The sequence below is a fragment of the Barbatula barbatula genome (genome assembly GCF_947034865.1).
Source record: "Barbatula barbatula genome assembly, chromosome: 3".
In the NCBI taxonomy this organism is placed as follows: Eukaryota; Metazoa; Chordata; class Actinopteri; order Cypriniformes; family Nemacheilidae; genus Barbatula; species Barbatula barbatula.
Window position 1 is genome coordinate 10,214,543 of NC_136764.1, and position 209,296 is coordinate 10,423,838.

At 38.4% G+C, this 209,296-nt stretch overlaps 8 protein-coding genes across 21 annotated transcripts; 6 read left to right on the plus strand and 2 right to left on the minus strand.

Annotated features, from left to right (window-relative positions):
• Positions 1-11,149: 11,149 nt before the first annotated feature.
• Positions 11,150-82,657, minus strand: pard3ab (par-3 family cell polarity regulator alpha, b). 5 transcript variants are annotated; one of them, XM_079451384.1, is made up of 25 exons: positions 82,280-82,657; positions 72,218-72,319; positions 64,445-64,628; positions 64,115-64,296; positions 63,254-63,397; positions 60,009-60,088; positions 59,100-59,183; positions 58,338-58,463; positions 57,555-57,949; positions 56,138-56,277; positions 55,910-56,038; positions 55,425-55,460; positions 51,479-51,664; positions 51,203-51,373; positions 50,312-50,462; positions 47,229-47,412; positions 46,865-47,007; positions 45,400-45,444; positions 43,883-44,113; positions 43,552-43,771; positions 39,503-39,610; positions 38,006-38,227; positions 18,029-18,146; positions 15,031-15,152; positions 11,150-14,656 (listed from the first exon to the last, which is right to left on the minus strand). In XM_079451384.1, exons 1-25 carry the CDS (start codon positions 82,397-82,399, stop codon positions 14,230-14,232), a joined length of 4,050 nt encoding a protein of 1,349 aa, XP_079307510.1. In that variant the 5' UTR covers positions 82,400-82,657; the 3' UTR covers positions 11,150-14,229. The 5 variants fall into 5 exon arrangements, with proteins under 5 accessions (XP_079307510.1, XP_079307509.1, XP_079307513.1 ...); XM_079451383.1 differs by having other exon boundaries at positions 51,479-51,667; XM_079451387.1 differs by having other exon boundaries at positions 51,479-51,667; positions 64,419-64,628; positions 82,280-82,598.
• Positions 82,658-84,495: 1,838 nt separating this feature from the next.
• crema (cAMP responsive element modulator a) lies at positions 84,496-97,947 on the plus strand. 8 transcript variants are annotated; one of them, XM_079451463.1, is made up of 8 exons: positions 84,536-84,651; positions 85,848-85,947; positions 86,311-86,427; positions 87,029-87,084; positions 87,490-87,638; positions 88,703-88,891; positions 95,210-95,366; positions 95,442-96,833. In XM_079451463.1, exons 2-8 carry the CDS (start codon positions 85,858-85,860, stop codon positions 95,584-95,586), a joined length of 903 nt encoding a protein of 300 aa, XP_079307589.1. In that variant the 5' UTR covers positions 84,536-84,651; positions 85,848-85,857; the 3' UTR covers positions 95,587-96,833. The 8 variants fall into 8 exon arrangements, with proteins under 8 accessions (XP_079307595.1, XP_079307589.1, XP_079307594.1 ...); XM_079451470.1 differs by having other exon boundaries at positions 84,602-84,651; positions 87,516-87,638; XM_079451468.1 differs by lacking the exon at positions 86,311-86,427 and having other exon boundaries at positions 84,566-84,651; positions 87,516-87,638.
• A 1,144-nt stretch (positions 97,948-99,091) lies between these two features.
• On the plus strand, positions 99,092-103,477 carry LOC306891308 (tripartite motif-containing protein 16-like protein). The gene is made up of 6 exons (XM_079451442.1): positions 99,092-99,731; positions 99,937-100,032; positions 100,226-100,459; positions 100,538-100,694; positions 100,776-100,835; positions 101,448-103,477. Exons 1-6 carry the CDS (start codon positions 99,147-99,149, stop codon positions 101,972-101,974), a joined length of 1,659 nt encoding a protein of 552 aa, XP_079307568.1. The 5' UTR covers positions 99,092-99,146; the 3' UTR covers positions 101,975-103,477.
• A 2,629-nt stretch (positions 103,478-106,106) lies between these two features.
• On the plus strand, positions 106,107-111,991 carry dnaaf11 (dynein axonemal assembly factor 11; the record flags this gene model as incomplete). The annotated part of the gene is made up of 12 exons (XM_079453660.1): positions 106,107-106,116; positions 106,316-106,483; positions 106,588-106,665; positions 106,805-106,977; positions 107,060-107,244; positions 107,374-107,550; positions 108,187-108,261; positions 108,395-108,460; positions 108,875-108,944; positions 109,185-109,280; positions 109,708-109,793; positions 111,793-111,991. The coding sequence occupies 12 exons, from the start codon at positions 106,107-106,109 to the stop codon at positions 111,989-111,991; spliced, it is 1,383 nt and encodes a 460-aa protein (XP_079309786.1).
• Positions 111,992-116,760: 4,769 nt separating this feature from the next.
• kcnq3 (potassium voltage-gated channel, KQT-like subfamily, member 3) lies at positions 116,761-142,268 on the plus strand (the record flags this gene model as incomplete). Its single annotated transcript, XM_079451434.1, has 15 exons — positions 116,761-117,065; positions 133,384-133,474; positions 133,572-133,698; positions 134,278-134,450; positions 134,822-134,995; positions 135,949-136,059; positions 136,162-136,257; positions 136,508-136,602; positions 137,319-137,345; positions 139,704-139,924; positions 140,030-140,135; positions 140,524-140,655; positions 141,057-141,152; positions 141,542-141,626; positions 141,720-142,268. The coding sequence occupies 15 exons, from the start codon at positions 116,761-116,763 to the stop codon at positions 142,266-142,268; spliced, it is 2,388 nt and encodes a 795-aa protein (XP_079307560.1).
• A 6,182-nt stretch (positions 142,269-148,450) lies between these two features.
• On the plus strand, positions 148,451-156,514 carry hhla1 (HHLA1 neighbor of OC90). The gene is made up of 10 exons (XM_079451459.1): positions 148,451-148,528; positions 148,608-148,691; positions 148,792-148,848; positions 148,982-149,062; positions 149,157-149,186; positions 149,792-149,872; positions 150,109-150,510; positions 154,698-154,893; positions 154,966-155,048; positions 156,264-156,514. Exons 2-10 carry the CDS (start codon positions 148,634-148,636, stop codon positions 156,305-156,307), a joined length of 1,032 nt encoding a protein of 343 aa, XP_079307585.1. The 5' UTR covers positions 148,451-148,528; positions 148,608-148,633; the 3' UTR covers positions 156,308-156,514.
• Positions 156,515-156,978: 464 nt separating this feature from the next.
• oc90 (otoconin 90) lies at positions 156,979-165,867 on the plus strand (the record flags this gene model as incomplete). Its single annotated transcript, XM_079453661.1, has 14 exons — positions 156,979-157,018; positions 158,685-158,747; positions 158,941-159,136; positions 159,455-159,561; positions 160,326-160,448; positions 160,557-160,604; positions 160,776-160,814; positions 160,921-161,037; positions 161,128-161,223; positions 161,811-162,929; positions 163,024-163,122; positions 163,803-163,974; positions 164,557-164,663; positions 164,776-165,867. The coding sequence occupies 14 exons, from the start codon at positions 156,979-156,981 to the stop codon at positions 165,156-165,158; spliced, it is 2,709 nt and encodes a 902-aa protein (XP_079309787.1). The 3' UTR covers positions 165,159-165,867.
• A 560-nt stretch (positions 165,868-166,427) lies between these two features.
• Positions 166,428-197,371, minus strand: efr3a (EFR3 homolog A). 3 transcript variants are annotated; one of them, XM_079451418.1, is made up of 25 exons: positions 197,240-197,322; positions 196,921-197,029; positions 189,724-189,800; positions 186,218-186,345; positions 185,928-186,078; positions 185,211-185,332; positions 184,668-184,817; positions 183,178-183,282; positions 178,618-178,696; positions 178,388-178,523; positions 177,597-177,671; positions 176,834-177,001; positions 176,625-176,739; positions 175,364-175,415; positions 174,670-174,842; positions 174,500-174,575; positions 174,263-174,424; positions 174,008-174,139; positions 173,857-173,924; positions 173,485-173,612; positions 170,851-170,936; positions 170,718-170,766; positions 170,533-170,636; positions 169,021-169,070; positions 166,428-168,910 (listed from the first exon to the last, which is right to left on the minus strand). In XM_079451418.1, the coding sequence occupies exons 2-25, from the start codon at positions 196,928-196,930 to the stop codon at positions 168,805-168,807; spliced, it is 2,502 nt and encodes an 833-aa protein (XP_079307544.1). In that variant the 5' UTR covers positions 196,931-197,029; positions 197,240-197,322; the 3' UTR covers positions 166,428-168,804. The 3 variants fall into 3 exon arrangements, with proteins under 3 accessions (XP_079307544.1, XP_079307545.1, XP_079307546.1); XM_079451419.1 differs by lacking the exon at positions 177,597-177,671 and having other exon boundaries at positions 197,240-197,371; XM_079451420.1 differs by lacking the exons at positions 177,597-177,671; positions 189,724-189,800; positions 196,921-197,029; positions 197,240-197,322 and adding an exon at positions 187,676-187,717.
• Positions 197,372-209,296: the final 11,925 nt, after the last annotated feature.

Sequence of the window (209,296 nt, forward strand, 5' to 3'; positions counted from 1 at the left end):
CTAAAGGAACAGTACACCCCCAAAAGTACATTCTATCTTATTTATTCACCCCCACTGTTCCAAACTTGTACGCCGTTGCAAACTCTGTCCACCATATAGTCGTAATTTTGAGATGTTATTCTCCCCCCACGAAGCTGTAAAAGGCATAGTTCACTGACAAATCTCTCATCATTTACTCACGTGTTGTTCAAAACCTGTATATGACTATTTTCTCTGAAACAAAAACAAATATATTTTGAGAAATGTCCATATAATTGAAGTCAGTGGCAGCCAATGTTGTTTGGTCGCAGACATTCTTCAAAGAATGGAAAGGATCGTTTTTGGGTGATGTACATAGTATTCCTGTAACGATGGAGACTAAATAAGAGTCTGAACGGATCTTATCTCTGAATGCATTGTCCAGGCAGATTTATGAGTGAAACTAATGTATAAATTGGACAAAACCAGCTTTTAAGCTTAACTCACTGACTCAGTGATAGATCATATAGGTTTGGATCCAACATCATTTATAATGCCTACACAGTGCTATGTGAAGAGTATAGCCTTTCATTTTTCAAGACATAAGGTACAATATTCACTCATAGTAATGGATGTATGTACACAAACTGTCCTGTACTGAATGGATCAGATATGTGGGTTTAACATTTGCACATCCTCTTAAAATGGTTGTCGTGAAAGATCCTTGAGGGTGAGTAGCTAAATAATGAGAGAGTTGTCCATTTGGGTGAAGTATTCCTTTAATCTGACTGTGGTTTGTTGAGTGCATCGAATATTTTTTACAGCTAACTTGATGCCATTTAGATTAGATTCAGTGTGTGCATGGGTGTGCGTCCGTGTTTGTGTGTAACATTTGGTTTCTTGTCAGTCTATATCATTTTCCCTCTACGCACACACGTACAGTATATCATACAAAAGTCCTGCACTGAATCGATGTGGGTTTAACATTTGGACATGCTTTTAAAAAGCTTAATGGGAAATATATAACATGTCAAATACAAAATATGTGAACTGAAGAGATGGCAGACTCCTGCTTTTAAATGAAATGATACGACCAGACATCAATAATGGTTATTTCACATTATACGACATACTGTCCGCAAAGAAAAAGGTGCCAGTGGAGGTCAAACAGAACTGAAGGATTAACAGTAATTCCTATTCAAGGCATACCCGACAATTCGCTCTCAATTCTACGAGGATATGACACTGCAAGGAAAGAGAGAGAGAGAGACAGACAGAGGAAAGAAGAGAAAGAAACTCTGATTGACTGACTCTCTGGGTGATGTGATGTGGCTTAGACTTCCTGCATTGACTCAATTTGAATGCAGCCTAGAGCTAAAGAAACACAAGGGAGTGTGTGTGTGTGTCTCTATCTAATATTCTTTTGTTTTTTCCACATTGTCACATCCTACAAAACACAATAAGGAAGCTATTTATCCGCTAAACAATGCAACAGATGGTTTCTTCAAACATTTGATCTGTCAGACTGTTGCAATACCACAAAAACAAAGCTAAATGGTTTTAATTTCCCATCTGACTCTAGCGTTCAGAGGTTAGGAACAATGTTATGAATTGTTTTGTGCTTTTCAATGGGAATCTGGAGATGGGTAGTTAGAGTCGCTGCGATGTATTGCGTCTCAAACGGAGCAGAGCACATTTTTATAATTTTAAAAGACAACAAAAGAAAAATCTTTGCTCAGTTTATTACCGCAAAGAAAATGTCATTTCAGCCAGGATCTGTGTTTTCAGCCAGTTGCCATAGAAACATCCGCCTGCCAGAATGGAATCTGGTCACACGGAAAAGTCAGAATGAAATGACTGAGGGTGAATGATTAATGTGAATGTGTGTCTACAGGTAGTCCGAATGAGAAAAATAGTGTATGGAAAAATATGAGAGCAAAAACATTCAAAAACGATGGAAATATTTCTCCCTTTCTTTGTTTCTTTCCTCCTCATCTTTCTAATTGAGTAAAAAAATGATAACAAAAATATAATTAAACAAATTGATAATATATCAAAATAAAATAATACAAAATAATTATTTTATTATAAAAACAAACATGGAAATATGCCTCACTTCCTTTGTCTCTTTCCTTCCGATCTTTCTAATTTAGTTAAAATATTTGATCATAAAAATATAATCAAACAAATAGATAAAAGAATAAACAAATGAATTACATTCAATTAACAATTAATAATAAATAATAATATTATTATTATGACCTAGAAAGCTGCTTAAAAGCAGAGGTACAGGGCTCTATGCAGTAGAGGTAATTCAGCTGCCTCCTAGAATACCCCATTTGGTCCTAAATTTGGTCAAAAGCCACTCAATGTAACCTTAACTAGAAATCAATCCCAAAAGGCATTGGAAAAAATGGTCAATTATGAGGTTGAATGATTGTTGGGACATTGCCATAGGAGGGAGGCAGTGGCCAGCAAGGCAACACGCAAAAGTTGGGAATGCTGCTGTAAAAAAAACATTTAATATTTATGAGACTCAAACTCATAAAAAATCTCAAATCCAAAATGCAAACTCATAAGCATATTGCATTTAAAAGAAAGAGACCTTTGACTTCCCTGCATCCATCCTGCCATTTCCACATAGAAAAAGCATTGAACAGGATTCAGCTGGTAAATTATCCACTTCTGAACCGGTGGTGTGTTTGTAGAAGTTCGAACTCTCACTCACTCTTTCATTCTTTGACCTCTGAGCTCACAAGAGCGCGAAACAAAATGCTTACAACATGTGGAGAGCTTCATCTAAAAGCTGACAAACAACACTGCACACACACACACAAAGCACTTTACAGATGGTTCATCAGCGCTGGGCAGCGATAAACATATTTGAGAGTCTCTCAGTTGAGTGTTTAAATAATGATGAGAAGCAACATTATCGCTGCAGAAATCCAGACCTCTGCTGTCGCAATATCCTGCTGTTTGGATTAACATTCAGTTGTTGCCTCTTTACTGGAGGTCACAAGTTTACAGAAAATGGACAGGCATTTAAATCATTGAATTGCATGATATACATTTGATGTCTAATTTAAAGTTGATGTCGTTCTTAAAGACAACGCAGATTGCAGCAAAACGACAAAATAAACAGATCGGTCAGCATGGATTTCTACACTACGTGCTCTAAGCTGGTTAAAACTTGAACTGGTCTAACTGGTAAACCAGCCAAACTGGTTTGGGAATGCTAGTCAATCAATACTTTCTCTCTAGTGGTGCTGTTTGGTTTGAGTATTTTTGCTGCATGGTTAAGTGAACTAATCGATATCTTTAAAGCAAACCAACACTGGTCCCTACATCAATACTATTTAAACTGTTGTGAGCCTCCCTGCAGTGGGCCTCCAGAATCATGTCCATCCTTCACCTTGATGCTGCAGGTATGACCCCTCCTTTGACCTGTAGAATATTATGAAGAGTTTGATTCCAAAATTGAAAAATAATTTTATTATCATTGTTTTTATTGTGTATTATTGTGTTAGTTAGCTGTATTTTTGAGATTTTTAATCAAAACAGATCAACTGCAGTTTGATTGACATTAAGTGGAATGCAACATACAAAAAAAAACATGATTTTTGAATCTCATTTTGGAAACAAACTCTTCATTTCTATATGCATGCTTTAAAAAGTTTTATATTTTTTAAGCACAATCAAATGAGCTTTACAAGTCATTTCAACCTACCATTTTACATTTTGGCCAGGATGAGCTGTTATACAGTAACTTAAAAGAAGTTTTATTATATTACATTTAAAAACTATTCAAACCTATAAGATGTACAGTAAATATGTTAACTCTATACAAATGGTGAATGATAGATGGTAAAAAGGTCCTTTATGCCTTACAATAGCAGAAAATGTGGAGCATATTTTTTGTCAAACGCTGGATTAAGTTAAAAATAATAATAGTAACATATGGAAAGTGCTGACCACCCTCGGGTGAACTATACATGTACCTGTATATGTAAGCACAACTCATATTTTCAGTTGCTCTAGACCGCCTCAGCATCTTAGATAATAAAGTGTGTTTTTTGGCATCGGAAACAGAGTCTTTGAGAGGGATTTTTCATAGCAGTGGCAGAAACCTCAACACATTCAAACTGTTGACCAGCTAATGCTGTCTTAGTTTGCTTACATGCACTTTCATTTACAGCACAAGCGTTGCACAATTTCCCAGCAGCACCATGAGTTTGTGTCTTAGCTTAAGCACAAATCAATCTCCACTTTATAAATCACCTCCAAACTACCAACATCCACAGGACAACAAGCTATTTGAAATTGCATCTCAACACTGATCCACAATAATATCTGTTTAATCCCATTGTAGGGATTGCAGCCCTAACCACCGTTGGGTTAATAGCATTAAACTGACTGCTTCTGTTAGCGGTCTCATCACATTACACACAATCGAACAGAAATCCATCATAATCCTTATTTGCGAGAGAGACAGGCCGAGAGAGCAATGAATAAAGTGAAGAAAGTGTATGTGTCAAAGTTAGTATCAGCATTCAGTGCGCAACAATATGTTTGTGTTCGTATGCTTAAGGACTGACACGAACAGCCTTTTTCCTTAAGGCTGGACTCTTTCAACATGAATAATAATAGAATTATTCAGAAAGTTGTAATTTAAAATGCTTCAAACACCCTGCAGCCAGACAGCTAGTTGGCATGCAAGCTTGAAGGCACATTTTAAGCATGCTAGTGTTGTACTTTCAAAAGTGTTACAAGTTCTGAATATTAATAGACAGAAATAAGAAACAGCCCATGAGATGTAACAAATTAAATGTGTTTATTTTTTTCGTGGTGCACAAGTGCTTCAATGAAAATCTCTTCATAAGTAGTGGCGCTCCATCAGAGGAGCCGAGGGAGGTTGAGTCTTTCCAAAAATGAATCTAGAACGAATGTTAATGGTTCGATTAGGAAATTTAGAAACTGTTGTTTTATTCAATTACTAATGTGCATAACTAATGTCTGTTAATCTTTCTTATATGCATATGTAAGAAAATATCTAGAGAATATCTAGAAAGTTTCGGGTGTTCATAAGACGCAGTTGCTTGGCACTGTGTGCACCAAACTGAGAGGATGTCCTAACAAGATGAAAATCTCTGAATCCAAAACCATGTGACAGCAGCCGGTGGTGCGCGAATGTGATTTATGCTGTCACGTTTCGGCCCACGGTCACAGTCAAAGCCGCTTTCATTTTCCTCTCAGGCGGAGGCGAGCATCGCTAACATGATGTAATTCCAGTTAAGACCGACATATTAGAACGTGACCTTTGAATTTGAACACAGGGAATGCCCTTTGATCCGAATGCAAAAAACAGTGGAGGCCTCCGACATATTTCTGCATTTAAAGAGGTAATACATCACTGTAGAAAATCCTCTCACTACAGACGCACACGCAAACACGCATACCACAACAGATACATTTTTATTGTACACAATGTGCTTAAATACACACATCTGAGAATCTGCATAAAACAAAAATATACAAAATGACACCAAACAGAGTCACGAAAATCAAGATGCACTGTTAAAATGTTTGTGGTTTCAAGAAGAAAACTAGAAAAGAACAAGCCGTGAGACAGGTGAAGAAAGAAAGGTTTAAGGATATGATGTATCTCCGGAGATTGTAACAGGTGCTGTAACAGGTGATAACACAAAAAGCGGAAAGGTGCCAGATGATGTCTGATTGATGTGCACGAGTGTTTGTATGTAGGCAAGATGGTCTCTTAAGCACAAGTGTTATGTTGTACTGAGGCAGATGTTCAAACTTCTTTTAAGTTATTTCGGTTCTCAGTCTGTTAATGGCAAGGGCTGAACCTGCATTACAGTTGTGATTGTGTGTAACCGAGCGAATTATTAGACAAATATGGCAGTTCACTTTCATTTACTACATTTACATACACAAAAAATACAATATTCTGGTGTCGAAGAATCAAATAAAAATGTTGCGGCCAAAGTGATGTTCAAATCCGGAAAATGTGCATCTTCGCCTTTTATTACAATAATTATGATAATGAAGATGCATAGAAGACATAAAGATCTTCAGAGTATAAACTGAAGTTGAGCTTTGAGAATTTCAAGGGATGGTTCACCCAAAAAGAAAATTCGGTCATCATTTACTCCCCACCTTGTCATTTCAAGCCTGTATGACTTTCTTTCTTCAGCTGAACACAAAAGAAGATGTAGTGAAGAATGTTGGTAACCGAACAACAGCGGTACCCATTGACTTGCATTGGTTGTGTTTCCCTGCAATAGAAGTAATTTTGAGTGAACTATACGCAAATAACACAGGAACAAAACTAGAAGAATGGCAAAAGATATTACAAGCAAGTTTTTTTGTGTGTCTTTTTTTATACATCAAATACTTCTTTAATATTTAATTCTATTTTATTAATTAAAGCTAAAACTGTACAGATGTGCCCTCTGAACTTCACTTCCAACCACCACTGTTGATGCACAACAACAACCATTCTGTGTTCATGAAGACAAAGGCAGTTCTGTGTAAAATACCATTTGAAGAAAGCCAAATAAATGTGATCACTGGCACATGAGTTACAAACGGTAATCTTCATGTGCACACGCACACAAAAGTAGTTTTTCTGCTCTACAAACATTATTGTGATATTTGTCACGATCTGGGCAGCCGGCAAGTTTTTCGTCCAGACTGTGAGTGACACACAAAGCTGTCATGTGGTGCTGGTGACACACTTCTTCATGCGTGACCAGTGACTATACTATGGTGTAAAACACGTCCATCACTCAGCACAAACAGACCCATTATCAGCATCCAATGCTTTTAACACATCAAAATAAAAATCAATCTCTACCGATTTACCGATCATACATTTATCCAGGGGTAGAATACTCTCTGATCCTCGACTCACCGCCCTCCCTCCATTAGTCCAATGATCCCTCAACAGAATAAAACAGCCATAGTTAAAAACTGTGTCATGATGCCAAAGCAATCCCAGCATCATATGACAGTTAACTTTGCCTAGAGATTTGAAATGAGGACAAATTTCTGCCAGTGTGGAGAAAGAGATGAAACGAGTTTGTTGTTATGAATATGAAGCAGAATAACAAGTGCTGACTTATACGGAAGTTTTTAAAGAGTGTTGAGGAAGACACATTAAAACTTTAGTTCGCAGTGATATAAAATATATAATTCATAACAGCCAAACAAAACGCTTGCTAATTTCAGCTACATTCCTTAAGAGCAGTGTCAATGTTTAACATTAACTAATAAAGCAGCAAAATGAAACTGACTGCAACGGACAAAAAGAGAATAATAAGATGATGGAGATGATGCTACGTGAGGGAAAAAGGCAGAGCGGTATGAAATCGGTGGCCAGGGACCAAAATATCAAAACGTATCGACTGACCATGAGAATCGATGTATTCCAGAGAGCAGTATAATAAAACAATTTATTGTGAAGCTGGATATCATAGAAATGTGGGCTTTTTTAATATACACTTGTCTGTGTGTCGACCCCTCCTCCACCCCAGAAATCGTTCTGAGCAAAATTGAAATTGGAAATCTAATAAGAGCACTTTTCATTGAAGACCGCTGGCTGAGGACTAAAGCTATTGCCCGCGTTACAGCTGTGCTGAGAATCAATCTCCTCAAGTGGAGTGAATGGCCACTGAGATCTGACAATAACTCACTGGCACAGCCTATTTCTGAGTGAAAAAAGAAGATAGTAACATGCCACGGTGGCCAGATTGTCACAGTCTCATTGTGGACGCGCTTATTAACCTCTGAAATTTCTCTCTGGTTTTTACAATGCCAGGATTATTCATTTACTGACTGCGGATGGAGTGATAAATGAAAGGCTGAGACGACAGACTGGCCATGCTGCCCTCACACAATGAATTAAATAGTGTGCAAAAAAGACACTAATACTAGGAAAAACATACACAATAAGAATTATATATGAATGTATATGAATTATGATTTGAAGGGATACTCAACCCAAAAATTGATAATCTGTCAACATTTGCTCACCCTCAAGATGCTCCAAGCCTGTATCAATTTATTTGTTTTGATGAACACAAAGTAAGATATTTGGTAAAATGTTAGCAACTGATTTGTGGAATATGATCGATTACCATTTTAGGACTTGGGAAGATTTTAGGAAAGACAATTGTTTTACGGCAACTTTGACAACCATTTAATTTTTTTCTTCTAGCGCAAATATCTTTATGTGCTCGACAGAACAAATTCATGACAGAATTGTCATTTTTGGGTGGAATATTGCTTTAAAAACGTGGGTCTGTTTCATCCTGTTTTGTCTTCTCAACATCCCATTCTATCATTTTTACTCACACACTCCCTCCATCTGTTTATTTTCTGTGAGCTTTTCAAAACATTAGTGAGGAGTGAATACTAAATGATTATATCTAACAGACTTGAAAATCTTATTGGATGCAATACATCTGAAACCCAGTGAAATCAACTGAACCGAAAAGCAAGCAAGTGATCTGAAAAGCTAAGGAACTCAGAACAATACTACAAATGTTGATAACAGCCAGAACATCAGTTTGGATTATTACAACAAATAAAAGACTAAAAAATAAAGATGCACCGATATATCGGCCAGTAACCGGTATCAACCAATAAAGTTTTAAAACAGCCCATGATCACAGCTGATATATTAAAAGAGGACAGGAAAATGCAATAAATGTTTACGCTCTGTATAAGTGTTAAGAAACATCACCAGTTTGATGTTCAGAATTTATGGTCATTACATGAATTAAGAAAAAATATATTGAATTTAAATTAATTTAATTAATTTAAATATGAATTTGACAGTATCGGATTCAGCGACGGCAGATATCACTCTGAATCGCTGTCGCTGGAGAAATTGAGTAAATATGAATAACTATCTTGGGTAAGCAGCGATTTGGTCTTCGAGAAAAACAACACGAACAGACGAATAACTGGAGTCGTGAACAAAGAGCTTCAAAATAAATTGACAGTGCGATCTCCAACCTCTAGAATACGGAGGTGATGATCTTACAATCTACCATTCACAGGATTCTTCTAAAGCAGAATGATAAAGGCTGCACAGCAAGGTGCAAATTAATGACCAGAACAAATTTCTTAACACAAAGGGCGGATTAGAATGCGTAAAAACATCTGAATGGACACAGGATACAGATGAACCTTTACTGAAGTGAGGAAAAAGCAAGAGAAGAGAAAGAAACTACTGCAGATCCTCCAAAGCTTAGCACGTCTTCTGTAAAGTGTGCTGGAGATTTCGTCATGGCACAGGCTTGCATGGGACACAGAGAATGATGGGAACTGCAGAAGAAAATCATAAATTGGTGTTCTTATAAGATATGATGTTAAAAACAAACAAATGATATGCTGCAAAAAGTACGAAATTGACGTAAATTGGCAACGCATAGCAAACCAGAGATGAAAACGAACCCTGCTTTAAGTAGATTTGTTTATAGAGCCTTATGAATTTTTTTTATTTTTTATTAAAACAATTTAAGGATATTAAAACACTTTCTGGGGTTCCTGAATATTAAGCCCAAACTACATTTCTTTTCCTGCTTGTTGCTATTTCTAAGACATATTTTTACAACTGAATGCAAAATTAATGTGATATCTAGCCAAGGAAGGAAATTATGTTTAAGTTTAATTTAGAAATTAGGATCTTCGAACCCAAACAAAATCATCGCCAAAGCCGAAACGCATCACTGGGTATTAAACATTAAAACTGTTTATGCAATTTGGAGACATGGAATCTAAAAAGATGGAAAAGACGTTACCATTTATTTAAAGAGGTAAAGGTAAAAAGCTGTGAATTTCTTTAAACTCTTGAATATTACAAAGATCAAGAAAAATCTTCAATCTAGTATGAGGCAATAAGTAAGAAATTGTTTGGAGTCGAACTAAAACATGCACACCCACGTTGGGTTTACATGTTTAATGGGGACTTTAATAGAACGTGTGTGTGTGCCCGTGTATAAATAGCACATCTGTTGCTTCTGTATGGCTCAGGTGAGAGTGGCACCTTCAAACAGCTGGAGAAAATTGCTGCTCCATCTGCTCCACAACACCAGTCTTTACCTCTTTCTTGCTTTATCTTCCATCTTCGTCTTTTTCTCTTTAATCCCGCTGGTCTGCTGCTCAAATTTGGAAATGTCTTTGTTAACATATCCATTTACCACATACAGGTACTAAAATAATGCACATGTAATACAAATAGCTTTTTACTGCTTTAAGTGAATGCAGTGCAATTGGGCGATTATCTGGACGAAAGTGCTTCTCTTTTTTTAAGATTGAATTTTTGGGGCGTTTTTGCCTTTATTTAGACAGCTGTTGTTTAGAGAGGACAGGAAGTGAAGTGGGCAAGAGAGAGGGGGTGGGGTCGGGGAAGGACCTGGAGCCGGGACTCGAACTCGGTCGTGCAGAGCGCAACAGCGCTATATGTCGGAGCATGTTGACGCAAGGCTATCGGCTTCGACGAAAGTGAATTTTTTTTATGGAGTTCCGACCTTTCCTTTGACCTTTATGTCCTTGCATACTTCAGATACTGCCCCTGCATGCTCACTTGCCCGCTACACAGCATACACAAGGTAAAATGTGAAGTTTGTCAAGATCCAGTGAGAAGATACAAAACCCCATTCATTGAGATTCCCAAATCTGCAACCATTGGACATGCTATCCAGTAATGCCTTGTGATCTAAACCACGTAAGTGGGTTTTTTATGCAAGCTTTATGTGCAGTGGACAAACTGGACATATTTAATAACATCCAAGTAAATTGCTTTGTGAAACTTAAAGGACGGTGCATAATTCTGATTTAGTTTGACCAGGAATATATATCTATATACAGTACTTGCAAATATAAAGAATGCACTTTAGTGGGTGAGATGTAGCTTCCTCACAGCATACCTGAAAGTCTTGAGATTTGCCAGCATGACTAAATATATTGACTACAAGTTCTGCTAAACAAGACGAAGTTGCAGGAGGCAGCAAAAAGATGCAAACGTTCTATAATCCGGAAAGGCATCAAAATAATGGCGCACATACACAAAGTGAACTTTAAAAAAATGTTTGTCTAAAAATGTCAGACTCGAGAGAAAACTAGATGATTAATGGACTCGATCACAAACAACCGCAGTGTTTATCCACAAACGGAAGAGCATCCCTTCCTTTATTTTACAAGAGTTTTGTAGTCAAAACAGAAGCTGTGTTTCTAAAATCACAAATTTCTGAACAGCATATAAACAACACAAAATAACAGAGACATGAAGCACACAGGCAAAAAAACCAAAAACACTGTACAGAGTTCTGTAAACAAACTAATAAAGAAACTCAGTATCTCTGACTGTCTGTGAAAACACACATTGGAGGTTGTTGCGATGATACACACATACACAGTCTGTCTGCTTGTGTCTCTGTATATTTAACACTTCTTCATTAAAACGGTTAATACAATTTGGAGACGTCTGAAAAGGTGCAAAAGAGGTTTGGTATTAAGAGGTATGGGTAAAAAAACGACAATATTTCTTAACGCTCTCGAGTATTACAAAGACCAGGAGAACTCCTCAATCCGATAAGAAAGAACAAACAGAACAATAAGGAAGTGTCTCGATTGTTTAGAATCGTACTGAAGCTCATTTCATGTTCTTATCTTGATACCCAGCCCCCTTCTCACACACAAACACAACCAACCATCTGTGCCTGGGCAGCAGAGTGTGTTTCGCACCATGTGTCACACTGTTATGTGTCAAGCGAGCATCGGCTGGCTCATATGACCCTACCCCCTGGGCACACACACTTACACAGAGAGCGCTGACCTAGCCTGTTAAAGTCTGAGAGCATCTCAGCTCTACAGGAGTTCTTGATTCAGAGCCCAGAACTCTCAGAGTTCCTCTCGGCAGAACTCAAAGTTCTAGCGTGTGATCTCGAAGTGCACTGATGCTGTGCTGTAGTCACCCCCTCAGCATCTGTTGGGGCAGAGCTGATATGCAATAGGGCATGTTTGATATATAAAGGGGCGGGGCTGATGTGACACCTCCAGCCGTTAGGCACGGTTTCAGACAGATGCGTGGTTTAGCTCATTTATTGATTCAAGACTTTGACTTAAGGATCAATAAATGCTCATAAATATATCCAGTTTAACTATCTATCAGTCTAAAGTGGGTTGTGTCTGGCTATGTACTGCAGACTAAATTTACGTAAGATTATATTTAAGTTTTTCGTATTTGGGCTTTTGGCTAGTTTGATGAACGTTGGGCTGGTATTGTCACCAAAGTCTATTTCCAAATGTCACGCACTCTGCGGTCATGTTTGCAACACCCTCGGGCAGCAATTTCACTCATAGGAGGACTACAGTCCAATTTACTCGAATGGGGGAAGACAGATATTTCTAAAGTCATTGGGAAATTAAATTGACAATAAAATAGCATATTTCTGAACTTTTGTGTTCTAAGCCTATATTGTGCTTTTTTGAGGTCACTTTAGCTACTGCATATATGCACAAAATGGCAAGGTCCTCACAGTTTTCTATGTAAAACGCTGCTCTGGAGAATAATCAGTCTTTATTGGTTTACGATTGGCTCTTTTTACTTGTAGGCGGGACAACACTCACTAGAGTGACCATATTGTGCGTTGCATTCCCTCCACACTCATATTAATGGCAGTGGCACACTAATATTTATAGTCTTTGATTGCTACACATATCTGGCAACCAGCAGTTCATAAACAATTTGAGAGAAATCTGATACAACTTCTGTAAAAAAAATCTGTAATATTAAGTTAAAGCAAAGATATTCATTTTAACAATATGCGCCACTGCAATTACAATGAATGCGGAGGAATGCAACACTCAATATGGCCGCACCCTCCAGTAAAAAGAGGCAATCGTGAGGTGCTTGTCAGCCTGTGCGCATGCTCAGTGGATGAAGCGCACTCCAAAAAGGTGATTTTTAGCGCGGTTTAAGCTTAGCAAAGCAAAGTTATGGTACAGTTTATGTCATATTTAATTATTGCTAGAACATATGTTGTTTAATTGGGATTCAAGCAGACGATTGTAGAAATATCAGTGTTTCCCCATTCAAGCAGATAGGATGGTGGTCTTTCAATGGCATAAAGAGCTGCCAGGAGTTGTTGCAAACATGGCCGACGATAGCACTACTTCCTTAAACGGACTTTGGTTAAAGATGCTGTAAGTGATATCAGCAAATAAAAAATGGACCGTTCTAAAATGGCAGACACATTACATATGGTATTATATATATATATATATGGTATCCAAAGTTCAGGACTGTAAACTGAACTTTAATGCCATATTGTAATCTATAAATTGTCAAGTTGAATTTTTAAAAATCAAATTCAATCCTAACAGTACACTTGGCAGTATACTGCACAAAAGGTAATTTCGATATGATTTACATTATTCCAAACACAGCCAGTCTGTGTGTGTGTGTGTTTATGGGAGGTAGGGGGCTCAATCTTGGTGACTGAAGTTTCACACAGCACTGTGTCCTTTCAATGCAAGGGCAGCTGGTGTGGGTGATGAAAAATTCAGTGTGGGTCATCTGGGAGAGCAGGAACTCACGCACACACCTGGCAGGCAGCAGTGGGTCGAGAATTCTGTGTATGAAAGTGCACTGAAAATTTAATGAGGAGTATCAATTAATGACCTGCTATCCGTGACCCCATTTTGTTTTTCTCTTTTCTCTCTTTGTGGAATTTCCTCTTTTCTGCCCGTCAATGATGCTGTACCTTGTGACTTGACAGGTTGAATACATTGAACAGAAACTATGATGTAACTACATCATACTCAAATATAGTCGACAACTTTTACTTGAACTTTAAAATTCATCTGACACACTGTAGCACAAATTACTTCATAGCAAAACAACTTCATTAAAACCTGTGCAAAGCAGGACAGCTGCTCATTTTTATAGACGGGATAGTTGTACTACAGTACATGGTTCTAGAGAGGAGTAAAGCAGAGGCTTGTTTCAGGTTGATTGTCAGAGCATAAAGTCCTACACAGCCAATGCAAGAGCCTTCTTGCCACCGGATTTACCGAGAGGGCGGGACCACCGTAACCCCATAACGGAAAGGCACTCAGTGAGGCATAGTCTGGGTCCAAAATATAACACTGATGTTTGCATCTATCAGCAATTGCACACCATAGTTTTCTCCACCATGTTCTTCATGTTCAAAAAAGGTAAATACATGGTGAATCTTTTCTTCATGACAAAAATGGCCATGCTTTCTCAGGTGTGTGGATGCGGCCGAGTCTAACAATCTGTTGAGGGGAGGGTGGGACGTCCTGTCGGAGGGGTCCTTTGGAATCCTGGCATTCGTAGTCCACCCTCATCGACAGGCCTCTTCCTTTCAGTTCCTGTTCTCTGCGCCTCTGTTCCTGTCGGAGGAGCTCCTGGGCTTCTAGTAGGACACGGGCATTGTATCCGCTACCCACAGAAGTACCGGCCGGTCCAGAGGGAGCAGAGAGGCCATTCCTGCAGCTGGGACGGGGGAAAGTGCGTGGGACGGATCGAGTACCCTGGTAGCTGGAGTAACGGCCGCTGTCTTTAGCTGCCTGGAAACCCTCTCCCGGTGGACATGTCCGTTCCCATTCGCTCTCTGAAGCCGGGGTGGGCGTCTTACGGGGGTGCCTACACAGGGGGGAAGAAAAACATTTTAGTAGACAGTACATTTATATTTGCTGGACAAGAATATTGAATGAACGGAAATACACTGACCCATGATCTCAAAGCAAGTACATGCACTTAAAGCCACAAACATAACTAAATTGATTTCACATGTTTTGTGAGCGTCATGCATTTGGCAGACGCTTTCATCCAAAGCGACTTACATCAGGGTTTTTTTTTGTGTTTGATGTGTGTTCTCCGAGAACAAACCCACAACCATTTTGCTATTGGCACAGCGCTCAACCAACTGAGCTATAGAATACTATTAATATTTCATGCCAATAGCCAATGAAACAAACAAAAAACAACAGTATTTGTAATTCCACACTATCACCTACCGTGGAAGAGAGCTGTACTGCCTCTGAGCGTGAGTAAAAGAATCTCGAGGTTCTTGTCTCTGTAACTGTACCTCCACAGACACCGAATGGCGGCCAGATGTGGTTTGAGAGCTACAGTTTGACTGAAACAGACACACACGGTTTGGTTTCAACACACAGAATGAACATAAAAGTGTACAAATTGCAAGTTGAGTAGAAAATGAAATGCACAAACATGCACATGCGTGGGTTATGAAAATCTATGGTCCAGACACACACACACACACACACACACACACACACACACACAGAGAGACTCATTCCAAGCACTTACCAGAGATGAGCGATGCTTGTGTGTAGAAGTGTGTTTATATGTGGATCTATGCTTGAGGTGGAATGATATTATAACTGCTGCTAATGAAACCATTATACCAAATGACAACCCATAAAACATTTATATAATTACGTACTCAATATTAACTAACTTATAACATTATTATGGTCTATAATATTATTAGCATTTAAATCACAACATCAATAACAAGATGTAAAGTAATTTTAGTTTTTGTTGGTCTGTTTCTATAGTTATAAATTGAAAATGCCAAACTGTGACCCTGCCGATGAAATCCATCTAAAGTCATTTCTTTTCTTGATACCTTCAATATCGACAGAGTAAGGCCATGTCAAAGATTTGAAATCATAGTAAAATTATCAAACTTTGATGTTCATCGTCTCATAACTAGATTGAGACTTTAACCTGCTTTTCACAGACAGTCACAAATCGCTATTTTTCCACAAACAATAACGTTAAAAGTACTTGTGTAGCCCCATACACTGTCAACATTAAAAGATACAAAAATGCACTCACTTTGCAATACTAATGAAACCCTCGGGAACCTCAAGACACAGAGAACCTCTCAGTAAATTTATCTACGTAACCACGAGGCCACTTAAATATAGTTGCTAGAGAGCACAAGGGTGCATTAAATAGGTGCATAGGAGTTTATAGTTACGTTTATTCATTTGATCTATGCTTTTTTCCAAATTGACATACAGTGCATTCAAGCTTAGTATGTATGTTCCGTGGAGAGCAGACCCATAACCACTGGACTGCTAATGCAACACAAGAATTGAGGTTCTCCCAAGGGGTTCGGGCTACGTGGCAAACCAAGCAATATTATAAGTATAATGATAATCCATGTAATTGTTATTAAGCTGTCACATGCAGTGTGTCCTATCTTTCCCCTGTAGTGCTGATGTTATTGCTCTGAGATCAGATCCAGTGATCCACACACATCATAAGGCTGGAATGATGACACATAACAGATGTTAGATACATGTCAGTTGGAGGTTAGATGAATGCCAGATGAACATTAATCGAATATTAGTTAATTTTATGGTGATATTATAATTAAGCATAACGGCATTGTAATTAATTAAAGAAACACAAGTTCGCACGCCCTGCCTGGCACAGAACATAAGGGTGCAATTCCAAACAATAAGACTCACAGTCTCTCTCTTACACGCCTTTGTTCTTTACTCAGAACAGAGTAACGGCAGTAAATTGCTCATGACCCATAAGAATCCATTTCTTTTATGGCAACATTTACATTGAGTCCCCTGCTCTCGTCACGCTCAGTCAAACAGATGAATGCCATCCCAGGCACGCTCAATCAAGAGCCGATCCACACAGAGAATTCCATTAACTCTAATGAAGGTGAACAGCACGCTGGGATTGATTGACACAGCTTGCCGCAGCCACGTTGCCGTGGAGACGGAGGTTGAAGGATGAGGGATGCGAGGAAGCGGGTCATTTAGCCCAGTTCATTAACACACGCGCACACTTCACTGCCTAAAACAACATCAGTGTCACAGGAACGTTCCATTTGTTTGCTAAACAGATTATGGCATTAAAAGTCTGATGCGAATGGGGTAACAAGGCGACGGATTTTGTGCGGCTGATGACGCTAACACTTTTCTGATTCATCCGTAGCGGTTGAGGAGTTTCGGGAGAAAGTGAAAAAGAATATTAAAATACATAACTCCTAAATTCCAATGAGAAATACTGGAGATTTTTACTGGAGATTGGACACACATTAAATCGTGGTTGAATAATTTTTGTCACTTTCTGTAGCATTGGGTATTGCGTTTCCATTCCTTAAACCATAATATCATTAGGGGGCAGAATTAGGCTTTTTTAAGTATGGGTGTTTAAAATGGGGAAGAAACTGGGGGCGAAAGAAAGAAAAAAACATTAAAAACAATATTTAATATAGTAGAATGCAAAACAACAAAAATAATACAATACAGGTCTCTATAAGGGTAGTGAGGGAATGAGAGTAAAAAAGTGAAATTTACATTAAGGAAAATGCACATTATGCTGTGTAACAAATCCAGTTTAAACTCCCTAGATAGATTAATACAAATGCATAATGTTAAAAACATTCCACACTTAAAGTAACACAGCAAAAAGATTGAGATCAAAATATTATTCTTCAGGTGCATGTCATTTCTAAATGGGACCTTCATTATTTAGGACGAATAGTTCACGTGAATCCAGATTTAATTGTTCATAGTCAATTCAGATTTCTATGACCTGGACAGTTTAAATACTACACAGTCTCGGTCTAGAAAGGCTGAATTTTATACTTTATTTTCTTACACATACACTCTCACAATCTCTCTCTCTCACATACACTTTCCATCACATGATGTACAGAGGTCATGGCTGCAGTGACATGGATGAAGATCGTCAGAACAGACGAATGGATGAGTGAACAGTCCAGATGGATGAACACATGGTGATGTTAGCATTGTTAGTGGATAATGTCAGACCCAAATGTCACGTGCTCCTGCATGCAGTGGTCTTAGGTTAGAGGTTAGGATCAGCCCTGGTGGTCTCGTACGTAACCGCCCCAGGAACGGAGAGTCCTCGAACAGTCGTCTCCTTCCTGGGAGCTCCCAGAGACCATTTGCGTCCACACTGTCGTGGGTGCACGAATCCAGTTCACACACTCACCCACGGCTGCTCCTGGCTGTAGTTACGGTGTCGGTCATTTGGCTCCACCTCTTCCTGTCTGACCTGCTGGAACTCCTGGCGTAAGCGCTGGATTCGGTCATGGTTACTTGGTGTCAGCCTGTTACAGAAGAAGAGAGGGATCACATGAGTAGATGAGAACACCAAGGGGACACTTTACATCATCTCTTTGATCCTATACACGCTGAAATGACAGGTGTGACCCTATCTAAAGGTCACCTAGTTCTGGCTCACCACACTTTATAAGAATAAGGTTCAAGATGTCACACACGTTACACAGATGGCACAGATACCTAAATAGGTAACAAAACAGTCTCCTGGGCTCCACAAATCAGAATCATCAGACTCGGACAAGCAGCAGTTTATACTCCAGTATAGACGTATGTGAGAGAAGGAGCCAGACAGATTTCCCTCATTAAAATTCCATGATCATGTGTTGAATGTGTTTATGATACAGAAGACAGCAACTGGGATTTTTACACATGAGCAGATGTCCAGTTTAAAACACACAGATGCAATATAAACTTTGCCATTCTCAGATCAATTGTAAAATGCACATACCAAAGCTACTTACATGATATACATTACATATTTTATATACAATTATATATTATCCAGTTAGTGAATAAAAGTGATGATCAGCATATTTGTAAAATATCAGCACCCCTCAGTTTTATTGTACATTAGGTACATTTATGGAACAAAATAGACAAACTCTAAACTTTTAAGATATGTATTGGAGAAAGGTTATATAAAGCTTTATACCAAAATACAGCTCACTGGCAATAAAACATACTTTGACCACACTATAAAAAGAAAAAATATTCTCAAAACGTAAGTTTACACAACTATGCAAAACGCATACAAAGTTTTAATAAACCTTTAATAAAAAAATATTGGACATCACTTTTTGCCACTACTTGTGTATATATTACATACAGCCGCAGAAAAAAAAGAGAGACTTTCCAAATGTTTCATTTCATCAGCATTTCTAGATGTATTGTGTCCATTCCAGTCAAGGTTATCACTTAAAAAATGTTTTTGAACTGTTTCCAAAAACATGATGAAATATTACTGTTGTAATGCTTAAAAGTGAATATGAACTTGTTTTCTTTGCAATATTTAAGCATATTTACTGTTATTTTGACCTCTTTCTCCAGTTTTCATTTTCTGCAAATAAATGCAAATAGAAACAATATTTTCATTTGGCAGAAATATTCTTTGTAGTTCACAAATTATCATTTTACACATACAGTACCCATAAACAGTAAATTCAGAAAGGCTAAAACTGGTCTTTGAAATAGTATCTTAATCTTTTTTCAGCAGCTGTATATTATACATTGTGTATATTTATATATACATGACATTATCATATTGTATTGGTGTTGTACAGTATGTAGGGATCTTAATGTCCAAAATCTAAGCAATCTATTTCACCTTTTACAAATGAACATAATTATACATTTGAGGAATTATGAAAAATCATTCAAAATAAATAAACCCTGATATAAATTGTATGTATATAAAATTTGATAGATATATAATATAAATACAAATCACTGTTATATTTCAAAATATTTAAAACAGTCACACTTTGTCTAGAGTTTGCCGAATCATACACTTGGCATTTTACTATCCAGAATCTCAACCTGGGAAGCCTTTATAGCATTATTGACTTGTATTACTTATCTTATTGGTTGCTTTGTATTCATCATTTGGATATTTAAAAAAGATTATTTCCCAAATATTTTTTTTATAAATTGTTGTTTTCTAATAAATGAAATTAATATATTGCCACAATTATATTTTTGTCTTCTAAAGAAATGTAAAACAGACATTTAAGATCATAAGAAACATTTTTGCCAAGTGATCTTAAACTTTTGACCGGTAGTATATAGTAAGGTATAGTATAAATGTATGTACAAAACATACAGGCAAAAATAAAGTCTTAACACAATTCCTAAATTCTTTCCCTTCACTTTGAAAACAAAGCCCTGATCTATAACTTGCACCAATCAATACAAACTCATCGAAAAACAACAAATACGTCAACACCATGGAGCCATTTAATCCGATAAGAGAATCAATGAAGAACCACTATGATGTTTCCGGAGCAGCTAAAGAATTACCTAAATGTATTACAATGCCCAGATGAACAAAGAATATCAGTCTGAGTGTGTGTGTACGTGCTGATGTGGCAGTAACTCTACCTGTGCAAAATCACATTTCCATCGTCAGCTACATCGAGTTACACTCATTTGCCCTGTCCCGACATATATACTTTTTAACAGGGCACAGGCGCACACATATACACACGTGTGAGCGGTACAGGATGCCCCTTTGACCCTATCATGACATTAGTCATACACATCCAACAGCTGGAGTGATTTATAACAATGCCATAACATTCACATCACACCGCTCACTGGAATTACACACACACGCTAGAATGCTGTACACACAACGCTGTCCACATGAGAGCTTATTTAGTTGTCACGTTGTATCAATAATCACAGCGTCTCACTTTCTCTTCTCACAGCTGCGAGTTTACAGCACCAGATTTAGGTCAAAATAATCAATACACGCAGACCATGGGTAGAAATGACAACATAACAATAACTCACCTATGGCTTCCTTTTCTTTTTATTTAAAGAGATAAGGAGGTAAGAAATCCCACCTGTTTAAAGGACTTGTAATTGTTCACAGGTAAACGCACATGAGACTGGTTTAAGTGGGCACTTGAAGTTAAGTGTTTTTCTAGATCGCTGTAGCGGCCAGCGTTATGGTCAAGAAAGTGCTATTTTCTGTAAAAAGGCTCCCACAGCCTCGTCAAACGATCTTTGTGATTTGACATTCAACCTCTCACAACCCCATCTGACATTTACAGCCTCTTGTGACACTCACCTTCTTACAGCTTCATCTAACATTCATCCTCTCACAGCCTCATTTGACATACACCCTGTCACAGCCTCATTTATATGACATTCACCCTCTCACAACCCCATCTGACATTTACAGCCTCAACTGACTTTGTCACAATTCCATCTGACCTTCACCCTCTCACAGCCTCATCTGACATTCACCCTCTCACAGCCTCAACTGACGGAATTTCACGATTCTATTTAACATTCACCCTCTCACAGCCTCATTTGATATTTAACCTCCCACTCCCTCATTTGACATTGACCCTCTTAAAGCCTCATCTGACCTTAACCCTCTCACAGCCTCATCTGACATTCACCCTCTCACAGCCTCATCTGACATTCACCCTCTCACAGCCTCATCTGACATTCACCCTCTCACAGCCTCAACTGACGGAATTTCACGATTCTATTTAACATTCACCCTCTCACAGCCTCATTTGATATTTAACCTCCCACTCCCTCATTTGACATTGACCCTCTTAGAGCCTCATCTGACCTTAACCCTCTCACAGCCTCATCTGACATTCACCCTCTCACAGCCTCATCTGACATTCACCCTCTCACAGCCTCAACTGACGGAATTTCACGATTCTATTTAACTTTCACCCTCTCACAGCCTCATTTGATATTTAACCTCCCACTCCCTCATTTGACATTGACCCTCTCAAAGCCTCATCTGACCTTAACCCTCATCTGACATTCACCCTCTCACAGCCTCAACTGACGGAATTTCACGATTCTATTTAACATTCACCCTCTCACAGCCTCATTTGATATTTAACCTCCTACTCCCTCATTTGACATTAACCCTCTCAAAGCCTCATCTGACCTTAACCCTCTCACAGCCTCATCTGACATTCACCCTCTCACAGCCTCATCTGACAATCACCCTGACAGCCTCAACTGACTTTGTCACAATTCCATCTGACCTTCACCCTCTCACAGCCTCATTTGATATTTAACCTCCCACTCCCTCATTTGACATTGACCCTCTCAAAGCCTCATCTGACCTTAACCCTCTCACAGCCTCATCTGACATTCACCCTGACAGCCTCAACTGACTTTGTCACAATTCCATCTGACCTTCACCCTCTCACAGCCTCATTTGACATTTACCCTCTCAAACCTCATTTGACTTGCACTTTATGCTTCTTTTGACATTCACCTTCTCACACCCTCAGCACAGAGAAAGGGATGGAGAGAGAAATACAAAGAGAGAGAGAGGGAGTCAAGTCTGATTATAATGACTGTTATGATTTGCAGGAGCTATTACCGAAATGGCACATCTATAAGATGCAAAATCTCTGTGCACAGTCATGCAGCAAAAGCTTTTAAAAACGCTGATACACAAACATTCAAGCAGATAAAAATCTGTCAGATCTCTTCATGAAAGGAAAGTACGTTCTAATGCGGCACCCAATATCAATATGTAAACAGCTTCTGGCTCGTGAAAAGAGATTTGGAGACACGTGGGCTCATTGTGGGTCATAATTTGTTTTGAGAGCACTATGAGCACAATGAGGAATTGTGATAACATCGGTTTTAATGTACTTTAAAGACCTCCAGTCGCCATTAGAGCATATAAGAACCGCCATCGCCATGGCAACCACACTTTCCTGCTGAAATGGATAGACCACCTTATTTTGGGCAGTTCAGTGCATGCTATAATTGCACAAATGGAAAGAGTTTTGTGCATGCTGCCGTGGACTTAACACAAATCTTAAGAGATCCTAGAAGGCTATAAACCAAACATTCACCACAATATACTGAGTGAATTGGCCAAACATGACTGTAAGGCTTGTTTTTTGTCCATTTCAAATATTAATATTGCTCTTTCTATACCTGGTTACAGAACTACTAGTTATTCAATACATAGTTACAATCCCATAAACTTTATTGCTTCTACAGTCTATTATATCATTGCAGCTTTTATTATTCATGTACCATTATTGTATGTATATTCATTTTTCTATTTGTTTTTTTTTGTCTACCGTTTTGTGCTAAACTTGTATTATCTGTGTTTTCCGCAAATTGTTAAAGGTCAAAGAAACAAAATTAAAGTGTCACATTTGTGAGTGAAAATGAAATTGTGGCATAAAGTTTTAGCATAAACACGCAAGACAGAAATGATTAAGCTGTAAATGATATGTGAATAAATACAAATGAAAATAAATACATTTTCAATTGGTTGAAGATTGTTTGCAATGAAAGCATTTACAGTTCAAGGGGAAAATATATATTTAATAAATACTATAAATAAATAAATACTTAATAAATACATCCAGACACAAAGATAAAGGTTTCATATATTTACGGTAGGAAATGTGTAAAATATCTTCATGGAATATGATCTGTACTTAATTTTCCTCATGATTGATCATTTTGACCCATTTAGGCTTTTACTAAAAATGTTTTTGTGCTACTTAAGACTGGTTTTGTGATCCAGGGTCACAATTAGGAAAACTTTATTTAAAAAATACTATGCATCCTCCGATTTCACTCGAGCTGGAATTTGCTTTTTTTTTACAGAGCATGTGTTTTACTTGCTAACCTCATTATTGGAGTCTATCCTATTGAGATGTGCTAAACATCTGCCCAATTATACTTTTGACAGGTTACACTTTAAATCTATTAAAAACCTAAAGCTGGATAACAGACAAGAAAAACTGATGAAGTGGGTGTTAGATGTTGTCAGTCCATTACTGTGATCACTCCACCCACTAATCTGAGAGAAACTGAAAGCTGTAAAAGACTTTTCTAAAGATTCCCTCTGTAAAAGCCTCTATGAATGACAGCCTGACAGAAGGGTCTCTGTTCATTGAAAGTGAAACAATGTGTGCAGACATCTCTGTATGGGAATATAGCCACTCGTGCACACTTAAACACAAACAGATACAACACTCAGTGAAAGCTGTGTCGGTGTGCTGGAAATCGAGAATAGGCATAAGATCCTGCCAGCAGCCAGCTTCACTGCACGAGGTGACGAAGAAACGGGCGCCGAGTCCAAGCCAAACCGTTTTACAATGCCCAGTGTACATAAACAATATACATAGTTTTTCGCGTTTAAAAAAAGCAAAACAAGAGCCATTTTTTCTTGGACTCAGGGCTATTGTTCTGTATTTTTCAGATATTTAAGCTACACAATAATCTCGCTCAGATAGTTTTCCCCAAAAAAGTATTATTTTATTGCTCATCCTCATGTCATTCCAAACCTGTATGACTTTCTTCTCCAGAACACATGGCTCCCATTGACTTTTATGGAGGACATTTCTCAGTTTTTTGTGGTACACTGATCAGAGTCATATAGGGGTTATGAACGACATGAGGGTGAATAAATGTGACATAATTTGTATTTTTGATAAACTACTGTGTCCCTTTAAACTGTAACTTTAGCCTCTATATCGGTCACTTTACATTTCACTGCTGTCTTTCGGAAACCTCATATTTTGTGATATTTATTTTTTGCCATAAATCATTACTATAGGTTTCCGTTTATGCTCGTCACTGGGTTTTGCCATTATAGTATCTAACAGTTCCAAAGCTGTTAAAACCAAAATCCTAAACATTAAATGAAATCTGATAAGGATATATATTATAACATGACTGTCCCATCGTGCCCCGCTGTACTTTATTGCAAGAATATTTTCTTTTATCTCTAAGGGGAAAGAAGGTATTTCTGTACTACCTGCTTCACCAGCCCATTGTTAAAGCATTAGGGCTTGCTAATTTAAGAGCTGTCACAGTCTTAATTATGACTCTGTACAGAACTCGGAATCACCCTACAGATCTTCTTAATAAAGCGTTTTACTCTGCTTTTGACTTTTAGAGAGTGAGGTTACTTTGCCGAAAGGGGAACCATGTTGGTTGACACAGTGGATAACATTTTTAAAGAGGCTGGAAGGTTAAAGGGAGAATCTGTTTAAGCGATGGTGTTGTGCTTATGTCAGAGCTGCTAATTTAAAACATACGGGTGCACAACCTCTTCAGGCAGAGTGTGAGATATACGAGTCTAGTAGCCCACTGAGCCTTGAGTCTGAGCCAGATCAAAGAATGACCTTCACACGCACACACACACACACACAGATGGCCGAGGTCCAAAGGTGCAGTTTAGGTCTGTGCGGGATCTCTTCCCGACGTCTAACACGCATGCATTCAGACAAACACAGGCCTGTTTCTGTGTGTGTGGATAAACAGATATGATTGATTCTAGCACCGTTGGACTCACTTAAGTTCAGCTCCCATGAGAAACTGGGTAGCAAAGTGGCAGTTAGACTTAACCTTTGAAAATAGACGATTGTATGTATGTGTGCGTGTTTCATCCAATAGTCCTTCCTCACTTTGAGACCAATTCGTATTTTATGAGCAAGATGGCCTCGGGTTATGTTTGTGTTTTAGACCACAGAACACACCTGAACATACAAATCCGAGCAAAACATCACAACCAATAAAGCAAACCAAAACGTAACGTAGGAATGGAAAACGGATGTGTTATATAAAGAAAAAAACGTTTCTGAAGAAAAGGATGTTGACGGTGGAATGTTTGCTATGTGGCCATGTGTTGTGCTTTCAAATGAGTGGCACTTCGGGATGGGATGTTTTGATTTGGGCCAGTAAGTAACCAATGATATTCTATATAGCTCATACTTATATGTCCTCTGGGGGACAATCTGAGCTTTTAGAGCAATAAAGGGGACATTTCCACAAATATATCTGTCAACGCATCTTCCTGAACTGTGCGTGTGTGGCAGAGGAAGAATTGAGAGATAGTCAAAGCAGGGAAAAGTATAACTGACCTCCTCTCACCCTGACTGGGGCAAAGTTTTAAGGAAACCCCCTGACCATTAAACTGATATGCAATACTCAAATTCTCATGTTGTGTGTTTACAAACACACACAGTTGAAAATACATGTTCACCTTTTATACACAAATAAACATCTTTGAATCACCTTAAATTATTATTTGTATTATATATATATATATATATATATATATATATATATATATATATATATATATATATATATATATATATATGAATGTTCAGTGCCCTCCCCTGATGTTGATACCCTTGGTAAATATGAGCAGAGAAGACTGTAAAAATAAATCTGTTTTGTTTCTCCTTTGATCTTTTATACAAACAAATCAGAGTAAAACAAGTGGGGGGAATATAACATTATGATTTTTTTTTCTCTAATACACAATTATTGGCACCCTTGTTTTTAAAAACTTTCTGCGACCTCCATTTGCATGAAAAACAGCTCTGAGTGTTTACTTTTCAGTCTGACAAGGTTTGAGAATATATGGCTAGTCGTCCGAGTCCATTCCATACAGAATCTCTTAAGATCCTTCAAATGTTGGTGCTCTCTTATCTTCAGTTCATCCTACTCATTTTCTATAGTGTTCACATAAGGGAACTGGGATGGCTATTGCAGGATCTTGATTTTGCGATCAATTTTTTTTGTTGATTTTGATGTTTATTTTGAACCAGTGTGCTAATGGAAGATCTAACCACAACCCATTATAGTATTTCAAGCAGAGCAAGTCAGGTTTTGATTTTTATATTTGTTGGTATTTGCCATACATGATGCCATATATCTAAACAAGATGTCAAGAACCTTTGGTATAAAAGTAGTTTCACAACACCAAAGATCTTGTGACATATTTAACTGTGAACATGGGTATGTTTTAACCCTGTGTAAGCATACCCACCTAATCTATCTTGTGCTATTGCTGCAGACAAAACATTTTTCATTGCATATGGCCATAGACCCCAGTCCTGGTTGAAGTTCAAGTATGGCAGATTAATATAGAGGAGTTTGTTTTTGCATGAGAGAAGATTTGTCTCTTTAACAGTGTCCAAAACACCTTGTGGTGATGGAGGTGCAGTTTTCCTTTTTATTAAATGCTTCCTGAACCCAAAAATCTACGGATCACTGCAATTTTCCATATTTGCTCTTTGAAAAGTCTTTGGCCCCTCAAATTCTTCTCTTTGCTGTGAATTGAGACAATATAGACTTCCATCCTGTTTCAAGCTGATTTTCAACATCTCCAGTCCATTAAAACTTCTGGATCATTGCCCTGATGTTGGAAATTAGATTTATTTCGTTAAAGCCATTTTGTATTTTGTGTAGCTCAGCAAAACTATATTGCACATCAGAACTATATTCTTTGGTTTTATCCATTGTTATAAATGATTAAGGGGCTTTGTGTTACTCCTGAGCAACAAAAAGTCATGACTAGACAACATCATGTTTCTAGTCACATTGGTGTGCTATGAAGATATAAATATCAGTGGGTATATACTTAAGAGATATTTTACTTAACAATTTCTAAGTGTGCCAATAATTGTGACCAGGGTGTATTATAAAAAATTTTTTTTTGTAATGTTATATTCCCCCCACTTGAAATAGTTTTATTTGAATGAAATGTTGGAATATTGTAGAATAAACGATGCAGATGCATTTATACAGCACCAAGGGTGCCAATATTAGTGAAGGGCATTGTATGTGTACAGTATGTACAGCTGCAAAACAGTAAGAGACAATATTTCTCCCAAATTTCAAATAAAAATATTGTTTCTATTTGGAGAAAATGAAAACTGGAGAACAATGTCAAAATAACAGAAAATATGCTCTGTATTTAAATACTAAAAACAAGTTCCTATTCACTTTAAACTTATTAACTGTTAAGTAATTTTGTATGTGATAGCCAAATAATTTCCATGTGTCTTGTCAGCTATCAGTCGTTCACGTTGTTATTGGATGACATTGTCATTTGGTTTTGTTGTAATTTAAAAAACACTAGACTGGAATGGGGACAATACATCTTGAACTGCTTATAAAATAAATAAATAAAACTTGTGTATGTATGCTGTATATAAATAGTTGACAAAAACACCACACATGTGTCCTATGATGTGACGCAGCAAAAAGACAACTATCATAGATTTTAGCAGGTCTCAAAACCAGCATCACACAGTGGCTTATGTGGTCACTATGGTTACAGAAGGGCGTAATGAGGGTGTGTGTGGTGAGGGTGTTTCCATGGTTACAGTGCTGTGCATTGTGGGTAAAGAGCTTTCATTAACACTTAGAAAGGGCTAATGGACTGGCAGTTTACGGGAGAGAAGCATGTATGCGTGTTTGTGTGTGTGTGTGTGTGTGTGTGTGCTGACTCCAAAGAGTATTTATCCTGTGCATTTAAGGGAGTCAGTGTGCATTGATTTCCCATTACTGCTGCTAAGGGAATCCTGTGCGAGAAGTGTGTGTGTGTGTATCAGATCAATACTAACAGAGTGATTCCTAAGACTGATCAGTAGATCTGTGTGGATCGATATGTCTCGACATGGCAGAGAGCGGTTTTACATGCAGAGACATATCATTTACGAATGTAAAGGTGACGGATTAAAAATGTCAACTACAAGCCAATTAAACATTTTCAAGTCACACCAGTAAAGAAAGCAAAGAGATAAATATGGATACACAGATGAAGAAAACAACAAGTGAGAACAAAAATAAACTTTATCCTTAAAAGTTACCTCACATTCCACAAATGCTTCTGAGTTAGCATCCAAATAGTCATGAACACTAATAAATAATTGATAATAAATGCTCTACATAGATTGAAAGGCTCTTAAAGTGATAGTTTACTAAAAAAACGATATATTTGAAATTGTATATATTTATATCTAGAAATTATTTATTTGATGTTATTTAAATGTATTTATATATTGTGTATATATACAGTATATATTTTTTTACATTATATTATATAACCATATATATATATATAAAACAGAGATATCTCTTAAAATATCTTCTTTAGTGTTGCACAGGTAAAAGATTCATAGACAGACTGCAAACTACATGACTGTGAATACATGAAGACAGATTTAGTTTTTGCTGTACTATTCCTTTAAGTTAATGATGCAATGGTCTCTACGCCATTCACTTTGCCAGTGGTTTGTATAAAAGCAACCTAAAGTCATTATCTTTTAATAAGAGTCACCTGATATATAGATACAGCAGTTAAGGAGACATCTCGTCATCTTTAGGAGGGGAGCTAATGTCTTTACAGTAGATGGAGTTGGTGTATGTGATGGAGACCTGTTGCTAGGAATGCTTAAATTGGCTCTCTGTATTTCCTGTAACTCCGGCACACAGCCTGTTAACAACACCTTACACACACAGATCTCCCTTGAGCTCAGAACTGTGTGAAACATTACACTGCAACTTTCTCCTTGACTCGGCGTCTGTGTGTGGTAAAGCAAACACATGCACACACAGATAACATGACATGTTTAGGTCCTGTGCTTTGAACAGACTCACAGAATACACCTTGTTAAGAAACTAAGGAGTCTTCTACAAAGCACATGTGAAATTCGGCTCATTCCGTTCAGAGTTACAGTGTTCGAATGTAATATCTTAATGACTCATTCATCTGAATGACACTTTTCTGCAACAGTCATTAACAACACAGACAGTGAGATAATATTTCTACATGGATGTCTCATGAAGGCACACGCACACACAGAGCTCACAGCGTGACGAACTGTGAGCATCTACAACACAACCAATTAAATCTGAAAATGTAGCTGTGTGAGCGCGGGGACAGATTTAATGTCACACTGGAGTCCGTGCCTCTCTCTGAAATATGAAATTGTCTCACACCAGTAAAAATGGTCTCCAACCAAACCAAAGGTGGTGCCAGATGAAAAAATGTAATTCAGTTAGGGACGACCGAACTACGCTGTGAAAAACCTGTTTGCATCCATGTAACTTGCACGCCATGTTCTTAGAAAGACATACACTACACTTAAAGTTAAAATTACTTAGATTACATTATTATACATTTTTTAAATAATAATTTGTTTGGTTGAAAACAGAGAAAGATATTTGGATGAATGCTTGTACCCAAATACAGTAGTTATTGGACCCCATTGACTATCATATTAGGAAAAATTACAAAGAAGAGCCTCAGGACGGTTTGCTATCCTAACTTCTTCAAAATATCTTCTTTTGTGGTCAACAGAACAAAAAACTATAAAATAGTTTTTCCCATGGGGGTCAATGGAGGACAAGAACCGTTTGGTTACAAGCCTTCTTCATTAGAAAAAAGACATTTATACAGATTTTTAACAACTCGAAGGTGAGTAAATGATGACAGAATTTTTATTTTTTGGGTGAACTATCCCTTTAAGTTATTATTGAAGTAGTACTGATAGTTTTACATTATAAATATACCAAAAATATGAAAATTATTTTCTTAATACTGATATTAATACACTGGGTCGATTACAATCCTATAGAGACGTAATTGTTTTGACAATTTGTGAGGTAAAATCAACATCCTATAGCATGACACGTTTCATTTTATATTACCCTTGTCCTTAATGTTTTTTGCTTAAGTATATTTTTGTGTATTTTCTGTAAAGATATTGTAAAAAGTTAAAGTGTAAAAATAAGACAAAATTGCTCCACAAAAACACTCACAAAAAATGTTTAGCATTTTATGGTGAACTATCACTTTACATGATTAGATTTAACCCATGTGCTCTCCCTGACGGTCACGCAAGCCCATGTGCCTCACTTGGATCTAGCACCTTTACTAAGAATATCAGCCTACTTACAAAGGAACTGTATCCTCAAAGAGAGACACGGTTAGAAAAAATGGAATGGGGGGGGGGGGGTGGTTGAGTTCTTAACAGAAGAACAATGTTCTGTCAGAAAAGTAGGTCATCTTGTTGAAAGGTCAGAGAGAGGGCATCCACTCGATTCAAAACTCTCTCCAACACGCACACATAAACGGCTAATGAGACGCAACCTCTGTTTCACAAGCTGTGGAAACACATGAGAATTGGGTACTGATGGGTAAACATCAATCAACAGATTCCAGCTATGTATCGTACCAGAGAAAAGAAGCTCAAACCCCGGACGAGTCGTGCAGTGGCAAACACTGCTAATGCATTGAGCTTTGGTGCTCACGTGGGTGCTGCAGGTTTGAACCTTGCCTGCAACATGCCACTATTTCATCTCATCCGCTCTATGCGGGTCTAGGTCAAGGAACTAGAAAAATGTATTATGTCATCCACTTTCAGTTGAACACGAGCCTGCATGATCACACGATTATGATGCAATGTATTTTTTAAATTAAAAAACTTTATTCTATCTGTAAAAGAACAGAATTCTCCTTTCATGTTTCTTAATGAGTAAAGAATTTTTGTGGGGTTTAACATTAAAGGGAGAATTATAAATAATTAACAGCGTCCAATAAGGCTCTTACATCATTGGTCCTCTAGTCCCAATAATCAAATCCAGCCCCACAGTAAAGCATCTCTCCTAGCAACACAGACATCATTTAGCACATGCTTTCTATTTCTAATAAAAGATTGCGCAATACACTAATTACACAGACAGTCCCAAAAGCAATTAAGGGCACAATGATGATTGAGCAGAACCGGGATCGCGGTAACTTTCGTTTTTTGGGTCACCCTGAATTGGTTCTGATCTTTCAACCTTTGTTTGATGGCGCTTCTCCAGAGCTTGAGTGGGCATACAACATAAATATATTAAACCATATATCAAAACATATACAGTAAAGTACACAGTCAGATGTCTCGGTGGAATGTTCCACTTAGAGCAGATGGTCATTATCCACTAATGTCTGTGCTTTATTATTTACAGAGTTTACAGTCTGCATGTGTGGCCCCATAACTAATAATTAAAAGTTAAGATGGATTTACTTGTTTAGACAATATGGGAAAGACCAGAATTGTTTCAAGTTACAGTATGTAAGTAGGGGCCTGTTTGGGTTAAAGAGAAAGAATTCCTTTGTCGCACATTCCCATAAACAAAAGGCTTGTTATAATAGATGTTTGTTTATACACAAATATATATGCACAAGCACAGACAGAACACACCGTCTTGAGAATCACGGACAAAAAAGAAAAAAAAACTTAATGGATAAAGGAATAATTAAAAGTAAATAAAGATATATTATATTCATCTGAAAACATGATTTACTCACTCATGAACCTAAAAATAAAAGGCTAATTTTTCAAAGAAAAACATATCCTGACCACTCTTTTGCACATATTAAAAGTAATTATTAAATTCGATGTTCACATATTATCACAAACACGGTGCCAACACGCGCTTTTGTCGACCATCTGATATTTCTCTCTTTTCAGAAAAAATGACCAGCGAATAACTTTCATTTAAGTCTTTCCTCCTATGACATCGAAAGACCTAGAATATAGCACATGAGTCATATGGACTCTTTTTTTATGACACTTTAATGGTGCTTTATGGTGTCACTGTGTAGCTTGACACCCCTTTGCCCTTTCACATTCATTTCAGAAAAGAGCTTTTGTGTCCCACAAAAGAAAGATCATCACATTATCTCAACTACACAAGGGCAAGAAAATGAAAGAATGTTCATTTCTATTCCATTAGTGAACATTCATTGACCAGCGAGAACAAGGAAGAGGTAGAAAGAGTAAGAGAGGGAGAATAACTGAGAAAACTCATTGTAATTGTCTGCTAAATAAATCAACATGAAAAGGGTAATGTGGTATCGCATCGTGCTGAATGCCTTCTGAAACATTCATTATAAGAACATCTAACTCGGCCGGCATGAGAGATGCTAAACCATTAGCGCTGTGGGGCTGCTGTTCGTTTTTAAACGACCTCGACCAAACACAAACTCTCAGCGGCTGCGACCGCAGACCTCCAGCTACTGCAAACACACAGACCCTCAGCAGATCTTTTCAAAACAAACCACGTGTGGAGTGACTCTCAGGGTCTGGAATCTACCATATAAACTTAAAGGGCCATAGTATGGAAAAATCATATTTTCGTTAGCAATTATTTTTAGATATGAAATGATGGACTGGGTTATATATATATATATATATATATATATATATCTAACCTATGTAAAGTTTGCATGCATGTATTCACATGAGGGGGACAATGGAACGGAGAACAGAGATTGGGACTGTAATTCACCAAAAGTGGCGTTCGCCAGTTTACAATGTATTTTTATTTATAAAAATTCCCGCTTCTGTCTGTTTGAAGCTTAAAGTGTACACGAAAGACGACTCGCCAGATAACACCAACTTGTGATTGGCCAAATGTTAGTCCACTCAAATCTATTTAACAGATAACATGGGTGAGAATGTTGGCGGAAGTGTGTCAAAAAAGTGCGGGGGACAGAACCATTTTTATCTGAAAGTGGGGGCTATTCAACGCACATGTTGGCAAGTCTTAAAAAAAGTGCCTATGTAGATTTATAAATTATTTATTTTGTAATGCTGGTTTATTTGGTGCCCCCTAATGTCTTTGTGGCCCTGGGCACTCACCCAATTGCCCATATGGTTAATCCGCCGCTGGATGCTCCACCCATAATTATTTAAATTAGATGAATTCATGAATGCCATGAATTAAATGATATATCATTCAGTTTATTATTAAAACAAGCCTAAAATCTGCCAATGGGGTAAGCTAAATAAATTTAATTCAAATTTCAATTTAATTCAGTGAAGTTAAGTTAATTTTGCTTACCTCAGTGGCAGATTCTTGTGCTTGTTTTAAGCAAAACCCATTTTTTAAAGACTTTTTCCTTCTCAAGTGAATGTATCTTGATTTATAAACTTTAAGACATTTAACTGGAAAACAAAAAAATATTGAATGAGATATTTCTTAGAATTGATACATACAGGGCTTGCTTAAGACCAACAAGTAGGACAGACAGACAACACAACACAACACAAGGGGAGATGATGATGACAATGGCACATCTGAATTCATCCATTACTCATTTCATTCCATTAAATGCATTTATTTCTTAAATTAGCATTGGGTTCACACTCCCATTATCCCTCTGTTCGCTGCGAGTTTGTTTCTGACACTTTGGTTTTCCTTAATCCCTGTTTTTTCCACACAGCGTGCCAGGGAATGCTGATAATAAGCTTAAACTTCTGTGTGTATGTGCGTTCTCAGCGTGAATGCTGTGGGATTAGTCAGATGTTTACCCTCTGTGAGTGTTTGGCGGCTTTAATTGGCCTCTGCATCGTTCGGTCTTTTAAATTCCCTACAGAGCACATAGTCAACTCAGCAAGAGCATGCACAAACACACACAGAGTTCGGCTAAACTTAACTCATTCTGCAGCTCGCTCGCTTCTGCGTAAGAATGTTGATTACGTTGGGGCCCTATCGCTGCGCTAAGAGATCAGATACCCAAACCGCGGCCCCATGGTCATCAGCTCTGATGTGAACACGAATTGCTCAGATATCTCTGCTTATTATGAGACTGAGGGAAGAAAATTCACAGAGAACGGACTGTGCCAACTGACAGAAATTCACAAAAGGAATTATGTAAATGATACACGGCCATAATTCTTTGCTCAATGCAATTTAAGCAGCCAATCTCCTGCAGGTCAGATTTCGAGGAGTTTGTGTCAAACAGAATTACAGTGGCCTATATATTCACATCATACCAGTGTAGACCGGGTCTGATTCAACTGGATTGTCACTGGTTAGTGATTGAGAAGCAGACTGTTGAAATACCATTCACACGAGAAATAAAAAACGAGGTAAATGCTGGGCGAGTACATTCAATCTCACTCACAAATCTGTTGAAGTCAATTTAATAAAACCGGAGAGAATCAAATCCTAGTAAAATCCTGCAGTGGCAGCAGTGGAAACAAATAAGAGAGATGGAGTTTCATTCGTTTAAATGGTACGTCTTAAAAAAGCACGTGCAAACACACGCGTGCGCACACACACTTTTCTCGTTTTGATTTATTCATTTACATTAAGATAATACAAATAATACAAACATATCGCAAAACACATATTACCAATTCAAATATCACACAGATTATTTTACAGCCACATTAAGCTTGATGGGCGTACAGAGAGCACAGATACACTTTTCAACTTTTACAAGATTGTATTCCAACACGAGCTGCTCTTTAAGTGACTATGAGAACAGTTCACCCAAAAATGAAAATTGTGTCTTCATTTACTCACCCTCAAGATGTTCCAAATCTGTATACATTTATTTGTTCTGATGAAAACAGAGAAAGATATTTGGAAGAATGCTTGTAACCAAACAGCTCTTGATAATCTTTGAATCGCTTTATAAATATCTTGATTCTGTTGAACACAAAAGAGGATATTTTGAGGAATAGAGGAAAGCAAACAGTTCTGGGGCACTTTGCACTACCATTGTAATTTTCAAACTATGGTAGTCAATGGATTGCAATCATTCAGTTGCACTGTGCGGACACAAAACCAATGTAAGTCAATGGGTACCGCCATTGGTAGGTTACCAACATTCTTCAAAATATCTTCTTTTGTCATACAGGTTTAAAAAAAGACAAGAGAATGAGTTATGTATGACGGAATTGTCATTTTTGGGTGAACAATGCCTTTAACAATTATACAGCGATCAATTTACATCTAGTGCGATTTGTATTCTTTCCAGACAAAATCAGATTGATAAGGAAAATAGTGTGGGCATTGCTAGGTTGTTGTTGTTACTATGAAAACTTAACTCTGAAAAGATTATGCTGCCACCTTTGAGGGTCTTCCATCAAGACCAGCTTGTTTCAAAAGCTGAGGTAGAGTTGATTTTTACAACATGGAAGTATTGTAGTTCCAGGTCCGGGAACAGAACTCTTTCAGGTGAGAGAAACCCTTTACCATATGTTTCTCCCAACACTCACCTCTCATCTTAATACCATCATTACACCTCTGCTGGACTTTAAGTGGGTTTGTGCCTGTGCCTATAAGCCCTTTATCAGGCTTCAAAAGGTTTTGCTGACTAAGCAGATATATTTCTCATTTACTTGAACGCTCTGAGCTGAGGGACTTAAACCATGTGGCTAAGCTGACAGCCAGAACTCCAGAGCGTTCTGTTCCAGGTCAGATGTTCCATGCATGCGTGTCCTGATAAAACAGTGATGTTGTAACAATGGCACCCGATGAATATGTTATTGATTTATAAACTTTACACTGTAGCCTGTTTCGCAACCAAACATTGAATTGTTTTCGAGTGTTCACAAACCGATGCATCTAGATTGCGAAGTCTCTGGAACATACTGATTTTGCACAATACATTTCAACACAAGGACAAAGGAGGTAAATGCATGAAACAGTTTGATGTGGCTTGTACGGAATCAAAATATGACTCATGTGGTTCTATGTATTTTGTTATATCAAAGCCGTGTCTAAAGAAATGTCTGAAAGTGCCTTAACAAATACAGTTCAACTCTCTATAAACTGGCTTGTGCGTAGTAAAAAATGCTATTTTATCTGAATAATTCACAGCACAACACCACAACAAACATGTCTCTTTCACCTACAAATCTCTTAAGTAGGGATGAATGTGGCTTAAAATATTTCCTCTGAATAATTCTGATGAAATAAACATTTTCACACAGCCAGATTTGCTAATTAAACAAAACTGATTTACATTTAACGTTTGCCTGCTGTCTCATTCATGACACTGCTGTAAAACTTTCAGTTGATGTTATGACATCATCGTGACACAACAGCTTTATCAGTCATTCAATCATGGTAAAACATGTCAGGTGTCAGAAAGCAATTTTTTTTGTCTGTCCTGCTACATGTTGACGGCTTGTTAGCTATCTGGTTAGAAATTTACCAGTTTAATCATGTGATCTGAAGGAAACATCTTAAAGCTGATTGGCTCATATGCAAAACAGGAAACTTGCATACATGCTGCTATATATATATTCTATACACAAGTGATGCTTACACAAACTCCTACACATCATTTCCCTCTAAAACCTATAAACACAAACGTCCCCCACCCACAGAGCATGCCCCCTTTAGGATCTACTTCCCCACTCCAGATCTGTGAGGATTATTCCCACAGTTCCATTCTCTATATCTCACTGCGGAATGACACCCACTTCCTGTTCCCTGAGGGTTCTTACAGGAAGTGGCCTTCCTGTCTATCTGCCTGTGTTTGTTTGAGTCTCAAGAAACAGGCAAGCCTCACACAACCCAAACAAAACATTCTCACAATTTGGGTTTTACCAAATTTGTTGAGAGTGTTTTCAACACTTCACACGGATTTAGAATGTCTCAAGACAGTGGGCTGTAGTCCAAACTTAATCTTAGAATAACATCTTGACTTCATGTTAACCCAAGAAAGAATATACAGTATATAATGGCAGGCATTAGAAACAACTCTCCCATGAACGTTTACGACTTTAAATTGCGATGTTTTGGGTTTGTAATGGGGAGGGATAGTTCACCTTCAAAATAAAAATTCGGTTATTATTTACACTCTTTTCATTTCAGACCATAATGTATTTCTTCTTCACAACACAAATGAAGATCTTAAAGAATTTTCAAAAAGGAACAGTTGGTCCCCATTGACTTGCATTGGTTTTGTGTCCATACAATGGAAGTCAATAGGGACCAATGGTTTTTGGTTACCGATCTTTTTCAAAATATCTTCTTTTGTGTTTTGCAGAAGAAAGAAAATCAACAAACACGTTTAAAATGACAACAGGGTGAGTAAATGTTGACCGATTTTTTATTTTAAAGTGAACTATTCCTTTAAAATGGCAGGTAACTGTGTGGGTGCGACCAAGAGAGGGAAAGATGAGCAAAGACTTCAATTAAAAATCCTATTTCAACACTGTAATAACCCTCACTTAGGTTAAAAAGTGAAACCAATGTATAAATAGCCAGATAAATTCTAAAATTCAGTAAAAGATCCACCTTTTGTATTTCAAAAGAACTATGAAGGTCTGGTGGCTCTCCGGAGAAGATCGGGGTCAATCTGAGGGTATAACCCTCTCGTCTTAATGAAAAATGTATAAAATGAAAAACTTTCCTAAATAATCTGGGATCTCTTCGCGTCCACGATTCCCTGCTCTGTTTCACAGAATGAACCACGTGTTTCCTGAAGCCATGTCAGGCTGAAAAAGCGAATAAACAATAATACAGATCTTATGTACAAATAACCACGTGTTTAAATCACAACACATACCTGCCTGACGGAGAGAACTGCCCATTCCGGGCATTCTGTTTCTGTGTGTAGGGTGAGTCTGGTGGCGTGTGGATCCGCTGGTACCCGCCTAGTTCCAGCGAGCCGATGCCAGCGTACGGGGGATCCTCTGCAGGAAGTGAGTTCAATGTGAAGTCTTGGATCTCAGCATAGTCCCTCTCTCTGGCCTGACGCTGACGGATCTCTCTAGTTTTCGCTTGAATCCTACAAAACATCAATAAATAGATATAAACAGCAGAAGTACAAGAAAAAATGACCACAAAAAAAGTGAATATCATAATAATAAAAACTCTTGTGGTCTGATACTGAAAACTTGTGCTGCACCCCAATTTGCTTATACCATAAAAGTGTGTACTCGCTTTTTACTACACTGTAACTATTAACAATGATACACATAGCAAGTACCTGCATTTAAGAGACAGTTCACCCAAAAATTAAAATTCTGTTATTTACTCAACCTCAAGTGGTTCCAAACATGTATACATTTCTTTTGATCTCATGTACACAGAGAAAGATATTTGGAAGAATGCTTGTAACCAAACAGTTCTTGGCCACCACTGATTGCTATAGCAGGAAAAAATATAATGGTAGTCAAATATGCCCCAGAACGGTTTGCTTTCCTACATTCTTTAATATATCTTCTTATGTGTTAAACAGAACAGAATTCAATGGTGGCCAAGAACTATTTGGTTTATTCAAGGGAGCGTAAATGACAGATTTTTTTTCCCGGGTGAACTTTCCCATTAAGCATTTCTTCATGATTATTTGATATCTTATGTTTGCAATATAAATTCATTAATTAATTCAGTTTTTAAATCAGTAATTTGTTTTTTGAGTGATGCTACGCTGACTTTCTCAGTACTTTATTTATAAGGACACTCAATTAATCCTTCTATGTTTTAGGACACAAATTATCATTTTAAAAACGATCTAGGATGGAGAATATGCAGATTTGAAAGCATTTGTTGAATGAAATATGTAAATCTGACCATCACTTTTAGCCTGGAATGATATGTATAGAACCGAATACAGACCAAACACAAGATGAATGAGAGAAGTGTGTGTGTGCTTGTGAGTGAGTGTGAGAGAGAAAGAAAGATTAAGACAGAGACTGAATGAGCAGGGCTTTCTCAGCATGATCTCGCCGGACAGAAGGGAAATGGAGGGGTTGGCATGAAATTTGTAATAAAACAACATGAACACACCTGCAGGCACACACACATGGTGAACAGCTGACACAGGGCGACCATTAGATACATTAAAATACGCAAACATCAAAACAGTATAACAAAACACACACACATACACAATGACACAAGAAAAACATCAGGGGCTTAACAATCACTGAGGAAGAGGGTTTGAGGAAGTGGGCACGGTTCTGTACGAGGGGCAGGTAGGGTGTCAGGAAATGCCTGATTAGAGACCGATGATGAGAGAGATTAGCTCTGACTCTGTGTGTGTGTGTGTGTGTGTGTGTACCTCTCCTGTTCTTGTCTCATCCGCTGTGTCTCCTCTTCAGAAGCATGAGTTTCCTCAGGCTTCCACTTTCCAGCATCCGAGCGCTCATCCTTGCGGTACTTCCCGAACCTTAAGCAGAAACACACGAGCGTGTTATGACATGTTGACACATGTTGAGTATTAAGCACAGACATGATCCTCAATACTAAAGAGATTTATTTTATTTGTGTGCATGTACTGTACATACATAAGCTTTTTTAAATTATTGGATTGTGTGGGTAGTTTCTATATAAGTCTATTAAAGCACTTTGATTTCTGATTTGAGTGTTATCAAAAATGAAACGCTTTTAAACGTGTCTACTCTAATTGAAACAGAAGTTAAAGCTCTTAATCCTTCTATTTTAATTCATTTAACAAACTAATCACTATTTTGCAACTGTGAGAGGATGTCTCTGCAAATCTTTGCTTTATCGAGCATATCATTCATTAATATCTCACAGCTTGCGTGTGTGAGAGCGTGAAAGGTGTTTCTATGTGATGGTACGCATGGGAAGGATTTTTATTTCTGTGAGGACTTATATTCAGAAGAGCTCATTAATATGTAGAGGGTTTATTAATATGTAGCAGGTATCTTTGGCTCAGTGTGGCAGTTGACAGCCATTCAAATACTAAAGTATTCCACGGATATAGTTTGCTCATCTGCAATACGTCTCTGAGACATCTATAAGATGTCTGCAAGATGTTTATGATTTAGAATGGATCTTTCTTAGATGTTTTCCAGATCTTTAGCAGACATCTTACAGACGTACGTGTGCAAGCATTAACGCTGCAATTTCACGGTCATAACCAGATTATTAAAAAAATAGCAGCGTGGTAAAAAACATGTGTATTACTCGATTGTGGTTATTTTTAAGCATTGTAGAATTTAAAACATAGAAGTTTGATGTTGGTTTTACAAAAAATGGTATGCCAACATAAACCAAATTATTCAGATGTCAACAACACACGTACAGTTTATTTTAAGCTTCCTTTTAAAGGTACAGTGAGTGATATTCAGGAGGATCTATTGACAGAAACGCAATTGAATATACTTAACTATGTCTTCAGAGGCGATTGTTTAGTTAAAGATGGCGGAAGGCAGGAGTGGAGTGATAATGAAGTGGACATTATTTTTTAAAACTTTAATAATGAATTTGATCAATCGGAAAGGAGGTGGAGTATATGAATATATTAAATCGGATTTGATGTTTAATGAGAAAAAGATTTGGATAATACTTCTATCGAAGCGGTTTGGCTGGACATTCTTTTACCAAAGAGTAAACCGATTTTAGTTGGTATTTGCTTTCGTCCACCTGATCAAAATAATTTTTATGAGAGTCATGGAGAGATTTTAAATGTAGCAAATTATAATTTAGGTCAAGGGTTAATACTATTGGGTGTTTTAAATACGGATATGCAGAAAAATGAGACGTCATTGTTTAAACATTTTAGTTGTATGCATTGAAACATCATGGTTGAACCAACTAGAATTACTTCCGAAACAGAACAATCATTGATATTATATTGGTTTCTGATAATTCTAAGATCTGTAGAAATGGTGTTTGGAGGTAGGAATTAGTGAGTTGAGCATATTTTGCTTTTAAAAGTTAAAGCTATGGGTTTCGATATTAAGTGGCTGTACATAAGAATCTGTGCAGGTGATGTGCGGAGGTATTTTCTTTACGTGAGTTGATTCGGCATTGCTCAACTGCGCGGATGAGTCTGATGTTTTGAGTCACGTGTGGCCTGTGACAGTAAACCGGTGAGAATCTTCACTGTACATCAGTAGCTCGTACTAACCATAACAGATAACATTGCAGATGATATAACACGAAACAAATAAGAACGTAAACTGACCCAGATAGCGTAAAACTGCCGTTTTGGCCAGGAGTCGTTTGTTTATTTCGCATGGAAACTCCCGTAACGTGAACTGGACAGAGGATCCCCGATCACGACAGCGGGTCTCAAATGCTGACAGGTACGGTCATATATAATTCTACACCATACAACTACATATATACCTAAACTATACGCAAAGCCATGCCATCATGTCCGGGACATATGTCCGTAAATTTGGGTAAAATCAGATGCTTCACTTATCCTGTGCGAAATACAGATGTGGGGAGGTAATTTTTAAAACACACAAGGACCCCAGATAAAAGTAATCCTGTGCAAAAAGGGCTTAAGCTAGATTTATCATAATGAAAATAATAAAGAGAGAAAGAAAAAACGATGAAACGGTGTACCCGTCTGTAACACAACAAGTTTTTGTGTTATCTATTGAAATATTAAATGAATTACCTGTTATGTTCAGAAGAAATAAATCCATGTCTGCCAATATTAATTCTTGTTTTCCCTTTTTCTTTGTTCACGCTCATCAGTTATTATTTCTTTGTTTTCACAACTGATGAATCCCCAGATGTCAACACAGCACTGCTTGGTGTTTAAAAATAAAAGTGCATAACGACGAAGTGCTAAATAATACTAAAAGTTTCCAAGACAAAATGTCTGTATACAATGCTACCCCTGTCACCCAGAGCATCCACACACGGGCTAGCAGCCGGATCCTCTTCGTTCTGTTTACGAATGTGATGAAATGACGCATAGCACCAAATAGGATTTCCGGGAAAAGTCCAGCAAGTATAGGGACACAGTTTTAAACACCGTTCTTTCATGTACTTGCTCAATAATTGGTATTAGTATATTTTTACTCAAAATAACTTACTGCCACTTTAAGGCACGTAAATGGATTAAGTCCAATCTTTCAAATAGGTGTCAAAAGGTGGATTTAAATAGAATGTTTTCAGATTGTTTGCCCATCTAATGTGAAGTACCTTGTATTGGAAGTGTATTGGAACCCTTTCTTCTTTTTATGTACATTAAATATTTTAAAAATGGCCTGCCTTAATCACCTAATATTATATACTAATGATGATGCAATAATTGCTAACAAAGAGATGAAAGAAAAAGTATCCAAATGGTTTATTCATAATAAGGTGTTTTTTACATTTAGGAAAACTGAATCGATTTTATTTGGTTCTGTGGCTTAATCTAGAAAATATTCATAATAAGAAGAGTTTTTTTTTCGAAACTTCATTTCATTTTTACTTCGAAAGAAGTGAAATATTTGGGATGTATTTTGGATAGTAAATTGGATGGAGAAAACATGGCTGTCGTAGTTCATTCAAAGTTATGTAATTGAATAATATTTTTAGCAAGAAAAATGTTAGCTGGTACATAGTTGCTGATTATGCTGCAACATTTTGGTATTGTGGTTCTACGAAACTAGTTAAAAGTAAACAATAGTCTGCTCAAAATAAGGATAATTCTGAAGGTAACTCTTTTTAAGTTGTTGATTGTGTTTAAAATGTATAGGAAAATGTTCCAAAGTATTTGTTTGACTAACAAAGAGAGACGTGAAAGATGTTCATGGTCATTCTACAAGGGCAAGGAACAATAATATATATTTGTGTAGGTTCAAGAGTTTAATTGGGAGGTATTATTTTCTGTTTACTAGCTCTGTTGGAATGAATGACCTAATTGTATAAAACAGATTAAAAAAGAAAGTACTTTTAGAAAACGTGACGACGTCTTAGTTCTGTATCAGCGAGCGCAATTCTTCAAAAGGGAGGCATTTCACAGACAGAACCTTTAAACAAGTATTGATTGGCATGTTGATAGCTAACCAAACTATCTGCTCTACACAAAAACAAAAATAACCCACAAATACATTACATTTATAATTAACCAACATTTTGGACAAAAGGTTGAAATGCTTTGATTGTCAGGGGCACCCGCTTCATGCTACCTTTTTGGAAAAACACCCACAATGCAGCCCAATGTTGCCTGCTGTTTATAAGAGCACTGATAGGCAGCTCATTTGGATTTGGAACAAAGCTTATCTGATTAGAGATTCTCTGGTGGGATTTGGAGAAGTGAAATAGAAAAGAAGAAGAGTGTTCAAGGATATTATCATCATTATTCTTCAACTCTTTTTTTCTGACACGCTTTTTAGATGTGTTTTTAATTACCTGAACATCTCTCCGAGGCCCTTGAGCATTCCTTTCTTTGTTTTACTCTTCTCCTTCTCTGGCTTCTTTTTGTCCTTCCCCCCTTTATCTTTCTTCTTGTCGTTTTGAGGCTGGTTGCCATTGATCATCTGTTGCTCAGTGACTGGAAGCGGAGTGAGGTCAGCTACCGTGGAAACGGAATCGCGCCCCGACCGAGAGCTTCCTTCTGTGTCTTCTTCCACTACAGGACAAAAAACAGAAATCAAATCAATAGTTAATTTTACCTTGATATTAGCTGCATATCTATGAATGTTAGTGTTTTGGACTGAACCAATCGGAACAAGAGCCATACATGTGTCCATGCAGTCCTCTTCATTCTCATTGGCCCCTGGCCTGTCGTAGGATTTGTCAATCGCGGCTCGGAAGCTCTCGTTGCAGCCCCGCCCTCTTATGATGCGTGGGCGTGGCCGGTGAAAGGGATGGTCGCCATTGAGCGTCGCCTCTGCGACAGCAGTCTGTAAACTTTCAAGAGAGCTGGACTTCTTCAGGCCAAGAGATGGACCGACGTCATGCGAGGAAGAACCTGAGGAAAAGTCCACTAGTTGACTAATCAAGCACTTATTAATGCCGTCTTCCCAACATGGATCTCAAATGAACCCTGATAAAAGCGACCACATTCGGCTAGAAATAACGTGCATGAGGTGGTATCGTATTTAGTCGCCATGGCAGTGGGAGAAGATTCATATCTGCATAAAGTGATGAAGATAAACGAGTGGAAATAAAGCACAGGGAAGCCTGTATGCATTTATCTTCATCAACTCTGCCTTACTGAAGCGTGTCAGACCCCTGTCCCCTCTCCCTGCCTATTTTTAACACTAAACACTCAAGTGTTTGTGATACTGCAATATTTTAAATAAGGCCCACATACACATATATACGCATATATATAAACACTGTAAAAAAACGGAAAACTAGTTGACACTACAAAGAACATGATAAAAAATTATCATTATTATTGTTATAATTATTGTGATATGAATAGGTGTTCATGAACGAGATGCACTAGCTCATTAAATTTGTAAATGAGACTCAAAACAGACTTGTTCAAAGAAGGGCCTATTCTTTCAGATGTACATTTAACCAATGAAATGATCTGTTAAAGCCCACGCTGTCGGCTCGCACTCTCGTCTCTGTCTGAAGGCAAAAAAACCTATCAAAACAGAACTACATATGCGCACATACATGTATAGAACTGAACTCTTCGTGTTCAAGGACGGAGGGATTGCAGCGAACAAAAAATAAGGATCGATGCATTATGTAAATGTGAAAGATTTGTTTACGTTTAAGACAAAAAAAAAGACCTTGCTCACAAAATGTGAATGTGTAGTGCTTTTTTTACTTTGCAAGCAAACATTTTAATTAAGAAAGAAAAAATCTAATTTATATATAAAGGAGAATGGCCACATTAACATGTTTACGGTTTAAAATGTGCATGAATCTCAAACCCTAAAGTTTACCTATAAAATAAATCATTCTGATATCAGTCCCCTTTACTAAATAGAAAGTGCTTCTGTATCCATCACTCCGTATGCACGTTGCATCATACAGCATGATTTTCTTTGCAAACAATGGGTGAGCAATTAAATCTATTATTTTATCAAATCTACTCGCAGCTGTGTTTCTGCTCCGCAGCAAGTGCTGTTTAGGTGCACAGTGTGAATGCTGTAACCCGTTAATACCGTGGCTGAAATAAATATGTGCCACTTACGCAAACGGTGCGAAACAGGCCTCAAAATCAATGCTGACGTCTAATCTAATAACCCTGTGGTGAAAACAGACGTGAGCGTGTGAGAAAGTGGTCACGCTTACCTGTGTGGTTGTCTGTGTAGTGCGTGAGGTTAATCTCATCAGCCACTGTGTGAAGGGCACACACGCACATATACATTCGCAGGATGGTTAGTTTGACCGATCAACATGCAGCAGGCATCCAGGCAAGTATGACCATCAACAAATCAGACAGAGACAATCAGTCAGTGCTCATTAACAAACAGTGAGGGTTGCCATAGTGATTCAATCTTTTTCCACCAACATGATGTGGGAATTGGTCCCCGGTTTGGACCAAGTCCATGCTTCGCAAAATGATCTGAGATGCGCAAAAACACATTATAAATTGTAAAACTTGTGAGATGTAACTAAAATCTGTAATATGCCGAGGCTACATGATAATACAGACAGATAGGTTGAGATTTTGGTCTCAAGTAAGGGAGAATTTAAACAAATCAATGGAAATCGTTTCATGCATTTTAGTTGAACCCAACAAACTACTGCAAACGAAAGCCAACTAATCTAAAGGATCCAACTCTTCTACAAGCACCGCCGATGATGCTGAATCGGCTGAAAAAGACGAAAGGGACTGACTTCAGTTGTTGGTGCGGACACTGAAGTCAGTCAATGTTTAAAAACTGCCCGACAGCAGATGTTCCGGCTTTTACAAAAACTGTATTTTGGGGTTTGAAATCGAAAACTTTTGAAAACAGGCAAAACGCCGTCAGAATGTTGACGTTGTTAAGTCACACATAATACGCATGTGTGCAAAGTAACATTGCCAACAACAGATCTGGCATTTAAAATAGAGCATAATGGAGCGTTTAGGATTCTTGGAGATCTGCGGGTGAACATTGCTGTCTGTTGTACGTGAAACCTTTTTCGTTTTAAGTACATTGTTGCGGTGTAAGCGTACCGTAAGTGTTAAAAATGTGCGGCTCTAAAAGCACTCCCCAGAACACCTGGTCTAGCACCAACTCCAGTAGCATCATTTCAGTGGAAAAGATGAAAGTGTGAAGCATTCATCAGAACCGAATCAGTGGAAAGTTTTTGAAATTAGAAAGCACATGCATGAGAGAGACCAATGTACTGCAGAATTGGAGCTTTTAGTGCTTTGAGTGTGTTAAATAGTGATATAAAGAATAGGACACTAATTCTGGAAAGTATATCAAAGTGATCTTAAACAAAACCAACACTCGTGTTGTGCATGTGTTAAAATACTGTTTTATGTTGGATTCTATGCTGGCATTGTCAAAAAACACTTTATTTTGTCCATGTACATTATGTTTTTGTGAAAAAACGCCACCTGGATAATGCATTGGATTTCAGACTAGAGCTGTACTGAGGGGATGTGACCTTAAGGCTATCCAGATCAAGCACTGAATTTGGGATTAATCTTTATAGTACAGGCACTGCGTTGAGGATTGACCTTTAAAGTATCCAGGTCTAAGAATTGATCTTTAGATTTTCTAAGCCCATTTAGTGTGTTGGAGGTTGATGTTAAGAGTACCTAAGTCCATGCTCTTAGACTTGCGGGTCTTGATGATGTCGAGTTGGCTTGCGTCTCCGTACTGCTTGGTGCGTTTCTCAGACATGCTTTGCCTGCCAAAGCCTTCCCTTTGAAACGCCTCCTCACCATTAGCACCGGCAGAGCTGTGTGAGAGATAGAGAGATGAAATCACAGTACAGCATCCATCCTTGGCCTGCATCTAATAACTGAGACTTCTTGACAAACAAAGGAAAGGCCATGGACTCAATTACAGCAGGAAGATCGTCAGAAGACTTGGAAAGTTTATGCTCAAAATAGAAACACAGACAATAGATACTTCAAGAAATAAACACATGCGTAGTAATACATTTACAATTTTCTTTACCTGTCAGGGAGCCCTTGGTCCCAAGGTGGCGGGGGCGGCGTTTCCACAGCGAAACCCATGTCATCGTGAGAACTGGAAGACGATTGGTCAGACAGCTGGGCAGGGAGTATGTGTGGCCTATCGTCTTCTATTATGACCATGTCATCCTGAGGCATGTTCACCGTGGGTGAAAGCTGGTAATGATCTAAAGCAGAAACAGTGAGAGGTGATAAGGATCAGAATTTTTTTATTATAAGATAAAGAAATACGACTAATCTTGATCGTAATGAGGTTTTGTGATGCACAGATGGTGAAAATAAAGATCACAACTGTGTTATTTATAATTTATACAAAAATAAATCTCCTAGTTCCGAGCAAAGCAGGTCAAAGTCAAAGTGTGTCAAGAACAGCAGTGAATCATTTGTACCGTACCCTGCATGTGGTGAGATTCACACAAATTAAGGACATGGAAGAGTCCATCTCTCTTTGACACCATAGAAACACTTGAGCATCTCTTAAAGACACAGATTTAAATTGTATTTGCGGCACCTCTTTATAACCCTCATACAAACCAGATGACATAAGAATTTATTCTTAAACATTTGTGCCTCACAAGTTTAACCAAATATGTAGGCAAACAAATAAACACAAATCACATCTCTCTAGTTCCCTTAATGTAGTTTCTTATACAGATTGGATGCAATTGGTCTTTTTCTCTTAAATGTTGATATAGAGAGAGACGGGTGTGCATATTAGAGAGAGAGAAAGAATGCAGTTGAATATTTGTGTGTCAAATGTGTTCAAACATTTCAGACTAAGATAGATCCCATGAAAAAAAACTTTGTTTTTGGCAAATGCTTCACAGGACGAGAGAGAACTGTGGTTGTAGAGAATTATGGAGAAATATTAGAAAATCCAAGAACCTTCACGTCTTTTAACGGATATTTAACCAAAAACATTATTTACTTTCATTCAGTCATTATTTGCATTTTTTGTTTTTGAAACCTGTATGGCTTTCCTTTTTCTGCAGAACACAAACTAAAATTATTTGAAGACATAACCGTACAACAGCGGTACCCTTTTACTTGCATTGGTTTTTGCGTCTAAACAATCGAAGTGAATGGGTACCACTGTTGTTCGGTCACCAATATTCTTCAAAATATTTTCTGTTGTGTTCAACAGAAGAACACAAGTCAAACAGAAGGGAGGATTGATCTGAAAACGGAAAGACACATTAACCGTTTAAAACCGAGAGCATCTGCTGCAGTGCCTATATGGACCATCAACTAGACACCAGACCTCATCGGCACACAAAAACATCACCCTATTATTCCTAAAAGTGATACTCTGTCTGACTACCACCTGCATCTTCACACGAACATCTGCTGGGGAACATTTCCAAACAAGCTTTTGAAAAGACGGACATAAGTGGCATTGTGACCGAGTCTCTCTCTCTGCAGGAGTGCTATAGTGTAACTATACATGGGCATGACTGCGCATATATTCAATAGATTAAAAGGCGCATGTGTATGCGTTTGCGTCTGGCACCCTGCTAGTGTGCTACTGTCATTTCCCCCCGAGTGGCTTCCTTTCTTGACAGGCAGAATAACAGCGCTGGCTGGGCTCGGTTTCTCACACAGAGAGCTCTCAGTAACCAACACAGCTCTGCATATGTTTGTCCTGAGTGATTCTCATATGTTTTTTGTTAGACCACATGTTCCTTACGCTCTACAGGCCGATAGATGCCAATTCTGCTTCTGAAATCTGACGCTGCACTCCGATGTGATCACAGAAAACATCTGGTGAGAATTAACCCCTTCCTGCTTTTAAAAATAATGCTTTTGTGATGTTTTGAGAGAAAAACATTTGTCAAAGATTTTATTGCTAGATTAATAAAGGCAAAAAGTGACAATGAGGCATTTGTTTTGGCTTTTTGGTTCAGTGCACTTGCTGGTGGTACAATTGTAAACTACTACAAATGTTACAGAAACATAATACATTTCTATGGCAAATAAAATAAAAATGTATTCAGCCTCATGTCATCAGAACAAAAGTGAAGATATTTTGAGAGACGTCTCTGTGGTTTTGTGTCCAACCATGGAAGTAAAAAAAGTTGTTTGGTTATCAACGTTCTTCAAAATATATTATTTTGTGTTCTGAAAAAGAAAAACGTTTGGAATGACATGAGGGTTATTTCCATTTTTGGGTGAAATATCTCAGTATTTTATAAGTAATGCAACCAACTCATTGTGTAGTTAAAGGGACAGTTCACCCAGAATTAAAAGTCAAAAGTGCCCCCGAACTGTTTGCTTTCCTACATCTTCTTTTGTTATCAAAACAACAGAAATTTTACATCAATAAAATAGTGTTTCTAAAATAGTATTGTACTCAAATCATTGGGTCTCATTCATGAAACACAAGCAGAACAAATTTGTGTGTACATTGTTCGAAAAGTCATTCTTACATACATTTTCGGATTTATGAACATTTTGGGTAAAACGCAGAGCTTGTCACTGTAATTTGTTAAACCGCCGTCCAATCACAGGGGACAAGAGGCGGGACAAACACTACATTGACCAACCATCATACGCAACAAAGGAGAAGTTAATATTATTACTGCATATTACTCCGGAATAACGTGCAGTGCCACCAAAGCTTCTCAAGCAACACCAGCTGGTCGTTTTCAGAAGAGCACCAGCTAACTAAAAACACTTTGGTGGACCCCGTTTAATTGATTAATTTATTGGTAAGTATATAGCTTATTAGTCTCTTATGCATTTATGCAATATAATGTAGCCAAACCAGAGAATGAAGGACAGAGGATTCCAGCATTCTGAGGTACGTAATTTATGTAGCTGTAATTTATAGGTGAAGATTATGCTAATTGTGAATGACATGCAGGATCGCCCGATTATGAATGATTGGAATTTACTAACATTTTACTATAAAATCTGAGGTTTACGAAGTATTGGTGCATCCGGTGGATAGTTTTCAGGTAGGTCTGTTTTACTCACAAATTGCTCTGAATTTACTCATATATTTACGAATGTTTCATGAATGAGTCCCATTGTGTGTGGTGGTAGTAGTGAGTATGTGTTACTCACTCATTTTTTGGTTAAGTGTGATGACTTGTGGTCTCAAGTTTTCATCAAGCCCTTCAATGCCATACAGCGAGTGTGAGATCCGTCGCTCGTGGTCATTTGGAGACGGGCTCAGGGTCCGATCTAACCCTCTGGGACTGGATCTGCTCTCACCCTGATAAGCAAGAACACAGAGAACCTCACGATTCGCTCATTATTCCCAAGCATTTCGGAAATGTGAAATCGGTGGCTTGGGTTCTGGTGACGAAGTGGGCTATTTATACTTATTTATAAATGTTGACGCTAAAAGTTGTTTTTAAAGCTATTTCCTCCACGCACCATTTGAGAAATTGTGTACTACAGGAGCTGTAAACCGTAATCGTAATGAAAATGGCTGATCGTTTAAAATTGTTACGTCCATATTGACATAAAGCTTATGGGAAACGGTTGATGGGAAAATCGTATGTAGTTATTTTCGTCCATGATCCTGCCCTGGGTAAGCGGGTTACCGTCGACGCTCAGACTTTAATACCCTCATTTATAACAGCACGGTGACACACAAATGTGTGTGTCCATCATAGTTGTCCCTTCAGAATTAGAGAAAATATTTCTAGAAGGCCCTCGTGGACAATCTGTCGCTTGTGAAACGCGCTGACCTGATTGTCTGGTCTTTAAATGGATCAGACGATCTCTCTGGAGAGATGCACGAAAACAGCACACAAGCCCACATGTGTGTGTTCTCATTTTGTGTTTTCCAGTCAAATAAGTAAAAAAGTGAGATAAGGGTTTTGTTTTCAGAGAAATCTAATTCAAAGGTTAAAGACAAAACACGAAATTTAAAGAGACAAGTGTAAAATGGTTTCGTAATAAAACTCAAAGCCTTTAGAATCATCCTCGTCATCTCTTTTTGTGTACCTCAATATGTTTGCTGATTCTTCTTGCCACAATCAGCTGAATCGTCCCCCGCTTGTTGCCCTCCGTTGACATGGACTTGCGTAGCGTTTCCATGGCATCCTGGTTGGTCTTCCCTAACAACGACTCTCCATTAACTGCAATGAGCTGATCGTTGATGCACAGTCTGCCATCCTATGCCAGAAAACGACGATGAAGAGCATCCATGCGCATTCATAACTTTCACATTTAAACTCTCATTTTCAACTAACATGTCCTAAAATATAATGCAAGTCAAACCTTGCATGCTGCTCCTCCATTGATGATAGACTTGACAAAGATGCCCAGATCAGCGTGGGTCTCCTTTGACCTGTTTCCCTTGACGCTGACCCCTAACCCTGCCGAGCCAGAGTCATTCAGAGGCACTTCCAACGTCAGGAACTCACGTGTACCGTCTGGAGTTAAGACGAGTTCCTCCTCTTCTACCTTCTTCGGAGACAGAGAGTGACATTAATGCATTTCCCCCTTTATAGTCAAACGAAACAAAACCTCCTGTAATCTGTTAAAAGATAAAACATCACTATTTAAAAGCAACGAAAGAGTTGTGAGAATGAAAATGGGTGAACAAGGACCCCCTGGAGCAACAGGTTCATTAGAAAACCCCATTAATATTTTAATGCTAAGACAATTAAAGGAATAGTTCACCAAAAAATGTAAAATCATGTCATGAATTAATTATTTACAGCATAGATTTCTTCGTTGGGTTGAACACAAAAGAAGAATGTTAACAACAACAATCCTGTGGCACCATAGGGAGACTCAGAGATGACGTATTTTTGTATGCATTTTAGGAGTTCGGCTCCATCGCTCCAAAGTCTATGTTTTTTTTTCATAGGTTTTTGACATTTCCGTAGTCAACAAAACCTTTAAATATTTTCATATTTTCATAGTTTCATTCCATGACATAAAACACACCCATTTTAAACCGCTTGTTGCTAACAAGTAGAAACGTTGAAGTTGCTAACCTGTTTGATTTCATGGTGACTTAAGTGTAGTCTGTTTAAAGCATCGTGTTAGCTTTTTACTTCCGCTGATTGTATTTCGGCTTCAAAAGTAACAAATGTGGTTTAATTTGTGAAAATTATTTAGATAGGTTTGTAATGTTTACACATTTTGTCTTTGTTAATCACAGAGCTTATTTTTTGAGATCTTCCAAAAGTCTGTTGAAAAAATGTATTGGCTTTCGGTCGAGGGAACCAGCGCGGCGTTTACTTCCGGGTTAACCGACAAAAACACATCACCTCTGAGGTACTGGATTTCCTACCATAGTAGGAAAAACTGTTTTTTGTTCTGTGCAACACAAAAGAAGATATTTGCTTTGGAACAGGATGAGAAATTCATGACAGAATATTCACTTTTGGGTGAACTATCCCTTTAATGTTAAGACCATAAAGTCTATGAACTGCCGTAGGTCGAGCGCACTACAGAACATTTAAAGTTGCTTCATTTACTCATTTTATCGACATTATGCAACAAATAGACAAAACTATTACAGTCCAGGCGAAAGAGAGGCGTGAAAGGCAAAAAACATGCAAGGACGGCAAGATGTAGTGGAATTTATGTTTTAAATCCACTTTCCACTCATTCTTCTGTCTCACGTTCACCTGCTTTCGATGGAAATTCGGTATGCGTAAATGAAGCTGCAAGGGCAGCCTATCAAAAGAAATTATGACTGTCAGACCCTTCTCTTGGATTCAGACACAAAGATAATAAACCCATTAGGTCTAATGCTCTCACGACCTCTGCAATGACTCCCTCATGTTAACAGCTGTCAGTGTGTGAGTGTTTGTGTGGGAGAAAAGAGAGATGTCAGTCCTAACAAGCATTTACTGAGTGACTGCGCTGTAAAGCGCTCCATCTTTATTGAGCTTTAATCACCTTCACGTTATTGTAACAACCCCTGAAACACACACACACACACACACACTTTAGCAGGAAATGTTCAGAAGGAAATGGATGGTTTTCATTTAGTTCTCTCGTGCTCTCTCTGTCCGCCGCTGGCAGAGCAGATCTTATCAGGCTTGAGAGGTTAATGTACAAACAGCAGTGAGACAGAACAACAGAAGTGGTGGGTTTGGAGCATATTACAGTAATGTTCCGGGTTCAATACGAGGTTGAGCTTGATCAACAGTATTTGTTGCGTAAAGACAAGTAGTGATGAAAATCGTTTCAGTTCGTCCCTTAAAAAACAAAAAAGGGCAAGATAACTTTTAACTTTTTTTAGAGGTGAAACTTACAAAATACATTTATAAGAACTCTTTCATGCCGTTTACCTCTGGAATCAAAACTATTCCTACCTGGATGTAATGTATAACTTTACGGTGCATACTTTAAGGCAAAACGTTCCTTCATTTGTAAGTAGCTTTGTGTAAAAGCATATCCTGAATGAGTACATGCAAACAATGAGCGTGTCCAAATAGTGTAAAAGCATAATTAGAAGTTAATATTGCTGTCAAAGTATTAACATTAAATCTTTCATGAAAAGTGTCTAGCTTATTATGCAGAGCTGCGTAAAATCATAATTTCTGCATAATTTTTCTACAGCGCAGGCAGATGAACTTCTACGCATTCATCGCTGACGTTTGGCTTGTTTTTCTCATCTGACATTATGAAAGTATGTGGACAGCAGCAAAAATAACATTCATCTGCTGATTCAACACGACACAACCTGCTTCTCAGGGCAACATAAACAAGAAAGTTACATCACCCCACTTTCTCAGTACCCTCGAGCAGCACTGTGCAAATGTAACCAAGTTTACAGTGTCATGACAACAAAACTGAGAGACGGGATGTTACTACATCAAAGTTTAAAGGTTTAACTTGACATTAGGCCCATACTAGCAATAACAATAACTATAGAAAGCTCTATATTTTAATTTGAATTGAAATCTAGTCAAATTCACCACAATGTAAATGTAGGACTGATACCGCAGAGATCACCTTTAAAGTGTTGTTTATCTGATGAATGATTAAAAATGTATCCCAAATACAAAAAAAACAATTCAATTCAAATAAAAATATTTTGGTGTTGATACTATTATAGCCAGTTTTCACTTTTCTAGTTATCATGCTAGGTGTGAACGGCCCTTAAAGCTTGTGGCTATACTCTTATATTTTAAACGTGTATTTTAAAGGTGTCGTGAATTAAGAAATGAATTTTAACTTGAGCTTTTGTAATAAAAGAGGTCATCGTGCTTAAACGAAAATCCTATAAGTGTCAGAACTTAAAACGTCCTTGTTATTGAAACAACAACCCGTCATGAAAGCCGGCCCAGTCAACGCCATGTCATGGAATGTACCCAACTATTGATAGGTTGAACACCGCTTCCACAGAAGAATATCAATGACTACTTTTGTAACCCTGCCCACTGGTTCATGCATGACATAAGAAAATAACACAAGCGGTGTGAAACAAGATAGAACGACAAAGCAACAAACATGCTGTCGAAGATGCAAAATATTGGTGCAGTAACTGGTTGTGGAAGAACACCTTCTTTTCGATTCTGATATTAGGAATGCGTGGTTGAAGTCTCTTTTTTAAAGAAGTTCCAGCTCACGCTTTTCAAACATTGAGAGTTTGTTCACTTCATTTCACCGCGGATTCCTTTGTAAACAAGGCACAGGAATAGGCTGGAATTGCACAAAGAAACAAATGCAGTAAAAAGCAATGCAGTGCCGTCAATATTGGATCCGACAGGAATGGCGCAGCAATATTATGTGAAACACATTTGTACTGTGTGTCACTATTGCTTTGTTCGAGATCGCTTGATCTGTCTTGATTATGTGTAACGTTAACCTTCATGAACAGCACGTGTCCACCAGTACTGGTCTCCAATTTTAGAGTTTACTTCCAAGTCTTCAATGTGGCCCGCCCATAAAAACAAAGCGTTTCTCGAGCCGGCCTCAAAACCAGGGTGGAAAATCGCCTATTACTTGTTGATTTTTTTTATGTAAATACCATGCGAATGCCATAAGTAGACCTCAGACAACAGTATAAAATATAAAAAAATGGCCAGTACTCGACACCTTTAAAATGTATTGTTTTGCTTCTATGGCAAAATACTTTTTAGTGGTATCGTTGACAAAAGTCCTGTATTGAATCCTGAACATTTCTTGACAGTTCCTTGATTATGTAATGTGTATTGTGCTCATGGAAGAGAGGCGTATGTGTGCGTGGGGTTCTTACCCATTCTCTTGTGTTCTGTATTGCTGGTTCGATGTTCTAAAGAGAGTAAGGAAGGGGAGGTAATAATGTGGTTATACTGTAGCTGAGAGCCCATGAATGCCCACATTGCACAATCCTAACATTACCCAAACCACAATTAAATTCAAGTACATTCGATTTTTGATTTTGATATAAAGTGGCCCACTTTACCAGACTAAACTAAGGAGGGAAGACCTATATTTATATTAACTTTTTATAACCTGAAATAAAATCTTATCACTAACAACAAAAATGTATATTGTATAAATGTATCCAGGGTTCAATCATCTGTCTCATGTAAGTCTGGGAAAAGACATCCCATTCCATGTTGTAATATGGTGTGTGTAGTTAACTCAATGAGTGAGCTTAAAATGTGAACAGAAGCAATGTGTCGAAAAATATCACATTTAAAATAACCATGTGAAACAAGTATAGTGAGACTCCTGATACCGACACACAGTTCATACCTTTTCTCTAGGTAGAAATGTCTCTTCCTGTCTAAGCACCAGGAGACTCACAGTCCCGCCCATGGGTGTTGCCCTTAGCAGGGAAACCACCTCCTCTTGGCCACGCCCATTCAGATCCACCCCATTGACCTGCACCAAATTATAATTTTATTTAATATTTTGCCACTTATGTTGTAACCAAACATTTGATCATTTTTTTAAATAAAATATTTTTAACTTTGTATTTACCTCTAGCAATCTGTCCCCCGCTTTCAGTCGTCCATCCTGTATGGCGGCTCCTCTGGGGAGGATGTTCTTCACGTAAATAGGGGCGGAGCCTCCCAGGGGGACATCTCTTGAAGTGATGCTGAACCCAAGACCTTCAGGTCCTGTATGAAGACAGAAAACAAGCGATTTAGAAGGCATACAAAACAAAAGCGCACAAAAAAAAGTTTTTTACCAGTTAAGTGAAAAAACAAAGCCAAATCAGAGAAGATTTTTAAAACACAAAAAGCTTTTTTTTTTTTAAATAACCATTCAAAATAAATGGTTACATTTTAATTTGTGTACCATTCATTGTAATGTTTCGTCAATTGTGAGGATAAAAGCTTAAGAAAAATCTTGCATTAGAAAAAATCTAATTCAAGTAACTGAAAATTAATGGTTTTATTATTATTATTACTATTATTAAGTCGTGTCATGTCCCATTTTTACGTACAGTGTGGACAGAAAAAATTGCCATAAAAGCCAACCAGAGCCATAAAAGTAGTCTTTCTGCACAAACCAACAGCACAAGTGCACAGCTTAGAAAAACTCTGGGTCTGGTAATAAACACTACAGGAATGAGAGAAGCCATCTGGACCACAGGGAGCAAGGGGTGACCGGTGAAAAAAGTATGACCCCTTTCCCCAACAGCCTGGACTTAAACCTTCTGTGGAACAGAAATGAAGAAAAATTGGAGATTGTGAGAGCGAGGCCACAGAGGTGAAAGAGAGAACACAGGTAGAGTTCAGTTAGACTCCACACAAAGAACACGGTGAGTTTTCCCAGTGTGTGTGAGTCTCATCCAAAAACCCCTTGACAGAATCAGACAGCCATATGGAAACGCATCACACTGCCACGCAGCGCTGCCTAGCAACGCTCCTTGCACCGCTGTTCCGTAACCCTGCAGCCACCCCGTGCACCCGCTGGGCCACCTGTCCACACACAGGTGCCAACTCGTGTGCCAACTGTTGTCAATCATCTCACACCTTTGCAGGAGGGACATGCACACACAGGAAAGAGCTTCTGCCAAATAACAAAGCGAGTTTCTCCCACTATCCGTTCATCAGTAATATTCTCACAAATAGACCGCAGAATTTATTGGTTTAGCTTTAATTATAAATCATATTTCAGTCTGCCAGGATGCATAGTGAAAGAAATATCAAATATTTCACATGTATTTGAAAGCCAGTCAGATTATTTTTAATTGTTTAAAAACAATCCTACATACACAAACACAACATTTTACAATAAATTATGCAAACAAGTGGTAGAAATTGTGTAACGTTTATTTTATCAAGAATAACTGCCTCTCGTAGATTTGTATCATTTACTCCGATTACTCTCTGCAAATAGTTCACCCAAAAATAAACAATTTCAATATTTAACCGGAAGAATGAAATACCTTTTCTAAGCTGGATTCCGAGTCTCCTCCCAACCTTCTTACTGAAGCCTGATGTGGGGGTGGGGCTTAAGCCTCTTTGAGGAGAAGAGGCTTGGCCTAATGGAGGTTTCCCCGCTGGGCCACTGGGATGATGCATGGGAGAGCTGGTATCTGTGTGGTTATCTGATGAATGTGACCTGTGTTGTGCCAATATGTGAGCGGCGTGGTCCAGTCCAGCATTGTTGACCGGATCGTTGGTGAGGGAATCAGGGCTGAAGCATCCAGAGACATCAAAGCTTGCCCTAGGGTTGTGTTCATTATGGGATATCTGTTCATATTGAGATCTCATGGAGGATGGAACCACGTGAAAGAGGATGACAGGAGAACGCATAGCCTGGCGAAACATGTTCTGAGCTCTGTGAACATACAAAACACATGCATAAACATTAAGGTTGAAGTTAAATGAAGTTATAAAATATAAGAAGTGTGCAATTGTGAGCCCTGTTAAAGCACAACACAAGGGAAAAGGTATATAGAAATGAATGCGTTGATGGACGGATGGACAGAGGAATGAATGGACAGATGGGAGATGGAATGAAAAAGCAAGTAGAGAATCATCTGGGGTTTCGACGGAAGGATGCAGTTAGCGTAGCAACAGCCAAGAGCTTAACAACCAACCTGCAGCAAGAAACTGACGGACTATAAAAAAATTGGGAAAAGCAAGCAATGTCAGCTAGAGTGAAATTACAGAAATATAAAAAGATGTTCAAGCACTTTGCACAGAGGTCAAAGATCAAGACATACTGCTCAAAGCGGACGTTCCGCAGGTCTCCGTTGTTGATCCGAACGATGCAATCGTTTTCCTGGAACAAACCCTGAACGTGTGCTTTTCCCCCATGTTCCAAACGCTTCACCAGAAGACCCAACGTCCTGCCACATAAAAACACGCTTGCGAGTCTAAGATTTATTGGCTTTGCACTCAAAATCATCATACACTCAAAGTGAAAGATTAATTGAAATGGCGCTAAATCAAATTAGCCAGAAACTAATGCAGAATCATAAAGCACTTCAGAACGAAGGTTAATTCTTCAAGATAAATAATGTTCTTCCTCTTAATATCTCTGCATTGTGTTGCTGGAGCTCACTGCGTAGAGAGAGATGCAGATCGCAAAGATATATTAATGCTCTTAGCTAGATTATTTGTCTTCTGCTTGCTCCCATACATATGCTTTTTAGATACACACCATATTGTGGAAAGACTCGTATGCCGGAGGAGGTTTCAATGACACTTTAAAGTGCGGAAAACATGTAGTTACCTCAAGTGTTTAGTCAGAACACCTACAAACTGGGTCATAGTCTAAATAGAATACATACACAAGCTGCAAGGCCATGGCTCTGATTCAAACGAACAACTGTATACAATGATGTCACATTTGATGGACAAAGGAAGCAGTGATCTCACACTCGACGTTCTAAACAAACCTTCTGGCAAATAATTGTTCTGGTATGTTCCTGGTATTGATCGTCATAGGATAAAATCACACACATACACGCATAGGGTGTTACCTGCGGTCACGCCCACTGAAGGGCACCACGTGGATGCCGAGCGGGCCTCCATCATTGGACACTTCTACCAGTTTTACAATGTCACTACAAGGAAAAAGAAGAGCGAACAAGAGTGTTAAATGAGTGTACAGTTACAAAAACAGAAATACATGTGGGGAAGAGTCAGAATGTGCAGAGACGGAGTCAGAAGCAGCAAAGAAGTATAAAATGATCAAAGGCACACTTCCAAAAGCCATCCAGAATGGATAAAACAATGTTTTACTTACAATGTTTTGCAATCCCAACATGAAAGTCTGGCATTTTTTGTAACTTTATATTTAGGTGGAGGAAAGCTTATCGTTGCTGTTCTTCTGAAACCTTGGATGTCCACATTTTTTGGAAATGGAACCCTATACTTTATAACAAATTTAATACTGTATTGTCAAAGTTAAAAAGGATTTTTAATACCTTTTTAATACTATACAGTTAGATATTTGCAAAAACCCAGTGACAAACGAAAACAATTATAATAATGAAGTTTTGCAAAAAATAAAATGAACAAAATATGGAGATATAAGGATTCAGTAGTAGCGATAGGTTTTTAGCTGTGTCACTGCATTCAGATAAATGTTAGAACTGTCGCTCTTTTTTCAAAATGCTTAACAAACTTGGCATCACAGCTGTAAATAAAAACATTCACCTACAGAACAACAAAGCCTTCACTGGAACCATAAAAGACCGGAGAGAGAAAATAGATTTACGAGAAATGATCTCGATCTCAGGGTTCCAAAACTACACTGTCACTATACTCAAACTTGATGGAAAATGATTCATTACCTGCAGATCAAACTGACAGCGTGAAGAAAAAATTGACATAAAATAAGATAACATCACCATTGCCGTCAGCCGGTGTGTCTGTGTAATACTTACTCTAGTGATCTCACTCCCATGTGTTCTAAACACGTATCTGCATGTCCCACCGGCTCTATCCTGCCATTCTCTTCCTCATCCTGCAAGAAGTAAACAGCTTTACCCACAATGCACAGCACTCACAATAAAAAAAACTACAGATACATATTTCACAAATATAAAACCTAAATCATAAACAAAGAATCACGATCTGTGCACAACGAGGCCTGTGGAGGTTGTACAAGCACATCTGCTCAATAACACACAGGCACACACCTGTGTGAAGAGTTCTGCTGGGAGACTCGAAGCTTTTCTCTTTGGATACAGTTTGAAAGGATTTATCTTCCCTTAGCATTCAAACACATCAATTAAGTTCTAAATTAACTAAATTCATTAAACTCATACAATAGAAAAGTTTCACACTGATCCTAAGCATGTTTGTTTAGCACTTTAATACTCTTTAAGATTAGATTAGTTTTAACTTTATTGTAATTACACATATACAAGTACAGTGTAACGAAATGTAGTTTAGGTCTAACCAGAAGTGCAGTTAGCAAGTGCAGGATATACAATTAGAATAAATACAGAATACAATATGGGAGAATATAATACAGTGGGCATGGACTATAAAAATATTTTGCAGTAGGAATGTTCTATGAAAATATGACAGTAGGTATATACTATGAACAATATATACAGATGGCTATATACTATGAACATTAATGTACAGGTGGCTATGAACAGATAATAATTTAGACTAAAATAGTGCAAGTGACTTAGGTATGCATAGATTATTGATATTTAATATTAAATTTGATTTAATATTAAATGTCTGCATTTTGCAGACACATTGCGATACAGTGCATTTTATAAAGCAGCAAAAAAAGACCATTGAAAATTATTTTCGTTTTTTCTGAATTTAGCACTACAAACAACTTTATCAGAAATTTCTAATCAAAAAATGGTTTCTATTTGCATTCATTTGCAGAAAACGAAAACTGGAGAAACAAGTCAAAGTAACAGAATAGATGCTTTGTATTTTTTTCAAACCTCAAATACTGCAAAGAAAACAAGTTGATAACACAAGAAATTACAAGTAGAACAAAATCGATGTTTGAATATAGTCTCTACTCTCTCTCTATTTAGTCAAGTTGGTGCAGTAACGTTTACTTACTATTTCCCTCTCTGTGACCAAAGGTCTTGAAAACACAATGAAAGGAAGAGAAGAAAATAGCTCTGATATACAATACACCCCTACTATAGACAAAACCATCACGTCTGATGCGATTTGGCTTAAAATAAAAATTTTGTTTAATTAAACATTTTCTCTTGATTACGATTATTGAACGATTCTTTTTTTTTTGCTGTATTTTTCTTAGTTTTTTGCCCGCGTAGATTACTGACAAGGTTTGTAGTGTAAATAAACTAAAGGTGGGTTTATCTCATGTTATTTTTAGATAATCAAAGAAAATACAAATTATTTATGGTTATTTTTTGAACATTTCGAAATAATGGACATCTTTGTGTTATTTTTTCGAAACATTTCCTCTGCCACTGAAGACAGGAGAAAAAACGCAACACAAATCAGCAAATCATCTGTCTGCATGTTTCGTGAGGAATCGGGTGTACTTTAGGACCCTGCCTGGAGACACCAGTCTATCAGACGGCGTTTAACAGAGTTTTTAATAGTTGAACGGAGCTTAAAACTCACCAGTCTGTCTAAAGAAATATGAAGTAAACGTGTTTCAGTATATCTATATCTCACAATATGCACATTTTTGGACTAAAAGTCTTGTGATTACCAAACGGGAGCAGACCTGGAAGAATCTCGTATTAACTGTACCCGTCTTTCACGCATTTTAAATAAACACAGAATATGTCATTTCCATTTGAATCGGATCATTCAAAAGTAGACATTTTAAGCTTTTTGTAGACATAGGTTTCATGTTTGTGTAATAAGTATTTGAGTTTTGGATCAGTGACGCATTTCAGAAATGACTTATGTGAGCGAGACGTCGGTCAGAGCTTCTTAATTTCAGTTTCGAATACTTTTCGATAAATCGTCCAGCCCTATGATCAACTATCTGATATAAAAAAAATGTGTGTGTAAGATTTTTGCTTTCAACGGATAACATGATAGAAGCCGCACGTAAAGATGGTGAGAGGAGAAGATCGCTCGCTTTAAAAGTACTGGCTTCACCTGGCACTATTCTGTCAGTAAAATATATATTCAGTATATTCAAAATGCATGCTTACTCAATTTCATCTCAATTATGGCCAAATGACATCCACGCTGATATTAAGATTCGCATTTCTCTGGCGTGCTATTGCTTTTCATATATTATATTCAGGTAATATAAGAGAAATATATTGTAATGAAAAGGCTCCAGGCTTTCCATCCATCCTTTTCCATCTATCCATCCACTCTGCACTTACTGGACTGCCAGACTGTGTGTTTAGGGAGAAATACAAAGGAGAAAAATATTATAACTGAGTTACAGCAACACCTACTGGAAAGGGAACGGCGCCAGAGGGAGAATGAAAGAGAGAGTGAGCTATATATAGTCTTATCTCATTAGCAGTCTAAAGCTGGGAGTGATTTATAATCGCTGATTTATAATACCTTTTGATTAATCACAGACACACACACCTGAAACATGCGCGCGCGTGCACACACACACACGCCCATCCCCTCTTTCCTCCACCTCTTCTCTCTCTCTCTCTCTCTCTCTCTCTCTCTCTCTCTCTCTCACACACACACACACACACTCAACCCTTAATCCAATTCTGTGCTTTCACAATCCTTCCATTCATGTCAACAGCACAATATAACACCCACATGCTAATAGAGGCTCATCCAGGCCCGGTAACATAGAACATTTCCTTTAAAACATATATAACGTTTTATATTAATAATAAATGTTAAAGACTAGGTTTCTCTCTTATTTATTTAGAATTCCTCTGTTTATTACAAAATCTTACAAAAGAATATAAATAAGGATAACATTTTGTTGTTGTTAAGTCTCCTCTTGCGGAATCGCTCCGCTCCATACTTCCACTTCAAGTTTTCCAATTCCCACATGTTGTTTGCCAACACAAAAACAACAAATTCTTACCAACTTGAAACTCTATTACTGGCTATTGAGGTTTCACACTCGTAGTATTATTTGATTGATCTTGGACAGCAAACACTTCAAAAAGAATGCTGCATAGCGATACTCTTCTAATTTGGGTCGCATGGGGGTCTTTTGTTTCACTGTCCTCACCTGCTCTTGACGCTCCAGCCAGCGGTCCACCATGGGATGGTTGGCGCTGAGTGAGGAACGGGCCTTCTCGCGCTGAAACTCCTTCTGATTGGCCCACTGCCCTGCATCACGAGGAAGGCTCCGGTATGTGTCCACGCCTCGCCCCTAAAGACGGTGGCAAAAAAGAGAGGAAAGAAAAAGATTCGGTGAAAAAATAATCAGTTAAGTGAATTTAAAGAAGCAAAAACAACAAATGAAAATATAACAACCTATTCCAAAAGCTAAATCATCTAGTTTTTGCGCCATGAAATCATAATACAAAATAAAAAAATAATGATTCCAGTCTTCTATTAGTTGAAAAAATACAGTCCTGCCCTAAACGCGCGAGGGAGGGACGGGAGAGAGGGACCATCCATAACTCAATATCTGGGAAGATTTATGAGTGACACTGTCATTAAGCTTTACTCTGCTCGAAGGAGAACAGACACAGAAATGATAATGTGTGCACACTAAATCAACTTGTGCACGCATACACAATAAATGTGCCACACAAACTCACACCCTCCCAAAGCACAACGTCCCCCGCCATCACGTAGCTTGTTAATGGAGCGCTCGCTGTTTGAAAGACATGGAGTTATGAACCCTTCACAAATGACAGTAAATATTCATATAGATCATAAAACGTGTGACCTCTGCGACTAAAGATGAGGCATTTATAGCACATGATCTCAGAAACTGAAGCTTAGGTCATTGTAAAAGTCCTAAAGTCTAGCCATGCGTGGTGACTACCATCTCCTCTTCTAATTTCTCGAGAATGTCCCTGTATGTTGAGTAATGATGCGCAATGAAGGTTCAAAGAATGTTTTTAAGGAACGTTTATACCTTTCTCTCCAAGCTGTTGGTGCCAGTGGAGAAGCGGGGTTTCAGGAAGCCGGCAGTGGTGGACCAGCGTGTGGGGTTCTTCCTGGAAGGTTCTTCGGGTTGTGAGGTTGCTTCAGAGAAGGACACCGCTGTCAGGTTCAACAATGCTGGATCGCTGCTGCGGCGAACGTGCAAAGGCATATCTGAGATAGAAAATGGAAAAGGTTTTAAGAATAAATACGTTTGAAAAAAAGAACTATATGAGTCTCTATATGAAATCATCAGGCAATGCACCTAAACAATTCCGACAGCTAACAGTACACACCCACACAGTCCCATTTTGTCTCTTACTGGTTCGAAGTGTGGAGGTGGTGACCTCTATCTCGCTGTGGGGCAGGTAAGGCTGAAAGGCAGACAGTGGGCTGGAGGTGGATGGCTCTCCAGAGAACAGATCGGGTGACTGTGTGCCAGTTGAACTTGCACTGGTCCCATCACCTCCAACGTGCGGCTCCTGTTCGTCAAACACCGCCACCAACTGCAGAGCGAACGTGAGAGCAACAGAGAGAAAGGAGTAAGAGAAATCAATTTCTATTTTAAAAATGTGAATCAGTCCAACAATCCAGAATCAGTTTGTCAATGGCTCTGATCTAAATACCTACCACAAAAGGGCTTCTACAATAATTTATACATTTAATATTGAACATACGTTTCACTAAACAGATTTCTGTTGTAACTATAGCACAGTCATTGCCGCAAATTCTGGCAGTGTCAGAAATTACAGGCCACATTTCTAAAGAAAGTATATAGATGGCTTGAAAGTGACAACATAAGCAAACGTTACTGCGCATGCACGCTTAATGTGGAAATAAACTTAATGAAGTTAACATTATTAATTAAATAGGTTTCCACGTCAATCAAAAATGATATAGTAAACTTAATTTCCCATTTTCTGTAGATTTAAGGTCTCAACTGTTATCTTTCCTACGTATATGTCCTCCACTGTCATGTAATTAAAAGTGTTTCTCCCATTGTGTCTGATGAACTCAGGGAAGCCAACCAACCCGGTGACGTCACCCTCAAGCGGTACTGGATGGCTCTGTCTTCCTACACATCCCAGAACAAACTACTAGATGACAAGCAGTCTGGCTTCAAAAAAACCACTCCACTGAGACTGCACTGCTATCGGTCACAGAAGCACTGCGGCTAGCCATGGCAGAATCTAAATCCTCAGGACTGATTCTGCTATACCTATCTGCAGCGTTTGAGACTGTCAATAACCAGATACTGCTAGCAACCTCAGGCTCCCCTCTCCGCTGGTTCAAATCCTACCTCTCCGGCAGATCCTTCAGGGTGTCATGGAGGGGCTCGCTGTCCACTGCTCACCACATGATCACAGGGGGCCCTCAGGGATCGGTGCTTGGACCGCTGCTTTTTTTCACACACGGCTTCTTGTATCACTGTTATGCTGACGACACCCAGATCTACATCTCGTTTCACCCAGACGATAAAACTGTAGCAGCTCGCAAAACAGCCTGCCTAGAAGACATCTCAGCTTGTATGAAAGAGCATCACCTCCAACTAATCTCAAGGTTGGACTACTGCAATGCTCTCCTTTCTGGTCTTCCTGCAAAAAACTACTTAAAACCCATCTCTTCTGTGAATACTTGACAGAAAAATGAAAAAACAGGTAGCGGTGTGGCTTTTGTTGAAACTAGTAACTTTGTATTAGGACCTATTGTAGTATTGCTCCTCTATGACATATCGCTTATTGCTCCCTGAACTCTTTGTAAGTCGCTTTGGATAAAAGCGTCCGCAAAATTACCAAATGTAAATGGTCACACTAATCTGGTTTACTATATAATATAATTTGATTGAAGTGGAAACCTATTTAATAAATAATGTTAACTTGACTGGATGGTTCATTTCTACTTTAACTTTCAAGTCCAAACGTAACTTAACAAGCAAAATAACAACAAATTAAAATATAACAACCCATTCCAAAGCTAAATCATGTAGCTAGCAAGTTAAAAGTATGTCTAGTAGGGATGTAACAATATCAAAATCTCACCGAGCAACAATACCTGGGTATAAAGCCCACGATACGATATTCATGGCACTATACAAAATGGGAAATGATGACTCGTAAACGTGCAATAAGCATCCTCTTTTCTTTATCCTCTAATCATAACTGTTGCTTAGAAGTATGAGTTAAATGAGATGGGTCAAATGACCTAAAAATCCCTTTAATAAAATAATTGCATCGTAAAAAAAATTCTAATATTCCATATGTTAGGCCCGGAAGACCTATCGTTGCATACAGACAAGTGACCACGATAATATTGAGACCATATTGCCATTGCGATAACAGAATATCGTTAATATTGCATTTGCATTACATTTAGCAGACGCTTTTTTCCAAAGTGACTTACAAATGAGGTAAACCGTAGAAGTAATTGGAACAACATATGGACAACAAAAAGCCTAAGTGCAGTAAAACTGCTCTCATAAAGCCACCCACGGTGTACAAAGCTAAGGATTCATCTTTTTTATTTAGAAAGAGTAGAAAAGAAATAGAAGTTAGAACTGATCGGTCAGGTGTTGACGGAAGAGATGCGTTTCGCCCGATTCTTAAAGATGGCAACAAAATCTGCTGATCATGTAGCAGCGGGCAGATCATTCCATAAATGTGGAACCGATCCAGAGAATGTACATGAGTGTTTTTTTCCCATTTTGGGATGGCACTAGAAAGGGTTCTATCGTTTGCAAAGCATAGGGATTGGGCGGGTACATAAGTATGTATCTGCGAGTGAAGATATGGGGGTGCCGAACCAGTGATGGTCTTGTAGCCAAGAGCAGAACTTTGACTTTGATACGAGTGACTATCGGAAGCCAATGTAACTTAATGAACAGAGGGTGTGACGTTTGCTCTCTTCGGTCCATTGTAGATCCCTATTGCCGCTGCATTACATCCCTAATGTCTAGCAAGTATTACTTGGGGTTATCACTAGGATAATGGTTACTTGACTAAACTTAAATGCGACAAAATTACGTGACCCATTTAATAAATTGTTTATTTAATTAAATAAAATATACTTTATAGTGTAGTTTGTTTAAAACAATTATTATACAATCAAATATTAATATAGATGAAATAAAATATGAAAAGTTATTTTATTAGCCACTAGCAGCCCGATCAACAAACACAGACTGGAAGTTAACTTTGGGCCAGGCACGTACGTCCGAGGAAATCATCTACAGGAGCATCAAAGCATCATCTAGGATGCAAATCACAGATCGACTTTATTGATTTCGGTGTAATTTTTAGTGTAGAAAAATCATTACAATCGTATACGTCTCAGTACTGGCTAATGAGGGCTTTCAAAAATGCAGTGCTTATTCACGACCACAGTTGTGTGAATTCTGAAGAGAGCGTCTGTTTGTGTGCGTGTGGCATCCTCTTGTAGAGCGCTATGCTCCTCTTGTGGCATCCCTTAAGATACTGGGGAATTTAGGACATAAGGAAACATGTCGTGCTACAAAGTGAACATCTGGTCCTAATTATGTGTGTTTGTGTGTGTGAGCCAACATAAGTAATAATGCTTGAGGCGCTGGTTCAGTGTGTGGGACACCAACAGTCCATCTTACACAGACACTAACTGACAGTGGCCTGGACCAATCACAGGGAACAACTAAAGGGCACATTACCCAGAATCAACAGGGGGAGACTCCTATTCAGTGTTTGTGTGTGTGTGTGTGTCTTCAGTAAGAATGATTGCTTAATGTATGTTAGTGGATGAGCGTTAATGTCTGTTTTGTGTATGCTTTTTTGTAAAGTAGCGTCTGCTTTATTTCCAACATGACGCTTATAAACACACATTCAAGTGAATGGGCATTTTCCCCATCTGTGTGTGAGAATGCGCACTATAGAAAAACGCGTCTTTGAAACTCTGCATACAGTATTTTGCTATTATAATGCTCAATGAGGTCGCCAACATTCAACAGTGGAGTGCAGCCAAAGAGGTTCAATTGATCTGATATACAAGATGAAAATACACATCAGTCACACACACAAAGCCCCACAGGAATCCTTGTGTCACACATGCCCAGGAGACAGATATGCCCTTAGCACAATTGGGGCTTAAATACTAAATGTACTCTCTCGCACACGCTCACAAACTCGCCTCCTCTGGGACTCACTCGCTCTATTCTGGGGTTTAGTGTATATCTAATTAGTAAACTTGATAAACACATCTATTAAGTTATGCGTGCGAGCATTCACTCTCTCTTTAAAGAAATGGTTCGCCACATTAAAAAATGTAATAGTAATTCACTAATATTCTTCCCATCCACCACAGGTCATCTCATCCCATTTGTATTTTGTGACATGGTCATGGAGAACTGAAAATGTACATTTTCAGGTAATGTATTTTTAATACACACACACATATACCTCCTGTCACACAAGGGAGCACAGCATAGCCTACAATCTTTTCCCTCTGTAGAAACAAAAGGATGGTGAGAGCAGAGAAAAAGAGGGAAACAATGGAGATGGAGAGAGAATTGATCACATAAATACCTTTTTCTGCCTGCTTGAAATATTCCAAACCACAGTGAACTTTATTCATTACAAATAACTGCTGCAGTGCTCTTTATGTAAACAAAAATGACACTTTGTGTATTACAGAGACACCCCCACACGCACAAACACCGTCTCCACAGCTGGATGAGCATCAGCAGTGTTGAGAAATCACTTTATGTGCTTCATAATGACTTTAAAAACAAGAACTCGCAGACCCAACTATACAAATCACATCTTACGCACACATCTAACACAAACAATGAGGTCAACAGCGGCCTATGTGAGCGGAGTACGCTGACAGGAAGTTCCCAGGAGAACGCTCTTATATTTCCCGAGAGGAGATTCGTTTCCTCACTTTTAAGGTTAAGATCTTTGAACTTTACAATCTGTTGAACTCATCTCGCTCTCTCACACATACTCGTACCCTACAGCCTACTTTAAAACATAATTCACCGGATGGGTCTGAACTGAAGGAGAGGACATCAGAGCAGAGCGGTTCAAAGGAGAGTATGAGAGAAAATGAGATCAGAAAAGGAGAGGAGAAAGAACTGGACTTAAACATTGTTTATATACTGAAAGACTTCAATCCATTGGTTTCTTGACAACATATAATTCACAACATATTGCTGCTTTTCAGATTGGGTAAGAGGATATTCTCATTCTAGTGAGCTAGTGGAGAAACATTGGTAAAATGACATCAATAGTTTCAGATCCACATTTAGGAGTGCATTAGCATATATATAGCCTGAAAACTAATAGACAAGATCTAAAAGCCACAAAACTCAGCTTGTCACTTCCTAGGCTCTTTAAAGGGGCTTTTCCTAACAACTTCCCTACCCACCCAGGTAGAACCGCTCTCGCTCTAAACGCTCGGCCTCTTGTGGCATATCATTTTAATCCCTTGTGAGCCCTGTTGCTTAGGAAACAAGCATTTGAGCTCATGTCACTCAAAATACAACATTTAAATGCAAGTGAGGTCACACTCTGCTCATACTCTTAAAGGTCCATTGTATAAAATGTAGCGGCATCTAGGGGTGATGTTTTGAGTCGCAACCTTCCACCCCATCCTTTCGAAGCACTACAGTGGCTGACACAGAACGAAGATGTCGTCACGTTTTCGCTGCTTTGCCAAAGGAGATAATGTTTTTATGAAACGCGCTCTTTAGAGCACTTTGTCCGTTTACTGTACAAACAACATGACGAATTCCATGTAAGGGGACCTGCGTTGTATGTAGATAGAAATAGCTTATTCTAAAGTAATAAAAACATAATGCTTCATCATAGACCTCTGAAGACATAGTTATGTTCTTGCATATTTGTCAATGGAGCCTCCAAAAATACACAATGGTCCTTTATGACACACACGCTCAACAGAATGCAACACCAGTGATTCACAGATTCTTCCTGTTAAGAATCTACCAGTCACACTTCCTTAAGACTTCGGGAAAACATCCACACAAACAACGAGACGTCCACACATACAGAAGCATGTTAAGATGCTTTGCGCCGGTGATATCTTCCTGTCCAGGAGAGGATAAAGGGCATTATGTGGAAAGAGCGGAAGTTACACAAACGGAGAGAGAGAGCAGGAAAGAGTTGGGAAAAACTGCAGGGATGTCTCTGTTGTCAGAGCTGAAACACTGGCGCCATCTACTGTCCTCAAGCAAAAGGAGAGTTTTCTTTGGTGCCTAACAAAATACATTTTGTAAGGCAGTCAGGGGGCAGACGTGGCCTTATGGTTATAGAGTCGAACTTGCCGATTCGATTCTCATGGTCGGCGGGTAACAACTGAGGTGCCCTTGAGCAAGGCACCTTACCCCTACTTGCTCCACAGCGGCTGCAGTGAAAGCTGCCCACTGCTCTGGGTGTACTTGTGTTTACTGCTTGCTGTGCTTGTGTTTACTTCTCTCTGGATGGGATAAATGAAGAGGTCACATTTCGGCTATGGGTCACCATAACTGACAAATAGGCCACTTTCACTTTCATTTCTACTTTCGAAAAACATTTGAATGTTTCCCCACATATTTATTTACATGTTATACAACCAGGCTGAGAAAACATGAGAGTTTCCATTTGAGGGCAAATGTGTATTGAGTGTGCACACTCGTTCTCCTCCCAACCAAGGTTTAAACCAGGACAGGGTAGCCTGAAAGCACTCCCAGTTCACTTTGATTTGTTCTATGTCTGTGTCCGCCTGTACGCGTTTAAACATATATACACTATACACTGGTTTTCAAAACTGTCAGCTTACATTTCTAGGGTGCATTTAAAAATGATAGTTCACTCAGAAATGAAAATTCTGTCACCATTTGCTCATCCTCGTGTCATTTCAAACCTGTATGACTTTCTTTAACTAAACACAAAAGAAGATATTTTGGTAACCAAACAATGGAGGTACCCATTCACTAACACTAGTGTTCTGCAGAAGAAAGTCATACAGGTTTGAAATGAAAAGAGGATTGAGTAAATGATGACAGAATTTTCATTTTCGGCATGTTTCGGTGCATTGTCTTCTACGCTATTGTGTGAATATATGTGCCTGATTCACATTTATTGTACTTCTTCCTGTTTGCGGACAGGGTTTCCTGTTACCACAGCTGCAGTCTGAGTCACATGGTACATGAGTGTAAAATATCAGGATGTGACAAAACGTAACAGTCCCATAATTTGGTTAATAATAGTAAAGGTATATTTTCATTATATCAGCTATAAATCTCTAGCCATGACTGCTGGCAAAAGAATCGCTCACGCTCCTTCAGACACAGATGAGACATCTGTGGCCTCTTTATTTCGCACAGAGAACTAAAATAGCACACACACGCCCAGGCACACCCACCACATCAAAAGCACTCAGTTCTTTCTAAGTGTTTGTGGTCTCGGTAAGCCGATATCATGTGTTCTGGGACGGCAAAATGATAAAATGTGCACGTTGTGCTGCAGATGTTTGGCCAGAAGAGGTCAGTGTTACCCTGCAGGAACAACATCCACATTTTTGTTTACATTGAATATTCTCCACACTTAAAGAACTCTTGAAAACAGAAAATTACAAATTCTTCAGATGAGCAATGTCTAGGTTGACAAATACAATAAAAATAAATACATCACAGAAATTCTAATGGTTCAATCCGGTACCTTTTTCATTTTTGCAGTGTGTTTGGGCAATATTTCAATAGAATTTAATGATATTCCATTGGTTCCTATCTGCCAAATTACATCCCACCGATAGTATTCTTCACATACCAGTAGACACCTTTATAGGTTCCATTTAAATCAATACAATTCTCTTGAGCAGGGTTTGAGCAGAACACCGATTCACAACATTCCCAGTGATGTCACAAAATAAACACTGGAATTTAAGGCAGTGTGTGTCTGTGTGCATGCACAATTGAGGTCATGGTTATTGTGAGACAAGAGTCATCCGATACCTGTAACTAAAATATATACTACTAAACCCACACAGACACGCGAATAGGAAGCGCTGCCAATTTTAGAACAGAATGTTAGCAGTGCATGAGTGTGTATTTTTGTGTTTGTCTGTCTCTTACTCTGTCTTTGTCGTCTGCCACATCAGACAGAACATCATCCAGATCCAGAATTCCTCCATCACTGTGTTCAAGTCTGTAGACCTGTACCCAGTATTCTTCACCCTGAGAGAGAGAGAGAGAGAGAGAGAGGGTTAACAAATGACATCAAAACTTTGGTTTTTTTAGAGTTTGGCTTTAGTAAGACTGACAACAGATACTCAGACAGACAGAGGACACTCAACAAAATGAGAAAAAGCATAAAGGTAATGAAGGTTTAACTAATCAGGATAATGCACCTGAATCTAGAACATCAACAAGACACCACAAACACACACACAGGTCATTACAGCGCTACACGACACCTAACAGCCAGACTAAACAACACAAATAAACTAGAGAATGCAGATGAACTGAACCGAGGAATACACTTTCTAGTCTGCGGCCCGAACTATAAACATGACAAAGAAGCTTTTTCTGAAGGACAAGTGATGCCCGGATGCAGAAAACCGGGACCACAATGCATCTGGGTGGGTTGATAAAAAGTGAGGCCACACTTAAATCTTTATCATATTCAGGTCCACCGATGGTCCACTTGGATTCCTCCTCCATTGTTAATGTGTATGACGACTTTTTGCGATTACTTTAAAAAGTAATAAATGCACCTATCTTCAATAAGTCACATGATCTGAGGTATCACTTACAGTCCATCTGAAGCACATGGACATGTCAGACGGCTCAAAGTTCAATACTGAAACATAAAAGGCTCTAAGACGTCAAATAAACAGCAAAATACAGATCTGCAATACAGTCTACAATAAACAATGATTTCCGGCCAATCAAAGGACGACATCTCAAAGAACCAATCAGGATTAACTATACCTGTTTAGCCCAGTCCTCTTCTTCTCAGAGTCTCTTCTGCAGAGAGAAATGATGCTTCCACATTCTCGACTCTCACAATCTGTCTTTCTCACAGAAAGACAGGACAAGCACAGAATAAAATGTGTTTCTGTCTTTTTGTGTTTATTCTCCCTCAGTTCAAAAGCAAATAGTCCTAAATGAGGACACATTGAGCAACTTGAGAATTTCACTCTCAGAGAGACCTGTGTGTATGTTAGGGGTGGGCGATATGGACAAAAAATTATATCTAGATAATTTTGGCGATTTTAACGATAACGATAACTAGACGATATCCATTAAAAATGTGTTTTTAAAAGTCTGAGTTACTTAATCACGGATGAGCACCATGTTGAATGAAAACAGTGCTTATTTATTTTCTTTAACATGCAAGTATTCAAGTAAAAACAATTCAAAGACATACAAAATACTAATTGAATTAGTGCAAGAACATTGAACTAAACATTCAGTTGTACACCTCTGCTGTAATGTAAATTGTACAGCATACAAGCAAGATGAAATTCTAATATATGATAGAAGTTGGGGAGGGCAGTTGAGCTGAAATAATTTCGACTTGGCACTTTCCCTACCTACTGAATCGGCAGCATTTATTTTGCTATAAACTTGGTGATAGCATTTGTAATGTCTTGCCACTGTTGCTTTTCTTATCGTAAGGCACATTTCCGCTAAACGACTCCGCTAAAGTTTGCTGCGTATGTTGTGCAGCAGGTACCTTAGCCGATGTCGGCTTTTCTCGGGCAGCGGAGTCTCGGAACTTTTCATACTCTTGGTATTCCTTACTATGGTTGGTAATTTTAACAGCAACATGTTTCCTACACACTTTGCAGAGTGCCGTCTTTTGCGCAACATCAGTTTTCTCAAAACCGAACCACTTCGATGCAAGTGAGTTTGAGCCACGTTTAGCAAATAAGTCATCTGAAGTAGATTGCGAGGCTCTGGGTGTCAGCATGTTGTCTCCGTCTGTCAAATGGTTACCATAACCACATTCGTTAACCGGTGTTGAACATGCGTGCGGCCATGCGCTAACCTGTGAGAGAGATGACGACGTGTATGCATACAACAGCAATCACGTGACGCCCTGCTGCAGCCTCTGAATGTGTTGAGTTTTAATGCGTGTTTTGGAGTGTTTTTTTCGGAGTAATTAAAATACTCGATAATGAGAATTTGCACATCGTTACCACAACAATCCGGATATTATCGCAGACGATAATATCGCCCACCCCTAGTGTATGTGTAAACTGAGAGGATTGTCTTCTGTAAAAAGACAGTGCTATGTGATACATGAGAGCCCATGTCTTATTGAACAGCTGAGAAAGATTGAGGTGCACGAAGTAACTAGATCTACAAACTGATATTATATATAATAAACATTACACAGACATGTATTTGTGCGTATGTAATATTTATTAATGCTTTGGTAATGTAAGCCCATGTTTATTATGCTAATAAAGCTTCTACAAATCTCTAGAGAAAGCACATGTCCGCTAACCCAAACATGAGCTCCAATGAGGGACTGTCAACATCTTCCAACAGAGAGCAAAGTGTTCTTTATAAAGCCTCTTTTCTTACTAACTGCCTCCCATTCAGCAAAATGCAGGAAATAGGAGTCATTTCACAGCCCTTACTGAAACACAGACACGGTCACGTCCAGCTATTATGTATTATTATTACAGCGTCTACTCTTAAGATGTAAAACAGTAATAACAAGCATATGACACAAATGCATAAAGGGAGATCTGTAGAATTTAATACTCCTTATTAAATAGATCTTGAACCTTTGTTCCACGGTCCCGTTCATAACCTGACATGTAAGAGGATGCACAAACCCCCATAGCCCAGAAGTATTTATATGATGTACACAGACACACAAATTTGTTTAGTTTTACAGGAGACTATACAGAGAGCATAAAAACTTGGCTTTCTACAGAGCTGCTCTTCCTCAGCACACACTCGAACTCATTTCAGCCAGACTCAATTAAATCACATCCATTAAAGCCTCGACTGAGGGTTAAATATAGAACACCATCATCATCGTGAGCCCCATCCAGGGCAGAAGGATGGAGCAAAATCACTGTTAACCATGTTGAAACCCGTCACTGCTTCAGCAGAGACACCGGTCGAGCAGAGGCCAGAAGATTAAAACCTTAAAACCAAATCGCTTTTTCTAAGAATGCACTTTGTTTAAATGGGCACAGTTCATCGACTCTAACAAAACACATATTCAAAATGTTTTTATTGCAGAGTGTTTTAAATGGGCTATCACCCATCCCTAAAACAGTGTTGACGAAAGTCAGACCACAACAGAATAGCACAAACAAAACATATAATTAAAATAAATCATCAAGTTAGCATTAAGCCCAATGTTAGTTATACGGCTAAGCATCATTTTTGTAAAATGTTTTGAACTGTTTGGGTATTAGAAGTATTCGGAAAAAAAGTCAGGTCACAAGAGGACGAGTCTCAATCTTTTGGCAATTTGTAACTTTTTTTAGTTTTAGCAATTTGATATAAATCCATGCAATGCCTTTCTTTACATTTTCATACGATCTAGTTTTGCCCAAGTGACGGTTGTGTTAAGGGGTGGTGGACCGTATTACTACATTTTTTTCACATCATACAAACTCATACGAAATCTATCCCAAGTTTAACAATCTTTTGTCAATCATAACCATTATTGGCTCTGAAATGGTTCATCTCCAGCAGATGTGAAATAGGCTTGAAATAAATACGTAACCCCATACCGCCAATTACATTCAATTCAAATTCCATTCAGATTCTGAAAATCAAGCCCCAAACTCTTTCAATGTTTCAGTTTCTTATCTCCAATTGCAATATTTGTGCCAAGGATTAAGAATCGGCTTTTGATAGTTCACAAGATATGCCCAAGCCTTAGTAACCATTATGAAAACAACAATTCTGAGAAGATACTGTAGCGAAACTCAGGTTAAATCAATCGCAAAGGTTATGTTTCTGTACCTAAATGTGTTTCAAATGCTATTGCCTTCAACGCCAGTGAATGCCGGCTGTCTTACCACAGAGAGCGTGTATCTATGCATATGAATTTATAAGACGAGCTGTCGTCTGACACTCGTGTTAATGTTCTAAATATCATTCTGGAGATCTGACCATATAAAGACAGAATCGCTCCCTCTCCCCCACCCACATACACAGACCAGGAGATTCACACAAATGCTAAACTGTGCTTTTAAAAGCGGTGGCCTCAGGATGAAGCATTCATGCAGCCTGAAATACTCCTCTGCGGATCTCTTGCTATTCAGAACAACTTGGCAGCCAGATAAAAACTAGCAGACACACAGAGCAACAGAACCAACCGACAGAACTAAGATCACAAACAGTGTGACTTCACTTGTATAGACAGGTTTATTCAATTCAGAATGTGTCCCCAAAGGAATAACAAAACATGAAAAAGACATTGTCCATCACAGGACTAAACAGTCATTGAAAGGAGGGATGCATTGTTGCAATCTGCCTATAGACTACACTAAACACAGTGAAAACTATGAGCCATAAACGAAACCGTGTTTCGTTCGAGTAACAAATGAATTCCGGATCTGTTGTTGCTAGTAGTGCCTATGCCTTTTTACCATTTCAAAGACTAGCAACATTTCTGCTGGAGTAAAAAGCAGACAGAGAGTCTGTGAGAAACGTAATAGAGAAATTGTGACTGAAGGTGTGCGAGTGTAAACTGGTATTTACGATTACATACATACACTGTAATATTAATATGTATAATGTGTCCCAAGAACACTGCAACATTGTATGTCTCGCTTTGTAAAGTCATTCAAGGCTTTCTGTGTCCTGAGCAGCAAGGTTGTTCTGCTGTTTACAGAGGCTTATTGAATGTTTGACAGCTAACCAATTGAATCACATGGGAGTGCAAGATCCAATCGGAATGTGTCAGTGTCTCTTTAAGAAGCTTTGTACCAATGACCTCATATTTACATGTGTGTGTGTGACCCTACAGCAGGACTAAGAACACTGCGGTTGTGTCCACACTGTTATCTTGCATGCATTGCAGCAGTCTGTTTTGTGATTTAGACACATGACTTGTGTGGTTGGAAGGGGCCAAATGCAACAGGATCTAGACCCTGAACATCCTTTATTTATGACCAAAAACAGGCACAATAAATCTCTCCCACATATCATAACTGTATGAAAGACCTTCACAACACAGTTTTTACGTGCACAAAATTTACGCCATCACATTGAGGTGATTTTTAGATCAGGGATAATCACATAACATCTGAAGTGATCTAATGTTGTTCTTTTTCTAAGAGCCACAGCAAAAGTTCAGCATGAGTCTGATTCTCTGCCGAAAGCTCACATACGGGGGCCCTAATGACAAAAGTCACGTTTACATCTTATGCTGTAATAATGATAGCTGGGTCTCAAGAGGTTACCTGACTTAGATGTAGCCTACGCTGAGATTTTCCTTTTTTGAATTGTTTATGGAGCGCTAAACTCTACTTGTGAAACTCACGTTTCATCGAACTAACATATAACTAGTTTGCCGCTAAACTGTGTAGCTGTGCTTCAATAACTTTCATTATAAGGGTTTTCAAATCTATGCTGTGCAGTGAGAGAGGAACATGCTTACTGTGGTGCAATCTAAAGAACTACAAAAAACTGTGCACTTCATTGTACACATCACAAAACGACAATTTACATTTTACAGATAATAGCTTTGCTTTGCTGTGCTCTCCGATTAATGCATAATATCTGAACAAATGACAAAGCTCATGTGCAAGGAGTCTGCTTATGCAACAGCTGCAGGATCGGGTTCTCCATCAGGTCATGAACTAAAATTTTAGGATGCAAAACGATTAATCACGACTATTCGTTTGCAGGATAACATTTTTGTTTACATAATATATATGTTGCAGCTGCAGATGCTGCTTATGCATTCGAACTGATTCAAAATACTGTTTTAGTTCTACAATCCTAAAAGTGATGAGATTATAGGGCCAATATATTACTTGGAAAATGTCTGCAGCACACACTGACTAATGGCCCATATACTTTTAAAATGACAGAAATTATGTGTGCTGGTGTTCAGATATTCTGATGGATAGCAATGCCGAACAGATCGTCCATTAAACAGACACCCACAGTCTCACACAGAATACCTCTGTCTGCGTGTGTGTGTGCGGGTGCGATTTGGGGAAAATAAGACATTACGATTGCGACTTGATTTGCGATTAAAGTCAAGCTTCAGCTCAATATTGTCAATAGCATGCACCACAGTATGGGTATAGTTACCCTGCTGAAAGAAAACAATAAAAACCTTTACATAAATAATTGTTTCCATTAAAACCATTACAAATTTTCTTTTGATGTGTGTTATGGGCATTATTCAAATAGGAGTTAATGTTGTTCTATTGGTTCCCAACTGCCCAATTACATCACATCAATAGAATACAGTACACACGATTATAGTTTCCTTTAAAACAAATACAACTCCCATTATAACTCTATAACATGTTCTATTGTGTTACTGAATTATTAAAATGGTACATAGGTTACAAAGGCTGATTAATTCATTTTTAAGTATTTGAGATTTTAAAAACAAGCAGAAAATGTGCTGAATGTTTCATTTCATCCAAGTGAAATTAGCAAAACAATTAGATAGAATTTACATTTGTTTGAAATGCAGAGCCAGGCGTGAGTTGACACGTGAGGCGTGCGTCATGCCTCCTCTTTAATGCCAGATGCGCTTGTGGAGACTTACGGTGTGGAGCCGACTAAAGTACAAATGGGCATTACAAAACAGGCTGTTGTGCGCGTCCAGTTTAAATGGCTCATCCAGGAAACGCACCGCACAGGGCAGATGATGCACCGATACAATTTCTTAAGACCGGTCAAGAGTACCGATATTTTTTTCTGGTACCCGCCGATACAGATACCTATAACGACGCCTGTATAATGTACAATTATGTTAATAAACCAAACAATATACTCTGTGGTCAATTATAAAAAATTCAAGGTGGGTGGTGTGGTAAAACTTGAGTGTGTTATAACTTAAGTTTAACTTAAATTAATCGGACTGTTATTTTGTCGGATCGCCGCGAATGGTGTTTGTGTCCTCGTACAGTGAAGCGCTGGCGCTGAAAGCTCCACAAGCATCAAGCGTTCAGTACACGCAACCGCGCCACTCTTTCACATACAGAATACATATTTAAACAGTATCGGAATATTTCGGCAGCAGTTACATTTAACGTTAGCAGTTCAGCGCTAATTTCTTGTAAGGAAATAATACATTTGCCAGATTCTGTGCCGGTCTGTGTTTTTCAGCAAATTCTGTTTTTATGCCGGATTGTGGAAATCATAGGGGTCTATTTATGTCACATGAGGAATCGGTCTTTGGTATTCTGTGTTTCCTTACGAGTATGAGTACATGAGCTTGGTATTGGGCCGATACCGATACTGGTATCGGTGCATCCCTAGTGTGCGTTACAATAGGTATTAGCAGCTATTGTACAATTGCTCTTTAATGACATATCGCTTATTGCTCCCCAAACTCTTTGTAAGTCGCTTTGGATAAAAGCGTCTGCTAAATGACTAAATGTAAAATGTAAATGTCTTCTAAATTGGATTTTTCTTTATTTGCCTAGTATAATTTCTGACTCTGCAGTCCCCATAATCCCTCTCTCTCACTTTCTCTCTTTCTCCACCCTTCTGTTTCTTTGCTTTTTTTAATGGCGGGTTTACGCAGTTGTCTAGGGCAGTGCTGATTGGGCATTATGGAGGTGTGTTGACTCAGTTGGTTAGCAAGAATGCCACTCAAACGGTCTTGGAAAAGACGCGTTTCATATTTTTCACATAGCAGCCTCGTGCGATTTCCGTCAATTTCCATTAATCGCTCAGCCCTTGTGTGTGGTATAAAGAGCAGGAAGTGCCTAAGTCTCAGCAGCTGAATGACAAGAAGAGGGAGAGCTTGATATAGTTAAAGAAGAACATAGGGATTTGGGGTAAAGAGCAAAGCAAACAGAAAGACAAATACAGCAGGTTACACATTCTAAAACACTGTCGCCGTTTACTAGGGCTGGGACGATTAATCGTGCAATCATTATGCTTAGATACTCAAATTTATTACGGTAAAATGCAGCCACATCCGAAAGCCAGAGGGTGCAGAATCGAAGCATTTGCATCAAAGCATCAAAGCTCATTCTCACATATTTCAGACATCAGGTCGCTTTGTAAAGCTGTTAGTAATTTTAATAAAGTCGAACTTTAAGCAAGCCGAGGCGAAACTTGCGTAGAAACGCCCGATGATGCTCGCCGTGTGAGCGTTTTTAATGTGACGTGCTGCTACTGGGAGACGCGTGTGGAGTCACCAGAGACTTGCAGTGCAAAGACGAGAATAAACAAACCTAAAGACAGAGAGTGGCATCACACTAAAAGTGTGCATCTAATAGAGAGTGAAGAGCGATGAAGACCTACAGTACAGTCCCGATGAACATCAGTCATACATTCATACTCCATTGTCTTCCTACTGTATATACTGTACTTGATATTGCCAGAAGATAAATAATAAATCTCATTAATTGATATCTTTGGTACATTTTCATTACTTGCCTACATTTAAACCACAGTAAGCATTTAAATGAACTGTAATAAAAGCAATCTAAGAAAAAAGGTCATTCAAAAATAGATTTTTGGTCATTCCACCCATTTAAGTTATTCTCAGTGTGAAAATCAGCCAACCAAAAATTCATTAACAGTAGCAAGTGAGTGGCTAGAAGCTTTTCTATGACTGATAGCATTTGAATGGTGGCTTTAATTCAACCCTGATCAATTTACTACATTTATGTGGCGTTTGTATTATTGACACGTAAAAGAATGCACCTTAAATATATGATGACCCCATTTTTTCCGATGTTTTTCCAAGAAAAAAACAGTCTTATATTCACAACAATATGGTCATTTCAAAGCGGAATAAAAAATGTATGAGAATTAAAACAGACAATTAATCGTCATAATCGCCAAAGCCCCATTCGCCATGATGTATTAGACAATTAATCGTCAGCCAAATGTCATAATAGTGACAGCCCTAATGTCAACTACATCATAGTGGTATGCTACTCTATAAAAAAGCCAATACAAATCGTATACGTCGCAGTGGAACAGTGTCAACAAAACAAAGGTTTACATCATATCAGTTTTGTCGTCATTGCCATATACAGCAGCTGACATGTTTGTGGCAAACATCACCAAATCATTCATCACACTCATATTTTGCCAGCGCGACATAAACAATTGTCCTGCTACACAACCAAAAGAAAAGATTATTTATTAATGTGAACAAACGGGCTTTTGTCTAACCGACTCTTGCTCTCCTGAGATCTCTGGGCCTCGAAACATACTCACTTTAAAACCTCACCAATGCGCACTTGAGATTGTTCTCATGTGGGAGATTTGTTGGCGCTGCATAGACTGGAAAAAGCTGTACCCCTATCCTTCATTAAAACCAAGGCTATACCGATCGCGACGTTACCAAATGAAAACGCCCACAGCAGACTGTCCAGAAATCCGACGGATAGACAGTTTTGTTACCTGGAGCGTCTCGTCGCGCGTAGCTGGAATAACACACGGTTTAAAGGTGTCAAGTGCGGAGACGATATATCCATTATTAAGGTTAGCCTAGCAACATCAGCGCTAGTTATTGAAACAAAGCCCGAGACTCTTTCTGTCCTTACACGTGAAAAAGTTTCAAACAACGTTTCATTGCAAATCACAAACAGATGCGTCACATCCAGCAAGTCACAAGAGGTGCGTTTACATTCTGTGGCGTGCCTAATAAACAATGTCATTTCTAACGGGTGCCAGAGTGGGAATAACGTGGAGTAAACTTCTCCCTCCTACTTCATCTTGCCCCACTCCTTACTCGTTTCCATCAGTCTACCGTACATATTGATAAACAACCACTGGTGGACATATTAAAGACGAAATATACACAACGCGTGTTGTGTTTGGGGATAAAGCTGGTTTTATCCCGTGTTTAGTTGAGTTAAAGTGTCCGGACGGTCCCGATCCCTTCCCCCGCTCACTCCGTCTGCACACCGCCATGTTTGCAGTCTACGCCGGTGGTGTCCAGCGCAACAATGTTTCAAACGCACAATCAGATGTTACAACGAAACAGCATCTCACCTTGGCGATCGCTCTCCTGTACCGCATCGCGGCCTGCTGGATGAGCGTGTGCACTTTAAGGTTGCCATCTCCGCACGGAACAACGACCCGAGTCCTTCCAAAACACACAGTCACTTTCATAGTTTCCACTCTCCTGCCCGAATCCAGGAGAAACTCGGGATTAAAGGTCCCCGTGTCTCGAATTCCAGATCATGAATAATCTTCGGTTCGGCTCCCTATCGGTGTAGAAGTTAAAATCGCTTCCCGATCCGTTTCATCGCGTCGGTCGCAGCGCGGCGGCGTGTGACCACCTGTTTAGTGTTTGGGATTGTGTACGGGAACCGCGCAGTCCGGAGTGCGTTCGGGAGCCACGCAAACGGGCGTTCTGCGCCCTCTGGCGGTGAAGAGATGTACAGGCGGAATATTTGTAAAGGTCTTCCCCGATGGAGAAATATCGTATCATTGGTCTTCACTAGAAAAAAGGCTCAAAAATCAGCCAGATCACATTTTTCTTTATATGCTATCTAATGATGTGCCTTTATCTGTGAGGGTTAGGTAAAGTATAGAAAATATAATCCGCCTGATATAAAATCAAGGGAATTGATCTTACATATACACAGAAACGTGTGTGTGTGTGTGTGTGTGTGTGTGTAATGAGAAACCAAGGTTATGCATACCAGCACGGGTACTTTGAGAATGATTAAGCACATGGGCATTCTGAAAACACATGCATGCAGTTGTGCAAATGCCGAATTGTGTATACATTTTTGTATTTGTGCGTGCCACGTCAAACTTTAGCTTGTAGGGAAGAGGCGTGCTAAAATAGAAACACTGGGCAGGTGGCAATGGGCTGTGATACCACACACACACGCCAGGGGCCTGATACTGTTCTACAAGCCCAGTTGAGTGAAGCTTCCGTGGAACAGCTGTGGGATTACAAACACACGCTTTGATCTCTGTGAGGCACAATGACCAGATGCTCAAGTTCCATTAGACAGAAAACCCCTGTAGAAGAACTGTTCTACTGGTCTTCATACTGCAGTCAGGTCTGATAGCAGGTCAGTCTCCATCAAAGCAACACAGTTCTGCACGCCACTCTGACTGCAATAAGTTTTGTCTATGGTTCAAAGCAGCCTCCCGTAAAACCTTTCTTCCCACAACCCGGTTTGATGTATCAGCCCGAATATTCACTCTGCAGCGCACACTATCCCTTTCTTCTGATTTTATTGTGTATAGGGAAATATAGGAGGACTGTCTGTAACAAGGGTGGGGTGACCAGTGAGTCACATAATTTTAACTTTATACTTAAAACTGTTGCTTTTGCTGACAATGTCAGTGGACTATCGTGACCACCCACTTGAAACATGTTTGTGTACATGTCCTTAGGGAGTTGCAAGTATGGTTTCTAGACCAGTTGATCTGGCAATACCCCTGAAGGAAGGGTGGATCTTATACAATCCATTCTTACAGTAATGTTTTACTTGAAAATTGGGCTTTTAAAAATGTCAGTTTAGGGTACATTTTTAGTTTAAAACATTGAATGTGCACTTATACTAGTGAATACTGGCAATATTGGTTAGCCAAATTAACTCTGTGATACATTTTTGTTTTGTGTATATGTTTCAACATAATAATACTAAAAGCATGTTGTACTGTGACAACTTTCCCATGTAGTGTGACAACATGCCTTGCCATCCAAAAGGTGTTAAGTAGTTTTCTTTCTCAAGCTATAATGAGAAGGAACGTGCCTACTGTATACAATTGACTTAACAAATATTCAATGGGGTAAAACGAGCCTCCCTTTCCCGTTAAGTCAGAACAGAAAAAACGACATCATCTTCTAGCGCAAGATGGCGCAATTTTATCATTTTATTTCCTCCTATATCGAAACTGCTTAAAACTTTAATAAACAAGAAAGGGTAGACATTATATAACTATTTAAATTAGTAAATAACGTTTTGCTATTGTTTATGAAGAGCTAAATATAGATATAAAACTAAACGTAAACATATATTTTTCACATATTTTTGTGAACATTCAGGACAATTTTATATAGTTTTATCCAAACATTTTTAACATTATTATTATATTTCATTTTTATGTATTCATTATGGAAATAAATTCGTCTTAGAATTTCATCCAACTGTTGATAGCATTTGGTAACTGACAGCGTCTCCTCATATAGACGAGGCTCCTCCTAGAGTAGGTTTTCTGCACTCGGTCTGTGTGTGCAAGTCAATTGTGTGTGTGTGCTGTGTGTTATCGGGGCCTGCGACTGCAAAGTCCACGTTTCCCAGACGCATCATCAGAGCTGACGTGGGCGCTTACGTGTGCAGCGAGTCGGGCTTCCACTCCACTCGTAACCAGTGACGAGACTCTACGTAAAACTCGGGGTAAGTTATTACTGGCATGTAGACCTGATGCCAGAGAGGATTTGTAGAGGAGCGCAGGGAGAACAAGATGTAGCTGCTGTTACATTGTAGTTTATTAATTTAACATCTGCTGTAGAATATTGCGCAAAAAAGGCAAGTCTCGGAAGTTCCTGTTTTTGACAATAATTAAAACGAATAACGAAACGCGCCTGGACTTTAAACCCTGAATGTGTCAAATGAAACTTTAAGGTTAAATTAAACGAAATGGCGGGAATTGTTACATTGTATACGAGGCTGATTCGATTTTGGAGAATGACATAGTTCGATATCAGACTTGGTAAATAACATTAAAAGCAGACAGTGTGCCTAAAGAAGATATTAGCAAGTTGCCAATATGTATTTAAAAGGCCATGGATGTTTTCTATTATTCGTGTCTGCGTGCCACTGCGCTTACGTAAGCGAGAGCTGTTTAGTGCGCGCGCATTAGTTCTGTCAGTTCAGAAGGCTAAAATATGCAAGCTTAAATAAACACAGGCAAATATCAAGGTGCTAAAGCAATGGAGTGAAGGTAGTTTCCTCATAACACGTATGGTATCATATCTTGAAATATCTTGTTTCTGCTCTGTTCAAGCTGCGTTCAGAAAACGAGGAAGTATTGTTGCCCTCGCTCGTTTCGTTTGAATTCTTTTCTTTCAGACATAAACTCTTCAAACTCAAAAGTTCTCAGACATGTGCAGTGTGACACACACTAAAATCCAGAAGTTTAGAGTCATTCGTTCTTTATTAATATTTTTACCTTTAAAAATAATACTAAACTCTGGAAAAAGTGAACTTGAAACTATAGAATAACACAATAAAAATATTACAATGGGAATCATGATTTAAATAAATTATAGTGTACATTTTAAGCATACCCCTTCATATCAAAAGTGGTTTAATATCATTTTATTCAAGTGACCTAAACTTAAGAATGGAAGTGTAGATTGAACATGGGCTGCTTTTTAAATGTGTAGTCATTTAAACCATAGCAACCCAAATGAAAATTCCCAAAGAAGACAGACATTTTATCGAACAGATCATTTTATGACATTACATCATCACATTTAAAATGATGCTAAAACAAAGGAGTGCATGAATTGCAGCCTGTCATTTAAAATCTTGTGACGTAAAACTATAAAGCCCTGACCATGCATTTCCTCTCTGCGCTGTTGCTATAGACCGATCACCATGGAAACTGCAACCGTAGCGCAACAGGAAGCCAGTGCAACAGAGAAAGTAACAAGTGAGATTCAGTCCGACTCTGATTCACTCACAAAGGTACAAGGCTTACACAGATTTGATGCTTTTTCTGTTTCTACACGTATATCATGCACACTGGTACACACATTTGTAGTGCAGTTAGTGTTCAATTATGTTGTGAAATTCCTATTCCCTACAAGAAGTGCAGTATATGGTATAATCTTTAGTGGTCTGATTTCCCTTTTCATAAAATATGGTGTTTAGGTATAATATGATACACCAAGACACTTTAGTGAACCAAAACCCTGGCACTTGGCAATATTTACAGACTAAATATTAAAATGATATTCAACATAACACAAAATATAACTTTACTGTATTGGAAGATAAACCGAACCAGATGAGGCTTACTCTCCGTTTGCCTGTCTCTCTCTATGTCAGGTGGATGAGGCTGTGGCAGTGATGTCATTACCTGGTGGACAGACACCACAGGTGCAGGGAGTCATTCAAACAACACAGCCCTCAGTTATACAGTCACCTCAGATTCAAACTGCACAGGTACACACATTAGCACATTTGTATTTATACACTAAAATACAACCTGAAGCCCTGTGTAAATACAACGTTCCTAGAAATTACTATACACTCAACCTTTTTCTTCCCCTGGAGAGATTGACCAATCACATTGTGCATAGTTAGAGCTACAACCAATCACATGGAACATTTACTTATCCTGGATCACTGGACTGAAAAAAGAAGATTGACACAGTAACAAGCAGAGTAGCTGTATGTAGCAGTAATGAGATTTGAGTTCACTGCGTCTGATCTTCTCGGGTTGCGTGCGCACACATAGACCAAACAAATCTCAGAAGATACAAGTTACTATTTTAAACTTTATATAAAATGTAATAGATGTTACTTTTGTGACATCAAACATGAGTGACTTTATTTGTTTATTATTCCATGCAAAATATAAAGTGAGTGTGTTCTTTAAAAATCCCTTTGTTTCTTTTCAGATATAAAAAATAAATGAATCCAGTTTAAACAAAAAAAATTCAAAAAATCCCCCTCCCCCTGCAAGCTATATGACTTGTGCAACATATTCCAAGTCTTATGAATATCTATGTGTAAAAAAACAATTAACATTTTTTGTTTTTAGGTAGCACCATTTGATCCACAGAAGAGGCAGATTCTGTCCAGACGACCATCTTATAGGTGAGCTTAATTGTTCACCAATCAGATACCTGTGACATAATATCTGATTGGTCAGACTTGATATACTTTATCGCACACAACAATAAAATACTCTAACTCTTGAAATGAGATGCGCAAGAAAGAAGTCGTACCATCAACAGCGTTATAAAGACGGTAACATGACATTTGATGTCAAACACTTGAACAATGTCCTGTGGTGTGGTAACCGTGGTATAAGTGGAATAATTGACTATGGTCCGTTCAGTTATTCGAAAGTTAATGCACAGCCGGGTATTTACACTTAATTTACACTTAATAGAAGTGTTAATTTTCGAATAATTGAACGTCCCGTCATCAATTAATCCTTTCTTAATGTCAAATTGACATTTGCTTGTTTCCAAGTTAATTTATGTCATGTATGTTCAGGAAAATTCTTAATGAGTTGTCTTCAGATGTACCTGCTGTGCCAAAAATTGAGGAAGAGGAGAAAGTGGAGGGGGAAACACCACCCATCTCAAGTGTTGCTACGGTGACCGCATCGTCTTCAATCTACCAGAACAGCTCGGGGCAATACAGTACGTCTGAATTTATAACTCATTTATTACATAACAAATAATTTGTTACATGCTTAGAATAACATGAGGGTGAGTAAATAATGACAGAATTTAAATTTTTGCAAGCGATGCTGTAGAAGAACCATTTTTAAATTCCACAAAGAACCATTCAGTCAAAGGTTATTGAAACATCTCTTTCTTTCCTTTTTATAATCTGAAGAACATTGTTTCACCACAAAGGACCTTTTGTGAAGCAGAAATGTTCTTCAGATGTTAAAGGTTCTTTCTGGAACCATTTAGACTAAAAAAAGGTTCTACGGCATTGAAGGACCTTTTGAAAGCACCTTTATTTTTATGAGTGTGGGTGAACTATTCCTTTAACAAATTTTAGACCAGGGGTATTCAATTAAAGTTCGAAGAGGTCCGGTTTTTATATTTTCTTCCAAACGGAGGTCTTGACAATGTTTTTAGAATATAAAAAAATATTTAATCAATTTAGCCCAGTTGGATATACTGTATAAAAAATTTGATCTTTTATCAGGCTTTTTTATATTTTTATATATGTGTGTTTAGGCTCTGTGGTTTTAGGGGAATGCCCTCTAAATAGAAGGCCAATAATTCATATTTCTAAATAATAAAAACTACTGACAACATGCAGACAGCAAATGTAATGTATAAAATGCTATATAACAATTAAAATCATAAACAGAAAACAAAGTTACTAACTAAATTAGCCTTTCCGTTCCATTGTCGCCTTTTCATACCTTAACTACTTCTACCTTTAAATAATTTCCCAATTAAAACGTTGTTCATTACAAAATGTGAACCTGCTTGTGAAAACCCAGCAGAAAATCATCCTACAGAATATTCTGTGAAAATATAACAATATCTTCAATATTTACTGAATAATACCAAAATCTTATTGAAATCAATGCTTGAAATTAATCTTTGATACTTGTTAAAATAATCAATTCGATTATGAGATGTTAGACTCATCCGGATGGAATGAAGCAACTGTCCGGATCCGGTCGGCCTATTGAGGATGACTGTTTTAGACTAATGGTCCTTTTTTTGTGTCTGTGTAGTCGCCATCACACAGGGGGGAGCGATACAGTTGGCCGGGCCTGGAGGAGAAGCCCTACAGGGAGTTCAGGCTCTGACTCTTCCCGGTCCTGCCACACCCCAACCTGGGGCAACTTTCCTGCAGTACAGCCCCCAGGCGGGAGACCCCAGCCAGCAGCTACTGCTATCTGCTGGACAAGTGCTCGTTCAGGGTAAGATACCGGGTCTCTGTATGTTTCTGCTCCAGCAAAACTGTACAAAAGAGCCTGTAAAACCAAGTAATTTTTTATTGCAGTATTACTAAAGTTGATTGAGATATATAATTCTTCTGCGTTTGTTCTTAGTCAGATGAAAACACAGACATGCTCAAATTTGTTGGTACCCTTAGAGCTCATTGAAATAGTGCTTTATTTCTCTTGAAGAGTGATGAAATTAAAAGTTATTGTATCATGTATACTTGCACACCTTTGGTATGTCATAGAATAAAGCAAATAAGCTGTGGAAAGAGATGAATTATTGTTTATTCTACAAAGATATACTAAAATGGCCTGAACACATTTGTTGGTACCACTTAGAAAAGATATACATAATTGGATTATAGTGATATTTCAAACAAATTAGTTTCTTTAATTAGTATCACACATGTATCCAATCTTGTTCCAATCAGTCATTCAGTTTATTTAAACAGAAAAGTAGTCATTAATAGAGTTGTCTGAGGAGCTCAGAAAGAAAATAAGAGTTGGTAGCATGGTAAAGGTAAAGGCTACAAGGCCATCTTCTAGCAGCTTGATGTTCCTGTGACAACAGTTGCAAATCTTATTAAGAAGTTTAAGGTCCATGGGCGCGGTCGCAAGAGGAAATTCCACCCCAGATTGAACAAAAGGATAGTGCGAATGGTGGAAAAAGGATAACTGCCAAACAGATACAAGCTGAACTTCAAGGTGAAGGTCAGTTTCTTATCGCATCATCCATCACTTTTTGAGCAAAAGTGGGCTCCATTGAAGAAGAAAACATAAAAAGCCAGACTGGAATTTGCTTAAATTCATATTGACAAGCCACAATGCTTCTGGGAGAATGTCCTTTGGACAGATGAGTGAAAACTGGAGCTTTTTGGCAAGTCACATCAGTTCTATGTTCACATACGAAAAAAACTAGCTAAGACTATCAAGGCATTCTGGAGCGAAACGTACAGCCCAGTGTCAGAAAGCTCTGTCTCAGTCGCAGGTCATGGGTCCTCCAACAGGATAATGACCCAAAACACACAGCTAAAATCACCCAAGAATGGATAAGAACAAAACATTGGACTATTCTGAAGTAGCCTTCTATGAATCCTAACGAACATCTATGGAAAGATCTGAAACTGTCAGTCTGGAGAAGGCACCCATCATACCTGAGACAGCTGGAGCAGTTTGCTCAGGAAGAGTGGGTCAAACTACCTATTAACAGGTGCAGAAGTCTCATTGAGCGCTACAGAAAACGTTTGATTGCAGTGATCGCCTCTAAAGGTCGTGCAACAAAATATTAAGTTAGGGGAACTCCCATCAGTTTTGTCCATGACAATTTCATTTGCTTTATTATTTACAATATTTTGTTGAATAAAAAAACAAAAGCAAAGTCTGATTTCTATTATTTATGGAATAAACAATGGTGGATGCCAATTACTATTATTTTAAGTTATTTCAGAGAAAATTGTGGATTCTATTTATTTTGGAGGGGTACCAACAAATTTGAGCACATCTGTAAATTGACGTTAAAAACTATGGCTGATAACTGGTCCTGATCACGGAAGAACACATGTTGCATTGTGGGAAACCTGTTTGACTTGTTTTATTACGTGCTTCGCCGCAAACTGGTTAATTCTGTTGTGATGTCACTAAAGTAAAACATCTGGATTATAGAAATGGCTCAATTGATTAAAACGTTTAAAAAGTACACATTTAATATTAAGCTATTGTGTTCAATGCTTGGAGAGAATGCTGTGTGTGTTTTATGAAGAGTTGATCTAGGGATTTAGGGATACGCATAATGTTTATGTCTGTGCATTTGTTATGTTTGGCTAAAACACTTAGCTACAGTACCAATAAATTTTACCTAAGAAAATTAGAAAGTAACATGTTGTAAGGACTATAACAGTTAAACAACCATAAATAAGACAGATATTTGAAACATCATGAAGTTTTATATGAACTGACACCTTTACTCAGACATACATATATATTGTGTGTGTGTGTGCGTGGTTGAAGATAACCATTCCAGATGCCTGTGTAGTGTTATGGGGTGAAATGGGCACGGTCTCCTTTTGTTTGTGCTGAAACACTTTTGCGTCATTATGATCTAAAAATACATCAAACTCAACTTACAGTACTTCTCCTCCTTCCTTTCCTCTCTCCTCTCTTCTGAAACAAACTTTAGTACTTACATTACGTACTGTACACTACCTGTTAGAAATCAGTTTTAATCCCCTTCAGGTCATGAGTTTTAGCACAGTTGTTTAATTACAAAGATTCTTCACTCTCTCTCATTCACACACACAGTCTCACACACACACACACAGACACACAGTGCCGGGAGGGCATTCTCCAGAGAGAGTGTGTTATTTCCCTATGAGGCTGCAGTGATGTCACAATGATGTCAATGCCCTTAATAGTAATCTGACTGAGCGAGCGAGCGAGCAAGAGCGAGAGAAAGAGAGCAGGAACGAGAGAGATAGTGTGAGGGAGGGTTAAAGGCAACAGACTTAGTACCACAACACAGACTAGAGTCAGAAAGAGTTTACTTGAGAGAGAGAGAGAGAAACTGTACCAAGACGAGCACTTAGTAAAGCATCTGGAAAGAAAGGAGAGGAAATTAAGAAAATAGTGTTCAAAAGACAAATCCAACTGGATTACTACAGTATAGAGATGGCAGTGACTGGGGAAGAGACCGAGTCAGGTGAGAGAGCTGTGTCTTTTATTATGGAAAGTTGGTGAAAACTTTTGTGTGTTTTTGTGCGTGTTTGTATACGGTATGTTTGGTGTGTGTGCGTGTTAATGTATACTAAAGAATATGTGATGTTATGCATGTTGTCTTCGTGTATTTCATTGGTCATGTTATTGGTCATATTCACTTTTCTGCCTTTACTTTTACCAAATGTGTCATAAATACAGTGAATCTTATTATAGAAGTATTTGTCTCCGCTTATTTTATTTAAATGATGTATTAATGAATATTAAGGTAAACATAAAATAGAATACAGTTAGAAAGTGACACTCTGTAAACACTATATCTCTCTCTCTCTGTATGTAAGGAAAGAATTGAGTTGCTATGGTTTTGCTTGTTTTTGTTAGTTTTTTCGTCCTTTCATGTGGCTTTAACATTTCCCTCAACACACACAAACAAACACACGCTCATTCAAACGCTTCTGTTTACGAAATCAGGCTGCAAATTCTGCATGACTATTCACACACATGAGTCAGTGAGAGAGGACAAAAGCAGGGTGCATGAGGGGGCGGGGTTTTTGCTTGACGTCAGTCTGTTTCCTGGAAGCAGGACGAAGCCGAGAAAGAGAGACAGAGAGCAATAGAGAGAGAGAGGGGGAAACGGGTGGGGGTTTGGGCAACGACGCACACAGTGATGTCAGCACTTTGTCACATTATCTGATAACACACACGGACGCGTCAAGTCAAAGCATAACCGGTTTGTTGAAGGACATGTGTTTCTGATTTACTGCTGCTCACAAAATAGTATCTAATAGATGATTTTAAACCAACTGTATTTTAACTTTTAAAGCAGTAAATTTACATAACTTAGCTACTTGTGTTTGGGTATGTTTGTGTGAATTCTCTTATGTAACAGCTAGTTGTTATTGTTTTGTATTCATCACATAAACGAATTAGTCCAATTGTCGATGCACTTTTAAATCTGGTCACAAATAGAAGCTTGACTCAATACTTAAAATGCAAAGTTTTCTATGATCTTTAGGTTTAGGGGTACGGGATAAAATATACAGTTTGTACAGGCTAAAATTAATTATGCCTATGGACTGTCCCCACGGAGATAATAAGAGAGCTGTGTGTCTTATTGTGGAAAGTTGATTTGACACTTGTGTGTTTTTTTTTGAGTATGTGTGTGTGTGTGTGTGTGTGTGTGTGTGTGTGTGTGTGTGACCTAAACCTGGATACACACCAACTCCGTGGGGACCAAAATTGAGGTCGGCATGGGCAAAAAAGCTTATAAAATCGTACAGAACATATCTATGATCTTTAGGTTTAGGGGACAAAATATAAAATTTGAACAGTATAAAATCATTACGCCTATAGACTGTCCCCGCACGGAGATTATCTGCACACACACACGTGTAGTTTATGTATGAAGGAGACAGACAAAAGGTGAACAGCATGCAGGCAAGGCCAGGGGGGTATTCCAGAAAGCTGGTTGTGTGACATACCAAGGTAAGTTTAAGGGTTAGTAAGCTGATAACCTCAACTTTCGGTTCCAAAATCAGAAATAACTTTCAGGGTAAGTAACCATAGCCACTTACTCTCTGAAGAGGTTAGTTCAGGGTTAGTTAGTTTAAGGAAATGTTACTTAGCCTCAGAGGTTGTCTGTTCATGTGTGCGCTTTTAATGAGCATCAAGTGGCCGTGGAAGAACAGATTATTGTATTATTAACTTTAATGTACAATTTCCAAAGGTTAAAGGATGTTAGTAGTAAAGTATATTAACTGCAGCAATTGCATATCATTACTCCTGTTCGCGTATTAGGAAATATTTGATGCATTGGGCCAAAGATAGTTGTGGCCTAATGGTTAGAGAGCCAGACTTAAAACACAAAAGTTGGAAGTTTGATTCCCAGGCAGGCAGGATTCCAAGGCTTTATTATAAGTGACACCCAATGGGAACTACGGCATACTATTCACATCTATAAATTCTAATTATAACTAAATAATGCCATTAACATAAACAATACATTAAAAACATAGACTTAAGGTTTTTAATACTGATTCCTTAAAAATGTCTTTCTGATCCCCAGCCTCCTCTTACAGTTTAGTAGAGAAAGGCCTTTCTCCAAATTACAATTAGCCTTTCAGGATAGCCCGTTTCAACCTCAACTTAACATTTGGAAAGTCATGGCCTTTTAGCTAAAAATCTAAATGTATGTAAATACATTCATTTAAAAGGGATATATGACATGACATATTGGACATGTAACCGTGGGCCTAACGTTTCTTTTTCTTCCACTGTCACAGCAGACCTTCATCCTCTAATGCAAATGATTTATCATGGTTTGTGTGTACTGAAGGGTTAAACTAGTTTTGATTTAAAGATTATGACAACAGTAGCAGTTTCTACAATTAAAGGAGTCTCCGTTAAGAAAACCATACACATGTTAAATTAATTGTCACAAACATCTCAACAAATCTAACAGCCATGAAGAATATATATTTTAAATATCTAACTATAAAAATACTTGTATATAGTAGCCAAAATATATATAAACTAACTTTTTATTAGGTAGCGTTTATTTTAGAAATGTATAAATTCAATTACACAATATCTTTAACTCAGCACTTTATACACAGATGCAGATTTAAATCTTTTGATTAAAAAACCCAGATTTCTTTACATTGTTTCACAGACAAAACCTTTAAGCTTCTTAACCGTTTCCATGGTGACTCGTGAGATCTGTGAGCCATTGACAACGTCTTCAACCTCCTGTTCCTGTGAGCACGTGTCAACTCTGGGTAACTTGCAGGACATTGATTAAATTTACCCTTCGAACGTGTTAAGTTAACCCTGCTTTCTGGAATACACCCCTGGCTCACTAGTGACACCAAATGAAAACGCAAAAAAATATTTACATATGCAATTATTAAACCGTCACCTTTTTTAGATATATACTTGTTACTTTTACAATTTAATTAGTTTTTCAATCATTATTACAATTGTGGTGCTGCAAGTCGCATGGAAATGAATACCTGCTTTTTAAAATTATTTGTACTGTATGCATTTAATTTTTCACAAAAAGCATCACTAATACACACTTTTTTGACACCTTTTTGAGAAGAATAGTATTCAATTGAAAATGTATGATTCGTACACTGTATGTTTTCCTCAGTGAGTCATGGCCTAATGGTTAGAGAGTCGGACTCATGATCAGAAGGTTGCCGGTTCTATCTTAGGGCCGGTGGGCAACGACTAAGGTGCCCTTGAGCAAGGCACCTAACCCCTACCTGCTCCTGGTGTGCTGTAGTGAAAGCTGCCCACTGCTCCGTGTGTACGAGTGTTCACGACTTGCTGTGTGTGTGTTTACTCTCTGGATGGGTTAAATGCAGAAGTCACATTTCGGGTATGGGTCACCATATCTGACAAATAGGTCACTTTCACAATTGTCTGTTACCAGTGTCGTAAATAATGTCACTGTACACAAGCCCCTGTGGGCAGCGCAAGGTGAATTTATTTACTCAGGTAGCTGTGCTGAATGTAGTATGATGAGCTATAACTTATGTGTCAAATGACATACATTACATCTTTGTATATTTGTGTGTTTAGCTGCCACAGGAGACATGCCAGCATATCGGATCCGCTCCCCGTCGTCAGGGTTACCACCAGGCGTTGTTATGGCAGCGTCACCAGGGGCAATGCACAGCCCACAGCAGAACGCAGAGGAGGTCACACGCAAGAGAGAAGTCCGGCTGATGAAGAACAGGTACCAAACACCTGAATGAGCATGTTTTTATTTGTGTGCGCAAACTTACTGACGAGTGTGTTTGATTTGTGATAGGGAGGCGGCCCGTGAATGTCGCAGGAAAAAGAAAGAATATGTAAAGTGTTTGGAGAACCGTGTCGCTGTGCTGGAAAACCAGAACAAGACTCTCATTGAGGAGCTTAAAGCTCTTAAAGATATCTACTGCCACAAACCAGAATAACACGCTTGGAAACACTGCAGAGAGACTGACTGATTTACAGACTACTTGTCTCTTCTTGTTTTGCATTGCCTGGATATTATTATTACTTTTGGTTTTGTTTGGCCAAATGTTTCTGTAAGAAGTTGCTAATGTTGCTTTGAGAACGCTGAGGACTACAGTTTGAATCCTATAGCCCCATCCTCTCTCTCGCTCGCTCTTTCTCTCATACACTTATTTTTAAGATGGGCGAAGTTGTGTATTATTGCTGTTGTCTGAAACTGGAACTCCTCATCGATGTGTGTGGAAACAATAATTGGTGTTTTCCTTTTTTATTTTTAAATTGCCTATTAAACATAATTGTTCTATGTTCATATAGCTATAGGTTTACGAGTTCATTTAATTTGTGTTTTGGCACATTTGTCAACAGCTTATGGCTAAATGTAACAGGATGCAAAAGTATAAGTTTAACAAGACAAAAGAAACATTTAGCATCACTTTTACTTTAAGCAGTGTCAGAGATAATAGCATTTTTACCTTTATAAAACACAGTTATTTATTCAGATGATTTTTAATCCAAAGCAATTAACAAAACACCAGCACTCTATGTATCTATTTTGCATATGTTCCTGTTTATTTCTCTATTCATGAAATATTACAAGCATTCACTGAATTTAGGTGCAGAAACGTTTAACTTTGTGCGACAAACAAGAATGTTACTTTACGTGAAATATTTTGTCATACATGTTTTTTCATAATAAGGTTCAAACCTCAGTACTGAATTACCATTTTATTGGTTTATTATAAATAAAGGTAAACAGAGTAACATAGAAGGGATATTGTTTAATGTTTTAATGTGAGTTTTAAACTCTTCAGACTGATGTTAATATAAAAAAAAAGTATATAATCATATCCCCTGCACTTCTTTAACACTGTACAGATCGCTGACTATTTTAAATAAAATATTTTTATAAACGTATATGATCTTTGTGCGAACATAGTGATTTATTTATTTGGAGAAGCACTATTGTTTGTTTTGTATGTGGGTAAAGGATGTTACAGAACTTTATTAAAGTGGATAATTTTGTGTAAAAACACTTGCAGATATGCACTCTACACACACGCACGCACGCAGGCATTCGTTTTTGCAACAATGTACTCAATCTTTTAGTGTATATCTGCCAGCGTGACCTTGAAAGAGTTGTTTTGTCTCTGAACTTTGTGTTTTTCATTTTCTCCTCACAAATAAAGCAAATAGATGCTTTCAGCACAACTGTTTTCTTTGACTCCTCGTGTACATGTGAACTAACCATGTAGATAACTAGTTAGGCCTAGGTTAACCCTAGTAACTGAAAGGCAGTGAATTCTGTAAATGTGTAAAAAAAACTTGCTTTTTTCAAAACTTAGAATAATGTTGTATGATACCGTCCGACAGTGTTGAGGGAGAGTTGAAGTCTGTGTGAATGTTTTAAGGTGTTCATGGGTCTAGAATGTGCTGGGGGTTTGGCACACATGTGCAAACATGGAAAATTCCACAATATGAGTTCGCGCGCGCCCTCTGTTGGATTACTGTAGTTTCACAATCTCACAGACAAAAAACGTCTTACCTGTTGGGTTAATTGCTTTACCATAGAGATTAGAAGTACTATAGTCCAATCTTCTCATAGTACCGAGGCATGTAAACTATTATAATTTGCTAACTTTATCCGGTACCTCAGAGATGACGTATTTTTGCAGGCGGAAGTAAGCGCCTGCACATCTGAAATATGCTCATTTGCACTAATGGACCACTTTCATAACTGCACTAACTAATCTACTGCACTGTAACTTCAATAACTGCATTAACTAATCTACTGCACTGTAACCTAATTAACTGCATTAACTCATCTTCTGGACTGCACCCTATTAACTCCATTAACTCATCTTCTGGACTGCAACCTATTATTAACTCTTATACTGCACCGTATCTTTAATAACCGCATTAACTCATCCACTGCACTGTTACTTCAACAACTGCATTGACTCACCTATTGCATTGCAACTTTAACAGCTTAAGTCAATAATCTATGCACACTTAAATCACTTGCACTATTGTTTAGTCTAAATTATTATCTGCTCATATCCATCTCTACATTAATGTTCATAGTGTTAATGTTCATAGTATATAGTGATCTGTATATATTGTTCATAGTACATACCTACTGTCATATTTTCATAGAACATACCTACTGTAAAATATTTTCATAATCCATGCCCACTGTATAACATTTTCTCAATATTGTATTCTGTATTTATTCTAACTGTATATCCTGCACTTGCTAATTGCACACTGTACTTGTATATGTGTAATGACAATAAAGTTGAATCTAATCTAATCTAAGTGGGAACACTGTGAGGAGTAGCAGATCACTTGGCTGTTAAGGGGAAAAAACCTCCACATTATCTGACATGCAAAGATGTACACATTCTTGAAAAACGCGTCTGCAATTGTTAAGAAAATTTGGCAAAGATATTGCTTTTCCTTGTCTACTTCTACCGCTTGTATTTTGAAATGCTCTCTTTTTCCTTGTCCTAAAATTACGTATTGCTGACGCATCCGGAACGTATCCGGAACTAGGACCATATGCAATGCCACGCATAAGGGCACGGCACGTTTAAATGCATTATTCATGAATGACACGTCACGGCCATATGTTTAATAAATTTTATGCAAATCCTTCCGTTTTGGGGCTTACCATTGGCTAAACCAAAACGTCTGTACGCGAAATTACGTCTTTAGGCGCAATAACGCGTACATGCGTTATAGCGTCTGTACACGTTACGTCTAAAGACATTTCTGCCTAAATGGCCTTCCATTCGTTGTTTCTCCCGACCATGCATTCTACCCATATACTCGAAATCAACGTCTCCACGCCAAGCCTCCGACAACTCTTTCAAACTTCATCAAAAATGTGTCCCCTATCAAATAAGTGCTCTGTGAATGAACCCGCATCTACGATTTAAGAGATTTGTGTCCATGTTGCATTATTCGTGAGCTTTATATGCGCGATGATGTCTAACGCCCCCTCCAAAGAAAGACTTTTAGCAACTTGGCAGCCGCTGTTTTAGACACAATACGGCTTTTAAAAAATCACATGCGGGTTATAATCGTTGTGTCTAATGTCATAGAATAAAACGTGAGAATATTTAGAGGTTTTGTTCACCACAGGCCTAATTTAGTGCGATTTACCAAAAACCCATCAAAAAAAAACCCGTAGACTTCGGAGCGACGGAACCGGAAGTCCTAAAATGCCAACTCGCATCGGGGTTTTTCATACAAAAATACGTAATCTCTGAGCCTCCCTAAAGAGGGTATGGATGGACACGAGAAGACCTCTAGTATGGACCCGTCGTCACTTTACAACGTAAACACCACGTGAGTGGCATAACACTCGGAGAAAGAGTTGAATGCAAGGACTGATTGTCTGTATGAGACTGCCATCTAGTGGAGTTGTATATTAAAAGGCCGAAACTCCTCTGCACACGTTTCACAACCAGGAAACTGAATCTCAACTCGTCTTTTGTCTGTTTGTGCATACAGTGAAATGGCAGAAGCCAGTGTTTCTTTGGTTCAGGATCAGTTCATCAGTTCAATCTGTTTGGATCTACTGAAGGATCCTGTGGCTATAAACTGTGGACACAGTTACTGTATGAGCTGTATCACAGACTGCTGGGATCAGGATGATCAGAAGAGAGTCTACAGCTGCCCTCAGTGCAGAGAGACCTTCACTCCAAGACCTGTTTTAGGTAAAAACACCATGCTTGCTGAAGTGGTGGAGATATTGAAGAAGACTAAACTACAAGCTGCTCGTTCTGATCACTGTTATGCTGGACCTGGAGATGTGGAGTGTGACGTCTGTACTGAGAGAAAACACAAAGCTGTCAAGTCCTGTCTGGTGTGTCTCAGCTCTTACTGTCAAACTCATCTTGAACAACATGAGAATTTATTCAAAGGCAAGAAGCACAAGCTCATAGATGCCACAGGACGACTTCAGCAGATGATCTGCCCTCATCATGAGAAACTTTTAGAGATCTACTGTCGTACAGATCAGTGCTGTATTCTGTGTATGGTGGATGAACACAACAATCATGAGACTGTTTCAGCTGCAGCAGTTAGAACCGAGAGACAGGTAACTGAAGACAGTGGTGTGTTAATGTAATAATTTCTGCTCCCATAGCTGCATAAGATTATTTTACCAAGGACATGTCATTAGCAAAGAAAAATCTAAAACCATGTTTTTCACATTCCAAGTAGGATCAAATAATCCGCCGTTGAGTTGTTTTGTTTGAGTCATCTGTTTTTGCAAATTAACTCTTCGTTTTAATTTCTAACAGAAACAACTGAAGGAGACACAGAGAACATGCCAGCAGAGAATTCAGGAGAAACAGAAGGAGCTTCAGGAGCTGAGAGATGCTGTTGAGATTCATAAGGTGAGTTTTGATCAGAAGATCAACTGCTGGAAGAGCTGTGTCACACTCAGGACTCTCCTCCAGTCAGTCATTGAGGAGTCCAGTGGTGGAGAACTTTACAGTCTTACTGAAGTCCATTGTGACTAACAGACTCTGATATCTCTCTGTCTCTGTGTGTGTGTGTGTGTGTGTGTGTATGTGTGTGTTTTAACAGTGCTCTGCACAGGCAGCAGTGGAGGACAGTGAGAGGATCTTTACTGAACTGATCAGCTCCATTGAGAGAAGTCGCTCTGAGATGACACAGCTGATCAGAGATCAGGAAAAGGCTGCAGTGAGTCGAGCTAAAGGACTCGTGAAGCGTCTGGAGCAGGAGATTGATGATCTGAGGAGGAGAGACACTGAGCTGGAGCAGCTTTCACACTCAGATGATCACATTCATTTCCTCCAGGTAACAGATCTGAAAATCAGGACAAGAGTGTGTTCTACAGAGATTTCCTTTGAAACGTTTCTGGTGTTTGCTTTGTAGAGTTTCCAGTCTCTCTCTATTCCTTCTGGATCTACAGACTCACTCAACATCACTGTCAGTTCTCTCCTCTCTTTTGATGATGTAGGAAAATCTGTGTCACATCTGAAAGAGAAACTGGAGAATTTCTGCAGAGAAGAGATAGAAAAGATATCTAGAGGTGAAAAGCACACATTCAAGCGAACCACATCATGTTTAGTAAAAATGTAAATAATATATAACTTATTGTTGTTGTTCATAGTTATGTGTATTGAGATCATTCCCAGTCCTGAATCCAATATCAGGGAGCAGTTCCTGAAATGTGAGTCTCATAAATAAACAAACACATAATATCATTGTACCATATAGGGGAGGTTAAGTCTAGTCTCAGACTAATTTAAATGTTAGAAGTAAGTTCTTAAAAAAACGGATTTATCGTAAAATATATCAGTGCTATTGTTTTATCTTAAGATTTTTAAAAATGACTTAACTAAAAAATTATTTAACTAAGGTATAGTTCTGTTTTAAACTAATCCCTATCCGGGAAACTGCCCCGTAATGAATCTCTTCATAAAGAAAACTTTTTTCTTGTTGTTAATTTCTCCCTTGCCATAATTCTACTTGTAAACATGGCTCGGTAATCTACAGTTATTGTTATTATCTTCTTGACAAAATGTTGAATGCAGCTTTAGCATCTGCTTAATTCATAAAAGGAAATGTAACATAAGTTATTTTGAATAACACATTATGTTCTACGTAAAGAATCACTCTATATTTTTAAATATTTTTTACTTGAGTGATCTAAATCTGGTTATAATACACAAAAAAATGATGAATTGAATTAATCTTTGAACAAAGTATATTTTTACTGTCCCATTGAAGAACAGAAAGATATCCTGATTTTATATCAGTTTTTATGTTTTGTCTCCATTAGATTTTAGTCAGATCACTGCAGATCCAAACACAGCACAAAAACGTCTCTGTCTGTCTGAGGGGAACACAGTGATTACTCACACTGCCACACAGCAGCCGTATCCTGATCATCCAGACAGATTTGACGGATGTTATCAAGTGTTGTGTAGAGAGAGTGTGAGTGGACGCTGTTACTGGGAGGTTGAGTGGAGTGGTGAAATGCGTTCATCAGTGTCATATAAGAGCATCAGCAGGAAGGGACGAGGTCCTGAATGTTTCTTTGGACGTAATCATCAGTCTTGGAGTTTGTTTTGCTCTAATTCCAGTTCTAATTCATACTGGCACAATAATATTGAGACTAAACTCCCTGTAGTGTCCAGATCTTCTAGGATAGGAGTGTATGTGGATCACAGTGCAGGAACTCTGTCCTTCTACAGCGTCTCTGACACAATGACCCTCATCCACAGAGTTCAGACCACATTCACTCAACCTCTCTATCCTGGGTTTTGGGCTAAAGGATCAGTGAAACTGTGTGATCTCACAATATAGCTTAGATGATATAGAGATTCTGTAAATAATATTGTCAAACCAGATGATGAATCATTGACCATGGGCTAAACTTTACCATGTGATTGTTCTTTTAAAAAATGAAAATGTCATTTATTTACCCTTTCTTTCAAAACCTTTTCAAGATATTTTGAGAAACGTCTTCGTGGCTCTGTGTCCGTACAGTGGAATTCAATGATGGGCAATGTTTTTTGGTTACCAGCATTCTTTAAAGAAATCGACGGTGGAGAGTTCCTTCCTCAAGTGGAGGAGTTTAAGTATCTCGGGGTCTTGTTCACGAGTGAGGGGAGGATGGAACGGGAGATTGACAGACGGATCGGTGCAGCTTCTGCAGTAATGCGGTCGATGTACCGGTCCGTCGTGGTGAAGAAAGAGCTGAGCCGCAAGGCGAAGCTCTCAATTTACCGGTCAATCTACGTTCCTACTCTCACCTATGGTCATGAGCTTTGGGTCATGACCGAAAGGACAAGATCCCGGATACAGGCGGCTGAAATGAGCTTCCTCCGCAGGGTGGCTGGGCGATCCCTTAGAGATAGGGTGAGAAGCTCGGTCACCCGCGAGGAGTGTTACGGATGCCTACTGGACGCCTTCCTCGGAAGGTGTTCCGGGCCCGTCCGACCGGGAGGAGACCCCGGGGAAGACCTAGGACACGCTGGTGGGACTATGTCTCCCGGCTGGCCTGGGAACGCCTCGGTGTCCCCCCGGAAGAGCTGGAGGAAGTGTCTAGGGTGAGGGATGTCTGGGCATCTCTGCTTAGACTGCTGCCCCCGCGACCCGGTCCCGGAAAAGCGGAAGAAAATGGATGGATGGATGGACTTTTGTGTCCTGCAGAAGAAAAATGTCATACAGATTTGGAATTTGATTTGGGTGAATAAATAATGAAAATGTTTTTTTTAATGTTTTCACATGGAAATATTTCAGAGCAGTATAATGCAGCCTCTTCAGTTTAATGAGGGCATAAAATATTGTCAGTTTAATGAGGGCATAAAATTTTGTCAGATTTGTTAATATTATATCAATAATAAACACTCTGCATCAGGTATAGCACACAGTGTATATAAATACAGTGTATTGCTTTACTCAATAATTGGTTGATTGACAGGAGAACTGGGTCTCTCATTCATTTTTGTCTTTGCTTTCGGACTCTTGATTCATCAACAGATGCTATAGAAACACAAATGGGTAGTTTTACAGTGTCTGATCTTCAGTTTTTGTCTGTATGATGCTATCACCTAGTGGATGTATTTATTCTCTTACTGCCGTTGTTTGTAATTTTTAGCAAAAAACATACACATGCTATAGATCTGTCCAAGATGCGAATAAAAATACAATAAACATACTGATAATTTGCATTTCGGTAGTTTCAAACCCCCATCTTTACAAATTCTCAATCATCTGGTCATGTCTATGTGTCTCAATATAACTGTGTAAGAACCACATAATGTTTATTTCATGTTAAAAAGCTTATTAAAAACAATATTTTATACTCCCTTGTGCCATTTTTTTATTCATATGATGTTCTTTACACATCCCTGGAAAACATCTGAAAAATTCCTCTTTTACAATGAATTCATAAGATAATAAGGGCAGTCAAGCCACAAAAATAAGCAAAAGTACCTTGATATAAAGGGGAATTGTCAGAGGACATGAACCTTATTAAAAAAAAAAAATTTTAATAAACGGTCATCAGTTTTATCATCCGTTATAATGTAACTATAATTTTATTTTAGGAATCTATAATTAGTAAATCAATATCTAAATAAAAATTAAAATAAGCAGTCTCCCTGTTGAGTGAACTCCCCTGTGATTGGTGATCCAGCAATGAAATCAATGAAAGACTACTTTCAAGTGGACCAATCATATCGTCCCGTCAAAGCTATCACTACGTTTATGTTTAGTTCCATCCTCTGTGGGAACTGGAAAAAAACGATAAAAAAACAATTAGTGCGTTGTTCAAGATGCAAGTCGCAAGTATAAATGAGGACATAGTTTCCAATTTATTAACAACGCAGTTTTTAAAATGAACTTTAAATGAAAAGTTAAAGGTAACCAGAAAAGGTCAGAGAAATGGGCGGCATTTCAACCCCAAAAACTACAAGCGATAAACCTGCATGAAAGCATCAACAAAAACGCGAATGCTTTACTGCTGGGATTGCCCACCCAGCACCAGACGTCTTTTTGACGTCTTTTTGCTTGGTGGGTGTTTACTGTTCGGCTCGGGCATTGGATCCTGGGCAAAATCTGTTTTTTTCTGATTTAGTTGGGATAACAAAAATGAGCCCATCGCCATCAAGTCACGGTCACCTGAGAGCTACTGTTCGCTTTAAACTTTTTGGAGGCAAGTCCCAGCAGCAGGATGAGCAACAACGCCTGGATGTCATGGCGCATAATGAGATAGTCAGGAGAAACCAGTCCAGGATATTTAGAAATGCCTCGTCAACTGCGGGGTGTTCTTGGCCAAGCAACATCCTAAGACGCGTCAAACTTCTCACGACTCTACACAGAACTTACTTTCATGTGCTGCACGTCCAACTTTGCCGGAATGAGCCCAGCCAACATTTATCTTTCTCCTCCAAACATGCTGAAAGAAAGCACGTCACGTGCCTCATCCTGACAATCCCTTTTATTAACATCATGTTATTGTGTAGTATTTTAAAATGTAACTTAATATACTCTGTAAAGATATAATAGACACACATAAATAAATATATTTATTTATCTGGATAGTGTTTTGTGCAGTGATTGAAATCAATAAAAATATTGAGAGCTCATTTTGAAATAGGATTTAAAAAAACTTAAAGGGATTTATGGCTCAGACACTAAAATATACAATACAGTACAATAAAGTCGACAGATGTCTTTCAGTATGCCACAACTGTGTCTGCAGGTCATGTTTAGGTACATAGGTTTCTATCGTTTTTCTATATTAAGCTATTCTGTCAACAGTCAAATCCAAACATTTCTTCTAAAACAAATCATTAAAAAATATTTTTTAAATGATGTACCCTAAACGATAAGATAAACGAATGGTTTTAAAATGTATTTTGTTCAAATTCTCTAGGCAGACTGACATCTAGTGGACATGTTTATTATATGACTAACACTCTTGTTTACATCAATTTAATAAACAAACCCAGAGAAAACAAACAACCGAAACTGTATGTTTAGTAATCGTCTGTGTAGATGTAAAATGGCAGAAGCCAATGCTCATTCAGGACCAGATGTTCGATCAGACTGGATCTACATGATAAATGGTGGATGAACACAAAAACCAAGACTGAGGAACAGGTAAGAGCTGAAAGCTGGATTGAATGTGTTGCGTGTTAATGTCAGTTTTTATCCATATTTTAAAATAATAACAATATGGATTTATTTTTACAGAACATTTAGATTTTTAAACTTTAGCTAATCTGATTTATAAATAACAAAAAAGCACATAAATCGATCACTCTTAACTAATAAAGCACCTTTTTGTTAAAGCTATAGTTAAACAAAACAAAAAGGTGTAACCATATCATTCCATAGCAAATATGTAAGGATAATCACCAACTGTTAAAAAATACCTTTGTTTTTCCTCGTGAGTTCCTTCATGCCATCTAGTGGACTTGTTTGTTGTATTTTTCAGTTCAGAAAACGTAATGTCTTGCCCTTCTTATTCAGTTATGTAATATCATATAAAGGTAACAAATCATTTTTTGTGGTCACTTTAAAAAGTATTATTACTGAAACGTGATTGTTTTCCATTTTAAACGTCATAGAAAAGTGTAATTTATAAGTAAATCATAATGTTAAATACAAATATTTAAATATCAATTGACATTATATGTTATTAAACAATGCTGTCACCTATTTGAGTGACCAATAGGTGGCAGAGTTGCGACTTGGATGTACAGTAAATTCGACAATGAAACCCCACGTTTGCTTCTCTTTATTGATACAGAATTTCCACAAAGTGTTTCCTATAAGCAGTTTTCTGAATTAATACCATATTTAATTTGTCCATTTTAAAGCTGAATCTTGTGTTGTTCACGTGCGTATACTGCAACGCATGCGCACGAGATCCTTCCGCATGTTCGTATCTATAGCAACACTAATACACAAGCACCGGCACGTCATGGTCCGCAGTAAGTTCATTTCTTATACAAAGTCATTGTTTTTATCTATTACTATGATATATATTTTAATATAAACAATATCGACATTTGAACTAATGTTATTCTGCATATCTTTAAATAGCCTATAATTTAAATGAGACTTTTCATTGTGGTTCAGTGGCTTGTAATTTGCTTCCCCCTCTTTCTCTCTCTTCTCTCCTGTATTCAGTCAGTGAGGATCTGATCCGCCGCAGAGCGGAGCACAACAATGGCGAGATCTTTTCCCTGGAGGAGGTTTCCCTTCATCAGCAGGACATTGAGAAGATCGAGCACATTCACAATTGGTGCAGAGACCTCAGAATCCTTTACTTACAAAACAACCTCATCCCAAAGATAGGTAATCAGACATTCCAGTACATATAAGTGACAATACACAAACTAAACGCATACGCTTGTTAATATACTGCATTAACATGATGCATCATTTTATGTCTGTTGCAGAAAATGTGAGCAAACTAAAGAAGTTGGAATATTTAAATTTGGCACTGAACAACATTGAAGTCATTGAGAATCTAGAAGGTGACTTTGATTCTATGGTTTGTGTTTTTGGCATATAAGCATTATGATTTATCTAGTCATCTAACACACAGCTGTAATTTTACATATGGTACCTAAAACATTATGTTTTACACTACAATATATATTTGTGTTTGTGTAGGCTGTGAGAGCTTACAGAAACTGGACCTCACTGTGAATTTTGTGGGTAAGCTGAGCAGTGTTGAGTCTCTAAAGCAGAACCTTCATCTTAGGGAGCTCTACTTGGTGGGAAACCCCTGTGCTGAATTCCAGGGATACAGACCGCATGTAATTGCCTGTCTCCCTCAGCTACAGGTACCGCCCTAAAAAAGAGATAGATGAAAAGGGTTTTCAATCTCAGTTGTGAATAAATAATAGCTTTTTTTTCCTTTAACAGTGGCTGGATGGGAAAGCAATTGGACGAGCTGAGCGTATCCAGGCCTTACAGGAACTGGATGCAGGCAGAAAGCGCATCTTCGAGCAGGAGGCGGAGTATTCAGAGAAGAGAGAGAAGCAGAAAATAAGTGGCTTAAAAAAAACAGAAGACCAAGGGGAGACACAGAACCTTACTCAAATAAACCAGTGAGTGTATTATAAATACAACCAGATACCTGTAATTATATGAGATATGCATTCCAAAATATAGATCAATACTGCCATGTTTTGTCTATTTAGTCTGTGCTAGTGTGGTTTCTTTTTTTTATTTATCAGGTTGGTCACTGAGACACAAACTAGAATGACTCACCAGAATCAGGAATCAAGCTCTCACACCGACGCAGAAGATAAGGAAAGGGAATTCTGGGAAAAGCCATGTGCATTTACACCAGAGTCCAGACTAGAAGCCCATCGCCATCTGGAGGAAAAGAAAAAGCCAAAGGAAAGAGAGAGGTAGTCTTACTACTGAGAAGGATTCACAGCACTGTAATTGATGATGCTATGACCAGGGGCGGACTGGCCATCTGGGCATTTTCTCGGTGGGCTACTAACATATGGGGGCGGTCCGGAGGCTTGGGCCGCTCAGACAGATGTATTAAAAATGCGAATGCACGCAAGGCGAATGCAGAAGACACCTATGGATGCCACCCTGCACCTCAAGACCCCCGGTCGACAGACCCGACAATACACCTCGCACCCCTCTGTCGACAGTAACGGTGTCAGGCCGATGTGGGCCAAAAATGCCAGGGCCGATTTTTCATCCCAGTCCAGTCCTGGCTGTGACCAACCCTATAATATTACAACACACAATTTCAACATTTTTATTTGACTGAAATCCCTGTAGATTTCTAACTAAAGCTGCAGAACAAACTTAAACAAAGTAATATTTCAGAAGGTTGATTTTGTTTTTGAATGATTTCCTAATCTTCCATCGTGACTGGAAAGGATTGAATGATAAGCCAGCTGGCAGTTTTGTAAAGGTTTTTATTGGAGAACACAGAGGTCTAATGTAGTTCAGTATAGTAATTGTTTGAAATTTAAGCTTACTTTTAAACACATTTCCTTACGAGCAATTCTTTGTTTATACAGAGAGAATCATGAAGCCAAAACTCCCAGATCTCTGATCACTGCAGATGGACGAGTGCTGAACGTCAACGAGCCCAAGTACACAAATTCATGCAGAAAAATAAACACACAACACAACTTATAAAGCAATGTGCTTGCTTTCTTATTCATTTCAAAGCAGTTGCTCGGCTGCATGAATATGTTTTACTAGCCTCTGTGTTCTTTAAAAAAGGTTGGAATTTAGTCTTACAGACAATGAGAACAACAACTGCATGCTATTGGACTTACATGTATACAGGTACGTAAAGCACAAATGTTTTTTTTAGTTATCCAAACAAACATACCATAGACTTACTTTTTATAAGTTTAACCAAAAATAAGTGAACATTGCTTTATCCAAAAATAAGTGAACATTGCTTTATACATTTCTTATATTTATTCTAAATCTGCTAAATGACTAAATGTAAATGTTATATAACTCTGGTTCTCTTTAAGACAAAAGAAAACATTTTGAAGAATGTTAAAGAGCAAACAGTTCTGGGCACTGTTTACTACCATTGTAATTTTACTACAAATGAGGTTCTGTCAGATTTAGCTAATCCAGCAGTATTATACTACTGTAAAATGAACTTTGGATGCATTTCTCTTGGTAATCATTTTGTAACGTTTCTCGTAACAGCACAGATTCACATTGGTCTGTTCTGTACTGTAGGCATCTGGACACCTCACTGCTTAATGTGGACGTTCAGCCAACGTATGTAAGGGTGACCATCAAAGGAAAGGTAGTCTATCCAGTTTGACCTTTAAAGCTGATTACTCAACAGTAAATCTACACTCTTTATACTGCTTCATTTCCTCACAAATCTGTGACAGACAAGGACGAGTAACGGTCCTCGACTCACCACACTCCAGTGTGTGTGTGTGTGACAGCCTTGAGGGATATGTGGTTTATGGTGTAGATTACATTTACTATGACGAGTGCTTAAAACCCCACATTAATAAAAATGTGTGTGTGTACGCAGGTGTTCCAGCTGGTTTTGCCTGAAGAAGTTAAACCCGACAGCAGCACAACCAAGAGATCCCAAACCACTGGCCACCTGCTCCTCACACTACCCCTGGTACATCTCATTACACCTCCTTTTCACACATACGGGAGTTCATTATCTTAGTGTAATAGGGTTCACTGAAAAAGTCTAAACTATTAAATGTTTTATTAAAGTCATCATTTTTTCACACCTTCAAACTTGTATCACTTTCTTTCTTCTGCAGAACACAAAAGAAGATATTTTGAAGAATGTTGGTAACCAAACCACGCCGGTACCCATTCAAGTCTATTGTATGGACACAAAACCAATGCAAGTCACTGGTTACCATTGTTGTTCGGTTACCAACATTCTTCAATATATCAAAAATTCTTAATAGCATTTTCATTTCTGGGCATCTCTTTAAAGATCTGTTTAAATTTTTTAAGAAAATCATACATGTCTGGATTACATACACCAGTCTGCCTCCAAAGTGATCTGATATATTAGCATTTTGTTCTAGGCACATGGAGAGATCAAACCAAAGAAACACATTGCTAAACCAAACAGCACTAGCGGTGACCGAAAAACTGAGAAAATCAAGAAAAGGTAATGACCAATTTAACAACTTCTATAGTAGAGCTTGTGAGAGTAGGTGTCAGATGGTAGTTTTAGTGAGCTTATTCGAAAGTTGTTTCTGTAGTCTTAAGTCTCATGAGTCAAATAGACTTGTTATGATGCTTTTTGGAGCTTGACACCTCCTTCTTTGCAAAACAGTAAGAGTAAAGTGGCTTTAAAGAAAAGTCTCCTAAGGGACTATTACAATTGAATGCAACCTTTCGTAGGCTGCATTATATTTGATTTCTCTATCTAGACCTCACGGTGCCCTGTTTTTCTGCAGTTCAGTTTCTGGAGGTTCCATGCGGTTGCTTTAATGCAGAACAATATCCCCTGTGTGTGTACAGGAAAATCTGATGTGTCTTAATGTATTTTTGCATTAACCCGCGTGGCAGGTGCGTGGAATCTGTTTCGGGACATTCACAGCACTGTGTAATTGTGTGTGTGTCCTTCAGGCGGATAGTATGTGAACACTGGGGTATGACATTGAAGACCTGATAAAAATGGAAATAAGATGCAGATAAAGTGGTTGATGTCTTTGCACCCACCCACACACACACTTTGTTTGTGTGACTTAACACTGATGGATTACATCATTTGAGCATGACCTCCTGACACATCGGGAGGTCAGATCCTCTCTCTCTCTCTCACACTAACATCATTGATGTTGTTATTTACTCTGTGTGAGTCATAGACACCTGTGTATGTGTTCCTGCCCCTGAGGAAATCACTGCAGTTTCAGTGAATCATCTGCTCACCTCTGATAATGTACCCCGGTAAGATGCTGATTGGCTCAGAATGTACAATATAATTACTCGCTATCAGTAATTCAGGAGCCAATCAGGTTTCAGCTGCTGCTCTAATTACATTTTCAGTGATTTATTCTTAAAGCATGAGAGAGAAATGTAGACAGAGAGAGATAAGATATGCTCTAAATGCTCTGTTGTGTATTAGTGTTTGGTCTGATACTGTAGTCGGCGGTGGCACGAATAAACAGAAATTGTTTACTTCTCATGCTATCTAACTGTCTAAACAAAGCCCTGTTGTGTGCAGAAGTCACAAGCCTTTTACCTTAAGTCTACAGTATTTCAAGAGGTATTTATCTGTGATTATGACCCCTCCCATCCTACTAGGATTTGTATTGGGAAGAGGCCGGAGGCGGGTGTCATTGAATGCAACATTATGGGATACAGACTTTGGACAAAATTGTTAGATGCTGATGCATTTTAAGGTCCGATGTGTATTTTTTTGGAGGATCTATTGACAGAAATGCAGTATAATATACATAACTATATATTCAGAGGTGTATAAAGACCTTGCATAAGGGAGCGTTACGTTTTATTACCGTAGAATGAGCTATTTCTATCTACATACACCGCAGGTTCCCTTACATAGAATTTGCGTTGTTGTTTCTACAGTAGCCCTAAACCGACAAACTGATCTACAGAGCGCGTTTCATATATACGTTACCACCTTTGGAAAAAAACTAACGTTACGGCATCTTAGTGCTGTGTCAGCCGCCGTAGCGCTTTGAAAGGGAGGGGTGAGTGGTGGAGTCACTGGAAGCAATTCATAACCTTACTGCTAGATGCCGCTAAATTTCATACACTGGTCTTTTAACAATTTGAATGTTATTTACTTATTCAATAGGAATAAGCGGTAGGACTTGATTTACATTTACGCATTTGGCAGACGCTTTTATCCAAAGCGACTTACATTGCGTTATACTATACATTTGTTTCTAAGTATGTGCTTGAGTTTTATTAGATTGTGAGAAGCTGGCGTACCATAACATCTGTTACCTAATACCTAAAGGCTAAATCTGACAGGGTTCGTTACTTTAGCATAAAAGACATTTCAGAGGAAGACAAAGTCAGTTTTGAATAGTAATAAGAAAAAGGGGAAACCGGCAAGTGCACTTGAGTTATAGACTAATAAACTCCTATACTGCAACCGAACAACGTTCTCAGTCAGATCTATCTCTCCGCAGGATGTCGCGTGGGCGTGAATTATTGGAGGTGGATCCCAGTAAAAGTCTGGCTGGGAATCTGGCCAACATTGTTTCCGAAGGAAAGGATTTTCCTCACCAAACCCAGCAGGTTTCACAGGCTGATCAGCATTGTGGCTTTGATGAGAGGCCTGTGTCAAAAGACTTTGTGGATGATCCAGAAGTGCCTCCGCTCATGTGAGGGAGGGAGGGAGGGAGAGAGAGGGAGAGAGAGAAAAGAGAGAAAATATGCTATGCTATGACACAGCAAGAGAGCGTAAGTGATAATCACACACTCTACTGAGCTTGTGGAAGTGTGTGTGATGAAATAATGTGCGATATATTTAGCTCTTCTCATTTGACATATAGTCGAGTAGATGAGTAATTGTCGGTCTCAATACAGCGTACTGAATATTTCACCGCTAAAGGTTTGTCATCTCTGTGTGTGGGGTCTCTCACACGCACACACATACACTATTCTGAATGTTTTTTAATCTTGTTTCAAACTGTGTGTAAGCATTTGAAGCAATAAATTGTATTGTTAAATTGTTTCGCTGTTCAAAAATAAAAAAGCACAGTCAAATGAATAAACTTCATTATTTGCCAGTCATAATGAAGTAATAGTTCACCCAAAAATAAAATTCTGTCAGTATTTACTCACCCGCTTGTCATTTCAAACCTGTGTGACTGTTGTTGTTTGGTTACCTACATTCTTCAAAATATCTTCTTTTGTTATCTGCAGGGAAAGAAAGTCATACATGAAATGACAAGAGGGTGAGTAAATGATCACAGAATTGTACAACTGTTCTGTTAATGTTGCTGAAGTTTAGCAACAAGCCTACAGATGATGATCAATGGCACCCAAACCCATTACGTTGACATTGCTAGCTCAAACTCAACCATTCAAGCTACAGGAACTCCATTAAAAGGTAAAAGACCAGAAAAAAGCTCAAGTTTTGGTCAGATCGTGTTTCACTTTAAATGTAGTTATGTTCACAGGCCCGTGTGAGTGTTTGGTTCAGAGGTAGAAAATGTCATTAGCCTGGTATGAAAACAGTGGAAGTCTATGCGATATCCTCGCTAATGTAGTGAAACACTTGTGTTTGTGCAAAAGAGGTCAGACACATGCAGAACTGCCAACCGGTGAGATCATGCCGCCACAGTATTTCTGTTTTCTGGAGAGCAAGCATATTAAGTTCACACAACTTATACACATACACACCAAAGGTCAAACTCAGTTTTTCGGAGCTGACACTCAGCTGCTCTGCACCATTTTTCAATGTTTCAGTGTTTCCTTCTTCAGCGTTGAAGGTTGTGTTCTTTCCCTTGATGTTTTATGTGTCTGCACTGCAGGTGAATTATCGCGATGTGCAGATGGGCTTTGCTGGTTTCATTTCCCCCTTTATTAAAAACTCCTGTCAGCAGATGAGTAATTTATTTTGCTGCTGATATTTAAACACCCCTGTGCTTCACTGGACTAAATCTTATAAAAGCCATTTCAGAGATGCTTTGGGGAATGTAGTAAACCCATTACACATCAAAGAGCATAATTTCTAAATCCTTTTTACAAATGTAATAACTCATGCTACAAAGGTTTTAAATATATTTAAAATTAGATCAAAAGTCAGAGATCCTTTATTTTGTCATCTTATATCATATTTGATCACAAATAGGGTTATGAGCATAATCATTTGATTAAAAAGTTAACTATAAACTGATCTTTAGGAGTTAACATGGCCAATGTCACAGCTTATTCAAAAAGGAACCTCAAAATAGTGATCCTTTCTTTTTAATGTTTTAAGTCAAAAGCTATGTCACAAAATCTTAATTTCTTTGTTTGTTTCTAGGTTTAAGATTTGAATTACTTTTTTTAAAAGGGTTTTCTGTTTGTATGGTCTCAGACTTTTGACCCCCACCCTATGCAACTGAAGATGTACTATTAAAGGTTTGATCTTTTTGGAAAGTGTTTGAGTCTTGTACTGTGTTTACATTTAAACTGGTGTTATCAGATGGAGACTACAGTTCCAGTGTCTACTGTAAGTTTCGAAATCAGTCAGAATGAATAAAACATGATGATCTCACCCAGCAGCTGGACACGGACTGAATTATTTAACCCCTGTCACCCTGACAAAGATGGCCTCTTGTCTTTCTCTCCCCTCTTTCTTTTCCACTCCCCTGACTTTTCTGTCGATCCAATCACTGACAAGGAGAAGATTTCATCTCCTCTGACTTTCCAAGAGTCTAACTCCAGAGCCAGGGCATTTTTGATGCTACTTCACTTCTATTGATCCGTTTTCTTTTCATCCTCTCTCTGCCTGTTCTCGCTCACCATTTTTCCTCTAGCCTACGATCCTCCCCTCCCGAGGGATGTGTATGTCAGAGCATGGTGGTACAAGCTCTCTGAGCCGGACTGTAGCTGCTCTTTATCGTTCAGAGGTTAATAGCATCTCTCCCAGCTGCTTGACATTATAAGCACTTAAATGTATGGCTTATAGCCATAAAGACTTATAGCACTCATCTAAAAGCTGCATTTATTGAAATAGGAATAAAGAAATCTCGCACATACTTCAGTCGTTTCATCTCACTTGGGAATTGGGTCTGGATTTGAACGGACATGGGATGATTGGATACACAGGGTAGGAAAGGCAGAGATAAATTGATATGCAGAATTTAATTTGATTTACAGGTACCAACCCATGATACAGTCTGGCACTGGGGTCACCTTATAATATCCCTAAATGCAGTGTCTTTAGGCTTTAATACTATGTGGGTTTGTGTGTCTAGTTGGCTATCCAGCCATCTTGGATTGTCTTCTAACAAGCATTTACATTCATCAGAGAGCAGTCAGATACTCCTGCTGCAGTAGAGAGACTGAAAAACACAAAGGTACCAAAGGCCAATCAAAACTATATAAATGAAATATTGCATGAGCAGGCTTATATTAGACAACATGGGTAGTGTACAAACTACAGTGTGTACAGAAAATTCTCTTCTGTGATGTGTGAGATTTGAAACCTTATTCTCCTTGAGAGTGTAAATCTCATTAATGATAAATGAAATCCAGAGAAGCTCCCTCACTGTAGGGCACTGGTTTCAGTTTCAGTTGTCTTTGATTGCCTTTAAAAATAACAATATAGTCAAATTGCCAATACATCAGCAGGATTTCTAAAGGCAAGGAGAATAAAAACATTTAAAGGATTATTTTTGTGAGTGGATGCAGCAAAGAAAGAAATGGCCAAAAACACACTTACAAATTTAGCTCGTTGTGGCGGAGCCAGGGATTATTCATAGGGGTGTCCGGGTAGGGGCCAGCAGTTACTTTGGGGTGGCACAGAAAATCATCATGCACACATTGTAAGGTTGGATGAGTGCCAAACATGACACATTTAAAAGTACTTTAAAAGTACTCTATAGGTGCCAAAATCAAAATGATGTTTATTATAGTCACCCTTGTGTTGTTCAAAACTATTTCATCAAGTAAAACTTATGACATTCACTTTGAAGCCAAAATTCATGGCTCCCGTTTCTGGCAGGCAAACAGTGCAAAACAGTATGCAAACGGTGGCGAGGAACCCAAAACTCCATTGGAGGAGGCAATCATCCGCGAAATGTGCTACACACACTTGAATATTCGGACTGTACTTTTCTGGAACAGTATTGTACATAAAATGTAACAATTTTGTTTTAGTTGCCACGTCCTTTGGAAGGCCAAAGAAAGAGGCTTTCGTATCGCAACGAAACACACAGCGTTTTTGCGTCATGACGGAAAATTTACGAATTTATTTCCCGGATATGATGCCAAGGCTTTGCGTATAGTTTGTATACAGTTGTATGGTGCGACAGGCACACAGATAGCACTAGGGACGGGGGGACATAACCCCTTCAGATCCCTCACTTTTCCTACGAAAGGCGACAAACATCTTTGGATCTTTGGACTGTGGATTAACCAGAATTTCTGCTATGTACATAAACCTAAGTAGCGGCGGACAGGCCCGCCTATTTTTTACATCACTGCTTCATAATCAGTCGATGACTGAGCTGGTGATTTTTCTGGTTGAAAAAAATGGACTGCATAACTGCCACATAAAGGCAATGAAGAGACCAAAAATTCACCTCGTTTTCTAAAAAAACAAAACAATGTAGGTATCCTATGCCTGTTGACTGATCCCAGATGTGGAATTTTGTGTATTTTATTTACAGTTTTATAATGCACCATTTAGATTAACATTCCCACCAATCAGCTTCTCATAATACAACCGTTAACCTGCTGCTGCTGCATGATTAATCAGAAAACACCTCCAGCAGCCTTTTCGGGGTTTTGTGTTACGATGGCACTTGCAATATTGGGTTGACAAGACACAGAGATGCTATGTCAGGTAGTGTGTCACGTGCCCAAGAGCTCTCTGTCTCGCGCTCGTGTCTGAAACCCCCGAGCCTCCTCCCACCCCGCGCCACAGTCAAGCGTCAAGTGCATCGGCAGCACTAGAAGAATTGGATTCAGTAACCATGCGGACGCACGTTGAATACGGTAAGACATCTGTGTTTATACAATTGACAGTGGCACCGCTGTTATAGTTACGCATTCAGACATTGGGTGTGCTGCTCATTTCGGGCATTCAGAGGCGCGTCCAGGGGATACAATTGTTGCGCGGCAGTGTTGCCGACGCAAGATACGCTCTTTGTCAGTGCTGCGATGTTCGATATGGGTGCGCATCGACATTTTTTTAACGCAAAATAAGGTCTTTGTAACCAGCGAGTGTGTTTAACGGCGCGCGTACGTGTTCGCGTTTTGACAGACTTGTGTGTTTTCTTCTAAATCCACAGCCCATCCATCTCGCGCCTCCCTCCCCGAACCAAGTCCTTAAATGACCCACGGCCAAAAAGGAGTTCGCGCTTTCCCCGTCCGGATCATGGCATGCGCCCCATCCCGGACTTTCAAACGCGCGGCGCCGAGGTTCGAGAGCAGTGAACATGGGGATCAGGTCCAGAAATGCCGCTAGCGGTGCCGAGGACTCGGGCGAGCGGAAGAGCGCGTTGGCCGGAGAGCTGGAGAGATGCGCGGGGCAGGAGCGAGACGGCGCGTTCTTGCTCGTCGGTTCGGGCAAAGAAACGGACTTTAAACGGGGCTCGCAGAACATAGGTCTGCTCGCCAAGACGCCTCTGGGCTACACTCGTCCCGTGAAGAGGAATAACATCAGAAAGCGACGGATCCAGAACCTAATCTACGACGTGCTCGAGAGACCGAGAGGATGGGCGCTGCTCTACCACGCGTTTGTGTAAGTAGATCCGATGCATTTATACCTAAAGCGACCACACACATACAGGGATACATCCCTGTTGAATTTTAATATTCGGTGTTGGTATATCATAGCTGTTCCTGTCAACCCTGTTTATTTATATTGCACCTCTCACAAAACGTACAGTTCCAAAGTAGCGTTGACAGTAGAAAACAGTTCTTAACAAGGCCCCAAGGTGACAGCCAAGGAAAACTCCCTATTATGAATTACAACTAATAAGTGAACCCATAAATCTGAGAAAATGAAATCCAAACACATTACATGCCAAACTAATTTCCGCGTTTGGACGGAAACAACTGTGGTTCAAGTGTCAATGTCTGTGCTATACGATACAGAACGGAAATCCAAAAAAGTCTTCTATTTTGAGCAGGACAGCAGTCACTGCCTCTTTGCTCAGAGTCTGATTAGAAGTTGTTAGTCTGCTTTTGCAGTGAGCTTTGAAGTGTCTAATGTGTGCCGGAGCTCTCCATGGTGCTGAGACAGAGCCCGACCTCCAGCTGTTACTGCAGGAGCTCAGTGTCCAGAAACCAAAGCACTTACAGCTGTCTAGCAGCAGATTGTGGAGGTTTGAAAGCATCACACGGATCTACAGCCAGAGACACTGCGTCTGGTCACTGGGTTTTCTGAAATAAGTACGCTGTGTTCTCTGACACTCTTTATGATGCTGAAGAACAGCCCAGGCATGAATGAATGAGGCATTTATATAGCACTTTATTGTGTGTTGCTGAACACCCAAAGTGCTTTACAATCATATGAGCGGGGGCTCTCCTCATCCACCACCAGGATCCACCTGAGAAAAAGTGCCTCTGTTCTGCGGAGCTGTCCATGGTCCCGACATCAGCACCATTGAAGCCATATAGAGCTAACACCAAAGAAGACCATTTCCATGACAAAAACACCACAATGTAAGGTAAATACTAAATACAGTACACAATGCTAGTATAGCAAAAGCTTGATTGATAGATTTAGGCCAATGAGTGACTCTTGTCATATGGAGGCCAGCAATCTGCTACCGACTAATGTTCACTGGAAATTGCTCTTTTTACGATATTAGCGTGCAAATGGACAACTTCTCCTAGTGTCATAAGCATAGTAAACCTCGGTAGCACACACACCAAATCACACATAATTCATGGCCCTGTCTGCTGCTTTTAAAGCCTAATACAGGATGTATATCGCATCTGCAACTCAGCCCAGCTTTTACCCAATGTGTGTGTGCATGGTTTCTCTGACTCTATGAGGGCTTTTAACCAGGGCCCTCTGTCTCGTGTGAGGTCAGTCCAAACCATATTAATGTGAATAATTGATTACAAAAACATCTTGTGCTCAACAGTGTTATGCCATTACAGTGTGGTTTGTGTGTGTAGATGTATGTATTGGTGGGGAGCTTGAGGAGTTAATAACTCTGTTGTTCGCCCCACCCTACCATACCAGTGTTTCTAGAAGAGAGGATTAAATTAAGTTGTTAAACGCTGGGTGTGGCTTCCCTTCTCTATAGTTTAATGGATGCTTTGTTTATCCCCGTGCTGCAGGGTTACTTTTGGTTAACCAACACCTGAATCAAGCATTATTTCATGAATCAATATAACATTTATTTACATCAACATTCAACAGTATTAAATAATATAAACAGAACAATTTGTATGATTTAAAAAAGATATAATACATATGTAGGATGTAATGCTTTGGCCATGCATCTCTAGAGTGTCAATAGTCACGGGCTGGTGTCACAGGATGGGTGAGCCAACTATTAGTAACTTATTCTAATGACCTCAGCTGATACCGTTGGGCTGCCAGTGGACTACAGGCTGATACGAAAGACTTATCTTGCATCGCCCCAGTCTTTAAGTTTTTTTACACCCACATGTATGGCAGGTGATGATATCATGGCTGAGATGTTTGAGGGTGAGATGAATTGGATTTAGTAGTGATGGACACTTGGGTACTCGGTATAACAGAATACAGGGGTCTGGTTTCATATCTAACAACATATCACATTTTCTTATCTGCAGTACTATTGTGATCTCCATGTTTTAGGCATTCAGTATATCAACAATTACAAATAGTGCAGCTGGAATAAATCCTGCAACCCCATCAGAGTATAGCTGTATACAAAAAAATCGAAATAATTCTGTTTAAAATGTTATTTAAATAGGACAGGAATATAAATATAAATATAAAGCCGTGGAAAACATTAAGACCACACCAGTTTAGCCTATGATCAGCATTTCTGCATGTTTTGTGATAAATCCAATCAAGTATCTGTTGAATTTGATCAGAAACAAACCTCCAGAATGACAAAATTCAATGTGCAAGACTGAATGCAAAGACACCTGAAAGTTACAAAATCAGGCTCACTTCATCATATATACATAACATTTTTGAACTGGTCCTAAAGTACAAGTAAATAAATTAGTTTTGTGTTGTTTAAACTAGGGCTGTCAAACGATTAATCGTGATTAATCGCATCTAGAAGAAAAGTTTGTGTTTACATATTGTCTGTGTACTGTGCATGTTCATTTTGCATACATAAACAAATACACATACATGTATATATTTAAGAAAAATATATAAAAAATAATAAACATTTATATATAATTTACATTATAAATAAATATATGTTAATATTTCACAAATATGTATACATGTATGTGTTTATAAATTCACAATTATATGCACAGTACACAGACATATCCTTTTTTTAAAGACACAATAAAAAATAAATAAAATAAATAATTTAGCGATGGTGTCTTGATTGTTTTCCATCACTGTATAAAATATTATATATTGAACTAATTACATTAATTTGGTCAAAAAAAAAGAAAAGGTTTGAGTTTCATACGTCTATGATACTTGCTCTTAAAAACATTTGACAGGATGTGTCTAATTCTCTACACTGTATTCTCGGTTTGTCTTTGGTTATCGATCAGAGACCACCATTTAGAACCGGGAATCAGGAAGCATTCCTCTAAATGCGGGAATTCTATGATCTGTCTCAGGAAACAACATTTCACATTTCCTGAACACACATGTTTGACGTCATGTGGAGCTTGATATCCGGATGTCTGTTGTCTAACAGGACATGTGACTGTAACATTATATGTAGCTGAAATGCAAACATACAACACAAATAATACATATCATGTATATGAAGTGTGTAAAACAGAAGTAAACGGCAAATTATACTAAATAAGAATTCTGTCATCATTTACATTTTCCAAAATTTGTGGGGGCATAAAAAGAGATGTTAAAGAGATTTCACGTAACAGCCTCAATGCACTTTCATTGTATCAAAAAAGCAGGGTCAACATTCTTGTGTTTTACAAAAGAGAAATGTCTAAATGATTTTAAATGACAGAGGTGAGTAAATGAAAACAGAGTAAATACTAAGATGCCACCACAGCTGGACTGTGAAGCTTGGCCGTTTTCTCTTTGTAACAGGGGCCAAAGCCATTGACTCCACTCTTGGCCAGAATCTCTAAGTGGAATCTGATACTGACAGAAAGTAATATAGAGAGCTGAGCAGGGCATAATGTGAGAATTCATGTTGGCTGAATATGACTCAAGTAGCAGCATTTCCAAACAGGGTGGTGGCCGAATACATCTGAGCGAGTAATTTGAAGGTGGATAGGATCAAAGCCTTTAAGCAGTGATTCATGATCTGAACCTGGGATGCGTTACTAGGATCCTTCATCACAATTTCAACCTTGCTCAAGGCACTTAACCCCAGCATGCTCAAGGGGGCCGTGCCTAAGTAATAAATATACTGTAAGTTGCTTTGTATAAGTACATGTCAGCTGAATGTCTAATAATGTAAAATATTGGATTCATGGGCAGCGAGTTTAGAAGTTAATCTCAGGATGAGACCGCGGGACCTTGTGGTTGCCACAATGCAATGATAACTGAAGGTCGGGCGGTCATCTAGGGTGACATACAGGGTTTTTGCTCACCTGCCGGTGATAATCACGCAAGCTTATATATAAAGACAGATAGTGGGGGAGGAAGTCACTAGTAGTCTTTCCAGGATTAGCAATGATTAATCTAGATTCACAGCTTTCAACAGCAAACAGAATATGTTCAACAAAGGGTTCATCTTTAAATGCAGAATAGGTGATCCTGTTCAGAAATGTCACGCTGGTTGGAAATCTCTTTACATCCTGAAATAAAGTAAAGTATCATCTATGAAAGTTAGACCAAAATAACATATCTAGCAATGATAGGTCGTGTGTACATTTTCAGTTAACGTATTTTGCATCCCACTGCGCACCCTGTTCACGCAGACACCATACGTCATCAGCACGGTCACATACGCTGTGTAGACACAGCGGGAGAATGGCAGGTAAACAGCTGGAACCTAACTTTCCCCAAGTGGCACTTGCAAAGGACGAAGAAAAATAAAAACCATTTTACAAATTGTCACAACTAAAAACATCTATTCAGCAAAGAGGTGAAAGTAGAATTCCATTCACGAAAGCATTCTGGTACCCGATGGTCAGTTCGCTGATGCTCTCTGTGGGTTTCCCGCTCTGTCTTTTCTCGATTGAGTTATGGAGGTTATACAGGAGATGGGAGTGAAACATTAGTGTTGACAGGTATGATTGTGATCGGTGTTGCTTTTCCACGATGGGAGCAGCTACAGGAGTTTCAAAGATGATGCCATGGTAACTTGTGGACAGGTAGGTACATGTTCTGATTCGATTTGGATAGGTTTTGATTATGTCAAACTGGAAATATGCTGCATCTAATCCCATTTTAAAGCTGTTGTTTACGTTAGCTGTTTTCACTATTGTAGTAACGTTATTTACTTTGTTCTGTAACATGTTCTCACTGGTGAATGAGACTTGATTTTATTGGAATTGATCCAAGGGCTTCTGTTCTTTTGCGCGTTCATGTGTCTCGGAGGATTTGAACGGGTGGCAGGGTACATGGGATCATGATTTCAGTGCTAGCAGGCTAAAATTAGCACCTAACCAGATCATCCTTTCCACCTTTAATCCACGGATCCTATGATTATCCATATCTAAAAAACTAAGGATTAAGGAACCATGTTTCAGCATTATTAAAATAAGAAAAGCTTAAGTCTTACTGTGCAATCATAGGCATTTATTTATTCACTGGATAATACTGTATATTAAAGCTGGAATCCATAAATTATTGACATGGCCATCTTTGTTTGAAACATTTAAATGTTAAATAAAACAAAGTTACTTGTTTCAACAAAAGGTAGACCACTACCTGTTGAGAGAAGAGAGGGTTAATGTATTTCTTTTTCATTTGTCTGTCAAGTATTCACAGAAGAGATGGGTCTTAAGTAGTTTTTTGAAGGTTGTGAGAGATGTGGTTGACCGGACCGAGTTAGCAATAATTTTCCACCAGGAAGGAGTTGTGAAGGAGAATGAGCGGGAAAGCGATCTGATCCGGGCTTCAACCGGTAGCCAGTGTAGAGAGATGAAAAGGGTTGTCACATGAGCCCTTTTGGGCTGTTGGAAGACGAGGCATGCTGCTGCGTTTTGAACCATCTGGAGTGGTTTGATAGCCTTTGCAGGAAGACCAGCAAGGAGAGCATTGCAGTAGTCCAACCTTGAGATTACAAGGACCTGGACGAGTGCCGCATGCTCAGTGAGGTAGGGTCTAACCTTTCTAATGTTGAATAAGGCAAATCGGCAGGATCGTGTTGTCTTTGCAATGTGATCATTGAAGGACAGCTGTTCATCAAATATGACTCCGAGGTTCCTGGCTGATTCGGAGGGAGTGATTGTGGAATTGCCAAATTGGTGAGATCGTGTTGCACCGTGGGGTGTGCCGGAAGCACAAGTAGTTCTGTCTTGGCCGGGTTCAGCTGAAGGTGATACACTTTCATCCAAGCTGAGATGTCATCTAGGCAGGCTGTTATGCGAGCTGCTACAGTGGCTAAAGTGGAAGATATTTTAAATACTTTCTTTCTTCTGCAGAACACAAAAGAAGATATTCTGAGGGATGCTGGTGGTGATGATGGCGTTACCCATTCACTTCTATTGTATAGACACAACCAATGCAAGACAATGGGTACCACCGTTGTTCAGTAGGCTACCAATTCTTCAAAATGTCTTCTTTTGTGTTCTGCGGAGGGAAGAAAGTCATACAGATTTGAAATGAAAAGAAGGTGAGTAAATTATGACATCATTTAGATTTTTGGGTGAACTTTACCTTTAACCCAAAACGTTTGCACTTTTGAAGAAATGTATGAATATACTGTACTCTGTGATGAGAGTTTGTTTGTTTAGTGACTTGAATTACATTTACATTTATGCATTTGGCAGATACTTTTATCCAAAGCGACTTCTATAAAACATTTTTCTGAGTATGTGCAACCCCTGGGATCAAACCCATGACCTTGGCATTTATAGCACCATGCTCTATCCACTGAGCCACAGGAAAGCATCTTGTAAGTATTGCATCTAATACTGTGGCTCAACTCCAAGTAATTTTGTTACCTTTTCAACAAGTGATATTTTGACTCTAGTCAGTTTTTTTGCCCAAACAGCAGTTTTGGATTGGTTTAAAACTGGACACACAGCATCACCTCACACTCTTGCAGAAAGTGCAAAGTATTTCCACCCTTAAACTGCATTACCCAGCATTTCTTAAGCCACATGGTGATTCCTCACCTCTTGTTGGCCTCATGTGCAAGTGGATTTGTGTGTGCGTGTGACCTTCCTCATCAGATAAAAGGTTACAGGATTTTTTCTTCAGAGAGAGATAAAAATCAATTTATGTTCCGTTTGTACAGCTCTAGGCCAAGAGCCTCTTTCCCTCTTCCCAAGGTTGTTTTAGTTGACTTAAGTTTAAACTTTGAAAACATCTCCTTTCATTGAAATCTAATAAAATATGGAACAAATAACTTAACTAAAGGAGAAATTGAAATGTTGCCTCAAAAATAAATTGAAATTAGTTTAAAGCACTAATATTATAATAATAAACAAAAAAACTAAAATAGAAATGAATTAATATTATATAGCAATATAAAAAATAAAAAATAAATTATAAAAGGACAAAAGCACATACCAAAATTGTTAAAACTAACTAAAATGAACATAAAAAATAAAGATCTAAAAAATAAAAGCTAATTTAAAATGAAATATAAAACTATATTAGCTCTACACCTCTCTCTCTCTCTCTCTCTCTCTCACACACACACACACACACACACACACATACTCAACGTGCAGGTGTAAATATGTTTGTGTGAGCGCACGTGGTGTATGTGCTCTCTGTGGTTCTGTAATTCACAGATCATTTTATCACTGCAGGTTGTTGTGTTACTAAGTGAGAAAGGAAATGGCTTGCTGTCTGAGTGGGAAATCTGTGTGTTTGTGTTTGGCTATGTGCTAACAAAATTAATGTAACCTAATTACTTAACCAAATTATAGCAGTCCACCACTTTGGCTATGATATAACCATTTGTACTATGATATTATAGCAATCGTGCATGTTATGGCCACTCACTCTTCTTTCACTACTTTCCTGATTTTCTTTCTCTATTCTATCCACAAATAATAGTAAAAAATAGAGATCTGACGTCATATGGATTGAGACCTCCTTATGACTGCTGATGGACTCTGATGTCTCCGCCCTCATCGAGTTCTACACTGTCCGCCATTGTTTTCACACTGGTCTACTTACAGTGAGCTACAAGAATATTTTGTAAACAAACAAGGTGTTTTGTTGTTGGATGCAAGACTGAACATAAATCTTCATTTACTTCCGACATCGAAGTCACTTTAAGCCTGGATGCTTCACAAACGTTATTAAAATAATTTAATTTAATATGTTATTAAAATGCTGGATTTATAATTGGACATTTATTGTCAAAACAACGTGCAAGTTGTAAAGATATGACACGTTTGTGCATTCACTCATAGAGAGCATGTCTTCAGTTTTGATAGATATGATGCGTTTATCATGTGAACGCTCACTTATAAGAGCAATGTGCCGGATTAAAAGACGTAAGGCGTTTGCGCATTCACTCAGAAAACAGCGCGCTCAGTTTTTAATCAAATAACGTGTTTGTCCTATGTACTCTCACTGATACAAAACAATGTTTTTGGTTTTTAAAGATGAGACAGTGTTTCTCCTTCGTTTAATGCGGAGCTATCATGCTGTGTCAGGCATTCTGACTTCTTTACAGTACATTGTTAAAAATGCTGGCTTCTCATGCTTAACATGGTCAACTTGTTAAAAAACGAGTTAGACGTATGACGTAGTGTTTCTGTACTTGATACACTCCCCCAGCACTCCAACTTGTTTCAGAAAGTTTTTTTCTAATTCTGGATCACTGTGACGTCACAGGGATCCTATTACGTTTAATGGCCAAAACCACGGCAAAGGCGAAAGAGCCTGCCCACAAGCCAACCGACTTGACAAATAGTTTTTACTTCCGTATTCTTACCTATTTCCGAGTGAAACTGAATTTTGAAGGAGGAATATAGTGGGCATGGCTGTCATCTTTCTCTCCGATTTGATTTGATGTATAAAGACAGCCATTGCATTTTGAAATGGAACTGGCAGCAGACTGACAGTTGAAGGGGAGGAGTTAACGGATGCTCCACCCAAACCATACTGTACGTCGTTTAAGATTGATATTCATTACAGTGCATTTTAACTAAAGGGCACACGCGTTCAAAAAACTGAATTTATCAGAGAAAAAGAGAATTCATCAGATAGTTCACCCAAAAAAGAAATTTCACTTATTTATTCATGGTCACATAATTTAAAAACTGTATGACTTCCTTTTTTTCTGCATAACACAAAAAAGAAGAATGCTGATAACATTTTCGTTAAAAACTGAAACTTTAAACTGTGTTTATCCCCAATTTATACCAAGTAGCACTTATGAGACCAACTCTTCTTCTCTTTCTATTTGCTCTCTCCACTTTACTACCTCCTCAAGCACACCGTCATGTGACAAGTAACCACGGTAACATCTCGTTCTGCAGAGGAGGGCTGCTCAACAGACACACTTCCAGCATATTTTCAACGCTCACGCCACATGCACTGGCTACTTACACACAAACTTCTAATTCAAGCAGTTGCTGTGCAACCTAATGCAAAAAGTATGCGTTAAGAGCACGAATGCATGTGTGTATGATGTTTTTGAGTGTGTTTGCATGTGTTTTATTTCCTATGCATGACACTGGGAGTAACTCCTGGGCTTCTGTTGCTCAGCAACTGTCCTTAATTAGAATCACAGCTAAAAGTGAACAAACAAATTATTCTCACACAGAGAGACGGTGTGTCTGAAAGTCTGTATGCATGTGGGGACTTACTGTGTGAAAATGTCTTCTCATATGCAAGTAGCTGCATTCCTAAGTTTACATTTTACAGTCATGCATTTGGCAGACACTGTTATTCACCGTTCTAAAGTCTCCCAGGGACGCATGACCTTTGTGCTGTAAATGCAGTGCTTTACCAAACTGAGCTCATGGCATGGGTACCTGTAAGTGTGTGTGTGTTTGATGAGTCATATCCACTGATCTATACAAATGACTGGATTGCTCATGATGTCATTACACTGAAGCCACCATATTGGTATGCCCAAACATTCTATTGAACGATGAAACGGTACCTTACCAGTCACTGTTCTTCGAAATGAAATCTCCCAGTACATTTTTACAGTGCAAACATATTAGGCATGTAAATGTAAAAAAAAAATTAATTCAGGAATTTTCCCAAAATGACAGGAGCGCTGCCAGACGAGAGAGCAAAAAATAAAAAACGACTTTTTGATTCATGACTCGATTATAATGAATCATCTTAATGCATTAATTATGCATCTGTAACGGAAACTAGCTAGTGTGATCTGTGCAGGTAAACTTCACTCCACGACTTCAAGAGACGCTCCTCAACAATGTCAGTACTTGTGGCCTTGTTGTTAGCGGGCCTGCTTACAATGCTGGACTCATCACTGGTTTTCAGTTCTTGCTTATTGTGAACCATTTTACTGGTAACACTGACTGTGTGCTGTTTTCGACTGCTTTCTACTAAGTGAACTGCTACGTGTGTTTACTGGCACTGTGACAAGCAAATAATGATATAATTAAATATTCATTTTATTAGCTCTAATATTCAAATACAGTTTTATTGACAAAACATACCGTTTTATTACATTTTCAGACAAAGATTGTAGAAAGGCTTATTGCATAGTGGTATGAAACATCAAAGGCGATAAGGTATATCCAAGAGCGCTCCAGACCAACCTTACGAAAGTATGACTTACATTTACTTACTTAAGTAAGAAGGTTTCGGGGAAACACGTAATAACGATAAGGTACAGCTTTTTTTATTCCTATTAATCACAATTCATGCTTCAAGAATTCATTTCATGAATTTAGCTTTTTAAAATTTTCAGAAATTTGTATTAATTTATTTTGTATAGGAACGCAATCTAAAATCTTGCCTAGGGCACCAACAGAGGCTGGGCCGGCCCTGAGCCAACACACAATACACACACACACAACAGCTTCGTGCTCATCTTTTGGTCTCCGGTGAGAGCTGTAATCTGCTGTTCCCTGAAATCAGCAGAGAAATACTGTGCTTTTAACATCCACCTTTATAATAATCTCTAATGGTGCTACCTCTCTCTCTCTCTCTCTCACACACTCTTTGTTTCAATCCCTCTCCGTTCTATGCAGTACTACAGAACATTTTCATTCAACTTCCTTTAACTCAACTCAACTTTATTTATATAGCGCTTTTTACAATTTTCATTGATACAAAGTACCCAGCATGCTCTTTGAAAGAACTACAATGCTGCTGGTCTGTAGTATACTGTACCTGTGTGTGCATTTGTGTGTAAAGGTTGATATGTCCTGTTATGACTCATAAATTGATGCTCCCATTACAGCCAATATGCCCTCAACATTGATCAGACAAACAGCTAAGCCAGAGGTTATACACACATACACACACAAACAGTAGTCTGATAACATTACTGTGACCGAGCACAGAAACCTCTCTCGTGCACACCCAGTTTAACAGAAAAATATTAAACTATCGGCCGTTTCACACCGCACACATAAGCAGCACGTATTTTTTCGCAGCACATGTTTACAGATGAGCGCATTCATACTTCACACGTAGGCAGCACGTGCCTGGGAGCAGAAGCGGCACGTAAACAGCAGTGCAGCGATAATTTCGTGAATTATAGTGACAATTACGGACAAAATCAACATGGATTGACAGGAAAAAGTAACAGTTTTCCCTTTAAAGCATTTAAGTGGTGTCTAATGTGTTTTAAACAGTCGCGATGACTGTCAAAAACACTTTTGCAAAGAGTTTTTTTTCGCCAAAACCACAACAGCACATTTTAAAGGATTTATAATACAAGTATATCTTAAATGTTATCCTTATATTGCATATGAATGAATGGAAAACTATCGCATTATGCTGTCAGTCTATCATCTGAACCCCACTCTCATCCTAACCTTCTGAAAAAACAGATAAACTATGTTGACTCCTGGAGAGTTAACCCTTTAGTGACTTCGTATCCTTCAAAGCATGATGGCTTTTTATTTATAACTTGTACTACATTGATCTAAAAGTGCATGAAACAGGTGGATAAAACAAATCATATCATGCAATTTATTCAAGTTCTGGAAGATATTTTGCTCATTGATACATATAAAATAACGTAACGCTAAATTTCATTGTTGTACTGTGGTACCCAGGCATATGCTGCCGGTGTAAAAGGAATACATCGCCCCTAAAGGTTTTTTGAATGGGTTTGGGGTAAATCGCCTGAAATAAGGACTGTAGCTAACAAACCTAAATAACTAACCTCTAAATATTCACTTTTTAATCTATGACATAAAACACACCAGTTACAACCTGCTTGGGAAGTTAGACGTCATCGCGCATATGAAGCTCTCAAATAATGCAACATGGCCAGAAATCTCTAAAATCATTGTTGGGATTCATGCAATAATTTCTTACCAGGTCACACTTTTAGAAAAGTTTGAGAAAGTTGTCGGAGGTTTGGTGGTGTTGACATTGATATCAGGCGACCATAGTGTAGTGTAGTCTGCTTTTAGCCTCGTGTTAGCGTTTTGCTTCTACCGATTGTATTTAGCCTTCAAAAATTGCAAATGTTGTGTTAATCTGTAAAGGCAAAAAGTGTAAACATCTTGAACATTTGTTAATCACAGATCTATTTTTTCCGTGACAAGAGAGCAGAGGTGGACGAAGTACATCTACTGGTCAGATACTACTGGTCAAATATTACTCCACTACATGTTAAAGTTGTAAAGACAGATTCTTACTTAAGTAGGTACATGCTTTTAAAAGTACTCAAGTATTAAAAGTAAATTTCCTTTATGTCAGTGGTGCACTGTTTTATTGTCGTATACCTTATGCCTCTGAAGCAACCTACTGAATACACTGAGTAGCTCACAGTATCAGTGGTATTAAAGGAGTAGTTCACTTCAAGATTTGCCCCCATTTACTTCCCCAGTCATTTTTATTCCTACTACTATGTTACATAGAAACGGCTTTCTACTTTTGGAGCTTTTTATAAATGTACTGGGGTAAAAACTATGATACTTGTCTTTCAAATGTAGTAAAGTACAATACTCAGAAAAAATACGACTCAAGTAAGGAACAGATACTCAAAAAGTGTACTTAAGTACACTACTCAGGTAAATTTACTTTGTTACTGTCCAGCTGTGCAACAGGCTGAGTAAATGAGTACAGAATTTTCATTGTTGGGGGAAGAATCACTATAAGCATTCTTATAAAAAACACAGCTACAGTATGTTTTGTATGCAGTATGCGGTCCCCAGGCTCTTTAACTAGATGAACCAGTAAGACCAGAGACTTTTGTGAGTGAGTAGCATCAGCTAGACAGGCACAGATCAGCATAAATCAGCATTACAGTTCTCTTTCCTAATACCCTGTTTGATGAACAACACAAATGGTTTTTGACCACTCCCTTAGAATGGTTGTCCTCTTTTATGCTGAACTTATTTTTTTCAAGAGGGTCAGGGCAGTACAGCATTCTGGGCTGAAAGAGACATTGTATCTGAAGATACTCTTTAAGAGAATCCTACACACCCGGAGAGAGAGAGAGTGTGTGTATGTGTAAGGGTATGACCATTGGATGTTATTAGTGTGGTGGATGCGAAAAGCTTTCACTGGAGACCAGATGCTGAGCATGTACCAGCATGTGTGTGTAAGATGAATATTAGTAACCATGGAAACAGCAGAGATTTAACCTGCTAATGTGAAACCATAGTTACGATGCCAACAGGTCAGCAGATAAATGGAGTGAAAATGATAAGAGAAGTGTGCGACTCACCGTGCGTGTGTGTGTGTGTGTGTGTGTGTGTGTGTGTGCTTGGACCCGACAACAAAATACTGCAAAAAAATTGATGTAAGGGACCACAAATAAAATGATTATGAGTACATTTATTAAAGACTTCAATTTTAAAATATTTAAATGTGAGTAACCTTTTCGATGCTTTCTCAATACCCATAATGTATTTTTGAATGACGGCACTATCAAACAATTCCTGTAGAAGAACATGGAGAACGATGTAAGCGTTGTTTGCATGATTTTCAGGAGAAATACAATTTGAGGGTCTTATGCAGTATACTATCAGGCATTTGATCACCAGTGGTAAAAAATGTCCCTTGCACATTTAAACACCTCAGCATCTGTTGGAGGTTTGATGTTTTGTATGTGTGTGAGCGGGGACGTGCACAGGGGGGTTGCTCAGGTTGCCCGGGCAACTGCCCATATGCCCTTCTCGACTCACGTTGCCCTTCCGAGGTGGAAAATAAATAAATCATACAATGGATGCAGAATTTCACATACGTCTAGAGAAAAAAAAACGCGAAAAGCCTCATTCACTTCCGTATTCGGGCAACTAAAGTAAAAGTCAGAAGGGGAAGGGCAAACTCTGTTTACGTGGGTACAGCGCTGCACGCGACCGGCACCTGAGCTGAGCGTGCATGAGCGGCCCTAGAAGGAGATTGTCGCGGTTATGGGGTGATACGACTCAACGATGTCTAGGGTGGCCATACTTCTGGATTTCGTCCGGACAGTCAGGATTTTAAGCCCCCTGTCCGGCGTCCGGGGCAGCCTCAAACCAGACACTCATTTGTACTCATTTTTGGAGTTGTCCTGAATCGGCCTAAACAAAACCCGCTTTAGAACATTTATTGGTACGCAGCAGCATAGCGTCTGACGCCGTAAGATCTCCGGTCAAACAAATGATTGGCTGAAAGAGGTGTCAAATAAATATCTGATATATAATTGGTTAATAACGGCAACTTGCTGAAAGGTCAGACATCATTTAGTCCGGAATGGACAAAAGAGCACAACTTTATATAAAAAAACAGTAGAGACACTTTTCATGGATGTCGCTGTGAAGTGGACGTTTGTAGTCAAGGGACCTGCGACATGCCAGCACAGAAAAACAAAAGTAATCGACGAGCTGCAGGTACATCTTCCCTTAAGCTTAGGTCAAATATTCATTGCCAGACAATTTAAAAAAAAAACGAGTAGACTGTTTCAGAATCACTGTATCATGAGACCATCGATATGATGCACAAAATTGTATTGTAGTTGCGAGTACACCAGAGTCCTATGCAATTATTCTTGCCTCACTAAATGCTGCAAAGTGTCCTCCTTTTTTGTGTTATGGAAATAGCCACCATAACGTTGTCAGAAAAGGTGAGTTTGTGATGTATAACAAACGAACGATCATCATCATCAAGTTTTATGAAATGAATTAAAATCTTCAAAAATCCAGGCTGAGTTTGCCACGTTTAGCCTAAATGATAAGACAGATAGCTTGCAGACAAGCAGCCTAGGCTACTATTTTTTTGGTAGGTAGGCATTAGGCAAACTAAGCTACGTCTCTGCTGATAGTTAGTTTCTCACATTTCGTTTTAGCAAGAAGAATTAATGATGGAAGCTATGCATCACATTAATTATTTTATTCTAAATGGTTAAATGCCTAAATTCTTTCACTATTGTGGGTATTGTTTGAGGCCAAGATGCCCACTGAAAAGAGGCGGATTCAGGAGAGGGAGAGATATTTCAGGGAGTTATGTTTTTCTGTGTTATTATTAGTACTAGTTAAGGTGATTGAGTGCTGTATTTCAGTGTTTTACTTCTTTATATATATATATATATATATATATATATATATATATATATATATGAATAAAGATCCTGTTATTCTCAGTCCTTCATATAGCCTGTGAGTTTTTTTTGGGGGGGTTACCCTTTTTTCAGGTCAGAGCAACTGCCCCTCAAAATTCCTGTGCACGTCCCTGTGTGTGAGTGAGTGAGTGAGTGAGTGAGTGAGTGAGTGAGTGAGTGAGTGAGTGAGTGAGTGAGTGAGTGAGTGAGTGAGTGAGTGTACAGTTTGTGTTTGTGTGCATTCGTTCTCCTGCCCCCTCTGCTGGTAAAATGTTGTTTATATTGCAGCAGGCCTTTCAGAGCATTTTGTCATGATTCAGGTGGGGTATCCATAGCAACAGAAGACTTCAAAAATAAATTCCTTCTTATTTAGAAGAGGTTTGTTTTAATAATGACGTCTTAAAGAAGTTTGTCTAACGTCTTGATTTGGTTCTGTTGGTTATATTTTGTTTTAATGTTTGCAAGTTTGAAAACTTAAACAGATAGTGCTTCTGTGCCAGCATTGTTCACGTCCTGCAAAAGGGTTTATAGTAAATTAACATTAAAACCATGCAACACAGTTAACTTATATCTGTGGCCTTTCTATAAATAAAATAATCAAATTTAGAAAAAGTCATTTTTGTACAGATTTAATGTCAGTATTCATTATTCATGTTGGTAAGTCTCAAAAACACACTTTGACAATAGTCAAAAAGGAGTAAAACATAATGATAATCATAATGCTCTCAGAGAGGGTCGTGACTCGTGGCAGAAGTGTGGGAAACCCCCGGTACGGAAAGCACTGATAAAGAGTTGTTCCATATGCTGCAGAAACACTCTGAGCGTGAAAGCACAATGTAAGTCTGCTGTGCTCCCAGATGCAGGATAAGCCTGGGCTGGAGAAGTAAGCCAGTCTTAGGTGTAAACTGAGAAGTGTAAACTCTGTAGTGCTATCAAAACATTGCTCTGTTTATTGCAGCCCACCAACCAGCCTAACACCACAACACGGTCACAACCAATGGTGTGAGTTTGGAGCTTGACTGTCCAACTAAATAGAACCTGTCATTGCTTGAGCAAATCTGTTTGGAGGTGGAATAATAATCTTTAATGTCTTATTTTCTTGTTTCTCAACAGGTTTCTGATCGTTTTAGGATGTCTGATTTTGTCGATTTTAACAACATTCAAAGAACACGAGAAAGATTCTGCTCACTGGCTGGTCATTCTGGTAAGGTTCCTGTCCACAGCTGATCAATGTTTTATACGTGTGTGAGATTGAATGTTTTTTTTGTTTCTAATTTTGTTTCTATTTCTCTCACTTGTAGGAAACATTTACTATCTTTATTTTTGGGGGCGAGTTTGCATTAAGGATATGGGCCGCTGGCTGCTGCTGTCGATATAAGGGCTGGAGGGGACGACTTAAATTTGCACGCAAACCCCTGTGTGTCCTGGGTGGGTAAAACCACATGAAACACTAAAGCACACTTCTACAAAAAATAATCACAATGACCCAACTATTTGGACACTTGCATCACAGATTAAAAGTGTCTGAAATTCATTGTATTTACTAGAAAATAGATTTTCTTATCAAAAAGTAATTAATTATATGACAAGTATAGTATAAAAAGTATATATCATATTTGTCTTTTTCTAGGATGATTTTTACAGGACAAAAATCATCCTAGAAAATGTGTAATTTTGTGTAGCATGGCAAAAAAACTATTGCTATTGTATATTGTAAATATTAATATAAATAATATAAAAACATATTATAACAGGTTGTCTTCCAAATGTCTACTGTTACACCATAGGTCACATTTACAAATATTTATTTGGTGACTACCCATATTTTAAACCTAACAAAAACATGAGATGCTTTGCTTGACTAGTGTGTTGGTGCATTACTTTAAAATAATATGTTTTGTTATATAATGCAATAACATTTATACAATAGTGGATTACAAGTGTAGGTTAAGTGTCTATATAAAATAAGAAACCAATGCCCAATGTGTAATTTCTCTGTGTTCTCAGATATCTTTGTGTTGATCGCTTCGGTACCTGTGGTTGCCGTACGTAACCAGGGAAATGTGTTGGCCACGTCGCTGCGCAGTCTGCGTTTCCTGCAGATTCTTCGGATGCTGCGGATGGACCGCCGCGGAGGAACCTGGAAACTGCTGGGATCTGCAATATACACACACAGCAAGGTACACAACTCACAATGTAAGACATAGGCGTTCTAAAATCAGAACAAAACGTATTTTGATCTACGAGCATGTCCTACTTGAGTCAATTATGTCAAGTGCACCTCCCATACATACAAACACCCATCCCTCATAAACTGCTGGGGTGGGCAATATACACAATTCAAGACACACACAAATGCAAACACCCCTCTTTGGAAACAGCTGTGAACTGCAATATACAAACCCAAGGCACATGCGTAACCACAAGCAATCCCATATCAGTGTCAGATGATGTTACAGGTCTCATAAACAATAACTGCTAAAGAACACAAGTATGGGACCAGCTAAAACTGGTTTCTGCTGTTTTTTCATTAAGCTGTCTTTCTTTGCAGGAGCTGATAACAGCGTGGTACATTGGATTCCTGTCATTGATCTTGGCTTCCTTCCTGGTGTACCTGGTTGAGAAGGATGACATTGCCACAAACCTAACAGACAATACCTACCCTTCCCCAACACCACCCCCACAGGACTTTGATACCTATGCAGACGCCCTCTGGTGGGGACTGGTAAGAGTTCACATACACAGAATTCACGTGAAATAGTTGTGGATTTGTTTAAATGTAAAACAGAGCGTGATTCACTTGGTTTGAACTGTATGAGCAGCGTCTTGACATTCTTCACAGTCTTTACAGTTGACCCAAATTTTCATACTCAAACTTTCCAAACTGTTTTTGTGGTGTTGTTTTTTACAAAATCAAACTAGTGCAAGCTTCAAAAAGACACAATGATAGAACCAGAAAAGGCTTATAAAAATGACACACTGTGTGCAAAATAGATCAAAACAAATCAATGAAATCAATAACATTTTTACTGAATATTTGATTGGTAGCCGTCGACCAGATTTGACATTGTGTCATTTGCGTTTCATTGGAACTAAGAAAGTCATATGGGTTTTGAAAGGATAGATGAGTAAATTATCTTTTGGGGTGAACTTTGGGTGAACTATACCTTTATTACATTAACCACCTTTATGCTAATGTTAAAGATAGAAAAACTTGATTATTCATGTTTATTATGTAGGAAATTTGTGGATTAAATAGTAATGTTGTTCTATATTTTGTGGATATTATGAAAATGTATGTTTAAAAGGAAGTCAATAAAATACAATATATCTATTTTCATAAAAATCTTGTATCTAACTAACTCCCTCTTACAAAATCTGTGTTTTTATTTATAATCTTTATAATTTTCATTTATATTGAAGCAAACGGAGTCAAACCCCGAGAGAAGAGACATGTATGCCAACGCCTTTAAAAAACTCATTGTTTTCCAGATTAGAGGGATTTTTTATCTAATTTAATTAAAGCCACATCCACTAACGCAACAACATTTATGACATCGAAAGCAGCTCATTTTTTATATGAGTTTGTAATTGTTTTACATCTAAAGTGACTTGTTATTAGCCTCATTAATAGCTTCATGCCCTGATTGCACTGATGTGATTTCACTCCTGTGTCAGATCACCCTGACAACTATTGGCTACGGTGACAAGACCCCAAAAACGTGGGCAGGACGTCTTCTAGCCGGGACCTTTGCCCTTATTGGTGTGTCGTTTTTTGCCCTTCCAGCCGTGAGTACCACTGTTTTCCTAAGTTTACATTGTTCCTTTTGCAAGCACTAACATTCTATCAGCATTTTTGCATCTGGTCATGATGTGTGTGGTCATGTCTAGGGTATTCTTGGTTCTGGGCTGGCTTTGAAAGTTCAGGAACAGCACAGACAGAAACATTTTGAAAAACGTAGACACCCTGCAGCTTCACTGATACAGGTAACCAGAAAAGAAAATTCAGTATATAATTTTTAATTTAACATATCGACGAGCTTATAATGTTTTATAACTAACACTTTTGAATATAATGGTTGTTATACAATGCAAACATGTAACTACATTTGAGGCTTTTAGACAAGCGTGGTTCCATATACCTTTAGGAGTCCCTGTCCCCTTTGCATTCTCGTATTACTTTGTGCAGCTGTGGGAGTTTAATGTTGCATTTCACCATCATTCTGCCTCATTTCAGGCTGCATGGAGATATTATTCCACCAACCCAGTCAGAGAAGATCTCATCGCCACATGGAGGTTCTATGAGACGGTGATTTCCCTGCCATGCTTCAGGTATCGCACACATACACCGCAGCACAACTCATATCTAATATGAAAATCTTAGATTTTATGCATCATTTCAGTTTAGTTACATTTAAGTTGCTCATCCTTATGGTTTGGTGCCATACCCTGATTATTTTGATGATGCACTTCACCAGTTTCATTCTCATTCATTTCCTTTATTTTATCCATATGTTTGTGTTTGCATGCAGAGACAACGTCATCTAGAGGTCATCTAAAGGTTACAGTGAGGTACTCGAATGTGTGTGTGGACAATTCCCTGTTCGTCATTGTTTAAGATCAAAGCACGGACAGGGAATGAGTTTAAACTTACCAGTATATATATATGTATATATATATATATATATATATGATATTTGGCGATTTATGAAAAGCACATGTAGAAGTGACCTTCATTTTAGTCCATTGTAATGTGCAATGTAGTAATGTCTAATATTATAGACTCAGCATTTGCATTAGTACTGTACTGTGATTTCATGTTATCAATCCGTAAAATAATACGTTAAAAAACTGTTGCACATCCATTCTATTATACTTTATCTTTTTTTAGTACATAGGATATAATAAAATATTTTAAATAAATATTATCGCGGTTATATTTATATGATCCGTTTGGTATTGGTGAATGTTGCTTTTCAGAGGTCATGTGTGTTTTTATTGTAATAAATGTGATTTGGTTAGAATATTAAATGTGTGTTTTTCTACAGGAAGGATCCTCTTGAGGTGATGGCTAGGTACGTCTCTCTCTCTCTCTCTCTCTCTCTCTCTCTCTCTCTCACATACATTTACATTTAGTCATTTAGCAGACGCTTTTATCCAAATAGACTTACAAAGAGTTCAGGGAATAATAAGCGATATGTCATACAGGAGTGATAATACAATAACACCCCTACACACACACACACACACACACACACACACACACACACACAATCTCTTGATAATTCTAAAGATTTACTGCATCTCTGAGAACTGTGAGATTAATGAATGTGTGAAATGTGTTTCCCTAAATAACTCCTAATAACCACCACCATTAATTCAGTACCAAAGACAAGATGACCAGCAGAGCATGCGTGCACGACGTGTGTGTGATAGAGAGAGAGAGAGAGAGAGAGAGAGAGAGAGAGAGAGAGAGAGAGAGAGAGAGAGAGCTGAGAAGTCGTTTCTCAGTCCAGGGACATGCGGACTCTGTGGTTCTATATGTGATATAAGAGAGACCATTAGAAAAAAGTGAATTATGGACCACTGATAGATGATGCTGTCAGAGCAGAGCAAGAAAATGTGTGCATGAGAATGTAATGGATGGCTGGGCGTGTGACGTCAGTGTCACTGTGTGGAAAATGATGGGAATTGTAAATTGCTGCCTAAGAATGACAGTGATGGACTGTGTTATGCTGTCTATATACTGTTATAATCACGGGCAGCAGTTGTCCTTCACCTGGACACTGGCCTGACAGCACAATTATTAAAGGAAGACAGATTTTGAGATCGACATGAGGAATAGAGGAGTATCTGAAATTAGAGCCGGGCTTGTTTGTACAACCCGTCCCGAGACCTGCAATCCATGTTTAGTCCAGATCAGAGCTCAGACTACACATTTATATCGCCAATACCCCATTGCAAAAACACACAGACACACATACAGACATTAGCTTACGCACATATTTGGGTGAAAATGTTGACTTATGATCACTTTCAGAAACCTACTAAAACAAGTCCAACATGGCAAAATGTCGTGAACGGTTAGGGAACAAGAACAGATTACCCAAGTGCAGACAGTGGGTAAGGGGTTTTAACAAAGGATTTTAATAATAAATACAAAACATAAAACAAAAAGCCACGAGGGGGTAAAATAACAGGACAAGGGTATGAACATGAAGGGTAACAGGAACGGAGACTTACTACACTAGACTAAACAGGACTAAATGAAACACTAGACATGACTACAACTAAACGGACTGGACTGGACTTACGTGACAAGACAAGGCGGGTGGCAAGGGTAACACACAATGATCCGGCACAAGACAGAAGATACAGGGCCATTAAATAACGGAACAAATCAAGACGGACATGAAATAACTAATGAGGAGACGAGAGGGCGGGAACAGAGACGAGACCGGAGAGATTGTATGGCAAGCCATAAGGACCATAAATGCCTCTCTCCACATTAAACATGAGGTTCTGTCATGACCAAGAACTATATAGCCAAACCATTACACACAGATATTACAGAGATTCTGTCATTGTTTACTCTAGCTCTTGACATTTCAGACCTGTATGACTTACATTCTCCAAAGCACAAAAGACGATATTTTGAAGAATGTTGGGAACCAAACAACGACGATACTCAATGACTTTTCTTTAAATTGACATTCTTTAAAATATCTCCTTCAAGATTGACGTAAATCAAAAAGCTACAGAATAATGATCTGAAGAAACTGCACCATACGTACACACATAGCCCACTCGTACATTGAAATGAAAGTGCCTTTGTTATAGCTAACGTTATTGTGCTCCCTTTGTCTTTTCATCTCTCTTTCGATTCTCTTCCTGTCTGTTCTCACGTTTTCTCTCCCTTCCAGTATGTCCGACGCACTCTTCTCTACAACGCACACACATAAACGCACACAAAGTTACCTTTCAATCGTGGAAACCCTCTCTGACACAGTTTGAATCGACGGATAGTGTGTGTGGGAAAGTGTCTTGTCAGTAACTGTTTGGTAATCGTCTGTAATTGTTGAGCATTTTAATCTCTTAAAGATGTTTGAGCCTCTCTCACCACTTCAATCTTCTTCTTTTCACTGTTCTCAAGAGAGACTGTGTGTGCCGCAGTGCGTTGTCTCTCTCCCTGTGTGTGTGTGTGTTTGTGGGGGTATTAGTGTGTCCGTCCTTCGGGACCCTTCACAGTAGAATGCCCTACGTTGTTTCTTGGGAAGTGTTTGGTTACTCCTGCAGGAAGAGTTTGTATGTGGGTGCGTGTTTGTTTCTCTCACAGATCTTTGAGATATTACGCATTAGAGAATGATGAGGACATACAAGCAAAATTTGCTCAACTTAATTTGTTATTCTCTCTCTCTCTCTCTCTCTAATAGCCAGAAATTGAGTTTGTTGGATCGCGTGCGCTTATCGACTCCAAGGTCGTCGACGGTGAGGGCCCGCGTAATGATGCCCGCCGCGAATCCCGAGAACATGCCAGCGGAAGCGGCTGAGGAAAGTCCATCAAAAGAGGGAAAACCGGCAGGGTTTAGTAACAGAGAGAGATTCAGAACTGCTTTTAGAATGAAGGCCTACACCCTGAGACAAAGCTCTGAGGGTAATGACCATTCTATCAAATATAAACAAAAACACACTCATTCCCTTACACATACATTTTCACTTAACTTATGAAATGCAAATAATCTTATGCTGGTCTTTGTAGATGCAGGTGGTCTGCCTGACCGCACCCCTGAGGAGAAAGGTTTCCCGCCGGACATACTGATGGAAGACATGATTCCAACTCTCAAATTAGTAATAAGAGCAGTGCGGTAAACAACAGCTAAATCCTTTTCCACTAACCATGCAGTCACATAAATACTTAAAGGGATAGTTCACCCAGAAATACAAATTCTGTTATTATTTACTTCATGTTGTTCCAAACCCTGTATGACTGCCTTTCTTACATTAAACACAAAAAGAAAATCTAATGGACTGAAAGCCAAGGTCACCATTCACTTTCATTTTTTCCCATATAATGAAAGTGAATGGTGACAGAGACTGTCAGTCATTAACATTCTTTTGAACATCTCTACAGAGTAAAGAAAGACACATGGGTTTGGACGAAGATGAAGGTGAATAAATGCAAGAATTTCTATTTTTGTGGATCAGTTTTAACTGATACTGGAGAATCATTTGTGTTTGTAATGTGTGTTTAAGGATTAAAATGTTCCTGTTGAATAAGAAACGTTTTAAGGAGACTCTGAGGCCATATGATGTGAAGGATGTGATTGAGCAGTATTCTGCAGGACATCTGGACATGCTCACCAGAATCAAATATCTACAGACACGGTATCACACATGCACTTGCATGGTTGTCAAATAAATATTATAGTCATAAATGTTCACATATTATTTTGAATACCGTATATGTGAACCTGAAATAAGGAAATTAGGAGCAGTAAAGCTTAATTTTAACCATTAATTTCATTATGATTTCAATCTTTGACATGGCCTTACTTTCAATTATGTATGATTATTTTATGTAGAAAACAGTAAATCACAAAAAATGATTTCAGTTGGGTTCAGTTGTGTTTTCACAGGCAAGGTCACATAATAGAAACTTACATAAAAAAATCTAAGTTATAAATAGTTGACCTTTGTGGGTTCTTTTTATGTAATGTTTTATGTGGAATAGTCAAGTTAAATAGTTTTCTGTACTACTTGAAAACCTTTTTTTATTTACTTTTCAGATTAGATCTGATTCTGACACCTGGACCACCTCTTACTCCAAAACACAAGAAACCCCAAAAAGGCCCATTTCCATACTCCAACCAACAGTCACCCAGGTAACATCACACCTGCCAACATTGGAATATCACATTATCTAGTCAGATGTTTGTAGTCATATTGTGTAGAATATTATTTAAAGCTCTAGTTTATTTAAAGAAAAACCTCAGACAGGGAAAAGCCTTTGACATCTTCCAGAAAATGCAAGCGTTTATAAACACACTGTGTAACCACATACAGCATAAATCAGTATTCAAAATATAATCCATGGAGTTTTATTTAAAGATGAAGTGTAAATGATCTGTCATTAGTGGTACCAAATAGAACAGATCTGCTAACAAAGAGTTGCAATATTTTGATTGTCTAAATTTTCATTGCCTGCATTAAACTGTAAATATCTATCAAAATTAATTTTCCGTATACTTTCCACTCTGTCTTTCGACCTCAGACATGAATCATATCTTGCCAAAGCAGGCCTGCCGGAAGCTGAAGACCAAAGCATGATGGGTAGATTTGTGCGGGTCGAGAGACAGGTATGGGAGTGTTTTTAACCACTTGTGGATAAGGCATTATTATTAATAACATTGATTTGCTGTGACAAAACCTTCTTGTTACTACGATCACAGGTGGATGACATGGAGAAGAAACTAGATTTCCTGGTGGATATGCATATGCAACATGACCTCACAGGCCCCGCCCACGTGACCATGGAACGCTGCGACCCCACTCTGACTGTCAGTGTTGCAGGAGACCATGTGTACTGCAGCTACGGCCCACCAATACACAACACACCATATTACACACACTCGCACTCCAACACACACCCCCAGAGACCCACCGTCCTGCCAATTAGCCCACTGCCAAGCCACTCTCTGTCCTCCAACGTCAGCCAATCAGGAGGCCAGAGGGTGGGCACTCCGCTGTCCCTACTCTCGGTCACTCACGAGGAGTTGGAACGTTCGCCCAGTGGGTTCAGCATCTCTGCGGAGAAAGAGGAGGTCACGGGCAGACCTTCTGGGTTACCTGTGGGGTCGAGCTGGGGTGTCGACCGCCAATATTTGGCCGAGGGAGAAACGGATACGGACACTGACCCTTTTACCCCTAGCGGAACTGTTCCGCTCTCGTCCACCGGAGAGGGGTTCCACTCCGATGGTGCATGGGGAACCCCACCTTAAAGACACATACACGCACAAACACGTCAACACACGCTCTTTATAAAGACTTTGTACAGCGAACCCCGAGACGTTATTTACAAACGCGCGGACGTACTACTCATTGTATCTAAATATGTATCCACTTCCCGCTTTACCCCTGCAAAGCAAAGAGCACTGCATGGAATGCATGCGTTTTATCTCTAGTAGATGCTGCCCTCGGCAGACCGAGACGTGTGATTATATTTGACTGGAAACTTTAGAGAGGAGAAAAAACAACAGATGCTATGCCATTTTTGTAAACATTTATTTTTCTATTTACACATGTTTTCATATGCATGGAATGCATGACATCCACAGAGCAACTAAATGTATTGACGTCTACTCTGGTTTGCACTTGCTTTCATTTCTAAATCTTAAATTCGAGGAGAAACCTTACAAGCTTATTTTTTTGCACCTCTGCGCTTGTTTTTGCTTGTTTCTAGGTTTGAGATGCCAGAAACCGTTTTACAGGGACGTAGCTCACGCCCCGGTCGATCTGAGCTGCACTCAATGGGAAATCTCTCGAGCACATTTTTGCCGAATTAAGAAGTTCACCACTAGCAGTTTAAGGACCAAAAACCTAAGCCAGGATTCCGCTCGCCCTCAGAAAGTAATGTTTGGCCTTAAAATAAGCACATCATTTCTGTGAGTGGCACACAAAACTGCCTGCTTAAAGAGTATTGCCCCAGCATCATGGGACCTATGTTCCCGTGGTAACCACAGCTTCTCAAAAGTCACCCTACATTTAATACATAAAACGTGTAGTTGCTTACACTGCAAATAAATTATATATTTATATCTAAAAGTTATTATATCAAGATACATTTACTTGACAAATAAAATACATTCAGCAAGATGATTTTTTTTCTAAAAACATAACCAAATTTTAAAAATGTATTCTTTTTCTGCACAAAAAAGGGAATTTATGCTTCAAACATCAAAATATCTGCCATTGGTGTAAAAAAGTCAACTTGAATTAAAAACAAGAATAGAGCATGATAATTTATGGGTGAAAAAATTTAAGAATATCTGTCAAAAAATTAACTTGAATTAAGCAGATAATAAATAAAATAAACTTACTTCAGGCATATTTTTATACACCATTAGTATTTATTTTTTCTTGTTTTAAGCAAAAAAAATCACTTTTTATATAGGTTTTAATATACTGTTTCCTCTTATAATTAGATTCAAGTAAATGTATCTTGATTTAATCATTTGTACTGGAGAACAAGATAAAAATATTAAGAAGGAATGTTTTAAAGTAATCTTAACTTTCAACCAGTCACATTTTCAAATATTTTGCTTCAAAACTATTATTTAGGTCTTCCATGAGGTTTCATGTTCAACAGATCTGTTAGAGCAGATCTGTATATATTTACTGTTCAAATGTGAGTGTTTCATCCTGTATGTGTAATCTAGTGTGTAACGTCAGCTCTTCCCATGAATTAGGAGTTCTGTTACCCATTGCTTTAACTCTTCTTTTAATGATATCTTCCCACAAATAAACAATGCCTAAATTCATCCAGTCCTCTGATCAGAAAACATACGTTGTGCTGTATTGAGTATAGATCAACTGAGGAATCAGAGTCTATGTCAAGTAGTGTTACGAAATTGTAAAACTGGTTGTGTAGATCCATTCAATGTTACATCCCTGTCAGTTTCTCATCTCACTCACCTGAAGAAGTCATTCCTGACTCGTGGGAGTTGATGCTCAACAAAAAACATTCATTTTTGAAAACAAAAGATACAAGAAGTTATGTCTTTTTAAAGAATTGAATTGAATTCAGAGAACAAAAGAGAGAACGAAAGCCATAATATGAAAATTTACAATTATTCTTAGTCCTATTTACCTTTATCTAGCATTTATTTTATAGTCGGTTCTGGCTATAGTCTAAACCCTGGTATACATTTTCTCTCAGTCTAAGAAACCTGTACCTCAGGCTAAACACAATTTCCCAGAAACTGATAACTGCTGTCTGATTTTCTTCATGACTAATGGCCGATGTCTCTGATCTCAGACCACTGAGACACACTGCTACACTGCTGTTTATTGTTTGTGCCTTGGTCTTTTAAAGCAGCAGTCCCTCTCAACCGCTCACATCTTGTCACTCTCTTTAGCATTAGTCCAAACTGCCATTACTTTGCTTTCTAGGCCATCCATAATAGTTTCACTCTTAGTGGTATAAACCTTGCTTTCGTTCCTTTTACTAGGACTGATTTTCCTTTTTGAGACCCAACAAATAATGTTTTGTTTCTTCTTGGTTTCAGATGAAATGATTTCACACTAGTGGCCTTCTAAGCTCTTATATTCATTCCAGTTTTTTAATAATAATCTTTATTTACATTGTGGCTGTGGCCAGGTTTAAGAGTTTAATTTGATGAAATAATATGCAAATGTTATGACTAACTTGATTTGTTTTGTTAAATCTTAAAATTGCACCAGTTAGTAATAAAGACATGTTCAAAGAATCAAGATTTGTTCTGGTTTCATTATAAATCGATCAAATGAGTTTAAACACAAAATGGCTTTAAAAACATTTGAACGTGTGAGTTTCAAAGCTCGGAACTAGGAGTGCCAAACGATTAAATGTGTTTAATCGCATCCATGTTATGTCTGTGTACGTTGTTTATTAACGTAAATATTTTTGTAAACATATGCATGTATGTGTTAATAAATACAAAATGAAAATGCACAGTACACAGAGATATTAATATGTAAACTCAAACTTTTACTCTGGATGCGATTAATCGCAATGAATCGTTTAACAGCCCTACTCAGAACACAACGCATCAGATCATCCACTGGTCACCAAATAGCCTACACTGAGTTCAGTGGTGTCATGCTAACCAAGTACAGATGAAAATTTCAACCAGAACACAAGTAAAGGGGTTGTTGTGGGATTGGCCAATTGCCTAGTTCTTGGTTGCCATGACGACAGGGTTTTTCGGGCCTTGTGTTGTCCCAGAATCCATACCCTGCCAACAGAACAGAGTGCATTAGAGGCAAAGCTACATGAAGCATACACAACATGACATCTATATTAAGAGTCACGACAAGTATGCACAAGTGACTATTTTGTCACTTTGTCTGTACAGGTGATGCAAAATAGAAAATTTTCATTTGTGCGGTGACATGAAAATAGGCTATATCGAGCAGGGTTGACATTTCAATGGAAGTGTGGTGATGGTACGCTTGTACGTGTGTGAAAATGTTTCTCTGTGTGTGATAGAGCAGGCAGAAAGGAGAAAGACTAGTTACATTTGTGTGTATAAATTGTGTGTGTTACGGTTCACAAGAGGGTGAGAATCTATATCTGTGAGAGTTTCTTTGTGTGTGATTGTGTGAGAAAGACTTTATATCTGTGTATGTGTGTGTGTGAGCTTGACTCAGAGTAAGGCCTCTGTCTTGCCAGCTGATCTCAGGTGACACACTAGAGGGCTATTACAGTTTGTTACCCTCTCTAGGGACCATGGTGCTCTGCTAGTTCTGTGTGTGAGTGTGTGGGACAGCGGACAGTGAGCAGACGGCTGTCTGTGTCTTGGAGTATCCGTGGGTCTCTTCAGCAGGTGAGTGTGGTTTTTAATTGTCTGATTCACACTCGCTTTACGTATCAGCTTTTATATACGCCACCATAATTATCATTATAACATATTATTTTAATAATGACTTTTCTAAATAATAAAAATGTATATTCTGACATTAATATACATTGAAATAAGGGTCATTTTATTCTTTTAGTATTTTGCTTTTAGTATGTTCTGTAGCTTGGTTTTTTTCCATGTTTTTTGAAATTGTGATTTTGATGTAATGATATGATTCAATCTTTGCTTAATTTGTGGTGCATTTTTGTTCATTTTCCTTTTTCAAAACCCTAGTTCAGAGGTAAACATTTAAATGCATGCAAATAAACAAAAAGAAGGCATTATAACAGCGTTCAGACCAACTTCACACAACAAGAGTTTTTTCACTTTTGTCTTTTCACTCTTTTATGTTGAAATTTAAGCAGATATTATTATATAGACAAAATTAACTCTCATGTCATCAAGGTATTATAATAAGGCTTGTTTTTTGCTCTGTGTTTGTAATTCACGGCGCTATTTTGCTCCGAGAACTCCTCTCCCATGGGATACAGTGGATAATGCTTTTTTAGTGTTTATGGGTTCATTTTCTTAATTCTTTTATTTGATAATTATCTGACTCTTTGCTCTCGCTGATGTTTTTGAATGATTTAGATATTCATTCTTACCAAAGATTACTGTTAAAAGCATTTTTGTTGCTCAGTTCTCCAGAGGACTGAGCAAAGTGTTGCTATAAAGTGCTGTTGTGGCATTATTAATGAAGTATTTCATCATTAATGATATTTTTTAACCGGTACAAGACTGGTTTTACCTTCTGAATATCATGATGTGTGTACAGAGCTGGAGCAGGACAGAGTTTATTCTGACCGAGCCACTTTTGTGGAAATTAATTCGAAGTGTTAAAATCTCATAACACTTAGAAAACATGACTTGAGAAGTATGTGTCCACGCTTTCATGTTATTTTATTATTACATGTATTAATTAAATGCACAATATTTTAATTATAGTCAAATGCGAAGACTGAGATTGTATACTGAGCCTATTTTGTACTGCATGGTGTTGTTGCTTTCAGAAGACTGTGGTACTTGCAACGATTTTATAAACGTTTTTGTTTTGCAGAGATGGCTAAACTCAAACACTGGATCAGTATCAGATTTTGTGTTGTCATAGTCACTCTGATCTTTATTTATGTACAAGGTTAGTAACCAAAAATATCAGGTCCATGGTTATCAAACAATCTTCAATTCAAACTTCATATGTCTATAAACCATGAATACAGAAAAAAATTATCATCAATGAGAATAAATGAAAAACTGTTGTATTTATATATACATATATATATATATATATACATATACATGCTAGTCATATCAGTGAATGATATCTATTTTCCAGTTTCCAGACAAAACAAGCTGATACACACAGAAAAACGTGAGCTGCTGACTTCCACAGGTAACCAATCAAAATCTTTTGCATATAGGACAAACACCAATCAGAGTGCAACGATGTTCAGATGGTCACGTCAGAAGAACACACACAGGCTGAAACGTTTCTCTTATCTTTACCTAGAAATTCCAGCTGAACACATCGACCCTACTTCCATAGATCTTACTGCACTAGTCAACACGCTCATCAATGCTTCACAACCAGGTGATAATACGCTGTATATAAAGTACACACACAAAGTGCATACACTTATTTTTATGACTTTTTTTATCAAGATAATAAGAGTTCCTCTATAATTCTTTTTTAATGTCTAAATAATTATATATAGATTTAGATAAACTCTAACACCAGATCTAAATTATGATAAAAAAGCACCAGATTATGCATCATAAAATTTTCAAACCCTTGTTTGCTGGTGGATCCACAGCTTTAAAACAACTGTAGAATTTAAGAATTTACTTCATCCCAAATGTAAGCAACAGAGACAGCATAAGTGTTCATATTTTTCATTTACTGTACCTCATTTACCCCATCTTTTTTGTACAAAATGTAATAAATACAAAAATATAATGTGAGTAAAAAAAAGCACATTTCTCTTGAATAAATGTAAATATCTGATGTGACAAGTAATTACTCATTTTTAGTAAATATTACTTAACAGCCCCACTGACCCGAATGCCACACAGGGGTTAATAAAATATAATTTACTTTACATTGACAGTGCCAGACACTTTTTGAATGAATTGAATAAACCAGTGAAAAGTGTTTTAAGAGCATAAGGCCACAATTGCCATTGATAAAATTAAAGATACAAACACAGAAAACCACAAATATCTAAATGTGCGTGTGTTTTTCCAGGCTCACAGAATCTTTTCTCCTTACTGAGTGTGACATCACACAGTTCCCTCTCTCTCCACAAACTCACACTACTGGTCTACAACAGTAACTACCCTCATTCATTCAGCTAACTTTGCATATAGTACTGTAACTCATTAACTTAAATATAGTATGGATATTTATTTAGCATGTCTTTGTTTGTGTGTGTGTGTGTGTGTGTGTGTGTGTGTGTGTGTGTGTGTGTGTGTGTGTGTGTGTGTGTGTGTGTGTGTGTGTGTGTGTGTGGCATGCAAAGTTTCAAACTTTCAGGACATTGAGAGCAGTTTGTTTTCCTCGAAATACTGTTACTGTTTGACAAACAGGACCAATGACCTCACAGGTAAACAAAACCTCCTTCCAGTAAAAGACAAGAATATAACTTGATTTATACAAAAATTAAGCACTTGTGTGTGTTTCAGATTTCACAGCTGTTCTCTTCGATGTGATGGGAAATTCTACTAGTTACCTGCAGGAGTTGTTTAAATCTAACTCCATCCTCTCTGGTAAAGCAGCACCATACAAAACCCTACTACTATGAGCACTTATTACAACATATATACAGTAGGTATATCATAGTTATTGTGTATGTGTGTGTTATTTTAGTCAGTCAGAAGAACAGCTCTGACTGCATCTACATCTGTGTCATGGCTGGAGAGACAGGTGAGTTTATTAAAAAATAAAATGCATCATTTTTGTGTATGGCAACATATTGATTAATGTCTGCATTAAATGCACTGTAGAAATCTGATAAATGCATAGTCGATTTTAAGAAGTTTAGAAATTTGTGTTTTAGACACCGATCTCTCTCAGCTGTGGGACTTGGGCTCAGTCACACCTCTGTTTAACCAAACCATCACAGAAGATAGCTCCAGAGGTACACATACATCTTAGTTTTACATACTTCTTATATATCTTATATCATGGTAGAAAAAAAGCTGGTCTAATTTCATTATTCCTGGTACCTCTAGTTAATATCACATTTCCACTGGTGCCTTTTGGTAAGTAAATTTAGACGTCATATTACTGTGTGTGCCATTAATGTCTATGATCTTCTCAAATTGACCACTGGATGTGTTTATTGTTGTTTATTACACGGCTCGTTGGAATGCTTAATTCTGATTGGCCAGTCGCGAAATTAGCAGGGTCGTTATTCCCTGATAACAAATGCTCCAAATTACAGTAATAACACATGGAAACCCTGGTGCAGTTTTTTTAACTAATTAAATATGAACATGTATTTTAATAACATATATGACATTATATTTACACATAGTTAAACCAAATTGCATGTTCGTGACATTTTAACTTCGTTTCTTACGTTAAAAAACAAAATAAACAACTTTTCCTCTTGGAAGGTCTGCATTCGGTTTGCTAATAACATATCTCAAATTCACATTTCATGTCCAGTTTTTTTCTCGTGAGGCAAGTAGCCGTGTTATAAGCAGGATAGTGTACAAGCAGCCAGCAGAAATAAGCCTCTGCAAAGCAGTGGGTCTTGTATCACACTGAAGGGGCTTATTTAGCGATAACAGCAGGCTGCTTGTGCATTATCCCTTACTTAATGTATACTACTGACTAACCGACCCTTACACTCCAACACTAGTGTGGCATGACCTTCCAAACAACAGTGAACTGGTACTATGGCATAAACCCACTACAGATTCTCATTCAACCCCCAGTAAGGGTATGTGTATAATTTAGGTGTGCTGAAGCAGACAGTGTTGCTAATAATAGTTGAATATGTATACAATTTATAGCATCTTTGTAACTATGTAGTTTAAATTGTACTGTATCTTACAAGATAAAAAAGGACTTTATTTTACAGTATATTTTATTATGTAATGCGAAGACATTAATACATTTCTAAGTGTGCTTATAGTGACAAATACTCAAAAAAAATATTTTCTACACTTTCCACAGTTACAACCAGCAATACAGAATCAAAGACAACCGTGCCACAGACTAGGGTTACTATGACATCATCACCTTCTACTGCACCCAGTGTAGCTCCATCAACCACGGCAACTGCTGCTATTGTGCCAACCACTCCAAATGTTTCTATGCCAACATCTGCTTTGATGACAACCATACTTCCTAGTGATCTCACAACAAACCTGGCAACCGCTGTCGTGACCCAGACCAAAGCGGACACCAAAGCAACACACCCAAAAACAACTCTTGTGCAAATCCTACACCCTGTTGTTACCACAGTAACAACACCCCCCATCGTTCCCATGACGACCGCATCACATACCGTTCCGCTGCCAAGTCAAAGGACAACACCGACAAGCAACCCGCAAGTGTCTTACACAGAAAAGCCAGGCAAGGCACAAAACACATGATGGAATCTAGATGTTTGACCTATTGTTCAGACAAAGCAGTAATGGAGGCACGCCTGAAACCTGGCAGGTTAATTTAATTGTTGCCATGACAATGATTCGATTTGAATGGAGTCACTGATGGCAGCCAAAGTAACCGGCCTTTATTTTCCCTAGAGATTGTTTTGATTGGCTGGGTCAGGTAGGGTTATAAGCACATAAAAAATCCATATACACACTTAATCCTGCCTCGCTGAGTCAACAAACAGGGCCTTATTGTATTTGAGCATGCTATGAATCTTACACATCATCAAGCAGCTTACCTGCTGTTTGGGTAAGTTCGTGTCAACAGCTCTCATGTCATTCAGGTAACCTAACTAAGAAATAAATAGAGAAAGAATGATAGGAGAGTCCTCAACGACCCCTTTAGTGGATGTATTTGTTAATACGTGAAAATAAAGACCACCAGAGGGAACCAAAAGCTAATGAAATGTGGGGCTCTGTGTTAAACTATCGTGTGCCGTTTGTGTCCAAAATTTCCAAAACCATAACCGCCATAGTAAAATGTGTATTTGAAAACAAGTGTTTGTCGGCCTAAAACCAGCCAAAAAGTCAGTGTGACAAGGGTAGCTAAGACCACCAAACTTTGCTGGTTTAAGACACTTTTTCAACAGGGTGAAACTCTTTCGGAAAACATGTTTACCTTAATTTGATGTGCTGAACATCATTTCGAATCCTTGATGACAAATAACAGGTTGTTTGAGACGAGTTCAACTTCTAGTCAAACTCCATGCGCTATCTATACAAATTAACCAAACAATTCGGCAAATGAGTCACTTGCCCGTACCAAACAATTCGGCATACGAGTCACAAGGGGGTGTTCACACCTGTCTTGTTTAGTTCGATTGAATCGAACCAAAGTTTGTTTCCCTCTTTGCTGGGGATCTTTTGGGCAGGTGTGAATACAGCAATCGCACTCGGGTGCGGACCAAACAACCGTACCGAGACCCAGCTGTGCGGTTCGTTTAAAGTGTGAACATGGCCCGACGTCGATCCGACCCCAAATGCCAGAACTACACCTTTTTGAAGTTAACAGGCTCCCATACTCAGAGTTGCATTATGGGAAAGTGTTGCGTTTGCTACCCATTGCAAAATATTGCTCTCCTCCTGAGGCTTTTGTCAACTGCTCACGTCATCAGGTTCAGTTAAAAAACAATATAAAATCAAATTTTATTTCTCTTAAGACAAAGCCTAATCATTGTAGTTTCATTCTTTTAATTTAATTAAAATGAAATGCAACGGTTGCTTTTCTGAAATAAAACCTTAAAAAATAAACCTCAATGATGTAGAGCCCGACAGATGCGACAAACGGGAGAACACAGTTTTCTAATGGCTGCACAGTTCACTGGTTTGACCCAGGGTTGGGCATTTTACAGTATTTGAGCTCATAAAAACGAATATTATTTTATTTAAATTATATTAATAAAAATGAATTTTTTGACGTTTTTATTTAGTCACAATTTCATATCAAGCTCATACTTATAATTAAATATTCCTAACACACTTATATTATATCCGTTATATGTGTTTTTTAAGTTGAAAAGATAAGCGACATTGAAAAAAAGAAAAATTGAACAACACATAAAAACAGCATTTACACCCAAGTAGGGTTAACGCATACAAACAGAACATATACAAAAACGCACTAAACAATGTATATACACTCACCTAAAGGAGTATTAGGAACACCATACTAATACTGTGTTTGACCCCCTTTCGCCTTCAGAACTGCCTTAATTCGACGTGGCATTGATTCAACAAGGTGCTGAAAGCATTCTTTAGAAATATTGGCCCATATTGATAGGATAGCATCTTGCAGTTGATGGAGATTTGTGGGATGCACATCGAGGGCACAAGGCTCCCGTTCCACTACATCACAAAGATGCTCTATTGGGTTGAGATCTGGTGACGGTGGGGGCCATTTTAGTACAGTGAACTCATTGTCATGTTCAAGAAACCTATTTGAAATTATTCAAGATTTGTGACATGGTGCATTATCCTGCTGGAAGTAGCCATCAGAGGATGGGTACATGGTGGTCATAAAGGGATGGACATGGTCAGAAACCATGCTCAGGTATGCCGTGGCATTTAAACGATGCCCAATTGGCAATAAGGGGCCTAAAGTGTGCCAAGACAACATCCCCCACACCATTACACCACCACCACCACCAGCCTGCACAGTGGTATCAAGGCATGATGGATCCATGTTCTCATTCTGTTTACGTCAAATTCTGACTCTACCATCTGAATGTCTCAACAGAAATCGAGACTCATCAGACCAGGCAACATTTTTCCAGTCTTCAACTGTCCAATTTTGGTGAGCTTGTGCAAATTACAGCCTCTTTTTCCTATTTGTAGTGGATGAGTGGTACCCGGTGAGGTCTTCTGCTGTTGTAGCCCATCCGCCTCAAAGTTGTGCTTGTTGTGCATTACCATATGCTTTGCTGCTTACCTCGGTTGTAATGAGTGGATATTTCAGTCAAAGTTGCTCTTCTATCAGCTTGAATCAGTCGGCCCATTCTCCTCTGACCTCTAGCATCACATTCACAGCCCACAGGACTGCCGCATACTGGATGTTCTTCCATTTTCACACCATTCTTTGTAAACCCTAGAAATGGTTGTGCATGAAAATCCCAGTAACTGAGCAGATTGTGAAATACTCAGACCGGCCCGTCTGGCACCAACAACCATGCAACTCTCAAAATTGCTTAAATCAACTTTCTTTCCCCTTCTGACATTCAGTTTGGACTTCAGGAGATTGTCTTGACCAGGACCACACCCCTAAATGCATTGAAGCAACTGCCATATGATTGGTTGATTAGATATTTGCATTAATGATAAATTTAACAGGTGTTCCTAATAATCCTTGAGGTGAGTGTATACAGTCTTGTTGATTTTGTTTTACATGTTCTTGATAAGAAAAACAAACATACAGAGTATTTACTCTGGTGAAAGTCTGTTCCTTAGTTGGTAACAATAATGCAGACAGTGGAGGAAAAGCGCTGCTGTCTTTCGGTAACAATAACCGGATCTCGTTTATATTCATTTATAATGTAACAGGCTTCATTCCTCCATGCTGACTGTGTGAGTAAACTTCAATCAGAAATGTCATTACAGGCACTAACTTTTAGCGTTTTATTATGTACTTTTAATGAACGAACATGAATTTACAAAGAACAACTGCACTTAATGATAATAAATACAATAATGTTATCATTTAATATTACGTTGGTGTTGTCAGGAACGTGGTAGGAGAATCCAAGTGCAAAATCAAAACAACGCCATGTCTTTCTCACACAAAACCTAAGGCTATGCCATGACTCCGCTGCAAGACCAAGAATAAGCATGACATGATAGCGGAATCATGACAGGTATTTGTTTGATAGCTAATTTATTAAGTAATGTTAATGAATTCTTTGGCTCACCAGTTTAGCTTGTGCGTAAACTTTAAATATTTAAATTAGCTTGTGATCTGACCAAACAAAGATTAGGAAAAGATTCAAAGATACAGTTTTCTTATCTTATGAACCATATCTATTTGAATAGCATTTTTAATTTTCGAATAATTATAGCAGATCATTCGACTAGTAGTGCACACCGCTAGTTTGACCTGGAACTCCAAATCTTTGCCCTTCTTGCTTCCCCCCTGAGAATTTCTGTCCAATGAATGGATGACCTTGGCACACGGGTGACTTTGTTTTACAAATTTTGGTTCACTTGCAAAAAGGGCAGTGTGAAAGCAAAATACACCAAACAGAATAAATCAACATTGTGTTTGGTCCGGACCAAAGCAATTGAACTAGCGGACCCCCTAAATCGCGAGCCGACTCAGTTAAATGTAACATTGTAGCGTGTTACAATTTTAACTGAAACCACTTTACTTCATAAAAATAGCTACTGAGAAGTGTAGGTAATCTAACCATTTGCATCCCAAAAACATGGTATGACCAAGAGAATTGATATAATTTCAAGATAAATCGTCGATTCCAGACTAATTGTAGTAATATTTGAATATGATTTTTAAGTTTCGTTGCATTAATTTTCCTTAGAAAATGATGTCATTTTAATTTCTTAATTGAAGATGTTACTGTTTTATTCTTTTTTGCCTGATGCCATTATTGCCTTTGACAGGATGCCCATGGAGAAAAGAGTCCATTGATAAAGAAGGTCAGAAAGAGGTCCTGACAGAGACCCACGAGGAGAAGCTGAGCTGGGGCAGAGTAACCATCAGCTCAGTGAAGCTTCAGCCTTGTGTGTTTGAGCTGTGCAAGTTTTACTCTCAGTGTGTGTGCAGCGGATACAGCCATAGAGCCACGTCATCTCAGAGGTAGGCTACAGTAATGTGCCTGAGATCTACTATGAGTAGTCCATAATGAACATGCTTTCATATAATTTATAGGTACTGTGTGGACAGCCATCGCTGGTATGAGAAACACACAGCAGAAGTCTGCAGTCGTGTGAGGAGAGTCACTTTTTCTAAAAGTACGTTACACACGCTCACATCCACAACTGGCACATAAACACGGCACACTGCAACAAAAATACAACATTAAATACGTGCGCAGCAATAAAACAACACACAGCATCTCCAAATCCTGCACCAAGTTTCAAGTTAATGTTATCGCTTTAGAGAGTTGTCATCATTATCAATAGCGTTATGTTTAGAGTTTTGATTATTTAAAGCAGTCTTTGACTAAATGTGTGTGCATTTGAGAGAGATAGGGCAAAGAAACATTGACAATATACCTTGATGAGTACATGACTAAGATTCATTTTATCATTCTCTTTCACACATAGGCAACCTCATTAAAAAGTGTGTCTGTGTGTGTTGCTATTTCATTAAAGTGAATGTAAATTTGCCTGCGTGTGTGTGAAACACACTCTTCCTACAGGACGAATGATGTTTAAGGTCTGCCATAATGATGGGGAAGTGCACATGTACATGTAACACGACATACGTTTCGATAGAATGAGATAAATATATAAATAGGCAGAGTACAGACTAAAATAAGACGTGTGAGGAACGAAGCAAGCTTGATACGTTTCTACCTGTTTAGTCTGAGTTCAGTTTATGGACTATTCTGAAAAGTTTAACCCAGAATGAAACCGGGCCTGAATTTAGGTTAATTGGTTGATTTTTAGGTCCAAGTCCAAGAAAGTTATTACATTTTGATTAAGCGTTTTTCTCTGCTGATGATTTGTGCACAATAGTCGAATAGAAGAATATAATAGAAGAACTTTATTGTCATTGCAGAAACACATCAAAATTGTCAGCCTCTATCTGTGTGTTAAAAACAAGTGAATTCTCATACATAACAGGGAAATAAGGATAATATATATTATTTAAATTTATATATTGTATCCTTGTTAAAAAACCCAGTATATTCTGGTTAGGTAGATTTTTGAAGCATGGTAGCTGGTTTGTGCTGGTTTAAGCTAGGACCATCTTAAACCAACACATGACCAGCTAAGGACCAGCATATGATCAGCTTAAACCAGCAGATGACCGTCTTAAACCAACAGAAACCAGCTACTATGCTTCAAAACCTACCTAACCAACATATACTGGGTTTTTCGAAAGATATTTTATGGAAAACAACAGCATAAAAGTATAAAATTTACCACATCAATATTGATTTCATGGTCATTTTTTAAACCTTATCTAATAAAGTCTCTCTCTTTCTCAAACACACACAGATCTGAAGCAGAAGTGTCTGACAAGAATGTGTGTGAAGATGTGAGAAGAGAACGGGCAACAGACATCTGAACCATCCAAACTTAATGTGTGCGTGAGTGTTTATGTGTTTGTGTGGTGTGTGTGTGAATGTGTGAGATCAAATGCATAAAATGCATAAAAAAATATATTATGTGTAAGCGCTGGAAGAATCTGTAGCTTCCAGACTGTCCTTGCTTTTTATTGCATATCAATAAAACCAAACATAAATGCCCTTGTCTGATTTTTTTATGTCTTCACCCACTCAATTCAAAACACAAAGAATCCTTTACAACCCCCACTTCCTGTTTGATCTTCACCTGAGTTCCTGTCCACACAAACACACACAACGGCCAGTTGTTTGTGAAGGCAAATTACCAGATCGGTTCAGGACCTCTGCCCTGGATAAAAGGTAGTTATAGAAGACTATGTACTTCCTGAAGTTCAGTTACTATGACAACTGCTCTGTCTTTTGCCCTTTGACCTTTCACAGAGTCTTAATGGGCCTTTGTTCATTTTGGGATTCTGTTCTGTTCTCTGACACACACCTGCATTATAAGTCTCCCACATGCAGAGCTCAGGTTCTGAAGTGAAGAGTTTGGATGTGCATGTCTGATCTTTAAAACCTTCAGTACACCTTCCGCTGGATTGAATCCCCCAATCTGATGGTGTGATCGGTTCATATGTAGAGGAATAAAGATGAAAGTACTGATTATTCTTCTGTTTACCCTACAGAAAGGTAAGACAAATATTTTGTTAGGAGCACTGGTTTGGGTGAGAATGTCTCTTTTCTGTGAACTTGTTGTTTGCCTAACAAAGACCTTTTGGGTCAAAATGTTGTCTATTGTAATAAAGTAATGGTGGGAGCATTTTTGTTCTCTTCCAGTGAACTGTTTGATTGGGCATCTGCCTACATTCTTTTCTGGATATTTTTCTGCATTCGAGAGTGGGCTCATAAATCTTGAAGATGACATTTAAAACAGAAGGCGTATCAGCTCTTAACACCTTTAAAAGTACATGTACTACATGTTTAAAAGGTTTCTTGTGATCGGGGCAACATTCATAGAAATATATATATACCACAAATAACCTTTATACGTTTAATTTGAAAATCATCTGATTTATGAAAACAAAAATGTTTTGCAAGTAACTCTCAAAATTAATTAACCAATAGCCATCCCCTTGTACTTACTATGAAAGCAAAATAAAAAACTTCATTGCATAAAATACAAAAATGTTAATATTTTATTTATATGAATCATTTATTTGCTAACTGAGATTTTGGCTGTGCAGCTGCAACAGTGTGTGACAGTGGAAAGGAATTCATTTAAAGTTGTTGTGAATGAAATACATTTCCTTTATATAAAGTTTTGTACCAGATGAAAATTTTAAAATGAGCTTTTTGCTTAATTGCCATTAATATAATTCCCAAGATGTTTAATATTTGCAAATACTGCAACTTTAGTTTCAAGAAAAATGCCATTATTTCTAAAATGTAATACCATTGTTATTCTAATAATATTATATATTTCATTATATATAACATATAATACTAAATATAATTGTTTAGTAACAAAACCTTACGTACATTTGAAGAGTATACCTGTATTTCCAAAATGAGACAGCTCCGTTTAAAAGAAAATCAATAATCATGATTTTCATTGTCCATTCCCATTAATATCAATCAAACTGCAATTGGTTTGTTTTTATTTAGGCCATAATAACTCAAAAAATACAGATTCAAACTAACACAATAAAACAATTCAAACATAACATAATAAAAATGGATACATCTCATTTTGAAAAGAAACTCTTCAAATGTACTTTAAGATTTTGTTACTAAACAATTTGCATAGTATTTTTAAATGGAAACAAACTCTTATTTTTAGATTTACATTATTACAAAAACTGTAAACATTGGCATATTTCTTTATGGCTTTCTTTCTTCTGCAGAATTTAAAAGAAGACATTTAAAGAATGTTGGTAACCGAACATCAGTGGTATCCGTTGACGTGCATTGGTTTTGTGTCCATACAATAGAAGTCAATGGGTACAGCTATTGTTCAGTTACCAAAATTCTTCAAATACTCTAACTTTAGTTAACAGCTAAATTACCATCGTTTCTACAGTATAATACTAGTATAATTGTTACTGTCATAATACTCTGCAAGTTGTTACAAAATGGTAACTATAGAGTTAAACTATAACTATGGAGTTTTGGGAAATAACTAAGTACAAAATGTTTTCAATGTAAAAATCATAGAGAAGGAATCATGATATGGTGCCAAATCTAATTCAAAATGCATCTCCATTTTTAATTTTGCTTTGAGGTTTTATGTGGTGGTGTTATAATATTTCTATCACACGAATTTACGACAAATAACGTTTGTAATTTATTTGTGCAGTTCAAAGCACTCCTGTTTTCTGCCCAGAAACTAGTGACCTTGGTTCTGATCAGCTTCTGATTGGTGAGTGTCATATAAATCATGTGTGTCATAAATTTGCTTTTGTTAGTATTGAACCTACTGAACATGAAATACAGTACCTTTGTAATACCTTTTCATAAACAGTCAAATAACTGTTTAATCATACAACACAAATGTACATACAGGTGCATACTGTAAATCATGTAGACAATGCGCATATTTGTGTGAAAAACAGGTTGTCTGGGTGTGAAGTTCTCCTGGCTGTATGCCGTATTTGATGACCTGCTGTCAGTGCTGGAGTTTGCTGTTAATCTGAATTGTGAGACTGGACTTTGTCCCGCAGAAATCCAAAACCACGGGCATTACTGCAGTAATGCAAACACATGGGACACAGGACGCACACACATACAGCCAGCCGACACACTCGACAGGTGAGAGAACCTACCGAGCGGAGGAGGAGGACAGGAGATGAAATTAGACTCAGAGGGGGTGGAAAGAATTTTAATAGATGCATTAACTTCACAGTGGAGTCCACAGGCACACTCAGTGTGTGTTCTGACCCCGCTTACTCTGCGTTATCTGGCTCTGTGTGCAATTGGGGAAACGGAGATTAACAAATGAAAACAAGCAGTTAATATATGAATACATGAATATAAATGCACACACCAACATCTCACACATTCTGTGCGAGAACAATTTATAGATAGTGAGATGGGGACATTAATCTGTCTGTGTGTGTGCGTCTCTAGTTGTTGTCTTACCCACTGGAGATGTTATCAGGATCTAAAGGAGAGAAACTGCAGTCGAAGGATCCCAACACACACCAACTACACCTGCGGCTACAACTCCAGCTGTGGTACACAGACTTTCTGGCAGATGTTTAAACAATTTCTTGGCATACTGTTACCTTTTAAATGTTATTTCAGACATGGAGCTTTGTACAGACATTATAGTGCCATAATAAGGGGTCCGATTAAACGTTTTATAAAATATAATTTTTTCCTGAAGGCTCGCTACATGACCATCTTTGCTGTCTATTTATTTTTAGCTGTTGTGCCTTAAAGGTCTAGCGTATGAAATTTAGGGGCATCTAGCGGTGAGGTTGCGAATTGCCAACGGCTCACTCCACCCCTCCCTTTCGAAGCACTACGGTGGCTGACAAAGCACTAAGATGTCTTCACGTTTTCGCTTCTTCGTCGAAGGAGATCACGTATTTACAGAACACACTTTAGAGCAGTTTGTCTTTTTAGGGCTACTGTAGAAACAACATGTTGAATTCCATGCAAAGGGGACCCGCGGTGTATGTAGATAGAAATAGCTAATTTTAATAAAAACATAACGCTCATTATGTAAGGTCTGTAGACATAGTTATGCATATTATATTGCATTAATCCTCCAAAAAATGACACATTGGACCTTTAAAGAGAAGCCTCTATTGTGTGGAAAGCTATATTGCATTGTTTGCTGATTTTATTCAGGCTTAAAGATAAACTTTACAATTTATTCCATAATAAAATGATGAATAATACTCATATCACTAAGTGAACATAAAAATCACATTTGAATGTTTTATTAGTGTGCGATTGTAGGATCTGAAAGATTATGTGACCGATGTTACAGACATGCTGGATTTCTGCGATGAAGGATTCTGCCATTGTGATCAGTCAGTTATAAACTGCATCAGCTCTAACTATCCTATCACAAAACAGGATGGAAATAACCAACCAGTCACATTACAGACAGGTAACACAGCATTAAATCATTGTGTGTGTGTGTGTGTGTGTGTGTGTGTGTGTGTGTGTGTGTGAATTCTTCTATCTGTTTTAATGTTCTCCTAACTCTCTGCGACAGATCTTCTTGATAATGACACGTACACCAGCGAGATTGCAAATGTAACAGGTGAGACTATAAACCTATCAATCACATCCACAGACATTTTCGGACTGTCACCAAGGTACCCCTTCCCTCACTTGCATGCTTATAACTGTTTTATATGATGTTTCTCTTCGCCCAAAATGATAGAGAATCTCAGTACTTGCTTATCAATTGTCAATGTGTTATGTGTATCAGACAGGGTGGAGCTTTATCCATCAGACCTCGACATATATGGTAATGTAACAGAAAAGGCACAGTATACATATATATACAAAATTGTTATATTCTATATATTATATATAATAACATGTTTCTTATCTTTCTTTTTGGTTTCTTTTAGGAGTCAATGACACACTAAATGAGACTATGAGCAACTCCACCACTGAGCTGATGTTGGTCAACAGCTCTCAAACCAGCAATATCCACAGCACAGAGAACCCTGGGATGTATCAGACTGGTGAAAACATTTTCTCTATCTTTCTTTTGTATAGGCCAGAGGATCATTTTCCTTCTTACTAGCTTAAAACTTCATTCATCTTCACCTCAGGTCCAGAGGAGAATGAATCAAAAAAGGAGCTAGACAGAAACTCAGAAAGAGGAAGTGATGAGGACAAGGTGGAATATGAAGATGAGGACTTGAATGGTGAGAGCGGTGGTGTTTGATTTCACAACAAACATTTTTCATGCTTTTCGTTTAAAATATAGACAGCGGCGGAAGAAAATTAAAGAACCATTCCAAAATTCTTTCAGCATTTTTAGATGTATTGTGTCCATTTCAGTCCAGTGTCTGTTCAATTTTAACATAATCAAACTTCAGTAGTAGACTGACCGCATAAGTAGACATAAAATTCACATATATATATATATTTTTTTACATTTCCTAAATACATATTACGGTTTTATTGCTTAAAAGTGAATATGAACCTGTTTTCTTTGCAGTAATGAGAAAACACAGAGCATCATTTCTGTTACTTTGACCTTTTAATTCTAGTTTTCATTTTCTGCAAATTCAAATAGAAAAAAATGAAAATTTGGGGGAAATATTGTTTGTAGCTTACAGAATTAAACAAAAAATATAATTAACTTGACACATACAGTATGCCTAATAGTAAATAAAAAAAAGAAAATAATTTTGAAATGGGCTCTTCATTTTTTCCGGAACTATATATTAAATCATTTTTATATTATATTTTTATATTTTATTGGATAACGGCTCTGTTTGTGTTTTAGTGACTGCTGTGCTGACAACAGACACGGTCACATTTTCACCACATGCAAACACACTTTTAAACCCTACACAACACTTATCAAACACAAACAGTATTCATTCTACATCACACACAATATCACCAACCCCTCAAACACACCCTTCCTCACACCCTGATCACCGCTCAAGTGAAGAAGAGGAGGAAAGCGATGAAGAAGCTGAAGACAACGATTTAAAACTCCCTGCGTACACACCAGTACACACAACACACACTGTAAAACCTCTTACACACATATCTGCACATATTACAGGTAGACACACAACAACTCTTCTCAGAGAAAGCACTGAGGAAAAGGATGATGAGTCAGTAGAGGACACGGAAGGAGAACAAGAAACAGAACAGAAAACACAAACCAGCCAAAGCCCTTATACCCTTCGGATGACCACACCCACTCAAACCATAACCAATCAATACTCGAATCACAGAATAACCACATCCAAAGCAACCAATGAGAATTCAGCAGAGCAAGACGGTGAGGAGGAAGAGATGTCATTTGAAAAAACAGAGAAAGATAGTGAAGAAGACATGGACAGCACAACAAAACCAACATCTTCAGCATCACACTTCACACCAGCCAACTCAAACTCACAAGGATCAACATCTAAAGAAAACCAAGAAAGTGATGAAGATCAACAGAGTGATGAAGACCGTGATAAAACCATTGTTGTGGGGCAGAATAACATTTTCACTTTAAATAACCGAACCACTGCTAGCTCTTCAATGCAAACCATCATGACACCAGGTTTCACAGCCAAAGTTGCAAAGCCAAGTGTTTCCACTTTGATCAATCCAGGTCCATTCCCTAAGCCTTCCTTACAGAACGTATCCCCAAAACCAACTGGACACACAACTTTAAAACCAACAATGAACCACAAAACAACATCAACAGCGATCCACAAGCCCATCAGCATTTGGACGCCGACAACCACAGCGACTCGTGGTCCTGAAAATATTCCTCAACATCAGAAACCTACCGCTCTGGTGACTCCCACAGCTCAGGAAGAGTCAGCTGAGGAAGAGGAGCAGGAGAAAGAGGAAGAGAAAGAGCCGTCTGACAGCTCACAGGAATCAGAGAAGAGAGGTAAGAGAATCTTTACAGCAATCCCCAAATTCAACGAACACTGCTACACGTCTTGATTTATAAAAATTGAGTATGACATGGGTCTGTTTCACAGGTTCTGCCCGGGTTCAGAGGCGGGCGCTGCCGTTCTCTGCCTGGTCTCTGCTGGAGGCTGCAGGACTTTCAGATCTACAAGAGCAGAAAGAAAGTGAAGGTAAGATAATACACAAAGAGAATTCACATTTGTAAAAAAAAACAGACATTTGCTGAAAGGTTTTCATTAGGTTATCCCTTACAAAATAAGTTTATTCAAGTGTGCTATACTTCTTTTAAACAATGTAAAATACAAAATCAATGCAAAGACGAGAAGTCAATGCAAAAACTCGAGTGAAGAGATCCTTGACACCTACTGTTTGACAGGTACGGACGCAAGAAACTCGCTCATTGCGTGATGTTTTTCAGGTCCCTCACCCACTTGTTGTTATAAAGACCGTGGAACGCAAATGTTTGCGTTTGTTGTGAACCCAGAATAAGAAAACTTGATTTGTAGTTATGTTCACTTGGTTGAATAGCCTCTTCAATATGTTTTCACAGTTTTACATACTGGCTTATAACTGTGCATGCTCAAGTAACAATATAATACGGCAGTCGACCGTGAGGGAAAAACACATTAAAACACAACATAAAGTCCAGGTCTAGTCCTCTCTTACCCTTCCCTGTTGTCGCTCCTCTCTTATGCATCCGGAGCTCCTCCCGGCTCCCTCACAGCTCTCGTCCTGCCAATGAGATTAGTAATATGTTAAGCGCATTGGGAGATATTTATTAAAAACCATTAAATTACTGGAAGATCCATACTGTAATGGTAGTAACTAATGTGTGTGTGTGTGTGTGTAGAATGTGGCATGTCTTTTTTCCAGTATGATACAGTTGGACAGGTGCTAAAGGATATGTCTGCTTTGGGAGAAATGCTCAACTGTCTGACAGGACGATGTCCTCACGAATATCAACACTACGGCTGTTACTGCGGACAGCAGGGGAGAGGAAAACCAGTAGACCAGCTGGACCGGTCAGAATACACACATCTTCACCAATAAAGCCATGAGTTAAAGGGATAGTTCTGTCATCATTCACAAATAAACAAAATACTGATACCTTTGTTCACCTATGCCTCCTTTAATGAAATTCGTATAGATTTTGACAATAAGAGTATTAATAACTGATGATGAATTTAGTTTTTGTGAACCATCCCTGACTATGATCCTTGGTAATGTCATAAAATTTCTGCACTGCTACTAAGCAATGTAACAGGGTATACTAGTTCTTCAGGACACAAGATAACTTCTCAGAAACATGGTTGATGATTTTGTGTCACAGTGACAGACTGCTGTGGGCTTTCACAGCATGTTGATGTACAGTCATAACAGCATGATGTGTGAGAGCGACAGAGCAAGAAAAAGTGTATATTATTACCTGCCGCGATGTCTTCTGAGAAAATCTTCAAGTTTGTTGGAATGTTGTTATCATTTTGTCAAACGTTCTCTCTGAACGCCTCTCATACAATCAGATTTGAGCACTGAAATATGCACACATGATTCTGAACACAGAACACAAACTTGCATGGTTGACTGTTTTTGACGCTTTGTCTCAGGTGCTGTTTTCTGCATCAGTGTTGTTTGGAACAGCTGAGTGTTCTGGGCTGCAGGAGAAACGGAAAACTCAACGCTCAGATCAGCTGTCAAAAAGGAAAGCCACGATGTAAGACACATCCTATTTACGCACATACCCAAAACATTTACTTGCAAACATACAGCATTCATAAACTAATGTAACTGATGTAAGCTGTTTTGATGTGAACCACACAAAACAGGTGTGGGTACAAGCGTGTGCAACCGTCTGCAGTGTGTCTGTGACCGTTCCACCGCTGAGTGCATGGCTGCCTCCTTCTTCAATCAATCAGTTACCTCATCATGTTCTGGGCCCCGCCCACCATGTCACCGCAATCCACATTCTTCAATTCAATCGGCCAATCAGGATTCTAGTGAGGAGAGCAACGAGATGACCCCACAACGTCCACAACCGAACACACAAAACCAGTCAAACATACAAGTCCGGCCACAAACATCAACAAGTGGAAAGAACCCCATGCACAGTAAACCAGAAGGAGGCAACGAACAGGAGGAGGAGGAGGAAGAGGAGGAGCCAGGAAAAGAAGAGGAAGGAAAAGAAGAGGAGGAAGAATTGGAACTGTAGAATGAGCTAGTTTTTTATTTTTTATTGTCAGGGAGCTCTAAATGATAGAGATTGATCCATAAAATTGCATGGATCTGATAGAAGTTAAAAAGAAATAAAAAGCACACCTGTAACAGGTAATTTGCACTCCGGTATTAGCAAATCATTCTGACAGAAATAAGAAATGCTATCCATCTCCATTAAAGCTCTCTTCTAGGACCACTGAACAAAATATTGTATTTGTATTTGTAATCATTGTATTTTTTATATATTTCTGAATATCCTGTTTAATCCACTTAAAGTGATAGTTCACCCAAATATTTAAATTCAAAACCTTTATGCGGAACACATAAGAAGATATTTTGAAGAAAGTTGGTAACCGAACAACACTGAACCACATTGAATTGGTTTTGTTCCATTCAATATAAGTGAATACCCCATTCAGTTAACAACATTTTCAAAAAACTTTTGTTTTCTGTGGAAGAACGAAAGTCATACAGGTTTGAAATATCAAAAAAATTATGATGACCTTTTTATTTTTGGCTGAACTATCCCTTTAATAAAGTGAAGCATTACAGATTAATAGAAGTTAGGAAAAGTTGTAGCGTTTTCCTGAAACTTTCTTAATTTTTTTCAGGGAGTTTTATAAACACTGTCCTGAAATGTTTGGGTCATATTTAAAGAAACAAAGCCCATTTTTATGACCAATTAAATGTTTTGCATTTTCACAACAATTCTCATTTACTTGGATTTTTTAAAAACATAGTGGTAACATTTCACAATAAGGTGCTATTTGTTAACAATTAGTTAATTCATCAGCTAACATGAATTAACAATGAACAATATGTTGTTAACTAACTGATGTTAACTAATAGCACCTTATTGTAAAGTGTTACCAAAATAGCTTACTGACAGGATTGTTTTCATTATTATAAACCAGTTCGAAAGCAAAGCTGATTCAAAAGTGGTCCAGAAGAACTTCTTGTTTCAGTTCTTTTAACGCTACACAAAACCTGACCAACAGAAAGTTGATAACCAAATCAAATCTTGAAGATATATTCGTTTAACATTTATTTATAAACTTTAGATTTAAAAATAAATAAAAATGAAACAGAAGTGCTTCTGGACTAGTGTGTAAATCTTGCGAAGAGGTCTATAGTAGATATTTACTATACTACATTTTTTGCATTACAGTAGCGTTTCTCAATTCCAGTTCTACTTCTAGAACTTAACAAAATTAGGGATGAAGTCATAAAATATATCTACTACCAACAGAAAGCAGAGAAAAAGAACATTTTAATACAAACTCTTTATTTAAGACTCCATTACCTCATACATACAATCTCATTGCACATTAACATGGCAGAACCTGGATGCGGCTTAATAACACCTAAACGATTTCATATGAACTCTTATAATCGCAACACTTCAGTGGTTTATATTACACATTCAAAATCTAACATGATGCATGTTGTCATATCAGAAGCACATTCACACGCAGCCATACTATCCCATAACAACACATAACCCCTAAACTGAAATGCTAACTCATTCCATGTTTCTCAAAGAATTAACTAAGAACAAAACGGTCAAGTTATAAATAAAACGAATCTAACAAAATTTGTTTCAGACAAATGTACCGTAAAACTAAACCACAGATGAAAAATATTGTGAATGACTCTAAAGTGAAATAAGCAGTTACAGTATGAATGATTTCCCTTTATTTGTAAAATGTTAACAAAACACCAGCATGCAGAAAAGTATGACATCCCGATCGAAACGCACAACACTCACAGTAATCTCTACAAGTGCGTTAGAGATGTGTCTTAAATGTCTCGCATTATAAAACACATTTCAATTTTGTTACACCAAAAATATATTGCATGGATCTACATTAGATGCGATTTCTATTTCTAAAGACATTATATGCCTGATTTCATCACAGCATTGATAACAATTATTGTCATAAAGCAACGTCTAGCAAAATGCAGCAACTTTTACACAAAGACCAAATGTCCATTACCGGCTGTATCTTAACCACCAACATTTCTCTCTTCAAACCATCATGTCAAGATTAATGTCACACTTAATTGATAACAGACTAAATGCACCATCAAGGCATATAAAACTAACGTTAAACGCTAATTTTAACAGATAAAAGCAAGACGGAGGAAAACCCCACTGGGCATCTTTGACCTCTAGGTTTGGTGTTTTAATAAGCACAGTAATAGACATTTTTACCTTCTGTGCAAATAAATCCCACAAACAGCCAGGCCACTGAAACATTCCCCATCATTTCAAAACCAGAAACCCCCTAAATATCAAACACCTGCAGAAAACCTGTCTCCTCAACTCGCACTCCTGTCCACATAGCAAGTACATTCACAAAAACAAAGCCAAGCCAGTCATATTACAGCAAACGTTCTGAACCTTCTTAAGCCCAAAAGCATCTAAGATTTACCCAAAAAGTCTTAACATTGTACTCACATTTCTACCAGAAAAACAGAAATTGTTCGCTAGTCTTACCACAGGAAGCTCAGATCAAGGTAAAACATCTCCAGCAAAGTATTTCAGCTAACAGTCACAAAGTTTTTTTTGTCCTTTAGTAGATTAATATGATCTATGGTACGAAACAAAAAAAGCATTACAATGCCCTCGCTGATCAAGCAGCTGACTGATGAATGCAGATTTTTCTAAGAATTTCATTTTTCTCCAAAGTATCTCCAAACCTTTCTAATCTCATTCTACTTTCAACTGATCTAGTAAATCATATCTCTCACAGCCGGTACAAAGTGACAGAAACTGTAGTATTCTCACCACAGAATATACTTTTCAAATGGCAGCAGTGTCTAGGCATAAAGAAAGATGTGGACGAGCTCTTTGGTAATGAAAAGCAGATGTTTTGGTTTTTCTACACAGTGAAGGCAAAATGCAGAGTAGTGATCCCCTAAAATCTAAATCAACTCCCCATCGACATCACTAACATCGAAGTTAAAGGCTAATCGTACATTAATAAAGGCTTAAACTCAAAGACTTGCAATGGAAAATAATTAAGCCATGCAAAATGAAACCGTTATTTCATCTAAAAGTATATATATTTATATTCATCAAAAATAGCCTATACTATACTGTACAGATATTTCTATATAAGAAAGACCTTTAATGTGTGAAAATCTCTCTGCTGATGAAGGCTTAATGTGCAAAAGAGAACGCGAGAGAATGAAAACGTGTATTTAAACTAACCTCAGCAGTTAAGGTGCACTCATTTTACAAATGATTCGTGAGTCAACATATCAAAGAGCTCAAGAATCGACTTTTCAAATGACTCACTTGGAGCCGCATTCTAATACTAAACACATACATTAAATTCACATTACATTATAGAGCTGGTGCATGATTGGATAGCTGGTTGTAAGCTCTGCGTGCTGATTGGTGCAAAATGCAGCGGTGAATTGCCCGTTCAGTCCAGTTCCCTTTTTTTTACCAAATCATGAATTTAGAAGATGATAATGTTTAGAAGGTGGAATCAACGGAAGACTGACATTACAGGTCGAAGGTGAAAGTGAGTGATTTGGGTGACTGGAAGGTCACAGAATCAAGTATGTGGTCATGTGAGGTGTGGTCAAAGTGTAGTTTGTGTGATACAGTAAAGCTGAGAGGTCACTGTTCAGTACACGCAAAGGTCAGGAAACTTCATTTCGTAGACTGGCACAGACTGGTACTGGCCGTGGCCTGATGTCACGGTTACTGTGCCCGACGGGCTTGGAGGCGGGCTGAACAGAAATGAACAGAAACACCAATCAAATAATAGCTCTTAACAACCTTTTATCTGAAGAAAGTCACTAGTTATTGATAAAGTAGTAAGCAACCGATGTGAACTTACCGAATAGTGAGTTCAAATATCTGAGCCAAGCGATCATGCAGCATGTTGGCCTAATAAACAAAATGCAACACATTAGAAAACATTCAATTCTTCCCATTTATAGGGATTCATGGGACACACACGCCCGGACAAAGTTAACTTCCTGTCTGTTTGTTGATCGGTTTGGCAGTGGTTAGAGCGTTGCACTAGTAACACCAAGGTTATGGGTTCGATCCCAGGGGATTGCACATAGTCAGAAACAAATGTATAGTACAACGCAATGCAAGTCCCTTTGGATAAAAGTGTCTGCTATTTATATTTTATTTTTATTAACTTTTATTAACAATGTTATTAACTAATAATTACTATTCGTGTAATTTTATTGTATATTAATTGTATTAAATAAAAAATTTGTTGAATGGGTGTAACTTTATATATAACAGTTTATCCTACTGCTTACCCAAAATAAATAATACTGGTTACTAGACATTATTTTAGCTTGCTAGCTAATTTCATTTCAATTCCATTTTATTTATATAGCGCTTTTCACAATTTTCATTGTTGCAAAGCAGCTTTACATGCATCATAATACAGATTTTAGAGGCACGATTAAAGAGAATATACGGTATTAAGATACATGGTTTTATTGCAAGTTTTTCTCTATGCAATGTACACTGATGTCAGTGGATTGAAATAACTTGAAATAATACCAAAAGGTACGGAAAGAATATATTTGTTAAAATATGTTAACATGAATGTGTGTTTTTACACGCAAGTCGTTTATATTTATGGACTAAACTAAATCAGTAGTCTTCCAGTGAGAAACGGTGGCAAGGAACCAAAACTCCATTATATACTGTATGTATAAGAGTGGTGAAAAAAACTTTGGGAGAGGCCAGACTCAACCGGGAGAGCCAGTTCTCCTCTGGCATATTAAAATAGCCCTGCTGCAATTACTGAGAGAATAATTACTGTAAATTTTAAGATTCATTGCAAATAGTTCACCGGGCTGGTTAGTGAAAAGTGGAAAGAACTAGTGAGGATGACTGTAGGTTGTGGATGTAGTCATCAGGTGAATTGCCCATCATCACAAGCGTCTGGCAGGACTGGGAAGAGCATCAGGCCAGAGCTTGCCGGAGCCGGGGCTCGGACTGATGACTTCTTGTGCTCCAGGATACCAGGTTGTGGCTACAGTTGCCATCAGTTGGATTAATTTATTTATTTTGATCTTTTCAGAAATAATCTTCAGGGACTCTATATTCCTTGCTAACGTGTACTGGAAGTTATGTTTGGGCCACAAAAGTGTGCATGCGCAGTAACCTTTGTTTATGTTGTTGCTTTGAAACCGTCTATATGCAAAATCGTATACCATTTATGTTTTAAACATTTAAAACAGGTCTGACAGTGTAGCAAATTACATCTGAAATAAGAAAATCTGTAAAATTGTAGACATGTTTTTTATTTCTATTGATCTGCATGTTTTGACATATAATCAATGACAGAACACACGGATTAACATTAAACACACGATACCTTGGACTCGCAGTGGGCCGCTATCTCTTCAAATGGAGCCTTCTGGAACTTCTCCATCACCTGTCGTCTCCTCTCTCTCTCCTGTTCCTCTAGACCGGTGGTTTCTGAAAAAGATGGAAAGATATCTTGCTAACCCACATGCATTAATATGCATACAAACAGAGTACAAGCCAATCCACACATACCGATGGCCTTCTTCAGGGTCTCAAATGTAATTTCCTCTGCTAGATGAGACTGTGGGATAAACACACATTAATATTTAATAAAAAAACTTATTTATCATACTAAACAATTCAGGTGCAGGTGTATAATGCATACCTGATCAGGTAAGCTGTTTGAAAGAATGTCAACTTGGAGGGAAATGGTGTCAACGAAGCTCTTCCTTCTGGGCAGCCGGTCTTCATCTGTGGGCAGAAGACAGCGATATAAATATACGATGCTCTGCACGCTCATATACTTCAGATCATGCAGGCAAATGGCGTAGAATTGGGCAGAGAGATTTCCATTCATTTAGCCTTGGTAAAACATAACCTTGGCAAATGTTCATGTTTAATGAATGTCAGGTTTGGCAAAAGAAGAGCAAAGGAGGGTGAATAATCAAACCGAAGCAATGCAGGTCACAGAAACAAGTGCAGATATCACAAAAACATGTTCTTAAAAGAAAAAAGCGATTAGCTAAAAGCGAGTGTGTGGTGAGGAAGGCGGGACGAGAGCCGTGAGGCGGGGCCGGTGGCTTGAGTGATAGTTGCAATCAGCTGTGCGCGCACCGGTCCCGCATATCTCAAGGAGGAGATCGGAGCTTAAAAGGACGACTGGCAGGACTGTTGACGAGAGAGGACCGGGCCCGGACATGTGTTAAGTTTGTTGTTATGTTTTACGGCCGGCAGTCTACCGTGAGGCGGCTGCAGGTCTTTACTTCCATGTTAATTGTTTGTTTATTTTTGATTAATATTTGTTAAATGTTCGCCGGTTCCCGCCTCCTTCCTTCCCTTTCATGGATCTCATTACATGTTTTAGGATTAGGAGTGCTGATGTCATTTAAAAGTGATGTAAACCAACTCCGCAGTTACATCAATACATAGTTATTTTTAATTCTTACTATTATATTATATTTGATGTTTATATCATTTTTATATATGATTTATATTCACTTTAATATAAAAACTCATTTTAATTCTGTTTAACCTGATCAACACTGCTACATCAGCACTCCCCCTAAAACCCAAACTACTAAACCCGAACCTTTAACCTACCGGTTACACAGTCCAGACGACAGCAGCGTACAAAACAGCAAACCAGTCAAACAAAACTAACTTATAACAGTACACCATATATTTACTCAACAGTCAACTGCTGAGAGTCATTCAACACATTTAAGACCTACAGGGATCTGCCAAGGCAGCTAAAGAGAGTAAGAAGTCTACAGGTGAAGTTCTGGTGGAGTTCTGATGCAGCTTTGCTGGGGAGATGTTAACTACACATTATTACCATTCACTGAACTTACTAAACACACACACAGACTGGTGACCTCACTAACTGGATAATTGTACCTCTGGATGTTTGTTTGCATCTGTTCAGAATCTTTCCTACCGTGTACAGAACTATAGTGCAGACACAGAAGCACAGACATGGCAGGGCTGAGCAGAAAGACCAGATGAACTCGCATGTGATTGAGGAAGATTTTCAGTTCAGAAGTTAAAAAGTAAAACTATTATTTCAGAGGGTTAAACTTGAGCATTACTGTTGCAAGGATATTGGCGGGGGGTCTGCAGCTGGAAAATAGGAGTAAATTGGGGCGGGACTTTCATGTGGAAACATTTATTAAAGCTGAAAAAAAACAGGTAACACTTCACAATAAGATTGTGTTTGTTAATATTAGTTAATGCATTAGCTAACGTGAACTAACACTGAACAATAATTCCATAGCATCTTTAGTCTTAGTTTGTCAATTTTGGAATTTGCCAATACATCAAAATCAAAAGGTTTCTCTGTTAACATTAAGTAATGTGCATTGAATTAACTCAAACAATTGTATTGGCCTTTAAAGGAACAGCTCACCCAAAAATGAATGTTATCCATTACCCACTATCGAGTTCCAAGTCTGTACAAATGTATTTGTACTGATGAACATAGAGAAATATATTTGGAAGAATGCTTGGAACCAATCAGTTCTTGGTCACCAATGACTGCCATGGTAGAACAAACAATGCTGGTCAAAAGTGTTCCAGAGCTGTTTTCTTTCCTAGATTTTTCAAAATATCTTCTTTTGTGTCCAACAAAAAATTATACATTTAGAAAGAACAAATTCATAAAGCAAATGTTCCTACTATGGTAGTCAATGGTGCCCAAGAACTGTTTGGTAAATATCTTTCTCTGTGTTCATCAAAACAAAGAAGTTTTACGTATTTGGAACAACTTCAGGGTGAGTAAAAGATTAATAAAAGCATTATTGTTCATTGCTAGTTCATGTTAACTAATGCGTTTACTAATGCGTTTACTAATGTTACACTGGTTTGAAATGGTAATCTTAGAAAAATTATTTAATGGTACCATTCTTTGGCTGTTTTCGAAGCTTTGAATATGTTTTTGATGTGTTTAACAATGTATGTTCATGTCTCTAGTTTCAAAAAACGCTTTACATTTCACAATCACCAAGTCTATTGTTCACAGCTGACCTTCTCACAAAACCATTGGATTTTTATCAGGTTTTTATAAAGTCCCTTTTTTAAAGTCCTGGAGCTTACTCAAAAACTCGTAAAAGTGATAATCATTTACTTATTAGTTTGACCTTATTCGACCTTAACCTGCGTTAAAGATAAGTAAGTTACCTCTAATTCTACGTTTCAAAAAGTTACCAACTGCATCGTAAAGAAAGCCCAAAACCTCTGACGTGAAGATTCAGAATTGGTGAATGTTTATTTCTGTGCAGAAAAGAATAACATGCGTGTTTACCTGTCACCTGTGGAATGTAAGGTATAGCCAGCCTCTCTGCGTTATATCCAGGTAAAGTCAAAGCCTCTGCCAGATCAGCCGTCTGAAAATACAGACCGGTATCGGCACGATCCAGAGAGTCTGGGAGCCTGATCAACACACATAGACACATGAACACACATTTACCTAGCTGTTTAAATAGTTTTCTACCATAGAGTTTATTTATTTAAAAGAAAACACCACAGACTAATGGTACTATACTGCAAGCCTAAAAGAAAACATCTTTTACACATTTTCCTTTTTTAATAAAACCTTTTGTCAATGAAATCCCTGAATTTCCTCCAAAGTTTTCTTTATTACATTTAACGTAGTTAAATGCAGAGAAATACTCACACACACTGTTCTCTGAACACATGTTCAGGCAACAAGTTTGGAGCTTCTAAATTCCTCAGCTCAATCACCTGACAGGAAGAGGAAGGGTTAAATACTGTATATTTGTGTGTGTGTGTGTGTGTGTGTGTGTGTGTTTAGTCTATGTGTTTACCTTACTGACGTGCTGGCAGAAAGAAGGACTTGCAATCATCTGACTGAGAAAGTTGAGATAGGCGGCAACCAACGCCATGATGCCACAGCGAATAAACATGGGCATGTTCTCCTCATTGGTCAGGGCCATGTCCTTTAACCAATCAGAACACAGATATTATGAATCAGAGCTCTGCTTGACTCTAAGGAAGGTTTCACACTAGATTAAATTATTTGGTGTTACTTTGGTATCGAGTACCAGGTCCGATAAACACACCTGCAAGGCGAGAGACAGGCGCATGAGGTCTATCACCACCTCCTCATTAGCCAGTTCAATAGTGATCAGAGCCAGAGCGGTAAAGAGGAGCTCAAAGTTCTTCTGCACATTGTCTTCCTCCTTACATCCCAGATAGATGTGTCTGTATAACTGCTGCCCATGCTGTAGCGAGAACAAAAGTCTGAGACAGATTCTACAAAAGTGTATTTGTGCTGTGGGTGATCATGTGACATGTACCTTTTTCATGAAACCCACATCCTGTTTGGACATTTTTTCTCTCTTGATCTTCAGAGCAGATACATTAGGGATAATCCTACACACACACACATGGTTCAATACACATTTACTTAAAGACACAATTTGTACTTGATCACATAAAAGTATGTTAAGTGTATAAATATATATACCGAATTCCTCGGAGTTTGGCTCGGTTGTCATGGCGATCAATGATGTTGTGCAGGATCTCGAGGACGAGCTGACGAAGTTCACTGTCCTCCATCAGAGAAATGGAGCACAGCGGTTCCAGAAACGCAGCGGGTAAACCAGCACACATCGTCTTACACTTAAACCCAGATGTGACCTACACATACGCAAAATCCATCAAATATAAACTTTTCTTAATACACACGTCTAGATAGCAAGGTGTGTTAAACATTAGTCTAGTTAGAAACTTTTTATCAGACAGGAAATGAGCAGCAGGGGGAGACAGTAAGTAGAAGCTGTTGACATCTAAAATAACCGTCTGATGTCACAACCTGCGGCCTCCTTCCTGCCTGTTGCCGGGCAACGAGGCCTCTAAAACCAGCCGTGAACCAGACCGAATTTTCGGAGGCATGATTGGATATTCACAAAGGACAGAAAAAGCCACAGGCGCAAGTAAACTGGTGTTATGATCTGTGTGGTCTGCTGTCTAGGAACATTTAAAAAATTCCCTCGAGGAGTGAGAGCATGTGTGTGAATGGATTCTCCACACGCCCAGAATACATGTACGCCTGATATCTCACCAGTCGTGACCTTAGACTTGATAGGTACATAGACAAAAACTTAAGTGTGCTTTCTCCAACACACCCTCTTATAGAGGGAAAAAGAAAAGAGCTTTACCATGATGAGGGAACTGAGGAGCATCATCTGGATTCTCTTGGTGCCCTGATGCCTGAAAGAGGCAAATTTAAACACTGCATAAGTATTATTATCCTCTTATTGACATTTTTACATAAAAAAAACTCTGAATCCGAAATCACAAACCATTTATTCCTAACCAAGCGCAAGTGATTCTGGGACGTATTTATTTTACTCAAATTAAAAGATCAGAATGATAACTTGACGATGTGTAAACCATTTAAATTTGTTTGGATTATATGTGTGGCGAGCAAATCGGGACGAGAGCAGTGCGGGAACGGCGCGAGGCCGGTGACGAGAGTGATATCGAGCATCAGCTGCACGTGCACCGGTGTCGCGCCGTTCCCTCACAGCTCTCGTCCCGCCCTGCTCGCCACAATATGATAATGCTGAATTATACATTATGAAATTTATAGGTATAGGCAACACATTTCAGGTGTTTATGAAGGTCTGCTCCATCTTAAAAGGATAGTTCACCAAAAATTTAAGTCTTTCATTAACTTATCCCACATGTCAAAAGATATTGTGAAGAACGTTGGTCACTAAACAACACTGAAACCCATTGACTTCCATTGTGTGGACACAAAACCAAGTCATACACAGGTTTTGAACGACATGAAGATAAATCAATGATGCTTATATTTTTGTATGAGCTATCCCTTTAACTGGTGTGTAAATGTCTGTAAGACAATAGTGGTTTGGAAACAATGGAAGATTGGAATTACAGTGCGTTACAAATAGTTCAAGAAAGAAAACGCTATGTCAAAAAGAAATTGTGTGATGTGATGTGTCCAAATTAGCCATACTACTGTAGCTTCATTCATACTCAACCCTTTGTACTTAAGCATTTCCAGTTCAATACTTTTTCATACTTACAAGTATGCAAACTGTAAATCAAACAAAGAAACCCATCACACACACATTTTAAATATTTACGTCCTTCTCTCAATGACAATGCAAAAAAGAAAAGAGCATAAACCGTAAAAACATGCACACAACAAGCAATTTGCATGTTGAAAACATGCTAATATAAATAACTGAATACAGGAATCTCCAACAGGGGGTCTTGCAGCCGTACCGCAGGGGTTCTGACAATTATAGTTTGAACTAAAAAAAATACTGTATGCATTAAACAAAAACACAAAGGTAAAATTTAGTGCAAGCAACCAGGATCATGGGTTCGATCCATCAAGAAAACAAACCACTAAAACGTATAAACGTGAGTCCGCCATAATAGTCGTACCCAATCTTGACGGTGTCCAGCGTGTGGCAGGGCGTGCCATAAACAGGAACCTTTCCCATGATGAACATCATGACTTCCGCTCTCTGATAATCAGGAAGATTCCCTCCAAAGAAACCTACACACACATATAAATCAATGATATTGAGTTTCCTCTGAATCTCACAGCGACTCCGATTACACGGGTGAAGATAAGATGAGAGTTTCCTCACCGATGGTCTGTATTATGGCGTTCTGAACGATCCGCTCCTCGCTCTCTTTAGTACGGGTGGAGGATAGACTGCTCGCAGAATTCCTGCGGGAACCATCGCCTAGTTCGAAATCCACACTCATACGCAGATGCTTTAGTAGGGTGTTGAACACCTCCAGGACTGTGGGACCTGTGATTGCAAATAAATATTACAGACGAAGGCAAAAAAAGACACAACAAACTCATACTGGTTTGTGTTTGAAAGCAGCTTCTGGTGTATGGTCATAAACCCAAATTCTATTTTCTATATTTATGATGCTTAAGGTCAACAGAACACATTTTGTGAACCACTTGGCTTGTATTTCTTTTGTGTTGAATTGTATAGCCCCACCCACAGAAGTTAAGTAAATAAAAGATATTACAATATCTATTATAATAATAATCTGCTTGTGATTTTGTTCTTGGTTAGAACACGGTGCAACACCTTTCAGCACTATTTGATATCACTAACCCAATTTAAAAATGTGAAAATGTTTCACATTTATAACAAACAATGTGACTCAGAGGAGATGCAGGAACTACAGATCACAGCTAGGGGGCGTTGTAGTTATCCTACACAGCAAACCCACAAACCTCCAGCCGCTCATCAAATTCTCAAACTTCACGAATTAATACTCAGTCAATACTGCATAACAGGACCTTAAACAGAGGATTTTTTCACCCTACACAGATTTAGAGAGCGGCTAAAGATTCGGATTGGGTGAGAGCCCTGTTTGTTAACATACCCAACCATAGATTGGGTGGCGTAAAGACTGGGCTGAGAAATGTGTAAGCATTGTTTTCTATGGGGGCAATATGACCTGCAAGAGAAAACAGATTTCATAGATAAACATGAGGAAGATGCAGAAAGAAAATAGAGAAGGGGGTGTAGGAGGGAGAAAATCGAAGAAAAATGAAAACACAAATTGCAAATGGTTTGTTATTTTTAGAATCTGTTCATAGTTAAAGTGATTTGCACACATGCATGAAAACAGAATGACAAAACAAATGAATACATAATGAGAAAGAGGAAAAAACAACAGGACACGATGAGTCATCAACAACGTTTAAAATTCACCCAAAAATATAAAATCTGTCATCATTTACTCACCCTCAAGTTGTTCCATATCTGTATGAATGTCTTTGTTCTGATGAACACAGACAAATATGTTTGGAAGAATGCTTGTAACCAAACAGTTCTTGGACACCATTGACTACAGTAGTAGGAAAAATGACCAGGGGAAGTCAAAAGTGCCCCAAAACTACATTCTTTAAAATATCTTCTTTTGTATTTCCACAGAACAAAGGACATTTACAAAGGACTTTTTAAAACCATGGTATTGGTTACAAGCATTCTTCCAAATATCTTTCTTCTGTGTTTTCATCAAAATTACATTTATACAGATTTGGAACAACTCGACGGTGAGTAAATGATGACATAATTTCAATATTGGGTGAGCTGTTTGTTTAATTCTTGAGGAAGAAGATTGTTTTACACACCTAACTCTCAAGTATTAGCATAAAATGATGGTCTTACCGATGGAGCCCTTGGCTGCTATGGCAACCGTCTCCAGCAACACCTGAACGATACCTGCCCTCACACGTGGTGTGTTCTTACTGTGGGTGTCAAGGTGAGACAAAACTTGCTGGATCACGTGGTGAGAATGCTGGGCCTGAAGCACAAGAACAAACACATCTCATAACACATTCTGCCGAAGTGTACATCCAGCCACAGAAGATGAACATAAAGTGAGAGTTGCGTTTCACCTGTATGGAGTACATGATAATTCTGAAACAAGAAACGGCAAAATCGTTCGGGTCCCACAGACGATGGTTGTCTAAATGCCTGTAGAGGAATGACACAGCGTATTGAAACCTTTTAGGGAAGGGAAATTGATGTGGACATTTCTAAAGATTACTTTCTGCACAGTAGATATGTATTAGCATAAAGTGCACAATATGATAGCTTATAACTTTTGACCAGTGGCGCTGTCATCAAAATTGTGTAAGGGGATATAATTCAATATGACAAGAAAAGAAGTATGGTGGAATATGACAACTTTGATATCAATGAACTCTGCTTGAGCCAACAAACTAGTGTAAATCGAATGGCATTATGTTGATTTCCTCATATGTTGCAAGCAGATTAATACATTTCCTTATATCTCTCGGAACATGACCTTGATGAACCATACAAAGTTTCATAGTGACTAGCCATTGCGTTTTTAACATACTGCATTTTACGACAAAATTCCAAATGGGAGACGCCCACAATGGCAGACCGAGGAAATATTTTGGACATGTCAGATTATCACATTTTGAAAACCAAGTTAAAAACATAGTGAAAGGCAGTTAGAACACAAGAAGTAAGCCACTAAATTTCCCGCGTTTCCTACGCTGGTTTCATCTCGATCGGAGAAACGGTTGCACAGTTACCTTCTAAATCACACTACAGGCCAACCCGCCCAAACAGTCCGGATCTAACGAGACCTACTTTTACATTTTTGGACAAACCCTTTGGAAGCTATAAGCAAAAAAAGCCATTCTTCGTAACTTCGGACCACTAGGTGGCGCTGTGCCGAAACACAGCATGTTACCTCAGGTCGGGCTTGTGATGACACCAACCATGTTTTGTTTCGATACGTGAAAGTTTGGCAGAGATACAGCATCAAATTCATTTTGGCGACCTCTCCGTCGAATTCGTTGATGTGCAGTACAAGAACGGATTGATCAATCGAAAATCTTTTAACAACTTCACTTAGTCAGCACTACTCCATACCAAGTTTTGGGCAAATCGGTCAAAACTTCGAAAAAGTATGTTTTCGGAATAATACAGCTTTCATAACATAACATGTCTTCGAATCGGCGTGAGCTCAGGATTCAGAGGAAACTAATATTTTGTTTGTGCGGCATACGGTTCAGACGTTATGGGCAAAAATGTATGCTTTTTAATAATGTAAGCCCCTTCCGGGCTTGACCTCTTATAAATAAGCTACACTTACACCAGACAGATTCCATCAATAAGCTGTCTGCTCAGGTGTGAGGCAACATTCACAGTCAGTGATTTTATAACCGGATGAGTCAATGTAAGGTTGGGTGCAGCGGCCCCGCTCAACAGCAGCACAAGAGCATTCCTGCGATGCGACACAAATCCTGTCTCCACACCTTCATCTCTCCTCTTTTCCGCAGTCTGATCTTCAACTCTAAACCTCTACGCCATCATCATCTCCCTTCCTGCTGTCGCCATGGTAACGTCAATCTGATCTCACCCCCATCCGTCCGGGCTATTTTTAGAACGTCTGAAATCCCCCACCCAAAAAACCCTCCCTCTCCGCGTCTGTCTGCACCAACACCAGCCGTATGTTTTATCAGTGGTACAGCTATTTGCCCTGGAGCTCAATGTTCTCGCAAAATCTCACACACTCCACCGCACACAAACACTTTTCATAAATACAGAGCCACAAGGACACAGAGCAGTTTAATCAGCTCAAAGCAGAAGAGGACAAAAACAGCCAGTTCTGACTTTTACATTAACACATGGTTGATTATGACTTTCACATTTAAAGAGGTCCTTGAGCAAATACTGGGATATTAATACAAATAATATTTTCTGGGACAATAAAATGAAACAAATGTGGATGTGGGATGGTCAGGAGTCAGTTAAAAAGGTCACAGAGTGCTCATTCCGCCAAGGGTACTTTAATTATAGTCATAACAGAGATTACCGTTGCATACCAAACAGACAGGAAATACATTTTTTAACTGAATGGCCCCATCAACACACATTATCTGCACTGTTAGTGGTTAGTTTTTAGACACGCCGAGACCCCAAATGTATGATACTGCCAGAAACCCGTCGGAGGCTCAGATTCATTGCAAATGCAATTATTCGGCCATCATTGAGCATGTCACGCAAAGGCAATTACAGACAGTTTCACTCTACGACGTCATAATTCTTTCACAAAATTTTCCTCAGACAGACAAACCCAGGGCTTAGCCCGGTTTCTCAGACACGGGTTAGCTGAGCCAGGTCTATGCCTTAATTGAATTAAGATATTTATGTCGCTTTTATAAAAATGCCTTGGACGAAAAAATTACTGGTGTCCATCTCGAAACACAACAATGGCACTGATATATTTTAAGATATTTCTGGGCAAGTTATATTAAGTTGAGGTCGCACATTTATTTTGGTCTAGGACTAGCCTTAAGCCTTGGTTGTGAAACCGGGCCCCTTGTGTTTTATGTATGCAACTCTGCATAGAACAAAATAATATTAAATTAAAAATATTTATATAAAAGGCTGATGATGATTCAGACCATATGCAGGAACTACAGAGCACTGCCAGGAGGCGCTACAGTCTACAAACACAAAAAATCTAACAAGACCTTAATGGCAATAGTTTAACAACATATACAAATTCTCTCATAATTGACCATCTTTTCTTGAACAGTTTAAACAGAAACAAATAATTGTATTAAATTATTACATTTAATTTATTAAAAAAGCTGTTATAGTATCTTCTTATTTACTGTAGGGTTCAACATGGCGAAGCTCCAAAAAGCACAAACATCCAAACAACTCCATTGGGTTAACAAATGTCTTCTGAAGCGAAATGATACGTTTGTCAGAGACAAAGAATACGATTTTGAGGTTATTTATTGAGCGATCAATCCATCGCATATGCATTACAACATATTGTACAAATGAGCGTTTAAATATGCTGGCATGTCAATAATGTTAAATCTAATTCGTGACTATTTTGTCATATTTGTGTTTAATCTCGTGACACACAAAAACTAATGTGATTTGACATTATCAGAGTGATGTCATATTTCAACCACCTATTTAGCTTATCTGTACATTTCTATGCATGCACGATATACCGTGTATTAAATGCTAAATAAGCAAGGTGAGCAAATTATGAGAGAATTGATATATTTGCGTGAACTAAAACTTCTTTAAATCTATACTGTGGTACTTTAAATCTTCTACAATCCCCAAAATGTGTCTTGGATGGCACTTTTGCAGCAAAAATGCCCACTGTGCACCCGCTTTAAAGACATGGTCGATAGCCCCCCTATTCTTTGATACTTTCTCATTTCAGACACATCACTCAAAGGTAATTGGCCAATGACTGAGATGAGCCAAAACGGTCTTATTAATGAGCCCTGAAAGTCCATGCAAACACAAGCACGTGGCATTCGGCTAGATGTGTCTGAGTTGTATGCTAATAGGCTGCTGATGGAGAGCAGGTCAGACAGTTCACTCAAAACTGCTTGTAAAAATGCTTGTAAACTCAGACAAGCCCAGTTTTTCACCATTTAAGAAGTACCGAGTCTTTTCCATTTTCTTAAAAACAGCAAATTGGGGCATCCGAGGTTTCGGAAGGTTTACAGCGATATATTTTATTGTTCTGCTAAGAATGATATTTGCAAGAATGTCAATGAAGAGTTTATGTTCAACAGATCACAAATTAAAATCAACATGACTGCAGTTTGATTGATATTGCTATGAGAACAATAGAAAAAAAGGATTATCAGTTGTGGGGCACCATTGACCAACATAGTAGTTTGGTTTCACACATTCTTCAAAATATATATTTTTTAGGCCAAAAAAGATAGTCATACAAGTTTGGAACAGCTTGGGGGTGAGTAAAGGAAAGAATGACATTTTTGGGTGGTGAACTATCCCTTTTGTGTTGACACACTATGGCCAAAAAGTTCAATCACATTCAGAGTCAGTGTAACAGAGACGCATATTTGCATCTGTAATCCATTTAAGACATAAATCAAGCTCAGAACAGCTGGTTTCAGATCATAAGCCAAAACCATCTGTGTGCCTCTTGTGTATTATGTGTCGGGGGTGAATCTCATCATGCCCTCAGCATGAGAGTAAGCAGACGATCGTCTGACAGTCTGGACACTGCCTTTACACTTTCTCTAGTAGGTGACCCACGGTATTTCCTTCTTGATGCGGTGCTGACACGCCTATGAAAATGTGCACACCTACCGCGTGTCTCCATTTAAAATAACGCACTTGCATGCGCAAAAGACACGAAATGTGAATCGCCCCTAAAGCCGCACTGTGTTTGTCTGAAAACATCTTTCCGCAAGTGCTCGTTTAGCATCTTCGATGTAGGAATTACATCCAATAACGTTGTCATGCCATTCAACTATTGTTTGTTCATGACCAATTATTGCTCCTCATATACTCCATAACACTATATGGACATAGCATTGAAGCCACTGTCTTTGCAATAGTGACAAAAAGAATGGTCATGGATAATGGTGCCTTCAGCAGACTGTAGCCCTGGAAACATTACTTACACCAGTACAGGACGCACAGCATTGTTCATGTTGCCATAAGCAGCGCGACCCAGCAGCTCTCTGAAGCAGCTCTCGGCCAAGGAAGCTGGGTTCTCCTCTCCAGCCCTGTGAAGGAGACAGAGAGAAGAAGAGAGATGAATAGTAGCAAGGTTTGTAATGTCATTATTTTAACAAATGATAAAAAGTGTGTGTTAGATTATGCATTAAGGAGGCATAATACACACTGTCCATCACATTGCACATATAAACTGGAAACTGTACATTGTAAGAAACAATACGATAAACCTCTAAATAACACTGCAAATTCATTTAAACAATAATATGTTGTTTTAAGACTATATTTTTTACATTTTTGTGCATTGAGTTATTAATTAGTTGAATTGTTTTGCCATCTTAAATATATTGAATCTCTTTCATCTATGTTTGCACCATTCGTACACTTTCTTTTGCACTAAGCTCCTGTTGCCAAGTCAAATCCTTGTGTGTGTAAACATACTTGGTAATAAAGCTCATTCTGATTCTGAAGACCTGACACACACGCACAAATATTTTCTCTTTCAGCTCACGCACAGCCCCTGGAAAGCAATTAACAGAATCCGACGACCTTGAAAAGAAGAGTATGTACAAGTATGTACACACAATTCAGCTGCATGTGTGTGTGCGTGTGTGTGTCAGAGCCAATAATAGCCTCTTATTTAACATGTTCAGCGTGAGAGAATGCTATTTTTAATAGTAACCAGTTCAATCATCACACGGGAAATACAAAGTCAAGACAATTTCAATTGATTGTGGGATATAGCATGTCAGCAAGGTATTTCATACCTATAGAAAATTAGTGGACTACGCTTAGTATGCTGAAAAAAACACAAAGAAAGGTGGAATGGTGTAGTGCTATTTTGAACATACCCTTTACGACAATACACACAGACAAAATGTAAGAAAAATTCGATATGTATTTCTAAAAAATGCAGATGTAATGTATTCCAAATGTTTTGTCCACTGCAACATTTCCAGGTTAAGTGTCACTCCCGACTAGCTTAAACGTCAATCAAAAGCCGCCAAGGTTTTTGTTTGCAACCTTAATCACCGATCGATACACCTGATCGGATTCCAGCTACTGATAATCGGGCGGAGAGGAACAATTGACGTTTCCATACTGATGTACACAAACAGCCAATTACACTTAAATATTCTGTGCAACCAGGTTCCCTTATCTGACACACATTCACACTTTATTCTGACACCGTGCACATCCTTAAAGAAATCCAGATATCCTTGATTGCCCTCTACACGTGGACCTTCACTCCTCTCTTATCAAGAAAATCTCTCCCGTTACCCCCCCATCTATCTCTGTCTGGGTTTGGTGGTAGTATTCTGTGCTCAGTACAGAAGAAAACACATTAAGCGCAAATTGAGCAGCAAATATCACCTAGCGGGAAATAGCAAGAACAATTTCCATGATGTTCTTGCGCTCTGGTGAGTATGCGTACCTCTCCGAGTCCTCATTATCTTGCATGTTGAACAGCATGGAGGGGATGAGCTTATCCATGTGCTGAGGTTCCCAGATGATCGCCTGAAGTTCATCATTAACAGTCTTTCTGACGACACCCTGGAGACCCTTAATACCCGCCACACGGATCCTACAGTAGGAAACATGTTAAACGCATCAGACGCACTCATTACCGTTGATCAGCCAAATTGAATGTGTTTTCAAATCAATGCTTTTGATATGAATTACGTATGGTGGTTAGCAGTGTTAATTTAATTTGTTTAATGAATGTTTTTTGAAGACTGAACCACTGCTCAATGTGACATTAGACATTATACAAAATAAAAGCTTAATAGCTAATTGCTTGATTAAAAAAGAAAAATCTAATGTTTATTATTTTAGATAAAACAGATTTATTTCCAAAGTTAATATAATGATTTAAATAGCCGTGTTAATGTTTTTGCAATGTTCATGTTGGATTACATTTATAACAGCATGTGGGCAATATTCTATATTATATTATATTATACGCTCAGACGCGCACCTGTTGCGGGTTTCGAGCTCCTCATGCGTGGAGTGACACATGGCACTGAACTGAGAGACGAAGAAATCGTATCTGCGGTGGTAAGACGGCGTGTCCTCCTCAATGTTTGCAAACTTCACAAACTAGGATTCAAATGTTGCAAAATGTTAGACAAACAAACACATACACACACACACAATCACATTTTTCTTACCTTAGAATGATCTATTTCTATCTGCATAGCCCTTGCATGGAAATAACAATGTTGTTTCTACAGTAGTAGAACCTTAACCTTCACTTGCTATATATTTTCTTGTATTATACTTGGTGAGGCCTTCTCACCACTGTATATCAGATGACTATTGAATTTTAGATAAATAAGATTACGCATTATGAATTCCAGTTTATAATCTTTAAAACAATACTTATTTCGTTCAAATCTTTTTTTGTTTCGGTTGAAAGAGTTACCATGCCAGTAAAAATTATCTCTTTCATTCACAAGATGTTGATTTTCAGTTGTTGTTCTTAGCTCAGAAACTTCACATCCGCGCATTGGGAACAAAAATGGAAAGATCATTGAGTCGTGAGCCAAAAAAAGCAACATTACAGATGACAGAGTCAAAGCCGTTTGTCATGTTCTAACTTTATCTCTCTCTCTCTCTCTCCCTTTTTCTCCTTCGCCTGCTGCTGAGATTTGTGACTACGTCCTTTGATTAGATCTGTCACACACACACTTACTGAATTGGTGCCCAGCACTTGTAAATCTGGCTCTCTGGACTCCAGCAATTTGGCCACCATGTGTAAGAAGCTTTCCACGAAAGGCTTGATGCTCTGAGAATGACAAGCCATCAACAGCTGATCCAAGGCCTCCATCGCTATTACCACATACCTGCACACAGACACACAGATCGGAAGGTTTCTTATCAAGTATGCTGTACTGTATATCAATATGTGACTAACAAAGGATATAACAAATATGTAAGTTTAACGTAAAGCAATTTGAAGAAAGCAGAGTGTGTGGTTCGTACCCATAGCGATGTCGTACCACATCTCTGGTGAGACGCTCAGCAAGGTACGCGCCAATGCGGTCCAGTTTCTCTGGAGCAGACACAGCATAAAACGTCAACTTCTCCATATCGGACTTCACCAATCCATCCTGAGAAACGAGCACACAGTTTAAGAATCCATATTAAGATCTACAGAACAGGGGGCCACAATGAAGACACATTACTGCGTTGTTTGCTATTGTGTTGAATATTTGCATGAAATGAATGAACTGAGCTGAATATTTTGGACAAAGTGTTATTTCTGCTGCCTACTTTTAGACACCATTAAAAATCATTTTTATCCTGAACCCCGTTGGACGATCCTGAGGCTTTTAAAGTGAGAATCAACTTAACAGGATTTTAACTACAATACATAACATAACCCTGGGGAATATGTGTGTGTGTCAGTGGAAAATCTGTCACACCAACCCATAAGAATATTACTCACACTTACCCTTCAGAGAAAACAACTGTGTGTCATTCTAGCTGAATGTTAATGTAATGTGACGTAACAGCAAGGTTAAGAACTGTCCCTGTGTGTGTGTGTTGCACATCCTCAAAAACGGTCCAGCAGGGCAAAGGTCATAATAAAAGAGCAACAATTCACATTCATTTATAATAAAATGCAGGACGTTTCTTTTCAACCTTATGAATAACAAGTGACAGCTGCTAGTCAACTCTTCTTTAAATTGAGATTTATCGCCCAAGCAGCTGCTATTTTATTATGCAGTGGCATTTACTTCAGCGGGTCTCTGAGGGACAGTAAGAGCTGATAAGAATATATTTTTATCAGAGCACTTGAACTTCAATGAGTTTGAATTCAAATGTATGAACTCTTGATATAAAGATGATATTTAAAGAAGCAAAAGACAATTTTTAATTGAACATAACCTTGTCTAATGTCTTGTGTCATTTAAGATTAGCTCGACTACAGAAATCACTTGTGTGCTCTTTGACTTTAAATCTAAATGAGCGAATGTCCATTTCGAGAGTTTTGGCCAGTTAACTCCACTGCTTGGCCTTCGGAGGTTCTGTTTTCCCTCTTTACCAGTTTTATTATATCTTTTCATGTGACAACACTGAAGAAATGACACTTTGCCACAATGTAGAGTGGAGTGTACAGCTTGTATAACAGTGTAAATTTGCTGTCCCCTCAAAATAACTCAATACACAGCCATTAATGTCTAATTCAAAATTGGGCGCAAAGTGTCAATATTCTGTGTGACCACCATTATTTTATAGCCCTGCCTTAAGCCTCTTAGGCGTGGAGTTCACCAGTGCTTCACAGTTTGCCACTGGAGTCCTCTTCCACTCTTCAAAGACGACATCACGGAGCTGGTGGATGTTAGAGAGCTTGCACTCCTCCACCTTCCGTTTGAGGATGCCTCACATATGCTCAACAGGGTTTAGGTCTGGAGACATGCTTGGTCATTCCATCACCTTTACTCTCATCTTCTTTAGCAAGGCAGTGGTCGTCTTGAAGTTGTGTTTGGTGTTGTGAGCCCAGTCTCTGAAGCGAGGGGGTCGTGCTCTGCTACAGTATGTCACAGTACATGTTGGCATTCATGGTTCCCTCAATGAACTGTAGCTCCCCAGTGCCGGAATCACTCATGTAGGAGTGTAAGAGAGTGTGAAAGTATGCCGGCGCAGATCCAGTGATAGTCCTGTAGGCAAGCATCAGTGACTTGAATCTGATATGGGCTTCTACCGGTAGCCAGTGGAGAGAGATGAAAAGCGGTCTCACATGAGCCGCTTTTTTTGTCTCTTGCTCCTGTTTCTTGTTTTTAAGCAGTACTTATAACCTGGTTACGATCCACCAGTGAGAAATGTGAATACTTGTAATGAGTCCGGTCTTAAGATTGTATATATACAGTGAGGGAATAATTATTTGATCCCCTGCTGATTTTGTAAGTTTGCCTGCTTACAAAGAAATGAAGGGTTTTTATGGTAGGTTTATTTTAACTGAGAGGTTATAAATTGATTTGCATATCATTCAATGAAATAAGTTTTTGATCTCCGAGCAAAACATAACTTTGTACTTGGTGTAGATAACCCTTAATGGCAAGCACAAAGGTAAGACATTTCTGATGTTGTTCACCAGGTTTGCACATGTGTCAGGATACATTTGAGTCCACTCCTCTGTGAATCTTTAAGGTTTATTGGCTGTTTGAGGTTTGAGTTTTAGCACAGATTTTCTCTAGGACTAGGGTCTAGAGACTGGCTAAGACATTTAATTTGCTTCTCCTTAAGCCAATCTTTGGTTGTCTTGACAATATTTTGGGGTGTTGGTCATAATAAAGGCACACCCATGACCCATCTTCAGTGATCTAGTTAAGGGGAGGTTCTAAACCCTTAACCCCTCAAAGCAGTGAAGTCATTCTGTACCGGTAGCAGAGAAAAAGCCCTAAAGCATAATGTGTTTCCAACACTGTGCATGTCTGTAGGGATGGTGTTCTTAGGGTCATAGTCAGCATTTCCCTTCCTCCAAAAACAGGAGTCAATTTTGGTCTTAAAGCACTTTTTCAAAAGCCTTTTCTAAATCATTTTGATGTTCATTGTCAAACTTCAGAAGACCGGGCCTTCTTGAGCAGGAGGACCTTGCGGGTACTTCAGGATTTCAATCTATTGTGGCAAAGCATGTTACCAATGGTTTGCTTGGTAACTGTGGTCCCAACTGTCTTGAAATCATTAACTGTCTTGAGGCATCTAACAAGCTGATTTAGTGAACGGACTAATCTGTGGTCCATACAGGCACATCATTAATCTGTGGAGCAAGAATTCTTGCTGGTTGGTAGGGGATCAAATACTTTTTTCACTGACTGATATGCAAAATCAATTTATAACCTTTATATACATTTTTGTCCCAGATTAAACCTACATAAAAAAATTATAGACCCTTTATATGCAGGCAAACTTACAAAATCAGAAGGGGATCAATAATTATAGAGTGCGTCTTTAGACAGCGTCACATCGGGTTGCCTGGAGTATCTTTGACTGAAGTTACGACAGATGGTAAAGGAAAGGTTATGCGGAAAGCCCTAATATGGAGATGGATGATGTTTTTTATGCAAAAGACTAAACTTGTGCACGCGGCTGCTCATTTAGAATCCTTTCAAATTCACTAGCATCAGGACGAGGTTAAGAACAAATTCATGTGCGTACGCATGTGTTGTGAATAAGGCGGATCATTTTTGTGAAAAGAGCAAATGTGCGTATTCGGTTTATGAAAATGTTATACAAGTTCACAGAATGAAACAAAAATAATCATTTTAATTTATAATAAGTATATATTTATTTTATTGAAATTAAATGATCTCATTTGAATCATTTCATAAATGTAAATACATTACACCTGCTCATAGTTTTTAGCATACACTTTTGAAAAATAATGCTCAGTTTATTCCCCCCTAAAAAAGTGCGGACTCCCAAACTCAAACTCATTATATTCACTGAAAATGCTGGTTTCAAAATTTTGCTCCTAGGGTTACCTTGGGGTCCTCCGGGAAAATGTTGTCCACTAGACGCTTGTAGCGTGGCCGCAGAGGACCGCAACATCCACACACACCTGTGATGAGAGAAAAGCACTTTCACATACACAAGACCTTCATTTTTAATCAACGTTTTGCACTTACTGTTCAGAATACAGTCAGAATAGTCTATGCATTGAATCAGATGGATGGGTCTAATGAGATATTGCAAAAATACAAAGAAAAGCACTCTCGCACCATACATTTACACATCCCCCATTCACCTCAATGAGAACTTTAGAATCTACATATGCATGATATTAAAATGAGCTGTCAGAATGAAGTGTGTGTATGTACTGAGGCAAGGCACAATGCAAAGAGCAAGTGTGTGTGTTGCAACACGGTTTAAAGGGCTGATTAATTATTAAAAAAGTCAAAGAAGAAATCTGAGAGCAGCAGAGCGGTACACACACACTCTCAGAAACATAGGAACAAACACACTTACTGCTCTGACAGTCTTTCAAAATCTACGTTGAAATTGTTCATTCATACATAGCAACGTGCATGCAAATTAGAATTGCATGTGCATGCGTGTGTGTATATGCCAACCAGCAAGTGTGTGTGTGTGCGTATGTGTGTGCAGGGATTGTAAAGTGAGACGTGGAAAAGAAGCCGCCATTATCAGCTGAAACACCTGATCCACCTTTAGAAGATGGAAAACGCGAGTGATGCTGCACTGGAGAGAAAGAGCGAGCAAGCTCTACCGCAACTGACAAACACAACAACTATGTTATTATGACAAGGAGTTCAACAGGCTTATATGAACTTTCTCTACTGGATCTATCAGAAACACACGCACACACAGATACCAAGCCTGCTGAGGAATGATCTCCTCTCCCAGGTGTGTCTATATCTGAAGGTTCCGTCAGCTTCTGAGCGCGGCACCTGTCTGTACCTCCTCATCATGATCTCTGACCCTTGATGTCTTCTTAACTCCTCTGGAACCTCCAAACGGTGACCTTTCTGCCTCCTATCCCAACCCTGGACTGAAACCCAGCCGCACCTGAACTAAATACCTGCACAAAGAATCACCCTCCACTGCGATTGGCAGGTAAACTGTCCAATTACAGATAGCCAGGAAGTTCCACCCAACTGTGTCTGTTAGGTGGCATTTAAAGCGATAGTTTGTTCCAATTTTTTTTATTATTCCCTCTTATGACTTTTAATTCTAACAAAAGGAAGATATTTTGAGAAATGTCTCCGCTGTTTTGTGTCTGCACAATGGAGGTCAGTGGGGGGCAATGTTGTTTGGTTACCAGCGCTCTTTAAAATATCTACTTTTGTGTTCTGCAGAAGAAAAAATGTCATACAGGTTTACAATGACATGATGGGGAGTAAATGATGAGTGAATTTTAAGTTTTTGGTGAATTATCCCTTTAATAAACTTAGTGTGAAAATCTGAAATAGTAGGTAGGGTAATTTAAGATAATAATATGTTACTGTACTGTACTCTGTTATTATACAATAGAGTTCAGTTTAGAAGAAATGCAGCCGCAGCCACAGCCACCAGGGGGCGCTCGCCCCGTGCAGCCGAACCTGGTGCTGGGTGCAAATCCCACTTCCCACTGGTGCCTGTTGAATCCCCATTACTGCCAACACCAGAGCGTCTGGGGAAATGAAGAGATTGATTCAGTGCCTGGGGAGAAAATCCTCTTAACCTTATGAGGACCTGAAATAGCTTAAGAGTTTGAAGAGCAGAGCTCGAGAGTAAGCCGCAGTAACAGAATTACCTTCTATCCTATCCCAGAGAACATAATGCATAATAAAAAAAGTTACTTCACGTGCTTCTGTTACTTACCACATGATCTAAACCAAAAAAAACATATTTTGGCCATACATAAGGCATCAATGGGGTTTAAAGGCGGGGTGTCCGATTTCTCTTAGCCAATGTTGATGTTCAAATCACCAAAACAAACACACCCCTACCCACATCTTTTGCTTTCGTCAGCGCTGTCCACCTTACTGCTGATTGGCTAAAAGGGTGTTTTGGTGCTCGGCCCCACTTTGTCTAAACAAGCGTAATTAGGAAATCGGACACCCTGCCTTTAACGCTGCAACACTTACATTGCAATGTAAGTCGCTTTGGATTAAAGCGTCTGCCAAATGCATAAATGTAAATGTGACACGAGTGCATCAATGTGTGTTTATGTAAAACCTGATTTTTCTAAGATTACAACTGGACTGTTTTAAAAACAGTCCGTGTTCAACCAAAAAGGTCCTAACCTCTCATTAGTGTGCAAATTTCTGTTCACTTTAGAGTGCGTGCGTATGGCTCTTTGTTGTAATATCAAGCCGACAACCAAAGTCCATGAAACAAACACCCAATATCCTTTGCAGTCCAACAGAGCACAGGTAGAGTCTATACAAAAACAAATACACAATCACAAACACGTTGACACACAAGTTGTTACCGGTATGGGTCGATGGAATGTAGGGCAGATAACAAAATATGCACAGAGCAATTCATTAGAGCAAGAAAAAGGAGACGAGGAAAGACGGAGACAGAAATGGAATGCCTCCTTTATCTCTACCGGTTTCACATTTGAAAGAAATTCAGCACATCCACACAGCATGCACATCACTACACTCATGAGCTTGTTAGACTATTATTTCCCATAATGCAATGCAACTGTCTCGAAAACTTGACTGTAGCTTTTTACAAGCAATGACAAATTAGGTTTACTACATCTGAAATCATGCTTGTCTTCACACTAGGTATGATTTTACAGCATGATGTGTGATGGTATGACAGTTTGATGGTATTTACTTTGGAATTATGTGAATATTTAGTTTCAAATACAGTCTTTCTGTCTTCATGTTCATTGTTAATGAGTATTCCAATGGGTTATGCCGTTACCGATAACATGCAAGCTACCACAGGCTACGATATTAAACTTTATTACACGGCTCGTTGGAATGCTCGATACGGATTCGCCAGTCGCGACATTTGCTGGTGGGTTATTCCCAGACAACAACGTCGCAAAACTAACAACACACGGTAACCTGCTCAAGGAAGGTCTGCATTCAGTAAAAAATAGCTAATCAAATATTTCAAATTTACACTTCATGTATATTGTTTTCACATGTAGCAAATAGCCGTGTAATAAGCAGGATAATGTACAAGCAACCCTTCGTCTGGGCTTATTTCTGCGATAAAAAACGGCTGCCTATCATCATCCCTTATGTATAACAAATAATACAATATTTACACAAATAGGAGCATTATTTTAATGAATCACAAGTATAACAAATTTTTACGCAAAAAGCTTGTGTAACCCTTAGTAGATTTTTATTTGAGTTAATTTGAGTAAAAACGCTTTAGCAAACAATTTACATTGAAAATCGCTCTGATCGTATAGATGGAGGCCTATAGTGCATATCTATGTATAATTAATTTGTACAATTTGAAATAGAAATGCACCAAGATACCAGTTAATAATCGGTATCGGTCGCTAAAAGCAATTGTCCACACTATCGGCCAAAAGTTTAAAGTGAGCCCATGATCATGGCCGATATATCCTGTCAATCAAAAAGGGACAGGAAAATGCAATGACTATGTGCTGCTTTGTATATAGAAAATGTTGAGAAACAACCCCAGATTAATGTTCAAATATTAATAGTCATTAAATGAATCAATAACATTCAGATAATTTAATCTTCAGTATTTAGTTATTGCGATCGTTATACCACTACATAAATTTAGTATCGGTGCATCACAAATATTTACATACATTTCCAATTCAGACCAAATTAAAACATTATTGAATAACAAGGTCAGAAGACACCAGTAGAACCCCAACTTCTATAAACCAGCCAAACAGTCAAGGTTATTGGACGATACTCTCAAAATGGCTAAATATTGGCCTATTAATCGGCCTGCACGGTATATCAGTTCATACCTCATATAACTGATGCTTTCCTTACAATGTTGTCCTATTTTAATACATTTCCAACTATTTCAGAGGTACATTAATAAAGATACAGATTATTCTTTTTGAGAATTTACATAATGTAATTTAACCACCAAAAAACAAGCAGAAACACACTCTATCCAGACCTACCAGCACTAGAGCTCTCGGAGTCCATCTCTATCTCTATCTGCTAACTGGACCTGTGACACTATCTCTCTCTCCCTGTCTGTCTTGTCCTTGTCCTCTGTCTGTCTCTCAGTCTCTCTCAGTCTCTCTCTCTCTCTCTGTAGATGCTATACAGTGTAGAAAGTCTAACCATATTCTCCAACACACACACACACTGATGAATCTGATGTTTTGGCACATTAAAAATTTCCCAGCAGTGTCAAGACAAGCATCTGCCTGAATATCGCCACCCAACCTACGCATAACACATGCGCCGGCGTTCCCCTTGATGTTTTCCCTCACTCAGAATCTTCACTAACACGTTTTCAACTGTACATATAAATGGGGCTCTGCCCAAAGGAAAGCGATCAACACAAAACAGGCGACACATCAAACACACACAGATCAAACTCTCGTGCACACACTCAAACGGCCAAGGAAAGATCAAACTTTGCTTTGCGAACAAGCACATTATCATCTCAAAGCCACGAGCAGGAGCAAGAGAGATCCTTAAGAGAGATAGAGAGGTAAACACACGGAGAGATCCTTCATAGAGAGAGATTCATGTGTTATTAGGAGAACACAAGCACTGCTGTGTGATAGCAGCACAGTATGTGTCTGTCTGCCACAGTATGAGACAGTGAGAGCTCTGACTCCAGTCCGTGTCTCCTACTATAAACGTATGCTCATTACCACTATAGGCGTAGTGTTATTCTCTATATTTAGTTATATTTTATATTAACTTGTTTAATTCATCTTTAATGCATAACTGACTGCTGCCTTAAGTGCATCTGGGAGATTTGTACACCGAGTCAGGCATACATTATTAAGACAGTAACGTGTTCAGGTCTGGATATAACATGAAAGTATCATAAACAAAACAAAATGACATAAAGGGTTGGTTTTCTTGTGAACTTTATGAATAATTATTTTTTTCACAGATAAAAAAATCAGTTAAAGTGTAAAGTGCCAGTATAAAGTGCCAAACAGTTAGCACATAACAAAAGTCATGGCCCATGGGAATACTATAGTAGTAGTTTATTTATTTTTCCAGTCTATTTTCAAAAATTTGGTTTTCCATATGACGCATTCATAATGACTGGAAAAACACTTGTCAAATTGAAGTATCTTCTAAAATCATTCATTACCATTGACAAATTTGTTTACATCATGTTGGAAATTTACATAACATGTACAACGCCAAAGCTCATTTACATTTATGCATTTGGCAGGCGCTTTTGTCCAAAGTGACTCACATTGCTTAATACTACACATTTGTTTCTAATTATGTGTAATCCCCTGGGATCGAACCCATCACCTCGCTAGTGCCATGCTTTAACCACTGGAAAGCATAAATCTATAATTCCCACAAAACGAAAACAACTTTGCGTGGTCGTGCATGTGCTCAGAACTCAGAATTACGATATTTCTGACTTCATTTAAATGCATCTTATTTTCAGCCCTGCTTCACACATGGCTGCAATTTTCATGAACACCTGGACTAAAACAGGTGTGGATTTATCCTGTGGCCCTTCCGGAGCTGACACTCCTGCTTTAATATACTCATCTCTGTTTATGAAATGCACTGCTGGTGTTCCATTTTATTTCCTTTATTTGTTTGACATTCTGCAATGTTATACGGTACATTTCTCATTGTAGGCTGCAATTCTGCAAGCACTTTGATAAACAGATATACTGTTTTTGTCAAGTCAACAGCATCACTAATCGTCTTTTCTCTCTATTTTCCTTTCTCATCCTATTTCAAGGATAAAGGGCTTGTCTTACAGGGCCCTGGCTGCCTAGAATAGGCTGTGCGTGTGTGTGCGTGAGAGAGCAGAGAGGTTATTGTACTCCCTCTGAGGGGTATGGTAGTTGTGTTTGTACTTTAGTAGAGAGGTCACCCTACTCTCACAGATTGTGTGTGTGTTGAACCTCTCTTTGGCGTGTACAACGTCAGCAGCAATAACCCTCAGGGATGTCTGGTCTCCTGCATCAAGCTACACAGTTTAAACATTGCCACACAACGCTATATCACAAATGGCCTATATTATTTATTTAACACTATACTAAACATCACTCAAATTACCACAAACTTCAAACTAAACAACATTTAAAAATATCATAAACACTAAACTAAACAATGTCACAAGCACCAAACATAACAGCAAACAAACACCTCAACACAAAATAACAAGACATGCCTCAAGCACCCCACTAAACTATGGCAAAACACTATCACAAAGCCCAAAGTAAAACACACATGAGCTGACAGTTGTTTATTATACAGAAATCTCGTTTAACTCACAAGCTCTATAAAACCTCTAAAAACAGAGACATCCAAATACATTATGTAGAAACGCTGTCTTAGAGGCTGCAGTGCATAGTCAGATTTTATGCTGACACTAGTGCACATGCCTGTCCACCTGCTGTCAAGCTTTTTGGCACTGGTGCCAATACCTAGTTGAGTCACCATTCTACTCTCCTGCATGGGATCATAGAAGAAACAGACTGCAATGATCGTGAGATCGTAATGCTATGGTACAGAATGATCACAACCAAAGCTTTGTATTAGCAACTATTGTATTATTGCTCCTGTATGACATATCGCTTTATTGCTCCCTGAACTTTCTGTAAGTCAGTTTGGATAAAAGCATCTGCTAAACGACTAAATGTTAATGTAACCATAATGTAAAACCCATCCCTGTTAGAAAAAAACAATGCAAATCCGAGTGGCTTCCATTTCAAATACAACCAGAAACCTATTCACAATATTCATTTATGTAGTGTTTTCCTTTTAATGCTTCAGGGGTGTTTCGTTGGTTTCTATCCGTCAGATAATATCCCACTGATAAATAGACCAACCCATTACTTGTTAAGACTCAGACACTATTATAGTTTCCATTAAAACCACACAATTCCTATTATAAACAATACAGCGATGGTTTCTTTTTTTTAGCAAGAATGATAATACCACTGTACTTTTTTCTATTAATGCAGGGGCAGGGAACACACACGCAAACACACACTTCAGAAGAACAAACAGCATGTCAATAGTTTCAAGTTGGGGTCTGTGGGTACTTACCGGCAGGCATTCCTGCACTTGGTTCCGTCCAACCCTTGTCCACTGCACTGTGCCTGGATTAGATCAGCGTGGACGGAGGTTGGGTTTCGACATATGGATCAGAACACGGCTGGAGCACACACAAATAAACAGAGACAGACACACACACACACACACACACACACACACACACGGATTAAACGAATCCTATCACGTTCCGTTAACATCACCGATATATACCTAACGACTATAAACACAGGCCATCAAACGTACAGACGTACTCACACAGCCTATGGGTAAAGATACGATGAAGTCAAGAAAGAGAGTTAAGTGTGAATACCTGTAGATGGTGGATTAAGCGCAACACATCCGCGTTTCCTACCCTGCTTCACACTTGCGTGACGTCGAGACACGGAAGTGAGAGTCGCGCGCCGGGCCGCCAGCACGAAAGTACGCGCATCGTGCGCGTGTCTGAGAAAAGGCAGACACAGGTAGGAAGAAGAGAGGACGTTTTTTCGTTGTATTGATTGCAATTTGTGTTATTGCAATACTAAGTGAGTTTTTATGTTGAGGTGTGACATTTTTTAATTTCCCCTAAAACCGAGCGTCTAAAATTATCAAGCAGGACATTCCCAATTGATTTATATGTGTGGGTTAATGAAGTGCGCGTGTATTCCTCGTGGGGAACAACTTTTTAACTTTTAAAGGTGCCCTCAAAATACACATCACTTTTTTATCACAGACTCGAAGTACAATATTAAAAATGACAAACACATACATACATACACACATACCTGTACGACGGTTACCGAGAAGTCAATTTATTACAAAAATACAGTTATACCAATATCTCCACAACCTGGCATGATACCGTGTGGAGCTTATACTTATATTAGTTAGTCGGCAGGCACTCAATCATTTTCTTAATTTAAAGTCCTAAACCGGCACATGACCAGTTAAGGACCAGCATATGGCCAGCTCACAACAAGCACAAACCAGCTACCATTCTTCAAACCAGCATATGCGTTTTCTTTCCACAGGGATCATCTGCCAAGTTAATAAGGACACTTATCCTATCCAACAAAATAATTTCTAAAACTTTAGCTAAAATTCTGACTAAGGCTATGGCACTGCAATTGTCTAGACTACCTACCTTTATCAGCTTAATAACTGGCACCAATAAAACAGACAACATATAGTCTGGTAATAAACCATGAATAATAAAAACAGTTAAACAGACAGCTAAAGGAGGGGCTACCCTCCTACGTCATGTTCCTCCTAGATGTTCAGGAGAGATATGATATAGACCACTAACTTTGTCATCAGAATGCATTCTTATGGCATGACGCACTTCATGTGTTGTTACCGGTCATTCCACAGAGACTGCACTGCTCTCAGTCATCGAAGCCCTGAGACTGGCAAAAGCATCATCCAAGTCATCTGTGCTCATCCTACTGGATCTGTCTGCTGCCTTTGACACTGTCAATCATCACATCCTCCTGGCTTCTCTCAGTGCTATGGGTGTCTCTGGAATGGCGTTGCAATGGTTTGAGTCCTACCTCTCGGGTAGGTCATTCAGAGTATCCTGGAGAGATGAGGTCTCTGCGTCCCAACAGCTCAACACGGGGTGCCACAGGGCTCAGTGCTTGGACCGCTACTCTTCTCCATTTACATGACATCCCTCGGCTCGGCCATTCAGAAGCATGGCTTCTCCTATCACTGCTATGCTGACGACACACAACTCTACTTGTCATTTCAACCGGACGATCCGACGGTCGCTGCTCGCATCGCGGCATGCCTGAGTGACATCTCGCTTTGGATGAAGGATCATCACCTGCAGCTAAACCTTGCAAAAACGGAACTGCTTGTGATCCCAGCCAACCCAAAGATTCACCACAACCTTGCCATTCAACTAGGCTCATCAACGATTACACCGTCCAGCACAGCCAGAAACCTGGGAGTGGTAATCGATGATCGGCTTAACCTCACAAGTCATGTTGCCAGCACCACCCGGTCCTGTAGAGTCATCCTCTACAACATTAGGAAAATATGACCTTTCCTATCGGAGCACTCTGCGCAAGTCCTAGTCCAGGCTCTTGTCCTGTCCAAACTGGATTATTGCAATGCGCTTCTGGCTGGACTTCCTGCTTGCACAATCAAACCTCTCCAGATGATCCAAAATGCGGCCGCAAGAGTGGTCTTCAATGAACCGAAAGAGAGCGCATGTAACTCCGCTCTTCATCAGGTTACACTGGCTCCCTGTTGCCGCCCGCATAGAGTTCAAAGCTATGCTCCTGGCCTACAGGATCAACACCGGGTCTGCACCATCGTATCTCCACTCGCTAATGCAGATCTATGTTCCTGCCAGATCACTGCGGTCTGCAAAGGAACAACGACTAGTGGTACCATCCCAAAAAGGAAAAAAGTCACTCTCCCGTACCTTCTCTGGATCTGTTCCACATTGGTGGAATGATCTACCTGTTGCTACAAGATCAGCAGACTCGGTTGCCATCTTTAAAAAACGCCTAAAAACGTCGCTGATTGATTTATCCTAATTCTCTTCCCTTTCCTTCTTTAAAAACAAAAAAAAACACTTACTTACCTCACTATTCTTAGCTTTGTATACTGTGCTAGGCTTTAATGGACTAGTTTGATGCACTTATGTATTTTGTTGCCTATGTTGTTATAATTGCTTCCAATGTTTCCTCATCTGTAAATCGCTTTGGATAAAAGCATCTGCTAAATGACTAAATGTAAAAATGTAAATGTTATCAATATTGGATCATTTACTTTAATATGCCCCACATCATGAGTGTTATTTTGAACAAAGTTAAATTACAATAGTACTGCCTCCATAAATCTGCAATATAATCTGTTCCTTAAACACCGTCTACAGTACAAGGGAGATATGATCTGCAATTGTTTAGATATCTCACTTCCTTCCTAAAGTCTGTAATATTACTATATAACAGCGTCATGGCCATAGATGGCCGCTCTCAAAGCTTGCTCCTTTTTACAAACAAAACGCATAGCATACTTATATCTTGCTTTGGTAATCTTTGTGTGTTCAAGCTCAGGCCCTTGTCTGGGTCTTCCTGCCATAATCCATGTATTAGTAGCTCCCCGAGCTTCAGCATGATACACAGCTATGTCTGCTCCATGCAGGCCTGATATTATTTATTTTATTCTTGTGCTTATGATATAACTTGCTACAATTGTAAATAGCATTTACTATATCACTGTACATCCTTACAATTAACATTCCTACGCATGAATGTATCTTTGAGTAAATATTACTCAGAAACGTATATGTTATTTATCATAATAAGCTACAAGATCGTCCTTTGTAACTGCTGACCAAAAAATTTTTGCAGTCTTTACGTCAATTTCATTATACCAGAGTGACATGACCAACATATATAATCATAGAAATGGGTATATGATCAGTAGATACTGTGCCATATAAAATACTCATACACTCCAAAGAGGCATGAGCATAAGCAGTAATGATACAATGATCTAGCATCATGTGGTATTCCAAGCCTCACATAAGTAAAACTATCCACCAGCAACAGCACTTTACTTGACAATACAAAATTATTATCGTGACAAAACGGAACAATATGATAAGCAAATAATAAAGTCTTATCTGAAATATCAGCATTCATATCCCCAACAATATAGACACTAGAAGTAGTAACATTTAAAAACAAATTATAAAAGCAAGTCATTGTGATGAAAATAACAAATTCCTTTTCATGATGAGTAAACTGTATCGCAATACCCTTGTAAAATTATATTCTCATAAATTGTCTAAACCATGTTTAAATCTAATAACGTCCTACAGTTTTGTGTGAGGGTTATGCTAAGAGGTGGTCAACGAATATTTTTACTGCATGAGAACAATTGATTTTAAAGGGGGGTTTCACCGGACAGGGATTATCTTAAACCAGACTAGGCTTTAGTTAAATCAGGATATTTAAATCGTTTTTTAAAGACATACTTTACAAAGAAACATTACTGGTGAGACAAAACAATTGCACTGATATATTTTAAGATATGCCAGTGCAAGTTGTTTTTTATCAAGACACCGCTTACATTTAAGTTAGTCTGAAACAAGTCTTAAACCCTGTCCGGGAAACCCCCCCTAAGAGAATGTTAAAACCCGGATTTCTGACCAGATCAGAACCTAATATGATGTCTTCTTACATAAACCTGTCACTTACTGTACATATCAAACCAGTCAGAATCCGATCATTTGCAGTAGTCACAATGTGATGCATGTAATGTCTGCCTGTGTCAGACCTCCTCTGTATAACTGGATTATATTGATATAACCATTCCAGCTGCCTAAACTAGGGCCTCTGTTTATGTACTGTGTGTGAGAGAGAGGGGGGGACCAAATACACGGATTAAGACCTTTGCTTTACAGGAATTATGTGTGATTAAGCTCCCATTTATCCAAGCATCTGCTAAAACAGACACACATGTGCCCGGAATTCAGTGTATCTTTACAGTGTTTTTAATATTGAACTAAAATACTTGATTGAAACTAGTTTCAAGAAACACATGCATAATAATTACTGAAATGCTGCCTGAATAAGCCTATTTCTTCAGTTTTCTCTTATCAAATCTTTGATTTGCACACCAACACTCAGATTTTCAATCTCATTGATTATGGTGGTGCTGCAGAGCAGGAACAGTTTGATTGATTGAGCATGATGGTTTAGCTGTATGTGGATGGGATGCTGGTATTGTCATTCAGTAAAGTGCTACAGTTAACTGATTATTGCACTCAATAATCTAAAGCGGTGTACTGCCGCCAAGCCTCTAATATTTTATACAACATTTCCTTAATTCCTGTAAAATCATTTATTTTGATTAATTCCCTTATAGTTATTAAATTATTATATCAGCTTAGACTCATTAGAGAGATGTCAAATTAATTGTACCCACCATGACTTGTTAATGAGTTTAACACTTTTATACGGTGCAGTGGCCCGTTTCAATAAGCAGGTTCAACCGACACAGAGTTAAAATGTGAACTGAGTTGATTTACACCGAGATGTGAAACAATGAGTTTTTGGTTTCAGAACAGCTAATTTGAGTTAGTTCTATCAACTCTGTGTAGGCCTAGCTTGAGATAAGCCCTTGCACCACAACTATGACATGCCATGATCAATGGAGCTCCGATATGACGATTCACCATGGCAACGTCACCAAAAAAAGCAACATGGCGGCAAAAAGTTCTTGGGAGCGTAAAGTGGATTGACTGATTTTCTGAAAATTACTTGTTTAAATTAATAAATAGGTAAATCTACCGATAAAGAAATAAATTAGTCAGTAAATGAATGAAACAACGGAAATAAAATAGAAATAATAATAAAATCTTCATCAGTGCTCTAGTGATGAGAGTGAGACGTCATGGTGTATAGGACACGTGTTAGACTTTCATGTCAAAATCTGCAGTTTGAACTTTGCTTGTAACAGATTTGGGTAGGAGTGGCTGTACGTCTAAATTAAGTGTTTATTACCTTTATCGCTCAATTTCTACTTTTATGTCTGTATTTATTGATTTCTTTATTCATGCACTTTATTAAGTCATTTTACACAAAACTGTAAAAATGGTAGAGTTTTAATAAAAATGCACAGGGAAATGACAAAATTGTAGCGCATTAATTCACATTAAGGATCCTCTATAAAAGCACATATGACATTTTTGATGAGATGGTCTCTGTGTGATCAAAATGTGGGCAATGAATGACTCTATTAAATGAATGAATGAATGAGGTACACCACTTGCGCGTTAAATAAGGGGGAGGAGATCGAAATAAACTTTGGGTTTACCAAAGAATACCTCCTCCCGACCAGGTTAGGTTCACAGAGTGTGAGGGAAATGTGTGAGGGAAAGAAAGGCAGTTTGATTTTTCTCGTCTCCTGAGGGGGGTTGACTAGGGCTGGGAATCGATTGCAAGGCATTGAGAATCGAGAGTCAATTCCAAAGGTTGGAATCGATTCCATTAAAGGAATCGACTCCTCTTTAAGAGCCTTCATAAGCACAAGGCCTGTCCCTTAGCCGTTGTCATCGGTCAACTAACTCGTTTCTTGTCTAAAACATTACAGACTTCAGAAAAAACTGTGGAATTACATAAAATATTCTGCATGCATAAAAGCAAAAGCCTCATTTGCATACACAATAATTACATGTAGCCACAAATTTAACAAATAAATGTCATGATCACAGGGGTGAGACACGGACAGAGGACCCAGGTGCAGACAGCGGGTAAGGGGTTAACAGAAGACTTAAATAATAATACAAAACAAACACCCACAAGGGGGAAACATAACAAAACAGGGATGGATACAATAACATGACAGACAGTACTAAGACTACACTTAAACAAGACTAAAAAGAAACGCATTACAAGAACTACGACTAGACTAGACTAGACCAGACTAGACACATGAACTCACCACACAACCACAATGAACCAGCACAAGACAGAAAACACAAGGGCAGTCAATTAGGGATCAAACCAATAGGGGAACAGGTGTAGGGAAAGAATCAATAACGAGGAAACGAGAGGATGGAGAAAGTTCATCTCAAGTTAACATGCGTTAAGAGAGTTACATGTATATATAGCACTCTCACAACATATTTACCTGGACGTCTGTTTAAAGCCGTTAAAGATGAGCAAAGCTTTTTCAACACATGTCTGCTTTATTTGCATTTAACATTAAATGAGAAGATTAGGAAGAGAAAGTCTATTATTCAGTAAAGAAAAATAGAGCTACTTAGTGCCTGATCTCTAGAGATCTGTCTGTCATTTACACTTATATGCACACTGTTCTTAATACAATTTACTGGTTATCGTCTCGATCTGTTTATCTTTATTTCCCAAGTATTTTTGTGTGCTCTACTGAATTACTTTAAAAATAGTTAATAGTCATTTGAACTGTGATTTATTTTGAAAAACAGCTAAATAAAAAAACAGAGAGATTATTAATGATGTTATTAATGATACATTGGAATTGTAGGACAAGATCATTATATTTGTTAAGGTTTTAACAATTTATAGTGACAGCTTAGAAAATTGTGTTGCATGTAAAAAGACAGATCCATAAAAATGGAATCGAAAACATTCCTGGAATCAACTTGGAATTCGAGGAATTGGTATCCACTGATCGAAAAAATCTGAATCGAAAACCCCAGTTTTTACATTTTTAACAAACTCATTAGTCTGTTTGGTGTTCAGACAGAATCAATGTATGTAATACGGAATAAACAGACTCGAGGTTACTGATTGAGAGCAGCTACTGAATATTCCCTCAATGAGGTAAAATATACTCTGCTAATCTCCTACATATTATTTGTTGTAAAAATAACACTAAAATGCTACAAATCTTATTGTTAATGTCCAAAATGATAATTCATCCAAAAATACAAATTCGGTCATCCTTTTCTCACCCTCTTTTAAAAGCTTTATGACTTTCTTTCTTCTGCAGAACACAAAAGAAGATATTTTGAAGAAGTTGTAACTGTAACGGCACTGGACCCCATTCACTTATATTGTATAGACACAAAACCAAGTCAATGGGGTCCAGTTAACAGAATTTTTCAAAATATCTTTTGACTTCTGTGGAAGAAATGACAAACGATTGAGTAAATTATGACAAAATAGTCTTTGGGGGAACTATCCCTTTAAATCAGAATATCTTGCAAATCATGATGGTAATTTTGGTCTCCTTAAACATCCCCTCTACATGCATTTATTCACACAATGCTCATACAGTATTTATCCAAGTCGCTTTGGATAAAAGCGTCTGCTAAATGACTTAATGTATGTTCCTTGCAGATGCACATCATAACGTGACAGCCGACCAGGGCAGCTACAAACCAAGTGCTAAATCTAGCCCCCCAGGACCAAGAATGATACCAAGATACAAACCTGTCAGATAATGCTAGCCATTAGGAATGATTCAGAGGGTCTTGTAAACACGAAATACGACCGCAGTGCAGCTGGTAGAGGAAGGAAAAGCCTGAATTTGAGGGTGATGATTGGTATTCAGATGCACCAAGAGTGGGTTAATGTGCAACTACTGTATGTGACCTCTATGCATGAAAGGATAAGATAGTAAAATGTATCCTTCTTTTGTTTCACAGATTTCTCAAACATTAACCAAACCGTGCTCAATTTGTCACACTCCTTTTGTTTTTCGTATACGTCCCTAAATTGTGTAAACAGTATACAATTTATATGGAATTATGCAATTGACTTGGAATTTCCAATGATCTGTACTCTTCAGTGAAATTCACTCTCTGCAAAATGACTCAATGCTCTGACAATGAAATGAGATGTACTGAAGTAGTGTGCTTGTAGAAATGTCAGTCATATTTTATGCCAAATTACATCGATTTTGAACATTATTCAGAGAGAAATTACTGCAGGGTTTGTGAAAATCTGTCAGCTTTTAAATAAGCTGAAATTGTTCTCATGTCAAAGTTACTTGCAAACAAAAAGACTAGTCATTGTGTACATGCATAAAGAACAGATTAATCTTTTTACTATTTTGCTTTAAAAAAACATTTGACAGAGGATGGTACCTTTCAGAAAGATCTGAATATATTTATTTTCAAAAAATAAATAATGCATAACATCACTTATGTTAAAGTCACATGTCCTATCATTCAGTATATAAAATGTCATTATTACGAGAATGTTATTAGGTTTCCATAAACTCAAGTGCAGTTCTGCATTTGCCCTTTTGTGTTGCATGTACTGAAGTTGACAAAAGTGGCACAAAACCAAATTGTAAAAACATTTTTTCAAACAGGTACAACACTCTTCCCATCTGCTGTTGTTTTAAAAACTGTAATGTAGCTTCTGCCTGCTGTGATCCGAGATAGTAACTGGGGCAAGGTCAAGTTCATCTTTAAGAACTTCTTGATTACAAAAATGGTTTCAAATTATCGCTTGCTGTTTTTGTCTGATATTAAAGGAATTGTTCACTTTCAACATTTTCATGATAATTTACTCACCCCTGTTGTCATCCAAGATGTTTATGTATTTTTTCAAACAGTTGCAGGTCCAAATTACAGTTTCAGTGCAGCTTCAAAGGTCTTTAAATGACACGGGTGAATAAAGGTCTTATCTAGCGAAATGATCAGCCATTTTCTAAAAAAAATTAAAATGTATATGCTTTAAACACAAATGCTCACCTTGCTCTGTTCTGCAAAGCGTGCTCACAACTTCACGTAATACGTTGAAAAAAATTACTGATCGTTTCACTAGATCCTTATTCACCCTTATTCAAAAATGTATGTTGAAAGTGAAGAATTCATCATTTACTCACCATCTTGTTTTTTCAAACCTGTATGACTGTCTTTCTTCCGCAGAACACAAAAGAACATATTTTGAAGAAAGTTGGTAACCGAACAGCATTGGCCCACATTAACTATAATGCAAAAACAAATGCAAGAGAATGAGTGCCAGTTAACCACATTCCTCAAAATATCCGTTTTTTGTTCAGCAGCAGAAAGAAAGTCATACAGGTTTGAAATGACATGAGAATGAGTAAATGATGACAGTAAAGATTTTGGGTGAACTTTCACTTTAACTTGAATAAAATGACTTTATAAAATTACTTTGAATAAAACACTTACTTTCCGAACTTATTTGCAAAAAGGGGCTAAGTGAAACGGTAGAAGAGCTATAAAAAGAGATAGAGAGGCTATGAATTATGAAGCAGATGAGAGAGATGCAGATAAAAAGGCAGATGTGTGTAATTATCTGTGATGTCTTATTTGAATTCTGCTCACTTTTTCCTACATGTCTCATAGTATCGGCAGCATGTGTGAAAGACGCTGGACTCGGGGGCCGAGTTTGTTGATCACTCCCACGGTTCTGGAACCTTAAACATCAACAGCAGAATGGGCTGACAGGTGGCTGAGTCCAACACACACATACATGCACTACACACAACCAAGCGCAAGCACACAATCAACAGCATGTTAGCAGAAACGTGGGTGGATTCATGGGAACAACTCAGTTTTAAAGATCACATTTTTTCTTAGTTGGTCACTGGCCTCCTGACCTTTTGACTCTTTAGAAGTGTTGATGGCAGATTATTCACTTGATTAAGATGTCATATTACTTTTATGCCTGGAATGAGTGTCTGTCTGTCAGTCCGTGTGTCTGTGTGCGTGTACTTGTACGGCTGCTCTCTACTGCCTCCCTGTGTCTTTTGATGTAGGCTATACATGTGCCATCAAATTCATAAATGTTTCCATTAAGCTGCCTTATGTGTCTATGTGTGCGGGGTAATCAGAGGGACACAATGACATCAAGCAGAGTGAATTAAACTATGACCAGTCATTTCATTTTAAACACCCCTACCATGAGAAATACACATTAAATACCTAACAGACACACGCACACCGGGTCTTTCCAAGCTGATATTCTATAATTACACAAATGTGTCTGCAGAATAAAGAGCGTCCTTCATGCTTATCTGAGCCCAAACACTCAGTGCGTGTATATGTGTGTGTGGTAAAGCTGTTTCCGCAGATGTGCTAATGTATTTTCGCTGTCATTTTAATTGCATTTTAGGGGAGATTTCCACATCACTGTGCTTAGTAGTGAGTGGGTGTGTCTATGCGTTTACGTGTCGGTCTACTTTTTGCCTTCTTGCTCACTTATTCACCGAATAAATGGAAGGTGGGAACGAGAGGTGTATATGCTTGTGTGCTGAGTCATATCACGGATGTCTTTGTTATCATCGATAATTGTTCTAAGCAGGTGTTTATCACGTTTAATGAAGTTTTTATATGATTTTAGCACAGGCTGATTCATTTGAAGAGATTGTGTTTGGGTGGGGATATAGGTTCATTGTCCCCAGAATTTAGATTATCAAACTAAAGCCTTCTTTTGGTGACATTTTATGGCATCTGTAATTGGAAAAATATATAAAGTACTATACGATTAGTCGGGTGTATGTGGGTCACAGATAGGCCTATATTGTGGGGAAAAACAGCATGTTTATAAATATATAAAATATTCAAATTCTGGAAATAAAAGAATTCAAGATAAGCCATAATGATGACCTGTTCTTACCTGATTCAAATTCAGCTGAGAGAGAGAGAGAGAGAGAGAGAGAGAGAGAGAGAGAGAGAGAGAGAGAGAGAGAGAGAGAGAGAGAGAGAGAGAGAGAGAGAGAGAGATATTATGCCTCAATAGGATCATCTCAAATGTCACACTTTAATTGGAAACCAAACACATGTTCCGTGAACATCACAATGGACAAACAGCCATGCGCACATACACACATAAATGTATGGGTCTTTAATGGGACAGTAGCTGCAGTCACAGACTAGCTACTATACAAAATAATCAGGTGAGAAAGAATCAATTTAATATAATTTCTCACCCGACATGTTTCGCAGAGCTAAAAATAATTTTGTCCGTATGTTTGCGGAGCCACTATATATCGTGCTTTGTGACAATCCCTCCTTTTCAGCCACGTAGTGATGTGAATATGACACATTGCAGTGATATGAGGGAAGGTCATTATTCAAGTGTACAATTTATTTATGTAGCCTCCAGTTTACCCGTTTTTATAAGCAAACAGAAAAGGCAGAGTATAAACTCCACAATGGTACAAACCCAAACCCGTTAAAAAAAGACCGGCGAGTGGGGGATGTGATGAGTCACTCGCGAGGCGCTGTCGGTCCGCTTTGATCAGCCGCAGCCGGGGTCTCGCGCTGTAAAACAGTTTTAAAAGACGAGTAGCCGGTGAGTCACGATAGCGGTGTTCGAAGCATGTGTGTCGCGATGCCAAATATATCCTAATAAATTAGATAAAAATGCTAAGTCTTCATAATAAATATTGCAATATAAAACTTTAATATTTGAGTTTGTTGGAATTCATGCTCCACGTTAATATGGACTATAATAATGTTTAAACATTTTACATAAAGAAATGATACGGCCCCCACGTATGATTAGGCAAACATATATACAATTTATTTCCCATTTTCAAAACATATTTTAATCTAATAGCTTCTATAAGTTGTGGTCAATATCAAATTAAAATAAGTTGTGTTCCATATTCTCGGCCCCCCCACTGTCCCGTTTTTTCATCCTCGCGCTCCTTTGTGGTGCACGAAACAAAAGCTGCGCGGGGTGGAGAAGAGGCAAGGAGCGCGTGACGTCGGTAAGACTCACATCAGACTCGCACACTCCTCTCTCTCTCTCTCTCTCTCTCTCTCTCTCTCTCTCTCTCTCTCTCTCTCTCTCTCTCTCAGTGTAAATATCAGATCCACCAGAAGAGCTGACGGACTGATGGCTTCTGTATAACACAGATGCTCTCAGTATCAGGCAATTTACAGACTTAACCT

Coding starts and splice junctions, on each gene's coding strand:
- hhla1 (XM_079451459.1), top strand. CDS start 148,634: ATGGGAAATTCTACTAGTTACCTGCAGGAGTTGTTTAAATCTAACTCC. Junction 150,511..154,697: donor GTCTTACACAGAAAAGCCAG/GCAAGGCACAAA, acceptor TGCCTTTGACAG/GATGCCCATGGAGAAAAGAG. Junction 155,049..156,263: donor GAGAGTCACTTTTTCTAAAA/GTACGTTACACA, acceptor AAACACACACAG/ATCTGAAGCAGAAGTGTCTG.
- LOC306891308 (XM_079451442.1), top strand. CDS start 99,147: ATGGCAGAAGCCAGTGTTTCTTTGGTTCAGGATCAGTTCATCAGTTCA. Junction 100,033..100,225: donor ATGCTGTTGAGATTCATAAG/GTGAGTTTTGAT, acceptor GTGTTTTAACAG/TGCTCTGCACAGGCAGCAGT. Junction 100,460..100,537: donor ATCACATTCATTTCCTCCAG/GTAACAGATCTG, acceptor TTTGCTTTGTAG/AGTTTCCAGTCTCTCTCTAT.
- crema (XM_079451463.1), top strand. CDS start 85,858: ATGGAAACTGCAACCGTAGCGCAACAGGAAGCCAGTGCAACAGAGAAA. Junction 85,948..86,310: donor ACTCTGATTCACTCACAAAG/GTACAAGGCTTA, acceptor TCTCTATGTCAG/GTGGATGAGGCTGTGGCAGT. Junction 87,639..88,702: donor GAACAGCTCGGGGCAATACA/GTACGTCTGAAT, acceptor GTGTCTGTGTAG/TCGCCATCACACAGGGGGGA.
- efr3a (XM_079451418.1), bottom strand. Junction 177,672..178,387: donor AGCAGCCAAGGGCTCCATCG/GTAAGACCATCA, acceptor TTTCTCTTGCAG/GTCATATTGCCCCCATAGAA. Junction 168,911..169,020: donor ATATTTGAACTCACTATTCG/GTAAGTTCACAT, acceptor ATTTCTGTTCAG/CCCGCCTCCAAGCCCGTCGG.
- pard3ab (XM_079451383.1), bottom strand. CDS start 82,399: ATGAAAGTGACTGTGTGTTTTGGAAGGACTCGGGTCGTTGTTCCGTGC. Junction 59,184..60,008: donor ATGGGAGTGAGATCACTAGA/GTAAGTATTACA, acceptor TTTTCCTTGTAG/TGACATTGTAAAACTGGTAG. Junction 39,611..43,551: donor GGCCTCGGAGAGATGTTCAG/GTAATTAAAAAC, acceptor TTTCTGCTTAAG/GTTCGGGAAGTACCGCAAGG.